The sequence below is a fragment of the Hypanus sabinus genome, chromosome X1 (assembly GCF_030144855.1).
Source record: "Hypanus sabinus isolate sHypSab1 chromosome X1, sHypSab1.hap1, whole genome shotgun sequence".
NCBI classification, from domain to species: domain Eukaryota; kingdom Metazoa; phylum Chordata; class Chondrichthyes; order Myliobatiformes; family Dasyatidae; genus Hypanus; species Hypanus sabinus.
The window spans coordinates 29146858-29371803 of record NC_082738.1 but is presented as its reverse complement, the minus strand read 5'-3'; the positions used below and the strand labels follow the sequence as shown (position 1 = coordinate 29371803).

Here is a 224946-nt window from a genome sequence, read left to right as displayed (position 1 = left end):
TGTCAGGCACCTCGTCGAGCTCTGATGAAATACCACACACTACACCACACTCGGTCAGTGTCAGCCACCTCGTCGATCTCTGATGAAATACCACACACTACACCACACTCGGTCAGTGTCAGCCACCTCGTCGAGCTCTGATGAAATACCACACACTACACCACACTCGGTCAGTGTCAGCCACCTCGTCGAGCTCTGATGAAATACCACACACTACACCACACTCGGTCAGTGTCAGCCACCTCGTCGATCTCTGATGAAATACCACACACTACACCACACTCGGTCAGTGTCAGGCACCTCGTCGATCTCTGATGAAATACCACACACTACACCACACTCGGTCAGTGTCAGCCACCTCGTCGATCTCTGATGAAATACCACACACTACACCACACTCGGTCAGTGTCAGCCACCTCGTCGAGCTCTGATGAAATACCACTCACTACACCACACTCGGTCAGTGTCAGGCACCTCGTCGATCTCTGATGAAATACCACACACTACACCACACTCGGTCAGTGTCAGCCACCTCGTCGATCTCTGATGAAATACCACACACTACACCACACTCGGTCAGTGTCAGGCACCTCGTCGATCTCTGATGAAATACCACACACTACACCACACTCGGTCAGTGTCAGCCACCTCGTCGATCTCTGATGAAATACCACACACTACACCACACTCGGTCAGTGTCAGCCACCTCGTCGAGCTCTGATGAAATACCACACACTACACCACACTCGGTCAGTGTCAGCCACCTCGTCGAGCTCTGATGAAATACCACACACTACACCACACTCGGTCAGTGTCAGGCACCTCGTCGAGCTCTGATGAAATACCACACACTACACCACACTCGGTCAGTGTCAGCCACCTCGTCGATCTCTGATGAAATACCACACACTACACCACACTCGGTCAGTGTCAGCCACCTCGTCGAGCTCTGATGAAATACCACACACTACACCACACTCGGTCAGTGTCAGCCACCTCGTCGAGCTCTGATGAAATACCACACACTACACCACACTCGGTCAGTGTCAGCCACCTCGTCGATCTCTGATGAAATACCACACACTACACCACACTCGGTCAGTGTCAGGCACCTCGTCGATCTCTGATGAAATACCACACACTACACCACACTCGGTCAGTGTCAGCCACCTCGTCGATCTCTGATGAAATACCACACACTACACCACACTCGGTCAGTGTCAGCCACCTCGTCGAGCTCTGATGAAATACCACTCACTACACCACACTCGGTCAGTGTCAGGCACCTCGTCGATCTCTGATGAAATACCACACACTACACCACACTCGGTCAGTGTCAGCCACCTCGTCGATCTCTGATGAAATACCACACACTACACCACACTCGGTCAGTGTCAGGCACCTCGTCGATCTCTGATGAAATACCACACACTACACCACACTCGGTCAGTGTCAGCCACCTCGTCGATCTCTGATGAAATACCACACACTACACCACACTCGGTCAGTGTCAGCCACCTCGTCGAGCTCTGATGAAATACCACTCACTACACCACACTCGGTCAGTGTCAGGCACCTCGTCGAGCTCTGATGAAATACCACACACTACACCACACTCGGTCAGTGTCAGGCACCTCGTCGATCTCTGATGAAATACCACACACTACACCACACTCGGTCAGTGTCAGCCACCTCGTCGATCTCTGATGAAATACCACACACTACACCACACTCGGTCAGTGTCAGGCACCTCGTCGAGCTCTGATGAAATACCACACACTACACCACACTCGGTCAGTGTCAGGCACCTCGTCGAGCTCTGATGAAATACCACACACTACACCACACTCGGTCAGTGTCAGGCACCTCGTCGAGCTCTGATGAAATACCACACACTACACCACACTCGGTCAGTGTCAGGCACCTCGTCGAGCTCTGGTGTGGTACTGCACTTTACAGTGCCGTGCTCATTGCCCTATTGTAGAAGTGAGACAAAGCTGGGTGAAAAAGCAACCATTTCTGGTGATGGCGACTCTTGAATTCACACTGGAGTAGGTATTTGCCTGCAGCGCACCATTCGTTTGTAAAGGGCACTCATAGACTGTGCTGGCAGTGTCCTATCAAGAGTACCTGTTGCATATGCAACCTGCCTTCTACCTGTAGAGCGTCATCTGCCACCTCTGCCCAACTTTCACTCACCCGTTGCCTCGCTCCCCTGTGGCCGCAAGAGTCTTGGGTGACTTCTTGAGGTAAGAATTCAGAGGAAACCTCTTACAAACATGGGAATTTCCACCCTCTCTTCCTGAAACAGTCTTGTTGTCCAACACACACTGATAACTTTCATTTTCTCCAGACTCTCTGAACGTATGATAGTTCGCTATGTTCTCCAAGACAACTGGAGACCCTGCGCCCCATTACCCGTCAACATCCTTTGTGCTGTCTCTCATGGTCTCTGCAGGGCATCAGTCGGTCAGTCCATTTCAGTCTGGCATCAGATTGCTCACTTCAGCCCCCATTACGATTTGCCGTTGATCAGCAGTGTCGTGTGCCTTGATCAATTGAATCAAAAGGAAGATTATCAAAACGGAGAGAGCTTCCAGAGAAGTCAAGTCCAGATTGCACCTGAAGTTCCCATGCAAAAATCGCAAAGAGTTCACAGGCAGGGGTGAGGGAGGCAAGTGGCATCTTGGCCTTTATTACAAGGGGTTTGGAGTTTTGATTTGTTACCTTTGGTGAGACCATACCTGAATTCTGTCCAGCCCTCATTTAAGAATGAAGTGCAGGGTCCATTGTTGTACGTCATCGATATTAATAATATGTGTAATGATAATGTGGTTAACTGGATCAGGAAATTTGCAAGTGGCACCAAGACGAGGGGTGTAGGGGCAGTGAGGAAGCATTTTGAATTGGAGGCAGTCATAAGGATGCTCACCTGGCTAATTCCTGGGATGAGCAGGTTGTTTGAAACCAGCTGCAGAAGAAACTAGATCTGTATTCTTTGGTATTTAGAGGAATGAGGGTCAATCTTATTGAAACATTTAAGGCCCTGAGAGGACGTGACAGGGGAGCTGTGGCTACATTTGCAGCAGGATTTTGACCAGCTAAGGAAATGGGTTGAAAAATGGCAGATGGAACTTAATACAGACAAGTGTGAGGTGTTGCACTTCGGGAGGACAAACCAGGGTAGGACTTACACAGTGAGCGGTAGGGCACTGAGGAGTGCAGTAGAACAGAGGGATCTGGGAATTCAGACCCTCACTTCCTGGAAAGTGGTGTCATAGGGTAAACAAAGCTTTTGGCACATTGGCCTTCACAAATCAGAGCACTGAATACAGAAGATAGGATGTTATGTTGAATTTGTATAAAACATTGATGAGCCCTATTTTGGAGTATTTGGTCACCTACCAACAAGAAAATTGTCAGTAAGTTTGAGAGCACAGAGAAAATTTACAAGGATGTTGCTTGGACTTGAGGACCGGAGTTATAGAGAAAGTTTGAATAAGTTAAGACTTTATTCTCTGAAGCGTAGGAAATAAGGGGAGGTCTCATAGAGGTATTCAAAATGGTGAGGAATCTAGATATGGTGGATGCTTACAGACTTTCCCCCTCGTATTGGGTGAGGCTAGAGCTAGAGGTCATAGGTTTAAGGTGAAAGGTGAAATATTTAAGGGGAATCTGAGGGGAAAATTCTCAGAGGAGAAGAAGCTGTTCCTAAAGTGTTGAGTGTGGGTCTTCAGGCTCCTGTACCTCCTTCCTGATGGTAGTAATGAGAAGACAACATGTCCTGGGTGATGGGCGTCCTTAATGATGGATGCTGCCTTTTTGAGGCATTGCCTTTTGAAGGTGTCCTCGATGCTGGGGAGGCTGGTGCCCATGATGGAGCTGGCACCTTTTTCCGATCCTGTGCAGTAACTCCGTACCAGAAAGTGATGCAACCAGTTAGAATTCTCTTAATAGTGCAAATGTAGAAATCTGCTCGAGTCTTTGGAAACAAACCAAATCGCGTCAAACTCCTAATGAGGTATAGCTGCTTATGTGCCTTCTTCATAATTGCATCAATATGTTGAGCCCAGAATGGATCTTCGGAGATGCTGTCTCCAGGAACAGGTGGGGCAGAATGGCCTCCTGTTGTTTTCTGTCATTGCTCTTTGTTCTGTGCCCTCGCCTTTGTGACCAGACAGCTGGTTTTGCTCGGAGGGTGGAGATCATCCATCAGCTCACCCAACCACTGTGTGCCTCACTGTATTCCTGGTTGTCCATGGGCTTCCCGCTGAACGCAAGCTCTTAGGCTCCTGCACCGCTCCAGGCCTGGCTCTCCATCTCAGCAGCTGGAAAAGTCCATGCAGGAAGCTGAGCGTCACAGACTAGTTCACTTTCCCCTTCAACTACAGGGCTCTTGGTGCCAATCAAGCACCAGCTATGCTGGGTGAACCTGAAGACTTTGCCCCCTTCCTTGTTGGGACCCTTGAAGCCACCTTAGTTTGCTCAAGCCCCTCTGTCACTGAGAGCTGCTGCCCTGCTGGCCTTCCTCCCCTCATCTCTTCAGCCGTCCTCTTCCAGGTCACAGTGCGTCACACACATCACCATCTGCTTCCTGCCAGGGACTTGATTATGAAAATTGAAGCACAGGGGATCTGCGGGCTGAAGCCTCGATGAGTGGCTGTCGCCTCATCATTCTCACAGTCCCAACACGTGTATCCGTCGGCACAGAAAGAGTCTGCCCTTGCCTTGTGTCATTTCCTGCCAGCTGCTCAGGCTTGCTGTACACACGTAGTGAAATCCCTGCCATCAGCCTCAAGAGGGAAGGATGAGTACTCCACAATCGCCCCCAGACCCAGTGGTCTCTCAAACAGTGAATGGTATTCAGAAATGAGAATTTATAGATTAGATGCAGAAATAGTCTCTAGAGATCTCATCACCCCTGCACCACTCAATGAGATCAGGGCCAATTGTTTACCTCAGCTCTACCTCCACGCACTATCTCCAGCCCCCCGATTCCCCAGCCACAGCATACTCAGAAACTCAACCTCCTCAGCCCTCCCGGCTGAGAGGATTTCTTCTCATCTCTGTCTCAGCTGGCTGAGCCATTATGCTGTGATTCTGACCCCCGGCTCTGGGCATGCCAGCCAGGGGGAATCAACATGCCTGCAGCCCCCCCGTCAAAGTTGCACAAGAATTTTGTGCATCTCAATGAGACGGTAACACAGTGGTCAAGTAGATTCTTCAGCCAACACGCTGAGCTGATAAGCTGGAAGAGGAGTTCATGGACTGTAAACAAGATTATTTCCTTGAATAATATCTTGACCCAACCAGAGTCAAGGCTATTTTTGGACTTGTGCAATTAATAATTCTGTTGTTAAAAGGGCCTTTTGGCAGAAGAATGACCAAAATGTGACAGAATTTTACCTTGAAAATGAAGATAATGGAGTTAAAATGTGAAAGTTTGGTCTTGAATTGAAACAAAAGAAGCTGAAGGTATGAGAGGAGTATTGTGGTTCAGTGGAAGAGAACACTGAAATGGTCGACTGTGGACAGGTCATCAGGTTGGAGGCTACCCAGATGGAATACGAGGATTTGCTCCTCCAACCTGAGAGTGATCTTATTGTGGTAGTAGAGGAGGCCATGGTCCGACATGTTGGAATGGGAATGGGAAGTAGAATTAAGATGGGTCACTACCAGGAAAGCCCACCTTTTGTGGTGGACAGAGCAAAGGTGCTCAGCAAAGTGGTCCCCAGTTCATATCGTGTCTCACTGATGTAAAGGAGGCTGCACCGAGAGCACTGGATTAAATAGTCCAAAGCATCTGGAGTACTGCATTCAGTTCTGGTCACCCTGTCCCAGAAAGGATATCAAGGTTTTGGAGAGGGTGCAGAAGATGCTGCCTGGATTAGAGGGCATATATACTATCATGAGAAGTTGGACAAACTTGCACTGTTTTTTCCGGAGTGGCAGAGGTTGAGGGGAAATGTAATAGAAGTTTATACAATGATGAGAGCCATATGTAGAGTAGACCAACAATATCTTTACCCCAGGATTGAAATGTCTAATACCAGAGGTCATGCACTTCAGGTGAGAAGGGGTAAGAGTAAAGGGGATGTAAGGAGCAAGTTTTTTACAGAGAGGTGGGTACTTGGAACTTGCTGCCTTGGGTGGTGGCAGGGGCAGATACGTTAGGCATCTTTAAAGAGGGTTTAGATAGACACGTGGATGTGAGGGAAATGGAAGGTTATGAACATTGTGTAGGCAGAGGGGATTAGTTTAGTTGGCCATTTGATCCCTGTGCTGTAATGTTCTATGTTCTATGAAGTGAACTAACATTCAGCTGGCATTGAGAATGACCTGACCTGGGATCTGCTTCAGATGTGAAGCTCAATGAATCCCATTCAGTGAAGCCTTGATTGACTCGATGGCACTAGTGAAACACGGCAATGTGCTTACAAATCTTCTAAATACTGCTTTCACTGCATTCTGCACCCTGTTATTTCCCTTTATTTCATGTACTTTTGAACCATTTTAGTGAACAAGTGATTTCACGATCCTCTGAAGAAATTGACAGACTTAATCACAAGCATGCAGGTACGATACCTTTAGGCAGACAAAGGGAAAAGAGAGGGAGGAGGGGAGAACTCCAAACCAGATTAAGACACTAGGGCATGAAACTTCCTCTACCCGGCATCCTGTTGGCAAATGTACAGTCGCTGGAGAACAAGACTGAGGACCCAAGGGCAAGATTGCTGTCTTGGAGCGAAATGAGGAATTGCTGTGTTCTCTGTTTCACGGAGACGTGGCTCACTCTGGGTAAGACCCGAGGGCTGCTTCTTGATGCATTGGATGGAACAGACTACTGTTTCAGAAAAAGTAAAAGGCAGGAGCTCTTGTTCCTCTGACCTGGATTAAGTGCTGATTGTTCCACATTCCAAGTGAGTTCTCTGTGATCCTGACCGCAGTTTACATACTGCCAAAGGCCAATGTTAAGTAGGCACTCGTGGTACTGAGTGCCACCATCAGCAAACAAGAAACAGCCTACCCTGACTCTGTTCAAATCATAGTCGGGACTTCAATCAGGCTTGTTTGAAGAAACCTCTGCCCAATTGTTTAGCCCCCTACTCTACTCACTTTACACTAATGACGGTGTGGCTAAGCACAGCTCCAATGCCATATTCAAGTTTGCTGATGTCACCACTGTCACAGGCCAAATCAAAAGTGGTGACTGATCCCTATATAGGTGGGAGATTGACAATCTGGCTGGGTGGTGCCATACTCAATGTCAGCAAGACCGAGGCAATTAGACAATTAGTGACTTCAGGTGGAGGAAACTGGAGGTCCATAAGTCAGTCCTCATCAGAGGATCAGAGGTGGAGAGTGTCAGCAACTTTAAATTCCTCACCGTTATTATTTCAGAGGGTCTCTCCTAGGTCCAGCACATAAGTGCCATTACAAAGAAAGCATGACAGCGTCTCCATTTCCTTAGAAGTTTGCAAAGATTGTGCATGTCATTTAAAACTTTAACAAACTTCTATAGATGTGTCATGGAGAGGATATTGGCCGACTGCATCACAACCTGGTATGGAAACACCAATGCCCTTGAATGGAAAATCCTACAAAAAGTAGTGAATATGGCCCAGTCCATCATGGGTAAAGCCCTCCCCACCGCTGAGCGCATCTACATGAAACACTGTCACAGGAAAGCAGTATCCATCATCAGAGACTTCCACCACCCAGGCCATGTTCTCTTCTTGCTGTTGCCATCAGGAAGAAGGTACAGGAGCCTCAGGACTCACACCACCAGGGTCAGGAACAGTTACTACCCCTCAAACATCAGGCTTTGAGCCAGTGGGGATAACGTCAGACAACTTAATTCATCCCATCACTGAACTGTTCCCACAACCTATGGACTCTCTTTCAAAGACTCTTCATCTCATGGTCTTGATTATTGATTATTCTTATTTCTTTTTTTTCTTTCTTTGTATTTGCACAGTTTGTGGTCTTTTGCACACTGGTTGTTTGTCAGTCCTGTTGGGTGGGGTCTTTCATTCTATTGTGTTCTTGTACTTACTTTGAATGTCTGCGGGAAAATGAATCTCAGGGTTGTATACGGTGACATACATGGACTTTGATAATGAATTTACTTTGAACTTTGTAGGTAATCTCAAGTGTTAGTCCTATAGATATGTGGCAGCCCATGGTATGACATCTTTGACACTGCAATTCTGGATAAGGTTCTGTCATGAGTTGCTGGTCTCTACAGTGATCACACCTAAAGTGTGGAGGATGCCCTTCTGGCTCTTTGAGCCACACCATCCCAGCACCTTCTGATTAACCCTCATCTAATCACGGGACAATCTACAATGTCCAATTAACCTGCCCGTTACGTCTTTGGACTGTGGGAGGAAACCAGAGGACTGGAAGAAAGCCCACACATTCCACAGGGAGTACCTACAGAGACTCCTTACAGAATGGCGTCAGAATTGAACTCCAAACTCCCGAATGGCCCAAGCTGTAATAGTGTCATGCTAAGTGCTACGCTACCATGGCGCCCTATGTATTTTGGTAATAAATTTACTTTGAACTTTGATCATCAGGGTGAGATTGATGGAGGATGTATTGTTTAGTGACCCTCACGTGCAACACAACTAGGTAAAGGAGGCAAAATGAGGCAGAAGTTTAGAGGAGCATTGTTCCTGTTGATTTATCATGGAGACCAACCTATCTTTAAGTGAGCTGGAGACCCAGAGGATCAAACAATGGGATAGATATATTTACAGATCAAGTAATCTGCAGAAACAAAATAACACAGGAAGCTGCTAATGTGGAGTAAGAACAAATTCTATCACGAATGAATCAGTTGGGATAAAAGAAGGAAAGGGAAGGTTCAATTCTTTGAACTTCCCAACAAGAAATTCCACAAATTATTTCTCTTGGCATTTAGAAATGGTAGGATTGATCCCATGGGGAGTTAGTTGGTCATGTGGATTTACGATTTAAAGCAACACTCAAAGAGTGAGAAGAAGGTTGGAATGTTTTGCCACAGAAAATTGATTTTAAAGAAGCAGATATGAACATTTTGGAAGATTGTTACAGGACTGTGGGGAGAGAGTGGGGCAGTGGGATTAGTTTGGGGACTGACTCGGGGCTGTGGGGAGAGAGCGGGGTAGTGAGATTAGTTTGGGGACTGACTCGGGGCTGTGGGGAGAGAGCGGGGTAGTGAGATTAGTTTGGGGACTGACTCGGGGCTGTGGGGAGAGAGCGGGGTAGTGAGATTAGTTTGGGGACTGACTCGGGGCTGTGGGGAGAGAGCGGGGTAGTGAGATTAGTTTGGGGACTGACTCGGGGCTGTGGGGAGAGAGTGGGGCACTGGGATTAGTTTGGGGACTGATTCGGGGCTGTGGGGAGAGAGCGGGGTAGTGAGATTAGTTTGGGGACTGACTCGGGGCTGTGGGGAGAGAGCGGGGTAGTGAGATTAGTTTGGGGACTGACTCGGGGCTGTGGGGAGAGAGCGGGGTAGTGAGATTAGTTTGGGGACTGACTCGGGGCTGTGGGGAGAGAGTGGGGCAGTGAGATTAGTTTGGGGACTGACTCGGGGCTGTGGGGAGAGAGTGGGGCAGTGAGATTAGTTTGGCGACTGATAAAGGACTGTGGGGAGAGAACGAGGCAGTAAGATCATTTGGAGATTGATACAGGGCTATGGGAATGATGTCAGTGGTTTGTGATGTGTGTGGTTTTGGACTGACTCAGGTCTGTGGGGAGAGCACAGGTCAGTGGGATTAGTCTGGAATTCACACAGGATTAGTTTGTAGTCTGGCACGTGGCTGTGGGGTAGGCAGAACGGTGGGATTGGTTTTAGATTTACATGGGACTGTGGGCAGAGAGCGGGGCAATATGCTCAGTGTGAAAAATGACATGTTGAGGTGAGGAGAGTGGGGCCGTGGGATTTGTTTGGGTCCGACACTGGGCAATAGGGAGAGAGCGAGGCAGTGAATTAGATAGTGGACTGACACAAGGTGTGAGGATAGGGCGAGATATTGGGATTTGTTTTGGAACTGACACAGGGCTTGGGGGAAGGGGCAGTGGGATTGGGTTTAGATTAACACAGTACTGTTTGCAGAGAGGGGACCAGTGGGATTGATGTGGGGTTGTGGTGAGAGAGCGGGGTAGTCAGATTAATTTGGAGACTGACAAAATGGGATGGGAAGTGAATGGAGAATGGGATGTTGAAATTAGTTTGTGGACTGACAAGATTTTGGAAAGTGAATAGGTTCCTTTCTTAGTTTGGGGACTGATGTGGGACTGTGGGGAGAGTGGGGCAGTGGGATTAGTTTGTGGACTGACACAGGGCTGTGAGGAGAGGGTGGGGCAGTGGGATTAGAGTGTGGACTGTCAGAGGGTTGTGGGGAGAGTGGGGCAGTGGGATTAGTTTGTGGACTGACACGGGGCTGTGAGGAGAGGGTGGGGCAGTGGGATTAGAGTGTGGGCTGTCAGAGGGTTGTGGGGAGAGTGGGGCAGTGGGATTAGTTTGGGGACTGACACAGGGCTGTGGGATTAGAGGGTGGGCTGTCAGAGGGTTGTGGGGAGAGTGGGGCAGTGGGATTAGTTTGTGGACTGACACGGGGCTGTGAGGAGAGGGTGGGGCAGTGGGATTAGAGTGTGGACTGTCAGAGGGTTGTGGGGAGAGCGCGGGGCAGTGGGATTAGTTTGGGGACTGACACAGGGCTGTGAGGAGAGGGTGGGGCAGTGGGATTAGAGTGTGGGCTGTCAGAGGGTTGTGGGGAGAGTGGGGCAGTGGGATTAGTTTGGGGACTGACACAGGGCTGTGAGGAGAGGGTGGGGCAGTGGGATTAGAGTGTGGGCTGTCAGAGGGTTGTGGGGAGAGTGGGGCAGTGGGATTAGTTTGGGGACTGACACGGGGCTGTGAGGAGAGGGTGGGGCAGTGGGATTAGAGGGTGGACTGTCAGAGGGTTGTGGGGAGAGTGGGGCAGTGGGATTAGTTTGTGGACTGACACGGGGCTGTGAGGAGAGGGTGGGGCAGTGGGATTAGAGTGTGGACTGTCAGAGGGTTGTGGGGAGAGAGCTGGGCAGTGGGATTAGTTTGGGGACTGATGTGGGACTGTGGGGAGAGCGAGGCAATGGGATTAGTTTGGCGACTATTCAAATCTATTAGAATCCAGTGGTTTGTGATGTCAGTACTTTCTTCTAACATCCCCTGCTGAGATCTTTGGCCAAGTACCAATGAGAGACCGCCTTCTTCTTTGTGGTGTATCAGGTATTTCTGCAGTGCTCTGTCTAGACTGCTGAGGAACTTTCCGCATCACCCTGCATTATGTTGTGCAGGAATTCTGAGACTCCTAGGAGCCAGAGGAGTGGTCTGCAATGCCTCAAGGTCAAGCTAAAGGATCGCAATGCAGAAGTGTCACCAGGACCCCATGACCTGTACCTGAGAGGCAACCTCAGAGGCAACAGAGGTCTCACCACTCACTGAGTTCTAGTTAGGTGCCAGTAGATTTGATCACTGCAGATGTGAACTCTGTATTCAAGAAGGGAGGAAGGTGAAGCAGGAAACTGTAGGCCTAGTATTTATGGTTGGCAAGGTGCTGACTCTATAATTAAGGAAGAAATAGATTGTCATTTTGGGCAGCTTAATGTAATTGTGGTGGCTAGGTGGCTACTACTGTGCCAGTGACGCAGATTCAATTCCTGCTGTTGTCTGTAAGGAGCTTATTTGCTCTCCCCCTGTCCATGTGGATTTCCTCTGCACTCCTGCCCAGTTTAACTCACTCCGTTTTTTGCCCAGTTTACTCCCACATTCCAAAGACATACAGGTTGGTAGGTTAATTGGTCACATTGGGTGTAATTGGGCGGCACGGGCTCATTTGGCCGGAAAGGTCTTTTACCATGCAATATCTCTAAATAAAATAAAACAAATTAATCATATCAAGTCGATTTTGTTTTATGAAAAGAGCTACATACATATCTGGCGCTCACAGTAAGAGCTCATGGTATAGGAGGCACTGGAGCCTGAACCAGCGTGAACTAAAGGCCAGTTATCACACAGAAAGCAAAGTTGAAATGTTAGGGTCTTTTTCAAGCCGGAATGACATCAGAAAAGGAATGTCCCAGATCACAGTTCTTGGCTATCTGTAATTTATAATTTATGGATGACTTGGAGGAGGGGGCAGAGTGAAAGATATCCAGGTTTGCTGATGACACAAGAGGAGATGGGAGGGCAAGTTGTGATGAAAATGTCTGGCTTCTACAACAGGACGTACAAAGCTTGGATGAGCGGGTGAAGACGTAGCAAGTGGAAGTGTAAAATCATGCACGTTGGGGAGAAAAAGCCAAAGGGAGGCTATTATCTACTTGGAGAAAGTCTGCAGACAGAATATAGAACATAAAATTATGTTCTATGTTTGGTAGAAGGAGCAGAAGCATAGACTATTTTCTAAATAAGGAGTAAATTCAAAAATCTGACGTGCAAAATGTCTTGCCCATTTAGAAAATAATTCATGCCTTTATTCCTTCTACAAAAGCACATGACCATATACTTCCCTACACGATAATCCACCTGCCACTTCTTTACCCATTCTCCTAATCTGTCTAGGTCTTTCTGCAGTCTCCCTGCTTCCTCAACACTACCTGCCCCACCACCTCTCTTTGTATTTCCTGCAATCATGGCCACAAAGCCACCAATTCCATCATCCAAATCATTAACATATAACATGAAAAGAAGTGGTCCCAACGCAGACCTCTGTGCAACACCAATAGACACTGGCAGCTGACCAGAAAAGACTCACTTTATTCCCACCTTTGCCTCCTGCCAATCATGGTAATATCTTCCCTGTAATACCATGGGCTCGTAGCTTGTTAAGCAGCCTCATGTGCAGCACTTAGTCAAAGGCCTTCTGAAAATCCAAATAAACAACATCTCTCTTTTGTCTATCTTGCCTGTTATTTCCTTAAAGGTTTCAAGAGATTTCTCAGGCAAGATTTGTCCTTAAAGAAACCATACTGACTGGCCCCAAGTAGCCCAAAATCTCATTCTTAATATTGGACACCAACATCTTGACTATCACTGAAGTCAGGCAAACTGGCCTACAATTTCCTTTCTTCTACCTTCCTCCCTTCTTGAAGAGTGGAGTGACATTTGCAATTTTTCAGTCCTCAGGAACCACTCCAGAATCTAGTGATTCTTGAAAGATCATTATTAATACCTCCATAATCTCTTCAGCTAACTCTTTCAGAACCCTGGGGTTTAGTTCATCTGGTCCAGGTGATCTGTCTATCTTGCCTCATCTGTTGGATGGAAGCGACCAACAACTCTGATAGAGGCCGATGCCAAGTTGTTAAGCTCATCACTGCTGGCCCACCACTTCGAGGGAGTCTTGATCATAAGCGGGTCGAAACTCCTGAAGACAGGTGGCAGATCAACTGATGATCCCACTGATGATAGCACAGGACAGTTAACATCTTAGTCCATGGGTATTTTCAATTGTTTTGATCTGGACACCAGTGACTGCCAGGAATAGTCTGGTTGGCAACCGGGAATAGTCTGGTGGCAGCGTGGAGAGACAGCGGACAGCCAGGAAAGACTGGGGGGGTGTCAAGATTGGCAGTCCAGGCACCAGCTCAGAAGAGCACCTATTTCTTGAAGCTTCTAGTTTACATGGAGAAACATACCCTCGGGGTCCTCCGAGAGGGATGGAGAATGATGGACCCAACTGGACGGATACAGTTAATTACAGGGAACAACTATGACCAAGAGGTAGGATAAGAGGCTCTGAGTGTCAAATGTGTTGGTGTGGGAAAGCATTTTCCGACATTGAAGGTTTACGAGTCCACCAAGCAAAGTTGAAGTGCTATTCCATCCCAGTGGATGGAGATGAAATTACTTCACCAAGCACACAAGATGTGGTCTTTTCAACCACTGATACACAAGCCACAGCGATTTGCTCTGGAGACAGTCATCATGCTCCAGGTCAGACGAGAGATAACCCAGGTCAGGTTGCAGACCACGGTACCCAGGTAGATCCTTCACATGATGGCGGTGGTGAGGTGGTAGAGAAGAAGTGGAAGGTCAAGTGGCCAACAATGGCAGATGAGAAGGCTTGGCGTGTGTTTGATGAGGATATCAGTGTGATGTTGGAGAACACTCTCAGGGGAACATCAAAGAGAAAGTTGGAAGTGATGGGTGATATGATTTATAATGTTGGAAAGTACAGGTTTGGTTTAGTTGAGTTGAAGAAAGCAAAACCTACACAGCAACCAAGCAGGTGCCAGAAGGAGATTAGTAGGTTGAGGAGAGAGCTTAGATCATTCAGACAGAGGTGGAAGGTAGCAAGTGAGGGTGACAAGCCAGGGCTTGCTGATCTCCGAGAGCAGTTTCGAATAAAGTTAGCATCACTCTCTCGTGCAGAGTCACAACGTAAAAAGAGAGAGAAGAGAGAGAAGACAAGAAAGGCGTTCTTTGAGAACCCTCACCAGTTCACAAAGAGATTGTTTGAACAAAATAAGAGCGGGCAGCTTAGCATCTCTCAACAAGATCTTGAGGATCACCTGACAAGCACTTACTCTAATGAACAGCGGGAGGCTCCTTTGCTTGACATTTCTGGGCTTGTGAAGCCTACCGAGCCAGGAGTGGAGTTCGAGCTGTCAGAACCCAAACTGGCAGAAGTCGAGTGATTCATCAGAAAGGCAAGGTCAGGTTCAGTGCCAGGACCTAATGGAGTATAAGGTGTTCAAGAAGTGTGAAGAGCTGAGGAAATACTTGTGGAGATTGTTAAAGGTGGTGTGGAGATAAGGTGGTGTTCCTTTGTCATGGAGTGAGGCTGAAGGAGTATACATCCCGAAGGAAGAGATTTCTATTACATTGAATCAGTTCCGACCAATTTCACTCCTGAATGTAGAGGGGAAGATTATGTTTGGCATTCTAGCAGAAAGAATATCTTAATTTGTGATGGAGAATGGATTGGTAAATGCATCTGTGCAGAAGGCAGGAATACCAGGCTTCCCGGGATGCCTTGAGCATACTCGTATGATGTGGCATACCATCCAGGAGTCAAAAAGGTTGAGAAGAAATCTGGCTGTAGTTTGGCTTGATCTTGCAAATGCATATGGTTCTGTTCCCCATGTCCTGATTGAGTTTGCGATGGAATTCCTATGGATTCCTGCTAAGGTGAGGAACTTCGTTATGCAGTACTACAATGATTTCCGGATGAGGTTTTCCACTCAGCAGTTTACAACTAGGTGGCAGAGCTTGGACGTTGGTATCCCAATGGGATGTGCGATTTCACCTATCCTTTTTGTATTAGCCATGGAGGTCATTGTGGGGGATGCAGAATCAGTGGGGCCAGGTGTCACATTTGATGGCGGAGGGAGTTGCCACCAATACGTGCGTTCATGGACAATCTCACCCTTTTGGGTCCTAGCACGGAGGTAGTGGGAAGTGTACTATCTAGACTCGAGGAGCTAATGGATTGGGGAAGAATGAAGTTCAAGACCAAGAAGTCAAGGAGCCTTGTTCTTAGGAGAGGAAAGCTGGTTGACTTTCATTTCACCCTTTGTGGAGAGGAGATTACATCCATTCAGGACCAACCAGTTAAGAGCCTCGGGCGATGGTACACAGAGGAGCTGAGAGACACCAAGGGGGTTCAAGAGACAGGAGAACAGATCAGCAGAGGTCTGATGTCTGTCGACAAGTGTGGCTTGCCTGGCAAGTTGAAGCTGTGGTGCTTGCAGTACGGACTGATGCCACGGATAATGTGGCCACTAACTGTCTATGAAGTGGCAATGTCCCATGTTGAGGCAATGGAATGGAAGATCAACAAGTATGTGAAGAAGTGGCTTGGAGTACCAAGCAGCCTCACCAATGTTGTGATCCACAGTAGCCAGACAAAGCTTACCATCCCAGTGCAATCCCTTGTTGAAGAGGTCAAGGTAGCTATGGTAGGATCATTCTTGATGCTTCGAGACTCAAAAGCCCTGTCATCAAGAACATCCAGCCGGATGTGAGATCAGGCAGGAAGTGGTCAGCCCGGGCAGCAGTTGATGAGGCAGAGTCTAGATTGAAGCACAAGGAGACGGTTGGAGCTACCCAGCTGGGCTGCCAGGGACTTGAATGGACAACCCACAAGTGGTGGTCATCTTCTACAGGTAAGGAGTGTCGTGAGCTTGTAATGCGTGAAATACGAGAGGTAGAAGAGGAGAAGAGGTTAGCTAAAGCAGCTGTCCTGGCCAAACAAGGGGCTTGGACCTGGTGGGAAAGTGTTGAACAACGACATCTATCTTGGAATGTCCTGTGGCAGATGGAACCGCTCCGCATTTCTTTTCTGTACAGAGCAGTTATGACCTGCTCCCAATGCCTGCCAACCTCAGCACCTGGTATTAAGAAAAGACAGACAGGTGTGCTGCTTGTGGTGAGAAGGGAACACTTCAGCATATTTTGAGTGCATGCAGAGGCAATCTTTCCAGTGGCATGTACACTTGGAGACATAACAACGTTCTCAAAGTTGTAACAGAAGCGGCTGTGCAGAGAGTACTGCAGCACAACTTATCTCATGTCCCGTGCTGCACAGAACATCGCATACCATTTGTGAAAGAAGGCTCCAAGTCAAGGGTGTACAGTGCAGGCCCACAATCAAGCAGACTTTCTTCAGCCAATGATTGGCGAGTCAAGGCCGACCTGGATGGGAAAGGCAGTTTCCCAGAGCAAATAGTTTTCACCACATTGCGTCCAGATATAATCATCTGGTCTGACACCAGTAGAGAAGTGGTTATTAGTGAACTCACAGTCCCCTGGAAAGACAACATCGATGAAGCCCATGAGCGCAAGTTAACCAAGTATTCAGAATTAAGATCAGAGTGCAGAGACAGAGGGTGGAAGGTCTCATGCTATCCATTCGAAGTAGGGTGCCGTGGCTTTATTGCGTTCACTTTCCAGAAGTGGCTGGGTGATCTTGTCTTCACAAGAAGAGAGATCAAGTCAACTGGCAGGGCTGTAGCTGAGGCAGCAGAGGCAGGATCATCATGGTTGTGGACTAAGTACGTCCAGAGGGGCAGATAGTCGGACAGTGTGTCCATCTTTTGTAAACTCTTCAGCAGCTGCATAGACACCTGAAGAGTAGACTATCTGTTAGGTGGAAGCGACCAACAACTCTGATAGAGGCAGATGCCAAGTTGTTAATCTCATCAGTGGGAGGTGGTGCTTTAGCACTGCTGGCCCACCACCTCGAGGGAGTCTTGATCATACGCGGGTCGAAACTCCTGAAGACAGGTGGCAGATCAACTGATGATCCCACTGATGATAGCACAGGACAGTTAACATCTTAGTCCACGGGTATTTTCAATTCTACCTTCAGACCTTTCAGCTTCCCAAGCACCTTCTCCTTAGTAATAGCAACTACACTCACTTCTGCCTCCTGACACTCTCACATTCCTGGTAAACTGTTGGTGTCTTCCATAGTGAAGTCTGATGCAAGATCCTTATTAAATTCAAAGTTCAAAGTAAATTTATTATCAAAGTACATATATGTCATCATATACAACCCTGAGATTCATTTTCTTGTGGGCAATCATAGTAAATACAAGAAACACAATAGAATAAATGAAAGACCACACCCAACAGGGCAGACAATAACCGATGTGAAAAAATAGTTTGTCCGCTCTTTCTTTGTCCCCCATTACCACCTCTCCAGCATCATTTTCCAGTGGTCTGATATCCACTCTTACTCTTTATATATCTGATAAAAACATTTGGCATCCTCTATTGGGTAGTTTACCTTCATATATCACTTTTTGGTTTTTATGGCTTTATTAGTTGCCTTCTGTTGGTGTTTAAGAGCTTTCCAATCCTCTTCCAGCCCACTTACTGTTGCTCTATTAGATGCTTTCTCTTTTGCTTTTATGCTGCTTTGACTTCCAATGTTTGAAAGAAGGTTATGTGATCATATTGAATGGTTATGCACATTTCAGGGGCTGAGTAATCTATTTCCGCTTTGATTTTTCTGTGTTCTTGTGTACTTGAACCCTGATTAACCCCATGTTAGTGATAAACATTGAGAGGATGGCAGGGAAGATTCCTTGATCTTTTAAATAGTCGCATGAAATCTTTTGTGTGGACAGTGTGAAAGATTGTTGTAGGTTACAATGGGACATTGACAGGATGCGCAGCTGGGCTGAGAAGAGGCAGATGGAGTTCAACCTGGAAAAGTGTGAAGTGATTCACTTTGGATGGTCAAATCTGAAGGCAGGGTACAAGGTTAATGGAAAGCTTCTTGGCAGCATGGCCAAACTGAAGGATCTTGGCGTTCACATCCATAGGTCCTACAAGATTGATAAGGTGGTTAAGAAGATGTATGGTGTGATGGCTTTCATTAATCGGGAGATTGAGTTCGAGAGCCACAAGGTAGTGTTGTAGCTCTATAAAATCCTAGTTAGACCACACTTGCAGCATTGTTTTCAGTTCTCGTCGCCTCATTACATGAAGGGTGTAGAAGCTTTAGAGAGGGTACAGAGGAGATTTACCAGGATGCTGTCTGAATTGGGGAGCATGTCTTACGAGGACACTTTGAACAAGTTAAGGCTTTTCTCTTTGGAGTGATGGAAGATGAGAGGTAAATTGATAGAGGTGTACAAGATGATAAGAGGCATAGATCAAGTGGACAGCCAGAGAAATTTTTTCCAGGGTGGAAATGGCTGATACATAGAGGCATAATTTTAAGGCGACTGGAGGAAAATATATGGGAGATATCAGAGATAAGTTCTTTAGTCACAGAAGGGTGGGTGTGTGGAAACTCAAATAGTCACATGGATGATAGAAAAATGGAGCGCTATGTTGGAAGAAAGGGTTAGATTGATCATGGAGGAGATTAAAAGGTCGGCACAGCATCATGGGCAGAAAGGCCTGTACTGTGCTGTAATATTCTGTTCACTCGAGATCTGGGGCAGAGCTTTTGGAGTGGAGCCTCACTCAGCACCCTCTGTATCAGAATACAGCATCTGACTCGACTGCCCGCTCAAGCTCCCAGTGAGAGTTGAAACCCAAAGCTCCTGACTCAGGAGACAGGATGCAGTTAATTAAGGAACAATGTGATGAGTCAGGATTTCAACACAATGAAGGGGAAAAAATGAAGAAAAATATCGAGACTGTGGGAAGTTGAGACAGAGTGATGACTATAGTGGAGAAACTGAGAGGTCAGAATTCACTTGAACAGATAACTGCCCTTTACACTCATGTTGACCCCATAAGAAGATTAGGGATCCAGTGTTTGTATGAGTCATATTCAAGTGCCAGATGTAAAATGCTGCTTCAGGTGACATTTCTCAACAACTTTTTTAATGATCAAAATAAACTTTATTCATAATAAAAATATTTACAGGAATAAACTATTCAATGCCTTTTCATTCTTACATTCATTGTCTTATGCTTTCAGTTCTGTTCTATTGCATTCCATAAAACCGTGTGGGCCCCTAGACTGGTACTCTAATACAATAATTGAGGGACTTCCTCACCCAATCTGACCTTGAGGATCTGAGGAAGTCTAAGTCACCCGTAAGGGACAGCAGTCAAACTAGCGGCACAATACGCACCTTTTAATTCCACCACCCAGGTCATGTCCTCTTCTCATTACTGCCATCAGGAAGAAGGTACAGGAGCCCCAGGACTCACACCACCAGGTTCAGGAACAGTTATAAACCCCTCAACCATCAGGTTCTTGAACCAAAGAGGATAACTTCACTCAACTCCACTTGCCCTATCCTTGCCAAAACCTATGGACTCACTTTCAAGGACTCTTCACCTCATGTTCTTGATATATATTGCTTATTTATCTATTTATTATTATTTCCTCTTTTTGTATTTACACAATTTGTTGTCTTCTGCACTCTGGTTGAACACCCTAGTTGGGTGGTCTTTCATTGATTCTGTTATGGTTATTATTCTATAGATTTGTTGATTCTGTCCACAAGAAAATGAATCTCAGGGTTGTATATGGAGACATACATGTACTTTGATAATAAAATTTATTTTGAACTTTGAACTGTAGATACATTAGGGACATTTAAGAAGCTCTTTGATAGTCACATGGATGAAAGAAAAATGGAGGGTTATGTGGGAGAGAAGATCTTAGAGTATCTGCGATTGGTCTTAAATTGGTCAACACACAGAAAAATCAATTTGATCTTTGTGTGTGTTGACCAATTTATTGGATCTCCTTAAAGTAGTAAGAATTGCTGTGTATAAAAGGGACCCTGTAGATCAGGGGTGTCAAACTCATTTTAGGTCACGGGCCGGATCAGTCGGACGCGTGCGAACGCAGCTTTCATTGCCTCCGTTTTTTCAGCCTGTTCTCATGTCTCTGCTATAACTACAAAGTGTTTCACTTCACAAATTCCGTTTTTTATGAAGAAGACTGCTGAGCAAGCATTATTTTTGTGATTGGTATTAACTTACAATCATAGGCTTCATATCGCCGGGCCATTAATAATTAAAATAATAGATCTATCTAAAATGATCTCGCGGGCCGGATATAATTGTACGCCGGGCCGGATATGGCCCGCAGGCCTTGAGTTTGACACCTATGCTGTAGATGTACAGTACTTGCAGAATGCATTTGATGAGGTGACATATCAAAGGTTATTGCAGGAAATAAATCCTCGTGGTGTAGGAGTTCACACCTGAGAGAGGATAGAAGGTTTGTCAACAGGAAGCAGATGTAGTTATTTTTCTGGTTGGCAAGCTGTAACTTGCTATTGCAGGATGTAATAAATGCCAGGCCTTTCCTGGGTACAGTTCATAACACTGACTTTGAGTCATAAATAGATACAGCACAGAAACATCTGAGTTCGTCTGACCATCAACCACCCATTTACACTGATCCCATTTTGTTCTCCCCACGTTCCCAAACAACTCCCCCCAGATGCTAACCCTCACCCACTCACCTGGGGATTATTTGCATCAGCCAGTTAACCCACCAACTCATACGTCATTGGGACGTGGGGGAGGGTGGGACCCAAGTGGTCACAGGTAGAGGGTGCAAACTCCACCCATCCAGAGATTGGAATCAAACCTGGGTCTTTGCCCACCACGCTGCTATGCCACCCCTGATGATGCCATGCACGAAGGATAAAGACATCAAAGGTGTAGTCACTAAATCTGCTGATGAAAAAATCATAAGGGAGATAGACAGGTCAACTGAGTGGAGCAAGACCCAGCAAATGCAGTGTAATGTGGAGAAATGTGAGCTTGTCCATTAACCAGGAAAGAAGAGCATGCTATACAAATGGTGAGAGATTGTGGAGCTGTGACCTAGGGTCCTGGTGTCTGATAGATTTGCAAATGGCTAGAGTGCAAGTAGCAAGTGAACAGGAAAACATCTAAAAACAGAAATTACCATAAGTACTTGGCAGGTCAGACAGCATCTATGAAGAGAGAAACGGAGAGGACATTTTGGTTCCCAGTAATGTTTCCAGCATTTTCTGTTTTCATCTTAGATTTTCAGCACCTGCAGACTTTGCTTTTTCACTGAATGATGTTTATTCCGAAGGGAATTAAATGCACAAGAAGAAAGTACTTGAGTTATGTGCAGCAAAGGCCAAAGTAGCCTAACGGTTAGTGCGACGTTATTACAGCTCGGGGAATTCTGGAGTTCAGAGTTCAATTCCAGCACCATTCTGTAAGGAGTCTCTGTTTGGAATGTGTGGGTTTTCCCTGGGTGGTTTGTTTTCCTCCCACAGGTAGGTTAATTGGTCATTGTGATTAGGTTTGGGTTAATTGGGGTTATCGGGGGCTGCTGACGTGGTATGGCTCAAAGGGCCAGAAGGGCCTAATCTGCGCTGCTTCGCTAAATAAAATCAGTGAACCCACAGCCAAAATACTGTAGTACACTGCTGATCCATTTATTTAAGGAAGGATGTTGGGAGCAGTTCTGATAAGGTGAAGGAGACTGATATCTGCTTTAGATAGGTTTCCTCCTGAGGAAAGGTTGGACAGGCTGGGCTTGTATCCAGGGATGGGTGTGGAGAGGGTGTTTCCTCTCAAGGGCAATTCTAGAACTGTCACAGCTTAAAGAAGGGGCAAAGAACTTCTTCAGCAGAGTTGGTCCCTCATCCACAGGTGGGTCAAGGTCAATTCAAATCTGGGACTGGAAAATATGGAAATGTATGTCATTAAGTCACACAGCACAGAAGCAGGCCCTTCAGCCTATCACGCCCATGCTGACCATCAAATGCTGATCAACACTTACCCTATTTACCAACACTCAACCCACAGCTTTCTCTGCCCTGGTGATTCAGGTGCTCGGCTTGATATTTATTAAATGTTTCCCCCTCCCCCTGGCTGGGAGAAAAATATTCTTCCTCAGATCCCCTCTAAAACTCTTATCATCCCACTCTCTCTGGCCTTAGACACCCCTGACACCATCTACCCTCTGTATACCCCTTATAATGTGTACCCCTCCAACCTCCTCCACTCCAGGAAGAACAGACCCAACCTCTCCAGTCCCTCCTCATTGCTGAAAGACTCCATCCCAGGCAACACGCTGGAGAATCTCCTTTGCACCCTCTCCAGTGTAGTCACATCCTTCCTACAGAGTGGTGACCAGAACTGCACACAGTACTCCAGCTGTGGTCTGACCAATGTTCTACAAAGTTGTCATGTAACATCCCTACCGTGATATGCTGTCGAATGAAGGCAGCACCCATATGCCTTCTTCAGCACCTATCAACTTGTGCTGACATCATCAGGGACCCTTGAACTTGTATACCAAGGTCCTTCTGTTCCTTAGTACCCACTGGAGCCTTACCGTTCAACCTGTCCCGCTTACTCTTGCCAAAATGTATCACTTCTCATTTTCAGGATTAACTTCAGTCTCCCACTGTATATCACTGCTAATCTTGCCAATTCATCGATTTTGTTCTGAAAACCACCAATTTTTGTGTTATTTAAAAATTTACTGATTTTTACATGTATACAACAAACAGCAAGGGTCCCAGCACTGATCCCTGTGGAACACCACTAGTCACTGGCTTCCAATCACAAACATGGCCCTCCACCAATATCCTCTGTAGAGTTTTTGTAAATATAATTTATTTAAAAAACTATACATAGAGTGATAAACAGCCAATGTGCAAAAGAAGACAAACTGTTCAAATAAAAATGCTGTAAATAATGAAAACTTACTTGAAAGTGAGTCCATAGGTCATAAAATCATATCCATAGATTGTGGAATCAGTTCAGAGTTCAGGCAAGTGAGGTTCTCCACTCCAGTTCAGGAGTTTCATGGCTGAGGGGTAATAACTGTTCCTGACCATGGTGATGTGGGACCTAAGGCTCCTGTACATCCTCCCCAATGGTAGTAGTGAGAAGAGAGCATGGCTTGGATGATGGATGCTGCAATCTTGTGCCATCACTCCTTGTAAGTGTATTCATTCATTCACTGGGCTGTATCCACCATTTTCTGTACTCATTCCATTCCTGGGCATCAAGTTCATCTGGGAGCAAAACTTTGTTGTCGCATATGCCGCTTGGCTTTACTTTGTAGGAGGGAATAGCATTCAAGCCCTGCCCCAGCTGTCAGAAATCCTTCTGTGATTCAACTTTGTGCTGGGATTGGCACTCTGCATGTGAGATGGCTTTGCAGAGGTTGTACCTGGACCTCTTGTACTTTCCTTGGCTGCTAGACCTGGATACCACTGATCTAACCTTCAGCAGTTTGTGGATCTCTTGGTTCATCCAGGACTTCTGGTTGGGAAAGTCTATGAATAATTTTGTGGAGACACACTCATCCACAAGTGTCTTTATAAAGTCTGTGGCAACCATGGCATATTTATTCAGGCCCTCGAGTGTGGCTCAGTCACAGGGTCAAAGCAATCCCATAGACTGTCCTCTGACTCCTGTGGTTACCTCTTTGTTGTCCTTACCTCTGATGCCTGGATCTGCAGCCTCTGCCTGTATGCAGGGAGGAGGGGGACAGCCAGGTGGTCAGATTTCCCAAAGTGGGGTCGAGGGATGGAATTGTAGGCGTTCTTGATGGAGGTGTAACAGTGGTCGAATACTTTGGTGCTGCAGGTGATGTGCTGATGGTAATTGGCCAGATTTCTTCATGCGAGCCTGATTGTAGGCCCCAGCAAGGATGTGAAAGGTGTCAGGATAGGCCGTTTGTACACTGTCACTGGTTAATGATGGAACTCAATACATCAAGTGCTAGCTTGACATCTGCCTTTGGCGGTATGTAAACAGCAGTCAGGATCACAGTAAGTAAAACGGTTGTCATTTAATCATTGGATGTTCCACATTGGAGGAACAAGAGTGAGACAAGACCCCTACACCCATGAAGGAGACTTTATCTTCTCCCTCTCCAACTGTGGGGCAAATTCTATCATATTATGATCATTGCCTTCCAAGGGTCACTTTATGTTAAGCACTCATATCAAATCTGGTTCATTACCCAACACCCAATCCAGAATTGCCCTTTCCCTAATGGGCTCTAAAGGGCCATCTGTTAGACATTCTACAAATACTCTCTCTTGGGATCCAGAACCAATCTGATTTTCCCAATCTATCTGCATATTGAAATTCCACCCCCCCCCCCAACTATTGTAACTTTACCCTTTTTACATGCCTTTTCTATCTACTGTTGTAATTTGTAGCCCACATCCTGGCTACTGTTCATCACCTACCTTCTGTATACAGTGTGCACTCAAATATAACGCCCTCAGTCCTGTATTCATCACCCTCCCCCCCCCCCCATGTTATACTTCACCTTATCCCACATTTTGCCCTGTCATCTGTCTGTCCATCCTCAGTCTCACTAAACACTGCATCAGCTTGAATACCTGCTCCAGCCTCAGCCCTATCTCTCTGGTTCCCACCCCCCTGCCAAATTAATTTAAGCCCTCCCCACAGCTCTAGCAGACCTGCCTGTAAGGATATTGGTTCCCCTCGGGTTCAGGTGTAACCTGTCCTTTTTGAACAGTTTGTACCTTCCCTGGAAGAGATCCCAATGATTCAGAAATCTGAAACCCAGTCCCCTGCACCAGTTCCTCAGCCACTCCTTCATCTGTCCTATCATCCTATTCCTGCCCTGACTGGCACGTGGTACTGGGAGTGATCCAGAGATTACTGCCTCGGAGGTCCAGCTCTTCAGCCTCCTCCCCCTTCCTACCATGCCATTGGTGCCAATGGGCACCGCGACCTCCGGTTGCTCACCCTCCCTCTAGAGAATCTTCTGCAGCTGCTCCGTGACATCCTGACCACAGCACCTGAGATGCAACCATGGACCTTCCTGTCCATCCCCCTAACCATCGTATCTCCTATCACCATCTCTCTGTCTAACTTTATACATCCCTGCTGAGCCTGAGAGCCAGCCACGGTGCTACTGGCCTGCTGCATCCCCTCCCCCCAGCAGTATCCAAAGCGGTTTACTTGTTGCCGAGGGGAAAGGTCACGGGGAGCCCTGCACTGACTGCTTACTCCTCGTGGTCACCCATCTACTCTCTGAAGCCTGCACTCTGGGTGTGACCACCTCAGTAAAAGTCTCATCTATGAGTTTCTCAGCCTCCCGGATGATCCTGAGTGCATCTAGTTCCAGCTCCAGTTCCTTGACCTTGTCGGTCAGGAGGTGAAGATACACTTCCCACAGATTCAGTCAGCAGGAGGCCATAACTGCCATCCTGCCTACACTTGTTATACCTCTAACTTCTCAAACTCAAGCTTGCGCCTTTTCTCACCAAAGTCTGACCACTCTAGTACTGACCCGTTCCATCAATGGGTGCTCTGCTTATGAGTGCCTAAGGTATCGTTACGATTGCAGCCTGCCAAGAAGTTCTGATAGGCCTGAGCTCCTTTTAAACCTCACACTGCCTCACCAGCAAATGACTTCTTACAATGATTGAAGTTCTCTGGGAAAAAAAGCACAGAATGGAACAAAGAGCACTACAGCACGGTACAGGCCTTTCGGCCCACAATGCTGTGCTGAGCTTTTAATCTACTCCAAGATCAATCTAGCCCTTCCTTCCTACACTGACCTCCATTTTTCCATTATCCATGTACCTATCTAAGGGTTTTTTAAATGCTCCAAATGTATCAGCCTTTACCACCTGCAGTCCATAAGGCATCTACTGCCCAGCTGAAGGGCCTCCTTCAGCAGGCGTTTAAATCCATCCACCTGCAAACTAGGCCAACCCTTCCCTCCTGTTCATCCTACTGCTTCTCACCAGTTGGTACAGCATAGATAGATTATTCTGGCAGGAATCTAGCTTTCCTGACCAGCTGCACCCTTGGCAGTGCGTTCCACGCACCCACCAGTCTCAGTGTAAAAAACTTACCTCTGACATTCCTACCTGTATTTTCCTCCAATCACCTTAAAACTATGCCCCAAGCAAAATGATACTGATGTCCTTGAGGAGAAGGCAATCTGGCCTGTATGTGACTCTAGCCCCACCAGTCTGTTTGACCGCTGTAGTTTAGTTCTCATCTCTGTTGTGTTTATTATCACCATGTGAACTGTTTACTTTGTGAGGTTCAGACCAGCAAGGAATTTCATTGCAGCCTGGTGTATGTGACAATCAACTTATCTGAATCATAAGGGTAATAACCTTGTAATATGAGCACAGAGAGTGAGACAGGGACATGTACTACACATTTGCTTGCAGGGACCTTTACTTCCCTTCCCCCACCAGTTAACCCCTGGTAAGCCAGTGGTGTGGCACATCAGAGAAGGCCTACACAACAAACTATTTTGCTCAATGCATTCCAACTGCCTCCTCAGTTCTGGCACTCATGAATGACAGACATTACGGAAAAATTACTCAACGTACTGTATGTTATGGGAGGTAACACACACACACACACACACACACGCTGGAGGAACTCAGCAGGCCAGGGAACATCTGTGGAGAAGAATAAACAGTTGACGTTTTGGGCTGAGACCCTTCATCAGGACTGGAGAAAAAAGATGAGAAGTCAGAGTAGGAACATCTGGAACATCTGGACAGGAAAGATGCAAACATCAGGCTGCTCTTTATCAATTACAGCTCAGCATTTTAACACCATCATCCCCTCAAAACTAATCAGTAAACTCCAAGACCTGGGCCTCAACACCTCCTTGTGCAACTGGATCGTTGATTTCCTCACTTGTAGACCCCAGTCAGCTTGGATTGGCAAAAACATCTGCTCCACAATCTCCATCAGCACAGGTGCACCACAGGGATGTGTGCTTAAACCCCCGGTCTACTCGCTTTACACCTATGACTGTGTGGCTGACACCATACAAGTTTGCTGATGACACCACTGTTATGGGCCATATCAAAGGTGGTGATGAATCAGCATACAGGAAGAAGATTGAAAACTTGGCTGAGTGGTGTCATAACAACAACTTCTCACTCAATGTCAATAAGACCAAGGAACTGATTGTGGACCTCAGGGGAGGGAAACCAGAGGATCAGAGTTGGAGAGGATCTGTAGCTTTAATTTCCTGGGTGTCACCATCTCAGAGGACTGTCCTGGACTGGACCCATCATATAAATATTATTGCGAAGAAAGCACAACAGCGCCTCTACTTCCTCGAGAGTCTGTGGAGGTTTGGCATGTCATCAATAACCTTGGAAAATGTCTATAGATATGCGGTGGAAACTTGGCTGAGTGGTGTCATAACAACAATCTCTCGCTCATTGTCAGCAAGACCAAGGAACTGATTGTAGACTTCAGGAGAGGGAAACCAGAGGTCCATGAGCCAGTAATCATCGGAGGATCAGAAGTGGAGAGGGTCAGTAATTTTAAATTCCTGGGTGTCACTATCTCAGAGGACCTATCCTAGTAGATATATAATTGTGAAGAAAGCACAAGAGCACCACTTCTTCCTCAGGAGTCTGCGAAGATTTGGCATGTCATTGAAAACCTTGGCAAACTTCTATAGATGTGTGGTGGAAAGTGTGCTGACTGGCTGCATTACGGCCTGGAATGGGAAGACCAATGCCTTTGAGTGGGAAATCCAACAAAAGGTAGTGGGTACGGCCCAGTAAATCATGGGTAAAACCCTCCCAGCCACTGAGCACATTTACATGAAATGTTGCCGTAGAAAAGCAGCTTCCATCATCAGAGACCCTGACCACCCAGGCAATGCTTTTTTCTTGCTGTTGCCAGCAGGTAGATGGTAAAAGAGCCTCAATACTCACACCACCAGGTTCAAGAACAGTTACTACCCCTCTACCATCAGGCTCTTGAACAAAAAGGGATAAATACACTCATTTAAACACTCTTTTATCTTGTTATTTCATGCTCGTTATTTATTGCTATTTATTTATACCTGTATTTGCACAGTTTGTTTACAGTTAACAGTTCCTTATATTTACAGTTTACAGTTACTGGTCTATAGATTTGCCCGCAGAAAAAGAATCTCAGGGTTGTATGTGGTAACATAAATGTGCTCTGATAATATATTTTACTTTGAACTTTGGTGGGGGGAGAGGAGGAAGAAGTACAAGGTGGGAGGTGATGGATGAAACTGGGAGAGGGGTAGGGGTGAAGTAAAGAGCTGGGAAGCTGATAGGTGAAAGAGATAAAAGGCTGGAGAAGAGGGAATCTGATCGAAGACAGAAGGTCTTGGAAGAAGGGGACGGGGGAGGAACACAGGAGGGGGATGAACGGCAGGTAAGGAGATAAGGAAAGAGAGAGAAACAGGAAGGGGGAATGGTGGAGATTTGAGAAATCAATGTTCATGCCATCAGGTTGGAAGCTAATCATATGGAATATAAGGTGTTGCTCGTCAACCTGAGCGTGGCCTCATCGTGACAGTAGAGGAGGCCATGTTGGAATGGGAAGTGGAGTTGAAATGGGTGGCTACCAGGAGAGCCTAGTTTTTCTGGCGGACCCTATCTCTGTGTGGCGGCGTGAGTATGGGGCGAGAGCAACCATGCATGAAATGGAAGAGATGCGATGGAGGGCATTGTTGACGGTGGAGGAAGCGAAGCTTCTTTCTTTGAAAGAGGACATCTCCTTAGTTCTAGAATGAAAACCCTCATTCTAAGAGCAGATGCGGTGGATTCTGAGAAACTGAGAGGAGGGGATGGCACTTCTACAAGTAACAGGGTGGGAAGCAGTATAGTCCAGATACTTCTGAGAATCAGTGGGTTTATAAGATATATCAGTAGATAGACGGTCTCCTGAGGTTATATTATGTTAATATATGTTAGTTTCCTCTCTAACATAGTGCAAAATAAATAGTTTGCATATATTAGTGTGGTTTTTAATTTATCGCTTTGGGGCTTGGAAATTTTTCTTCAAAATCATGAGATATAAACTGAGGTCCTGTCCAGGGAATCCTGGATCCACGTCAAACTCTTTCCCCTTGCAAAATATGAAGAATACTTTGGAGACATTAGCCAAGATGACTATATTGTTTAATATGAATCAGCAGGTTATGTTGTCATCTTGTAGTTGCCGGTACATGAAGGTTTCCTGATGTCGATGAGAAGTCACTGCAGGCATCCTCTGTCTCATCGTGCTACTTTCTGCACCCATCAGTAGGGCTGCCTATCAGCCAATGCTGAACACTCATTTCTGTTTTATTAATGAGACCCTGCAGGATGCGGTCTGGGCAGGCATCTGTCTATCATGGCACTGAGGGGTTAACTTATGTGCTTGCCAAGGCATTATGGAGATAAGTACCCCAGGGAGGCTTATTCAGAAAACACTGTTTATTGGCAATGTCCAGTTGCCTGACACAGTACACAATGAGTCACCCCGAATGCTTCCACTTCTCTGCAGTCTCCTGTCCTGTGAATGAATTACTAAATATGGCCTTCAGAAACTTTGCAAAGTAACCCTTTCAGATAAATCCTTTAGTGGTGACATTGTCAACAGAGACAGGACCTGGAAGGGCTCAGTGAGTGGACTGGTGCTCACCTGTTGTCCCATGCCAGCCGTTCCCACCCATCCCCAGTCTCCTGGGCATTACGCTTGTTTTGAAGGGACCATTTGCCTTTACCACCACCCCTGGCAGGTGTTCCACATACTCGCCACTCTCTGAGTGAAAAACTTTCCTCTGATACCCCCCTGTACTTTCCTCCACTCACCTTAAAATGATGCCCCTTGTATCAGTCACTTCTGCCCTGGGAAAACATCTCCGGCTGTCCACTTAATCTATGCCCCTTATTATCTTATTCACCCCTGTCAGTTCCAGTGGAGTGAGCCCCACAGTGAGCTGAGTAGCATTGGGTTGGTTGATGTGTTAACTTTCAGGCCAGGACGTAACCTGAGAGGCTGTATCACTGTCTGGTATGGGGAGGTGGTGGCTACTGCATAGGACTGAAAGAAGCTACAGAAACCTGTAAAATTAGTCAGCTCCACCTTGGGTACCAGCCTCTGTTGTATCCAAGACATCTTCTAGGAGCGGTGCCTCAGAAATGCGAGGTCCATTATTAAGGACCCCCATCACCCAGGGCATGCCCTCTTCTCACTGTTAGGAGGTACAGAAGCCTGAAGGCACACAGTCAGCGATTCAGGAACAGTCTCTTCCACTCTGCAATCCAATTTCTAAATGGACATTGAACCCACAAACAGGGTTATCACCAGTCGGTACAACATGGTTGGATTATCCTGGCAGGATCCTAGCCTTCCTGACCAGCTACATTACCGTCAGGTATGGGAATCGCAAGGCATCTGATCGCAAGGATTGTGAGGACTGCCGAGAGGATCATCGAGGTCTCCTCCACCTGTCAGAGATATTTATCAGGTGCTCTGCATAAGCAGGGCCCTTAGTGTTGTCAGTGACCCCTCCCATCCACCCGACAATCTCTTTGACCCCTACCATCAGGCAGGAGGTACCATAGCATTGGGATAAGAACTGCCAGGATAGGAGGCAGCTTCTTCCCCCCAGGCCGTGAGACTACTGAACTCCCTGCCATCACACAGGTCTCATCACGCATGAAATGCCAGTAGCATTACACTGTTTACTTTAACTTGTGTTGTACATGCACCTTATGCTAAATGTAAACCTTTCGGACTATATTTTATTACTTATAAATTTATTTGCAGTAATATTACTTTGTGTACAAAAAAGCTGGATGAACTCAGCAGGTCGGGCAGCATCCGTCGAAAGAAGCAGTCAACGTTTCGGGTCGAGACCCTTCATCATGACTGAAGAGGGAGGGGGCAGGGGCCCTATAAAGAAGGCTGGTAGGTGCCAGGTGAAAAACCAATCAGAGGAAAGATCGAGGGGTGGAGGAGGGGAAGCAGGGAGGGGATAGGCAGGAGAGGTGAAGAAGGAATGTAAGGGGAAAGCACAATGGGTAGTAGAAGAAGGCAGAATCATGAGAGGTGATAGGCAGCTAGAAGAGGAGGCAGGGTGAAAGTGGGATGGGGGAAGGGAGAGGGAGGGAATTACCGGAAGTTGGAGAATTCGATGTTCATACCAAGGGGCTGGAGAATACCCAGACAGTATATGAGGTGTTGCTTCTCCAACCTGAGTTTGGCCTCATCATGGCAGTAGCGGAGGCCGTGTGTGGACACATCCGAATGGGAATGTGAAGCAGAGTTGAAGTGGGTGGCAACTGGGAGATCCTGTCTGTTGTGGCGGACAGAGCGGAGGTGCTCGATGAAGCAGTCCCCCAGTCTGCGTTGGGTCTCGCCGATGTAGAGGAGGCCGCACCGGGAGCACTGGATGCAATAGATTACCCCAACAGACTCACAAGTGAAGTGTTGCCTCACCTGGAAGGACTGTTTGGGGCCCGGAATGGCGGTAAGGGGGGAGGTGTAGGGACAGGTGTAGCACTTATGCTTGCAGGGATAAGTGCCAGGTGGGAGATCTGTGCGGAGGGACGTGTGGACCGGAGTCACGGAGAGAACGATCCCTGCAAAAGGCAGAGAGGGGTAGGGAGGGAAAGATGTCCTTAGTGGTGGGGTCCTGCTGAAGGTGGCGGAAGTTGCAGAGGATAATATGCTGGATCCAGAGGCTGGTGGGGTGATAGGTGAGGACAAGGGGGACACGTTGTGGTGACGGGAGGATGGGGTGAGGGCTGAAGTGTGGGAAATGGAGGAGATGCGGGTGAGGGCATCATTGATGATGGCAGAAGGGAAACCATGATTCTTAAAGAAAGAGGACATTTGGGATGTCCTGGAATGTAAAGCCTCATCCTGGGAGCAGATGCAGCGGAGACGGTGGAACTGGGGATAGGGAATAGCATTTTTACATTTGGCAGGGTGGGAAGAGGTATAATCAAGGTAGTTATGAGAGTCAGTGGGTTTGTAGAAGATGTAAGTGGACAGTCTATCTCCAGAGATGGAGACCGAGAGATCGAGAAAGGGGAGAGAAGTGTGTGAGATGGACCAAGTGAATTTGAGGGCTGGGTGAAAGTTAGAGGCAAAGGTGATGAAATTGATGAGCTCAAATTCTCCAACTTCCAGTAATTCCCTCCCTCTCCCTTCCCCCATCCCACCTTCACTCTGTCTTCTCTTCTAGCTGCCTATCACCTCTCATGACTCTGCCTTTTTCTACTACCCATAGTGCTTTCCCCTTAGATCCCTTCTTCACCTCTCCTGCTTATCCCCTCCCTGATTCCCCTCCCCAAAAACTTGATCTTTCCTCTGATTGGTTTTTCACCTGGCACCTACCAGCCTTCTTTATAGGGCCCCTGCCCCCTCCTTCTTCAGTCCTGACGAAGGGTCTCGACCCGAAACGTTGACTGCTTCTTTCGACTGATGCTGCCCGACCTGCTGAGTTCCTCCAGCTTGTTTGTAAGTGTTGATTTGACCACAGCATCTGCCGTGTACTTTGTGTGATATTACTTTCTGTTGTGTGTGTGAGTTATAAGTACTGTGTGGTGCACCTTGGACTGGAGGAACATTGTTTCATTAGGCAGCATATATCAATACAGATGAATGACAATAAACTTGAACTTGAATTCCTTGACCAGCACATAAGCGCTGTCACAAAGAAGGCATGACAGCACCTCTTCTTTCTTAGGGGTCTGCGCAAATTTGGCATGCCATCTAAAACTTTGATAAACTTCTATAGATGCACAGTGGAGAGTGTCCTGACTGGTTGCACCATGGTCTGGTATAGAAACGCCAATGCCCAGGAATGGGCAAAGTCTCCAAAAAGTGGCAGACACATCCCAGTCTGTCACAGGCATAGCCCTCCCCACCACAGGCGCCATGGTAGCGTAGTGGTTAGCATGGTGCTATTACAGCTTGGGGCGTTCGGGAGTTTGGAGCTCAATTCTGACGCCGTTCTTCTGTAAGGAGTCTCTGTACATCCTCCCTGTGGAAGGCATGGGTTTTCTCCCAGTCCTCCGGTTTCCTCCCACAGTCCAAAGATGTACTGGGTGGGTTAATTGGTCATTGTAAATTGTCCCGTGATTAGGTTAGGGTTAATCGGGTTTTTTTCAGGGGTTGTTGGGACAGTGTGGCTTGAAGGGTCAGTAGGGCCAACTCTGAGCTGTATCACTAAAAATAATAGAAAGAGAACGCATCTACAAGGAGCATTTCCATAAGAAAGCAGCATCCATCACCAAGCACCCCCACCATCCAGGTCAGGCTCTCTTCTCGTTGCTGTCATCAGGAGCCTTAGGTCCCACACCACCAGGTTCAGGAACAGTTATTATCCTACATCTATCATGTTCCTGAACCGGTAAGGATAACTTCACTCACCTCAACCTGAACTGATCCACAAGCTTCAGACTCACTTTCAAAGACTTCGTAATTTATGTTCTCCTTATTATTTTTTTAATATGCACAAGTTGTCTTCTTTGCACATTGGTTGTTTTCCAGTCTTTGTTTATGTATAGTTTTTCACAAATCCTATTGTCGTTCTTTATTTTCCTGTAAATGCCTGCAAGAAAATGAACCTCAAGGTGACCTATACGTACTTTGATAATAAATTTACTTTGACTTTGAGGCTCCCATAGACAAGGAGTGGACACTTCGACATCTGTGGAATAACTCCCACTGCCCCTTCTCCCTCAGGAATCCTGTGCTCACTACATCAGCTGTGGATTCAGCAACGGTTTGGTTTGACAGTGCTCCCATCACAGATGCTCTGGTGAAAGGCCTCTCTCCTGCTTCTCGAGTAGAGCTGCCAGGACCTGACACTTCAGCATCCTCACCTGTGCTTGCAAGCACCCCACACCCACCATCACCCTCCCCTGAAGGGTATCCACTCCTCTCACTCCAGCCTGTTGGTCAACACTACCCCAGCACTTGATGCCTGGTACCTTGAAACCTCCCTGGCTCTTCACCCCTCTCTCCCTTTAATAATCCCTCCGAGGTTGCTAGGGATACCGTTCCCTGTTGTGATTCCTCTTTTCAGCATTGCACAGGGCTATTGGATGAGTTCACACACTTTCTCTGACTTGGACTGGTGAGTCATTCTTCCATCTGCCCAGATTCTCAGCAACATGTAGGCGTCAAATGATGATGATGCGGTGATGTTTTCCATTTCCTGTCAACATTTCCACCCGATGACAAGAAGGTATATGAGCCAGTTAGGCAATAGCAAGTCCAGAGGTTCAAGCACCACCCAAGAGACATGAGGCCACACTGAGGGAGCAGGGCACTATCTGATGACACGGGGCAGGACGTAGGAGAGTGTGCAGAAGGGGCCAAGTGACACAGGCACTAAGAGTGGGTGAGGGGGAGGTGGGAATCAGCCAGAATAACACACACAAAATGCTGGAGGAACTCTGCAGCTCAGGCAGCGTCTATGGAAATGAATAAACAGCCGACGTTTTGGGCTGGGACCCTTCTTCAGGACAGGAAAGGAAGGGGGAGGGGGGAGAGGCCAGAATAAGAAGGTGGGCAGAAGGGAAGGAGTACGAGTGAGAAGGTGACAGGTGAAGCCAAGTGACGGGGACGGCGTGGGGGGGAGAGGATGGAGGGAGAGGCTGGGATAGGCGAAAAAGGTAAAGGGCTCAAGAAGAAGGACAGTGGAATGAAAGTAAGGAGTGGAGAAGTGAAGGAAGGTGATGGAGAGGGTTTGGGACAGAGGCAGAAAGAGACTATGTCCCGACTGCAAGAGAGCAGCAGCTGCTATCGGTGGGACAGGGAGCAGTACGTCGTGAGCTGGGACAATGCTTTCCTCAGGAAATGCTGAATGGTTGGACACTCTCTCACTGGACAGGCATCATGATCGGCACAGACGTGGTAGGCTGATGGGTCTGTCCCTGTGATGTATGGTCTGTGTTCTATGACAGGGGTCACGTTGAGTGTATTTAACCTGACCTGAGGGATCTCAGATTGGAGAGGCTGGGACTGCTCTTGAAGTACCAAAGGTTAAGGGAGGGGGGAGTTGGTTCGAGGGGCTCGAAACCTTGACCTGCTTGGCATCAAGTAAAGAATTGGCTTCCATCCTGGAGGAGATTAGCAAGGAATTGGGGCAAATGAGGAAGAAACTGGACCGTAACTGGACTGAGGTTCAAAAGGTAGGATGGTGATGAGAAGATATATGTTGGACTCTCATGAAATGACTGAAGTTGGGGAGCAAACTCTTCCCTTAACTCAATGGTGCCCTTCAGTAAAGAATCTTTTAGGGACTGATTTCAGGAGAATTAATTCTGACTGAAATACTTTAGTTGAAAACTGGTGCATCGGAGGCAGAGTGAGCAATGTTGGAGGGTGTTGAACTTACAGTGAAGGAGGATGAGAGGTGACTTGATAGAGATGTATAAGATGATAAGAGGCATAGATCAAATGAGGACAGACAGTGCCTTTCTCCCAGGGCAGAAGTACAGGGGGACATAACTGGACTGGAAAAAAGTATAGGGGAATGTCAGAGGTAAGGTCTCTACGCAGAGAGTGGTGGGAGCATGACATGTGCTGCCTGTAGGGGTGGTGGTAGAGGCAGATACGTTAGGGGCATTTAGATAGGCACATGGATGATAGAAAAATGGAGCGGTATGTAGGAGGGAAGGGTTAGACTGATCTTAGAGTAGGTTAAAAGGTCAGCACAAATGGTGGACCGAAAGGCCTGTACTGTGCTGGAATGGTCTATGTTCTATGACGTAACATGGCATTGACATAACACAGGGACAGAAGGAGCAAGGAGTTTCACGTGAAAGGCCACTTCATTTAGGTTAGCTAAAGATAAGGATACGTAGGGATCTTGGATTCAAGTACGAAATTGAAGCAGGCCAAATTATGAGAATATTAGTCATGAATTAGGGAGAGTTAATTAGGAACAGCTGCTTTGTGCAAGTCCATTACTTTATTTAGAGATACAGTGCGGAGCAGGCCCCACCAGACCACACCGCCCAGCAGCCCACCAATTTAACCCTAGCCTAATCACAGTAAAATTTACAATGACCAAATAACCAATTAATCGGTACATCTTTGGACAGTGGGAGGAAACCGGAGCACCCGGAGGAAACTTGCATGCACACAGGAAGAAGCTACAACCGTTCTTACAGAGGCCACCAGAATTGAGCTCTGAACTCCGATGGCCCAAGCTGTGACAGTGCGCTACCCGCGACGCTGGGACAGCGTGCTACCCGCGACGCTACAGTGGCACTCCATCTGACATCTTTTTATCTGCAATGTTTGTTCTCTTTTGCACACTGGTTGTCCATCAGTCTTTGTCCCTTTATGTGTAGGGCTTTTTATAAAATTCTATCATATTTCCTTTTTTTCTGGTAGATGCCCACAAGAAAATAAATCTCCAGGTAGTATATGGTAGCATATGCATTCTTTGAAAATAAATTTATTTTGAACTTTGACCTGTGGAGGGTGTTGAACGACCGACTGCACAGAGTATAGAACAGGTACGTTTCCATAAGAGGGACGGACAGGGATGGCAAGGGAAGAGAACCCTGGATGTTGAGAGAGATGGTAAATTTAGTCAAGAAGAAAAGGAAGCATATTTAAGGTTGAGGAAGCTAAAATCATATAGTCTTTGAGGATGATAAAGAAACTAGAAAAGAGTGCAAAGGGAATTAGGAGAACAGGAGGGGCCCTGGAAAATCCTTGACAGGTAAGAGAATCCCAAGGCATTCTATACAGATACACAGAGTGGGAGGATAACTAGGAAGTGGGTAGGGCCACTCAATGATAAAGGAGGGAACATGTACTTGGAGGTGGAGGAGTCCACATTGTCTCATCACAACTTACCCTCCCACCTACTTTCATGTCATCTGAATGATCAGAATCAGGTTTAATATAACTGGCATATGTTATGAAATACGTTGTTTTGTGGAAGCAGTACATTGCAATAGATTATAATAAAAGCTATAACTTACAATTATATATATATATATATGAATTAAATATAAGTAGTGCAACAAGAGAGCAAAAAAATAAAAATAATATTGAGGTGGTGTACATAGATTCATTGTCCATTCAGAAATCTGATGGTGGAGGGGGAAAAGCTGAAGAAATTATTGAGTGTGCGTTTTCAGGCTCCTGTACCTCCTCCTTGATGGTAGCAATGAGAAGAGGGCATGTCCTGGGTGGTGGGGGTCCTTAATGATGGATGCTGCCTTTTTGAGGCATTGCTTTTTGAAGATGTCCTGAATGCTGGGGAGGCTGGTGCCCATGATGGAGCTGGCTGGGTTTACAACTTTCTGCAGCTTTTTCCAATCCTGTGCAGTGGCCCTTCCATACCAGACAGTGATGCAACCAGTTAGAACACTCTCCACAGTACATCTATAGAAATTTGCAAGAGTCTTTGGTAACATACCAAATCTCCTCAAACTCCTAATGAAAGATAGTCACTGCTGTGCCTTCTTTGTAATTGCATCAATATGTTGGGCCCAGGATAGATCTTCAGAGATGTTGACATCGAAGAACTTGAAACGGCTCACCCTCTCCACTGATGATCCCTTGGTGAAGACTGGTCTGTTCCTTCAACTTTCCTTTCCCAAAGTCCACAATCAATTCCTTGGTCTTACTGATGTTGAGTGCAGAGCTGTTTCAACACCACTCAACCAGCTGATCTATCTTGCTTTGTACGCCTCCTTGTCACCATCTAAAATTCTGCCAACAATAGTCGTGCCGTCAGCAAATTTGTAAAAGCCATTTGAGCTGCGCCTAGCCACACAGTCATGGATGTAGAGAGAAAGAGCAGAGCAGTGGACTAAGCACGCATCCTTGAGATGCACCAGTGTTGATTGTAGGCGAGGAGGGGATGTTACTTCTGATCTGCACTGACTGTGGTCTCCTGGTGAGGAGGTTAAAGATCCAGTTGCACGGGAAGGTACAGAGGCCTAGGTTTTGGAGCTTGTTGATTAGAACTGATTATTTAACCCCTCATAGATTCACACTGCAAAGGAACAGGCCCTTCGGCCCACTCTGCCCATGCAGAACATCAAATGTCCATCTACATCGATCCCATTCACCAGCACTTGGTCCATAGCCTACTGTCCCTTAGTGACTCAAGTGGTGGTCCAGATACTAAAATGTAGTGAGAGTCTCTGCCTCCACCACCCCCTCAGGCAGTCCATTCCCAATTCCAACCACTCTTTGGTGAATCCCCTCAAACCCTGTCCTCTGGTTATGGAGAAAAGTTCTCAGCAGCCAGCCTATCTATGCCCCTCATAATTCTGGTCAGGTCCCTCCTTAGCCTTCTCTGCTCCAAAGGAAGAAAAACCCAGCCAGTTGAATAAATCTGGAACACAAGAGGTTGCAGATGCTGGAATCAAAGTGTCCTGATGAAGGGTCTTGGGCAGAAAGATTGACTGTTTATTCCTCTCCATAGATGCTGCCTGGAATGCTGAGGCTAGCATTTTGTGTGTGTTGCTCTGGGTTTCCAGCATCAGCAGAATCTCCTGTGTAAGTAAATCTATCTCCTTTGCATCCTCTCCAGTGTAGTCACAGCTTTCCTGTAGTGCTGCAGAACTGTACAAAGTACTCCAGCTGTGGTCTGGCCAATGTGTTGTAGAGTTGTTCCAATACCTCCCTGCTTTTATATTCTATGCCCTGGTTAACAAAGACAAGCATCTGGTTCATATCATATGAGAACCTGTGCTGCCACCTACGGGGATGATTGGGTTTATGCACTACCTGGGGTCCCACCATTCATAGCATTCAAAGTTCAAAGTAATTTCATTATCAAAGTACATAAATGTCTCCATATACTGTACTACCCTGAGATTTATTTTCTTGCAGGCATTCACAGCAAGCACAAAAACAACACAACAGGATCAATGAAAAACTACACATGACGAAGATGGGCAAACAACCAATTATAGAAACTTAGAAACATAGAAAACCTACAGCACAATACAGGCCCTTCAGCCCACAATGTTGTGCCGAACATGTACTTACTTTAGAAATTACCTAGGGTTTTCTAAGCTCCATGTATCTATCCAGGAGTCTCTTAAAAGACCCTATCGTAACCGCCTCCATTACCGTTGCCAGCAGCCCATTCCACACACTCACCACTCTTTGTATAAAAACTTACCCCTGACATCTCCTCTGTACCTACTTCCAAGCACCTTAAAACTGTGCTCTCTTGTGTCAGCCATTTCAGTCCTGGGGAAAAGCCTCTGACTATCCACACAATCAATATCTCTCATGATCTTATACACCTCTATCAGGTCACCTCTCATCCTCCGCCGCTCCAAGGAGAAAAGGCCGAGTTCATTCAACCTATTCTCATAAGGCATGCTCCCCAATCCAGGCAACATCCTTGTAAATCTCTTCTGCACCCTTTCTATAGTTTCCACATCCTTCCTGTAGTGAGGTGACCAGAATTGAGCACAGCACTCCAAGTGGGGTCTGACCAGGGTCCTATATAGCTGCAACATTACCTCTTGGCTCTTGAACTCAATCCCACGGTTGATAAAGGCCAATACACCGTTTGCCTTCTTAACAACTCTGCCAACCTGCACAGCAGCTTTGAGTGTCCTATGGACACGGACCCCAAGATCTCTCAGATCCTCCACACTGCCAAGAGTCTTACCTTTAATACTACATTCTGCCATCATATTCCACCAACCAAGATGAACCACTTCACACTTATCTGGGTTGAACTCCATCTGCCACTTCTCAGCCCAGTTTTGCATCCTATCGATGTCCCTCTGACAGCTCTCCACACTACCCAAAACAACCCCAACCTTTCATTCATCAGCAATTTTACTAACCCATCCCTCCACTTTCTCATCCAAGTCATTTATAAAAATCATGAAGAGAAGGGGTCTCAGAACAGATCCCTGAGGCACACTACTAGTCATCGACCTCCATGCAGAATATGACCCACCTACAACCACTCTTTGCCTTCTGTGGGCAGGCCAATTCTGGATCCTCAAAGCAATGTCCCCTTGGATCCTATGCCTCCTTACTTTCTCAATAAGCCTTGCATAGGGTACCTTGTCAAATGCCTTGCTGAAATCCATATACACTACATCTACTGCTCTTCCTTCATCAATGTGTTTAGTCACAACCTCAAAAAATTCAATCAGGCTCATAAGGCATGACCTGCCTTTGACAAAGCCACGCTGACTATTCCTAATCATATTATGCCTCTCTAAATGTTCATAAATCCTACCTCTCAGGATCTTTTCCACTGAAGTAAGACTCACTGGTCTATAATTTCCTGGTCTATCTCTACTCCCTTTCTTGAATAAGGGAACAACATCTGCAACCCTCCAATCCTCTGGAACCTCTCCTGTCCCCATTGATAATACAAAGATCATCGCCAGAGGCTCAGCAATCTCCTCCCTCGCCTCCCACAGTAGTCTGGGGTACATCTCATCCGGTCCCGGAGACTTATCCAACTTGATGCATTCCAAAAGCTCCAGCACATCCTCTTTCTTAATGTCTATATGCCCAAGCTTTTCAGTCTGCTGCAAGTCATCATTACAATCACCAAGATCCTTTTCCATAGTGAATACTGAAGCAAAGTACTCATTAAGTACCTCTGCTATCTACTCCGGTTCCATACACACTGTTCCACTGTCACATTTGATAGGTCCTATTCTCTCACGTCTTATCCTCTTGCTCTTCACATACTTGTAGAATGCCTTGGGGTTTTATTTAATCCTGTTCGCCAAGGCCATTTCATGGCCCCTTCTGGCTCTCCTAATTTCATTCTTAAACTCTTTCCTGCGAGCTTTATAATCTTCTAGATCTCTATCATTGCTTAGTCTTTTGAACCTTTCGTAAGCTTTTCTTTTCTTCTTGTCAAGATTTTCAACAGCCTTTCAACAGATTTTCAACCGTGGGTATACCCCACGGTTCCTGTACCCTACCAACTTTTCCCTGTCTCATTGGAACGTACCTATGCAGAACGCCACACAAATATTCCCTGAACATTTGCCACAATTCTGCTGTGCATTTCCCTGAGAACATCTGTTCCCAATTTATGCTTCCAAGTTCCTGCCTGATAGCTTCATATTTCCCCTTTCTCCAATTAAATGCTTTCCTAACTTGCCTGATCCTATCCCTCTCCAATGCTATGGTAAAGGAGATAGAATTATGATCACTATCTTCAAAATGCTCTCCCACTGAGATACCTGACATTTGACCAGGTTCATTTTCCAATACCAGATCAAGTACAGCCTCTCCTCTTGTAGGCTTATGTACATATTGTGTCAGGAAACCTTCTTGAATACACCTAACAAACTCCACCCCATCTAAACCTCTTGCTGTAGGGAGGTGCCAATCAATATTTGGGAAATTAAAATCACTCACCATGACAACCCTGTTATTATTACATCTTTCCAAAGTCTGTCTCCCTGTCTGCTCCTCGATGTCCCTGTTACAATTGAGTGATCTATAAAAAACACCCAATTCCTGTTTCTAACTTTCACCCACAGAGACTCAGTAGACAATTCCTCCATGACTTTCTCCTTTTCTGCAGCCGTGACACTATCTCTGATCAACAGTGCCACGCCCCACCTCTTTCGCCTCCCTCCCTGTCCTTTCTGAAACATCTGAAGCCTGGCACTCGAAGTAACCATTCCTGCCCCTGAGCCATCCAAGTCTCTGTAATGGCCACAACATCATAGCTCCAAGTACTGATTCACGCTCTAAGTTCATCTGCTTTGTTCACGATACTCCTTCCATTAAAATAGACACGTCTCAAACCATCAGTCTGAGCACGTCCCTTCTCTGTCACCTGCCTGACCTCCCTTTCACACTGTCTCCAAGCTTTCTCTAATTGTGAGCCAACCACCTCTCCCTCCTTCTCTTCAGATCGGATCCCACCCCCCAGCAATTCTAGTTTAAACTCTCCCCAATAGCCTTAGTAAACCTCCCAGAATATTGGCACCCCTTAGGTTCAAGTGCAACCCGTCCTTTTTGTACAGGTCACACCTGCCCCAAAAGAGGTCCCAATGATCCAGAAATCTGAATCACTGCCCCTTGCTCCAATCCCTCAGCCATGCATTTATCCTCCACCTCACTCTATTCCTATACTCACTGTCGCGTGGCACAGGCAGTAATCCCGAGATTACTACCTTTGCAGTCCTGCTTCTCAACTTCCTTCCTAACTTCCTGTAGTCTGCTTTCAGGACCTCCTCCCTTTTCCTACCTATGTCATTGGTACCAATATGTACCACGACTTCTGGCTGTTCACCTTCCCACTGCAGGATTTCTTGGACGCGGTCAGACCCTGGCACCTGGGAGGCAAACTACTATTCGTTTTTCTTTCCTGCGTCCACAGAATCACCTGTCTGACCCCCTGACTATAGAGTCCCTTATCACTGCTAACATCCTCTTCCTTTCCCTACCCTTCTGAGCTACAGAGCCAGACTCTGTGCCAGAGGCACGGCCACTGTTGCTTCCCCCAGATAGGCTGTCCCCACCAACAGTACTCAAGCAGGAGTACTTATTGTCATGGGGGACAGCCACATGGGTACTCTCTAGTATCTGACTCTTGCCCTTCCCCCTCCTGACTGTTACCCACTTATCTGTCTCCTGAGGCCCCAGTGTGACTATTTACTTATAGCTTCTCTCTATCACCTCCTCACTTTCCCTGACCAGATGAAGGATATCGAGCTGCATCTCCAGTTCCCTAACCCGGTCCCTAAGGAGCTGCAGCTCAACGCCCTGGTGCAGATGTGGCCGTCCGGGAGGCTGGGAGTCTCCCGGACATCCCACACCTGACACCCAGTATAGAACACCAGCCTCACAGACATATTTCCTGTTTCTATTCCTCACAGATAACTTACCTTGCCTCGACCCATTATCGCCGAAGCCTGAATGAGCTGAAGTCCTACCACTCTACCTCAGATCACTCCATCGATGACCACTCTTTTGATAACAGCTCCACTAGGCAGTGTCTCTCTTTTATGCCTGAACCTTCCCTGCTATCTAACTCATGATTGGAGCTCTGGTTATAGCCGCTGATAGGCCCCATACAATGGACTAATGCTCTCAAAGCTCCCTTTTTAAATAATGCAAATGTAAAATGAAAAACAAAATAATAACATATAAATAAGTAAATAAATACCACTGAGAAGATGCGTTGTAGAGTCTTTGTAAGTGAGTCCATAGATTGTGGAATCAGTCCAGTATTCAGGTGACTAAAGTAATCCATGCTGGTTCATAGCCTGATTGTTGAAGGGTCTTGAAGTGTGACTAGACCTCCAAAAATGTGTCATCTGATGCTTCTCAGGATTAAACTTCATCTGCCATTGCTCTGCCCAAATCACCAGCTGATCAATATTATGCTGTCAACTAACGTGACCCTCCTCACCGTCAACAACACCACTTTTCATATCATCTGAAAACTTACCAATCATACTATTAGGATTTACCCTAAACAATTAGATGAAAAATGGTCTTCAAAATAAAAGAAGAACTGTTTCCAGTTTAATTTCCACTGACACATCAAGGCCATTGAAACCAGTCAGTGAGAATGAGACACAAACACAAGAAAACCTGCTGATGCTGGAAATCTAAAGCAACACACACACAAAATGCTGCAGGAACTCAACAGGCCAGGCAGCATCTATGGAAAAGAGTAAACAGTCGATGTTTCGGACCCTTCATCAGAACTGGATTTTCTTTCCGTAACTGTAGAGGGGAAAACCATAGATAAATGTTACGCTAATTGACCTTCATTGAAATCCTCATGATGAGATCAGGGAAGGTGTTAAGTGAACATCTCTATTAATACATCGTTATTAATTCACCTTCCTGCACTCCCTGCTTTCTGCAGTGATCCCTTGTCCCTCTGTGATTCCCTTGTCCATTCATTCCTCCCTGCAAGCGGAAGGAGTGCTATACCTGCCTGGTCACCTCCTCTCTCACCTCCTCCCTCATCTCCACTCAAGACTCCAAGTGTCCTTTCAGATGAGGCAACATTTCACCGGCCGATTTGTTGGTGTCATCTATTAAATCCGGTGCTCCCAACGCAGACTCCTCTACATTGGTGAGACCCAACATAGATTGGGGGACCACTTTGTCGAGCACCTCTGCTCCATCCGCCAGAAGTGAGATTTTCCCAGTGGCCAGCCATTTTACCTCCTCATGAACCATTACCTTGTTGTGGTGAGGGGGCTTGTGTATCTCAGTGACACTATGAACTATACCATGTAGAGCTACTCAAGATGGATAGGTCATGGCAGAGAGGTCAGACTGGAGAAGGAAATGGCAACCCACTCCAGTAAAGTTCCAGGAAAACCTTATGGATAAAAGTAACCAGAGATCTATGAGAATGACACCAGAGGATGAGCCCCACAGGTCTGAAGGTGCCCAACATGCTAGTGCGTAAGAATGGAGGACAAGTATAAGTAGTACCAGAGCTAATGATGTGGTTGGATTAAAGCCGAAAGGGCGGCCACCTGCTGACGTGCCTGGAAATTAAAAAGTGGTCCGATTCTGTAAAGATCGATACACCATTGGAATCTGGAGTGTAAGATCCATGTATCAAGGTAAACTAGATGTGGTCAAAAACGAGATGGCAAGACTAAACATTGACTTATTGGGAACTAGCGAACTAAATGGGTCATTTTACATCAGACAGCTACCAGATCTTCTACTCTGGGTAGGAAACTTGCAGAAAGAATGGAGTGGCTTTAATTGTCAGAAAAAAAGTATCAAAATCAGTTATTGGATGCAACTCCAAAAATGATAGAATGATCGCAATATGATTTCAGAGCAAACCTTTTAACATCACACTAATCCAAGTTTATGCTCCAACCATGTACCAAAGAGGATGAAATTATCCAGTTTTATGTAGCACCTCCTGGATATGACACCAAAAAAGGATGTTACATTTATCACTAGAGACTGGAATGCCAAAGTTGGAAATCACAGAACTCCTTGAGTAATGGGCAACTCTGGCCTTGGAGTACGGAATGAAGCAAGACATCAACTGGTAAAATTTTGCCAAATTAACTCTCTGGTTATAGCAAATACCCTCTTCCAACAGCCTAAGAGGCGGCTCTATATACACGGACATCAGCAGACGGTCAACACCTAAACCAGATTGACTTTACAATCAGAGATGGAACAGCTCTATACAGTCAGCTAAAACAAGGAACAGGAGCAGATTGTGGCTCAGACCATGAGCTGCTTGCTGCAATATTCAGAATGAAACTGGAGAACATCAGGAAAACCAACGTATCAGCAAAGTTTGATATTGATAGCACCCCTCAAGAATATGTCGTGGAGGTGACCAGTGGATTAAACCTGGTAGAGAGAAAGCCAGAAGAACTATGGATAAGAGTAAGAAGCATTATACAAGAGGTGGCAACAAAAAAATACTACAAACAAAAAGAAGACCAGGAAAGAAAAATGGTTTTCTGAAGAGGCTCTATAAGTGGTTGAGCAGCAAAGAGAAGTGAAGGCTAATGGAGATTGGAACAAATACCTCCAACTGAATGCAAAGTTTAAGAAGATAGCAAGGAAAGATAAGGAAATGTACTCAAAGGAGTGATGCAAAGAAACAGAAGAAGCCAACAGAATTGGAAAAACAAGAGATCTATTCAAGAAAATAGAGAAATCAAAGGAACATTTCATGCAAAAATGAGTATAGTAAATGACAAAGAAGGGAAGGACCTTGCAGAAGCAGAAGACATCAAAAAGAGGTGGCAGGAATACACAGAATTGTACAGGAAAGATCCCAAAAGTGAAGACACCTGCAATGACTCCCTAATTGACTAGAGCCGGACAATCTGGAAAGTGAGGATGAATGGGCAATAGAAAACATTGCCAATAATAAGGCTGCAGGATGTAACACGATTCCAGTTGAATTGTTTAAAATTTTAAAAGGTGATGCTGTAAAAGTGTTGCATGCAATTTGCCAGCAGATCTGGAGAACCCAACAATGGCCTTTAGACTGGAAAAGATCAGTTTATATCCCAATTCCCAAGAAGGAAAACGTAAAGGAATGTTCAAATTGCCAAACAATTTCACTGATTTCACATGCGAGCAAGGCAATGCAAGCAAGACTCCAGCAGTATACGGAACAAGAACTGCCAGATGTACAAGCTGGTTTTAGAAGAGGCAGAGGCACCAGAGAACAAATTGCTAACCTACACCGGATAATGGAGAAATTGAGGGAATTCCAGAGAAGTATTTATCTATGTTTTATTGACTGCTCTAAAGCCTTCGACAGTGTGGACCATAATAAACCATGGTAAATCCTTAAAGAAATGGGGATACCTGGACATCTGATCTGCCTTATGAGAAACTTGTATGAAGATCAAGAAGCAACAGTCAGAACTGAACATGGAACAACAAACTGGTTCAAGATTGGGAAAGGAGTACGACAAGACTGCATACTGTCAGCCTACTTATTTAATCTATAAGCTGAACATATCATGGGGAATGCTGGTCTAGAGGACTTGAATGTTGGAAGCGAAATTGCCTGACAAAATAGTAACAACCTCAGGTATACAGATGATGCTCCTCTAATGGCTGAAAGTGAGGAGGATCTGAGAAAGCTTCTAATCAAAGCAAAAGTGAAAGAAGAAAGTACAAAAGCTGGCTTGTTGCTCAACATTAAAAAAAAATTACGTCGACCAGCCCTATTAACTCCGTGGTAATGAATGGAAAGGAAGTGGAAGCAGTGACAGATTTTGTCTTCCTCAGTTCAAAGATTTCTATAGGTGGTAACTGCAGCCACAAAATTCAAAGGTGCTTACTTCTGGGGAGGGCAGCAATGGCAAATTTAGATAAAATACTGAAGAGCAGAGACATAACATTGTCTACAAAGATCCGTATAATCAAATCTATGGTATTTCCAGTTGTGATGTACGGCTGTGAGAGCTGGACTATTAGTAAGGCTGAATACAAAAGAATTGATGCCTTTGAACTTGAATGCTGGAGGGAAGTGTTAAGAGTTCATTGGACAGCAGGAAGATCCAACAAGTCAGCACTTGAAGAAATACAGCCAGACTGCTCACTAGGAGGCTTCATTATGAGACAAAAGCGCAAATATTTTGGCCAGATCTTGAGAAGACAGGATTCCTTGGAGAGGACTCTCATGTTAGGTGAAACAGAAGGTAAAAGGAGAGGATGACAGAGGCTATGATGGATAGATAATATTACTCAGATAATACGTATTTTGTTTAGCTTGTCACACCAGACCATCAGCCATTCCTGTCAGGCGCGCGGTGTCCAGCATCTGCAGAATCTCGTGTGTTTGTGAAGAATAAACATACACACAGAGTCTCATATGCCAAAATACACAAACACCCCTCACACATACAGATACACATGAAAAGATGAAGCAAACACTGTCATTTTAGAGTACAGCTTTTTATTGCAGGGCAGACTGAACAGGTGAACTACCTGCTGCAGAAGCTGAGGGACGTGGCAGTGCTAAGGCTCAGCATGTGCAAACCGGCCAGTGACCAAAGGCAGCTCTGGCCATTCCCCACCGTTGCAGGCACAGGGCTCCCTCTGGCAAAGCCCCTCAGCCCACACGTTCCGTCAGCTCCTCTGGGAAGGTACCTTGCAAACTCTCCACATCCTTCGACTCATTCCAGTCAGCTTCCTTGACAGCCAGCAGCAAGCCTCTAGACTGTGAAATACAATGGAACATTGAAATCATCCCGCTATGCGTAACAGCACAAACCTCTCTCCAAAATGCCTCATCAGACACACTTCTGGCTGATAGATTAGAATGGGGAATGAGGGGAGGGTGTCGGGAAATGGGGAGTGTGGCAAATCTGTTCTCTCCCACGTGTGGTGCTAAGCTAACTTACTGACTATTGACCTAATGCTCACCTGTAGCTCAGCATCTTGGGAAGGGAGCACGAGCAGGATATTTCCTTCTTCACATTGTAAGTGTGCCTCTTCCATCAGACTGCGTCTGACTCTCACCTGTGTGAAGGGCACAGATCTGATTGTTCAAGGAGATCTCCACAGAATGTGACTTCTATTCAATGAAAAGGTAAAGTTGGCCAGTCGGTTTCTGGGCTTAAAACATCTAAAACCAGAAGACACTTGTCCTACTTGTTTAAAACATTTAAATTCAGCTTCTCCTGTATATCATGTGTGTGGCGCGATTTACCTCAGAACTGTTTGATGAATTTCTTTCCCAGGGTGCACTGGACTTCTAATCCACGATTGTGATTAGACAAGATCGTCAAATCTATGAGGAATGTTTGATATCTCTGGGCCTGTACGGATGGAACTTAGAAAGATGAGGGAGGATCTCATTGAAACCTGCCATATAGTGAAAGACCCAGATAGAGCAGACTAGAGAGGATACTTCCATTAGCAGGAGAGTCCAGGATCCAAAGACACAGCCTCAGAATAGAAGGACGTCCATTTGGAACAGAGATAAAGAGGAATTTCTTTAGCTAGAGGGTGGTGAATCTGTAGAATTCATTACAACAAATGGCAGTGAAGAGCAAGTCATTGGGTATATTTAAAGCAGCATTTGATAGGTTCTTGATTAGAAACAGAATCAAAGATTATGGGGAAAAGGCAGGAGAATGGGATTGAAAAAAATCAGCAATGATTGAATGGCAGAGCAGATTTGATGGAGCAAATAGCCTAATTCTTCTATATCTTATGGTCTGATGATTTCTTAGGGTCTCGGACTGGTTGGGCTGATTGCATCCCTCAGGAGTTGCTGAGAGGCACCCAGTAGTCATGGGGTGAACAGAAGGCCCAGCAGCATAAGTGGGTTGGCTTCAAGCACACAAGCCTCCTGGCCCAGATAGGATGTGCCCTACGGCTAGAAGTTGCAGAAGGACCTGTTGTGCAATTCTATTCCTCCCAAGATGCAGGGCAGGGCCAAAGGACAAGAGAGCAAGAATTGTTTAACCCCTGGATAAATTAGACTGCCAGGCAAACACAGGGCAGTCTGTTCAACCTTGGATGATGGTGAACATATGGAAATAATAATCAGGGAAACATTAACTGGCTTCTGAAGAAATTTGAGTTGATGAGGTAACAGAGAAGGTTGATGAAGGGAATGTAGTAGATGTCATCTACTAGTACTTTCAGAGAGTCCCAGAAGACAACAGTTCTGATGTCTGAGGAATTCAGGACTCTGTAGCCGCAAGAAGGGGAACTTGGATTAAAGGCAACAAGCAGAGAGTGGTGGGGAAGGGTTACTTTCCAGACTGGGAGATGTGGAGAGCGGTGTCTCCAGGGGTCAGTGCTGGGACCACTGGATTTTACACATATTCATGACCTCGAGACGAGTGTACAGGGTAAAACGTCCGGACCTGCTGACGACCCGTGGTTGGAAGTGCGATGGTCTGTAAGGAGGGGAGTGACTGTCTGTTCCAGGTGAGGAACAGTGAGGCTGGCAGAATGGGCAAACAGGAGGCAGATGGAATTTAATACAGAGAAGTGAGAAGCAATCTCAGTCGCACCTGTTCCCAGGATGAGGCTCTCCTTTCCAGGACGTCAGAGGGTGCCCTCCTTCTGCAAAGACTAGGTTTTCTGTTCCTCCATCATTGACGCTGCCCTCAACCGCATCTTCTCTATTTCCCAGATATCCACACTACCCTATCTTCCCGTCACCTTAACAGTGATAGTGTTTTCCTCACCTACCACCCCATGAGCCTCTGCAACTTCCGCCATCTCCAAAGGGATCCTACCACTAAACACATCTTCACCTCTACCACTGTCCCCTCCACTTTCATTTTGTGTCCAGTGTCATTTAGTGTCCCCTCGTTTGTGTCCAGTGCTCCTGATGCGGCCTCCTCTACATTGATGAGACCCACAGTAAATTGGGGGACCGCTTCATGAGCATCTCTGCTCCATCCACCAGAAACAGAACTTCCGGGTGGCTCAACAATTTAATTCCCATTCCCATTCCTGTTCCGACATGTCAGTCCACCCTCACATATTCCGTCTGCGTGGCCACCAACCTGATGGCATGAATATCAATTTCTCCTTCCAGTAAAAAAAACTTCCCTCTCCCTCCCATCTTCTTCCATTCCCCACTCTGGCCACTTACGTCTTCTCACCTCCCCCGACCCTTCCACCTGTAGTCCACTCTCCTCTCCTATCACATTCCTTCCCGTTCAGCCTTTTACCTTTCCCATCCACGGCTTCACCTATCACCTTCTAGCTCTCCTTCTTCCCCACCTCCCATCTTGTTAGTCTGGCATCGTCCCCCTTTCTCTTCAGTCCTGAAGAAAGGTCTCAGGCTGAAACGTCAACTCTTGGTTCATTTCCATAGATGCTGCCTGACCTGCTGAGCTCCTCCAGCATTCTGTGTATACTGAAGTGACAAATGAAGCAATTTACTGGAATGGTTCAGGGGATGAGCGTTCCAGCTGCTAGGTTAGACTGGAATTGTTCCCCCTGGAGCAAATAAGGTTGAGGGCAGACGTTGTGGAGGTGGACAAGCTCATGAGGGGTTCAGATGGGCTTATGTGGGAATTGTTTCTGATGGTAGAGAGGTCAAGGACTGGTCACACTAGTTAACATCTTATGCGAAGGAAACAAGGGAGGTGTGAGGGAAACCTCTTCACCCAGAGAGCGGTAATGATCTGGGACTCAGTGTCTGTGGGGGTGGAGTTTTGTACTGAAGATACGGGGGAACGGTGAGGAAAACCTCTTCACTCAGAGAGCGGTGATGATCTGGGACTCAGTGTCTGTGGGGGTGGAGTTTTGTACTGAAGATACGGGGGAACGGTGAGGAATACCTCTTCACCCAGAGAGTGGTGATGATCTGTGACTCAGTGTCTGTCGGGGGGGGGGGCAGAGACCGTGTCAATCACAGCTTTTACAAGGGATCTTGACCTGCACTGGAGGGAATTATCTGCGGGTGGGGTGAATGAGCAGGGGAATAGGGCTGGTGGGAGAGAGTCAACAGGAGCCAGCAGAGACTCAATGGGATGAATGGCCTTAGCTGGTGCCATAGGAATTCTGAGAATCCTTCCTGCTAAGACAACTCATCCGTCTCAGGAATCAACCCTGCACAGTTCCAAGGCACAGTTATCCTTGAGTTGCTAAAAAGGGAAATGATCCTCTCCTCACTAATGCTGCATTCTGAGAAAATGGTCTCCAAATGAACATCATGAGCCAAGTTCCAGTTTATAGTGAAAAGGTGGCCTGTTTTAAATTTAACTCTCAGACTGTATCAGAGAAAGCAGTGCCAACAATACAAGAACGGAGAGCTGCTGTTGCAGGCTTACTCCAGCAGAGGGAGGTATATGCAGCCTAACACACGGCTGTCTACAAGGCCCAAAATCACAAAATCACAAGCCAACTGTCAGTCAGTGCCTCGGAGCCAGGCTTTACTTGTGTGAGCTTGTTCAGCCACTCTGGGGTGGGGTCTGCCCCACCATGGCTCCTGGAAGTTCCTATTAGGAGGATTGCTCCTGCAGTAGTTTCAGTTGATTTCTGAGGTTGGTTCACTACTGCTGAGCAGCCACGTATCCATCAGGGGCGACTGGGCATGAACCCTCTCGGACTTATCCAGCCCAGGCCAAGAGCAGGGAATATTTGCAGGTCATGTCAGGAAAGTTACAGAAGGGAAAATAGTGTCTCAGTATGATTTGATATGGAATGACGAGTTCTGGGGCATCGGGCTGCTGGCAGCCTTCACTGGGAAACAGTGCAGGTTAGACTGTAAGTCCATGAGACATGGGAGCAGAATTAGGCCATTTGTCCCATCGGGTCTGCTCCAGCATTCCATCATGGCTGATTTATTATCCCTCTCAATCCCATTCTCCACCATCAATGCCCTTGCTAATCAAGAAGCTATCAACCTCAGGTTTAAATATACCCAAAGACTTGGTCTCCTGAGCCGTCTGTGGCAAAGAATTCCACAAATTCGCCACGCTCTGGCTAAAGAAATTCCTCCTCAGCTCTGGACTAAAGGGACGTTGTTGTATTCTGAGGCTGTGCCCTCAGGTCCTAGTCTCCACACTTTTCAAAGTATCCTCTGTTCTATCTAGGCCTTTCATTATTCAATAGGTTTCAATGAAATGCCTCTCCCCCACCCCATTCTTCTAAACTCCAGTGACTACAGGCCCAGAGCCTTCAAATGCTCCTCATACATTAACCCTTATATTTCCATGATGATTCTTGTGAACCTTCTCTGGACCCTCTCCAATGCCAATCCTTCCTTTGATTTGGGGCCCAGAACTGCTCACAATACTCCAGGTGTAGTCTGATCAATGCTTTATAAAGCCCCAGGATTACATCCTTGCTTTTATATTGAGGTTGAGGACAGCTATCTGGCCAGTGAGCATTCTCAAAAGACTCATAGGCCACAGAGTACAATGACTGAGGCTGAAATGTGTATGAACTGATGGACTTTAATTAAGTTGCACATTGTACTAAATCTCCTTGTCAGGAATGGATTTGTGAATCCTTTATCTTTACTTGGTCACTTTATTCTGATGGAATAATTGAAACCCCGTGCTGATTATTCGGGACGGAGCATCTGTTTTATTCCAATTTTTTCATGGATCAGTGGATGTAGGAAGCAGCATGTCCTACCATCCAGAAGCTAGTGCAGAATGGAAAGTGTTTGGGATGGGTAGGGACTGGGAAGAGGGAAGGAGAAACTGGGATTATTAATGTGCTGGGCTGTATGAAGGAATAGTAGGTAATTTCTACCACAAATTCAGTGTCAGTCACTGCCGCTCTCGCTGATGGTGGGGTTGAAGGCAGCACAGAGACTGCCCCTAATCTTCCAGTCACACCACGGTTCCGATGGGTGGAGTAGTGAGGTTGTGTGGTGAGTGAAGCACGGTCCTGGGAGTGGTGACAAGCACTGGCCCAGTCACAGCTGGGGAGTCGGGCTGGTACCTTGTACGTGAATCCAGTTGGCAGCTCTCCGCAGGGTGAACTCTCAGGGTCTCTGCTCCCATCTGACGGTGACCCCTCACTGTCTGAGGAAGGCAGGGCGAGATCGTTATCCTCGTTGGCCTCCTTCTCGCTGTCTTCCACCACGTCCTTACCAGTGGCCATGGGAGCCTTGCTCTGTGAGGCAAGTGCGATGGGGTTAGAATGGTCTCTCTGCTGGTCTCAGTTATACAGCATGGAAGCAAACCCTTTAGCCCAATTGGTCCATGCCAACCAACATTCCCATCCAAGCCAGTCCCTCATTTGTCCCATATCCCTCTAAACCTTTCCTATCCATGTACCTGTCCAAGTGTCTTTTAAATGCTGTTAATGTACCAGCCTCAACCACTTCCTCTGGCAGCTCGTTCCATACACGGACCACCCCTCTGGGTGGGAATGCTGCACCTCAGGTTCCTGTTGAATCTCTCTCCACTCACCTTCAGCCTGGACCCACTAGTTCTGGATTTTCTGACCCTAGGAAAAAGACTGTGTGCATTCACCCTCTCGACACCTCTCTTAAGTAGGAGTGAGTGAGAGCAGCCATAAGTTGTGATATACATTGGCGCTAACGACATAGATAGGAAAAGGGATGAGGTCCTAAAGAGCAAATATAGGGAGATAGGAAGCTAAAAAGCAGGGCCTCAAGGGTAGTCATCTTGAGATTACTGCCTGTCCCACATAGCCAGTGAGGGTAAGAATAGGATGATTTGACAGATGAATGTGTGGCTGAAGATTCAGTTTAGGTTTGTGGATAACTGGGAACCTCTTTCGGGGAATGTATGACCTGTACGAGAGGGGCAGGTTACACCTGAACTTGAGGGTAACAAATATCCTTGGGGACAGGTTTGCTAGAGCTGTTGGGGAGGGTCTAAGCTAGTTTGGCAGGGTGATGGGAAATGGTGTGCGAGGTCAGAGGATGGGGCAGTTGGTGTAAAGATAGATGCAACGTGTAGACAGACTGTGAGAAGGATAGGCAGTGGAAAGGGCATAAATACGGTCAATTAGATGGGCTAAAAAGTGCCTACTTTAATGCAAGAAGTATCAGGAACAAGGTTGGTGAACTTAGAGCATGGGTCAATGCATGGAACTACAACATTGTGGCCATTACAGAGACTTGCCTGTCTCAAGGGCAGGAATAGTTGCTAGACGTTCCAGGGTTCAGATGTGTCAAAAGGCACAGGGAGTGGGGATAGGGAGGTAAAATAGGTGGGGGACTGGCATTGCTAATCAGGGATAGTATCACAGCTGCAGACAGGGAGGATGTCCTAGAGGGATCATCTACTGAGTTAGTGTGGGTAGAAGTTACAAGCAGGAAGGGAGCAATCACTCTACAGGGCATTTTCTATAGACCACCTAATAGCAACAGAGATGCTGAGGAATAGATTGAGAGGCAGATTTTGGAAAGGTGCAAAAATAACAGCGATGCTGTCATGAGTGACTTCAACTTCCCTAATATTGGTTGGTACTTCCTTAGTGAAAAAGGCTTAGATGGGACAGAATTTGTTAGAGTTTGGAAGGATTCCTGATTCAATATGTAGACAGGCCAACTAGCGAGAGGTCATACTGGATCTAGTACTAGGCAAAGAACCTGGTCAGGTGATAGATCTCTTGTTGGGTGACCATATCAGAGATAATGACCACAACTCCCTCACCTTTACAATAAGCTTGGTCAGGGACAGGAGCAGACAGTATGGGGAAGTATTTAATTGGGAGAGAGTGAATTATGATGTGATTAGTTAGGAACTTGGGAGCGTAAATTGGGAACAGATGTACTCAGGGAAATGCACAATAGAAATGTGGAGGTTGTTTAGGGAGTACTTGCTGGGGATTTGGACAGAGTTGTCCCAATGAGGCAGGGAAAGGAACCACGTTTGTCAAGAGATAGTAAGCATCAAGTCAAGAGGATGAAAGAAGCTTACTTAAGGTTTAGGAAGCAAGGATCAGACAGGGCTCTTGAGGGTTGTAAGGTAGTCAGGAAAGATGTTGAGAAGAGAGCTTAAGAGAGCTAGAATGGAATATAAGAAGGCCTTGGCAAGTACAAGCAAGGAGAATCCCAAGGTGTTCTACACATACATGAAGAACAGGTAGATGTCTCGATTGAAGGTAGGACCGATCAGGAATAAAAGAGAAAACGTGATAATGTGAAATTTGCAGATGACTCCAAGTTTGGGGGTATTCTGGGCAGCGAAGAAGGCATTCAAACTTTGCAGTGGGATCTGGATTTGCTGGAAAATGGGCTGAAAAATGGCAGATGAATTTAATGCAGACAAGTGTGAGGTTTTGCACTTTGGAAGGACAAACTAGGGTAGAAATTACACAGTGAATGGTAGGGCACTGAGGAGTGCAGTAGAACAGAGGGATTTGAGAATACAGATCCATAATTCAATAGACAATAGACAGTAGGTGCAGGAGTAGGCCATTCAGCCCTTCTAGCCAGCACCACCATTCACTGTGATCATGCCTGATCATACACAATCAGTACCCCGTTCCTGCCCTCTCCCCATATCCCTTGACCCCGCTATCTATAAGATCTCTATCTAACTCTCTCTTGAATGCATCCAGAGACTTGGCCTCCACTGCCTTCTGGGGCAGAGCATTCCACATATCCACCACTCTCTGGGTGAAAAAGTTTTTCTGCATCTCTGTTCTAAATGGCCTACCCCTTATTCTTAAACTGTGGCCTCTAGTTCTGGACTCACCCATCAGCGGGAACATGCTTCCTGCCTCCAGCGTGTCCAATTCCTTAATAATCTTATATGTTTCAATCAGATCCCCCCTCATCCTTCTAAATTCCAGTGTATACAAGCCCAGTCGCTCCAATCTTTCAACATATGACAGTCCCTTGAAAGTTGTGTCACAGCTAGAAGGGATCGTAAAGAAAGCTTTTGGCACATTGGCCTTCAGATATCAAAGTACTGAGTGCAGGAGATGGGATGTTATTTTGAAGTTGTACAAGACGTTGGTGAAGCCTAATTTGGAGTATTGTGTGCAGTTTTGGTCACCTACCTACAGGAAAGTGTAAATAAGATTGAAAGGGTGCAGAGAAAATTTACAAGAATGCTGCTGGGACTTGAGGACTTGGTTATAGGGAAAGGATGAATAGGTTAGGACTTTATTCTCCAGAGCATAGGAGAACTAAGGGAGATTTGATAGAGGTATACAAAGTTATGAGGGGTATAAATAGGGTGAATGCAAGCAGGCTTTTTCCACTGAGGTTGAGTGAGACTACAATCAGAGGTCATAGGTTAAGGGTAAAGGGTAAAATATTTAAGAGGAACATGAGGGGGAACCTCTTCACTCAGAGGGTAGTGTGAGTGTGGGTTGAACTGCCAGCAGGATTGGTGGATGTACATTTGATTTCAACATTTATTAGAAATTTGGATGGGTACATAGATGGCAGTGGTAGGGAGGGTTATAATCTGAGAGCAGGTCAATGGGACTAGGCATTATTGTGTGTTCGGCATGGACTAGATGGGAATTCTAGACCAGTGAATCTTACTTCAGTGGTGAAGTATTGGAGAGGATTCTTAGAGACAGGATTTATGAGCACTTGGAAAAACATAGTCTGATTAGGGATCAAGCAAACCCGAGGAAATCTGCAGATGCTGGAAGTTCAAGCAAATGTCGACCGTGCTTCTTCCTATAGATGCTGCCTGGCCTGCTGCGTTCCACCAGCATTTTGTGTCTGATTAGGGATGGTCAGCATGGCTTTGTGAGGGGCAGATCATGCCTCATGAGCCTGATTTAATGCTTTGAGGATGTGACAAAGCACATTGATGAAGGTAGAGCAGTGGATGTGGTGTATATGAATCTTAGTAAGATATTTGATAAGGTTCCCCATGGTAGCCTCACCTGGATGAGGAAGTCGGAGGGTAGGTTAGTAAGTTTGCAGATGACATGAAGGTTAATGGTGTTGTGGATAGTGGAGAAGGTTGTTACAGACTACAATGGAACATTGACAGGACATAGAGCTGGGCTGAGAAATGGCAGATGGAGTTCAACCTGGAAAAATGTGAAGTGGTTCACTTTGGAAAGTCGAATTTGAAGGCAGAATACAGGGTTAATGGCAGGATTCTTAGAAGTGTGGAGGAACAGAGGGATCTTGGAGTCCACGTCCATAAATCCCTCAAAGTTGCTGCACAAGTTGATGGGGTGGTTAGGAAGGTAGATGGCGTATTTGCCTTCTTTGGTTGGGGGATTGAGGTAATGTTTCAGCTCTATAAAACTCTGGTTAGACCACACTTGGAGTGTTGTATTCAGTTCTGGTCCTCTATTATCAGTAGGATTTAGGGAGAGTATAGAGGAGATTTACAAGGATATTGTCTGGATTAGAGAGCATGTCTTATGAGGAAAGACTGAATGAAGTAGGGCTTTTTGTTTTGGAGTGAAGGGGGGATGAGCGATAACGATGGAGGTGACAAGTTGATAAGAGGCATAGAGTGGACAGTGAGTAGTTCAAGAGGGTATAATTTTAAGGTAATTGGAGGAAAGTGTAGGGGGTATCAGAGATAGTTTTTTTATATAGAGAGTGGGACGTGCATGGAAGCCCTGCCAGGGGTCATGGTAGAGACATTTTGGACATTTAAGGGACTCTTAGATATGCACATGGATTAAAGAAAGTGGAGGGCTATGGGGTGAGATTGATCTTGGAGTAGGTTAAAAGGTCAGCACAAAATCGTGGGCTGAAGGGCCTGAATTGTGCTATAGTGCTCTATCTTCTATGATTTTGTACATATCTATAAGATCACCTCTTATTCTCCTACACTCCAGCGAAAACAGTCCCAACCTGCTCAATCTCTCTCCATAGCTCAGTTCCTCAAGTCCCATCAGCATCCTTGTAAATCTCCTCTGAATACTTTTCCAGGTTAATGCATCTTTCCTACAACAGGATGACCAAAACTGAGTATAATATTCCAAATGTGGCCTCACCAATGTCTTGTACAACTGCAACATAACATCTGAATATCAATACTCAATGAAGGCTGGTGCACCAGACACCTTCTTCACCGATCTGTCTACTTGTGTTGCCACTTTCAGGAAAACAAGCTGAAAGTAAATCTATGATCAAAGTGATCTTGAGATCCATTTTCTCGTGGGCATTCACAGTAGAACAAAGAAATACAATAGAATCAATGGAAAAACTTTACACAAAGACTGGCAAACACCATTGTGCAAAAGAAGACAAATGGTGAAAATACAAAAATAAAAAAAAAAATAAATAATATTGAGAACATGAGTTGTAGAGTCCTTGAAAGTGAGTCCATAGGTTGTGGAATCAGTTCAGAGATGAGGTGAGTAAAGTTATGCACTCTGATTCAGGAGTTAGATGGCTGAAGGACAATAACTGTTCCTGGAGGTGGTGTGGGACCTGAGGCTCCTGTACCTTTTACCCGATGGCAGCATCAAGAAGTGAGCACAGGTTGGATGGTGGAGGTCCTTGATGATGGATGCTGCGTTGCTTGTAGCTGTACTTGTATTCCTTAGTCCCTCTGTTCTACAACACACCCCAGGAACCTCACCATGGAAGTCAAACCTTGATTTGCCTTCCCAAAATACATCTTTCACTTGTCTGAATTAAACTCTATATGCCATTGCTTGGCCTGCTTACCCAGCTGATCAAGATCCCCCTGTAGATAATGACTGGAGAACTTGATAGCATTGGACAATCCTACCAGTTCTCCTGTCGTTATGTCTTGTGGCTGGTGCTTGCACATTTTCTGGCTGCTCCTCATTGAAAGTCCAACAGCCCCACCCTCTACTTATTTCTCATATCCAGGCAACATTTTGATTAATCTCTTCTCCCAAACCTCCACATCCTACCTGTAATGGGGTGACCAGAACTGCACACAATACTCCAGATGTGGCCTAACCGAAGTTTTACACAGGCATAACATGACTTGCTGATTATTATACCCTATGCTCCCAACAACGTGTGCCAAATACCTCTCTGCTTGCATTTCTCCTTCTGTTTGTTTTTTCCTCACAGTGGATATACCATAAATCCTCACAGTGAGGGAGGACTCAACATATGGGTGAAGGGAGGAGATGGCTGGAAACAGGAAACAGTAAGCAAGGTATAATGAGAGATGGGTCAGTTTCTTACAGTTTACATAAATAATGTGGTGAAGCCACACCAAGAAGTTGCTACGCTTGCTGATGACACAAAGGCAGGAAGGAAAGAGAGCTGTGAGGAGAGCATAATGAGGCATCTGAGGGATAGAGATAGCTTCATTAAATGGTAAAAGATCTGGCAAATAGAGTATAATGTGGAAAATGTGGAGTTATCCATTTTGACAGGAGAACTACTGCATTTACCAAGTACGTATTCAGCCTTGAATTAGACTGGTAGCTGGAATTGGTATGGTCAGCATGGACAGGTGGGCCGAAGGGCCTGTTTCAGAAGTTAAGCTGTGAAGAATTCATAAGGAGGCTATAAAGGGATATGGATAGTTTAACTGAGTGGAACAAGATCCAGCAAATGGAGTATAATGTGGGGAAATGCAAAATTGTTTAATTGACAGGGAAAATTATATTAAAAAACACATGATCTGTAGTGTGTGGTTGCAGAGCTGTGAGATGCAGTGGGTTCTGGGTGTCCTGGTACAAGGTTCACCAAGGGTTGGTATGAGGTTACAGCTTCAGTAGTGCATGGAATCAGGGAGACCATGCCTGGTGTAGTGTGTACAGTGTTGGTCTCCTCATTGAAGGAAGGATTGGGAGCAGTTCATGGGGGTTTACTGGAATGGGTGGGTTGTCTTGTGAGGAAAGGCTCAACTTGTAACTGCTGGAGTTAGAGGAAGAGGGGACTTGACTGAAATGTGAGAATCAGAACTAGAACTGAGCTACTGATTAAAATTAAGACAGGGACAGAGATAAGGAGATTGTTCTCTCTCTTAGAGATCCTTTGGCCCTCTCTTTCCAAAGGGCAGTGGGAGCAAAGATGGACAGAATGCGGAGCAGACTCAATGGACTGAATGGCCTAATTCTGCTCCTTTGTCTTATGGTAACACACAAAATACTAGAGGAACTCAGTGGGTCAGGCAGCATCTATGGAGGGGAATAAAGAGACTCTCCATCAGGACAGAGAGACGAGGGAGAGAGAAGTTCTTTGTAAGCGGGGAATGAGAGGTAGAACAGACAGCCATGTGTGTGGAGCTGGACAGTTGGGATCATGCTGATCAGTGGGGCAAGTGTGAGGGGCTGGCTGGCCAACTCCTGCTCCTGATTCATGTGTTTGAGTATTAACATGTTTATAATTTTATTTAATAACCTCTGGGATGGCAACCTACTGAGGTGGTTTGAAAGTCCATAAACACCACATCACTTGTTTACCTTAATTACAGCCACAAAAACCTATACTAGATATGTCGAACACAATTTTCCTTTCTAACTCCAAGCTAACTCTGCCCAATACTATTATTATTTTCGAAGTGCCCCTTTTAACACTTCCCGAATAAACCAATATAAACAGATGAGATTCTGCAGATGCTGGAAATCCAGAGGATCACACACAAGATGCTGGAGGAGCTCAGCAGGTCAGGCAGCATCTATGGAAAGGAATAAAGAGTCGATGTTCTGGGCAGAGATCCTTCATCAGGACTCCAGCATTTTCCTTCCTGCTGGTTCCATGGTCTACGGTCCGTGGTAAGGAAGGCAAATGCAGTGTTAGCATTCATTTAGGGAGGACTAGAAAATAAAAGCAAGAATGTAATGCTGAAGTTTTATAAGGCTTTGGTCAGACTGCACTTGGAGTATTGAGAGCAGTTTTGGGCCTCTTATCTAAGGAAGGATGTGCTGGCATTGGAGAGGGTCCAAAGGAGGCTCATAAGAATGATCCCAGGAAAGAAAGGGTTAATGCATGAGGATGGTTCTCACTGTACTCACTGGAGTTTAGAAGAATGAGAGAGGATCTCATTGAAACCTGTCAAATATTGAAAGGCAAACACGAGGAAATCTGCAGATGCTGGAAATTCAAGGTCTTGGCCCGAAATGTTGACAGTGCTTCTCCCTATAGATGCTGCCTGGCCTGCTGTGTTCCACCAGCATTTTGTGAATATTGAAAGGCCTAGATAGAGTGGATGTGGAGAGGATGTTTCTTATAGTGGGTGAGTCTAGGACCAGAGGTCCCGATAGGACAGAGATGGAGAGGAACTTTCTTTAGCCAGAGGGTGGTGAATCTGCAGAATTCACTGCCACAGACAGATGTGGAGGCCAAGTCATTTGGTAGTAATCTCAGGATTTCTGGATCATTGGGACCTCATTTGGGATGGGTTGCATTTGAATCTGAGGGGGACAAATATCCTGGCAGGGTGCTTTGCTAAGGCTATTGGGGAGAGTTTAAACTAGAATTGCTGGGGGGTGGGAACTGAACTGAAGAGACAGAGGAAGGGGCAGTTGGCTCACAAATAGAGAAAGCTTGGAGACAGTGCAAGAGGGAGGATAGGCAGGTGATAGAGAAGGGATGCACTTAGACCGATGGTTTGAGATGTGTCTATTTTAATGCAAGAAGCATCATGAACAAAGCGGATGAGCTTAGAGCGTGGATCAGTATTTGGAGCTATGATGTGGTGGCCATTACAGAGACATGGATGGCTCAGGGGCAGGAATGGTTACTTAGAGTGCCGGGTTTTAGATGTTTCAGAAAGGACAGGGAGAGAGGCAAAACAGGTGGGGCGTGGCACTGCTGATTGGAGATAGTGTCAAGGCTGCAGAAAGTCATGGAGGGATTCTCTACTGTGTCTGTGGGTGGAAGTTAGAAACAGGAAGGGGTCAATAACCCTACTGGGTGTTTTTTATAAACCACCCAATAGTAACAGGGACATTGAGAAGCAGAGAGGGAGACAGATTTTGGAAAGCTATAATAATAACAAGGCTGTTGTGGTGGGAGATTTTAATTTCCCCAATATTGATTGGCATCTCCCTACAGCAAGGGGTTTAGATGGGGTGGAGTTTGTTAGGTGTGTTCAGGAAGGTTTCCTGACTCAATATGTAGATAAGCCTACAAGAGGAGAGGCTGTACTTGATCTGGTATTGGGAAATGAACCTGGTCAAATGTCAAGTATCTCAGTGGGAAAGCATTTTGAAGATAGTGATCATAATTCTATTTCCTTTACCATAGCATTGGAGAGGGATAGGATCAGGCAAGTTAGGAAAGCATTTAATTGGAGTAAGGGGAAATATGAAGCTATCAGGCAGGAACTTGGAAGCATAAATTGGGAACAGATGTTCTCAAGGAAATGTACAGCAGAATTGTGGCAAATGCTCAGGGAATATTTGCGTGGCATTCTGCATAGGTACGTTCCAATGAGACAGGGAAAAGTTGGTAGGGTACAGGAACCGTGGGGTATACCCACGGTTGAAAATCTGTTGAAAGGCTGTTGAAAATCTTGACAAGAAGAAAAGAAAAGCTTACGAAAGGTTCAAAAGACTAAGCAATGATAGAGATCTAGAGGATTATAAAGCTCGCAGGAAAGAGTTTAAGAATGAAATTAGGAGAGCCAGAAGGGGCCATGAAATGGCCTTGGCGAACAGGATTAAATAAAACCCCAAGGCATTCTACAAGTATGTGAAGAGCAAGAGGATAAGACGTGAGAGAATAGGACCTATCAAATGTGACAGTGGAACAGTGTGTATGGAACCGGAGGAGACAGCAGAGGTACTTAATGAGTACTTTGCTTCAGTATTCACTATGGAAAAGGATCTTGGCGATTGTAGTGATGACTTGCAGCAGACTGAAAAGCTTGGGCATATAGACATTAAGAAAGAGGATGTGCTGGAGCTTTTGGAATGCATCAAGTTGGATAAGTTACCGGGACCAGATGAGATGTACCCCACGCTACTGTGGGAGGCGAAAGAGAAGATTGCTGAGCCTCTGGTGATGATCTTTGCACCATCAATGGGGACGGGAGAGGTTCCAGAGGATTGGAGGGTTGCAAATATTGTTCCTTTATTCAAGAAAGGGAATAGAGATAGACCAGGAAATTATAGACCAGTGAGTCTTACTTCAGTGGTTGGTAAGTTGATGGAGAAGACCCTGAGAGGCAGGATTTATGAACATTTGGAGAGGCATAATATGATTAGGAATAGTCAGCATGGCTTTGTCAAAGGCAGGTCACGCCTTAAGAGCCTGATTGAATTTCTTGAGGATGTGACTAAACATGTTGATGAAGGTGTAATAATAATCATGGGGCTGTAGATGTAGTGTATATGGATTTCAGCAAGGCATTTGATAAGATACCCCGTGCAAGGCTTATTGAGAAAGTAAGGAGGCATGGGATCCAAGGGGACATTGCTTTGTGGATCCAGAACTGGCTTGCCCACAGAAGGCAAAGAGTGGTTGTAGATGGGTCATATTCTGCATGGAGGTCGGTGACCAGTGGTGTGCCTCAGGGATCTGTTCTGGGAAGTGGAGGGGTGGGTTAGTATATTTGCTGACAATACAAAGGTTGGAGGTATTGTGGATAGTGTGGAGGGTTGTCAGAGGTTACAACAAGACATCAATAGGATGCAAAACTGGGCTGAGAAGTGGCAGATGGAGTTCAACCCAGATAAGTGTGAGGTGGTTCATTTTGGTAGGTCAGATATGATGGTGGAATATAGTATTAATGGTAAGACTCTTGGCAGTGTAGGGGATCAGAGGGATCTTGTGGTCCGAATCCATAGGACACTCAAAGCTGCTATGCAGGTTGACTCTATGGTTAAGAAGGCATACGGTGTATTGGCCTTCATCAACCGTGGGATTGAGTTTAGGAGCCAAGAGGTAATGTTGCAGCTATATAGGACCCTGGTCAGACCCCACTTGGAGTACTGTGCTCAGTTCTGGTCACCTCACTACAGGAAGGATGTGGAAACTACAGAAAGGGTGCAGAGGAGATTTACAAGAATGTTGCCTGGATTGGGGAGTCATGCCTTATGAGAATACGTTGAGTGAACTCGGCCTTTTCTGCTTGGAGCGATGGAGGATGAGAGGTGACCTGATAGAGGTGTACAAGATGATGAGAGGCATTAATCGTGTGGATAGTCAGAGGCTTTTTCCCAGGGCTGACGTGGCTAGTACAAGGGAGCACAGTTTTAATGTGCTTTGAAGCAGGTACAGAGGAAATGTCAGGGGTAAGTTTTTTTTAACTCAGAGAGTGGTGGGTGCATGGAATGGGCTGCAGGTGACGGTGGTGGAGGTGCATGCGATAGGGTCTTTTAAAAGACTCCTGAATAGGTACATGGAGCTTAGAAAAATTGAGGGCTATGGGCAACCCTAGGTGATTTCTAAAGAAGGGACATGTTTGGCACAGCATTGTGGGCCAAAGGGCTTGTGTTGTGCCATAGGTTTTCTATGTTTCCGTATTTCTATGTATATTTAAAGCAGAAGTTGATAGGTCCATGATTAGTAAGGGTGTCAAAGATTACAGGAAGAAGGCAGGAAACTGGTTTGAGAGGGAAATAAATCAGCCACAAGGGAATGGCAGAGCAGAGTCGATGGGCTGAATGGTCTAATCTGCTCCCCTGTCTTACGTTCTAACTCAGTAAGCCAGGCAGCATCTATGGAGGGAAATCGGAGCTTCATCAGGACTTTCTCCAACAATTTGTGTGTGTTGTTTAATTTTCTGCCATTTCCTCATTTACCAGTGTAGTTTCTCCTGCCTCAGACAGCAGGAGACCACACCAAGCGTTGTTAGTCTCTTCCCCTTTGCACACATACAGAAACTCCACAGCTGTTTTTTTTGTTTCTCCCCAACCAACTCTCTGACTATGCTCCCCATTTCCTTCTCAGTGTCATGGCACTGTTCTGCTGAAGTCTGCCATTTTCCCAATCCTCAGACACAATACTTTCTGTGGCAAAACGAAGAGCTTTTCTTCCATTCACCTGTACTATATTTCATCCATCAATAGTCACAGTTGGATCCCTTTTTTTGCTGGTTGCTTGCCTAAATTGAGAATACATTCATTCTATGAAACCCCAGCCTTTGCCAATTTCCAGTCCGACCATTTCACGTTGTTCCTCAATCTGCCATCAGCCACTCACAGGTTGTTCCTTCAGAAACTAAGCCACTTCCAAACTTTATGTAAAATTATATCATGTTATAATAATTTTTGCCTCAGGGCACTTCATTTACAGTACTTGCTCATCAATTAATCCTTTCCATTTACACAATAACCAGTCTAAAAATGAAACATACTGCAAACTCTCAGCACTTTCTATTTTTGTTTCACACTTCCATCATCTGCAGTTGATTTGCAAACCATTTCTACAACAGTTTGTTCTCTCTTCTACATCCTATATTTCTACAAACCCATTTCCTGTGTGCTCTATCCATTCACTCTTCACACAGTTACTGCTCATTTGGCTTCCCGGCTCTGTCTGTAGATTAAAGTCCCCTGTGATCATTACATTATGCCCCTTACACCCTCCCTACACTGCGGTGTCCTGTGTACAACCCACACGGTGTTTTCTGTCGCTCAGCTCCACCCAAACCCATTCTACCGCCTGAGTTTCTGAGCTCAGATTTCCTGTCCCCCACCCGGTATTACCCAACACCTCCATTCTGTCCTCTACTTCAAAGGGTAAATGTCTGGAACATTCCATCCCCAGCCTTGGTCACTTTGAGCCACGTCTCTGTAATGTCTATTGGGCCAACCCCATTTATTGCCACCTGTGGCACTAGTTCACAATGTACCCCGTTACAGTGTTGTGTAGATTCAGCTGGAGGGGCATCACCATCCCTGCTCTCGCCTCCACGGGAAGCCGACTCCCTTGTCTTTGTGTCCTTTCCCTTCAGTACACATAAGTCACTCGCCCCCACAGTTGCCCTGTCCTTCAACCTTCTAAACTCCCCATCACTGCCCCTCCCCTCTCCCCACTCCCGACTCCTGACTACCCACTAGGGTAGGGAATGGTGTCCGCCTCTCTGCAGTTACCCACTTCCTCCCTGGGAATTTCACACTATAGATTTCCCTCATGACTTTGTATACTCGTGTCAAATTGCCCCTCGGTCACCTACTAACTTGTCCAACCTCAGTCCCTCCAGGCAGTAAGATTATAAGACATTATTTGGCCTATTAAGTCCGCTCCGCCATTCCATCCCCAGCCTTGGTCACTTTGAGCCACGTCTCTGTAATGTCTATTGGGTCAACCCCATTTATTGCCACCTGTGGCACTAGTTCACAATGTACCCCGTTACAGTGTTGTGTAGATTCAGCTGGAGGGGCATCACCATCCCTGCTCTCGCCTCCACGGGAAGCCGACTCCCTTGTCTTTGTGTCCTTTCCCTTCAGTACACATAACTCACTCGCCCCCACAGTTGCCCTGTCCTTCAACCTTCTAAACTCCCCATCACTGCCCCTCCCCTCTCCCCACTCCCGACTACCCACTAGGGTAGGGAATGGTGTCCGCCTCTCTGCAGTTACCCACTTCTCCACACAGGTTGTGAGAAACCTGTACCAGTACCTCCATGGAAAATAATCCTGATTCTGGACGTCACAAGGTGCACCCATCGAAGAGGGGGAAGTTTGAAGGAGATGTGCGGTTAAGTTATTCACACAGAGGGCAATGGGGGCCTCAAATGTGGTGGTGGAATCAGATTTGACAGAGGCATTTAAGAGACAGACACATGAACGTGCAGGGAATGGAGGGGGACAGAAGGGATTCATTGAATTAGGTCAGCACAGACATGCTGGGCTGCAACACCCATTCCTTTTCTGCACTGTTGTCTGTTCTGTGTTCAGAAATGACAGCTAACCTCCTCCACCTCCCTCCCCCGTAACTCCCTCCCCACCGTAACCTCCACCGCTTCCCTCCCCTGTAACTCCCTCCCCTCCGTAACCTCCACCACTTCCCTCCCCTGTAACTCCCTCCCCTCCGTAACCTCCTCCACCTCCCTCCCCCATAACTCCCTCCCCACCGTAACCTCCACCACTTCCCTCCCCTGTAACTCCCTCCCCTCTGTAACCTCCTCCACTCCTTAACCCTGTAAATTCCTCCCCTCCTTAACCCGTAACCTCCTCCAGCCCTCTCATTCTTAGAACTCCAAATCCCTCCTCCATTGAGGCCATAAGGTCTGGAATCCACTCCCCACCCTTCTTCACAAACAAGAGAAAATCTGCAGATGCTGAAAATCCAGAACATCACACACAAGATGCTGGAGGAACTCAGCAGGTCAGGCAGCATCAATGGAAAAAAGTTTGGGCCAAGACCCTTCAGCAGGACTCATGAAGGGCTCAGTCCTGATGAAGGATCTCAACCCGAAACGTCGACTGTACGCTTTTCCACAGACGCTGCCTGGCTTGCTGAGTTCCTCCAGCATTTAGTGTGTGTTGCCCCAACCTACTTTTGAAAGCTGCCTCATCGGCATGTTTCCCCATCTTGACACTTGACTGGGTTTAGATTTTGTTTGGTATGGCAAACAAAGGGTCATCAGTGGAGAGGGTGAGCCGTTTCAAGTTCCTCAACATCTCTGAAGATCTATCCTGGGCCCAACATATTGATGCAATTACAAAGAAGGCACAGCAGTGACTATCTTTCATTAGGAGTTTGAGGAGGTTTGGTATGTTACCAAAGACTCTCGCAAATTTCTACAGATGTACTGTGGAGAGTGTTCTAACTGGTTGCATCATCGTCTGGTATGGGCGGAGGGGGCCACTGCACAGGATTGGAAAAAGCTGCAGAAAGTTGTAAACCCAGCCAGCTCCATTATGGGCACCAGCCTCCCCAGCATCCAGGACATCTTCAAAAAGCGATGCTTCAGGAAGGCGTCATTCATCATTAAGGACCCCCACCACCCAGGACATGCTCTTTTCTCATTTCTACCATCAGGGAGGAGCTACAGGAGCCTGAAGGAACACACTCAATGTTTTAGGAACAGCTTCTTCCCCCTGCCATCCGATTTCTGAACGGACAATGAACCCATGAACCCTTGCTCACTATTTTTGCTCTCTCTGCATATACATCATTCTAATGTTCAGTATTTTTTGCCTTGCGCTACTGCGGCCACAAAGCAACAAATTTCATGACATGTGTCATTAATAATAAAAACTGATTCTGATTCTCAGCTTTCGTTCAGTTATTTCTCAATCAAACTTACCCGGGGCAGAGGCTGGGGCAGTGAAGAAGCAGCAATGGCTGGTTCATTAGTCTGTGGAACATCCTCCAGGGCTTGCAGGGGAGTGAGGGCATCAGAAGGTTCGTCATCAGAAGAACCTTCTGCCTTCGCTTGTGGCTCTTCAGTTGCTGCAGGGCTCATTGGAAAGACTACCTCACTGGCTGTACAAGACTCAGGAGAAGTTAAGGCTTCAGAAGAAGCCTGGACCATGTCTTCGGGTGCTGAGGCCGTAGAAGATGCAGGGCTGGCCGGAGAAATTCCCTCATCAGAAGCTGAGGTTTCAGGGGAACCTGGTCCTTTAGCTTCGGGCGCCAGGGTTTCAAGCTCCTGAGGGCATGATCCCACGGTCACCTCTTGAGTTTGTTGATCTTCAGATGAAGCTAAACCTTCAGCAGGCTGTGGACTTTCAAGCTCAATTTGTGAGGCTTCAGAATGCGTAGAGTCCAACGATTCACCAGCAGGTGACGCCGGAGTAGGAAGCGATGGAGCTGTGCCCTCAGAGGCTGGGGTGGCTTCCTCATCGGCCGCTACAGGAGTGGTGGATGACGTCTGGAGAGAAGGTGAGGCACTGCAATGATTGTCAGTAGATGACTCGGATGGAACATCCCTGGACACCTCAGTTTCTGTAGACCCTTCAGGGCCGAGCTCAGCTCTCTGCATTTCGGAGTGGGAGTCATCCACTGATTTACCAGACGTCTCCGGCCTCGAATCTTCGGAAGAGCTTAACATCTCGGGTTGCTGAACACTTACTGAGGATGAAGTATCTTCAGGAGAAGCAGTTGTTTCATCATTCGCTGATTCTTCTGAGCAAGGAGGAAGTGTTGGAGCTTTGACAGGTGATTGAAAGTCTTCGAGGATTCCGTCCTTAGGTTTTTCTGTCGGTGAAGGAGACACTTCAGTGGGGGATGGTGCTGAAGGAGGAGGGGTTTCATCTTTCGAGACACCAGTGCCCACCAATGAGTGATCAAAGTTGCTCTCTGAAGACGTTAAAAGTCGACTTGCAGGATTGACTGGTGAGGAGATGATCAGCGAACGACGGTTGCTGCAACAGACAGGTGACAGGCGTGTCATGGAGTCATCCAAACTAGTGATTCAGGGGGTGGGGAATGGCACCGGAGCCACGGGCTTTGATGCCTATGCCAGTTGGAGGCCGCAGAAGTGCAGCAGCAGCACACACCCTTAGGGGGAGGGCAAAGCATGGGGGCCTGCATGCCAGCGGACAGCCGGTTGCAGGGTGGAATAAGCACACCATCCTCGGGCACCCCCTCTGGGAGAGAGACGTTCTCCGCTTCCCGCTCTGCTCCCATGCCAGCTCTGCTGAGAGCTCCCCAAAATCACAGTTTTCATTAAGGTTGTATCCTGTGGTTAGAATTCAACCTGTATTTGGTTCCAGCCCAAAACAATTCACCAGTCATTGAAGTCAGCATTACTAGAGCATTTTACATATCTGCAAGATACTTTCTCAAGGGTACCCACGGTCAGACCCCACCACCTTATCAATGACCCTACAGCAGGCTTCGATCGCAGCCCCTACCTGACGACGCCCTTGACAATGAACACTTTGTTACTGTGCTGTTTTTCCAGCTTTGTCATCACCGAGTACAGATCCTGGTTCAGCTGCAAAGATATTGGGGTAACAGAGTGAAACTGCCTCCACATTGCCACACCTCTCCACATCTCCGCCCTTACTATCCCATCACACACTCCCAGGGTCAGACACAGAGTGAATCTCCCTCCACACTATCCCATCACACACTCCCAGGGTCAGACACAGAGTGAATCTCCCTCCACACTATCCCATCACACACTCCGAGGGTCAGACACAGAGTGAATCTCCATCCACACCGTCCCATCACACACTCCCAGGGTCAGACACAGAGTGAAGCTCCCTCCACACCGTCCCATCACACACTCCCAGGATCAGAAACAGAGTGAATCTCCCTCCACACCGTCCCATCACACACTCCCAGTGTCAGACACAGAGTGAATCTCCCTCCACACTGTCCCATCACACACTCCCAGTGTCAGACACAGAGTGAATCTCCATCCACACCGTCCCATCACACACTCCGAGGGTCAGACACAGAGTGAATCTCCCTCCACACCGTCCCATCACACACTCCCGGGATCAGAAACAGAGTGAATCTCCCTCCACACCGTCCCATCACACACTCCCAGTGTCAGACACGGAGTGAATCTCCCTCCACACCGTCCCATCACACACTCCGAGGGTCAGACACAGAGTGAATCTCCATTCACACCGTCCCATCACACACTCCGAGGGTCAGACACAGAGTGAATCTCCATCCACACTGTCCCATCACACACTCCCAGGGTCAGACACAGAGTGAATCTCCCTCCACACCGTCCCATCACACACTCCGAGGGTCAGACACAGAGTGAATCTCCATTCACACCGTCCCATCACACACTCCGAGGGTCAGACACAGAGTGAATCTCCATCCACACTGTCCCATCACACACTCCCAGGGTCAGACACAGAGTGAATCTCCCTCCACACTGTCCCATCACACACTCCCGGGGTCAGACACAGAGTGAATCTCCATCCACACTGTCCCAACACACACTCCCAGGGTCAGACACAGAGTGAATCTCCCTCCACACCGTCCCATCACACACACAGGGGTCAGACACAGAGTGAATCTCCCTTCACACTGTCCCATCACACACTCCCAGGGTCAGACACAGAGTGAATCTCCATCCACACCGTCCCATCACACACTCCCAGGGTCAGACACAGAGTGAATCTCCCTCCACACTGTCCCATCACACACTCCCGGGGTCAGACACAGAGTGAATCTCCATCCACACCGTCCCAACACACATTCCCAGGGTCAGGCACAGAGTGAAACTCCCTCCACACTGTCCCAACACACACTCCCAGGGTCAGACACAGAGTGAATCTCCCTCCACACTGTCCCATCGCACACTCCCAGGGTCAGACACAGAGTGAATCTCCCTCTGCATTGCCCCATCACACACTCCCAGTGTCAGACACAGAGTGAATCTCCCTCCACACCGTCCCATCACACACTCCCGGGGTCAGACACAGAGTGAATCTCCCTCCACACTATCCCATCACACACTCCTGGGGACAGACACAGAGTGAATCTCCCTCCACACCGTCACATCACACACACTCTGGGTTAGACACAGAGTGAATCTCCCTCCACACCGTCCCATCACACACTCTCGGGGTTAGACACAGAGTGCATCTCCCTCCACACCGTCCCATCACACACTCTCGGGGTTAGACACAGAGTGTATCTCCCTCCACACCAGTCCTGTGGTAGGTGGTGTGGTTGTGCAGCCCTTGTGTCGTGTCCTCCATGTGGCCGGTATCATGCTTGGATCATCACCTTGTGTGGATGGAATTTACTCCTGTGCACCCTTGTGTGGGATCTGGGTATTGGCACTTTAACAACTGGAGGACAGCCGGTTCCGGGATTCGTTCCGAGTGTTCTGGGCCACCTGGAGAGAGAGACGGAAGGGGTTCTGCTCCCTACGGCTGTTGTGGGATGTGGGCAAGGCCCACATCCGGTTTTTATGTGGGGAGTACACTAGGGGGTCAGAGGCGGGGCTCTGAGACTGAGCAGCTTGAGAGAGCGTTGCTTGATCTAGAGTCCCATTTTGGTCCAACCAGTGGAGACCAACATCTGTGGCAGGAATACCAGGAGAAGAAGGAGTCACTAAGGAATCTGCAGCTTCAGCAGTCCCGAGGTGCATATGTGAGGTCGCAGATCCAAATGCTGCAAGATTTGGACCGTGGCTCACCCTTCTTCTACTTGTTGGAGAAGTGGCGGGGAGTTCAAAAGCAGCTGGTGGAGCTACTGACTGCTGATGGCTCCTCCATCACGGACCCCGACGAAATTATCAAAGAAGTCCGCACTTTCTATCGGTCCTTATTTTCACCAGATCCGTCAAATGATCTTGTCAAACAAGGTCTTTCCAGACCTCGTTGCACGCAGCGGTCTTGAGTCTCCCAGTGGGAGAGAGCGGACAGTCGCTGGTGTGCGTTTGAACGCGAATGGCGGCTCTCCACCTCAGGATTCTGCAGAGATTCCTGGACGCCGAGCACTCTCCCAGGTAGCACGTGTTGGCGACTTTCTTCCTCCGGAGGGGCTGCTGTCTTCATGAAGACGTGCGGCTACCACCAGCGGGCGTCAGCCCTGCTGCTTTGCAGAGTCTGCCCGGCTTCTATCAGGGCCTACTGAGAGTCTGGAACATGGTTGCCTCAGGCCTGGAATCCCCTCCTCTGGCAGAGGGCGGAATCCTGGCCGAACCTTGCCCTACCTCAGTGGCTGTCGGTGCAGCTCAGGTGTGTGGACTGACTCAGGCCGAGCTGCTTGTCGGGCCCAGGCCCCACAATCTTCTCCGGGAGCCGTGTCCACACAACTTGAGCCGTCTCTCATCGATACCCACAGTCCCATTCAGGGATGCAAGTAGGAGGTATTTGTATGGGCTGCTGCTCCACACCCTCCACTTCCTTGCCCTTGTTCACCGTCCTGACACGCCATGGCGGTCGGTCCTTCCACCCGGAGGTGAGGAGAGTCCCCACTGGAAGTCCCTTTACGAGGGGGTTCTTCCCATGCACCTGGGGGATCTCGGCTGGAGGGTGCTGCATAGAGCGGTGCCCTGCAATAAGTTCTTTAGTTTGTACACGGATTTCACACCCGCATGACACTTCTGCGGGCTGGAGGAGACCGTGTACCACATGTACATGGAGTGTGTGAGGCTGCAGCCCCTTTTTGCGTATTTACGTGGGCTGCTTCTCGCCTTCTGGCTACATTTTAGCCCCACCCTATTTGTATATGATCATCCAGTAAGGAGGGGAGCAAGGAGGGATGAGGATGTCCTTGTAAACTTGCTCCTGGGGCTGGCAAAATCCGCCATTCAAGGGTCTTGGAAACGGGTGGCTGGAGCATCTCCCCAGGCAGACTGCCTGGCAATGTTTAGGGGGTATATTCATGCCCGGGTAAATATTGAAAAGGAACACGCACAGTCCACGGCAACCTTCGAGGAGTTTCGAGACCATTGGGCTCCGCGGGGTGTAAATGCCATCGTGGATAGAGATGACAACATTTTCGTTTAGTGTGTATTGTCTAATTGTAGTGAAGTAAGTGTGTAAGTCACTGGTTTGTGTATCTAACACTGAATTTGTAATAAAGATATTTTGTATATTAAAAAAGGGGTCGACCCTCGCCCTTCCTCTTCACTGTTTTGCATCTGTTTAGCCATTCAGCAGTGTGGGTTGCCCAGTGGCAGCCTTTCTCCAAACAAGTCCCTCCGCTGTACACCGGGGACCAGTGGTGGAGACCGTTACACAGAGTGGTACCGTCTAGCAGGTTTTTAAATTTGTTTGTCAGCCGGGAGGAGTCTGTGTTCCACGTATGTACCGAGTGTGGGAGGTTGCAGCCTCTGTGAGTATCTGTAGGGGCTGCTCCTCATGGTCTGGACTGCTCGGGAGAAACTCTTTGTTGTTGCCCTTGGGCCTGGCTAAGATAGTCACTGACAGGTCCAGGGAGCAGTACAGAACTGACCGCCTGCTTCCATTCCAGGGTTACATCTATGTCCATGTGCCCCTTGAAGAGGGAGCACACAGTGTCTGTGGGTTCTCCGAAGGTGTTCCAGGACCGGTGGCTACAGTGACTTGAACCCAGGCACCAATATTTCTCCACGTGGTCCTGTTATCCTTACCTTGCTCATCTCCTGATAGAAAATATCCCGCAAGTTGGACATGTTCTGAAATATGGTCACATAGCATCCAACGCGGCTGTAAAGCAAGAAGTCATGTGTAACTGACCATTAGTGGAAAGAACCGGGACAGAAAACAGTTCAAAATGGTGGCTTGAACATCCAGTTCAAGGAGCTCTCCTTCCTGCTCTGATGGCTGTCGCCTGGCTGATTTGGGTTTTGCTGCACTATTGCCGAGATTCCCTCCATAATTAGGATGATGTCATCTGGCAGAGGGTGATGCTCACCGGGTTGGCCAACCAGCTCCATCATTGGGTACCACAGCTCACGGGCTATGGTCCAACCCACATTGGGCACGTGTATGGGAACCCTGCCCTTGAATCTCCCATGATCCCTGATCACACACCATGCAGCATCCCAGCACAGGGACACAGCTTTTCCCCTTGAATTGGGGACCCGGCTCTGCGGTTACTGCTTGCCTGAGGACAGCTGGCTGAGGTGACTCTCTATGCTAAAAGACACTCACATTCTTGCAGCAGACCCTACCTGTTCCACAGTTCAGGCAGCTCCTCGCGAAGCTGAGCATTTAATTCTTCAAACTCATTCTGGGCGTTAATAAATTCGTCTTCGGCCTAAATCACAAAAAGACAATACGGTAGCACATCTACCTGTCACTCGTCAGATGCTCCACACAATGCCTTGGGCACCTCCCAGAATCCCTGTAAACCCATCATTTGATATTTGCCTTCTTTGTTCACGGGAAGGGGAGATTGTTGACACCAGTGTCAGGAGACCATCGGATAGTGCAAGTGGAGTCACAGGCATGGCACAGCATGAGGGGTGGTCCCTTCACGTTCAACAAGATGCATTTTAGTTCTATTTCTAAACAAAGGATCTTCAGCCTGCTGCTGGGAACAGAGTCTCCAGATAAATAGGACAGGCTCCTGAAAATTGGGCCAGCAAATTACTGCACTTGCTTCTCCCACAGCACCCTGTATCACTGACTGTATCCCCACTGACGTTAACCCAGCTCCCTCACTCCATCCCGCTATGACTGCTTTCTCCCAGTGCCCTGTATCACTGACCCTATCCCCTCTGAAATTAATCCATCTTCCTCACACTATTTCTCAGTAATACTCTAACCACCGACCCCCGTGCTTGCACCGGGCACGCAGGCTGGTTACCATTCTATATCCCTAAATAATGATAAAAAACACGGGAGTCGCTCCCTGGTCCTGTGCAAGGCCAGCCCCAGAGGGGAGCAGTCTGCTGAAGGTATCGTTGTGGAGTCCATAACAGTGTCAAACTCCCCCCTGGAGTTTGCTGAGATTCTTAGGGAGATGTTTAAAGAGATAACTGAGTAACGAGTTCCAATGACCCTTTGGGCTTGCAAATCGGTGAGACTGGAGCTCAAGGCCTGGTGTTTGGGGTCTCACCATCGGCGGGTCCGGAGTATGAGGCCTGCTGTTCGGTGATCAGCATGCCCTGGGATCAATGCTGAGGATTGAGGCCCGAGGACAAATGGGAAGTGATGCACCATCAATAACTCACTCTGAGACGTAAAGGCGAGATATCGGCTTTTATTGACTGGAAGAAGGAACAAGCAGTGAGTGACCACCATACTACATCCTGGAGACTGAGAGGCCGGGCTCAGGCCTCAATCGCCTTTATACAGGGGTCTGTGGGAGGAGCCACAGGAGCAGTCAGCAGGGGGCGTGTCCAGACAGGTATATGTAGTTCACCACAGGAAGTATGGAAGTCAATTACCATTGGCCAGACCTGAGTCTATGACTATCTGTGAGTTCAGCTGGGAGATCGAAGCCCAGTGTCTGCAGGACTGGCTCCATGTCTGCTGGAGGCCTGCCCTGGGGTTTATTTATTTTTATTTGGAGATGCGGCATGGTAACAGGCCCTTCCAGCCCAATGAGCCCCCGCTGTCCAATTACACCCATGTGACCAATTAACCCACAAGCCCATATGTGTTTGGAATGTGGGAGGAAGCTCACGTGGTCACGGGGACAACGTGCAAACTCCTTACGGACAGCGGAGGGAAATGAACCCAGGTTGCTGGTGCTGTAATAGTGTTACGCAAGCTGATATGCTACCCTGCAGCCCCTAAAGGACGGTGTATGTGTGTGTGGGTAGGAGGGAGGAAGGAGGTTTGTTTTGCTGTTGTTGTTTTGTTGCTTGTTGTTCTGCTGAGCTTTGTGGGCATGCCATGTTGGCGCTGAATTGTGTGGTGCATTTGCGGACTGCCCCCAACACGTGTTGGCTATTAACACAAATGGCACATTTCACTGCCTGCTTCAATATACATGTGGTAAACAGACTTGAATTTTGAATAATTCCTGGAAGGTTTGCCAACAGTCATCATGTGATGTTGCCCCATCCAGTCACAGTGAAGTAACACAATTGGCCCTAAGCTTCTAACCTGTTGGCTGTGGGAATGCTGTCCCATGGACATACCTCTCCAACAATCTCCACACAGCGTCTCATATATATATTGAGTCTGAGAGGTCCCAGCCTCTATCCAAATATCTGTAGGAGCTTCTGCTCAAGTTCTGGCTGCATTTCAGCCCCACTCTTCTGATCTTTGGTCACCCGGGGGCAGAGGAGGGTGGGTCGCTTGAAGGATCTCTTGGTCATTTGCCCTTGGGCCTGGCTATTCACAAACCTAGGAGGGGGGCAGTCGATGGCTCTGCTTGAGCTGACTGTCTCCCTTTTGGGGTTACGTCCATGCCCAGGTGTCCCTGGAGAAGGAGTACACAATGTCCACGGGTACAATGAGGCTTCAGGGACTCGAGCGTTCTGGGTAGAGATGGTCAGACCAAAATTGGAGTGTTATGTACAATATAGGTTACCTATGTATAGGAAAGTTATCAGTAAGATTGAAAGAGTGCAGTGAAAATATACAAGGATATCACTGGGACTTGAGGTCTGAGTTATAGTGGAAGATTGAATAGGTTAGGACTTTATACCCTGGAGTGCAGAAGATTGAGGGGAGATTCAAAGGTTTCAACGGTATATTTAATGTCAGAGAAATGTATACAACATACATCCCGAAATGCTTTTTCTTCACAAACATCCATGAAAACAGAGGAGTGCCCCAAAAAATGAATGACAGTTAAATATTAGAACCCCAAATTCCCCCCAGCCCCCCTCCCTCCCATGTGTAAGTGGCAGCAAGCAACGATCCCCCCTCCCCCCACCGGCAAGAAAAAGCATTGGCACCCGCCACCAGGCACTCAAGAATTCAGCAAAGCAACAGCAAAGACACGGACTTGCAGTACCCCACAGACTGCTCACTCACCTGGTATTCAACACACCACAGGCTCTCTCTCTCCCTAATAAGGGAGAAAGAGGGGTCTCCCTTTCGGAGAGGATACGAATTTGACTGAGGTATACAAAATTATGAGGGGTATAGATAGGGTAAATGCAAGCAAGCTTTTTCCACTGAGGTTGGGTGAGGCTGGAACTAGAAGTCATAGGTTAAAGGTGAAAGATGAAATATTTAAGGAGAACATGAGGGGGAACTTCTTCACTCAGGAAGTGGTCAGAGTGTGCAACGAGCTCCCAGTGGAAGTGATAGATGTTCAATTTCACCCATTTAAGAGAAATTTGGATAAGTACTTGGATGAGGAGATGTATGGAGGGCTAGGGTCCAGGTGCAGGTCAATGGGACTAGGCAGAGCAATAGTTTAACATGGATTAGATGGGCTGAAGGGCCTGTTTCTGTGCTGTAATGTCCTATGACTCTCTGACTCTATGACCAGAGTTATAATTTGAAACTCTAAATAGTGTGCATCATGAAGCACTGCCATATTGTATCCCTGTCATCCTGTAATCACTGAATAAACCACCTTTGGAAAAGGAAAGCCAAAGCAATCCCCACATTACAGTCGGGCCTGGGTGCAGCCGCAACCTCTGGTCCCTATTACCTTGCTGATCTTTGCTTCATCTTTCTTCTTGGCGTTCTGCAGCGATTCCAGGTGATGGCGGCAGATGTCATAGTCCACCAGCTTGCGGCCACGTTTAGCGATGCGCTTCTATTGTGAACAGCAACAGTTAAGTATCATTTGTCCCACGGTACAAACCACCTTGGTACTGTGGTTGTCTTGTGTCAGCCCTGAGGAGTTTGTTCTACCTGATCAAACAATAGGTGACAGCACAGCAATCAGTACACAAAACTTCTATGTTGTGGCCACTACGGAGGCTTGGATGTCACAACGGCAGGAATGGCTGCTGGATATTCTGGGGGTTAGATGTTTCAAAAGGGACAGGGACAAGGAGGGAGGTAAAAAAAAAGACAGGGGAGTGCCATTGCTAATCATGGATAGTATTACAGAGGCAGAAAGGGAGGGTGTCATGGAGGGATCGTCTACTGTCTACTGAGTCAGTGTGGGTGGAAATCAGAAACAGGCAGGGAACTATCACTCTGTTGGGAGTATTCTATAGACCCCTCCCCCCCCCCCCCAATAGTGACAGAGATGCTGAGGAACAGATCGGGAGGTAGATTTTGGAAATGCGCCAAAATAACAGGGTTATTGTCATGAGTGACTTCAACTTCCCTAATATTCATTGAGAACCTCCTTAGTGCAAAAGGTTTAGATGGGGCAGAATTTGTTATGTGTGTCCAGGAAGGATTCCTGACTCAATATGTATAAAGGCCAGCTATAGGAGAGGCCATTCTGGATCTCATACTAGGCAATGAACCTGTTCAGGCGTCAGATCTCTCAGTGCCTGAGCTTTTCAGAGATAGTGACCATCTACCATAGCTTAGGCCAGGGATACGAGCAGATGGGATGGGAAAGTATTTAATTGGGAGAGGGTGAAGTATGATACCATTAGGCAGGAAGTTGGGAGCATAAATGTTATGTACTCAAGAAATGCACAACAGAAATGTGGAGGTTGCACCCCGTAGTTGCACGGGGTTCTGGGTGGGTTTGTCCCACTGAGGCAGGGAAAGGATGGTAAGGTGAAGGAACTATGGTTGAAAAGAGAATGGACATCAAGTCAAGAGAAAGAAAGAAGCTTACTTAAGGTTTAGGAATCAAGGATCAGACAGGGCTCTAGAGAGTTAAGTGGCATTCAGGAAGGAGTTGAAGAATAGACTTAGGAGAGCTAGAAGGGGACAGGAAAAAGCCTTGGCAAGTAGGATTAAGGGGAACCCCAAGGTGTTCTAGACTTACATGAAGAACTGGAGGATGACCAGAGTGAGTGAAAGACCAAGGAGGGATAAAAGAGCAAACGTGTCTGGAGTCGGAGGAGCTAGAGGAGGTCGTTAATGAATACTTGCTTCAGTATTCACCAGTGAGAGAGACTTTGATGAAGGCAACGTAAAATAGGCTGATATGCTGGAACATGTTGATGTTATGAAATAGGATGCACTGGAATTTTGGGAAAACACTAGGATAGATAAGGCCCTGGGGCCAGACGAGATATGCCCAGGTTACTATGGGAATTGAAGGAAGAAATTACTTTGGTGATGATCTTTGCATCTTCATTGAGCACAGGAGTAGTACCAGAAGATTGAAGGGTGGCAAATATTATTCCTTTAGAATGTAGAACATAGAACATTACATCCCGTGTTCAGACTGGATTGCATGTGACTGTACACTGCCGAGAGACTGCATTGTTCATTGCTGGACGTTGTCACTCAGGGTCTTGGACTATATATTTTTTGAGTAATTATGCTTTTTTGCTTAATATTTTGAATTATGTTACTCACTATTTTTGAATGTTTGGTTGCTATTTTGAATGTTTTGCACCTTGGCCCCAGAGGAACGCTGTCTCATTCAGCTCTATCTATGTATGGTTTGAATGATAATTAAACTTGATTTGAATTGATTTGATAAATCTCCTCTGCACCCTCTCGAAGGCTTCTACATCCTTCCTAGAATGAGGTGACCAGAACTGACCATAATATTCCAAGTGTGGTCTAACCAGCATTTTATAAAGCTGCAACATTACCTCACGTCTCTTGGATGTGAACCACAAAATCCCTCTCTTCCTCCACTTGGCCAAGAATCCTGTCATTAGCTTGTATTCTGCCTTCAATTTTGCCTTCGGAAGTGAATCACTTCACACTTTTCCATGTTGAATTCCATCTGTCACTTCTCAGCCCAGCTCTGCATCTGAACTCTGAACTCTACAAAGTTCCACTTGTAACCAAATCACCTGCCACTCTGTGTAAAAAAACATCACCTTTGAACTCCCCCCCCCCCCATCTTAAAATGTATGCCATCTTGTATTAAACATTTCGGCCCTGGGAAAAAGATATTGGCTGTCTACCCTATCTGTGCATCTGACAATTTTATAACCCTCAATAAGGTCACCCCTCAGCTGCTAACACTCCAGAGAAAACAACCCAAGTTTGTCCAACCTCTCCTTGTATCATATACCCTCTAATCCAGGCAGATTCCTGGTAAACCTCCTTTACACCCTCCCCAAAGCCCCCACACCCTTCCTATAATGAGACAACCAGAAATGCACCAATACTCAGGATAGGTCCTGGCGAAGGATCTCGGCCTGAAACATCGACTGTACTCTTTTCAATAGATGCTGCCTGGCTTGCTGTGTTCCTCCAGCATTTTGGGTGTGTTGCTTGGGCTTCTAGCATCTGTAGATTTATAAAACCGAAGCTTTACAAGGCTGCAACTTCGCGATTCTTGAACTCAAGTGCTCCAAACAATGGAGGCAAGCATGTCATAATCTTTATTTACCACCATATCAACTTATCTGTCCATTTTTGGGAAGTGATGTACTTGGACCCCAAGATCCTGCCATACATCAATACTGTAAGGCTCTTCCCATTAATAGTGTATCGTCTCTCTATATACTTGATTCCCAAAGTGCAACACCTCACACTTGCCTAGATTAAATCCTGTCTGCCATTTCTCTGCTCTTTTATCCAAAACATGCATTAGCTCCACTTTCATCAATCATCTTCCTCACATTCTCCAAAAAGTTCAAGTGTCCAAGAGAGGAGATTAGTATCAGTGACCAAAACTCAGATTCAATGAGTTCAGGTGAAATTCCAGACAGAAAGTCCAGAGAAACTTTGATATCAAGGGATGTTGAAGGCTAGATAAAGCAGGAAAGGAAATGGGTACACAGAGCTAGATATAGGGGAGACCCTTCAGCAGAAAGAGCTGGTTGTGCATGAAGCCAGAGAGTGTGGGGAGGTCTTCTATAGAACTTCCCATCTGTATTCTGCAGGTGGAAATTTCAGGCAGAGCTACGGTAACATTCTAGAGAGCATGTTACCATTAAAGAGGAGAAGGTATTTGATGTCTTGGTGTGTATAAAGGCATATAGGACCTCGGGGCCTGATGAGGTGTATCCCAGGCTGCTATGGGAGGCAGGGAGGAGATTGCTGGGATCCTGTTGGAGATGTTTAGATCTTCACTGACTACAGGTGAGGTGTCAGATGACTGGAGGACAGTGAACGTGGTGTCTTTTTTACAACAAGGGCTGCGGGAATAAGCCAGGTCATCACTGAGTCTGATATCAGTGGTAGGGAAGCTATTGGAACAGATTCTGAGGAATGACGTTAAACTGCACTCGGTAAGTAAGGTAGGGACTGATTCTGAGGGACAGGATTAATGGACAATTGGGCAGGCAGGACTGATCAAAGGTAGTTGGTTTGGTTTTGCACAGATGTGATCCTGCCTGACCAATTGGATTGAAGTTTTTGAAGAGACAACAGTGTGGTTGATGTGGTCTACGTGGTCTTCAGTAAGGCTTCTGACAAGGAGGGCTGGAACAAACAACTAGAGCCCATGGGATCCAAGTGAGTTGGTAAATTGGAACCAAAGATGGCATGGTGATCAGAAGCAGAGGGTGACGGTGGAGGGTTGCTTTTGTGATTGGAAGCCCGTGATTGGTTCTGGGACTCTTGGTATACGTTGATCTGATTTGCAAGGTGACACGTTAGTGATTTGTATATGCAAGCAGTATGATCAGTAATTTTGCAGATGACACATAAATAGGGCTTGTTATTGATAGTGAAGATAGTGTTAGGCTACAGGAAGGTATTGATCAGTTGGGCAGAAGAATGGCAAGTGGAGTTTCATTCTAATGAGGACTAATAATAGCAGAACGTACACAATGATTGGCAGGGCCCTGGGTAGTATTGAGGAACAAAGCCCTTGGTATACAAACCTATAGATCTCTTTAGGTGGCAGCATGGGTAGAGAAGGCAGTGAAGAAGGCATCCAGATACTTGCCTTAAGTCACCAGGATGAAGAACAAAAGAGCAGGTGTATAATGCTCAGCAAAAGTTCATCTCAATCAGACAGAGGGATTCCATGTGAAAGAGCCTTAATCTGTGATTTCACAAAAGGGTACAGGAGAATGCTAAAGTAAAAAAATAGGATATACAAAGCAGAAAAGGCTGGTGGTAGACCAAAGGGCTGGCAGTAGGCCAAAGGGCTGGCAGTAGGTCAAAGGGCTGGCGGTAGGCCAAAGGGCTGGCAGTAGGCCAAAGGGCTGGCAGTAGGTCAAAGGGCTGGCGGTAGGCCAAAGGGCTGGCAGTAGGTCAAAGGGCTGGCGATAGGCCAAAGGGCTGGCAGTAGGTCAAAGGGCTGGCAGTAGGTCAAAGGGCTGGCAGTAGGTCAAAGGGCTGGCGGTAGGCCAAAGGGCTGGCAGTAGGTCAAAGGGCTGGCGATAGGCCAAAGGGCTGGCAGTAGGCCAAAGGGCTGGCAGTAGGTCAAAGGGCTGGCGGTAGGCCAAAGGGCTGGCAGTAGGTCAAAGGGCTGGCGATAGGCCAAAGGGCTGGCAGTAGGTCAAAGGGCTGGCAGTAGGTCAAAGGGCTGGCGGTAGGCCAAAGGGCTGGCAGTAGGTCAAAGGGCTGGCGATAGGCCAAAGGGCTGGCAGTAGGTCAAAGGGCTGGCGGTAGGCTAAAGGGCTGGCTGTAGGTCAAAGGGCTGGCTAGTTTTGAGATACAACAGTGGAAGACTGAAGAGCTCATAAGAAGGGAGAAATCAATTTCTGAGAAAGAAAAAAAACGTGTTTGTAGTATTCCTCAATAGGAATTCAGTGTACTGTTTTGGTCTCCTTACTTTAAATGATGTAATATCATTGGACACAAAATAGTGGAGGAACTCCGCAGGCCAGCCAGCATCTATGGAAAGGACCCGAATCTGCAGAATCTCTTGTGTTTATAATAACATTGGAGGCAGATTCATTTGACTCATTCCTGCACAGAAACATTTGAGTCATACAGCACAGAAACAGGCCCTTCAACCCAACTGGTCCATGACAGCAAAGTTGTCCCATCCAAGCTCGGGCCATTTGTCTGTTTTTGACCCATAGCCCTCTAAATCTTTCTAATCCATGAACCTGTCCAAGTGTTTTAAATGTTGTTATTGTGTCTGCTTCAAGCTCCTCCTCTGGTGGCGGATTCCACATAGATACCACCCTTGGTGTAAGAAAAAGCTCCCCCCCCCATCCTAATCCTATGCCACTTAGTCCTTGATATCCCAGATCTGAGGAAAGGACTGAGTGCATTCACCCTATCTATGCCCCTCTTGATATTGTACACCTCTGTAAGATCACCTCTCAGTCACCGACACTATGGGGAATGAAGTCCTAACCTGTCCAACTTCTCCCTATAACGCAGTCCCTTGAGTCCTGGCAATATCCTTGTAAAGTTTTTTTACACTCCTTCCAGTTTAATAACATCTTTCCTATAGCAGAGCAAACAAAATCAAACATGATACTCCAAGTGCATCCTCACCAACATCCTGTACAACCACACCACAATCTCCCAATCGCTGTAGTCAACGTCCTGAAAGCCAGTCTGCTTCAGCGCCCGTGACATCACTTTCATGGGACCACGTAACTGTACTCTGAAGCCCCTCTGTTCTGCAACGCTCACCCGGGCCCTGTCGCACTAAGAGAGGCTACGTTGCTTGGGTCTGTATCCCTTGAAGCTCGGAAGAATGGGAGGTGACCTTATTCGAACATACAGGATCCTGGAGAGCTTGACAAGGTAAACACTGGGATGCTTTCACTAGTGGGAGACCCATGAACAAAAGTAAGGGGCTGGTCACTTAACACTGAGGTGTGTGGTGAACCCCTGCAACCTTTGCCTTGGCCACGGCTGGAAGCTGGATCGTTAGACATATTTAGACCAGAAGACCACCAGACGTAGGTGCACCATTCAGCCCATCGAGTCTACTCCACCATTCCATCATGGCTGATTTATTTTCCTTCTCAACCCCATCCTCCTGACTTCTCCCCATAACCTTTGATCAAGAAACCATCAATTTCTGCTTTATATATACCCAATGACTTGGTCTCCACAGCCATCTGCGATAATGAATTCCACAAATTTACTATCCTTTTGCTGAAGAAATCACTCCTTGCCTCTGTTCTAAAGAGATGTCCTTATATTCTGAGGCTGTGCTCTCTGGTCCTAGACTCATCCACAGTTGGAAACATCCTCTCCACTTCCGCTCTATCTAGGCCTTTCAGTATTTGGTAGGTTCAGTGAGATCACCCTCTTCCTCTAAACTCCAGTGGGTACAGGCCCAGAGCCATCAAATGCTCCTCATATATTAACCCTCTCATTTTGGGATTATTCAAGAACACCTCCTCTGGACCCTCTCCAATGCCAGTAATACTTTCTTAGATAAGGGGCCCAAAACTCAACTACAAGTTAACCTTTAGGGAATCCTGGACTAGGACTCCAACAAGTCCCTTTGCACCTCTGATTTCTGAATTCTCCCCATTTAGAAAATAGCCTATGCCTTTATTCTTTCTACCAAAGTGCATGACTATACATTTCACTACACTATACTGTATTCTGCCACTTCTTTACCTGTTCTCCTAACCTGTCTAAGTCTTTCTGTAGCCTCCCTGCTTCCTCAACACTACCTGCCCCTCCACCTACCTTCGTATCATCTGTAAACTTGGCCATTAAGCCATCAATTCCATAATTGACATATAACAGACCCAGCAGACCCAGCACTGACCCTGCAGACCACTACTCGTCACCGGCAGCCAACCAGAAAAGGCCCCTTTTATTACACTCTTTCCTCCTGCCAATCAGACAAACTTCTCTCCAAGTTGGCATCTTCCCTAAAGGGATGTCCTTCACCTGGTATAAGACTCTTATCTTGTTGAATAACTCGCTCTTGAATAGCTTCTTGAACCATGGTTCCACGGTTCAGTTGCTCATCATTCCTACAGCCCCCACTCTCATCCTCACAGGGGGCACCTATCTGAGACTGTTGAGCAAGCTCAAGGGCTGAGGTTCCTCCATTACTACCTCATGGATCCTCCTACCTGCCTCACTCACAGTCACACCTTCTAGTCCCTGGCAACAGGCCAAATTTGAAGTAGTTAATCTAGTAGATGTGACTGCCTCTGGAAATACAGTGCCCAGGTACCTCTCCCCATTGCTGATACATCTCAGCGTTTGAAGCTCTGATTTTTAGGTGGATAAATACTTGATAGATTGAGAAGTAGAAGGGGATGTGGGGAACTTGCACAGATTGGGAGTTGGGCACAGATCAGTCACGATCATATTGAATGATGGGACGGGCTCGAAGAGCCAAGTGGCTCACTCCTGTTCCTGTTTTCTTGTGGGAAGTTATAGTACAACTGTATAAAACACCAGTTGGACTACACTTGGAGAACTGTGTGCAGATCTGTCCACCACTCTGTAGGAAGGATGTGACTGCACTGGAGAGGGTGCAGAGGAGATTCACCAGCATGTTGCCCAGAATGGAGTGTTTCAGTTAAAGAAAGAGACTGGAGAGGCTGGGTTTGTTCTCCCTGGAGTGGAGGAGGCTAGGGTGGGCGGGGGGAACCTGATAGAGGGGCACAAAATTATGAGTGGCATAAATAAGGTAGATAGCGATAAACTTCTCTTCACAGGTATAAAAAGTTGAGGAATAACTTGAGGTGAGGAATAAAAAGTTGAGTAAATCCAAGGGGAACATCTTTTTCCCTTGGGAGTGTTCGAATGTGGGACACACTACCCGAGGGGTGGTGGAGGCAAAGACATTTGACACATATCTAGGTGAGCACCTGGATCACCTAGACAGACTCAGTGCTGGGGAATGGGAGGCTGGTGGCCAGCAAGGACATGATGGGCCAAAGGGCCTGTTTCCATTCCATGCATGATTACAGTCGGCCTCCTGGTCCATGCTTCACATCGCTCTTGCTATGATGACATCTTAGCTTTAGCAACACTGTGGGGGTGTTTTTCCCTCAGAGGGCATTGGAATCTAGGACCTACTGCCTGAGGGGCTGGTGGAGGCAGAGACCTCACTGCACTTAACAAGTATCTAGACGAGTACTTGCATAACCAAGGCAGAGAGGGGTGCAGACCAAATGCTAGGAAATGGGATTGGTATCAGTGGGTATTTGATGAACACAGTGGGCCAAAGTGCCTGTCTCTGTGTGGTGTGACTCAGTAACTACGTAAAACGTTGCCTGGCTGGGTGTGGTGCTTGCCACGATTTCGTTAGTGTTGCTTTGGATTTCCAGCGTCCGCAGAATTTCTCATGTTTACGATTTGCCTGTATTTGCTCTGGTTGAACTTGTGGGTATGGGGAGAAATCTGTTCTGAGCCCTTCTTAAAAGGGTAAATCTTGGAACTGCAGACACAACAGTGTTCCGTGCCGGGACCCACCTTAAACACTGGGAACTGGCTCAGGTATGTCTCCAGTGTCCGCATGGCCTGGTCAGATAGCTTCTCTTCGTAGTCTGCCCACAGTAGGTCGTTGTTCTGAAACAAACAGTTCTTCAGTTACCATCACAGCCCTGCTTGATGTGTGATGTTCCGAGGTGCTGACTCCACCCACCCACCAAACAATTCGGCAACAGCAGCAAGCTCAATTTTAGACGGCCCAGCTGAAGTTAATCGAAACCTTGACCATCAGATTATCAGTGAGTCCAATGACGTCGGCGTCAAACACTGAACAGAACTCATGTGAGTCAGTCGTGTCCATTACCCACTTCCAGTTTGATGTTGCTTTGGGATTTATTATGGTTCAAACATAACAAAGGTATTTGCCGGGTTGAGTTCGCTTGTGGAAGTCGAGCGCTTTGCTCTGAAAATTGGGTACTGCTGAACATGAGCGTTATTTTAACTTAGTTCCGCCTAATAACCCACGTGACCTACCATTTCACTAAACTGTCTGACAGCTAGCAAGTATTTTTGGAGAGCAGTCATCTCTCTTTGGTGTTCGCTACTAGTGCCAAAAACTCGTTAAACACAGTGTCGATGACTTCATCACACATGCCGGTGCCGTCAATTGCGAATGTGAAAAGCTCAAGCTGGGTAACGTGACTGAATCACAGTTGAAATGTCTGATTTTCATTTGTGACTTCAAGCACTTGGTGATGCATGACTCCTGGTCAGACTAGGGCAAGACCCTGATATGACTTTACAAGCTGTCACTTAAGAATCAACCTGAAACACAGTTCCAACCTGGTGGAACAGACCAAAGTCAATGCAGTTTCCAGTGGCCCAGGCATCATCACTCACCAGGTCTCCGAGAGACCAAACAGAGCTTGTTGGAAATGTGGTGCGTAGTATTACACAAGAAACATATTTGCAGCAAATGCCGATATCATGGGCACAAAAAAGGCTTTTTCCACTCTTCACTGTCTTCTAGGCCAGTGAAACGCAAGGACAAGAAGTTTCAAAAGCTGCCAAGATCTACAAGGAGTTTAATGGTCTCCTTCAAAGTTGACTTCGCTCCCAGGAGACATACATATTTATCAACCATCAGTTGGTCAAGCTACGACTCAATTCAGCATCAGACTTTACCATTATCTCCAAATGCACGTGGTGGGCTCTTGGGTCCCAACCAGTCACATCAGCTCATCACTCCATATGCATCAACTCAGGTGGAACACTCCAGCTGGCTGGAGAACTGCACTGCAAGCTGGAGCTGAGCGGTAAGCAAGTCAACGGAGTGTGTTACCTAACAGATCCGAACATCCCTGGCACTGAGTGGACGGACGAGCTTGATCTCTGGAGCGTCCCCCTGGATGAGGTCTGTAAGAAGACAATGGCTGTTCAAATCATGTCAGTTGATGCCATACCACAATCAGTACATGAGACTGCAACGGTGCTGTAGCAGTGCTTCAAGAAGGGTTAGGTTGCTGCACCAAACTGCAGGCAGAACTCCAGCTCCGTCCAGTTGCAAAGCCAGTCTTCTGTCCCAAAAGACCGGTACCATACACAGCCTTACCAATCGCAGAGCAAGAGCTAGATCGGCTGCAGTGAGCTGGTGTGACCAAAGCTGTCAACTACTCACGTTGGGCAGCTCCAGTAGTCATTATAAAGAAAGCTAATAGTGCAGTGAGGTTCTCGACTGGTCTCAGTGTCACTCTGGAGGCACACCAGTACCCATTACCGGTACTGGCTGTCCTGACGAAGGGTCTCGGCCCAAAACGTCGGCAGCGCTTCTTCCTATAGATGCTGCCTGGCCTGCTGAGTTCCACCAGCATTTTGTGTGTGTTACTGGTACTGCCTAATAGCTTTGCAAAATTGAACAGTGGTCGCTACTTTGTAAAGTTGGACTTGGCTGAAGCCTACCTCCAGGTAGAAATGGCAAGAAGTTCACAGGAGCTTCTCACTATCACAACACAAAGGGGTTGTTTTCCTTCCTCTGTCTGCTTATGGACGCCATGCTGAGTGGAATTGATGGTGTTGGCACTTACCTCAACAACATCATTGTGACAGGTACAGATCAGACAGAACTATGCCTGTGAAGAAACTTCACAAGATGCTTCACTCCCTTGATTGATTATAAGCCATTGTTGTCCATCTTTAGGCCTAAGAACGGCATCCCAGTGTATACAGCCAACCATCTACAAAAGTGGACAATAGTGCTGTTAAGTTACAATTTTGAAATGAAGTACACATCAACCCAGAAATTTGGTCAGGCAGCTGTCCTCCCCAGACTTATGAACCACAGGTTACTGAAAACAAAGGTGCAGTTGTGACTATGATTTCAGTTGATTGTGAAGTCCTCTGGACTGTATGGGATGTTGCTGAAGGTCTTCCTGTCATGGTCGACAAGATCAGAGCAGAAACGGCAGCAGATCCTCTTTTTCAGCATATCTCCAGATGACTCGTTCACAGACAGCCAGTCAAAGTCGACGAAAGTGTCGTACTCTTCTACCAATGTCATACATCACTCTTGGCTGTGGACTCCTGCCTGATGTTTGGAGACAGAATAGCGATTCCATAAACATTTTGACCAAAAGTACTGAAGCAATTCCACCGTGGTCACCGGGGCACCGATCGATTTGAAGTCCCTGGCAAGAAGCTTTATGTACTGGCCGGGCATAGATGAAGATATCACAACTGTATGCAAGCAGCGTGCTTGGAGCTCTATGGCTACAAAGAGTCAAAGTGGAGCCAATCCACAACCATGACCTCAGGCTACCAGACCTTGGAGTCGAGTACACTATTACTTCACTGGCCCAATCAACGGGTGTACCCATCTTGTCCTGGTTGACACCTATTCCAAATGGCCAGAAGTATTATCGATGAAGTCAACAACACCAGAGGCTACCATTCAGCAGCTGCTGCAGATCTTCAGCCACTTTGGGTCGCCGGAAACACTTGTTTCTGATAATGGGATGCATTTCAGTTCACAGCAGCTTGCTGCTTTCTGCTAGAACAGCGGAATTATCCACCACTGCTCACCCCCATATCATCCATACTCCAATGACCAAGCAGAAAGGTTTGTGGATACCTTCAAACAATCAAGAGGAAAGGAGCACTGGCCGGGGCTCTCAACACATTTCTGCTGACATATCTGACATATCGAATTACATCCACTCAGGCCTCGAGGGGAAGACTCCAGCTGAAGTGCTTCTGGTAGGAAAACTGCGCGATCTTGGATGCAATGCTATATCAGCGACCAACATTCATGGCAGCACAAAGGCAGCCACACAGACCTTGGTCAATGCGTGAAGTCATTCAAAGCTGGAGCCACAGTGTGGGCCAGACAATATCGCAATGGTCAGATTGACAAACAAATGGGGGAGTTGCTACAAAGTTATCGTAGACAGACATCGCTGGCACCATCACATCAACCAGTTGGGGCCATGTACTTCCAAAGGCTCAGCAAGTTGGTTGGACTTATCACCAAACACAGAGCTGGGCCTCCATCTCCTCCTGAAAGGGTTTGATTTGCTGCAACTGAACTAACCACCAGAGCTGGCACAGCTGCAAGCAACATTGCGACAAGAAAGTGACAGCCCGCAACCATTGTAATCACCAGCATAAGTTGGTTGTTCCGATCAAAATCACCCTTCAGCTCAAACCCTACAGGTGACCATCTTCACGATAGAGGTGTTCTGGCAAGCCAAAATAGCCGACGCCTATTGGTCAGTCGACAACCAATCCCAGGGTGACTTTCACTGCTTGGTCATTGTTCCTATCAACATTTTGAATGTTCTTTAATTTTAAATAGCCATGCTTTGGGATGTACTGTTGAGTTTTTGAGCTATTTGTAGTTGCATGATTTTACTGAATAAATGTTTATTTCATATTCTGGCTTTGTTTATCTCCTGGCTTTGGGTCTCATCAGTAGTTACAGATGAATGAACACAACACTTGCAAACTTCTACAGATGTACTGTGGCGACTATTCTAACTGGTTGCATCACCTTCTGGTGAGGGTGGAGGGACTGCACAGGACTGGGAAAAGCTATAGAGGGGTATAAACTCAACCAACTTCATCATGGGCATTGACTCCTTGCCACTGAGGACATCTTCAAAAGGCGATGCCGCAAAAGGAGGCATCCATTATTAAGGACCTCCACCACCCAGGACATGCCCTCTTCTTATTACTACCATCAGGAGGAGGTACACACAATGTTTTAGGAACAGCTTCTTCCCCTCCACCATTAGATTTCTGAATGGACAATGAACCTCATTAATTCTTCTCTCTTTTTGCGCTACTTGTTTAATTGATATACATCAATTTCTTAATGTAATTTATAGTATTTTTATGTATTACATGGTACTGTTGCTGCAGAACTAAAAATTTCATCACCTATCTCAGCGATAATAATGATTCTGATTCTGTTGTTGGTTTTTGTGGTGTGGGCATTGGTCGCAAAGTTGGCATTGTTTACCCAATCTCGGAAGCACTGGCAAGCTGGTGGTGGGCTTGAACCCTGGGTGGTGGTCTGGCTACTCATTTCTGGCCTCACACTCTCGGTCCGGAGTCACTGGGATGGAGCAACTAAGGCTTCCTTAACAAAATGACACAGGGTGTGGGAGGGTGTTGCTGCGACAATCCAACAGTTTCATGAAGACGTTCGCTGAGGAGGAACTCATTCAGCAGGATGCAAATTCCCACACGTTCTATCTGGTCTTCCATTTCCTGGATATTCATCTGGTTATTAGAGCATTGGCCTGCCCTATGCCACCAGGACAGGGCCAGAGAAAGCTCCTGCCAATACTGGGGCCACGCTTTGTCTCACTTGGCCCGGTGTGCCCTCCCACTGCAAGCAATCAGGATCCTGCCATTTCAAATAGCAGTCCATGTGTCCCTCAGATCTCACCCGCCCCCAGACTGCCCCCGCCTCAAGGCCCCATCAAAGATGGGGAGGGACTACAGGAGAGTGCACACGGTGTCCCTCACCTCTATAATGGGCTGTAGATCCTCCTTACCATCCCAGTCAGGCTCATACACATCCTGCAGTGTCAGTGACAGTTTCTTGGAAGTCTCATGCAGCCCTGTGGAAAGCAGAGAAACAAAGGCTGGTGGGGCAGGCCAGAACAGGGTAATATAGGCAAAACTACTGAGGTCCTGTGGTTAAATATTCCATGGGTTCACACAGGGTGGCTGACAGACCATGTGAATAAAGATCTAGAAACCTGCCTGTCTTCATCTGAAAGCCAGGTAAGGTCTACTTCCTCTAAAATATGGAGATTACAATTTATTTTGTGTCTTGCCTAACAGGACTGAGGTCTGAGGGGTTAAAATCTCAGTAGCACTGAAGGGGAAGGGGAACTTGGATTAAAGGCAACAAGCAGAGAGTGGTGGGGAAGGGTTACTTTCCAGACTGGGAGATGTGGAGAGCGGTGTCCCCAGGGGTCAGTGCTGGGACCACTGGATTTTACACATATTCATGACCTTGAGACGAGTGTACAGGGTAAAACGTCCGGACCTGCTGACGACCCGTGGTTGGAAGTGCGATGGTCTGTAAGGAGGGGAGTGACTGTCTGTTCCAGGTGAGGAACAGTGAGGCTGGCAGAATGGGCAAACAGGAGGCAGATGGAATTTAATACAGAGAAGTGAGAAGCAATCTCAGTCGCACCTGTTCCCAGGATGAGGCTCTCCTTTCCAGGATGTCAGAGAGTGCCCTCCTTCTGCAAAGACTAGGTTTTCTGTTCCTCCACCATTGACGCTGCCCTCAACCGCATCTTCTCTATTTCGCAGATATCCGCACTACCCTATCTATCCGTCACCTTAACAGTGATAGTGTTTTCCTCACCTACCACCCCATGAGCCTCTGCAACTTCCGCCATCTCCAAAGGGATCCTACCACTAAACACATCTTCACCTCTACCACTGTCCCCTCCACTTTCATTTTGTGTCCAGTGTCATTTAGTGTCCCCTCGTTTGTGTCCAGTGCTCCTGATGCGGCCTCCTCTACATTGATGAGACCCACAGTAAATTGGGGGACCGCTTCATGAGCATCTCTGCTCCATCCACCAGAAACAGAACTTCCGGGTGGCTCAACAATTTAATTCCCATTCCCATTCCTGTTCCGACATGTCAGTCCACCCTCACATATTCCGTCTGCGTGGCCACCAACCTGATGGCATGAATATCAATTTCTCCTTCCAGTAAAAAAAACTTCCCTCTCCCTCCCATCTTCTTCCATTCCCCACTCTGGCCACTTACGTCTTCTCACCTCCCCCGACCCTTCCACCTGTAGTCCACTCTCCTCTCCTATCACATTCCTTCCCGTTCAGCCTTTTACCTTTCCCATCCACGGCTTCACCTATCACCTTCTAGCTCTCCTTCTTCCCCACCTCCCATCTTGTTAGTCTGGCATCGTCCCCCTTTCTCTTCAGTCCTGAAGAAAGGTCTCAGGCTGAAACGTCAACTCTTGGTTCATTTCCATAGATGCTGCCTGACCTGCTGAGCTCCTCCAGCATTCTGTGTATACTGAAGTGACAAATGAAGCAATTTACTGGAATGGTTCAGGGGATGAGCGTTCCAGCTGCTAGGTTAGACTGGAATTGTTCCCCCTGGAGCAAATAAGGTTGAGGGCAGACGTTGTGGAGGTGGACAAGCTCATGAGGGGTTCAGATGGGCTTATGTGGGAATTGTTTCTGATGGTAGAGAGGTCAAGGACTGGTCACACTAGTTAACATCTTATGTGAAGGAAACAAGGGAGGTGTGAGGGAAACCTCTTCACCCAGAGAGCGGTAATGATCTGGGACTCAGTGTCTGTGGGGGTGGAGTTTTGTACTGAAGATATGGGGGAACGGTGAGGAAAACCTCTTCACTCAGAGAGCGGTAATGATCTGGGACTCAGTGTCTGTGGGGGGGGAGGGGTGGAGATTTGTACTGAAGATATGGGGGAACGGTGAGGAAAACCTCTTCACCCAGAGAGTGGTGACAATCTGGGACAGTGTCTGTGGGGGGGTGGAGTTTTGTACTGAAGATATGGGGAAATGGTGAGGAAAACCTCTTCACCCAGAGAGTGGTGATGATCTGGGACTCAGTGTCTGTGGGGGTGGAGTTTTGTACTGAAGATACGGGGGAACGGTGAGGGAAACCTCTTCCACCCAGAGAGTGGTGATGATCTGTGACTCAGTGTCTGTGGGGGGTGGAGTTTTGTACTGAAGATACGGGGGAACGGTGAGGGAAACCTCTTCACTAAGAGAGCGGTGACGATCTGTGACTCAGTGTCTGTGGGGGTGGAGTTTTGTACTGAAGATACGGGGGAACGGTGAGGAAAACCTCTTCACTAAGAGAGTGGTGATGATCTGGGACTCAGTGTCTGTGGGGGTGGAGTTTTGTACTGAAGATACAGGGGAACGGTGAGGGAAACCTCTTCACTAAGAGAGCGGTGACGATCTGTGACTCAGTGTCTGTGGGGGGGTGGAGTTTTGTACTGAAGATACGGGGGAACGGTGAGGAAAACCTCTTCACTAAGAGAGCGGTGACGATCTGTGACTCAGTGGTCTGTGGGGGTGGAGTTTTGTACTGAAGATACGGGGGAACGGTGAGGGAAACCTCTTCACTAAGAGAGCGGTGATGATCTGGGACTCAGTGTCTGTGGGGGGGGGGTGGAGTTTTGTACTGAAGATACGGGGGAACGGTGAGGGAAACCTCTTCACTAAGAGAGCGGTGACGATCTGGGACTCAGTGTCTGTGGGGGTGGAGTTTTGTACTGAAGATACGGGGGAACGGTGAGAAAACCTCTTCACTAAGAGAGCGGTGACGATCTGTGACTCAGTGTCTGTGGGGGTGGAGTTTTGTACTGAAGATACGGGGGAACGGTGAGGGAAACCTCTTCACTAAGAGAGCGGTGATGATCTGGGACTCAGTGTCTCTGGGGGGTGGAGTTTTGTACTGAAGTCCTTTGGGCACCCAATGGAAAACTGTGGAAAAGGGAATGTTGCCAGGACGACTGAATGGCCATCAGGGACTGCTCACCTTTCACAGCATTCAGGTACGCCCTCAGGTCTTTGTGGAGCCTATTGCCATCAGCCTGCAGGGAAGAAACACATCTTCAGCCTTATTACACAATGACATTGACCACAACCTCCACCCCACCCCCCCCCCCCCCCCCCCCCCCCCGGTACACAGTCCCACCCCTGCTTGTCGGTACACTTTGTCACACAGCATGGGTAAATCTCAGATCAGGATCAAGAATCAGGGATCAACTCTATTCACCATATACTGTACACTTACATGGAGACGGAATTTGCTCTGGTGAGTTGGTGCGACATGCAATGATAAACAACATTGAACAATTATAAAGAACTATATTAAAAAGTTTGAAGTTAAACCATGGAAATGGAATAAAATGAGCAAAAATACATAAATGCCAGCATGTATTTACAATGTATTTATAAAAGGTGTTTTAAAGTGCTTATAGTGCAGTGCAATGGGGGGGGGGGGGGGGGGGGGGGGGGGTGGTAATAGATCGAGGAGTGGGGGAGGCTAGCCAGAATGGTTGATCAGATTAATGACACATCAAAAGGAACCATTCTGTCTGCCAGTAAAGGCTGCAACTCAGTACTGTATTGGCGATCTGAATATTCACACCTGCCTTCTCTCTGTCTGGCCAATGTGACACTGGGTTGTGGCAGAGAGCACAGACAGCAGCAGCACGATCTCGTCCTCACCAGTGCTGAGATGTTTTCTTCGATAGTGCCGCTCACTTTGAGAAGCACGAAGTCTGAGGTTGGGAAGCCAAGTCAGTGGTTTCCTTCAGAGCCGTGAGATCTGGGCTCACGTTTGCTCAGAGGCAGAGTGCGCTGGGCCAAGAGCAGAGTGCGGCAGGAAACAACAGAAGGGTGAGAGATCGAGGGTGAGCAAGAGACCAGGCAATAGTGTGAGAGAATAACTGAGTGTGTTACAAAGTTTTGTGTCTCAATGCACGAAGCATTCTCCATAGGGTAGAGGAACTAAAGATGCACAGTATATGATATCATTGTGATCACAGAGACGTGGATGCAGGTGGCCAGGGATGAGAACTAAATATCCACAGAGCATCAAACATAGAACATTACAGCACAGTGCACACCCATAAGCCCACGATGTTTTGCCAACCTTTTAACAATTGAACCCTTCCCTCCTGCATTGCTCACAGTTTTTCTATCTAAGTTTCTTAAATCCCCTCAATGTATCTGCCCTCACCACATCTCTGGCAGAGCGTTTCATGCACCCACCACTCTGTGTAAAAAAAACTTAACTTGTATCAGCCATTTCCCCCCTGGAAAAAAGTCTCTGGCTATCCACTCAACAGCATCTTCTTATCCTGTATCAAGTTGCCTCGCACCTTCCTTCACTCTAGAGAGGAATGCCTCAGCCCTCTCAACCTACCTGGGAAAGCAGGTGGACCATTGCGGTCCAACAGTGAGGAAAGGTTTAGCTCTGAGAAAACTGGTGTGGCATCTGTATGGGTGAAGCTACAGAACACTTCGGAGCAGACACATTATACGGGGGTTGCTTTAGGACCCTAAATAGTAGTGCTAATGAAAGGAGTGGTAATAAGCAGGAATTTATAATTATGGCTGACTTCAATCGACTTTTCAAAGTGGGCAAACCAAATGGCCTCTGGTACTACAGAGCAGGAATTTCTGGCCATATTGAAATGTACAGCAAGTTTGAGGGGCCGAATGGCCCACCGCTGCTCCGAATTTTGATGTTTCTGCTTCTTCCTGCTGAACACTGAAACAGGAAGCTCTGAAATTTAGGTTGTGCAATACTACTTGTAAATGAAACACACTGACTGGTGAAGCCCAATCTGACGCTGAATTTATGTGACTAACTTCAGTGTATTTAAGGAAGATTTCTATTTCCTTCTCCCTTGTTCAAACTGTGTCTGTAAATGGATCTTTCTGCAGAAATTTTAAGTCTTTTGGCTTTGTGTGTGAATGTGACCAGGGCTAACAGGGTTATATTGGGATTGCCGAGGGTTGTTGGGCAGCGTGGCTCGAAGGAGCAGAAGTGCCTATTCAACACTGTATCTCTCAATAACACCCCGATTTCTATACTCCACGCCCTGACTGGTGAAGGCCAGTGTGCCAAGTACCCTCTTGTCACTGTCCTCCTGTGATACCACTTTCAGAGAACCATGCACTTGTACTCCCAGATGCCACAGTTCTACAGCACTCCACAAGGCCTAACTGTCCACTGTGAAAGTCCTATCTTCATTTGTCTTCCCAAAATGTCATATGTCACACTGATCTAAATGGAGCTCCATTTGCCACTCTTTGGCCCATTTTCCCAACTGTTCACGATCCCTTTGTAGATCCTGGTAACCACCTTCAGTGTCAACCACACTACATATTTTAGTGTCAAGAGTAAATGTGTACACCTTGCCTGGTGCATTCACATTGATATAGATAGCAAATAACAAAGGGCCCAGCACCAAACCCTGAGGCCCATGACTGGTCATAGGCTTCCTGTCTGAGAAACAACCTTCCACCATCACCCTCTGCTTCCTACCATCCGACCAGTTAACTAACTCTCCCTGGATGCCATGTGATCTAAGCTTCCATAGCAGCCTATCATGTGGAACTTTCTCAGAGGCCTTACTGAAGTCCATATAAGCCATGTTTATTGCCCTGCCCTGATCAAGCTTTCATGTCACTTCATAAAAAACTCAGTCAAATCCATGAGACATAATTTCCCATGATCAAAGTTGTGCTGACTACCCCCAATCAATCTCTGTCTTAAATAAAGGCACAACAGTAGCCACCCTCCAGTCTTTCAGCACTTCACCCGTCATTAATGATGATCCAAATATCTCAGCCAGAGATTCTGCAATTTCTTCTTGAGCTTCCCACATTGTTCTTGGATAAATCTGGTCAGGCCACGGAGATTTATCTACTTTTATGCATTTTAAGACATCCAGCACCTCCTCTGCTCCAATCTGGACTAGCCCCAAGACCTCCCCGTTAAATTTTCCATGTTCCAAAGTCTTCATGTCTTTCTCTATGGTAAAAACAGAGAATAAATATTCACTGAGGACTTTGGCCATCTCCTCCGGCCCCATACAAAGGTGTCTACTTTGGTCTTTAAGAGACCCTATTCTCTCTCTAGTCACTCTATTTTTCCCTTAAAATTCTAGTAAAATCTCTTTGGATTTTCTTTACTCTTCTCTGCCAAAGTCATCTCATGGTCCTCTTTTTGCCCACATGATTCCATTCTTGAGTACACTCCAGCATCCCCTACACTCCCTCTGGGATTCACTTGATCCCAGCTGCCTGTCCCTGACCCCTGCCTCTTCCTTTATCCTGACCAGAACTTCAAAGTCCCTCATCATCCAAAGTTCCCTAATCCTGCCAGCCTTGCTCTTCACTCTAACAGGAACATTCAGATCTTAAACTCTTAATATCTCACTTAATAAACCTTCCACTTGTCAGACATCCCATTGCCCACAAATCTACTGCAGTCAACTTTGGCAAGTTCCTGTCTCTTACCATCGAAATTTACCCAGTCCCAGTTTAGAACTTGTGGACCAGATCAGTCTCTTTCCACGAGTAATTTAAATCGACCTGGCCTAAGATGAATGTCAGTCAGAGGGCCACGCACATCTCTGTCATGAGTGCCCATTACACAGCCGGACTGTGTCCCTCCTGTGTAGGTTCCTCTGCCCCTTCCCTGGGACTCTGCCACCCCCAACCAATCTGCACTCACCTCAGTAGCTGGAGGAGTACAGTCAGTACTGTGGGTGGCTTCTTGAGGCCAGAGCTGAGAGCAGAGGTCTTACAGACGTGGAATCTTATACAAACTATTCATGAAGCAGAGTGGTATTACCGGAGGGCGCTCATGGGCACTGTTGTAACTTTGGAAACATGGCAACTAAATGTACGCTCAGCAAGATCCCGCAAACAGCAATGTGATAATAGGACCACAAGGCAGAAAAGCAGATTTAGATTACTCAGCCCATTGAGTCTGTTCCGCTATTACATCATGCCTAATTTATTATCCCTCTCACCCTTAATAATGAGTAAATTGTCTCTACTGTGGGGTAAAACTGCACCACGACGCTGCGCTTTTTGTAAAAAAGGGTACTATGAAATCATTTGCATCCAACATCAGCCTGAGCCTTAGTTTTTCGTTTGAAAGTCAGCACTTCCAACAAGGCAGTATCATGTCCCTTGCAGTGGCTTGTGTGTACCCTACAGTACCGAGTATCTCCTTGCCTGGTCAATAATAGTCAAACAGAGGAAAATAGGAAAGACATCTGCTTTGCACTGGCTGCTGAAATGTTTCTTCCGAGGTAGCTTCAGAAGAAACCTAAGGCTCAGCCCCAAAAAGTGGGTAGAGTGAACAGTAGAATGAAAATGGAATGTGTCCATAGAACAATGAGTCTATGAACTCCTGAAGCTCCTTTTGGTGTGGTCCATCTGCAAGTGCTTGCCCTAATCCCATCTATCATCTAGAGGCTTGGTCAGATCTCTAGGGAAGTTAAAAAGCTGTCTCAGCCATTTTGGAGTCTCCAGGAATTCCTGTGAAGCACCTTACCACCCACAGGTCAGTGTTCATCCCAGCCAAAGCCTACAGGAAGTTGAAGTTAAACTAAGAGATTTGTTAAGTAGCTTCCATCGCCAGGAAGAGACAAAGCAAAAGTGTTCAAATTCTCCTGCAGTTGTTGACATCAGACAGGAAGTCTACTTTGCTTTCTAACTGAGGAGGTGCCGGGGGGGAGGTGGTCACAAGTATAGCTGATCAATCGATGGTTGGGATGTTTGTGTACTCAGAGAGTCAGTCCTCACAGTATTCATTTTGAGCTATCCCCAGAAGCTTTTAGACCATCTGTGTGAATTACTTTGTCCCAGCAAAAGTATCTGAAAATCATCACATGAAGGTAATGTCAACTAACAGCAAACCAGTATAAATGTTATTGAGGATTGTTGGGAATGGCAAGCAGAATAACAGAAAGACAGGGCAACAGAAGGAATTCATTCCTCTACCTTCGTTTCTGCAACGGATGACTTGTTAATCTGCAGCTTGTTGGTACATTCGTCAGAATTATACCCGTGTTTGGAAATCTTTTGTAGTTTATAAGTCTTTTGTAATTTGAAAATCTTATATAAAACAGAAATCCACTGTGAGTGTGAAATGTGTGTTAAGAGGAATTTGTCTAAATTCAATTATGAATAATTAAAAATAAAATAAACTGTGTTTAAACTATTTTGTTAGCTGGAAGCATCTCCTCTTTGGTAGGGAGGGGACTCAGCACTCAGACAGCAGGTATTGGTAGCTAGACCTCTCTGTAGAGCCCGGACTTTGATACAGTATATCCTCGTTATAGTGAGGGTGTCCATAGATATCTCTATTGAATAAGGCTCAAAATCTCCTTTCAACTTTAGGGCTTTGAAGACAATGAACCCAATACCATCGTACCTTGAGTGCTTCTGTCCCTTGCTCTCCCTCCTGTTCATCAAACTCACCACCCCCTTTCATCAAACCTCCCCCTGCTCTACATTGCAGCCCCTATTGCGCAGCACAGAGACAAAGATGGCAGAGGCCTCAGGCACCTGAGCAACCAAGACCACTCAGTGGGCTGCTTCACATAATTAGCGGGCATTGCAGAGTGACTCCGTGCTTGAGCAGACGTTCTAGCGCATGCTATATTGCAGCAGCTGAGCACGGCCAGATCCCAGGAGAATGAGTGCACGCGCAATGATCCTCAGCGATGAGCACTGCTGAGGGAAGCGTGAAGGAACACTCCTGCCTGCAGCCGAGGATGATGGGAGAGACCCTGTTACTAAGGAGGATTGAATGGTACCTGTTGTTTGTTGAAGCTGTTTGCGCACTGCTCAAATTGTTCATCTTTTGTTTCCACGGTTTTGCCAATTTTCTGGAGGACCTGAAGGAGAAAAGCAGAGTGTGTTCAGCACCCCTGACTGCTCAGACTGCACCAGCGCTCGAACGGGCCCATGGGCCTAAGCAACTCTCACTGCAATGGGGTTCACTGCCAGACCTCCCTTTCCCTCCCCTCTCCCCCACACACTGCACCAGGTATAGGCTGAACCTTCAAAATTCAAAGTTCAAAGTCAATTTATTATCAAAATATGTACTCAGTATGTCACCATGTATTACCTTGAGATTCATTTTCTTGCAGGCATTACAGAAAAATAAAGAAATCCTATAGAATTATGAAAAAACATACATTACAAAGATTGACAAACAACTAATATGCAAAAGAAGACAAATTGTGTAAATAACAAGGAAGTAAGTAAATAGTACTGGGAGCACGAGTTGTTGAGACCTTGAAAGTGAGTCTATAGCTTGTAGAATCAGCTTAGCGTTGAGATGATTGAAGTTATCCACTTCACTTCAGGAACCTGACAGTTGCAGGGTGATAAATGTTCCTGAACCTGGTGGTATGGGACCTAAGGCTCTTGCCCAATGGTAGTAGTGAGAAAGGGGTATCAAAGATTCAAAGTTCAATGTACAGTTATTATCAAAGTATGTATAGAGTATACAACCTTGAGATTCGACTTGTTGCAGGCAGCCACAAAACAAAGAGACACCACAGGACCTGTTTAAAGAAAAACCCCACACAACAGGACCATCAAATATGTGAAATCGCATAAGCAACAAAAAACAAATAACACACAGAGCATTACACATCAAACTGCCAAACCCCCAAAAGTGAGTCCACGGCCATGAACCGCCAAGGCAAGTGAAGCCGCTCCGGGAGCCGATGGCCGCAGCCACACCACCGAGTCAGTCAGTTTGGCGCTTTGCTGATGGCTGCAGGGCCAGTTCCGCACCAAAGTGCCTCGATCAAACTGTGCAAATAGTAAAGCGTGTTTAGAGCAAACATCAAGCCGCAGCCGACAGTGAGTCCATACCGCCGCGAGCCGCCGAGATGATTGAACCTTGCAGTGTGGGACCGCACCATCCGCAGTCAAACACTGAACACCCTTATTCACTTTCTGCTCTCACCCTCGTCGATTTTAATCTTGCTCAACACTTTAACCGGCGTAGAGTAATTGAGCTGAACATGGTATGCGTTCTACCATTAGGAGGCAACACTGCGCACCCCCACCGATGGCCGTAGCTGTACTCCATGCCGGATCCTCCAGCAGATCATAGAAGTGCCAGATTGTTCAGTCGGCCCAAAAGTACATTCTGAAAAGGGAAACTATAGGCTGCAATCGATCGCAGTTCAGAAGAAGTATACCTAAAAGGAGGAGAGTGTCCAGTCGTTTTGTAAATTGTCTGCAAAATGTTGTGGTCGGTCACTGGCACCATCTTAGTGCATGGCCTAGTCTTTGGTGATGGGTCCTGCTTACTTGTGGTAGTGCTCCTTGGTGGGGAGGATTTTGCCTGCGATAGACTGGGCTGTATCCACCACATTCTGTAGACTTTTCTGTTCCTGGGCATTGGTGTTTCCATAGCAGACCCTGAATCAACCAGTCAGTGTGCTCTCCTCTGTGCATCTATAGAAGCTTGTCCAAGTTTTAGATGACGTGCCGAAATCTGCGCAAACTTCTAAGAAAATAGAGGCGCCCCTGTGCCTTCTTTGTGACGGCATTCACGTTTCTTCAGGAAGGTTTTTGGCAGTTATCTGAGTTCAAATTGCCTCTTCTTTCTCATTAATCCAACAAGATGACGTGCACCCATTCTCAGCATTAGGTGTCACCAGCCCTCGTTCATCCACATGTCCCATGCTCCTCAGTATCGCCAGATAGTACCCAGCTGCATATCTTTGTTATAGGAATTATATACTGTACTCATTGCCATACATCAACAACACTCACATAATTACAATAAAAATAGATCACCCTCCACAGCATCTCCTCACTACACATTGCCTCTGTTTGTAAACCAGCTACCTCATCTTCAGCACTATCAACTACCTTTCCTATGATACTTCTTGCATTGAAATAAACACAGCTCAGGACACTAGTCACACCATGCTCAACCTTTTGATTAGAGCCATAGAATCATAGAACATTACAGCACAGAAACAGGCCTTTTGGCCCTTCTTAGCTGTGCTGAACCATTTTTCTGCCTAGTCCCACTGACCTGCACCTGGACCATATCCCTCCATACACCTCTCATCCATGTACCTGTCCAAGTTTTTCTTTAATGTTAAAAATGAGCCCGCATTAGCCATTTCATCTGGCAGCTCATTCCACACTCCCACCACTCTCTGTGTGAAGAAAGCACCCCTAATGTTCCCTTTAAACTTTTTCCCCTTCACCCTTAACCCATGTCCTCTGGTTTTTTTTCTCCCCTAGCCTCAGTGGAAAAAGCCTGCTTGCATTCACTCTATCTATACCCATCATAATTTTATACACCTCTATCAAATCTCCCCTCATTCTTCTACACTCCAGGGAATAAAGTCCTAACCTATTCAACCTTTCTCTGTAACTCAGTTTTTCAAGTCCCGGCAACATCCTTGTAAACCTTCTCTGCACTCTTTCAACCTTATTAATATCCTTCCTGTAATTTGGTGACCAAATTTGATTCCTAACTTTGCCTGAGGCCTCCACAACCTCTCCACTAACTTTTCTGGCACTCTGGCTGCCACCCCCCGCAACTCTAGTTTAAACCCCACCGTGCAGCAGTAACAAACATTCCCACTAGGATATTAGTCCCCCTCCAGTTCAGGTGCAAACTATCCCTTCTGTACAGGTCCCACCTTCTCTGGAAGAGAGCCTAGTGATCCAAAAATCTGAAACCCTCCCACCTACGCAGACTCCTCAGCCACGTGTTAAACTGTATAATCTTCCTAGTTCTGGCCTCACTAACGTGTGGCATGGGTGGCAATCCTGAGATCAGAACCCTGGAGTTCCTGCCCATTAACTTAGCATCTAACTCCCTGAATTCCCTATGCAGAACCTCATCACTCGTCCTGCCCATGTCATTGGTGTGTACATGGACCACGACCTCTGGCTTTTCACCCTCTCACTTAAGAATGCTGAGGACTTGATCCAAGATATACCAGACCCTGGCACATGGGAGGCAACATACCATCTGGGAATCGTGTTCTCACCCACAGGACCTCCTGTCTGTTCCCCTAACTAACAAATCCCATATCACCACAGTGTTCCTTTTCTCCCCCCTTCCCTTCTGAGCCACAGGCCAGACTCAGTGCCAGAGACTCAACCGCTGTGATTTTCCTGTTAGATCAAACCCCTAACAGTATTCAAAGCGGTATACCTGTTGTTGAGGGGGATGGTCACAGGGGTACTCTGCACTGGCTGCTTAACTCCCAGTCTCCTGTCTCCTGCACCTTGGGTATAACTACAGTATCTCTCTATATGTCCTATCTATCACCCCTTCAGCCTCCCAAATGATCTGGAGTTAACCCAGTTCCAGCTCCAATTCCTCAACACGGTCTGTTAGAAGCTGCAGATGGATGCACTTCTTGCAGTTGTAGTTGTCAGGGACACTGGAGGTCTCCCTGCCTTTCCACATCCTGCAAGAGGAGCATTCCACTATCCTGCCTGGCATCAACTGAGCAGAATTACAGGAGAAGGGAAAAACTCACCCGTGAGCTTTTCTTTCCTTTGCTTTCTCTGACTGAAGCCTCTCTTTGCTGAAGCCTCGAAGAGCTACAGCCTCAAGATCACCACCCTGACTCTGTCCACTCAGACTATGCTGTTGTGCTTGCCCTGCTTCCTTTAATCAATCTCAAATGCGATTGGTCACTGGTCACTGCAGCAGCGACCTGCTGCTCACGTTTCTACTGAGTGAAATCCCCTACTCTCAAAAATCCTCACTGACCACTGAGTAGTTTCTGGAAGATGGCAAATGTTATTCGTTTGTTCAAGAAAAGGAGTAGGGATAATCCTGGGAATTACAGACCGGTGAGTCTTACATCAGTGGTGGGCAAACTACTGAAGCAGATTCTTAGAGACAGGATTTATGAGCATTTGGAGAAACATATGTACTCTGAAAGAGAGAAAATCTGCAGATGCTGGAAATCCAAGCAATGCACACAAAATGCTGGAGGAACTCAGCAGGCAGGCAAAGAGTAAACAGTCGATGTTTCAGGCAGACACCCTACATCAGAACTGGAGAAGAAAGATGAGAAGTCAGGGTAAGGAGGTGGGGGAAAAGTTATGCAGCTTCCGCCATCTCAATAAGGGATCCCACCAGCAAGCTCATCTTTCCTTCCACCTCCCCACTAACTTTCTGCTTTTCACAGGGATCGCTGCCTACGAACCATCCCTCCCCACTGATCTCCCTTCTGGCACTTACCCTTGCAAGCAGAACAGGTGCCACACCTGCCCCTACACCTCCTCCTTCATGACAATTCAGGGCACCAAACAATTCTTCCAGGTGAGGCGACACTTCACCTGTGAGTCTGTTGGGGGGTCATCTACTGTGTCTGGTGCTCTCAGTGTGGCCTCCTGGTTTGTCAGTGAGACCCGACGTAGATTGGGAGACCGCATCACCGAGCACCTATGCTCTGTTCGCCAGGAAAAGCGGGATCTCCCAGAGGCCACCCATTTTAATTCCATTTCCGATTCCCATTCCGACATGTCAGTCCATGGCCTTCTCTGCTGCCATGATGAGGCCACACTCAGGTTGGAGAAGCAACATCTTATATTCCATCTGGGTAGCCTCCAAACTGATGGCATGAACACAGATTTCTCGAACTTCCGGTAATTGCCCCCCCAACACCCACCCCTCCTTTACCATTAACATTTCCTGCCTCTCACCTCCTTCTGATGCTCCTCCCCCTTCCCTTCCTTCCATGGGCTTCTGTCCTCTTCCATCAGATTCCCCCTTCTCCCACCCTTTATCTCTTTCACCAATCAACTTCCCAGCTCTTTACTTCACCCGGTTTCACCTATCACCTACTATCTTGCACTTCTTCCTTCCCTGCTCCCACCTCCCACTGTCTTACTCTGACTTCTCATCTTTTTTCAGAGACTTACTCCCAGGATGGAAAGCACTAATATGAGAGGGTGTAATTTTAACGTGATAGCAGGAAAGCACAGGAGGGATGTCAGAGGCTCATGGAGAGTGGTGGGTGCGTGGAATGTTCTGCCAGAGGTGGTGGTAGAGGCAGATACACGAGGGGCATTTATGAAACTCTTAGATAGACACATAGATGATAGAAATAGGATTATGTTGGAGGGATGGGTTAGATTGGTCTCAGAGCAGGTTAGAAGGTCGGCACAACATTGTGGGCCGAAAGGCCTGTACTGAAACCTGTACTGTACTGTTCTATGTTCTAAACCTACTCTGAACTACTTCAAATGCATTTATATCCTTTCTTAAATAAGCCAGATCGTTAAATATATTCAGTTTGGTAGTGTCCTCAGGGCTGGAGGAGTCAAGGGCTACAGCAGAAAGCTGGAACATGTTGATGATCAGTTAGGGTGCAGCAACAACTGTTACTCCTAATTTTGATGTTTCTATGTTTTTGGGGAGATCAGGCAATGACAGCTAATCAAATAAAAATCTGAAATTTGAAAGACAGCCAGAAGAGTGGGCAGTGAGGAAACTAGGTTCAAGCTCCACCTCTGTGACTTCCAGGAGAGTACTCAGGGGACGGGGCTGATGGATCCCAAATGAGAATGTGAACATATTTGCCCTCTCAGGTGGAATTAAACTTCGACAGCGTTATTTGAGGAATAATAATTCTCCCTGTGATTCTGTCTGATTAACCCAACATCACAACTAGAGGCACGAATGTGAATTGGTTATGTCCCTGGACCAGCCCCCAGATTCCTGGACTACTGATCCAGACATGAGTTCAAATCCGATGCCAGCAGTTGTGGAAGCTAAATTTCTACCCACTTAGAGATACAGGCTCCTCTGGCCCAACAAGCCAGCACGCCAAATTGTACTTATGTGGTCTATTAATGCACTAACCCTTACATGCTTGGAATGAAGGAGGAAACCGGAGGGTGTACAAACTCCACAGAGAAAGCAGCGAATTGAACCCAGGTTGCTGGCTCTGTAAAAGTCTCATGGAGAACGTATGAACTCCTTACAGACAGCGGCAGGAATTGAACCCGGGTCACTGGTAATCATGATAACCACAAAATGATCGGATGGTTCATTAGTGCCCTTAAGCAGAGGCAATCCACTGCCCTTACCCAGTCTGGGTCTACATGAGGCTACAGAGCTACCAATGTAGTCAGCTGTTAACTACCCCTGTGATTTAGGGGTGATCAGGGATGGGCCATATGCACCACTATTGCCAGTGACAGCTATGTCCTGTTAATGAATGAATTTAGAAGAACCAATCCAGCTGATTGGGTCATTATTGGCACCTGGCTGAGTGCAATTTGTCTGCTGCCTTTCCTGAATTACACATTGAATGTTTTGCATGGGTTGTAAAGCTCTTCCTTGTCCCTATTTTGCAAAAGGTGCTCAGGCAACAATGGAGCTCCTTCCTTTCTTTCTCCATCACAGCTCCCGTTGCTCGTCGTCTACAATGAAGCGTCTTTAGCATTATAAATCTCTGCGCCATGCAGCAGCTCTGTGTCCCTGCTACTCTTGACCTTGGTGGGAGAGGTGAAGGATCAGAGAGGTGCAGTCAGAGTAGCCTGAGTGAGTAAGCGAAGTGGGGACTACATCACTGGTGTGACTCTTCACTTGATGAGCCCGTCCTCTGCTCCTCAGCCCAGTGCTTTGTTAAGTCTGACTCCCATCGTGCCCTCTTATCCAGCTGTCACGCTGCTTCTAAAGCAATCCGGAGTAACACAGACAGAGTACTGCAGGAACTCAGCAGGTCAGGCAGCACCTATGGAGGGAAATGAACCGAGACCTTTCACCAGGACTGGAAAGGAAAGGGGGAAGAAACCAGAATAAGAAGGTAGGGAGGGGGAAGATGGAGGAGTACAAGCTGAAAAATGATAGGTGAGACCTAGTGAGGGAGAAGGTAGGTGGGTGACTGGGGAGGGCGGATGACGTGAGAAACTGGGAGGTGATGGGTGGAAAAGGTAAAGGGCTGGAGAGGAAGGAACCTGATAGGACAGAAGAGTGGACCTTGGGAGAACGGGAAGGAGGAGAGGCAATAGATGCTAGCCTCTAAACTGTCTTCTGTCTAGGTAGCCTCCAACCTGATGACATGAACATCAATTTCTCTGTCTTCCAGTAATTTCTCCTCCCACCTCCCCTTTCTCCCTTTTTCCATTCCTATTCTGGCTTCTTTCTTCCCTCTTCCCTTCTCCACACCTGCCTATCACCTCCCTCTGGTGCTCTTTCCCCTCCCCCCACTCCTTATTCTGGATTCTTCCCCCTTCCTTTCCAGTCCTGCTGAAGGGTCTCGGCCTGAAACGTCGACTGTTCATTTTCCTCCTCAGATGCTGCCTGAACTGCTGAGTTCCTCCAGCATTTTGTGTGTGTTGCCCTGGATTTCTAGCATCTGCACAATCAATTTCTAAAACAATGCAGCTTGTGTATTGCAGGCAAGGGACAAACCTCAGCACGCTGGAGCCCAGAGTGCAGGAGAAGTGGACTTCTAATTTCATCAAAGAGCTGCTGGGGTTAAAATGAGCCAGGCCTCAGTAATGGTACTTTGGCCTGTCAGACAAGCCTAGGGACCATCTCCATGTTATTTTCCATGTTGCTATACAATGTAGAAAAGGGTAATTCAGCCCATTGAGTCTATGCTGGCTTTCCAGGCTAATCTATTTTTCCGCTCATTTCACTGTGATCTATCCTCCCCATGTTCCCATCAAATGTCCTAGTATTCTCCCCCTCACCCACGCAGTGGGGTAATTTTCAGAGGCTAATTAACCTACCAACCTGCAGGCCTTTGGGATGTAGGAGGAGACTGGAAGGCGGAGGGGAGGGTGGATGAAGGGGGTTGGGGGTTTGGGGGCTTGAGGGTTTGATGCACCATCAATAACTCTTGGAGACGTGAGGCGAGATATAGGCTTTTATTGGCTGAAAGAAAGAACAAGCAGCAATTCACCACCACACTGCATCCTGGAGACTGAGGCCGGCGGCTGTGTCTCCAATCGCCTTTATACCGGGGTCCGTGGGAGGAGCCACAGGAGCAGTCAGCGGGGGTGGGCGTGTTCAGACAGGTATATGTAGTTCACCACAGGGTTGGAGACAATGGGTGATGGCAGTAGGGAAGGGAAGGGTCACTTTCTCTACTTCTTCAGGAGTTTGGGGAGATTCAGCACGTCACCAGAGGCTCTTGCAAATTTCCAAAGATGTACAGTGGAAAGCATTCTGACCGGTTGTATCACCGTCTGGTATGGAGGCTCCAATGCACGGGATCACAACAGGCTGCAGAGGGTCAGCCAGCTCCATCACAGGCACAACCCTCCCCAACATCGAGGACATCCTCAAGATGCCAATGCCTCAAGAAGGCGGCATCCATCACTAAGGGCTCTCACTACTCAGAACATGCACTCTTCTCATTACTACCACCAGAGAGGAGGTACAGGAGCCTGAATACCCATACATTCAACAATTCAGGAATGGCTTCTTCCCCTCTGCCGTCAGATTTCTGAATGGTCCATGAACACATGAACACTACCTCAATGTTCCTCTTTTTCACTATTTCGTTACTTTTGCCAGATATAGTCATTTTTGTGTATTGCACTGTACTGCTGCTGCCAAACAACAAATTTCACAGCATATGTCTGTGATAATAAACCTGATTCTGATTCTGTTCCAAGACTGTATAATGTTCCAGCTAATACATTAGCTCTGATGAAAATGATTAGTGGAATCTTTTCCACCCAGCTGTTTCTCACTCTGTCTGCAGCCAGTTGGATTTGAGCTTCGGTAAATTGCTGAATACTGCAGGAGAGTCAGTCATGCAAACAGCCAGACCCAGAGTGAAGTAACGTGGGTCCAGCGACTGCAAGAATTGGTCAAAGGCTGACCCTTCTGGCAACCCAAACACACACTGATCAGAGAGAAAACTAGTGAAAAGGGAAGAGGTTTCAGGAACAAGTCCAGCAGACAGGGGGAGGGAAATGGGCTTTGGTTCTGATGACTGTGGTCATTGGGAAACAGTCCTTGTGTCAGTGAACTTCACCTTGAAACAACCTTTTGTTTGGTTCTGCAAACCCCACATGCACAATCTGCAGATATGAGGCTAAGAAATGTAATGAGATGAAGCACTGAGCTGTGAAATAATAAGTTTGCAACAAATGGGGATAAATGGGAACAAGTCCATGTCCTGTTCCCAGAACCTTCCTTGTTTGCATATTCGGTCTCAAATCAGCTGCTTGCGCTGTGCTTACTTCCACTGTTCCAAGGGACACAAGAGGTTTTAAAACGAATTGTAGTGTTTGAACTTTACACAGTCCAGTTTCAATCTTGCCCAGAGTAGCTTGCGCTGGCGATTAGTTGCATCTGTGACTATACAGACCCCAATTTATCCCTGCAATAATTTTCTTTAAAAGGTGACATTTTTATTCCTTTTTTTATTTTTATACATTTTTTATCCTGAAATAATTTTCTTTAAAAAAAAACATATTTTCTCTGTCAGTTTGCTTAAAGCCTGAAGTTGTTTGACCTATTTTTGCAATGCTACTTTGGAGGTAACATGGAATATAGAACATAGAACATTACAGCACAGTACAGGCCCTTCAGCCCACGATGTTATGCGACCTTTGAACCCTACCCTAAGATCAATCTAGCCCTTCCCTCCTACATAGCCCTCTATTTTTCCATCATCCACATGTCATCCATTTACCTAAGAGTCTCCTAAATGCCCCTAATATATCTGCCTCTACCACCACATTACCTGCACTCACCACTCTCTGTGTCTAAAACATACCTCAGACATCTATCCCCTATATTTCCCTCTAATCACCTTTAAGTTTTTTGCCATTTCTACCCTGGGGGAAAAAATCTCTGGCTATCTACTCAACCTATGCCTCTTATCATCTTGTACACCTCTATCAAATCACCCCTCATCCTTCGCTATAGGGAGAAAAGCCCTAGCTTGCTTAAATCATGCTCTTTCATCCTGGAAGCATCCTGGTAAATCTGCTCTGCACCCTCTCTAAAGCTTCCACATCTTGATTAGTAAGGGTGTCAAAGGATATATGGAGAAGGCAGGAGAATGGAGTTGAGTGGGATTATAAATCGGCCATAAATGAATAGCAGAGCAGACTCAATGGGCCAAATGGCCTAACTCAGCTCTTATGTCTTATGGTCTTATGACCAGAACTGAACACAATACCCCAAGTGCTGTCTAACCAGAGCTTTATAGACCTGCAACGTTATTTCATGGCCACTTTGATTTGTTGCATTGGGTTTGCCCATTAACCTGACAGGTTAACTAAGCCCTTAGAATGTTTCTAAATTCTTCCTTGCTGTTTTGTATTTTTATGTCAGAGAGCTGTGTCTTTCTCTGGGCTTGGTTTTAATTCCACTTGGGCCATGAGCCGCTGCTAGGAGCAATATTCTTTCACTTTGCCAGAAATTAGCGTGAATCAGCCTTTTGATTCAGTGACATTGATATTACCCCTGTCTCGGAATCAGAATCAGATTTATTGTCACTGATTATAAGTCATGAAGATTGTTGTTCTGTGGCAGCAGTACAGTGCAGGCACAATAAATTACTATAAGTTACAACAGAAAAAAAATTGCAAAAGACGAAGATAGAGGTAGTGTTCATGGGTTCATGGGACATTCAGGAATCTGATGGCAGAGGGGAAGAAGTTGTTCTGAAAATGGTGAGTGTGCATCTTTGGGCTCCTGTACCTCATCCTTCTTGGATGAGGAAGGCATGTCCTTGGATTGTGAGAATCCTTCATAATGGATGCTACCTTCTTGAGGCACCACCTGTTTAAGATGTCCATGATGGTGGGGAGGCTGGTGCCCATGATGGAGCTGGCTGAGTTTACAACTCTCTGCAGCTTTTCCCAATCCTGTGCACTGGCTCCTCCATACCAGACAGTGATGCAACCAATCAGATTGCTCTCCATGACACATCCATAGAAATTTGCAAGAGTCTTTGGTGACATACCAAATCTACTCAGACTCCCAATGAAGTAGTGCCACTGGCGTTCCTCTTGCCACTGCCAATCTCCTGGAGTTCCTTTCAACTCAACCAGTGTCTTCTGCTGGCAGACAAAAATGACTGGCAAAATTCTCAGGGCATCTAACCACTCCTTGAGAACATTCTGGGTGTGTGCTGATTGGGTCTGTTTGGCTTTTTACTGGAAGGAGCTTCTGGTCAGCTCCTCCAGCTCACATTTACTGAGATCTGTTCTATGTCAGACAGCAGCGCTGAGTTTCTGTAACTTCCCTCTGCATCCCCCTGATCTGAGTCACTCCAGGTTGTAGAATTTTGCCTCCTCCATGTGCTGTACACTTGGTTCTCAGACGTTTTCCTTCAGATTCTGGTGTTTAGGTTTTCAGAGAGGATCTTTTGGTCTGGGTAATCTGGACTTTATGCTCCAGAATCCTGATTTGTCTTACTGTTGGTGTTTGTTTGTCAGCTTTTCTCTGGTCTGGATAGAAGTGAGACCTTCATTTATGTGGGACTGTCTCGTCCAGTTGCTCCATGGGATGTTCTAGTGAAAATCCAGCGTGTCCCCAACCCTGATTCCTGCCCCAGACTGATTTACAGGTGCACTCAACATCTTTATTTGCCTACTGTCAACTTTCTGTAGTTTGGATGAATCCACAGCCTTGATCTATGTTTCTGATCGAGGCTTTCCGTGTTCACTAAGCATGAGGTGAGTTGCTCCACTTTCCTTCTGTCCATTGTCTCCTGAGTGTGCACTTATTGTCTGTGTTTCTCAACCTTGGCCACCTGCTCCCAGGTTCCTGCCTCAGCATTTCGAACTCTGGAACTGGAACCATGCAGCCACTGATCTAACTTCAGATCCAAATCTGAGATTAATTTTTTGGAGATCTTGTCAGGATTTTTATTTTTACACTTCCAGCTGTTAAAAACATTAAAAAGCCTTTTCTCCACCCACAAAAGTAAACGGGTGACTGTATTTCATCATTCATGCCTCTCTTAAACTGTCACTGTCAGTACACATTTCTACTGACCTTTTCTGCCTATCTTTACTTGTTGAGGAATGAGATCCAGACTCAAGAAGTTCTGTTGCAATTTTATAAAACTCTTGCTAGGCCACATCTGGAGTAGTGAGTGCATTTCTAGTCGCTCCATTACGGGAAGGGCGTGGGGGTTTTGGAGAGGGAGCAGAAACCCACCAGGGTGCTGCCTGGATTAGAGGATTATGTACTGTAAGGAGAGGATGGACAAACTTGGATTGCTCTCCCTAGAGCGTCAAATGCTGAGGGGAGACCTGACAGAGGTTTATAAAGCTATGAGGGGCAAAGGTAGACAGCCAATATAATTATTCCCAGGGTCAAAATGTCTAAAGTGAGGGGGCATGCATTTAAGGTGATGGGATGGGGAATGTTTTTATACAGAGGATACTGGGTATCTGGAATGCTCTGTCAGGAGTGGTGGCAGAGGCAGCTACCATAAAGGCATACAAGAGGTATGAATCTGCAGAGAATGGAGGGATATGGACCATGGCCAGGCAGAAAGAATTAGGTGCAATTAATTTGATTAGTTGGGCACAACATCATGAGCTGATGTTCCTGTACTATACTGTCCTATGTTCGGTGTTAAAAGTAAGGGCTCCTGGACCGGAACTGTGCAGGGCAACAGACCATCACCACAGCTCAGTGTTGATATTCTCTTTGTACTTGTGCTTAGATTCAGCTGACACATATGTGGAGCTTTCACCCTGAGACAACATTACATCTTGCTGTTCTGAGGGCGGCATTTGTTAGTTGCCGTTTAAGACTGCGATTTCCAGGTGACAGCACGTGGGGCGCAGAAATGCTTTTTAGGAATGAGTGGCCTAGGACAGTAAGTACAAAAGGTGCACCGAAGCAGATCACAGTTCACTCTTGCAATGATATAATCTGTATGAAGTCCACTACTTTGCCTCTCATTCAACCACCTCCGATGCCTTGCCCATGAGTTTGGATGCTGTAAGCATGGCCAGTGGTCACCACATTCACACACACAGGGGTGTGTATAGAGAGGCTTTGAGGCTGAGAAGAGCTCCCATTCTACTTACACCACATTTATTTTCCAAATGGGAAGAAAATGCAAACATCAGAGGAGCCCTGGTGCAGCTTTCCCTAGAGGTGAATTTGCAGGTTGGGTCAGTGGTGAGGAAGGCAAATGCAATGTTACTATTCATTTCAAGAGGACTAGAATATAAAAGCAAGGAAGTAATGCTGAGCTTTATGAGGCATTGTTCGGACTGCACTTGCAGTATTGTTAGTGGTTTTGGGCTCCTTATCTGAGAAAAGATAAGATATAAAGAAAAGATCATAAGATATAGGAGCAGAATTAGACCATTTGTCCCATCAAGACTGCTCCACCATTTCATTATGGCTGATCCATTTTCTGTCTCAGCCCGTCTCCTGCTTTTTCCCCATATTCCTTCAATCCCTGCCTAATAAAGAATCTATCAAACTCTGGCCTAAATATACCTAATGACTTGGCCTCCAAAGCCACCTGTGGCAAAGAATTCCACAGATTCACCACTCTCTGGTTAAAAAAATTCCTCCTCATCTCCGTCCTAAAAGGATGCACCTCTATTCTGAGGCTGTGTCCCCTGGTCTTAGAGGAAACATCCTTTTCATGTCCACTCTATCGAGGCCTTTCAACCTTTGATAGGTTTCAAGGAGGTTAGTCTTCATTCTTCTGAACTCCAGTGAGTACAGGCCCAGAGACATCAAACACTCCTCATATGATGAGTCTTTCAATCCCAGATTCATTCTAATGAACCTCCTCTGAACCCTCTCCAATGTCAATGCATCTTTTCTTAGATAAGAGGCCCAAAACTGCTCATAATGCTCCAAGTGAGGCCTCACCAGTGCTTTATAAAGCCTCAGCATTACAACCTTGATTTTATATTCATATCCTCTCAAAATGAATGCTAACATTGCATTTGCCTTCCTCACCACAGACTCAGCCTGCAAATTAACCTTTAGGGAATCCTGCACAAGGACTCACAAGTCCCTCTGCACCTCAAATTTTTGAATTTTCTCTCCTGTCAGAAAGTAATCAATCCTTTAATTTCTTCTACAAAAGTGCATGATCATGCTCTTTTCAACACTGTATTTCATTTGCCACTTTCTTGCCCATTCTCCTAATCTGTCTAAGTCCTCTGTTTCCTCAAAACTACCTGCCCCTCCACCTATCTTTTTACCATCTGTAAACTTTGCCACAAGGACATCAATTCTATCGTCCAAGTCATTGACATATAACATAAAAAGAAGAGGTCCCAACACAGACCCCTATGGAACACCGCCAGTCACCGGCAGCCAATCAGAAAAGACTCCCTTTATTCCCACTCTTTGCCTCCTGCCAATCAGCCACTGCTTTATTCATGCTAGAATTTTTCCTGTAATACCATGGGCTTGTAGCTTGTTAAGTAGCCTCACATGTGGCACTTTGTCAAAGGCCTTCTGAAAATTCAAGTACACAACATCAATTGATTCTCCTTTGTCTATCCTGCTTGTTTTTTCTTCAAAAAATTACAACAGATTTCTCAGACAAGATTTTCCCTTGAGGAAACCATGATGACTACAACCTATTTTATCAGGAACCTCCAACTACCCTGAGACCTCATCCTTAATAATCAACTCCAACGTCTTCCCAACCACTGACAAATTGGCCTATAATTCCCTTTCTTCTACCTTCTTGAAGTGTGGAGAGACATTTTCAATTTTCTATTCCTCCAGAACCATTCCAGAATCTAGTGATTCTTGAAGGATCATTACTAATGCCTCCACAATTTCTTCAGTTACCTCTTTCAGAACTCTGGGGTGTACACCATCTGGTCCAGGTGACTTATCTACCATCAGACTTTTCAGCTTCCCAAGGGCCTTCTCCCTAGTAATGGCAACCTCATACACTTTTGCCCCCTGAGGCTCTCGAACTTCTGGCATACTACTAGTGTGTTCCACAGTGAAGGCTGACACAAAATACTTGTTCAGTTCATTCACTATTTCCCTGTCTCGCCATTACTTGCTTCTCAAATTAAAACATTGCAGGACCACCCCAGCCCCTATGACACTCATTGGTCCCAGATGACCTCCAAGGTGCCCTGGGACAGCTGGGCACGGAGGTAACCTCAGGCAGATGGCTCGGTGCTGGATGTGTAAATGGCAACCCTGGCCACTACAAGGAGGTGTCTCTAACTGAGTCTCTGCTGCAGCCCTGAGTCTCCAGATTGGTGAAAACAGACAGTCACTGGTGTGTGCCCGTCGACAGGTGGTGATTCTCTACGTCAGGACCCCGCAGTGATCCCCGTACACCGGGCACCCTCCCCGGTGGTGTGCACTGGTGATGTACATTTCCACCACCAGCAGGAACACTGTCTTCAGGAGGAGACACCCCCAGCGGCAAGCACCAGCCGTGCTGCTCTGTGGAACGCTGCCTTTTACTGGGACCCGTTCAGAGTCTGAGACGTGGTCACCTCTAGTCAGGACACTCCCCCACCGGTGGAGAGAGAGTCTTTGTCTGTGAGGGATGGGCCAGACAGCGGGGGAGCGAACTGCTCACGGCCAAGGTCTCTGGTCTTCCCGCCACGGTGGGTGTCGAGGGGGATGGTGAATGGACTGACTCCTGCTCGGCCTGAATTGTTCATTGCACCCAGAACCTTCCTCGGAAGCTGGTCCCACACTCTTTCAGAGATGCCCTCTGTGTCGTTCCACACCACACAGAGGTGTTACTGCACAGGCGGCTCCTTGCACATTGTACACTTCCCCTCCCTCATCTGCTATCCAGGCACACCTTCGCCACCCATTCTGCCATCCAGCAGTGAGAGGGGTACCTAGTAGAGGTCTCTTTATGCTGAAGTCCTGCCCTCATGCATCTGCTGCAGGTCAGCAGGGTCTGTGAACATGAGGAGCACAGTATTAGTGTAAGCCAAGAGGAGTACCTCCACACCTGATCCGTACAGAGACAGATCCATCAACCACCTTCTCTGAACACACAGGAAGGGCCTCACGCAGATGGATGGTTGTGCGGTGTCTCTAACGTACTCCACTCCTAAGATGAAGGGACACCTTCAAGGACCTGTTGACCCTCACAAGATGCCCCGCAGCCATGGACAGACATTGTATTCAGGCCCCATAAAGTGGACCAGGTCCTGGACCAGTCAGTGTGGATCACGTAGGCCAATATGGAGACAGCGGGTGGCCATGCCCCTGGCAAAGATCCTGTAAACCAAGCTGAGGAGGGTCACAGGGCTCCAGTATCCCAAGAGGTGGAGATCTCTCCTCTTAGGCAGCAGGATGATGATTACCCTTCACCATGCAATAGATATCTCCCATTTACCAGGTTGGGTCCAGAGATCACCTGGACCTGTGCATAATCATTCCCCAGAACGTTCCTAAAGCCCTGAAGAATTCCTATCTGGTCTCCATAGATGGTGAAAACAAAAAGAGGGATTAAATTGGATGCAGCAAGTAGGATTACAGAGAATTCCACAATCTTTTTAAAACGAAGTAGAAACAAAGGAAAGGGGGAATGGGTGTGCAGAGCAAGGGGAGGTGGGCGGGATCCTAGATGAATATTCTTGGTATTCTTCAGGGAGAAGGATGTGCAAGATGGAGAGTTCACTGACACTGACTTTCTGGACTCCTGCACTCACTCTGTTTTTAAAAAAATGGAACTTTGGAGACATGGGCTGGCTTCCTTCCTGGACAGGAACGATAGTCTTAAGTTCTGCTGATGTTTCAATAAAGATATTTTTAAACAGGAAATGAAAGTGAAAAAAGAACAGGATGAGTACAGTCCCTCTGCATTGCCCTTTCACAAACTTCCTCACAATTCTTCAAGTGGCAGTGTCACATATTACAAAGAACACAGAACACTCCAGTACAGTGCAGACCTTTCAGCCTATGAGGTTGAGCCAACACTTTAATCTACTCAAAGATCAACCTAACCCTTCCCTCCTACATAGACTGTTTCCCATCATCCATATGCCTATCTAAGAGTTTCTTAAATGCCCCTAATGTATCTGCCTCTATCACCACCCTGGCAGGGCATTCTGTGCCCCACCATTCTCTGTGTAGAGACCTTACTTCTGATATCTCCCCTATACTTCCCTCCAATCACTTTAAAATTATGCCTCCTTGTAATCACCATTTCTGCCCTGGGAAAATATCTCTAGCTGTCCACTCTTTGTGTCCACTAACTTTGAGGGATCTATGGACACCAAGATCCCTCTGTTCCTCCACACTGCCAAGAATCCTGCCATTAACCCTGTATTCTGCCTTCAAATTTGACTTTTCAACATGAATTACTTCACACTTTTCTAAGTTGAACTCCATCTGCCATTATGTCCTTCCGTAATGCTATCATGAAGTGCTTTTGCTATTTTTTTTTATATGTCGTAATTGATTTATAAGCTTTGGCTTACTCTCTCTCATTGAGTGATTGATAACTGCTCCCTTCTTGGGTTCACCTCAGAGACTGACAGCAATTGATACTCCCACAATGCACAAAGTGGAACTATCTCTCGTGGACCCAAGGCTGTGAGGGGTGAGAGCACCCTCTCTCTGGACCCAGGCCAATGGTGGTCTCATCTCAGTCCATGGCTTCAAGATCATATCTCACTCTCAGCAGATGCAACCTAGTGACGGGTCACAGTTGTCTTTAAGTAGAGAATGCCACTGATTGACTGAATCTGTGCTATATGACAAAACACACGCTTCTGGTCCATCCCTCTCAGTAGAATGACACGTTGTATCTTTCCGTTGCTGGGTAGATCACAACACTTCCTTGCTGGGTCTTTGTTGGTCAGAGTATATCACACCTTGTTATTTGTTCAAGTTTGATGACACACAACTCAATCTCATTTGATCAAAGCTCCTGGAACCAAATCAGTGATGCTGGTCAGTAATTCACATTCATTTTCTCCAAGACAATCGTCAACTAATACTCTGTTGTCCACTGAGTTCAAGAGAGTGATGAATGTGATGATCATATCAAGGTCTTTGATGGAACACAAGTCCCAATTCAGTGACAGATTGCTTTGCAGCAAAATTAATGATGAAATATGTATTGTACCCTCTAACTTCATCTAAGAATGTGGTGTCACAAATTCCTGATCATGGATCAGAGATAGTGAATAAACATGTCCCTGTGCTGTTGACATATCTGTCCCATCAGATTGACTTTTAATGATAGATCACAAACCCCACTCTCAGGAATACACCCAGGGATATTTTTCCCAATTTTCTCATGTTGGATCACAGTCAATGATGGATCACACCCCTCTCTGGACTAACAATCCATTGATATGTTACTTAATGTATTACATTGGGTCAGGCTGCTGGCATCAAGTGATGCATTGCAACTCTCTTTCTTGCTTGCCCAATGGAAGAAAGTCAATGCTGGACTGCAAGGTAAAAAGATGGATCATAACTTTCCATCGTCAGCCAAGCACTGGTTGTTGGAGCAATAAAGATAATTCTGGAAAGTATCACAACAGATCAATGGTAGTGATAATAAACACTCTTCTTAGACCTAACTTCTCATCCCAGTGATGGATCACTACATGGATATGGGTCAGTTATTGATGAGATTCTTCTCCCACTGAATCCAAGAGACAGATTGTTCACTGGTGATGGATCACAAACTTTGTGACTGGGTTGAAGCCCTTACTGCTCCAATGGATGCAACACTAATACAACGAAGATTGCTGTCCATGTTTGGAACAACGAGTGGAGACCTCAGCTCTACGAGCTGACTCATGATACAGCCCACGAAAGCTAACAAAAGGATTCACTGTCCCTGAGGTGCAGACATTTTGGAGAGATCCAGGTGAAGAGAATGTTCCATTGGGGAGAATCTTAACCAACCCCCCCACAAATCAAGATAACCCAGGGGAAGGCCTGAGTGAGGAAATGTGTCCTTATTGCTGGGTAACCTCAACTTGTAGAGAACCTGTGAAGGAGGTTTGTGACCATTCTCACTTCCTTGTTGTTTTGTGTAGAAAACATCTTGCAGTGGTCACATTTGACTTCAGCAGAAGTTGCCACTATTGTTTTGTTCCTGGACTACTCACGAAACATTTATAGCCCTTCATAATGGGCAAGGCTGGCAGAGAGCATTCACTCAGTGGGGATACAGGGGCAGGGGCTAAATAAAACAGGAACACCAGTTGGGTAAAGCCGGACCCCAATGGCATTGCGTCCACACTTTGAAAACTAGGCTATTCAACTCAGTCAAATGTCTCCTGAGAAAAAAATCGAAAATAACAAGGTGGGGTTATTCAAAGTGCAAGAGTCCTATTTAATGCTGAGGAAGCACGAAACCTTCTGAACAGTTTCTTCCCTTCATGAGGTGCTTTAGAACCATAACACTGAGCATGGTAATTTTCCACTGAGATATGAAAGCAATTAGGAGGTCTAAAGGTTGAGTACAGAGGACTGTAGACCTGTCATTACCTTGCCTGCACCGAGACTTATCACAAAAGGTCTATAGGACAACCGGGACTCCAATAAAAAGGGTGAAGCTTGCAAAGTCAACAGAAAACCTGGTGACATCTCAAGAGCTTTTTGAAGACAATTGGAAGGTGTGTTGACTTGGGGGTAATGTTTGAATCTAAGATTGGAGCTCCCTTGTTTCCTGGGTAAGGGAAACACCTCAAATAGGTCAGCCCTGAGTTTTCAATGCTTGCAGGTTCCATTCACACAACCTGTGCTGCAGGACTCTGTGACACTGGGTACAGTGAAGACCAGAGGGAGCAGACAAGCTCCCAGCTATGCTCCTGAAGACCTGATCTTCAAAACTACTGTGATTCTGGCCAGTCTCTTTCTGCAGTCATACTGCTGGCAGCTACCCAATTATGTGGAAAGTTGCCCATGTTTGTCCTGACAACAAATGACAGGACCAATCCAAGTCCTTCCTCACTGCTTCCTGCTCCCAAGAAGCATTTTGGTAAACACTTCAGAAGTGCCAATGAAACCCTTGGCCTGGTCCAGTTTGCCCTCCATAACCAGTTCAATCTTGGCATGGCTGCAGGCTCGTCAGTGCAGGATGGCTTTTCACTGGCTCCTTGTCAAGAGGACAGAGATGGCCAATAAACGCCACTATCATCAGTAAGATCCCTGAATGAGGGAACAAATAAATCCCCACCCACCAATGTTTCAGCATGATCACTCAGCTCCAGACCTGATCACAGCCTGGGTCCAAACACGCACCAAAGAGCAGAACTCCAGAGGCTCAGTGAGAGAGATGGCCTTTGACATCAGTTGACTGAGTGTAGTATCAAGCCGCACCCTCCCCCCAGTAAAACTGAGGTGAGTGGATAAAAGGGGAACACTGCAGTGGGTGGAGTCACCACCTTGAGAAAAGACCGTTGAGGTTGTTGGAGGTCAACTGTCACAACCCCAGGTCATGAGTGTAGGAGTTCCTCAGCACAGTGTCCTTGGTGCATCCATCTTCAGCTGTTCCATCAGTGACCTTCCTTCCATCGTACGGTCAGAAGAGGAGATGGTCACTGATGGTTGCATAGTTCCATTCACAGCTCCTCAGCAAGTGAAGCAGACCACATGCCTGCATGCAGCAAGTCCTAAACAATATATATGAGCATGGCTTGTTCATTATATCATAAACACCAGTAGATCACATCACATTGTCTCTAAATTGAAAGCATTGATGGAATAGCACGGCACCCATAGATCACATTCATTGATTGACCCCTAATTGATTCATTTTGTTAAGTCAGGCAGTTTTATTCAGTCTCTGACACTGTGTCCTCTTTCAGTGTTACTGACAGAAAAAAAAGTTCTTTATTGGATCTGAGACTCTGATATTTTTCATTGGATTACACTTTGTGATGGTTTATAAATCTTCCCTTCAGATTAAAGTCTGGGGTGTATCACTGTAATCAGTGAACAACAAACTTTTTCTACTGGATCTTGGATGAATCACCACCCTCTCTGATTGAATCAAGATCACTGATGGACCACAACATCAAAGTCACCAAAGATTCTCAACTGTGCCATTTTAGTCCAAGTCAATGGTAATTTACAACTCATCAACCAAAGTCAGTGGCAGATCAAGTCCCCTACTGGATAGAGGTATTGTCTCCTTAACATCTACTACCATCTACCATTACTGTCTACTACTATCAGGAAGAAGGTACAGGAGCCTGAGGTCCCACATCATCAGGTTCAGTAACAGTTATTACCCTATAACCATCAGACTCATGAGTCAGTGTGGGTAACTTCACTCGCCTCAACTCTGAAACTGATTCCCCAACCTACAGACTCACTTTCAAGGACTTTACAACTTATGTTGTCAGTATATTTATTTTTTATTTGCACAATTTGTCTTCTTTGAAACATGTTGGCTGTTTATTAGTCTTTGTTTATGTACAACTTTTCATAAATTTGATTGTATTTCTTTATTTTCCTGTAAATGCCTGCAAGAAAATTAAACGGGTTCTATATGGTGGCATTTCAGTACTTAGTTAATAAATTTATTTGGACTTTGACTTGACATTATTTAATTGCATTCAGGGACAAAAATTACACTTACTGGATCACATATCTTCCCCCCATTAGATCCAATTCAATCATTCTCATTAACCACAGCTCGCTCCAATTGGCTCGTGGTCAGTAATGAAACATCACACATTCAAATTAAATGAAATTCATCAATGGATTAGCACTCTCAATGCTTGTAGCACAAATTGATCTAAAAATGCCTGGAACATCAATTAGATCAAAGCAGTGAGAGATCAGAAGCCATCCTTATCAGGTCAATGATGAAGCATGGAGATAATTCTAGAAAGCTTCTCATCAGATCAATGTTAGTTATGGATGGCACACATTACCCTTGGACCCATCTTCTCATTCCAATTAATCCAATGATTGATTGCAACTTTCTCTTGTGGTTTTAGGTCAGTTATTGATGAGATTCTTCTCCCACTGAATCCAAGAGACAGATTGTTCACTGGTGATGGATCACAAACTTTGTGACTGGGTTGAAGCCCTCACTGCTCCAATGGATGCAACACTAATACAACGAAGATTGCTGTCCATGTTTGGAACAACGAGTGGAGACCTCAGCTCTATGAGCTGACTCATGATACAGCCCACAAAAGCTAACAAAAGGATTCACTGTCTCTGGGATGCAGTCATTCAGAGAGATCCAGTTGAACAGATTGTTCCATTGTGGAGAACCTCAGTCAGACACCACCCCCACCAAACCAAGACAAACCTACAGCTAGGGAAACCTGAGTTGAGCAAAGCTGACAGGCCAACTAAGTGTGTCTTCATTGTTGGGGAAGGTTGGCTTGTAGAGGACCTATGAAGAAGGTTTGTGAGCATTTTTGCTTCCTCGTTTTGGGTAGAAAATATCAGTGGTCACATTTGACCTTTGCAGAAGTTGTCATTATTATTTTGTTCCTGGAATACTCACAAAATATTTATAGCCCTTTGTAATGGGCAAGGCTGGCAGAGAGCATTCACTCAGTGGGGGCACAGGGGCTTGGGCGAAATAAAAGAAGACCCCCCAGCTGGGAAATGTGACCCCAATCCTGAATCCCAACTCAGTCAAATGTATTCTTAGCACCAAGTGAAAATAACAAGGTGGGGTTATTCAAAGTGCAAGAGTCCTATTTAATGCTGAGGAAGCACTAAACCTTCTGAACAGTTTCTTCCCTTCATGAGGTGCTTTAGAACCATAACACTGAGCATGGTAATTTTCCACTGAGATATGAAAGCAATTAGGAGGTCTAAAGGTTGAGTACAGAGGACTGTAGACCTGTCATTACCTTGCCTGCACCGAGACTTATCACAAAAGGTCTATAGGACAACCGGGACTCCAATAAAAAGGGTGAAGCTTGCAAAGTCAACAGAAAACCTGGTGACATCTCAAGAGCTTTTTGAAGACAATTGGAAGGTGTGTTGACTTGGGGTAATGTTTGAATCTAAGATTGGAGCTCCCTTGTTTCCTGGGTAAGGGAAACACCTCAAATAGGTCAGCCCTGAGTTTTCAATGCTTGCAGGTTCCATTCACACAACCTGTGCTGCAGGACTCTGTGACACTGGGTACAGTGAAGACCAGAGGGAGCAGACAAGCTCCCAGCTATGCTCCTGAAGACCTGATCTTCAAAACTACTGTGATTCTGGCCAGTCTCTTTCTGCAGTCATATTGCTGGCAGCTACCCAATTATGTAGAAAGTTGCCCATGTTTGTCCTGACAACAAATGACAGGACCAATCCAAGTCCTTCCTCACTGCTTCCTGCTCCCAAGAAGCATTTTGGTAAACACTTCAGAAGTGCCAATGAAACCCTTGGCCTGGTCCAGTTTGCCCTCCATAACCAGTTCAATCTTGGCATGGCTGCAGGCTCGTCAGTGCAGGATGGCTTTTCACTGGCTCCTTGTCAAGAGGACAGAGATGGCCAATAAACGCCACTATCATCAGTAAGATCCCTGAATGAGGGAACAAATAAATCCCCACCCACCAATGTTTCAGCATGATCACTCAGCTCCAGACCTGATCACAGCCTGGGTCCAAACACGCACCAAAGAGCAGAACTCCAGAGGCTCAGTGAGAGAGATGGCCTTTGACATCAGTTGACTGAGTGTAGTATCAAGCCGCACCCTCCCCCCAGTAAAACTGAGGTGAGTGGATAAAAGGGGAACACTGCAGTGGGTGGAGTCACCACCTTGAGAAAAGACCGTTGAGGTTGTTGGAGGTCAACTGTCACAACCCCAGGTCATGAGTGTAGGAGTTCCTCAGCACAGTGTCCTTGGTGCATCCATCTTCAGCTGTTCCATCAGTGACCTTCCTTCCATCGTACGGTCAGAAGAGGAGATGGTCACTGATGGTTGCATAGTTCCATTCACAGCTCCTCAGCAAGTGAAGCAGACCACATGCCTGCATGCAGCAAGTCCTAAACAATATATATGAGCATGGCTTATTAACTGTCAAGTAATATTTGTACATTTAAATCATCTAACAATGGCCACTGACAAAGAGAGCCAAGAGCCATACAGCAAAGAAACAGGCATTTTGGATCAGCATGTCCATGTTGACCATCAGGTACTTTTCTATACTAATCCATCTAATCCAAAGGTAGTGGGGAGGTTGTCAAAGCATTCAGTGGGATATAGATCAGTAGGAAATTTGGGCAGAGAAATGGCAGATGGAGCTTAATCTGAGCAAGTGTGATGTGTTGCACTTTGGGAGGTCAAATGTAAGAGGAAGGTAGACAGTAAATGAAAGGACCTTAAGGAACATTCATGTGCAAGTCCATAGCTCCCTGAAATTGGGACCAAGAAGATACAGAATACTTACTTTCATCAGTCAGGGCTTTGAATATAAACACTGGCTATTCACGTTACACCTGTATAAAACTTTAGTGAGGCCTTATTTGGAGTTTTGTGTGCAGTTCAGGAAGGATGTGGAGTCTTTGGAGAGGGTACAGAAGATATTCACCAGGATGTTGCCTGGATTAGAGAGTTTTAGCTAAAAACAGAAGTTGGACAAATTTGATAAGCACAAGAGATTCTGTAGATGCTGGAAATCCAGAGCAACACACAAAATGCTGGAGGAACTCAGTAATTCCAGCACCCTCCAATAAACAGTCAACATTTAGGGACCGATAACCTTCATCAGGAAAGGGGAAGAGGGAAAGAAGCCAGAACATGAAGGTGCGGGGAAGGGAAGGAGTAGAAGTTGGCAGGTGATAGGTGAGACCAGGTGAGGGTGAAGGTGGGTAGGTGGGGAAGGGGAGTATGAAGTGAGAATCTAGGAGGTGAAGAGTGGAAAAGGTAAAGGGCCAAAGAAGAAGGTATTTGATAGGAGAGGAGAGTGGACAATAGGAAAAAGAGGAGGAGGGACAGCAGAGGGAAGTGATGGGCAGGTGAGGAGAAAAGAAAGGGTAAGAGGGGAGTCAGAATAGGTTAAAAAAGATAGAAGGGGGAGGGGACAGAAATTACCATATGTTGGAGAAATCAATGTTTATGCCATCAGATTGGAGGCTACCCAGACAGAATATGAGGTATTGCTCCTCCAACCTGAGAGTGGCATCATCATGGTGGAATGGGAATGGGAAGTTAAATTAAAATGGATGACCACTGGGAAATCCTGCCATTTGTGCCACATGGAGTGAAGATACTAGACGAATCAGTCACCCGATCTACGTTGTATCTCGCAGATATGGAGGAGGCCGCACTGAGACCACTGGATACAGTAGATGACCCCGACAGGCTCTCAGGTGAAGTGTTGTTTCACCTGGAAGGGCTGTTTAGGGTCCTGATGGTGTTGAGGGAGGAAGTGAAGAGGCAAGTGTGGCTCTTGTCCCACTTGCAAGGTTAAGTGCCAGGAGGAAAATCAGTGGGGAGAGACAAGTGGACAAGGGTGTCAGAGAGAGAGTAATCCCTGTGGAGAGAGAAGAGTGGAGTGGAGGGAAAGATGTGTTTAATGGTAGGATCCTGTTGGAGATAGAAAAAGTTTTAAAAGATGATGTGCTGAATGCAGAGGTGAAGATAAGCATTGTGCATGTCTTCACAAACACATTTCCCTTGACATCAAATAGTGTTTCATATTCTGAGGTCACCATTGATCAGAAACTTAATTGGGTGAGCCACATAAATACTCTGGCCACATTGAGTGACTCACCTCTTGACTTCACAAGGCCTCCCCACCATCTGCAAGGCATAGGAATAGACCAGAATACCCAGTTCCAACAAATCTCAAGGAGCTCGGCACTACCCAGGACAAGGTAGTCCACTTGGTCGGCACCCCATGCACTCCCTCCACCATTGGTTCACAGTGGCTGCAGTGTGCACTGTCTACAAAACGCAGTTACTCACCCAGGCTACTCCGAAAGGTCTTTTCATATTTGTGACCTCTACCATCAAGCCAGGCAAGGGGAATACCGCAACCTGCAGGTTTCCCCCCTAACTCCCTCCCCAACAGCTCCGTAGGAGTGTCTTCTCTAGAAGAACTGTAGTGGTCCAAGGTGGTGGCTCACCCTGACCTTCTCAGTTGGGGATGGACAATAAATTCTGGTGTTGCTGTGGTGGCCAGATGCAGATGATGAAGGTAAAAGAGAACCCATCTCTCTCCAGGTACTCAGCCCCATGTTAAGGGTGGCATGGGCAGGATAGAAGATGGAAGTTTCCCCAGCTGCATTGAATATGCATCTACCTTTATCTGAGGAGCGTAGCTGATTGCACTGAGATAACTTTTTTTTATATTGGATCTGCTCTTAACAAATGAGACAGAGAAGATGATATAAGTGTGTGTAGAACACTTTGGATCTAGTGATTATAATGCCATTAGTTTCAAGATAATTATGGAGAAGAATAAGTTTGGAGCTCAGATTGAGATTCTACATTGGAGAGGGCAGAAAGGATCTGGCAAGTGTGGATTGGGAAAGGTTGATTTCTGGCAGAGGGGTGCTTGGTAAGTGAGAGAGCATCAAAAGAGAAGTTTTGAGAGTACAGAGTTTGTATGTTCCTGTCAGAGGAAAAGGCAAGGTTAATAGACTCTATGACTCCATTAATTCCTATGTGATTGACAGCATTAACCTGGAATCTCTTGTCTATTCCTCATGCTTTCCAGCTGTCATTGGGGAACTGGAGAGTTGAATCTGTGCACTCCGTGATGAGGTCTTCCCAGAATGCTATTAGTTTAGGAATTTCAAGAATTTGGTTCAACAATATACTTACAAGTCAAGGTTTTGTGTTACTCAGAGGGAAGTAGAGCTAGTAGCCCTGGTTGTTACAGGTAGCGGATGTCACAGGATTGTGAGATGTTGTTGATGAAATCTTGTTGCGATGCTGCCTTGGAACTAACCATGCCATCACCAGTAGTTGTGAGAGTGAACGAGGAGGTGGAGAAAATTGTGTTGTTCAAATATCCTGGATGAACTTAGATTGCACTTGGAATATTGTGTTCAGTTCTGGTCGCCTTATTATAGGAAGGATACAAGGATATGGAGGCTTTAGAGTGGGTGCAGTGGAGATTTCCCAGGATTCTTCCTGGATTAGAGGGCATATCTTATGAAGTTGAGTGAGCTAGGGCTTTCCTCTTTGGAGAGAAGGAGGATGAGAATGACTCAATAGAGGTATACAAGATGCAAGGAGGCATAGGTTACATGGATATCCAGAGACTTTTTCCCAGGGGCAGAAATGGCTAATATTGGGGGGAGAAGCATAATCTTAAGGAGGCAATTATAGGGAGGATGTCAAAAGTGTGTTTTTTTACACAGAGGGTGGTGGGTCTGTGTAGAGGCAGCTACATTAGGGACATTTAAGAAACTCTTAGATAAGCACATAGATGATACAAAAATGGAGGGCTGTGTAAGATGGAAGGGTTAGATTGATCTCAGAGTAGGTTAAAAGGTTGGCATAACATGATGGGCTGAAGGGCCTATACATAGTTGTAATTTGCTATGTCATATGTATTATATGTTTGTTAAGTTTGGAAAAGATTCCTAAATGGAGAGAATGCCCTTCAGCAAGTGTTTGATAAGATTGGGAAGGTTTTCCAGAGTCAGGAGATGAGTGACTTGCAGCCTTGGACCTGAATTCGTGGCTAGTTCAGCTGTTTCCTCTCAGTGTTGACACCTAGGATGTGAATGGTGGTGGGCTCAGCAATGATAGTACATCGGACATCAAGGTGATTGGTTGGACTCCTTAATGGAGATGCTCACCGCCCAATACTTGCGTGGGCCCAGTGTTGCTTTGCAGGTCTCACTCCACGCAGGCACATGCTGCTTCATTGTCCGAGGAGATGCAAATGAAATTGACCATTAGTGATTGCACTTCAGGAAGCTCCAACTGGTGGGCCGCATTGTCCACTGGTATGATGGCAGACTCCTGCAGCGACCACATGAGTGTCCACTCAAAGCCCCGTGTTTTCACACAGGATTTGATTCATGAAAAATGTAACCTACCGATGCAAGAACTTGCCTTGTCCCTGCTGGGAAGTCACTGAGCTCTGCCAGCCTTGGTGACGGTGACACATGGACGCAAAGTGCAAACAGGTGAGCAGGAGCACAGCGTTCCAAATTGCCCACCCGCCTACCTCCTGCTCTACCTGGCACAGAGACTGCGGAGCCTGGCTGGGGCCTTCTGGCCACATCAAAGCTTTTGACCACAAGCAAATGAAACTGAGCACTGTACAACCATCAGGGGCCATCCCCAATTCTTGTCACACTTGGTCAAGCTCTGCCCTGAGACTGAGGGTTGCCACTGTCACCTCACCTCTGGAGTTCAGCTCCATCACAACTTTGGGAATGATATGTTACAAAGGAGCCATCCAGCTATTGCATTTGTGATGACTTTCAGTGACAAGTCCAATTAGCTTCTCTCCTTTACTGTTCCCTGAATGCCTTACACTTTCCCTAAAACAGTTAGAGCACCTTGTTATAGGTAAGATTGTTTGATAGCATTCACTCAGTAGGGACACAGGGGCAGGGGCTGAATAACACAAGCTTGATCACAATCCCACTGCGTCCACCACTTTGAAGACCAGCTGTTCAACTCAGTCAAACATCTCCTTAGCGCCAAGTGAACATAACAAGGTGGGGTTATTCAAAGTGCAAGGGTCCTGTTTAATGCTGAAGAAGCACTGAACCTTCTGAACAGCTTCTGACTTTCACGAGGTGCTTTAGAGCAAAGTGTTTTTCCACTGAGATATGAAAGCAATTAGGAGGTTTAAAGGTTGAACACAGAGGACTATAGACCTGTCATTACATTTCCTGCAGTAAGACGTAGCACAGAAGGTCTATAGGACAACTGAGACTCCAATAAAAGAGCCATATATAAGCTTCCTTTGAAGTATCTAAGGAGCAGCTTTGATGTTGGATTAGCAAGACTGCAATGTGCAAACACAGCAGCAAATCACTCTCATATCAAACACTCTTATGGTGGAACCCTACAGCTATTCAACCATAATGCAGGCAATGGTTCGCTGCAACCTATCTTTGTGATTGACAAAACCTCTTACTTTTCCCCTTTTCAACCACAGAAGCTTGGAACAAGCACAGGCAAAGAAAATCTACAGAGGTTTCTTCCACAATCCCTATACATCTCATTCTACCTCAGCTGAGATCCTCCAGAAGCCCCTGTCAACAGACCATAAGACCATAAGTAATAGAAGCAGAATTAGGACCAAACATATAGCAATAGGCCCAGCACTGAACCTTGGAGAAATGACTAGTCATAGGCCTCTAGTCAAAAAACCAACCTTCCACCATTATCTTCAACCATCAAGTCAATTGTGTGTACAATTAGCCAAGCTCTTCCTGGTTTCCATATAATTTAACTTTCCATCACAGCCTACCATGTGGAACCTTATCAAAAGCCTTACAGAAGTCCATATAGACCATGTCTGCTACCCAGTAGCAGTGACCTTCATGGTTACTTCTTCCAAAACTCAATCAAAGTTCATGAAACACAATCTCCTAGACACAAAGCCATGTTGCTACTTTTAATCAACTCATGTTTTTCTAGATGTATGTATATATTATCCCTCAGAATTCTCTCTGGTAACTCACCTACCACAGATGTTAAGCTTACTGGTCTATAGTTCCCAGGTTTTTCTTTGCACCCTCCAGTCTTCCTGCACTTCACCTGTCACTAACAATGATACAAATATCTTGGCCAGGGCTCCACAATTTCTTCGCTAGCAATTTCTTTTTAAGACATTCAGCATTTCCTCTGATGTAATATGAACTATTGCCAAGATCTCCCCATAATTATTTCAAGGTCTGAAGCATTCATGTCTTTCTCTACTGTAGAAACAGATTTCTCACCAATCTCCTGTGGCTCCACACAAAGGTATCCACTTTGGTCTTTGAGGGGCATTATTCTCTCTCTAGTTACCCTTTTTCACTTAATATGTAAAATCCTATTTGAAATTATGATTAAATATAATAGAAAAATATAGAAGGATCAAGTATTTTAACTGTGAGTGGTTGCAAGGTGTTGGTGCACCGAAGGCCCTGAGTGCACCAATCATAGAAAGTTAATGGGTAGGTTTGGCAACAAAAAGTTCAAAGTTCAAAATACATTTATTCTCAAAGTGTGTATACTATATATAACTTTAAGATTCATCTCCTTACAGGCAGCCACAAAACAAAGAAACCCAATAGAACCCATTAAAAACAAAGGAAACTGTCAAACAGCAATGAGTATGGTAAGTCTGTGGAATTGTCTATGGTGGTGGGGTTGAATGAAGGGCTAGACAGTCTCCTGCTCTTTGTTTATTCTTTATAACTACATGATGAAACCATTCAAGTACAATTTCTGCAGAAGGCAGGATTGGGTGGGGACCTTTGCAACAACAGCTTTGGCATAATTTGTTTCACACATATTGACACCACACCTTCCATCTTTTAGTTGAAAAATAATGTCTGCTGATTTAGAGATAAGTTAACGAACTGGTTGCGACAAGTTGCGACAATTGGAACTGGTCTTACAAAGAGCATCCGCTGGAGAAGCTGAGAGTGCCGCGGGAAGCGATGGATGGAATCCCATGGCACAGTCGCTCTGCTCCAGTCTTCCAACAGATGGCAGAACGCAAGAAGGCAGGTCGCTGAGCCACTTGGTTATTTCCTCATGGTGACTAGAGATGGTCTTTTGTGATCTGCAAGCTTTCTCTGTTCAACCCACTATATTCCCATTCTCTCACGGACGAGAGTGATCTTACACGCTCAAGGTTTGAAGAGCATGCCAAAGAAAATGTAAAGCTATTCTTGCTCAATAAGCACATCAGACACTCTCTTGGAGTGGTAACTTTGCAGGCAAAGTGATCAACACACAGTCAGCACCAGAGAACATGGGAAATACAAGCGGAAGCAGTCTGTTTCATCCTTTGAGCCTACTCCACCATTCAGCACGAGCATAGCTGATTGACCTCAGGGCTACTGGGAGGAAATGCAAACTCAATGGGCTGAATGGCCCCCTTTTATGTCATTGGAAAATATAAAAAAGAAAAAAAATCAGACAAATTGCACACATTAGCCCAGGTGTGATCTCACCAAGGCCCTGCACATTGCAATACATCATATTTACTCCTGCAGTCAAACCCTCTCATAATAAAGGTTAACATTCCACTTGCTCTTTCAGTCGTTTTCTTCACCTGTATGTTGACCTTCAGTGACTTGTGCATAAGGACTCCCATGCCCCCCACCATGGGATACACCACCACCCAGTTCATCCCCACTTCACCAAAACTCTGCTCCTTGTGTCTGTGCACTGACGTGGATGAGTTCACATTTTCCCACATTTTCATTTTCCAAAAGCCATAGAACACTAAAGCACAGAAACAGGCCTTTCAGCCCATTGAGCCTGTGCCAAACTATTAATGTGCCTATTCCCATCCTCCATACCCCTTCCATCCTCATACCTATCCAAACTTCTCTTAAAGGTTGAGATCAAACCCGCATCCACCACTTCCGCTGGCATCTCGTTCCACACTGTCACCACCATCTGAGTGAAGAGGTTCTCCCTCATGTTCTTCATAAACATTTCACCTTCCATATGCCAGGTTGTTCCACAAAACCTTTCTACACCACCCCTCCCTCCAACTACCACTCCCACCTAGTTGAGGAACATCAGCAAACTCATAAATAGGGGAAGTCCGGCTAACAGAGAATGTTAGTGAGTGCCAACTACCAACTCAACAAGTCAACAATAGTGTGCAGCACACCTTAAGCAAAGTGGAGAAAGAGATGGTTGCTCATAATTGCTTTCCCCTTGCCTCAAATGGGCTCCTAAACCTTGTTCTGGGAAGTGCCACGTTGACCCTTGTACTTCAATCTCCATGGCAACACAGAGGACAGGCTCAGACGCCTCAACAGGGAAGCTAGATAACAAGTCAAAGGGAATAAAGGAACATAATTTATTGACCTGGATCTGTGCTACACATTAATAATGTCGCTATTAATCACAGGCTCACAAGATAATTGCCAAGCAACAGAAAAGAATAAAGAAATCCACCAGTCAGAAAATAGAAGCAAGTTATTAGCAAATCAGACAAAGCCCAAATATGGATAATTCCTTAATAAATAACTGAACCAATTAATTTGAGAATAATTTTATCACCAAGTAAAGAAATATGCAATAAATCTGAGATGTGTATCTATATATATATAAACCAAAATCAATAAAGTAAAAATGATCAGTTAAAAGGGGAGGCTGAATGATCAAATGAACAGTTGGTAATTGCATCTAATATAGTGAAGCTGAGGTGATTATACAGTGAGGTTTAAACTACAGACACACAGGCTCAGCAAGCGGTAAGTTCATAACTATATATCATAACTATTATCTGAGTTAGCATTCCAAAGCAAGTCCATTGAGCGTGATGTGATGGACATTGCCATAAGGGACAATGCCCACAGGGCACTGTCTGTTGGAAAGGCACTGTCTGCCATGTGAATTGCCTGCTGTGTGCACTGTCTATTGGGTATTACAAAAATGCATTGATTAGGACAATGTAGGTTGTATAGTTTACATGACCTTCAGTACTCACTCGAGTATCCCTGTAGGTGGGAGCACAGGAAGACAATGCAGTACAAGGACAGGGAGTTCTTGGTAAAACTTTATAAAATGCTAGTCAGGCCACAGCTGGTCACCACACTAGAGGAAGAAGGTGACTGCACTGCACAGGGTGAGGAGATTCACAAGGATGTTGCTTGGGGTAGAGTGTTTCTTTCTTTCTTTTTCCAATATTTTTATTAAGTTTCATATACACGAATACAGAATTCATAAAGATACTTATTATAAATCAAAATAAGATAGCACAAAATACACTATATATAAATCACACTGATACAATCGCGGTATCCTACATTGATGATCAATCAAATAAAATAAATTGAATGATGAAATACTATATGCTATGGTTAACTATATTATTAAAAAAATCGGCACCCCCTACTAAGACAAAGCTGATTGGTAAAAAAACATGAGAAAAAAGAGTACTTTACCTTATAGTGTTTTATAATAATAGCCCAGATCTATATTTTAATAACAATTCAAAGATTTTTAAAATAGTTCAGAAAGGGTCCCCATAACGTTTGAAAATCTTGGTTAGAATCAGAAATCGAACAACAAATCTTCTCTAGATTTAAACATGACATAACATCGCATAACCATTGAGCATCTGGGGGGGGGGGGGCAACCTCCTTCCATTTAAACAAGATCGCCCTCCGAGACATAAGAGAAATAGAAGCCAGTACCCGCGAATGAGAAGGCTCCAAAATTATAGCTCTTTCCTCAATAATACCAAATAAGGCAGTCAAAGGATTGGGCTTAAAACTAACTTTAAAAAGTACAGAAAAAGTTTGAAATACATCTTCCCAATATTTTTCAAGGCTCGAACATAACCAAAACATGTGAATTAATGAAGCCTCTCCATTATTACATCTGTCACAGTAAGGAGATATAGCTGCAATATAATGAGAGAGCTTGTCTTTAGACATATGAGCGCTATGTACTACTTTAAATTGTAGGAGGGAATGTCGAGCAGGTAATGATGAAGAATTAACCATTTTTGAAAATAACCATCCAGGTCTCATCAGATAATGAAGTCTGTAAATCCTTTTCCCAACCTTTTTTAATTTTATCTAAAGGAGCCATTCTCAATCCCGGCAACAGACCATAAATATAAGATATTGAGCCATTTTTAAAAGGTTTCAAATTAAAAATTAAATCTATTATGTTCTTATCCAGGCTAGTAGGAAATGTAGTTTAGATCTTAAAAAATCTCTAATGTGTAGATATCGAAAAAAGTGGGTATTTGATAGGTTATATTTCACTAAAAGCCCGACAAATAGATTCTGAAATTGTTTAATGCCTAATCTATCCCATTCTCTAAAAAACAGATCGGCCGTAGATGGTTTAAAAAAAAATTAGAAAAAATAGAACTGGAAAGAGAAAATCTCAAAAAAACGAAATGTTTTCTAAACTGTAGCCAGATCCTCAAAGTGTGTTTAACCACCAAACTGTCAGTTAATTTGTTTACAGATAAAGGAAGAGAGGATCCAAGAAGAGAAATATTAAAAAATTTCATAACAGAATTGGCTTCCAAAAAGGCCCATATTGGACAATCCTCACGATTAATATAATATAACCGGAAGGTAAGATTTTGTATGTTAATTGCCCAATAATATAACCTAAAATTGGGTCAAGCAAGGCTACCATTCTTTTTGCTTTTTTGAAGGTGGGCTTTATTTAATCAGGGTTTTCTGTTCTTCAATATATAGGAAGAAAGAATCAAATCTAGAGAATCAAAAAAAGACTTAGGAATAAAAACAGGTACGGCTTGAAAGAGGTGTGTGAATTTAGGTAAAATATTCATTTCAATAGAATTAATTCCACCAATCAATGATAAAGAGAGAGGCGACCAATTAGAAAGTGCCTTTTTCACATAATTCATTAAGGTTAAAAAACTTTCTTTGAATAGATCTTTGTAATTCTTAGTGATTGTTACACCCAAGTATGTAAATTGTTTTCTTACAATTTAAAAGGAAGGTTAATATTGGTTAGTATCAAATTGTTTAAAGGAAACAATTCACTCTTGTGTAAATTCAATTTATATCCTGAAAAGTGACTAAAATTAGTCAGTAAGTGAAACATAGAGGGTAAAGAAGTAGTAACATTAGATATGAAAAGCAATAGGTCATCAGCATAAAGCAAGACTTTATGAATAGTACCTTTCCTTAAGATACCGGTGATATCTTTAGACTCTCAAAAGGCAATTGCTAAAGGTTCTAATACCAAATCAAAAAGTAAAGGACTCAGCGGACATTGTTGTCTGGTTCCACGTTGGAGTTTAATTGATTTAGAAATCTGAAAATTAGTAAGGACCCGGGCAGAGGGAGATAAATACAATAATTTAATCCAATGGATAAAATTGGGCCCCAAATTAAATGTTTCTAAGGTTTTTAATAGGTAATTCCATTCAACTCGATCAAAAGCCTTCCCTGCATTCAGAGAAATCACACATTCCGATATTTCCTTGGATGGAGAATGGATAACATTTAACAGTCGCAGTATATTAAAATGGGAATATCGATTTTTAATATGTCCTGTCTGATGATCAGATATTATAGAAGGTATAATATTTTCGTGTCTACAGGCCAAAACTTTAGATAGGATCTTAGCATCAACATTGAGTAAAGAGATTGGTCTAGATGAAGAGCATTGAGTGGGATTTTTATTCTTTTTAAGAATAAGCGAAATGGAAACTTCATAAAAAGACTGTGGCAACCTACCGACCTTGAAGGACTCAGTAAGGGTAGAACATAAATAAGGTATAACCAATGAAAAAAAAGCCTTATAAAATTCTCCAGAGAATCCGTCAGGTCCTGGAGATTTCCCAGAATGCAATGAACATATAGCCTCAGTGATTTCCTCCTGAGAAATAAGTTGATCCAACTGGAATATTTAATTGGTCTAAAAATTTGTTAATTGCAGTATTATCTTTAACAGAATCAGAACTATACAATTTAGAATAAAATTCTCTAAAAGTGTCATTTATTTCAAAATGGTCAGTTGTCATATCACCATTGGTTTTACAAATTTCTTTAATTTGATGTTTAGCTGTAAAGGTCTTCAACTGATTAGCCAATGGTTTACCAGTTTTTTCTCTATGTATATAGAATTAGCTTCTATCTTTTAAAAGTTGGCTTTCAATTGGATATGTTATAAGAAGATCATATTTAGTTTTAATTTCAATACGTCTTTTGTATAGTTCAGGGTCTGGTGCCAAAGCATATTTCTGGTCTAATTGTTTTAATTGATTAACTAAATCAGTTCTCTCTTTATTAGCTTTTTTTCTTAACATATGCAGTATAAGTGATAATTTTTCCTCTGGTACATGCCTTAAAAACGTCCCAAATGATAACCAGAAGTCTCTTCCAATGCATTTTCTTCAAAAAAAAAGAGTAATTTGATTCTTCAGAAATTTTATAAAGTCCTTATCAGATAATAGAGTTGAATTAGAACACCAGGATCTGTTCATATGAGTGAAACCAGGAAGATTTAAAGATAGAAATACAGGAGAGTGGTCAGACACAGCTATTTCTTTATATTCAATGGATCAAACTAATGGAATCATTTGACTATCAATAAAAAAATAATCAATCCCAGTATTGGAATGATGGACATGAGAGAAGAATGAATACTCGCTTTCTGCTGGGTGAAGAAAATGCCAGACATCAATAATATCACATTTCATTAGAAAGGATTGAATAAATAAAGCTGATTTATTAGGAGTGGTTAATTTAAGAGAAGAACGATATAACACTGGGTCTAGACAACATCCTAGACAAAATCTCCTCCCATCACTAAAGAATAAAAACTCAACTCTGGCAAGAATGAAAAGAAACGCCCAAAAAATCCTGGGTCATCCACATTGGGGGCACATTGGGTACACATTAGCAAGTACAATTAATTTATTGTCTAGTTTCCCTGACACTATGACAAATTGCCGATTAGGGCCAGAGACAACTTTATGTTGAACAAAAGAAATTGTATTATCTATAAAAGTCGAGACCCTCGAGATTTTGCTCTGAATAAAGAATGAAATTGTAGATCCCTCCACCGATTAAAAAGGTGTGCATTATCATAGCTACGTACATGCGTTTCTTGTAGAAAAACAATGGGGGCCCTTAACTTTTTAATATAAGCAAAGATCTTATTTCATCTCACAGGATGATTTAGCCCTTTCACATTAAAACTAAATAAATTAATATTTCACTCCATTTTAAAATCTAATTAACAGAAGAGTTTAAGAGATTTGAGTATAAAGTATTAGATCCAAAAGACAGGCCATAGATTAAGGTACTCAAACAGAAAATTTGGATGGTAGCCTAACCCAGCTTCCAGAAACAAAAGAAACCCCACCCCCTACTCCTCCCAAGGCCAAAGGACAGCTGGCATGCTAACCCTAAAGACAACCCTCCCCAAGGAATCCTGCTGGAAAAACTCGAAAAACATTCAAGGTTATTATGTTCCTACCCAGACAAAACAGAGAAAAAACTTCGATCAAAAATCCAAAACATAAGAGGATTCATTTTAACAATTTCAAAAGAAATATATATAGAAAAACCTCACAAAAAAGAATAAAATAGTAAAAAATATCAAAGAAAATATCAAAAAACAAGATATATAAATGGTCAAAATGTAAGTTTATTAAAACCTTTTTCCGTCCAACATTTAAAAGATTATTGCTCTTGTAAGAGATATAACACAATTAATCTTCTGCTTCCAAAAACTTCTGTGCATGTTCAACAGATCCCAGCCACTTCTGCTCACCATTTTTCAAAATGATTCTAAGACGTGCGGGGAAACAAAGGGAGGGCTTAAACCCTTTCTTATAAAGCATCGACATGACCTCTTTATACTTGACACATTTAGCCATAACCTCCGGTGCATAATCTTCCACAAATCTAATCATCTTCCTGTTGAAATCAATCGTTTCAACTCAATGGGTATGTCGGATGAAAAGCTCCTTAGTGTGAAATTCATGAAAACATAAAATGACCGACCTGGGAGGCTCTCCTGCCTTTGGTTTGGGGAGCAGTGATCAATGTGCGCGGTCCCACTCAGGCACGGATGGCAATAAATCAGGGAATAGTTGCTTCAAAAAGCTTGCAAAGAACTCCGTGGGGTGGGCACCTTCAATTGATTCTTCAAGACCCAAAATATGTAGATTGTTCATTCTGCTTCTGCTTTCCAGGTTCTTTGTTAATTTTTCATTAGGTAATGATAATTTTTTGCAAAGCTTACTCATGTCTTCTAAGTCCGCTTCCAGTAACGACAAAGCTTCTTTATTCTCTTTAATTCACTTTTCATGTTTGATTAAAGTTTGTTGAATAGCGTCCAACTTAACCTTAAGATGTTGAAGTTCCTCAGAGAGTTCTGTTGTTTGCTTTTTAAGGAACTCTCCAATTAATTCCAAAGTAGTTGGAGAGTCTTCTTTTTTTTTTGCAGACACTTTAGTCTTTCTCAAAGACATATTCGAGCAATATTAAGATTTATAATAAGGTTACAAAAAATGGTAGGAAATAAAAAGGTAGGAGCAAATTTAAACAGATGTTACCCCATTGACTGCCAGCAGGGCTCTGATCAGAGTGTTTCAGTTATCAGGAGAGACTGGGTCTGTTCTCCCTGAAGTGGAGGAGGTTTAAATGGGACAGGACTGAGACAGATAACATTAAGAGGGGTATAGATAGATTGCAGGAAACATATCCCCACATCACAGAGAGGACATAGAACATCAAACATCGCAGCACACAGGACCATCTGCCCATGATGTTGTGCCAATCTTTTAACCTACTCCAAGGTCAATCTAACCTTTCTCTCCTGCATAGACCTCCATTTTTCTGTCATCCATGTGCCTATTTAAGAGTTTCTTAAATGCCCCGAACGTATCTGCCTCTACCACCACCTGTGGCAGAATGTTCCACACACTCACCACTCTCTGTAAAACTTACCTCTGTGTTTGCCTCCAATCAACTTAAAATTATATCCCCTTGTATTAGCTATTTCCGCATGGAAAGGACTATCTGGCAATCCACTTGATCTGTATCTCATCATCTTGTACAGCTCTGCCAACTCAAGTTTCATCCTCCTTCATTTTAAAGAGAAAAGCCAAGGATCACTCAACATATCCTTATGACACATGCTCTACAATCCAGGCAAATCTCCTCTGCACCCTCTCTGAAGCTTTCATATACTTCCCGTAATGAGGTGACTGGAACTGAACACAATACTCCTAGTGTGGTCTAACCAGAGTTTTATAGAGCTGCAAATATTGCCTCGCGGTTCTTGAACTCAATCCCCCGTTGAATGAAGGCCAACACACTATACTCGTTTTGAACAACCCTGTCAACTCGTGCAGCAAATTTGAGGGATCGATAAATGTGAACTGGAAGATCCCTCTGTTCCTCTACACTGTTAAAAATCCTGCAATTAAACCTGTATTCTGCCTTCAAATTCGACCTTCCAAAGTGAACCACTTCACACATTTCCAGATTGAATTCCATTTGCTATTTCTCAGCCCAGCTCTGCACCCTGCCAATGTCTCGTTGTAACCTATGACAACCTTCTACACTGTCCACAACACCACCAACCTTTGTGTCATCTGCAAACTTACTAACTGATCCTTCCACTTCATCATCCATTTATAAAAATCACAAAGGGCAGGGTCTCACAGCAGATCCCTTTCTTGAACAAAGGAACATCATTTGCCATCCTCCATCAGGTACTACACCTGTGGCCAGTGAGGACACAAAGATCATTGCCGAAGGTACAACCCTGTCTGATCCTTGCTTCCTAAACCTCAAGTAAGTGTCTTTCTTCCTCTTGACACGATGTCCAATCTCTTTTCAACCATGATTGCTTCACCTTACCATCCTTTCCCTGATTCAATGGGACAATGAGACGAGTGCTCCCTAAAATACCTTCACATTTCCATTATGCGTTTTCCTGAGTACACTCGTTCCCAATTTACGCTACCAAGTTCCTGCCTAATAGCATCATAATTCCACCCCCCCCAATTAAAACCTTTCCCACATAGTCTGCTCCGATCCCTCTCCAAGGCTATGGTAAAGATTAAAGAGTTGTGGTCACTCTCTCTGAAATGCTCACCCACTGAGAGATCTGACACCTGACCTGGTCCATTGCCTAGCATCAGATCAAGAATGGCCTCGTCTATAGTCAGCCTTTCTACGTATTGTATCAGGAATCTTTTTCTGGACACACCTGTCAAATTCGGCTCCATCTATACATTTTGTACCAAGGGGGGTGCCAATCAATATTAGGGAAGTTGAAATCCCCCATGACAAAACCCTGTTACTTTTCCACCTTTCCAAAATCTGCCTCCCGATCTGTCCCTCTGTCTGTTGCTATGTGGGGTGGGGGGGGGGGTGGTGGTTGTGGAGGTTTATAGCATACTCCCAATAGATTTCTTACTCCTCTTTCTGACTTCCACGCACATTCACTCAGGAGACAATTCCTCCACAACATCCTCCCTTTCTGAAATTGTGTTACTATCCCTGATTAGCAACGCCAATTGCCCATCTCTTTTACCTCCTTCCATTTCTCCTTTGAAACATCTAAATCCCAGCCGCTATTCCTGTCCTTGTGACAGCCAAGTTTTCGTAATGGCCATAACATCGTATTTCCATGTACTAACCCTCTATGTAGTAGTTCCGTGTATTGTTGAACCCTCTCAGTTAATTACCCTTGTTCCTGATACCTCTTGTATTAAAATAGACACACTTCAACCCATCCTATTGACTGCAGTCATGTCCTATTAACTGCCTATCATTCCTCAGTCTCCTTACACACTGCGTCTACTGTTGCAACAACTGCTCTATCCTCTGACAAACTAGTTTGAACACTCTCCAACAGCCATAGCAAACCTGCCTGCAAGGGTCTTGGTCCTCTCTCAAGTACTGGTGAACCCATCCTTTTTGTACAGATCATACCTTCCCCAGAAGAGATCCCAATGATCCACAAATCTGAAGCCCTGCCCCCTGCACCAATTCCTCAGCCACACACTCATCTGTCAGATCATCCTGTTCTTACCCTCACCAGTGCTTAGCATAGGCAGCAATCCAGAAATTACTACACTTGGGGTCTTGCTTTACAGATTCCTACCTAGCTCCTTATAGACTCTCTTCAGGGCCTCATCCCCTTTCCTACCTATATCACTGATACCAATAACTACCACAACTTCTTGCTGCTCCCTTTCCCCGTTTACAATGCTGTGAACCTGACCCTGGCAGCTGGAAGGCAGCATACCATCTGGGTGTCTCTTTCACATGCACAGAATCTCCTGTCTGTTCTCCGAACTATGGAATCCCAATAACAGTGTCAAAAGCAATATAGTTATAATTGTGTGGAATGGCCACGGGTTACTCTGCGCTGTCTGCCTATCCCCATTCCCTGTCCTGACAGTCACCTAGCTACTTGCCTCCTGCAACTTAGGCGTGACTACCTCCCTGCGGAACCTATGTATCACCTCCTCGTTCTCCCGTATGAGCTGAAGTTTATCGATCTGCAGCTCCAGTACCCTAACACGGTCTGTCAGGAGCTGCAGTACGATGCAGTGATCAGGGAAACTGGAGTTCTCCCAGAACTCTCACATCTTCCCCCTTGCCCAGATTTAGGGTGACGGGGGAGAGATTTAGAGGGGTTCTGAGGGGGAGCTTCTTCACCCAGAGAGTGGTGAGTCTCTGGAATACAGCACTGGAGAGAATCACGGACAGCGTTTAATCAGTATCCATGTGAACACTCATCTCACCCAGGTACAGAAGGCTGAGTGGCCTGTTTCCATGCTGGCTGACTGATTCGGAGATTTACCTTCACGAGAGCTGAATGACTCCGTAGTGCTTCCTGACTTGGGAATCACAGTGCCTGAGACACATCCATCAGCCTGGAATTATCAGAATCGGTTTACTACTGTCACATGTAGAGATACAGTGAAAAGCTTGTCTTCCATACTGTTCGTACAGATCAGATCATTACACAGTGCATTGAGATAGAACAAGGTAAAACAATAACAGAATGCAGAATAAAGCGTCACAGTCACAGAGAAAGTGTGGTGGACAGTAAGGTGCAAAACCACAGGGAGGTAGATTGTGAGTCAAAAAGTTCATCTTATTGTACTAGGGAAGCATTCAGCATACCTATTACAGAGGGGCGCAGTCTGGGGCTGTCACACACACACACACACACACACACACACACACACACACACACACACACACACACACACACACACACACACACACACACACACACACACACACACACACACACACACACACACACACACTTAGAGCTAGCAGGTAGGCCAACACAATTTTTCCCAGCCTGGAGAAAGGCCTCTGCTTTATGCACCTGTCTTACGGCTAAAGTTGAAAGTGGAAGAGGCTAGAGAGGACCTGCAGCAGCTGAACCGTGCAGGCAGCTTGCTGGGCACCTGTAGCAGGCGCTGCAATGCTGTTACGAGCTCAGGACTCATGCAACCAGCAGCCAGCAAACATCCTGTGACTTCGCTCTGACCACAGGATGCACCCACTTCTGCAAGCCCTTTGTGTCTGGTACGCGTCACCCTTCCTTAACCGAGAGTGGAGAACCAAGCAGAAAGTAGCCTTCAGACAGAAAGAAAGCCCCTCCCTGCCTTACTGGAAATGGGGGCGGGGGCGGGGGCTGGGACAGGTTTAGCCAACACTAGAAGCTCCGCAGAAATGAAGTTATAAAAATAACTTTTCTTGACTTGAAGTTGACCGCAAAAATTCACATCCATGGTAACAAACCCAAAACTTGTGTAACAAACAGATTGTAGTGTCACTCCAGGACAAAAGCAATGTGCTTATTTATATTGCGCTACATTTTGGATACAGTTTTGCACCTTGGGATGGTCCCTCTAGCCTGTGGTCAATCAAAGTGAAATTCTAATCCAATAATTGTCCTTTGCTCTAAATCAGCTAGCAAATGGGAACAGGTACATGGTTAAAGAATCCAGAGCAAGGCATATACCTGAGGCAATATTGAAAGACTTTCAAACCCCTCACAAAGGTTAGAATCCCAACAAAGAATAATGCGTCAAGTTCTAAACAGTCTTATCTTAAATGTCAGGAAAAGGATTTTTTACCATTTCTTGGGCTCTCATGAACCTCTTCTGCACATTCTTGGCAAACAGTCCAGCCCCTCCAGTTTTACTTGAAGTCTCCGCCATTGCACTTCCAACTCTGACGCTCGGTCTGCCTGTGCCTTGTGTCAGGTTGCCCCTGCTCGAGTCTCTGCTTGTGAGGAAGTGAGATATTTAAATACCCATCGTGCTCTACATCCGTTACAGATCATAGATAATAACTGGTAAAAATACATATTTTCTGCTTCCCTTCCAAAGGGGTCAAACATAGAGTGAGGTAGACCTTCTGCCCACAGAATCCGTGCTGGCTGTCAATCAGCCAGTTGCACCAATCTGACACAAATCCTCTTTACTCTCTCCTTATTCGCAACACCAACTTATTAAAACTAAAAATGGGAACCAAAGTGAAAGGGTTGAGAAAAGGGTAGCTGGTTTGCAACCAGAGATAGTGTGTAGTGAGACTGATAGCAAGGAGACACTGATGATAGAGCAAAATTGCGGTCAGTGGGGTGAGCTGCAATGTAAAAGGGGGACAAAATTGAAAAGGGTGATGAATGCAGGACTGAAGCTGTTATATTTGAATGCTCGCAGTACACAGAATAAGGTAGATAATCTTATAGTGTAGTTAGAGATTGGCAGGTATGATGTTGTGGGCATCGGTGAATCGTGGCTGCAAGAAGATTATAGCTCGGAGCTGAATGTCCAAGTATACACATTGTATCGAAAGGACTGACGGGTAGACAGGAGGATAGGGTGGCTCTGTTGGTAAAAAAAATTAAATTAAATCATTAGAGAAAGTTGACATATGATCAGAAGGTGTAGAGTCCTTGTGAGTAGGGTTAAGGAACTACAAGGGCAAAATGACCATGATGGGAGTTGTGTACTATACAGAGCTCCAAATGCTCCAAAGAGTAGCAAAGATGTGGTCTACAAATTAGAACGTGAGATCGAAAATGCATGGCAAAAAGGCAATGTTAGAATAGTCATAGAGGTAGACTGGGAAAATCAGGTTGGTGCTGGATCACAAGGGGGGGAGTTTCTAGAGAGCCTATGAGATGTTTTCTTAGAACAGCTCCTGGTTGAGCCCACTAGGGCATCAGCTATTCTGGGTTGGGTGCTGCGCAATGAACAAGAATTGATTAGCAAACTTGAGGTAAAATGAACCTATCATGTCATATTATGATAGAATTCACCCTGAAACGAGAAGGAGAAGCTAAAGTCAGATGTATCAGTATTACAGTGGAGTAAAAGAAATGAGAGAGGTTTTGGCCAAAATCAATTGGAAAAGAACACTGGCAAGGATGACAGCAGAGCAGCAATAGCTGGAATTTCAGGGAGCTACTCAAAAGACACAGGATAGCTACATCCTAAAGAGTCAATTGTGAAGGATGTGGTTTTGGGATACTTGCAGGCACATAATAAAACAGGCTGAAGTTAGCATGGTTTCCTCAAGGGAAAATCTGACCTGGCAAATCTATTGGAATTCTTTGAAGAAATAACAAGGAGTATAGACAAAGGAGAGTTGCTGGATATTGTGTCCTTGGATTTTCAGAAGGCCTTCGACAAGGTGTCATGCTTAAATTTAGAGAAGATCTGATGTTCAGTTTTTGAATCTAGCCAAGACTTTTATACATTGTGGGGACCATTTTTTGAGTTATTTTCAAAACCTTTGATTTGTTGTAAAGTACGGATGTGGCTAATAATTTATTTTATTATATAAGGGTCTTTTTTTTTTCTTTTTTTCTTACTTTTCCTAACAGCTCTGACTTTGGTTTAGATTTTTTTCTGTACAACAAAATTATTATATTTCAATATTATGATTTAATTTAATTTTTACAAATACAGGGTTTTGTAACTGTACTTTTAATACAATGTATTTGGTACTTTTTTTGACATAATATATATCTTCTTGTACTCTGTATTCCTTTATGCAGAAACTAATAAAAATATTGAAAGAGAAAAGGTGCCATGCATGAGGCTGCTTAACAAGATAAGAGCCCGTGGTATTATAGGAAAGACACCAGCATGGCTGACTGGTAGAAGGCAAAGAGTTGGAATAAAGGGAGCCTTTTCTGGTTGGCTGCCAGTGGCTAGTCATGTTCCACAGGGGTTCTGTGTTAGGACTGTTTCTTTTTGTGTTTTATGTTAATGATTAAGATGATGGAATTGATGGTTTTTGGCCAAGTTTGTTGGCGATACGACGACAGGCTGAGGGACAGATAGTGTTGAGGAAGAAGAGAGGCTACAGAAGGATTTAGATACATTAGGAGAATGGGCAAGGAAGTGGCAGATAGAATACAATGTCAGGAAATGCATGGTCATGCATTTAGGTAGAAGAAATAAAAGCATAGACTATTTTCTAAATGGCGAGAACTTCAAAATCTGAGGTGCCAAGGGACTTGGGAGTCCTTGTGCAATATTCTCTAACCGTTAATTTACAGGTGAATTTCTGGTTTCCTCCCATATGCTCTGAGTTAATTGGCCACTGTAATTTGTCCTTTAGTATCTATGTGAGGGGTAGACTCTGGTGGGGGGTTAGTTGATGGGAATGTGGGAGAATAAAATCAGTGTAGAAATGGCGTAAGCAGGTGGTTGATGGTTGGCATGGTCTCAATGGGCTGAAGGGCCTGTTTCTGTGCTGTATCTCTCTAAAAGGAGGAGGTGAAGGTGCAGGAGAATGGCAGTGCCCCTCACTGAGGGAACAGCTCAACCAGAAGGCCTTGGTTACCGACACTGGGCAGGTTTGAGGGAGATGTCCGACAGACAAAGTGCAAAGAAATTCTGTGTCACTGTTATACTATTTAATTTAAAACACTATTACCAGTCATAGAGGCCCTCGACCTTGACCATATTTGTGATGCTACTGTACCTATCGATGGGGGTGGAGTGAATAGGTGGGCTCCGCCTTGTCTACTAGAAGCCCCCTCTCAGGTCACGTGCAGCCTGTTCCAATGGGAGTGACTTCATGAATCCACTGAGATGTTCAAGGAAGGTAAATGGCTGACATCCGGAGGGAAAGTAAGGGTGAAAGTGACAGTGAGTGTGAGGCGGATGTACAGAGATTGGAAGAGTGTGGTGGTCACACAAGAAAGTAGAAGTAGGAGTGGGCCACTCAGCCACCTCCTATCTCACCGTTCAATACGCTCCACCACCCTCCAGGCGTGAGAATTCTAGAGATTTGCCACCCTCTGACATTCTCCTGTGCTCCAGGGATTGTATCAAGCATGTACTGTTCCCTACATATGTGTGTTAGTGTTGTACATTATTTTATCTAGAGATTCAGCACAGTGACAGGCCCTTCTGGCCCAACGTGCCTGTACCACCCAATTACACCCATGTGACCAATTAGCCTGCTTATTTGGAATGTGGGAGGAAACCGGAGCACCCGGAGGAAACCCACACTGTCACAGGGAGAACGTACAAACTCTGCAGTGGCAGGAATTGAACTGGGGTCGTTGCTGGCACTGGAAACCAATGCGCTACTGTGATGCCCCACATGTACGGTTTAGTGCACATGTAGTCCGGTGTTGCAGCTTCACCAGTCTGCCACCTCATCATATTTTGACATGCACAACGCTGTTCTTCTGAACCGGGGTGCGTCCCTTGCCCTGTACCTCTTGGCTTTCTTCCACAATTGGAAGCAGGTACAGAGGAGATGTCAGGGGTAGGTTTTTTACTCAGAGAGTGGTGAGTGCGTGGAATGGGCTGCTGGCAGCGGCGGTGGAGGTGGAAATGATAGGGTCTTTTAAGAAACTCCTGGATGGGTACATGGAGCTTAGAAAAATAGAGGGCTATGGGTAAGTCTAGGGAGTTCTAAGGAAGGGACATGCTCTACACAGCTTTGTGGGCCGAAGGGCCTGTATTGTGCTGTAAGTTTTCTATGTTTCTATGATTTGACTATTCCTCATTGGATTACCTCTACCCCTAGGATTAGTCTGAGTAACCACTGTAGCCTGAGGTAGACCCATCACAGTGCTCCGCTCTCCAGCGGTTCCTCAGCTACAGCCACAGAGGAGAAATAATGTGGTTAACCTGTGTTGCCAGCTGGTGGCACAGTGGCATCAGCACCAGATTCCAGAGCGAAGGCTCCCGATTTCGAATCCAAGTTAGGCCACCCCCGAGCACGCTTTCCGTCCGTGCCGGGTTGAGCGTTGAGCTGGCCACTCAGCCTTGTTAAAAAAAAAAATATAGGAGTCGAGTCAGGAACGTTCATATCATGACCCGGTTAATCCAAAAGGAGACCAATCCTGACACCACATGCCAGACAAGAATGGCTGACTGTCTGGTGTGACACGATAAAAAAAAAGTGTGTTTAAGCAGCAGTCCACCCTAATAAGCTACCTTGCAAAACACATGAGGATGGATGGAAGGGTTCCTAGAGACTGAGATACAAGGAACCATCAAAGATGCAGGAACAACCAACATCCGGTGGAGAGTGGAGGCAGGCCACACTCACTGCCTCCTGGTCAACTGGTGCACCTTTGCCTGACCTGTGCTCTAACAGGGAGCCATCGGAATAATGTCAGACACTGAGCTACCAACTGTGTTTGATTATCCTTTCACTTTATTTCGATTCCTGTTAATTGCTTTCCCCAATGGAAAGCAAATGCCTCACCCATACCAAAATATACTCATTTTGAGGAAGGAGTAAACGTTTTGGTATAGACACTTGCTATTTATACTAGAAAAATTATGGTAATTTTGTGAGGAAGAATCCTAAAAACTACATACTCAGATAAATTTAGCTTCCCTTCTAAGCTGGCATTCCCCCAGATTTCATTTTGACGGTTTACAGAACTATTTCCCTGCAATTTTCACAGCCAGAGCTTCTCAGTGGCAGTCCCTTGCTGCTAATTTTGTTATGACAGCCTTGTTTGCCATATCAGATGTGGTGCATTGCAACTTTGGTCTCTACATAATAATAACTCCTTAAGACCATTAGACATAGGAGCAGAATTAGGCCATTCAGCCCATCGAGTCTGCTCCACCATTCCATCATGGCTGATTTATTATCCCTCTTAACCCCATTCTCCTGCCTTCACCATGTAACCTTTGACGCCCTGACTAATCAAGACCCTATCAACTTCCGCCTTAAACATACCCTATGACTTGGCCTCCATAGCCATCTGTGGCAATGAATTCCACAAATTCACAACCCTCTGGCTAAAGAAATTCCTCCTCATTTCTGTTCTAAAATCTATTCTGAGACTGTGTCCTCTGGTCCTACACACTCCTACAATCGGGAATATCCTCTCCATGTCCCCTCTACCAAGGCCTTCCAATATTCTATAGGTTTCAATGAGATCCCCTTCATTCTTCTAAACTTCAGCGAGTACAGGCCTAGAGCCATCAATCGCTCTTTATAAGTTAATTCTTTCATTCCCAGGATCATTCTCAGGCACCTCCTCTGGACCTTCTCCAGTACCAGCTCATCCTTTCTTCGATAAGGTGCCCAAATCTGCTCACAATACTCAAAATGCGGCCTGACCAATGATTTATAAAGCCTTAACATTACGTCCTTGCTTTTATATTCTAGGCCTCTCGAAATGAATGCTAGCATTGCATTTGCCTTCTTTACCACTGACTGAACCTGCAAGTTAACCTTAAGTGAATCCTGCACAAGGACTCTCAACTCCCTTTGCACCTCCAATTTCTGAATTGCCTCCCTGTTTAGAAACTAGTCTACACTTTTATTCCTTAGACCAAAGTGCATGACCATACATGTCCCAACACTATATTCCATCTACCACTTCTGTGCCCATTCTCCGAATCTGTCTGAGTCCTTCAGCAGACGCCATGCTTCCTCAACATTACCTGCCCTTCCACCCAGCTTTGTCTTGTTCACACACGTGGTCACAAAGCCATCGATTCTGTCAACCAAATTCCTGAGAAAAGCTACTGTCAGCCAACCAGAAAAGATCACCTTTATTTCCACTCTTTGCCTCCTGCCAATCAGCCAATCTTCTACCCATCCATCTCCCATGAGCTCTTATCTTGTTAAACAGCCTCATGTAAGGCACCTTGTCAAAGGCATTTTGAAAATCCAAGTAAACAACATGCACTAATTCTACTTTGCCTATCCTGCTTGTTATTTCCTCAAAGAATTTCAACAGATTGCTAGGCAAGATTTCTCCTAAGGAAACCATGCTGACTTTGGCCTACTTTATCATCTGCCTTCAAGTACCCTGAAACCTCATCATTAATAATTGACTCCAACATCTTCCCACCCACTGAAGTCAAGCTATCTGGCCTATCGTTCCCTTTCTTCTGCCTCCCTCTCTTCTTAAAGAGCAGAGCAATCTTCTAGTCCTCTGTGACCAATCCAGACCACTTCTGGTGCCTCCACAATCTCTTCAGCTACCTCTTTCAGAACTCTGGGGTGTAGTCCATCTGGTCCAGTTGACTTATCTACCATCAGACTTTTCAGCTTCCCAAGCATTTGTTCCTTAGTACTAGCAACTACACTCTCTTCTACTCTTGAATTTTGGACTCACTGCTAGTGTCTTCCACAGTGAAGACTGACGCAAAATACTTACTGAGTTTGTCCGCCATTACCACCTCTCCCCTAATGTTGTTGGGTCAACCCTTATTCTAGCCCCTCCTTGATACGTTTCCCACGTTGTGTCATTCAGATACATTCAGATATGCTAAATTACAACAGATGAAGAGGAAAGGGATGGATTCTGTGATGCACAAAAGAGACCCTGCATTTATATAGTGTCTCTCACAATTACAGGATGTATCAAACCATCTTGGTTGACCGGTTCAGAAGATTAAGGCATGTAGGATCCATGAATTCAGTAGATTGGAAACAATATTGACTTGGCCATAGAAGAATGAGGGCAGTGGTGAAGGGGTGTTATTGTGGCTGGAGGTCTGTGAATATATACTGTGTATATACACAAAATCATTTAAATCTATATACTATTTACACGATATATACAATAAGACCATAAGATTTCACCTATTGAATCTGCTCCAACGCTCCATCATGGCAGATCTATTTTCCTTCTAAGCCCCAGTCTCCAGCCATCTCCCCATATCCATTGAGGCCCGAATCAAGAATCTATCAACCAGTGTCTTAAATATACACAATGACTTGGCCTCCACAGCCACCTGTAACAATGAATTCTTCAGATTCACCGCTCTCTGGCTAAAGAAATTCCTCCTCAGTTCCACTCTAAGAGGACACCCCTCCATAAGGAACATCCTCCCCACATCCACACTATCGAGGCCTTTCACCATTCAAAGGGTTTCAATGAGGTCACCCCTCATTCTTCTGAATTCCAGTGAGTAGAGGCCCAGAGCCATCAAACACTCTTCATTTGACAAGCCTTTCAATCTCAGAACAGAATAAATTTTGCTAACCTCCTCTGAACCCTCTCCAATGTCAATGCTTCTCTTCATAGATAAGAGGCTCAAAACTGCTCACAGTGCTCCAAGTGAGGCTTCACCAGTGCTTTATAAAGCCTCAGCATTACATCTTGCTTTTATATTCTAGTCCACTTGAAATGAATGCTAACATTGCATTTGCCTTCCTCACCACAGACTCAGCCTGCAAATTAACCTCTAGGGAATCCTGCACAAGGACTCTCAAGTATTTTTGTACCTCAGTTTTTTGAAATTTCTCTCCATTTATAGAATAGTCTACCCTTTCATTTCGTCCACCAAAGTGCACGACCATAGACTTACCAGCACTGCATTCTATCTTCCATTTCTTTGCCCATTCTCCTAATCTGTCCAAGTCCTTCTGTAGCCTCCCTACTTCCTCAAAACTACCTGTGCCTCCACCTCTCTTTGTATCATCCACAAACTTTGCCACAAAGCCATCAATTCCATCATCCAAGTCATTAGCATATAGCATTAAAAAGAACCGGTCTTAACACAGACCCCTGTGGAACATCACAAGTCACCGGCAGGCAGCCAGAAAAGACTCTCTTTATTCCCAGTCTTTGCCTCCTGCCAGTCAGCTATGTTTTACTCATGCTAAAATCTTTCCTGTAATACTATGGACTCGTAGCATGTTAAGCAGCCTCACGTGTGGCACCTTGTCAAAGGCCTTCTGAAAATCCAAGTACACTGTTTTTCCTTTGTCTATCCTGCTTGTTATTTTTTCCAAGAATTTCAACAGATTTGTCAGGCAAGATTTTCCCTTGAAGAAACCATGCTGACTATGGCCATCCCAACCACTGAGGTCAGACTAACTGGTCTATAATTTCCTTTCTTCTGCCTCTCTCCCTTCTTGAAGAGTGGAGTGATATTTGCAATTTGCTAGTCCTCTGGAACTGTTCCAGAATCTATTGATTCTTGAAAGATCATTGCAAATACCTCCACAATCTCTTTAGCCACCTCTTTCAGAACCCTAGGATGTACACCATCTGGTCCAGGTGACTTATCTACCTTCAGACCTTTCAGTTTCCCAAGAACCTTCTCCCTAGTAATGGCATCTTCATTCACTTCTACCCCCTGACACACTTGAACTTCCGGCATACTGCTTGTGTCTTCCAAAGTGAAGATGGATGCAAAATACCTATTCATCTCATAGTCTATTTCCTTGTCCACCATTACTGCCTCTCCAGCATCATTTTTTTCAGCAATTCGATATCCACTCTCACCTCTCCTTTACGCTTTATGTATCTGAAGAAAGTTTTAGTATCCTCTTTAATATTTTTGGCTAGCTTACCTTTGTACTCTATCTTTTTAGTTGTTTTGGCTTCTAAAAGCTTCTCAATCCTGTAACTTCCATTGAATTTTTGCTCCATTATATTCCCTCTCTTCAGTTTTTATGTTGGCTTTGACTTCTCTTGTTAGCCACGTCTTCTTGCCTTTTTAATGCTTTTTTCTCCTTGGGAATTGCTTCCAGAAATTCCAGCCATTACTGCTCTGCTGTCATCCCTGCCAGTGTTCTTTTCCAATCAATTCTGGCCATCAACTTCTCTCTCATGCCTCTGTAATTCCCTTTATTCCACTGTAATACTGATACATCTGACTTTAGCTTCTCCTTCTCAAATTGCAGGGTGAATTCTATCATATTGTGATTACTGGCCCTTAAGGCTTCCTTTATCTTAAGCTCTCTAATCAATTCTTGTTCATTGCGCAGCACCCAACCCAGAATAGCTGATGCCCTAGTGGGCTCAACCAGGAGCTGTTCTAAGAAAACATCTCATAGGCTCTCTAGAAACTCCCCCCCTTGTGATCCAGCACCAACCTGATTTTCCCAGTCTACCTGTATATTGGAATCCCCATGACAATTGTAAAATTGCCCTTTTGACATGCATTTCCTATCTCCCATTGTAATTTGTAGACCACATTCTTACTACTGTTTGGATGTTCTTATATAACTCCCATCAATGTCTTTTTACTCTTACTACATCATACATGCCAATCTGTAACTGTGCTAACCTCTTCAGGCTAGTATGGCCGTCGGCAGAGTGAAAAGGGATCAATTTGAGGATTAATGCAAAAACACTGAGATGTTGGTTTTAAACTGATGAAATCTACCAAATGCAGAAGCTTGCATTAATATTGCATCATTAAGGTAGAATGAAACAGCACTGAAATTATTAGGCTCTTCGGTCAATTTGCCCATTTTGTCCAAAGTACTTTGCTGAGTGTATCCCATTTCCTTACAACCCTTTTCTATCCAGTGTCCTTGCAGCCTTAATTTAAACAGAATTAGAGGCTTAGGAGAATACAACGCACCCACCAGAAATGTACTGAATCCAACTGGAAGATCACAAAACCTAACTGTGAAGAATGCAGATGCAATAGAAGGCTACAGATGGAGAAGGAACTAGACATGGGCGGGGATTTGAGATGGCGAGGAGATTAGAGATGGTGAGGGGAATACAGATAGAGAGGGAACAAGAGATAGGAAGAGGATTAGAGATGAGGAGAGGATTAACAATGGGGGGGATGAGAGTTGCAGAAGGAATTAGAGATGGGGAAGAGATTAGGGATGGCGAGGGGATTAGAGATGGCGAGAGAATGACAGATAGAGAGGGAACAAGAGATGGAGGGGATTAGAGATGGGGAGGGAACGAGAGATGGTTAGAGGAGTAGAGATGGGGTTGGGATGAGAGATGGGGAGGGGATTAGAGATGAGAAGGAGATTAGGGATGGGGAGGGGATTAGAGACAGAGGGAACTAGAGATAGCAAGGGGATTAGAGTTTTAAAACAATGAAAAAAAGTAGGTTATTTAAACAGTATTTAAAGTTCTGATGTAATCGTCACATGTAATTAAGTGCAATGGGAATGAACCCTGGCTATTTTTGATGTCATTCGTTTCTACACATAAATTTTGCATGTCAGATGCAAAAGAGCCTGGTATCTGTAATGCAGCCCAAGTTAGAGTGAGCTTCAGCCCTGTGCTATAAAGTCTGAAGTCACTTTGATGTCATAATATTGTTTTGGGGAGTGTCCTGAAGGGTCACTTTTGCCAGCTTACTATCAAAGCACTAACTAAAAACTAAAGCAGAAAATGATGGAATCACTCAGGTCAGTCAGCAACTGTGGAGAGAGAAACAGAGTCAGTGTTTCAGGTCCAAGATCCTTTTTTGAGGCAAGTTTTATTTTCACAGAGATGTGGGTGCCTGGAACATGCTGCTAGGGTGGTGGTGGAAGCAGATATGACAGCGACTCTTACAAGGCATTTAGACAGATGCATGAATGTGAAGGGAATGGAGGGATATTGACCATGTACAGGCAGAAGGGATTTAGTTTGACTGGTTTGGAACACACATAATGGGCTGAAAGGCCTGCTGCAGTGTTGTACCAGTCTGTGTGCTGTGTTCTATTCACCATGTTATACTGCCACCTTTTGGGATCGTTGGATTTCTACACTAAGGTTTTTCTCATCCTGGTTCTTCTCTTCCCACCTTTATAAGACTTCCAAAATCATTTAAAACCTCACACACATCTCTTGGCTCCATCCATCAGTTACCTCTTTAGTCCTTCATGGGCCATACTCTTCCTCCTTCCCTTTATTCCATGATCTACTGCCCTCTCCTATCAGATTTCTTCTTCTGCAGTCTTTTCCTTGTTCCACTAATCACCTACCAGCTTCTTACTTTCTCCCTTCTCCCCTACCTACCCACCTTCTTCCTCACCTGGTTTCACCCATCCCCTGCCAGTTAGTACTGCTTTCCCTCCACCCAGCTTATTATTATTGTTTCTCTTCTATTCCTTTCCAGTCCTGATATAGAAAATAGAACATTGAGCAGTACAGCACAGGAACAGGCCCTTCAGCCCACAATATTGTACCAGCCCAATTAAATTAGTAGTCAAATGGTCAACCAAACTAATCCCTCCTGCCTACATAATGTCCATATCCTTCCATTTCCCTCACATTCATGTTCCTATTTAGATGCCTCTTAAAAGTCCCTAATGTATCTGCCTCCACCATCATCCCTGGCAGCACATTCCAGGCGCCCACCACTCTGTAAAAAACCTGACCCTCACACCTTCTTAAATTACTCCTCTCACCTTCAATGCATGCCCTCTGGTATTCAACATTTCAACCCTGGGAAAAAGATACTGTCCTACTTTATCCATGCCTCTGATAATCGTATAAACTATCAGATCTTCCCTCAGCCTCTGCCGCCTCAGAGAACAGAACCCAAGTTTGTCCAGCCTCTTGTTATCCCACATGCCCCCTAATCCAGACAACATCCTGGTGAACCTCTTCTGCACCCTCTCCAAAGCCTCGACATGCTTCCGATCAATGGGGCGACCAGAACTGTATGCACTACTCCAGATGTGGCCTAACGAGAATTTTATAAAGCTGCAACATAACTTCCTAATTTTTGAACTCATCGCCTCGACTAACAAAGACAAGCATGCCATGTGTCTTCTTAAGCACCCCATCAACCTGTGTAGCCACTTACAGGCAGCTATGAACGTGGATCCCAAGATCCCTCTGCTCACCAACACTGTTGGGGATCTTGTCCTGAAAAGACAGTGTACTGTCTTTTTACATTGGACCTACCAAGGTGCAACAGTTCACATTTGGCCAGGTTAAAATCCATCTGCCATTTCTCTGCCCATTTCTGCACTGATCTATATCCTTTTGTATTCTTTGCCACTCTTCTACACTATCCACAACATCACCAATCTTCATATCATCTGCAGACTTACATTACAACTACATTTTCATCCAGGTCATTTATATACATCACAAACAGCAAAGATCCCAGTTCAGATCCATGTGAAACACCACTAATCATAGACCTCTAGCTAGAATAAGTCCCTTTGATCTCTACCATCTGTGTTCTATGGGCAAGTCAGTTCTGAATCAAAATGTACATTTCACCATGGATCCCACGTATCTTAATCTTCTGGATGTGTCTCCCATATCAATCACCTTACTAAAATCCATGTAGACAACATCCACAGCTCCATTTTCATCAATCACCCTCATCACCTCATCAAAAAAACTCAATCAAGTTAGTAAGACATGATTTGCCTCACACAAAACTATGCTGGCTCTCCCTAATTTGGCCATGGTTGCTCATAAATCCTATCCCTAATAACTCTCTCCAGTAACTTCCCTACCAGTGACATGAGACTCACCGATTTATAGTTTTCAAGGTTATCCCTGGTTCCCTTCTTAATTACTGGAACAATATTAGCTACTCACCAGTCCTCCAGGACCTTGCCTGTTGTTATAGAAGACACAAAGATATTGGTCAAGGCCCCAAAAATCTCTTCATTTGCCTCTCTCAATAACCTGGGATATATCCCATCAGGCACTAGGGACTTATCCACCTCAATGCTCTTTAAGAAACCCAACACTATCTCCTCCAAAATGCCCTCGCATATCAATATGCTCAGCACTGATCTCCTTATCATCTATGTCCTTCTCCTTGGAAAATACTAAGCCCACAATGTTGTGCTAACTATTTAGTGTACTCTAAGATCAATCTAACACTTCCCTCCTACAAAAATTCTCCATTTTTCTGCCATCCATGTGCCTATCTAAGGATGTTTAAATGTCCCTAATACAGTATATCAGCCTCTACCACCGACCCTGGCAGCACATTCCACACAGCAGTACACTGTGTAAAAAACATATCTCTGACATCACCTGTATACTTTCCCCCAATTACCTTAAAATACGCCCCCTCGTATTAGCCATTTCCACCCTGGGAGAAGGTCTTTAGCTATCCACTTAATCTATGCCTTTTATCATCTTGTACATCTCTATCAAGTCACCTCTCACCCTCCTTCAGTGCAAATGGAAAAGCCCGAGCTTGCTCAACCTTTCCCCATAAGTCATGCTCTCTAATCCAGGCAGCAATGTAGTCAGTCACCTCTGCGCCCTCTCTAAAGCCTCAATCTGTACCTCTTTTCATCTTGTGCACCTCTCTCTCTCTCTCTCTCTCTCTCTCTCTCTCTCTCTCTCTCTCACACACACACACACATCCATTCTATAGTCCTGAATGACCTCCCTCCCCTGTTTTCAGTTCTCTAAATCTGCCATATGCTTTTTTCCCCTTTAACAAAACCTCAGTATCCCTGAACTTGCCAGGTTTCTTGAACTTGCTAATCTTCATCCTTCCAGGAACAGGTGAAGGCAGAACCTATTTCACTCCCACCGTGCAGATGGAGATACAGCTGCCGTCGTGCTCCCAGTCTACCTTTGCCAGGTCCTGGTGTATGAGCTTGAAACTTTCCCCTAATTTATGGCCATAATTTCCAGGCTATCCTTATATCTTTGTAACAACCTTGAAACTTATAAATGTATGGTCGCCAATCCTCAAAACGCTCACCCACTGAACCAGCTTTATTATGTAAAATGACATCCAGTACTGCCCTGAATTTTAAGTTCAAGCTAGTTTCATAGGCTTACAAACACAAAGAATAAATACTGAGAAAATAAGCCATCTGCAGCAGCACAATACATTCCAAGATGAAGCCACATATAAGTTAACATAAACAAGTTGACATAAATTATATGTGAATTATATGTGTGCAAAATTTCTTTCTCAAGTGGGACTATGAAGTAGATAAAGCAGCTTTCTTCAGCACTTTTTAAAAATTCCACACTCTCTAAGCTTAACACAATCACAGTTAATATTTGGGATGTTGAAACCCCCACTACTATAACCTATTCCTCTGACACCTCCCTACGATTTGCCTACATATGATCTGTCTTGCATGGGCCATTAAAAGCCCTGAAATGCACCCCAGAAAAGTAAGCACCCTCTTTATTTGTAAACTCTACCCACTCACCTTCATTTGGCAAGCTTTCCGAGGAAGCCTCCCTCATTAACACACTGCTGGTCTCCTTGATCAATAATGGAATGCTTCCTCCTCTTTTGTTTCCTCCCCTGACAATCCCGGAGCTTTTACAACCTGGAATATGCAGTTGCTAGTCCAGCCTTTAGGGGTTGTTATAGCCAGGGCTGGTAGTGGGGATAAGCTGCCACTACATATTAAATGCTGCAAAGGCATGGGCCTCAATAGCCTCTGACAACCAAGTCCAGCTCCTGGCCTTCACGTGTGGCTTAGCTACTAAGCCCGATAGAACTGTTTCTACTGACAGGAGAAGGGGTAAGAACCATAAGATATAGGAGTAGAAGTAAGCCATTCGGCCCATTGAGTCTGCTCCGCCATTCAATCATGGGCTGATCCAATTCTTCCGGTCGTCCCCACTCCCCTGGCTTCTCCCTGTACCCTTTGATGCCCTGGCTAATCAAGAAACTATCTACCTCTGCCTTAAATGCACCCAATGACTTGGCCTCCACAACCGCTAGTGGCAACAAATTGCACAGATTTACCACCCACTGACTAAAGTAATTTCTCCACATCTCTGTTCTAAATGGACGTCATTCAATCCTGAAGTCGTGCCCTCTTATCCTAGACTCCCCTACCATGGGAAATAACTTTGCTGTATCTTTCAGGCCTTTTAATATTCAGAATGTTTCTATGAGATCCCCCCTCATTCTCCTGAACTCCAGGGAATACAGCCCAAGAGCTGCCAGATGTTTCTCATATGGTAACCCTTTCATTCCTATAATCATTCTCATGAATCTACTCTGAACCTTCTCCAATGTCAGTATATCCTTTCTAAAATAAGGAGCCCAAAACTGCACACAATACTCCAAGTGTGGTCTCACAAGTGCCTTATAGAGCCTCAACATCACATCTCTGCTCTTATATTCCATACCTCTAGAAATGAACGCCAACATTGCATTCGACTTCTTCACAATTGATTCAACTTGGAGGTCAACCTTTAGGGTAACCTGCACAAGGACTCCCAAGTCCTTTTGCATCTCTGCATTTTGAATTGTCTCCCCATCTAAATAATAGTCTGCCTGTTTATTTCTTCCACCAAAGTGCATGACCATACGCTTTCTAACATTGTATTTCATTTGCCACTTCTTTGCCCATTCCCCTAAACTATCTAAGTCTCTCTGCAGGCTCTCTGTTTCCTCAACACTACCTGCTCCTCATTGGCAAACTTAGCTACAATTCCATTAATCCCATAGTCCAAACCACTGGCATACATCATAAAAAGCAGTGATCCCAACACTGACCCCTGTGGAATTCCACTGGTAACCGTCAGCCAGCCAGAATAGGATCCCTTTATTCCCACTCTCTGCTTTCTGCCGATCAACCAATGCTCCACCCATGCTAGTAACTCCCCTGTAATTCCATGGGCGATTATCTCGCTAAGCAGCTAACTTGGGAGTCCTCATGCAGGATACCCTAAAGGTTAACCTCCAATTTGAGTTGGTGGTGAAGAAGGCAAGTGCAATGTTGGCATTCATTTGGAGAGGTATAGAATATAAGAGCAGGGATGTGATGTTGAGTCTCGATAAGACACTCATGAGATCTTGTCAAAGGCCTTCTGAAAATCCAAGTACACCACATCAACTGCATCTCCTTTGTCTACACTGCTTGTAATTCCTCAGAAAAATTGCAGTAGGTTAGTCAGGCAGGATTTTCCTTTCAGGAAACCATGCTGGCTTTAGCCCATCTTGTCACGTGCCTCCAGGTACTCCGTAATCTCATCCCTAACAATCGATTCCAACAACTTCCCAAACACTGATGTCAGGCTAACAGGTCTAGAGTTTCCTTTCTGCTGCCTCCCACCCTTCTTAAATAATGGAGTAACATTTGTAATTTTCCAGTCATCTGGTACAATCCCAGAATCTATCGATTCTTGAAAGATCATTGTTAATGCCTCCGTAATCTCTCTAGCTACTTCCTAAAAGTGGGTTCTTGATTAGTAAGGGCATCAAAGATTACGGGGAGAAGGCAGGAGGATGGGGTTGAGAGGGATAATAAATCGTCTATGATGGAATGGCGGAGCAGACTGGTTGAGCCAAATGGCCTAATTTTCCTCCTGTGTCTTATGGTCTTAAGGTCTCTCACTTTCTTGTTAACAACTAGTCTCTCTTGAGTAAAAGAGACAAAAAAGGTGAGATATTTACTTATAGTTCAATTATTACCCAAAACAACAAGGTCATTATACTATACATCACATTTAAGCACTTAGTCAGCTATAATTCTGTTTACAAGTCAGCAATGCACCAAGCCAACCAGTTTAAATAAGATGGCTCTTCATTGACACTAAGAATGCACCTGGGTAATAGGGAGCTTGTAAATTTATAAACTCATTGTTACTTTTTTTATTTAGACAGAATAGGAGTTCAAAAAATCAAATCAAATCTTGCTCCACTTTTAATTCAGGAGGTAAAGCTGCTACCAAAAAGTCAATCAAGGTGAGAGCAATACCATTGTCCTGTGACAGGGCAGAGGTAGGTCACATTTGGAAATCAGGAAGCTTTGTGATGGACAGAAGCCATACCTTTCACTGGCTGCTGATGCCTGAAAGCCAACAAACGAGTGACACTGTATAACCAGTCTTCTCGTCACATACAGCATAGAAGTGGGTCCTTCAACCCATAATATCCATGCCACCTGTTGTATTTACACTAATCCTGTTTACCCGCATTGGCCCCTACTTCAAAGCCTTGGTGTTTTTTCCTAATTCCATTAAGATGCTCCTGAAATGTTGTGAGAGTTCTTGCCTCAGGAAGTGTGTTCCAGATCCCCCTCAGATTCCCTCGAAAAACCTCATCTCTCTCCTTAAACCTATGTTAGATAGGTGGCGTTGCGGATAATGAAGTAGGTTTTCAAAGTTTGCAGAGAGATTTAGGCCAGTTAGAAGAGTGGGCTGAAAGATGGCAGATGGAGTTTAATGCTGATAAGTGTGAGGTGTCACATTTTTGTAGGAATAATCCAAATAGAACATACATAAGGCATTGAGGAATGTAGTAGAACAGAGTGATCTAGGAATAATGGTGCATAGTTCCCTGAAGGTGGAATCTCATGTGGATAGGGTGGTGAAGAAAGCTTTTGGTATGTTGGCCTTCATAAATCAGAGCATTGAGTATAGGAGTTGGGATGTAATGTTAAAATTGTACAAGGCATTGGTAAGGCCAAATTTGGAGTATTGTGTACAGTTCTGGTCACCGAATTATAGGAAAGATGTCAACAAAATAGAGAGAGTACAGAGAAGATTTACTAGAATGCTACCTGGGTTTCAGCACCTAAGTTACAGGGAAAGATTGAACAAGTTGGGTCTTTATTCTTTGGAGTGTAGAAGGTTGAGAGGGGACTTGATAGAGGTATTTAAAATTATGAGGGAGATAGATAGAGTTGACGTGGATAGGCTTTTTCCATTGAGAGTAGGGGAGATTCAAACAAGAGGACATGAGTTGAGAGTTAGGGGGAAAAGTTTAGGGGTAATACGAGGGGGAATTTCTTTACTCAGAGAGTGGTAGCTGTGTGGAATGAGCTTCCAGTAGAAGTGGTAGAGGCAGGTTTGATATTGTCATTTAAAGTAAAATTGGATAGGTATATGGACAGGAAAGGAATGGAGGGTTATGGGCTGAGTGTGGGTCAGTGGGACTAGGTGAAAATAAGCATTTGGCAAGGACTAGAAGGGCCGAGATGGCCTATTTCCGTGCTGTAATTGTTATATGGTTACTTGGTTTTCCTGCTTTTGACAACCCTGCCATGGGATATAGATTTTTACTGATTTCTTATCTATCGCCCTTGTAATTTTGTACCCCTCTGTCAGGCCCTCCCTCAGCCTACTGAGCTCCAAGAAAACAAACCCGGCCTCTCCAATCTCTCCCCATAACTGAAACACTCCGTGTCCTGGTATACCTCCTCTGCACCTTCCCCGACAGAGTGGTGACCAGAAGTGCACACAGCACTCCAGCTGTGGTCTGACCAGTGTCTCGTAAAGTTGTAACTGGCCTCGTAACCTATTCACTAGTTAATAAAGATAAACATCCCACATGCCTCCTTCGCCATTGTATCTACTTATGTTGCCAATTTTAGGAAGCTATAGATTTGTCACTTTGTTCATCGACATTTCCCAAAGCTCTTACTATTTACCATGCATGTCCTTTCCTTGTCTGGGGAAAAATACAGCTCAGTCAGCATAGGGTTTTAAAGCAGGCAGCTTAGCAACACATGAGGTGGTGGAGATGGAGTGCTGTCAGTGTTCACATGAAACTTAAACCCATCACTTGTGGATAGTGCTGGTGAGGGCTAACACAGACAGGAAGGGGTTGGGGAGGATTGCAGGGGGCTGGAAATGGACCCATGCAGGACACAAGGTGAGTGACTGATACAAGGATAAGAACTGAAGCCACTGCCGGAGATTCTCGGACTGAACAGGAAAGAAATGCAACCCATGAGACGGTCAGTGGAAAGTATGGTCAAAGGCAGGGGACGGGCTGAAGCATAGAAGCAGCAGGCCATTTGGCCCCTCAAACGTCCTGTTCCATTCAATATGGCCCTGGCTGATCAGTTCCCTGTTCCACATTTCTCCCTGTAGCCCTTGATCTTCCAGCCCCGAGAACAACATCCAACTCCAGAATATATTTAATGGAGTATCTTCAATTCCTTTCTATGATGGAGAATTCCACAGGTTCACCACACTCCAAGAGAAGGAAGTTTTCCTCACATCATTGCTAACTGACATCCCTTATCCTTCCCTCATGATTAACCCTGCTCTCTGCCCACCATCGGGAACATCCTTCCTGCATCTAATCTGTCCAATCCCTTTGAAATTGTGTTGGTTTCTGAGGTTAACTCTCACTCTAATGAACCGCAGTGATTATATGTCTCATTGATCCAACCTCTCTTCATATGTCACTCCTCTCATCCCAGGGTAGGTCTGGTGAACCTTCACTCAACTCCCTCCAGATATGGAAACTAAAACTGCACACAGTATTCAAGGTTTGGTCTCACCAAGGCCCTGTACAATTACAGCAAAATATCCCTGCTCCTACACATGAATCCTCTCATTATGAAGACCACCATTTTCTTTCCTAACTGCCTGTTATATCTGCATGTTACCCTACTGGTGCACAAGGATACCCATCTCTTGTTGTACCTCCCCCTTTTTCAATCTATTACTATTTAGATAATCTGCCTCCCTGTTATTGTCACAGTCCCTTCTGGCACCTGGCTATTTTACTCAGGAATTGGGCCTCAATCCCCTTGTTTAGTTCCCAACCATTCCCAGGTTCCACTAACTACAAACACCTGCTTTCCATCAGCAAATGCAGTATAAAAGCCCTGTGAGCACAACAAGGAGCTGTCAGTTCGTTGGTTGACTTGTGTATAAGTAACCTCGTTCCATGGTTTTTTTTTGGACTATCAGTTCTAAGTCTAGCATTGTTCCTGAATTCTCTACTAAAACCAAGACTCTGGGTAAAGGCTCCCTTGGCGCCAATTCCATGCTCACTATGACTGTAATGCCGCCTGACGTGGCCTCCGTGTCCGTGCTCAGCACTTGGGTTCGTTCCACCGCCATGTCCGTGTAACAGTTATTGCCATGAAAGTGGATCCCCTCTGATGCACCATCAATAACTCTGGGAGACGGGAGGCAAAAGATAGGCTTTTATTAGCTGCAAACGTGACCACGACATCTTGGAGACTGAGGGAGGAGCAGTGCCTCCAATCGCCTTTATACAGGGGTCTGTGGGAGGAGTCACAGGAGCAGTCAGCAGAGGGGTGTGTCCAGACAGGTATACACATAGTTTACCACACCCTCACACTGATCCACACTACACTGTGTCTGCCACAAATCTGCTCACCCCCTCAACCAATCCAATCAACCTGGAGCTTCTCAACATCCTTCTCAAGGCTCCCCTTCCAACAACTTAGCGTCCCAGACCTGGAGATATTACATTTAATTCCCTCATCAAATTCATTGATGTACAGTATATTGTGAGTAGCTGAGGTCCCAGCACTGATCCCTGTAGTACCACACTAGTCACTGCTTACTACTCAGAAACAGGCCCGTGTTCCTACTCGTTGCCTCCTGTTACACAACCAATTCTCTACCCATATCAGTCCCTTGCCTCCAATTCCTTCTGCTTTAATTGAACACACTGATCTATCGATATAGTTGATAGGTTGCTACGAAGGCATATTGTGTGTGGGCTTCATTAGTTTGGGGGATTGAGTTCAAGAGCCCTGAGGTAATGTTGCAGCTCTATAACACTCTGGTTATACTACCCTTGGAAGATTGTGTTCAGTTCTGGTCACCTCATTATAGGAAGGATGTGGAAGCTTTAGAGAGGGTGAAGAGATTTTCCAGGATGCTGCCTGGATTATTGAGCATCTCTTATGAGAATAGGTTGAGTGAGCTACAGCTTTTCTCTTTGGAGCAAAAGAGGATGAGAGGTGACTTGATAGAGGTGTACAAGATGATAAGAGGCAGAGATGGTGTGGGTAGCCAGAGACTTTTTCCGGGGTGGAAAGGGCTAAGAAGAGAAGGCATCATCTTAAGGTGATTGGCGGAAAGTATGGGGGGAATGTCAGAGGTACGTTCTTTACACAGAGAGTGGTGGATGCATGGAACACCCTGGCAGCCATGGTGGTAGAGGCAGATACATTAGGAACATTTTAGAAACTCTTAAATAGGCACATGGGTGATAGAAAAATGGAGGGCTGTGGAAGGGAAGGGTTAGATTGAACTTAGAGTAGATTAAAGGGTTGGCACAACATCATGGGCTGAAGGGCCTGTACTGAGCTTTACTATTCTATGTCTATGTTCTCCTGTGGAACTTTATCCAAAACTTCCTCAAAGTCCAGATAATTCTCCCTCACTTATTCTGCTCATTACATCCACAAATTGTCAAGCATAATATCCCTTCCACAGATCCATGTTGACTTCGTCCCTTCCTGTCATTCTGATTCACAGGCTCTGCTGTCATTCATTTTATTATGGATCTAACGCTTTTCCCCACCCCTGATGCCAGGCTGACCTGTCGAGAATTCCTCATTTTTCTCTCTGTTTTTAAAGACTGGTGTTACATTAGCTACCCTCTTATCCACTGGAACTGTTCCAGAGGCTAACAAATGCTGGAAAATGATCTCCAATAATCTACCAGGGGAAATCCACAACAACCAGTCGGTGGCGCTGAGCCTGGCTCTGAGGCCCAGCAGGGAATGTGGGGGGGAAGAAGAGGAGAGCTGTGGTGATAGAGGATTCAACAGTTAGGTGAACCGAGAGGAGATTCTGTGGAGGTTAAAGAGACACCCCGATGATATGTTGCCTCCCAGGATCCAAAGTCAGAGATGTCTCGGACTGAGTGAGCAGCCAGAAGATGTAGTAGGAAAAGGGATGAGGTCCTGAAGAGAGAATAAAGGGAGCTCAGTAAAAGCTGATGAGCAGGACCTCCGGTGGAGTTATCTCTGGAAGTCTTCATGTACCACACACCAGTGAGAGTAAGAAAAGGATAATATGGCAGATGAATGACCTACAGCAAAGTTCTGATACACAGAAACCAGGTTTCCTGAGGTTGGAGGACTAAGTCCGTAAGCCTAGATGGAAAATGAGGTGCTGGTGCTTCAGTTTACACTGAGCCTTTGGCCACGCAGAGTGAAGTAAAATGACATCAGTAGGAGGCCTGGAGGTTCTCTTCCCACTGATGCTGCCTGACCTTCCTCAGGTTGGCTGGGGTTGGACAATAAGAGCAGGCCCGTCCCTACGTTCATGTGAATGATCCCTGGACTGAAAGGGTTAACATGTAGGGAGTGTTTGATGGCTCTGGGTCTGTTCTCACAGGAGTTTAAAAGAATGAAGGGGATCTCATTGAAATCTATCAAATACTGAAAGGCCTAGATAGAGTGAACATGGACAGGATGTTTCCTATTGTGGCGGAGTCCAGAATCAGAAGACACAGCCTCAGAATACAACAACGTCCCTTTAGAACAGAGAAGAGGAGGAATTTCTTTAGCCAGAGGGTGGTGAATCTATGGAATTCATTGCCATAGACAGCTACGGAGGCCGAGTCATTGGGTGTATTTAAAGAGAAGGTTGATAGGTTCTTAGTTAGTCAGGGCGTCAAAGGTTATGGGGAAAAGGCAGGAGAATTTGTTTTTTGGGATACAGTGTGGAATAGGCCCTTCTGGCCCTTCAAGCTCTGCTGCCCAGCAATCCCCCGACTTAACGGGACAATTTCCAAGACCAATTACCCTACCAACTGCTACGTCCTTGAACTGTTGGAGGAAACCACGAGGAGAATGTACAAACTCCTTACAGGCAGCGGTAGAGATTGTAAAGCTCTGTGCTAACCACTACACTACCGTGCCAGAATGCTGTTGGATGGAATTGAGTGGGCAAATGTATCAGCCATGATGGAATGGCACAGCAGATTTAATGGGCAGAATGGCCTGAGTCTGCTTCTATGTCTTATGGTGTTATGATCTAAACAAATAAATCTCATCACAAGATATCTGTTAACATTTGTGGTAGAGGAATACACAATCCCAGACCATGGCTCATACTTTACCGAAACAGGCTCATTAAACATTAACTCATTAACAGCACATTTACAAACTGTACCATTCAAAAGGTACAAACCTTCAAAGGTACTTGTCCTGTACTCACCCTCAATGTTAAATCAAGCATGAAAACACACAAAACTCTTCAAAATGTGCCCCCCCCCCCCACCACCTGGCGCCAGTGTTCTGCCTGCTGCTCCCCACGGGCTGTGCTGGGTCGTTCACCAAGGTAAGGCGAGGCAGGGAACCTGTAGACAGCTCACCGCCCTTCAGACTTACGCAGTCGTGACAACAGGCAGCTCCAGCAGCTGGACACTTCCCCGCTCACCTCTGTCCTGCCAAACAGAGTATTCCCCCACCCTGTCCCTCACTCCTCCCACAGCAAACAGGAGAAACATTTCCTGACTTCAATTTGTGCTTCTGACAGCAGTAGGCGGTCTCTACCTACTTGCCTCAGGCTCTGCTGATCTGGGTTGGAGGGGTGGAGGAGTGCTGCCTGCCCATAGAGTCACAGCTTCAGCCCAGCTCTCACTGTCAACGAAATGCCTCCTCCTGGGCTCATTGCGGAGTTGAACTGAGTGTCACTCCTTGGAGCTCTGCCAAGCATTTTGATTGACATGTTGGACAGTTGTCTAACTGGCACAGTGATGTCCAGGGCACACCTGAATCAACCAATCCACTCTCAGCCTTCAAGACTCGCCGGGCCTTCTGGTGAATGCAGCTACAAGCTTCAGCTGCCATTCCTTGTGAGACAGGAAACTACACAGAAGTATTTTACTCACACCTTAGGAAGTTGCCCGTGCAGCAGATAAGGGCAACAGGTCTCTTACCCCTTCTCTCTTTCTCATTCACTATTCTGGTTGCACTCTCACTCATCTCCCCTCCCTCATGACCTGCCCATCACCTTTCTCTAGTTCCCCTTCTTCCCCCTATTTCCCATGGACTATCAGATTCCTTCTTCTTCAGCCCTTTACCTCTACCGCCAATCACCTTCCAGCTTCTCATTTCAACTGCCCTCCCCCACCCACCTTCCCCTTCACCTGCTTCCTCCTACCACCTGCCATCTTGTACTACTACCCATCCCCACCACCCTCTTATTCTGGCTTCTACCCCCTTCCTTTCCAGACCGGATGAATGGTTTCAGCCCAAAACATCAACTGATTTGTTTCCCTTCATAAATGGCCCACTGAGTTCCTTCAGCAACTTGTGTGCGTTGGATAGTCTACCAAATTGTAGGCCTCATCTAACCTGGTGTGATCAAATCCCCAAGCTTGACCTTATTGTTAGATAACAAGTTATACCCCAAGTGCAATTAAACATCAGCCTTTTCCCAGTGCTAAAGCTGCCTACAATTGGTGCTGCTCACAAAGCATTTAACTATGTATTGTTTTTAAATTTGAAAAAAAAATCCATTATTAAGTTTAATTAAATTTAGAGTTATACATCATGAAAATAGGCCCTACAGCCCAGCTTTTCCACATAAGCATATGAATAATATAACAGAAATCAGAATGCGTGAGAAACCCTCAGCAGGTCAGGCAGCATCTGAGGAGCTGTTTTAAAATTCATCTCATTTCTAAATTTTGCCAGCTCTCATGGAAGGATTAAGGACCAGAAAAAGTAAGCCATTTTCTCCTTCCACAGCTGCTGTCTGACCTGCAGAGGATTTCCTGCCTTTTCTGCTTTTATTTCAGAGCTCCAGCAGCTGCAGCATTTTGCTTTCAAGATCTAATGGAGGGAGATCTTAAATCTAAAGAGCACTCAATGGGTTTTTCACAAGAGTCACTCCATTAAGTCGCAGAACAGAAACAGAATTTGAATTTGTGATGGAGTGGTTCCTCTAATATTTGCACAGTGCTTGCATTGTTTGTCTTCCTTTGAACATTGGTCATCTGTCTTTTCTTGTGTGTGTAGCTTTTCATTGATTCCATTGCGCTTCTATGAATGCCCGCAAGAAAATGAATCTCAGGGTTGTATATGGTGACATGCAGTGTATGTACTTTAATAATAAATTTACTTTGAACCTTAAACTTGAACTTTGAACTTTGAATGCACCATTCAGCCTGAAGCTGAGCTGGCTCTTGAATGTCTTCTGAAATAGCAAAGTATGTCATTCAGTTGGCCTTAGGAGTGATCCCATTTCCTGTAAATGAAGAGTAGGCTCTGTGGGTAGAGGTATGTGGAGGGCTTCACTTTGGGGAGAGAGTATGCATCTACATCAACCAAGCTCTCTTTTTGCTGTTGGTTTGACTTGTCAGTGACCAGCTGAGGAAGGTTCCATTTGCCAGCTCTCTGGCTGTAGAGTGGATGTGAAGCAAGAGGGGTAGCTTGGTGCTGAGGTAACTGGCACGGATTGTCGGTTCTGTGCCGGGAAAACCAAATGAGATGGCCTTTGAGGATGTGGTAGATCCCATGTGGCAAAAGCAGGGGCAAAGCAACAAGTTGCCAAGCTGCATTATAGTGCCAGTGGGCCCTGGCACTATGCCACCACACTGAGCACGTTTCATGTATTTTCCAGTGATTTATTCATGTAGCTCTGTTGCCACAGGTAGAGAAAGTGTCAAGGTTAATCACAAGAGTCCAGATGAAGGCTCTTTTCAAATCTTTAGGTAGCACAGTAATTCAGCCCCTCCCCTGTTCACTCCCCCTACCCATGCTCAGGCCATTATATGACGGAGATTCTTGGCAGCCTCTACTGCACTTCAGTTGCTATTTGTACCAAGCGAATATGATTATCTAGAACGTACTGCCTTCACATTACTTCAAACTTACTGAGTGTTTCTTAACTCCGCTGTAGGGAATAAGCTGTTACGGGGCGCTCTGAGTTTTGACACACTCATTTCACCGTGATGCTGGAGCAAGAGAAGAAAGAGTCAACAGGTAAAAACAGGTGGGAGGGAATGGACATGTCTGGCATTTCTCTCTCTCTTTCTGTTTTTCTTAAGTTCATTGGTTCAGCGATGCAAACAATGCACCAATATACCTTTCCTTCATTTCATCCTGTGATTTTTCTTAATACGGTTCTATGTCTTGTTGTCATTTAATCCTGCATCAGTTGCGAGATCAATGGTAAATCTGTTTCCAGGTTCTCCCTGGATTTGGTTACACATTTAACATAGAACAAAACAAGAACAGGCCCTTTGGCCCATAACGTCTGTGCTGAACACAATGCCAAATTAAAATAAATCCCACCTATATCATGCTCCACATCCCCCCTTACTCTGCATGTTCATATGTCTGTCTAGGAGCTCTTAAACACCACTATTATATTTGCTGGCACTTACCACACATCTTTACTTCACCAACGCATCTTTAAATCTTCCCCTTCTCACTTTAACAGCCTGCTCTCGAGTACTTGATATTTGCATCCTGAGAAAAGGCTCTGACTGTATATCCATTCTATACCTTTCATAATTTTATAGGCTTCTATCAGGTTTTCCCTTTGCCTCTGACGCTCCAGAGAAAACAATACAAATTTGTCCAATTTCCTGAAATGAGGCAACCAGAACTGCATGCAATACTCCCAGTGCAGCCTAACCAAATTTGCATAGCTGTATCATGTCTTCTTACTCTTATACTCAGTGTCAGGATTAATAAAGGCAATTAAGTCAAGTACCTTCCATTCCAGCCTATGTACTTATGTGGCCATTTTCAGGAGTTATGCACTTAGGCCAATATCCCTCTATGTATCAATGCTGTTTAGCGTCCTGCCATTTGCTGTATACATTCCCACTACATTTGACCTCCCAAAGTACAACGCCTCACATTTGATCAGATAAACTTCATCTGCTGTTTCTCCACCCAAATCTGCAACTGATCTATATCCCACTGTACCTTTTGGCAATTTTCTATACTATCCACAAAGCCGCTGATCGTCAATTCATCTGCAAACCTACCAAACCACTGAATTCATAAGCAACAGAGTCCCCAGTACCGATCACTGTGGAACACAAGGACTTCCAGCCAGAGTGATATCCTTCCACCCCAACCTTTTGTCTTTGAGCTAATTCCGAATCCAAAAAAGCTTTTTGAGTTTGTTTCTAGATTGCCTCTGGGTTTGGTTACAGATTTATTTCGTGGTTCTCTGAGGGCTCGGTTACATTCTGGATTCACTTCAGGATTTTCTGAGAGTTTGGTTCACGTTTCTCTTGGGTCTGTTTCTAGCTTTACCTTCTGGTTCAGAATCCAACAAAGAAAGACAAAAGAGTTCCAAAGAAGAAAAAAGTAAACCACAAGAGCAAACTGGTGCAGAGTATAACAATAGACAAGCAACGCGCACAACATGCTGCCCGGCTTGCAGAGTTCCTCCAGCATTTTGTGTGTGTTGCTTGGATTTTCTCTTGTCTGAAATTGGATAACAATAGACAATTTCAGTTTCTTGTTTAAAGAGGAAGAGAGAGATTTAAATAAACGTTGGTCCTGAAGAATGAGGCCGGCGAAATATTTGTGAGAACGAGGAACTGCTGGAAGAATGATGCATATATTTTGCATCATTCTTTAACTGCAGAAGACAGGACAAGCACCTCATCTCCCTCTGATGCCCTCCCATGGTCCACTCTCCTCTCCTATAAGATTCTTTCTTCTTCATCCCTTTAAATTTTCCACCTATCACCTCCAGGTGATATCCCCTTCACCTGGTTTCACCTTCACCTGCCCGTTTGTACTCCTTTCCCTCCCCCCACTTCTTATTCTGACTTCTTCACCTTTCCTTTACAGTCCTGATGAAGGGTCTCGGCCTGAAATGTCGACTGTACTCTTTTTCATAGATGCTGTCTGACCTGCCAAGTTCCTCCAGCTTTTTGAGTTTGTTACTCTGGATTTCCACCACAGTAATTACATTCTCCCCACAGTCCACTCACCCACACACTTGGGGTAATTTACAGTGGACAATTAACCCCCCCAACTCCACACATCTTTGGGATGTGGGAGGAAACAGGAGCACGGGAGGGGAAGCACACAGGGAGAACACGAGAGAACGAGAACTCGCTTGCACTTGGGGTTTGAATAAAAAAGCCACCTTATGTTTCCCAGGTAAAATATAGTTGTAAACCCGGAGACAATGCAGGAGCAAAATAGTGCTGGTGTGCTGGAGTAAGAGAAATATTGAGCTCATTTTGGCCGAGTTCTCTCCACAGATCCTGTCCAACCTGTTGAGTATTTCCAGCACTTTCTGCTTTAATCTTCTATGAATCCAGAAAGGCCCTTGTCTCTGACTTGTACTGATGTTCTGTTTCCCTCTGGTCCACATGTTAAATTCTGATTTAAAATATAACAGCCTTGGCAACAGAGAAGATTTAAGCACAATTGAATCAAATGCAATATCAAAGGTTGACTATCTTGGCCCTGCCTCCATGGGAAATTTCAAAATAGTTTCAACAACCTGTTCACTGCGTGGTTTATGGGAGGCTGGTCAAAGCACCCATTAACCTGAGGAGATTGTACATGTGCCAATAAAACATTTACAACCGTACCTCGAACAGATAACCCACAGCAGTGGTTAAAAGTTCAGTGAGATGCTACCGTGACCTCGTATGTCATGGAGAATACGGTCGAAACTAGTATAAAGGTTGACTGTGGGCTAATTCATAAATTATAACCAGAGAAAGGTAATTGAGAAATAACAGCTGGAAACAGGAAGGACTGTACTTTCTTAGCTCACAAATTTGAACTTCATGCCCTGTTAATTAGAGAAATGTTTCCAACTTTTGAACAATGGCTGTTAAAAGTGAGATCCAAACCAGCTATTTTATTCTAATAATTATCAGCTGGGTCAATTCTGAAATTCTCGAGTCATTGCAAGAATAAATTAAGTCATCCAATAAAGTAATTCAAATGCAGAAGACTAAAACCATTCCATGATGTCAAAGTAGACCATGAAATAACCAAAGCTAAAGAGTGCAGGTGTAGTATATGAGTAACTCCAGAGAATGAGTGCTCATTGAAAGGAGTCCATTTGAAAAGGTGCAAAAGGTATAACTTCCCACGAGTAGACTGTCTGCAGGAGAATGGTGGACTACTGGTGTTTCTGCTGGTTGGAATTGGATAGTGAACAATCAGCAAAAAATGTGTAGTTCTGCACCTTCCATCCCATAAGACATAAGACAAAGGAGCAGAATTAGACCATTCAGCCAATTGCGCCCGCTCTGCTATAATAAATCATGAATGATTTATTATCCTTCTCAATCCCAGTCTCCTGACTTTTTCCCAATACCTTTGACACCCAGACTAATCAAGAACCTATCAACTTCCGCTTTAAACGTACCCAATGACTCGGCCTCCACAGCTATCTGTGGCAATGAATTCCACAGATTCACTACCACTAGCTGAAGAAATACCACCTCATCTCGGTTCTAAATGAACATCCTCTATTCTAAGGCTGGACCCTCTGGTCCAAAACTTCCCCCACGATAGGAAACATTCTCTCCTGCCTACTCTATCCAGGCCTTTCAATATTCAATAGGTTCCAATCAGATCCGCCCCCATTCTTCTAAACTCCAGCGGGTACAGGCCCAGAGCCATCAAACACTCCTCACCCTTTCATTCATGGAATCATTTTCATGACCCTCTTCTGAACCCCCTCTAATGCACTGGCGAGCTTCCTTGACCATGAGATTGCATTCTCAGGACCATGACAGGTTGTGCAAGATGTGCACTCCCAGGAGTTTGAAACTGGTCGCAATTTCTTCTGCTGTCCCGCTGATGCGAAGAAGGGACTGAGTGCCAGAAGCTTTCCTGGCATCAATAACCATCTCCCTTATCTCGTTGATATACCGGGCCGAAGGGGCTGTATCAGCACTGGGTTTCTCCATGACTCTTTATTGCTGGAGAGTGATTTGGTGTCCAATAAAGAACAGGTGCCTGATGGGTGGAAGGTTCCTTTCATAACGCATTAACCCAATTGCTCAGATGGGGCCTTCTGCCATTCAGCATTAAGAAGTGATCCCCAGCACGTCCGATGGAAATACAATCAGTGAGAGAAGCAGGCTGCTCGTTTTCCACTCAACACCAAGCAGCACGCCGGGGACACATTCTGTATGTCTGACACTATCTCCACAAAAATCAGCTGAGTCAGAGCCCAACCCCTGTACCTGGCAATTGCATTGTAGCCTCCACTAATAATTCATATCTCTTCACTCGACCTAACTCCCCCTTGCTGTACGTCAGCTTCAATACAAAGTTTTCTTGGCTGGGAGCATGGTCAGCCTTAGAAATCCCAGTCTTGAGAGATCTCAGCAATGCCATGCTTTGGAAATCTCGGAAGTTTCTTGAAATCAGTGAGGCTCTGTTAAAGGAATTTGATAACAGTGGAGGAGGCGCTGGGGGAACAAAGCTGCATTTAAAACATTGTGCAAGTGGTCTGCGTTCTCTGGACAGGCATCCCTTGGATCCATGAGGCACTTGGCGCAACCACCCAAAATAAAGCCCAACCTCAACATTTCTGATAACTTGAAAAGCACCCCAGATCAAGAATAGCCACAATACCACTGTTAACAATGAGCTTTACACTCAGTGGCCACTTTATTGGGTACCTCCTGTACCTGATAAAGTGGTCACTGAGTGTACATTTGTGGTCTTCCGCTGCTGTAGCCTACCCACTTCAAAGTTCGACATGTTGTGCATTCAGAGATGCTCTTCTGCACACCACTGTTGTAACACGTAGTTATCTGAGTTACTGTCACCTTCCTGTCAGCTTGAACCAGTCTGGCCATTCTCCTCGGACTCCTCTCATTAACAAGCCATTTTCACCCACAGAGCTGCCGCTCACCGGATTTTTGTTTTTGTTTCTCACACCATTCTCTGTGAACTCTCGGTACTGTTGTGGATGAAAATCCCAGGAGATCGGCAGTTTCTGAGATACTCAAACCATCCCATCTGGCACCAACAATCATTCCACAGTCAAAGTCACTTTGATCACATTTCTTCCCCCATTCTGATGTTTGTTCTGAACAACAACTGAACCTCTTCACCATGTTTGCATGCTTTTATGCATTGAGCTGCTGCCACATAGTTTGCTGATTGGATATTTGCATTAATGAGCAGGTGCATAGGTGTACCTAATAAAGTGGCCGCTAAGTGTATGTTGGTGAGCGTAGGGTCAGGTTTGCCCTATTCCCTTACTCTCTGGTAAGCCGCAGCCTGGAAGAATGCTGGCGAGCTCCTGCGGAAGAAAGGCTGCAGTCAGAATGCCAGTGAGCAGGTGAAATTGGAAGGGCGGAAGTTGACTTTGAGTTTCCAGCCAGGTTCCTGGTGGGACAATAATTCAACACATATACATGGAGCAGTAGACGGATTTGCTGCCACCTCAGTACTCTTGAGCAAAGAGCTTCCCCAGATTCTCAATCACCAACAGGGTAGGAATATGCCAATCCTTCAGGAGAGTTGTCGTCAGAAGTAAAATTAAGAGGAGAGCATTCCGAGTACTGGAAACTGTTCTGAACTTGTGTTGTCAGAATCAGTAACAGGCTTTATGTTGTGAAATTTATTGTTTTACAGCACAGTGCAACACATAAAAATTGCTAAAAGTTACTATGAGAAATATATTAAAAATAAATAAGTAGTGCAAAAAGAGAGGAAAATAGCGTGGTAGTGTTCACAGGTTCAGAAATCTGATGGCAGATGGGAAGAAGCTGTTCCTGAATCTGTGTTGTGATCCATCTGTGTTTTCAGACAAGCCGTCCGAGATGATCGACACAAGTCAAAGTAGTGCAAACCTGCCTGGAACGTTTCTGCCCATGGAACTGAGCTTCCAAGAAGATACAGAGGAAAAGATCCCAATCCCTAACAGCAACTCAGTAAGTCTGCATGTCAGAGGCATCTCCCCCTGCAGTATTATTTGGGGGAGTGGAGGTGGGATGGAACTGATTCAATGGTTGATTGTGTTTTGTCTGGGTAGCCAGGATCCCTTCATGGGAGCATTCAGTGAAGGCCTAGTGTCTTCTTCATCTCATATTCTCAGTCAGGAAGGGCACGTCATTCGTGTTTATTGCAAACATCTCAGGACCCAGCACTGATCCCTGCGCAAAACACCGGTCACTAAAACGACACTCCCTCTCTAACACACTCTGATTCCTTTCACCAAGCCAACATTGGATTAAATTTTCTAACTTGCCAACTGTCTTGAGGCAAAGTAGGGTGGATAAATCCCACCAACAAGGTGTTGTTCCCTTGGTCCTTGTGGGAGGCTTATGCAGAGATTGCAGGGACCCTAGCAGAGATATTTTAAAAGTCCTTAGCAACGGGTGAAGTGCTGGAGGATTGGAAGATAGCTAAACTTGCTCCATTGTTTAAGAAGGCTCTAAAAGTAAACTGAGAAATTATAGGCCTGTGAGCCTGACATCAGTAAGTTATTGGAAGGTATTCTGAGTCTGGCCCTGTGGCTTAGAAGGGAAGGGTGGAGAAGAGGAGCACAGTAGTGATAGGGGATTCCATAGATAGAGGAGTAGACACGAGATTCTGTGGATGTGACAGAGACACCTTGATGATATGTTGCCTCCCAGTGCCAGGGTCAGGGATGTCTCAGAGCAGGTCCACAGCATTCTGAAGGAGAAGAGTGAGCAGCCAGAAGCCGTGGTACATATTGGTACCAGTGACATCGGTAGGAAAAGGAGGATGGTCCTGTAGACCGAACTTAGGGAGCTGGGTAAAATCTGAAAAGCAGGTCCTCCAGCAGAGTGATCTCCAGATTTGCTGCCTGTCCCACACACCAGTGAGAGCAAGAATAGGGTGATTTGGGAGACGAATGCGTGGCTGAGGAACTGGTGCAGGGGACAGGGTTTCAGATTTCTGGATCACTGGGATCTCTTTTGGGGAAGGTATGACCTGTACAGAGGGGACTAGTTACACCTCGACCTGAGGTGGATCACTGAGTAGTGTAAAGGAGCTCTAGTCCTGTACTCACTGGGGGGGAGCAGGATTTTATTGAAACCTATTGAATGTTGAAAGAGCTCATTACAGTGAATGTGGAGAGAATGTTTCCTGTAGCGGGGGAGTCCAGGACCAGATGACACAGCCTCAGATTAGAGGAGCATCCAATTAAAATGGAGATCAGGAGGAATTTCTTTAGCCAAAGGGTAGCAAATCTGTGAAATTCTTGAATTCTTGATTAGTCAGAGAATGAAAGGTTATGGGGAGAAGACAGGAGAATGGGGTTGAGAGAGAAATGGATCAGCCATGATCAAATGGTGTAGCAGATTCGATGGGCTGAATGACTGAATTCTGTTCCTACGTCTTATGGACTAATGGGACCGAATATATGAGTATTTGGATAGACAGTGACTGATTAGGGATAGTCAACATGGATTTGTACGTGGGCTTTACCAAAGACCCACATGGGAGGTTGGTCAAGAAGGTTCAGTTGCTTGGCATTCAGGATGAGGTAATAAAATGGATTAGACATGGACTTTGCAGAAGAAGCCAGAGAGTGGTAGTAGATGGTTGACTCTCTGACTAGAGGACTGTGACTAGTGGGGTGCCACAGAGATCGATGCTGGGTCCATTGTTGTTTGTCATCTATATCAATGATCTGGATGATAATGTGGTTAACTGGATCAGCAAATTTGCAGATGACACCAAGATTGGGGGTGTAGTGGACGACGAGGAAGACTATCAAAGTTTGCAGCGGGGTTTAGACCAGCTGGAAAAATGGTAGATGGAATTTAATGGAGAGAAGTGTGAGGTGTTGCACTTTCGGAGGACCAACCAGAAAAGGTTTTACACAGTGAACGGCAGGGCACTGAGGTGTGTGGTAGAACAAAGGGATCTGGGAATACAGATCCATAATTCATTGGAAGTTGAGTCACAAGTAGATAGGGTCAGATAGAGAGTTTTTGGCTCACTGGTCTTCAGAAATCAAAGTATTGAGTACTGGAGATGGGATGTGATGATATGTAGAAGGTGGATGATATGTTGATGGTGCTGAATTTGGAGGTTTGTGTGCAGTTTTGGTCGCCTACCTACAGGAGAGATGTTAATAAGCTTGAAATTGTACAGTCAAAATTTACAAGGATATTGTGGGACCTGAGTTGTAGTACAGGGAAAGTTGAAAAGCTTAGGACTTTATTCACTAGAGCATATGAGATTGAGGGGAGATTTGAGAGAGGTATACAAAATTATGAGGGGTAAGTACAGGGTAAACACAAGCAGGCTTTTTCCACTGAGGTTGGGTGAGTCTAGAACTGAGTCATGGGTTAAGAGTGAAAGGTGAAATATCTAAAAGGAACATCTTCACTCAGAAGGTGGTAAGAGTGTAGAATAAGCTACCAGCACAAGTGGTAAATGTGGGTTCAATTTCCACATTTAAGATAAATTTGGATGGGTACATGGATAGGAGGGGTATGGAGGGCTATGGTTTGGGTGTAAGTCGATAGGTTTAGGCAGATTACTAGTACTACATGGCCAAGGAGCCTTCATCAATAAACTCTGTTACCTCTTCAAAAAGTTCAGTTTGATCCCTGACCTCCCCTCCCCTAAGTGGTGCAGGGAAGGGGTGGAGGAGAAAGAACTCGCCAGGAATGAAGGTGAGTCACTGGAGAGGTTGGTGGTCAGGAAGGTCTCACCCACAATCAGCCTCTTACTCAGAGCCAGGGACATTGCACACTCAGTCTTCAGGAAGACACAGTCCTCCTGGACATCTTAGAAACTGTGTCAATGGTGGAAGGGTCGGCAACCTCAGCCGTTGCTTTTTGCACAGGTCTCGATATTGGGATGGATGTCAGCCTGTGATCTTCCATGAGTAACTGGAACGGTGACAAGACCACAGGAGTGGGCGCAGCTGGTGGAGGGTCCCGCCACCAGATATAATGGACTGGTTATGTGTTCATGGACATACGTACCTCACCCAGATGTTAGTCTAACATTAGGGAGAGGGGCAGCAATTTGGTTAAGGGTGGCCCAAGGCCAATGGCTCCAAGAGACATCAACTCGTCTCTTGTTGTGGATTTTGGGCTATGGGAAGTCAGCTGAAAGCTGATCGGTGTCACAGAATTATCTTCATCCAGGTAGTTGGGGTGGGGGAAGGAATTTGATTGTGTAAAGATGCAAATCACGCTGCTCCCTTCCCTGTGGAACTGGCAGCCCATGTTATGGCTTTTCTGCCTCCCGTATCCAGGCATCAACCTAGTAATATGCAGGACTTCCTTCATCCCCAAGGATAAAATCTCTTCCTCTCCTCTTTCCCACCAGCAAATGTGTTCTGAAAAGTCACCTGTGTCTCCTCTGCCCCTCTTTCTGTTTGTCTCTGTCTCTCGCTCTCCCTCTGTCTCTCTCTTTTTCTCTCTCTCTCTTTCTCTTTTTTTCCTCTTTCTCTCTTTCTCTCTCCCTCTCTCTCTCTCTCTCTCTCTCTCTCTCTCTCTCTCTCTCTCTCTCTCTCTTTCTCTGATATCATTAAATATGTGGGGCTTAAAGTTCACCTCTCTGGTGTCTAACTGACTGTTCTTTCTTTTTGTCTTTAGACTCAGTTTAGCTTTCGGAAGCTCTGGGCCTTTACAGGACCTGGATTTCTTATGAGCATTGCTTATCTGGACCCAGGAAACATTGAATCTGACCTTCAGTCTGGTGCCGTGGCAGGGTATAAGGTACATTTCATACCCCTTTTAGAAAATCTCCCAACTCTGTTAATACTTGCCGTTGGTCTGTTGTTGTACACAAAAACAGAATCATCCAGTGTTACTGTAAAATTCTACCCTCAAGGTCAGCAAGATGTCTGTCCAGGCTTCAGTAGAAATTAGATTTGAGCAGTAGCGCAGGAAGAACAGCTGTCCCAGGACACAGATGATGCCAAAATATGTTCAGCTAAAAGTCATCAAATCTTAGAGTGATACAGTAACAAAAGAGGCCCTTGAGCTGACTGTTCATGTTGACCATCAACTCCCCATCTGTACCAATCCAATTTACCAGCATTTGATCCACAGCCTTCTCTACCTCAGTGACTTAGGTGCTTGTCTAAATACTTTTTAAACATTGTGAGAGTGTTTGCCTCCACCACCCTCTCAGTCAGTGCAATCCAGATTCCAACCTCCATCCCCACCCAGGGCTAACTACTCCACCTAAACCTTGAACACCCTTACTCCAAACCCTTGCTTCTCTGCCTTGGGGAAAGTCCAACCCTCCCCTGGGTCTCTCCTAATTCTGCATAGCTCGAGAGCCGGAGGTGAAATCCTCTGACTCTATGGACCCACCAACAGTGGAATGGCTGGTCCTGTTGGATGCTGGATGTCCTGCCTGAGGCCGAGAGCTAGGACTGCTCAGCCACTGGCAACCCTGAGCAGCTGCTGTCAGGGGCACAATGTCACTGAGGCCGAGGGCCCCTGTCAGTTGGCAGCAGACCATCACGAGCTCCGCTACCCTGGCCTGCGATGTCAAGCGGGGATGGAGTGCTCAGGAGAGGCCAGGTGCCTGGCTGGGCCTGGACCTGAGGTGAGTGCCAGTTTTAGGGAAACACTCAGTATTCCTGGTGATGCTGGGAGAGGGAACTTGGCCCATACCACCCTCCTCTGTTTAAACAGAGTTATGGGGGTGCTTCCCCTGCAGATCCAGGACCTCGGGAACTGGTGCTGTTCAAGTCCTGGTGTCTAAATCCCCAAAACCATTCCCATCTGGTGCGGAGTCATCATTACCAGCAAGAAGGACAAGGGCAGCAAATTCATGAGGAACGCATTCTCTATTCCTCCCGAGGCGGCACGGTGTTACTGCACCAGCGACCTGGGTTCAGTTCTGCCATCATCTCTAAGGAATTGGTACGTTCTCCTCGTGACTGCATGGCATTCCTCCCACATTCTGAGGCATACGGGTTAGTAGGTTCATTGACCACATGGGCACAATTGGGTGGCGTGGGCTTACTGGGCCCGTGTTGTGGTGTTCCTCGTTAAAAGAGCACCATCACCCAGAAGTTGCCCTCCAAGCCACAGCACCCTGACTTGGAAATATACCACTGCTGGGTCAAAACCCCTCCCTGACAGCGCTGTGGGTATACCCGCACATCAAGGAGGGCAGTGGTTCAAGAAGGCAGCTCGCAACCACCTTCTTAAGGGCAACTAGGGAGGGTCAATAAATGCCTGTGAACCCCACATCCTTTGAGTGAATAGAAGAACCTCTAGTGTTAGCCATGCTTTTCCAGCTCAGGACCAGGCTCACCTGCAGCTGCTGGTGCATATTGGGAAATCAAAGTCAAGTTCAAAGTAAATTTATTATCAAAGTACATCTAGGTCACCATATACAACCCTGTGATTCATTTTCCATTCACAGAAAAATAAAGAAATACAGTAGAATTGATGAAAACTGTACATAAACAAAAGACTGACGAACAAGCATTGTATAAAAGACAGATTGTGCAAATAAAAATAAGTAAACAAATACATACAATAATAGCTCATAATGGAGAGATCTCCCAGGATTGTTCAGTCATGGTTACAGTGAACAGCACTCCAAGACTGGATAGAGCCCCCTGGCTCTCCTGGGTCACCCGTAATCTTTCTCTAAGAACGGAGATCCAACCAACTCGGCGCCAAAAGCTCACCACCTGTTAGCACAGAAACAGGCCCTTCAGCCCACCAAGTCTGTGCTGATCATCAATCACCCATCCACGTGAATCCCATTTTATTCTCCCCACATCCCCATCGACTACCCCTCACCCACACACCAGGGGCGAATTACAGCGGCCAATCAACCCAGTGAGCCTGCACACCTTTGGGACGTGTGAGAAAGCCAGAGGTCAGGATGGAGGTCCAAGGCAGCGGCACTACCCGCCGATCCACCGTGTGCGGCCCCGGTTGATTTGATAACTGCACTGATAGCAGGTGCAATCCATTTGTATACATGACACAGAATCCAAGGGTTAATGACAGGGCTAAGATATAAATACTTATGATGTTTGGCTGATAACCTGTTAGCTTCACCTTGCTTTTCCTCTCCGGTCTTTCTTCAGATCCTCTGGGTCTTGCTGTTGGCCACCATCATTGGCCTTATGTTGCAGAGGCTCTCGGCTCGCTTAGGAGCTGTCAGTGGTATGCAGTTGGCTGAGGTCTGCCGCAGGAAGTACCCGAAGGTGCATATCAAAGTCCTACATGTCTCCACCAAATAATGCCGGTATTTTACACGTATTTTCATCCATATTAGGAGTGCAGAGATGCAATAGCTGATGTTTTGAGGGAACTTCAGGGCATAGATAGAGAAATGAGATCAGATCAGATCAATTTTATTAGCCATATACATTTACATGTCTTACAAATTTGCTGTATTGTGTTGGCACAACATGCAATAAAAGAAATACAAGCACAATATAATCATAATATATTCAGCAGATACAGAAAGCTTGAGCAATTCACACAAAATGCTGGAGGAACTCAACAGGTCTGGCAGCATCTACGGTGGGGAATTATGTTGTGATCCTATTGGCCTGCATGCCCTCTGTTGGATGGGTGGCAATCAACACAAAAATGGCTTCTTGCACAAAGCAACACATTTAAACCGGTGAACAGTGGGATTTTTAGTCAATATTTGAACACATTCAACACTGCTGTCACAGTACGATAAAAGGCATAAAGGAAACCCAGAGCCTGAATACACCAGCAGTGGATTACAGAGGAAAGTATCAGCCAATATTTCATTGGAAGTCATGCCCAGCATATCAACCAATCATTGGCCCCAGGGTCCTTGTAACCCTGAGGTCTCCGAGTAGCCACACTTGAATAAATAGGGATTGGCCAACAGTACAAGGTGTCTTGCTGCTCTTTGAATATAGGCATCAGGTATCTGGGTGCTAGAGGCCTTTAAGAGCTTGTGGTGGCTTCCTGCGGGGAATGCAGCTCAGTTATCAAGTCCTAGAGTCACATAGCACTACAGCACAGAAAAAGATCCTTTGGCCCATCTAGTACATGCTGTACTATTATTCTGCCTTGTCCCATCGACCTGCACCTGGACCATAGCCCTCCATCCCCCTCCCATCCATGTACTTATCCAAATTTCTCTTAAATGCTGAAATCGACCTCACATGCACCACTTGCACTGGCAGCTCATCCCACACTCTCACCACTCTCTGAGTGAAGAAGCTCCCCCTCAGTTTCCCCTTAAACATTTCACCTTTCACCCTTAACCCATGACCTCTATTCGGTCCTTAATGATGAAGCAACACTACAATGAAATACATGATAAATCAATACAGAGAAAAAGAAACTGGATTGCAATAAGTGTATATATGTTATTAAGTAGTTAAATTAAAATAAGTAGTGCAAAAGAAAAGAAATAAAAAAGTAGTGAGGTAGTGTTCATGGGTTCAATGTCCATTTAGGAATCAGATGGCAGAGGGGAAGAAGCTGTTCCGGAATCACCGAATTTGTTAAAGCCTTTGGTGACATACCAATTCTCCTCACACTCCTAATGAATTATAGCCACTAGCATGCCTTCTTCGTAATTGTATCAATATGTTGGGCCCAGGATAGAACTTTAGAGATGTTGACGCCCAAGAACTTGAAACTGGTCACCATTCACACTTCTGACCCTCAAACTTCTTCCTGAAGTCCACAATCAATTTGAGTGCCTACCAGGTACACCATCAGGGCCCGGCACTTTGCAAGGGTTCACTCTTTTGCAAGGTGTTTTGATGTCGGCCTCTGAGACAGATATGACAAGGTTGCCAGTTGCTGCAGGGAGCGAATCCTAAACCATTCTTCAAATGAGGCTGTGCGGTTAGAGTGTGGGAAATGAAAAGAGGCGCTCACTTTACTGGGAGTATACTACATGGCCAGTAGGAGACAACATCAAGGTAGTACAAAAGTAAAACAGACTCCAGAAAATAGTTTACAGTTACAGAGTAAGTGCAGTGCAGATAAACATATAAAGTGCAAGGGCCACAGCAATGTAGATTGGGAGATCAAAAATTAATCTTTATTGTATAAGAGGTCTGTTCAAGAGTCTGATAATAGTGGGACAGAAGATGTCCTTGACCTTAGTAGTTCATATTCTCAGGCTCTTGTGTCTTGTGCCTGATGAAAGAGATGAGAAGAGAGTATATCCAGTGTGGGAGGGGTCCTTGATTAAGGACTGCTTAATCAAGTCCTGGCTGCTTAATCAAGTTCTGGCTGCTTTATCAAGGTGAGTGTAGATGGAGTCAATGGAAGGGGAGCTGGTTTATGTGATACACAGGGTGTATCCCCAACTCTCTGCAATTTCTTGTGGGTCTTGGGCAGGGCAGTTGTTGTATTAAGCTGTGATGCTTACAGTAAAGATTGGAGGGATCATCAGGGACATGCCGAATTTGCTTAACCTTCTGAGGGAGTAGAGGTGCTGGTGTGTTTTCTTGACCATAGCATCTACATGTTGAACCAGGACAAGCTGCTGGTGATATCTTACATCTTAGAACTTGAAGCTCTTAACCACCTCCAGCTCAGCACCATTGATACAGACAGAAGTGTGAACTCCACCCTGCTTTAACCATATAACAATTACAGCACGGAAACAGGCCATCTTGGCCCTTCTAGTCTGTATTGAACACTTACTCTCACCCAGTCCCACCTACCTGCATTCAGCCCATAACCCTCCATTCCTTTCCTGTCCATATACCTATCCAATTTTTTTTTAAATGACAAAATCGAACCTGCCTCTACCACTTCTACTGGAAGCTCGTTCCACACAGCTACCACTCTCTGAGTAAAGAAATTCCCCCTCGTATTACCCCTAAACTTTTGCCCCTTAACTCTCAACTCATATCCTCTTGTTTGAATCTCCCCTACTCTCAATGGAAAAAGCCTATCCACGTCAACTCTATCTATCCCCCTCATAATTTTAAATACCTCTATCAAGTCCCCCCTCAACCTTCTACGCTCCAAAGAATAAAGACCTAACTTGTTCAATCTTTCCCTGTAACTTAGGTGCTGAAACCCAGGTAACATTCTAGTAAATCTCCTCTGTACTTTCTCTATTTTGTTGACATCTTTCCTATAATTCGGTGACCAGAACTGTACATAATGCTACAAATTTGGCCTCACCAATGCCGTGTACAATTTTAACATTACATCCCAACTCAATGCTCTGATTTATAAAGGCCAGCTTTCTTCACCACCCTATCCACATGAGATTCCACCTTCAGGGAACTATGCACCATTCCTAGATCACTCTGTTGTCCTACTTTGATTAATCTAAGCACTTCTCATCCACATACCTATCCACATATTCTTAAGTGTATCTAATGAACCGGCCTCGTCCATTTCCTGTGCTGTATGAGCGTAGCCTGTTAAATGGGCAGAGGAACAGGCTAGATGGAATTATTCCTGGTAAATGTGAGGTAATGCATTTTGGAGGGAAGAAATGCAGTGGGACATACTCCATGAACTATGGGGCCAATGGGAGTATTGAAGAACCGTGGGGCCTTTGTGTGATGTACAGAACTGGGTACAGTTATGATCTCTCCCACTGTGAGCAGTGGGCCCAGTTCTGGTTTCACAGTGTAGAGAAGTGTCAAAAGGCCGATCCCATTGCCAGGCACCAAAGTTATGGAAATAACTGATTAAATCCGGATCCTTTCACTGAATTGCCGGTATCAGCATGATGATCATTCAGAGGAAATTATGGTCAGTAAGGGAATTGAAAAGAATAACTGGGTGTATTGCTTTAAATTCTTCTCTGAATTGGTAATAGAAGGCCCATGCTCACCCTGACTGCCCCCTGATCTGTATAAATGTGTTCTCAGTCGTTGTCTTGTGGGCCCCACTCCGCTGTATCAGACTGCCAGGCTCTGGTTCAGGACTAACACTTACCACCTTGTCAATGTTCCAGTTCCCTCGGATTTTGCTCTGGCTGATGGTGGAACTGGCAATCATCGGTTCGGACATGCAGGAAGTGATTGGATCGGCCATCGCTCTGAACCTGCTGTCTGTTGGAAGGTAGAGTGCAATCATTTTGAACTGTATTGGGTATTGATTGGCACATTTTGGCTGTCCACTGTGTCCATTTCTTATTCACAAAAACTTCACATTAAATACTGGGACTGATTTCCACAAAGTGTATTCATCCATTCACTGACTTCAGCAAGGGGTACATTGACGTTCTGGATAATGACCCCAGCAGCATTAGGTTTCAACATCTGATCCACCCAGTAATGGAAACGCACACAAAGGAGAAAAGCTGTCCTACCACCAATGTAGTAGTCTCCTTCCAGAATGCATCTTTCTACAACACTATTGTCTCCATGTTACAGTGTCATCGTATCATCCCACAGTGTGTAATCTCTCCACCTTTGGACTATTCCTCTCGTTCACAGACTCCAGCTGTTTGATGGCTCCCACTATCCCCCAGTCACAGACCTTCCCTCAATATTAGGCTCTGACCCAGTAACAGATACTTGATTAACATGGTGTGCTGTAGAGCACTGTGATTATCACTATGCCTCCAGGACTAATAGTGACTCCAGTAATTGGATTCTCTCCACTAACAGACCTTCATCCATTTCACACAACAGTAAAATTTCCCAGGAAAGTGACAGTCTCATTGTCTCAGATTCAAGGAGGCACAGAGATACAGTACAGAAACAGTCCTTCAGCCCATTGACTGTATTAACCAACAACCAACCATTTTACACCAATCCTACATTAATACCACTTTTTACTCTCCACACGTTCACATCAACTCTCCCCAGGTTCTGCCTTCACCCACATGCCGGGGACAATTTATAGTGTCCAATTAACCTACTAAACCACACATCTTTGGGACGTAGGAGGAAACTAGAGTGCCTGGGAAACCCATGCGGTCACAAGGGGAACGTGCAGACTCCATGTAGGCAGTACCTGAGGTCAGGATTCAAGCCGGATTTCTGCAGCTGTGAGGAAGCAACGCTGTGCTTTTGTATCTGTCCTATATTGCAATTGCATTGCAAGTTCCCTGTAAACCATCTCCCAGTAAACACAACTTCCCTCATAATACACTCTTCCCAGTACAGCCTTCCTCCCATATTAACGATGCCTCACTCTCATGCAGTCCTGCAGCAAACCAGTGCAGCAATGTTCTTGCAGCAATACAGCCATGCAGCAATTGTCTCACAACTGCGCAGACTCGCAACGCCATTATCTTGCAGCCATAGTCTCGTCTTAATATTCTCACACCAATGCAATATTTCAGGCAGCACTGTAGTCTCAGACCAATGTAGTTTTGCAATGATAGTCTTATTGCAATACCATCTTATATCACTGCAGTAATAATGATGCTGCAGTATGACCTTCACGTAATATACAGTCTTTGCGCCAATGCAATTTTGCAAAAATGCAGTCTCACACAGTATCTTATAGCAATAGAATCTTACAGTAATAGCTCTGCAGCATAGTTTCAGCAAAGCAGAAACGTAGCAATAGTCTTGTACAATGTTTTTGCAGCAACACGTGTTTGCAGTAATACCTGCAGTACTGTAATCTTGGTAATGGTCAGATAGTCATTTGTAAATAGTCTGGCAGTGGGGCAATTTTGCAGCCGCAGTCTCACTATTGCAGTCTGAGAAGAGTACAGCCCTACAGCAGTGTCATGCTGGAATGCATCCTGGCAGCAATGAAAGCTCAAAGTAATATTTTCACAGCAAGCAGTCTTCTAGTTGTACAGGGTTGTGGTAATAGCCTCAGTCACACAGGGTTAAAGCAACACATTACAGTACTACTAGTCTTAAAACAATGCAACCTTACTTGAAGAGCCTCACAGCAGTGCATTACCCTAGCAATACTACTACCCTTGCAGCAAAAGTTTCACAGAATAATTCTCACGGCATTGCATTACTGGCAATGGTTGTTTTGGAATAACCATCACACAAAATAGTGTTGTAGCAGTACTGTCTTGCAGAAATGGTCTTGGAGCAATGCAGTCTCAAACCAATAGTCTTGCAGCAACACACTGATGGAATAGTCAGACATCATGGAACAGGCCTTTCGGCCCATCTCATCCATGCTGTGTTACCTATTAGCTAGTCCCATTAGCCCACATATGGCGCATAAACCTCTAAACCATTCCTATCCATGTACTTATCTAGATGTTTTTTTAAATGTTGTTAATGTGTCCATCTCAACCACTATTTCTGGCAGCTCATTCCAAATACTTACCACCCTTTTTGTGGAGAAGCTGCCCCTGGTGTCACTTATAAATGTCTCATCTCTGATCTTAAACTATGTCCTTTTGTTTTTAGTACCCCCCCCCCCCCAAGAAAAGACTGCGTGCTGTCAACTTGTCCATGATTTAATATACCTTTGTCAGGTCACCCCCTCGATCTCCTTCGTTCCAAGCAATAAAGTCCCAGTCTACACAAATTCTCCAAGTAACTCAGGCCCTCAAGCCAAATAGATGTCCTAGTAAGTTGTTTCTTCACTCTTTCTAGTTTAGTAACATCTTTCCTATAGCAAGGCAACCAAAACTGGATACAATACTCTGTGTGGCCTCACCAATGACTTGTATGACAACAGCATAACTTCCCAACTCCTGTACTCAACAAAGGCCAGTTTGCCAGAAAGCCTTTTCCACCACCCTATGTACCCGTGATACTGATTTTAGTGAATGATGCATTTGTACTCCTAGATATCCTCTGTACCATGACACTCCCCAGGGTCCTGCCATTCACTGTATAAGTCCTTACCCTGGTCTGCTCTCACAAAGTGCAAAACCTCACATTCACCTGGATTGAGAGCCATTTGTCAATCCCCAGCCCTCTACCCAGCTGATCAAGGTTCCCCTGTAATTGTTCATAATCTCCTACACTGTTTACAACACCACCGATTTACTATCACCACAAACTTACTAACCATGTTGTGTACATTCCTATCCAATGTGTTTCTAAACACAGTATTTACAAACAAAGGTCCCAGCACCGACCCCTGTGGGCCACCACTAGACAGAGGTCTCCAGTCCAAGGAACGGCCATTACCCATCACCCTCTGCTTCCCTCCACTGAGACCATTATGAATCCAATCTGATATCTGCCCTTGGATCCCATGTGATCTAATCTCCCAGACTAGTCTGCCCTACCCTCAGCTACTCTTTTAATTACTGCCCCAGAAAATTCTAAGGGGTTTATCAGACACAGCTTCCCATGCACAAAGCATGTCCAAAATCAGACCTGGACTCTCCAAGTATCCTGGCCCTCAGAAACCCCTCCAACAATGTATCCACCACTGATGTCAGACTCATGGCCTACAGTTTCTTGGCTTGATTTTGATACCCTTTTTAAACCATGGTACCACATTAGTCACTCTCCAGTCCTCTGGAACCTCACCTGTAGCCAGAGATGAAGCAGAAATCTATGCAGGGCCACCATAATTGCTTCACTAGCTTCCCACAACTTAGTTGGCATAGACAAGCTGGGTTGAAGAGCCAGCTTCCATACTAATTCCAAGACTCCCTAATATCTCCCACACTGACACAAGCTCAGTAACAGAGTCTGTCCATAATCTCACAAGTTACACACAGCACCTCTGAAGCCTCTGATTAATAAGATTGAAATGTTATCTGAGGCAGGGAATAGCACATGGTCCTGGGAAATATGAGGCATTGCTGTAACTTCCTCCGAAGCTGTAAATAGTGTGGTTATGTACTGCAGTTACTAACTGACCACACCAAAACTGAACAGCTTCTGTGGTGACTGTGCTCAAAGTTTTGACTTGTTAGAAAGAAACATGATATTCACAGGTTTCACTGTGCTAGTGGTAGGGGTCAGTGTCCTGAGCCTCAGAGGGGGAACTATTTGTCTAACCGTCCTCTGTCTCTCTGTTTAGGATTCCCCTGTGGGGCGGAGTAATTATAACTATTGCAGACACATTTTTCTTCCTCTTCTTGGATAAATATGGTAAGTTTGATGCCATTTGTGTGAGAGCGATTGCAGAATGTGTAATACAGTCATTGTTGCTTGAATGTTTGTGTCATGGGACTGCCTGCTCCCTGGTCTGCAGGGTTATGAGGAAAAGATTCCAGAGGCAGTCTCTGAGACTGCACACGTACTGTTTGTAAACACAAAGCTTCTGCAGACGTCAGACAACTTGAGCAACACACACAAAATGCTGGAGGAACTCAGCAAGTCAGGCAGCATCTGCAGAGGGGAATAAAGAACTCAGGTTCACCCCTCACCCCTTCTCTTCTCCTCTCCTGTCTACTACCTCCCTCTGGTTGCCCATCTCCTCCCCTTTCTTCTATGGTCCACTGTCCTCTCCTATCAAATTCCTTCTTTAATCCTTTTATCTGTTTCATTTATCCTTTTTCAGCTTCTCACATCATTTTCCCCTCCCCTAGTCTCACCTATCATCTGCCAGCTTGTACTCCTTCCCCCCACTTTCTTATTCAACTCTTTGTCCCCTCCATAGATGCTGCCTGACCTGCTGAGTTCCTCCAGCATTTTCTGTGTGTTGCCTAATGTGTTTAAGTTCACATGTAGCAACATGTACACTCTGCGCTGGACTTTGATGGCAGTGACCGATCAACCAATCAGCTTGATTGTTGTTAGCACGTGGGAGAACGTCGGAGCAGCTGGAGGTCAGGACTGAAGCCAGGCCGGTGGAGCTGGGAGACGGTGGCCCTTCCTGCTGTACCATTGTGCTGGCTATTTGGCTGAACGAGTGCACTCACCCAGAACCATCATGAGCAGAACGGGTTTATTGGCTTAGATCCACAAAAGTCAATAAGAGGCTGACGAACAGGTTTACTCACATTTCAGGATGACATAGGCACCACTGTCAAGGCCAGCATTTATTGCCTATCCCAAGCTGTCCTGAAGAAGGTGGAGGGATGAACCACATTGCTGTTAGAGAAGGAGTTCAGGGTTTAGATCCAGTGACGAAGGAATGGAGTATGTTTCCAAGTGAGGATGGTGGGTGAGTTGGAAGGGAACCTGTAGGCAGTGTACTTACTGCCTTTCTCCTTCTAGGTGGTAATGGTCACAAGTTTGTGAGGTGCTACCAGAGTAGCCTGGGTGAATAACTGCAGCACATTGTAGAGGGTTCACACTGCAGTCTCTATCTATTGGTCATGGAGAGAGGGAATGTTTAGAGGAGGGGGTGGGAATGGGGTGTCAGTCGAGCAAACTGTTTTATTCTGGATGACCTTGAGTCTCCTGAGAGTCATGGGAGCTGCACACACCATGCCAGTGGGGAGTGTTCCATCATACCCCTGACGTCCCTTGTAGATTGTGCAGAGGTCTTGGGGTGTGACTCGCCATGGGATCCCACCCTCTGACCTGCTCTTGTAGCCATGTTTTCATTGAGGTTCTCGTCATTGGTGACTGGAATGGTAGGTTGCTCAACTCCCCCTTGTTGGAGATGGCCAATCAGTGGCACTTCTGTGGCATGATGTTTATGCTACCTATAGCCCATGTCTGAACCTTGCTGAAGGCCAACATGGATTGCTTCATTTGCTGAGAAGATGTGAATGAAACTGAACCCATCAGTGAGCATCCCCACTTCTGACTGTATCGTGGAAGGAAGGTCACTGATGAAGATAGTTCAGCTCAGGACACTCTGCCCTGAAGAATCCCTGCAGTGATGTCCTGGGTGATTGACCCAGCCTTTGTTCAAGGTGGTGACTCCAACAGCCACTGCAGAGTTTCCCCCTTGTCCACTGACCTCAATTTCACAGGGCTCCTTGACGTTACACTCAGTCAAACACTGCCCTGGTATTGAGGGGCATCACTCTCACCTCACCTCTGGAGTTCAGCTCTTTGGTCTGTGTTTGGACACAGGCTGTGACCAGGTCTGGAGATTGGTGGTCCAAATTGGACAAAAATAAGCAGCTTGTTGATGAGTCAATACCGCTGACACCATCATCAACAACAACTTCTGTACTTGGCTGAAGATTGAAGATAGATTGGATGTATCCCTTTTGCGAACAGAACACGCTTCTCCACATAGTTGAGTAGATGCCGGTATTGTAACTGCACTGGGACAGCTGGGCCAGAGACACAGCTCTTTCTGGGGCACAGCTGTCGTGTCCTATAGCTGGGATGGTATCTGGTCCTGTAGCCTTTAAAGAGATTAGCATTATTTGCCACATGTACAGTACATTGAAACACACAGTGAAATGTATTGTTTGCGTCACGAATGTGCTGGGGCATCCTGCAAGTGTCGCCATGTTTCCAGTGCCAGCATAGCATGCCCAGAACTTACTAACTCTAACCCATGTGTCTTTGGAATATGGGAGGATATCGGAGCTGCCTCCTCCCATTACCTGATGTCTTCACCAGCGACATACCTGAAACTTGTGGACATAGTGAAAGCAAAGTGACCCAAAGGGGCGGGGAAAGATTGCTAACTGGTGCAACACCTCAGTCGTGAGTCCGGTTGGTTGCATCATGAAACTAATCACGTGCTCACATTTGCAATGCTCCTAATTCAGGAATCTGTTGTCAAAATAGAAAACGCCGGAAGCACTCAACAGGTCAGGCAGAGTCTGTGGACGGAGAAAGGGTGAAAGTTCCTTCGTTAGAACTGAAATTAGAAAAGAGAATACAGAACATAGAGAAGTAGAACACAGGACCAGGCTCATCGTTGATAAATGAGTGGAAACGTTTGGGCGAATAATGAATTTCACTGTATGTTTTGATGTACGGTACATGTGATAAATAAATGAATCTGAATCTGCGCTGACTTTTCTAAAGGGGTCAGGTACTTTTAGTACATAGAACAGTAAACTATGGGAACAGGACCTTCGGCACACAAATTGAAATGAATTGAATTGACTTTATTTCTTACATCCTTCATATACATGAGGAGTAAAAATCTTTACGTTATGTCTCCGTCTAAATGTGCAATGTACAATTATAGTAATTTGTAATAAACATTATGTACAACAGGACAGTCAATATAACATAGAAATACAATTGTGTCTGCATGAATTAATCAGTCTGATGGCCTGGTGGGAGAAGCTGTCCTGGAGCCTGTTGGTCCTGGCTTTTATGCTGTGGTACCGTTTCCCGGATGGTAGCAGCTGGAACAGTTTGTGGTTGGGGTGACTCGAGTTCCCAATAATCTTTTGGGCCCTTTTTACACACATGTCTCTGTAAATGTCCTGAATAGTGGGAAGTTCATAACTACAGATGCACTGGGCTACCTGCACCACTCTCTGCAGAGTCCTGCGATTGAGGGAAGTACAGTTCCCATAACAGGCAGTGATGCAGCCAGTCAGGATGCTCTCAATTATGCCCCTATAGAAAGTTCTTAGGATTTGGGGAGCCCATACCAAACTTCTTCAACTGTCTGAAGTGAATAGAGGTGCTGTTGTGCTTTTTCCACCACACAGCCGGTATGTACAGACCACGTGAGATCCTCGGTGATGTGGATGCTGAGGAACTTAAAGCTGTTCACCCGCTCAGCCCCAGATCCATTGGTGTCTATAGGGGTTAGCCTGTCTCCATTCCTCCTGTAGTCTGCGGTGACCATGAAGTTAATTTAAACTGGAGATCTAACTGCACATGGTACCTGCATGTACTTTGTGTGAAAAATGGTGTACTATATATGGAATGAGCTGCCAGAGCAAGTTTCACGTGCAGAGGTAAAAGATTTTAAAGGGACCCTTCAGGTCCCATTTAAATTGTTCAACTCTTATCTTAAACCTATGTCTTTTAGTTTTTGGTTCCACACATTGAGAAAGAGATAGTGTGCACTCACCTTATCTTGCAGTTGCATAAGATGTTGGCGAGACTGCAGATGTAGCAACACACATGAAATGCCAGAGGAATTCAGCAGGCCGGGCAGCATCTACGGAAATGAGTAAGCAGTTGATGTTTCAGGCCAAGGCACTTCATCAGGACTGGGAAAAATGAGGTCAGAGTAAGAAGGTGGGGGCAGGGGGCAAGAAGAAGTACAAGGTGGCAGGTGGTAGGTGAAACCAGCAGAGGGGAAGGGGTGAAGTAAAGAGCTGGGAAGTTGATTGGTGAAAGAGATAAAGGGCTGGAGAATGGGGAATCTGATAGGAGAGGACAGAAGCCCATGGAAGGAAGGGAAGGAAGATGAGCACCAGAGAGATGTGATGGGCAGGTAAGGAGATAAGGTGAGAGTAGGGAAACAAAGAATGGGGAATGGTAAAAGGGCAATTCCCGTAAGTTCGAGAAATAATGTTCATGCCGTCAGTTTGGAGGCTACCCAGACGGAATATAAGGTGTTACGCCTCCAATCTGACTGTGGCAGTAGAGGAGGCCATGGACTGACAATGTCAGAAGGAAGTGGGAAGTAGAATTGAAATCAATTGCCACTGGGAAATCCCGCATTTTCTGGCGGATGGAGCGTAGGTGCTCTGTGAAGCGGTCTCCCAATTTATGTTGGGTTTCACCGATTTACAGGAGGCCACACCGGGAGCACTCAATACAGTAGATGATTCCAACAGACTCACAGGTGAAGTATCACCTCACCTGGAGGGACTGTTTAGGGCCCTGAATGGTAGTGAGAGAGGAGGTGTAGGGGCAGTGAAGCACTTATTCCGCTTGCATGGAAAAGTACCAGGAGGGAGATCAGTGGGGAGGGACAAGTGGACAAGGGAGTCGCGTGAGGTATTGCATACAGTTTTGGTTGGCCTGCCATAGAAAAGATATTATTATACTGGAAAAGTGCAGAGAAGATTCATGAAACTGTTGCCTGAAGCAAAGGGCCTGGGTTACAATGAGAGTTTGGGCAGGTTAGGACTTGAAATGTAGGGCAATGAGGGATGACCTCATTGAGGTGTATAAAAACCATGAGGGGCAAAGATGTGGTGAATGCACAGCCTTTTCCCAGAGGTAGGGAATCAAAAACTAGAGGGCATAGGTTTACTGTGAGAGGGGAGACATTTGATAGGAACCTGAGGGTGGTATCTACTGTATATGGTGTTAGCTGCCAGAGGAAGTGGTCGAGGCAGGTATACTAACAACTTTTAAAAGACACTTGGACAGGTACATGAACGAGAAAAGTTTAGATCACAGAGTAGGAAAACCAGTGACGTGATTCCATTCATCAGTATGCTGTCATTTATCATTTCTTTATGAAGGAAAAGGGGAAGTATTGTAATATCTTTAATAACAGTTGTGAATGATAATTGTTTCTTCAAAGCAGTCATTTTTAGGTGATTGTGCCACGTGACTCCCTGCTCCAACAGCTAGTCTCAGAGACGAGCCCTTGTCCAAACTGTACTCACTATGCCTGAGCACCCTGTGTCTCCACATCTGGCTGTCCATACCCCTGATAATAAATTATAATCCTGGAATTTATAGGCTGGTGAATCTCATGGTAGTGGTAGGAAATAAATGGAGAGGCTCCTTAGGGATAGGATTTACGAGCAGTTTGGAAAACTATGGCCTAATTAGTATGGCTTTGCACAAGACAAGTCATATCTGTCCTGAGGAGGTGATGAAGGTAGAGCTGTGGATGTCTACGTGAATTTTAATGAGGTATTCAACAAAGCCCCACATGGTAAGCTCACCCAGAAAATGAGGATGTATGGGATCCACAGTGACTTGTCAGAATTGGATCAAAAATTTGGTTGCCCATAGAAGACAGATGATAGGTGGAAAAGTTAAGGGGCTGAAGAAGAAGAATCCTGATAGGAAACAAGAGTGAAACATGGGAGAAAGGGAAGGAGGAGGGGAACCAGAAGGAGGTGATGGGCAGATGATGAGAAGAGAAGGGGTTAAGAGGAGAGCCAGAATGAAGCATGGAAAAGGAGAGAAGTGGTGGGGAGATGAGAAATCACTGGACCTAGTCTAGGATCAGAGGGCACAGCCTCTGTACCTTTAGAACAGAGATGAGGAGGAATTTCTTTAGCCAGAGGGTGGTGAATCTCTGGAACTTATTGCCACAGACAGCGTGGCGGCCAAGTCAAGGTTCTGTAGTGGAGCTTTAAGTTGGAACCCTCAGACTCAAAAAGCAATAATGCTCCATGTGAGCACTGTTGATGCCCACAGTCCACTGCATTTCTCTCTCTTAATCCTTCCACTACCCATGTACTCTGAAAAAGTTTGCCCTTTTGGCAATCCTTGGAATGAGTAACTGACAGACATACATGCGTTCATGCCTCCAAGTGGGGACACTGAAGTCTGCGTTGGCTTAAACTGTCATAATCAACTTTTATCTCATTGGCCATTATTTTGATAATGGTCAAACAGTATCCATTGTCATTGTTCAGGTGATCAATGTAACAGTTGCCCAATTTCTCCTCAGGTCTGAGAAAACTGGAAGCTTTGTTTGGGTTCCTTATTACAGTTATGGCAATCACGTTTGGCTATGAGGTAAGTTGGTTTCTTAGAACAATTTTTTTTAAAATTTAGTATACCCATGTAGTTGCTTCACCATTTTTCTCTGTGACCTGAGTGTCAATGCCAAGGTCAGTATTTACTTTATAAGGCATTGATCAGATTGCATTGTATTGAGACCAGTTTTAGGCCCCATATCTAAGAAAGGATGTGCTGTCATTGGAGAGGGTCCTGAGGAGGTTCACGAGAATGATCCTGGGAATGAAAGGGTTAACTTATGAGGAGCGTTTGATGGCTCTTGGCCTGTACGCATTGCAGTATATAAGAATGAGGGGGAATCTTATTGAAACCTATTGAATATTGAAAGGCCTAGATAGAATGGATATGGAGAGAATGTTTCCTATTGTGGGAGAGTCTAGGACAAGAGGGCACAGACTCAGAATAGAGGGATGTCCATTTAGAACAGGGATGAGGGGGAATTTCTTTAGCCAGAGGAGGGTGAATCTGTGGAATTCATTGCCACAGACGACTGTGAAGGCCAAGCCGTTGGATATAGTTAAAGTGGAGGTTGCTAGATTCTTGATTTGTAAGGGTTTCAAAGGTTATGGGGACAAGGCAGGAGAATCAGGCTGAGGGGAGAAAATAAATCAGCCATGATGGTATAGTACAGCAGACTCAATGGGCTGAATGGCTTAATTCTGTTCCAATGTCTTGTGGTTTTACTGACCATCCCTATTTATCCCTTTAGAAGGTGGGGGTGATCTGTGTCTTTGAACCACTACAGTACGTCTGGTGAAGGTGCTCCCACACTGAACTATTGGGGAGGACTTAGTCCCAGTGATGCTGAAAAAACATCGGGCTTGGATTTGCTCTTACTTTTTGTACTTGTTTTTATATGTTAAATCTTACTGAATTATGCATTTGTGATTTGCCTGACATAATTGCAGCGTTTTGCTAATGGAGGCAGAAAGGTCTTAGTTAGAAACGTCAACTGCTTATTCACTTCCATTGATGTTCCCTGGTGTGCTGAGTTCCTCCAGCATTTTGTGTGTGTTGCCCCAGAGACTGCAGTTACTGGAATCTCGAACAAAAGATCTGATGCAGAGCCCCGACTCAAAACATGGACAATTCCTTTCCTCCCTCAGATGCTGCTGGAGCCAGTTGAGTTCCTCCAGCTGTTTGTTGCCCCAGTGCTTTGCTAAGCTTCTCTGTACAAGATTCAGCCTCCAGAAGCCCATCTGGGGCCTGATGTTCAGTATCCTGAAGTTCTACTTGTACATGAATGGACTGAAGTCAAGTAACATTGGTTGAATCAATCAATGATATAAGATGACTGTATAAGTAAATTTCTCCATTCTGCTAGGCCCAGGCTGAATAACCAAATCAATCGGCACAAGTATCTTTGAGTTTCTATATCTGTAAAGTTCAGTGGGTGTGCAGAGCCATGAATACCACTCCCAAGAAGGACAAGGGCAGCAGGTGCTACAGAACACCACCATCTACAGGCTCCCTTCGACTCGCACACCGGCCTGACTTATTTATTTAGAGATACAGCACAATAACAGACCTTTCTGGCCCCTCTGAGCCCACGCGGCCCAATTACAGCCATGTGACCAATTTTAACCTACTAATCCATACATCTGGAAACTGGAGCACCAGGGAAACCCTACACAGTCACGGGGAGACTGTACATACCCCTTACATACAGAGGCGGGAATTGAACCCAGGTCGCTGGTGCTGTGATAGCGTTACGCTAACCACTACACTACCGTGCCACTCCATGTAACCTGGGAACACATCTTTGTTCCTTCATCACTGGGTCTAAACCCCAGAGCTCCCTCACCAGAAAGGCTGCAGCGGTTCAAGAAGGCATCTCGCCCCCACCCTCTCAAGGGGTAATCTGAGATGGGAAATAAATAGCCAGTAACCCTCACGTCCTGTGAATTAATTTTTAAACAAAGTTGCCCAGTTACATTCCTCAGCACTTCTTAACTGAAGACAGAAGATGCGGGAAGCACTCAACCGGTCAGGCAGCAACTGCAGAAAAAGAAACAGTTACTGACCCTTCATCAGACCTGGATGAGAGAGAACACAAGTTAGCTTAAGTTGCAGAAAACTTGAGGGGGTGGGGGACTGATAGGACAAAGGCAAAATCTGAGTCAGATGGGTTAAAGAAACAGATGCTGTTCTTTGTCTGAGTTATGTGTTGCTTATCGCAGGGCAGTGGGATCTGCCCCAGCTGTACCAATGGATGAAGAAAGATTCAGTAAAATCACAGATCAGACCTGTCCCTCAAGCTTGCATTGTGCCTCACTATGACAGTGCAGGCAGCTCCTGACTGAGAGATCAGAGTGGGGATGGGTTGGAGAATTAAAGTGACAGCTGCTTCACAAAGCCATCACCCGATTTGAACATTGGTTGAATCAATCAATGATACAAGATGACTGTATAAGTAAATTTCTCCATTCTGCTAGGCCCAGGCTGAATAACCAAATCAATCAGCACAAGTCTCTTTGAGTTTCTATATCTGTAAAGTTCAGTGGGTGTGCAGAGCCATCACCCGATTTGAATCCGGTTTCTCCAGTGTAGAGGAGTCTATGATTAGTGGCCACTTTATTAGGTACCTCCAGTACATAATAAAATGGCCACTGAGAGCATGTTTGTGGTCTTCTGTTGCTGTAGCCCATCCACTTCAAATTCAATGTGTTGTGAGTTCAGAGATGTTCTTCTACACACCACTGTTTAACATGTGGTTATTTGAGTTTCTATCACCTTCCTGTCAGCTTGAACCAGTCTAGTCATTCTCCTCTGACCTCTCTCAGTAACAAGGCGTTCCACAGAACTAACACTTACTAGATGATTATTTTTTGTGCCATTCTCTGTAAGCTTGAGACCGCTGTATGAAAATCCCAGGATATCAGCAGCTTCTGAGGTGCATGAAGCACTCAAACCATCCTGTCTGGCATCAACAATCATTCCATGATCAGAGTCACTTAGATCACATTTCTTCCTCATTCTGACATTTAGACTCAACAGCAACTGAACCTTGTGACCATGTCTGCATGCTTATTTTTAAATTTTATTTAGAGATACTGTATAGCAAGGACCAGTGACGCACGCCACACAGCAACCCAGTTAGTAGGTTAATTGGTCATTGTAAATTGTCCTGTGACTACATTGTCTGAACCCTTAGTGCCTAGGTGGCACATGGGACCTTCTTCCTGTGATTAGGCTAGGGTTAAATAGGCCGCTTGCTGGGCAGTGTGGTTTGTTGGCTAGAAGGGCCTGTACCATGTTTTATCTCTAAATAATTTGAAAATTTTAACAGCTCCTATTTAACACTAGCCTAGTCTCAGAACAATTTACAATGTTTAATTAACCTACTAACCGATGCATTTTTGGAGAAAATCCATGTCCTCATGGAGAGAACGTACAAACTTCTTACAGACTGCACCGGAATTGAACTCCAAACTCTGACGCCTCGAGCTGTAATGGAATTGCGCTACCATGGTGTCTTTTACGCATTGAGGTGCTGCCACGTGATTGGTTGATTACATATTTGCATTAACAAGCAGATATGCAGGCGAGCCTAATAAAGTGGCCACTGACCGTATGTTGTGAACTCCGGATGCAGTAGGTTCTTTGATCTTCGTTGACTGCACGTTTGTGTCTGGGGATGCCGGGGTGGAGTGTACCATCACTCATCTGACTGACTGTGTTCTTGTGCTCTCCATTCGCAGTACGTGACTGTGAAGCCAGACCAGCGGCAGCTGCTAACGGGGATGTTTGTGCCCAACTGCGAGGGCTGTAAAAGCAAGCAGCTGCAGCAGGCAGTTGGCATCGTCGGCGCCGTGATCATGCCTCACAATATCTACCTGTACTCTGCCCTGGTCAGGGTAAGTGGCCGTCAGAGCCAGTGAGCATGGAGCAGTGTGTCCAGACAGAACACTGACATAAGGCTGCTCTACACATACGTTCCACATAGTTTTGGAGTATTAATTCATGGATAACTTGTTGCACATTTCCTCATTTTAATGATTATCTTAGATTGATTTCAACCCAGACTAGTTCTGAAGCACTGATGGAGTGAACGTCTGTCATTGGTATCAACTGCAGGCTGAGGGGAATTGCACCTTCTGGGACTTAGACTCATAAAGTTATACAGCACAGAAACAGGGCCTTCAGCCCAACTTGTCCATGCCAACCAAAATGTCTGCCTGGTCTTCTCCCTTTAGCCTGCATTTGTTCCATATCCCTCTAAGTGTTTCCTACCCAGGTACCTGGCGAAACAAACTCAGCCTTTTCTCATAACTCAAGCCCTCCAGTCCTGGCAACATCGTTGTGAATCCTTTCTGTATTCTCTCCAGTTTAATCACATCCTTCTTATAGTATGGCAACCAGAACGGCACACAATAATCCAGCTGTGGTCTCACCAACACCTTATATACCCTGTAACATGACATACAACTTCTATATTTGATGCCTCAGGAATCAAGGCAAGAATACCATCCACCACGTTGTTGACCTGTGAAACCACTTTCAGGGAACAATGTACCTGTACCTCTTGGTCTTTCTATTCTACAACACTCCCCAGGGCTCTGTTTACTGTGTAATTTTTGCCCTCATTTAACTTCCCAAAATACTTAACTTTGCACTTGCCTGGGTTAAATTCCATTATCCATTTCTTTGCCCACTTCCCCAGTTGATCTAGATCCTGTAGACAATATCAACTACCCTGCCCTCATTAATCCTCTTGATCACTTCTTCAAAAAACTCCATTAAATTCACCAGACCTGTTTTCCCAAATGCAAATCCATGCTGATTCCCCCTAATCAGTCTTTGTCTTTCCAAATGCAGGTAGATACTGCTGCTCAGAATCCTCACCTGTAACTTCCTCAGAACGGACGTTGGACTCACCAACATGTAGTTCCCTTGCTTGTCCTTGCAGCCCTTCTTAAACAACATCAGCCACCCTCGAGTCTTCGAGTACCTCACCCGTGGCTAATGATAGATCATAGAACATGACAGCATAGTACAAGCTATTTGGCCCACAATGTCATGCCGACCTTTTAATCTACTCCAAGATCAATCTAATGCTTCCTCCCTACATAGCCCTCCATTCTTCTATCATCCATGTGCCTACGTAAGACTTTTTAAAATGTCCCTAATGCTTCTGCCTCTATCGCTCCCCCTTTCACCACCACCTTTCTTCCCCCCCCACCGCCTAGCAGGGCGTTCTACACATCACCACTCTCTGTGTAAAAACTTAACCACTGGCATCCTCCCTATACTTTCCTTTGATCATCTTAAAATTATGCCCCCCAACATAAGCCATTTCCACCCCCTGGGAAAAAAAGTCTCTGGCTATCCATCTGATCTATACCTCTTATCATCTTGTACAAGTCTATCATGTCACCTCTCGTCCTCCTTCGTTCCAAAGAGAAAAGATGATACAAATCTCTCTGCCAGGGCCTGAGCAATTTCTTGGCTTTCCACAATGTCCAAAGTCACATTTGATCAGACCCTGGGGCTTTATCCACCTTTATGCACCTCATGACTGCCAACATCTCCTCTTGTTTAACATGCGCTGCTCTGGAACAGCTTCAGTGACATCTGGAGCAGCTGCCTGTGGAGAGGGTAGTTAGGGGCTAGGAGTCTGGGACAGGGAAAGTCGTGGCTTTTCCTGAGGATTCTACTCTGGTGCTGGTCACCTAGACTTTCTCCAGAGCTGATCTGAATCAGCAACATCAGGCAAAGGTCATCGTCTGACCTAGCCTACTTACCTGATTTCCAACCTTCCTCAGAACATGAAGGTTCAAGGCCCTCACCCAAGACTTCCGAGTATTTCCCATGGAAGGTATGTAATCCTCAACATCCCAAATAAAAACAACTCAGTGTGATTACACAAGAAAATAAGCGTAGGATATGATCCATCCCAGGCCTCAACTCAACTGCGCCAGTTCCCTATAATCCTCTATTCCTTGATTATCAAATACCCAAGCCGTCCACTTTAAATTTTGCTAATGATCACGAGGACAGGTAAGCCCATAAATCTGTCCCCCATGTGTTATTGGTGGGATCTTGCTCTGCACAAATTTTATGCCCCCTCCCCCGTGTATTGCTAAAATAAAAGACATCTTGAATTTCAGTATGGTTCTGATTGAAGCTTTGAGTTTGTGTGAAACACGAAGGTGACAAAAATCGGGGAGGGACGTCAACCTCTGGGACTAACTGAAACTGATGCTTCTCTCTCTCTTTCTTTCCCTCTCTCCTTCAGTCCAGGGATGTGAATCGAGCCAATAAGAAGGAAGTGAGGGAGGCGAATCGTTACTTCTTCATCGAAGCATGTCTGGCTTTGTTTGTGTCTTTCCTCATTAATGTCTTTGTGGTCTCGGTGTTTGCAGAAGCTTTTTACAATCAGACCAACGCACAAGTGGTAAGTGTGGGAGTGAGCAGTAACTGGATATACTGGTGCCCAGTTATTGCACACTGGCGCCATGTCTCGAGTAGGACTATGGCTGGGCAGTCACTGACAATTTCTGTCATTTTTGTTCACAACCAGTCATCCAGTCTTGCCAAACAATGTACTGTACTTTTGATATAGTTCACAGAGTCATACAGCACAGAAACAGGCCATTTTCTGACCAAGATTCCCATCTAAGCCAGTCCCATTTACTTACATTTGTCCCACATCCCTCTAAACCTTTCCTATCCATGGGCCTGTCCAAGTACCCTTTAAATGTTGTAAATGTACTGGCTTCAACCACTTCCTCTGGCAGCTAGTTCTATATATGAACCACCCTCTGGGTGAAAAGGTTGTCCCTCAGATTCTATTACATCTTCCCCCCATCACTGTAAACCTGTGCCCTCTATTTCTGGGGAAAAAGCTCTATCTAAGAGAGGGGGTAACAAGGGGGTGGACAACACTTGTCCTCACCTTTCTCAAAAGATACACACGTGGATAAGTTCAATGCTAAAGGCTGTGTGTGTCCTACAGTCAGAAGCGGGTCAAGGGAACAATTCCGAGAAAATCTGCAGATGCTGGGAATCCGAGCAACACACACAAAACGCTCAGAAACTGACGAAGGGTCTCGGCCCGAAACGTCGACAGCGCTTCTCCTTATAGATGCTGCCTGGCCTGCTGTGTTCCACCAGCATTTTGTGTGTGTTGTTGTTTGAATTTCCAGCATCTGCAGATTTCCTCGTGTTTGCTCAGAAACTCAGCAGGCCAGGCAGCATCTATGGGAAAGACTAAACAGTTGACGTTTTGGGCCAAAACCCTTCATCAGGACTCATCAGGATTTTGTGTGTGTGTGTGTGTGTGTGTGTGTGTGTGTGTGTGTGTGTGTGTGTGCGCGCGCGCCCTGCAAGGGAACAATTCATTCACTCTGGTCCATGCTCCATCTGTGAGTCTCAGTGCCAGATTTTACAATACCCTAAATGTTAACATTTTCCTTCCCACAGCAGATTAGATAAGCTATGCTTTTGAAATTCAAAATGCAAGAGGTGGACAGTAATTACCTCTAGAATCAATTACTTCCAGAACCTCCAGCACCCAGGACATGCCCTTTTCTCACTGTTACCATTGGGAAGGAGGTACAGAAGCCTGAAGGCACACACTCAGTGATTCAGGAACAGCTTCCTCCCCTCTGCCATCCAATTCCTAAATGGACATTGAAACTTTGGGGACACTACCTCACTTTTAAAAAAATATAGTATTTCTGTTTTTTGCACGATTTTTAATCTATTCAATATACTTATGCTGTATAAAGTATACTGAACAAGATTTATTTATTTATTTTTTCTTTGATATTATGTATTGCATTGAACTGCTGTTACTAAGTTAAGAAATTTCACGTCACAAGCCAGTGATAATAAACCTGATTCTGATTGTCTACAATAAGTCTGTTGATGGCTGATATCATTTACTCTGGGATCTTCGTGTTACATTTGTAGCAGTTTACCAAAGTGACTTGATCACATATAGATGCCATAATGTCAAAACCCTTCTGGTACCCTGAGTGCCACTTTGCACCATGTTTCCTGCCCGATGTCATAATGCTGAGCGTCACCAACAGTTGTCCAAAAGTGACACGTGGTTTTAAAGAGAAAGCCCCCGAGGAAAGACTGTGTCTCTAAATGTGGCTGATATTTTCCTTTTTTTAACTCCTGCAGCATGAGGTGTGTGCAAACAGCAGTAGTCCACATTCTGATCTCTTCCCAATCGATAACAAGACTCTGAACGTTGATATTTACAAAGGGGTAAGTGCACCAGAGGAGCCTGTACTCATGAGTGGGTCTTAATTTTGGTTAGTGTATTTCTTTGCAACTCATTACAGCTCTTTACAACCACTTAATGGAATTTTATCTAACCCCAAAACAGTTCTTTGAGCCTCAATAAGTCTTTTGGGTTTTTAAGGTATCTTTATATATCCTACAGGTCTGCGTTGCATAGTCTATGTGTTGGAATTTTTTACCTTTGCGCCATTCTTTGGATCTTTTCTGGTCTATACGGATCTATTAGAGACACGGAACTGGCATAAGAATTTGTTTTCATTGCTCTAAGAAGAGAGCAGCATATGTTGAAAGCAGATATAGCCAGGAGCGGACCATGACTGCAATAAAACCAGATTTGCTCGGAGGACATCCTCGTGAGTGCCAGCCATGGCTGGGCTTGCTACTAATACCTGATGCCCAGTGGTCTGGATCGGGGCTCTGCTCCAGAGAAGCAGAGGAGAGATCAGAAGGCTGAACAGCTCAAAATCTGGGAAAAAAAGCAGAACAACAATTATGTTATGAAGATAGGTTGAGCGAGTTCGGGCTTTTCTCTTTGGAGTGAAGGAGAATGAGAGGTGACTTGATAGAGATATACAAGGTATAAATCAAGAGTACAGCCAGAGACTTCTTCCCAGGGCAGAAATAGCTAATACGAGAGGGCATAATTTAAAGGTGATTGGAGGAAAGTTTAGGGAGGATGTCAGAGGTAAGTGTTTTACACAGACAGTGGTGAGTGCATGGCAGATACATTGGAGGTATTTAAGAGGATCTTAGATAAGCACACAGTAAATAGAAAATTGGAGGACTATGTAGGAGGGAAGGGTGAAATTGATCTCAGAGCAGGTTAAAAGGTCAGCATAAGATTATGACCGAAGGGCCTGGAGTGTTCTATGTTTTATGTTCTATTCTGGAAGTACTCAATGGTCAGGCAGCATCTGTAGAAAGGGGAAAAAACAGAGTGAACTTCTAGGTTGATGATCCTTCATCCAAACTGGCCAGTTAGAACATAGAACATTACAGCACTGTACAGGGCCTTCAGCCCATGATGTTGTGCCAACCTGATACAAACAGAAAAGGAAGGCAATCTGAATTTATTGAATTCGGCTTTGGGTTCTGAGGGCCATAATGTGTTCAGGTGGAAGATGAAGAGCTGTTCCCCAAGCTTATACTGGGCTTCACTGGGATGGCATAGGTGGCAACTACAATCTGCATGATGTTTTCCTGTTGCCTACCTCAATGTACTGATGACGTATGGCATGATCTGTCTGGGTGGCACGTAAATAAAAATCTTTCACTCTCTCTGGGTACATGTGACAATGATAAATCATTTCCAATTTCCACCCTGCTCTCACTTTCACATTCCCATCCCTGACCTCTTCCATTCGGTCCAGGGAAAACAGTCCCAGCTTTTCCAGTCTCTCCTTATAACTCAATTCTTCAGTCCCAGTAAAATCCACATGAATCTTTTCTGCACTCTAAAGCTTAATGACATCCTTGCTATAGGAGGGTGACCAGAACTGCACACATTACTCCAACTGTAGTCTTACCAACAACTGATGAAGTTGCAACATAACATCCTAACTGTTGTACTCAGTGCCCCGACCAATGAAGGCAAACGTACCATACAGCTTCTTCACTGCCCTGTCTACCTGTGTCACCACTTTTTGGGAACAACATACTTGTTCTTGCTGTTCTACGACACTGTCCAGGACCTTGTCATTTACTGTGCAACCCCTGCCTTGGTTTAGCTTCCCAAAATGCATCAGTTCACACCTGTTTGAATTAAATTCCTTCTGCCATTCCTTAACCCACTTCCCACAATGTCTGGCCCTGAGGATTTATCAACTTTTATTAACTTTAATACTGCTGGCACCTCCCCTTTTATAATGTGGGTATGTTTCTGGAAATCACTGTTTGCTTCCCCAAACCCCAGCTTTCATGTCTCCCTTGAGTTCCATCACTGGATTCCTGCTAGACAGCAACCTGGTCACCAGCTGCTGGTTGTTGTGATGGGGTTAGGGCCACAGTGATGAGGGGAGATGGGGTCATGGCCCAGTGGTGGAGAGTGAGCATTTGGGGTTTTACAAGTCCAGAGCCTTTTTATGTATCTTGAAGGCTACAGATTTGAACAGCTGTAAATTGAATTATACAACATAATTGTACAAATATTTATAAGCATTTACAGGTCTTTAGTTACTTTGAGTTTGTGTAAGTCTTTATGGATTCCAGCAGGCTATTACAATTGCTGTTGGCTTTCCTTGGGACATTCCTTGATTTCACATACTCTCTGTGATATTTAATCATCTCAACTCATAACCACAAGTCTTTACACTTTTTATTACAAGTCTTTATGCTTCTTAATCAATATGTATAGTCATTTATAAACTTTACAGGACTTCATGCACCTATATTGAAATCTCTTCCCCTGTGTAATTCTTTTCATACACAGGGTGTTGTATGAAAGTGTTGTATGAATATTTCATATAAACAACACTTTATTTACAGGCCTTCATTCATCTTTATGTACGTATATGCATCTTCATTAGATCCAAGGGTTTTTATGAGTCTGCACAGGTCATTATGATCCATTTATAGATCATCTGGGATAATAGGAGATTTTATGGATCTTCATATATTTTCAAGTCCACTGGATTTTACAAGACTTGCAAGTCTGCTCTTTTCAGTTTGTTTATGAATCGCTGCAGATTATTGCAAATCTTTACAAGACTGTATCAGTTTTCTGACAAGCTTTTTAGAGAATTTCCCTAGGTATTTTCAAGGCCTTGCTTTATTCTTCAGACCTCTTAGGGCCTCTCTGATGCTTTGAGACTTTATGTGTCTTTACATGTGTTCTTGGGTACTTACAAGTCTTTACCAGGCTTAATGGCTCTATAAGAATAATAAACAGAGAGGTGTGATGGATGTTTGGAGCAAAGTGCACCGGTGTTCCAGCTGGCTTTGCTGTGTACTCATATCTTCAACCAAGATCTGCAGATGACACCAATCGTTAAGGTTTAACAATGGTGAGAGTGAAAGACACATCAATGTGCTGAGGAGATGAGTGGTCTGGGAAACAGATGGTGCAGGATGTTTATTGTATAAATCCGTCAGGTTACTTGGAGGGTGAACAACAGCAGCAAAGGCAAATAAAGTGATTCTTTTTGTATCCTGGACTTTGGAAATGGAAATTATTCTAAACAGCTTCTCTGGGCTGGTTCCAGGCATGAAAGGTCAGAGGAGAGGCTCAAACTGAGTGACAAGGATGTATTGATGATCTGAGAGATGTTTCTTTCCTTCCAGCGATAGCAGCAGTGCCATCTGATTCTAAAAAACAAAGTTTGCTGATCAACATTATGGCTGCACTCAAGTCAGTTAACCACCCTTTTCCTTTGCTCACAGGGTGTGGTGCTGGGCTGCTATTTCGGAGCTCCTGCTCTCTACATTTGGGCCATTGGCATCTTGGCTGCAGGTCAGAGTTCAACCATGTCAGGGACATACACTGGACAGTTTGTCATGGAGGTAAACTTTGACTTTGTTCAGTAAACTGCAAATTTAAGATACCATGGGGTTTACTGAGAATAAATACTTTTAAAACTGTACAAGACTTGACAGTGAGACACTGGATTCAGTTCTGGTCTCTCCCACAGTGAGCACTGGGTCCATTTCTCGTATCTCCACTGTGAACACTGGACCTAGTTCTAGTCTCTCCCATCATGAGCATTGCATCTAGTTCTGGTCTCTCCCATAGTGAACACTGATCTAAACTCTCCTTTTAGCTCATTCCTCTAATCCCAGGCAGCATCCTGGTAAATCTTTTCTGCACGCCTCTCCAAAGCCTCCACAGCCTTCCTATAATGGGGAGACCAGAATTAAATGCAATACTCCAGATGTGGCCTAACCAGAGTTTTATAAAGCTGCAACATTACTTTCTGACTTTTGAATTCAGTGCCTTGACTAATAAAGGCAAGCATGGTATATGCCACCTTAGCCACCCTACCAACCTGTGTAGACACTTACAGGGAGCTGTGAACTTGGACTTCAAGATCCATCTGTACATCAATACTGTTAAAGGCCTTGCCCTTAACAGTATACTGTCCCTTTATACTTGATCCCTCAAAGTACAACAGTTCACAGATTAAACTCCATCTGCCATTTCTCTGCCCATATCTGCAAATGATCTATATCCTGCTGTATCCTTTAGCAACCTTCTATGCTATCTACAACACTGACAACCTTTGTATTGTCTGAAAACTTATTAACCCACTCATCTACATTTTTATCCAGGTAATAGACAGGTAATATTTTTATACAGTATATCAGAAACCCCAGATCCCTGCTGAGAACCATTTGTCACAGACCTTCAGGCAGAATAATTCCCATCAACCACTACCCTCTGTCCTCTATGGATAAGCCAATTCTGAATCCAAATGACAAAGTCACAGTGGATTCAATGCATCTTAATCTTCTGTATGAGATTCTGATGAAGTTCTTATCAAGTGCCTTACTAAAATGCATGTAGAGAGCATTCACATTAATCATAAACAAATAAAATTCTGCAAGTGCTGGAAATCAAAAGCAGCACAAACAAAATGCTGGAGGAATTCAGCAGGTCAGGCAGCATTTTTGGGAATGAGAAAAACAGTCGACAATTCGGGCCAAGACCCTTCTTCAGGGCTGGACAGTCCTGATGAAGGGTCTCAGCCCGAAATATCGACTGTTTATTCATTCCCATAGAAGCTGCCTGACCTGCTGAGTTCCTCCAGCTTTTTGTGTGCATTGCTCTACCTTCATCAATCACCTTCCTCTCCTTTTTGAAAAACTCAATCAATTCAGTAAAACTCAACGCCCTACACAAAGCAAAGCTGAATGTCCTTAATTAGGCCATGGTTTTCCAAATACTCATTAATCCTGTCCCTAAAAAATTTTCTCCAGGAACTTCACACTGATCTGTAGTTTCTAGGGTTATCCCTATTTCTTTTCTTCAATAATGAAACAACTTTAACTACTCGTCAAGCCAAACATTAAATCATTCTGAATCCAAACATTGATTTCTCAAACTACTGATAATGCCCCCAACCCCCCTTCACCATTTCCCCATCCCCTTTTCCCTCTCTCACCTTATCTCTTTGCCTGCCCATCACCTCCCTCTGGTGCTCCTCCCCCCTTTTCTTTCTTCATGGCCTTCTGTCTCTTTCACCAGTCAACTTCCCAGCTCTTTGCTTCATTCTTCCCCCTCCAAGTTTCATCTATCATCTTGTGTTTCTCTCTCCCTTCCCCCCCACTTTTTAAATACACTCAGCATTTTTTCTTCAGTCCTGCCGAAGGGTTTTGGCCCGAAACATCGACTGTACTCTTTTCCATAGATGCTGTCTAGTTCCATAGTTCCTCCAGCATTTTGTGTGTGTTGCATTAAACCATTTATTGCTTGGATTATGAAGGCCTTGTTTTGTTGGGGCAAGTGAACACAACTGGGCCAGCTACAATGCCTTGTGTATTCATCGCGTGACAATCCAGATTGCACTGTTACATAGCCAGCAACTGAAGGGGGAGGCAAGATTCAGTCAGAAGCAGAGACACACAAGACTGCAGATGGTGGAATCTGGAGTAAGACATAGTCTGGTGAAGAACCTCAGCGAGTCAGGCAGCAACTGTGGGGGGGGGGGGGGGGGGAGGGGCTGTCGACGTTTCCGGTTGAAACCCTGCATTGGGACAGAGTGGAAAGGGAAGATGGCCAGCATAGAAAGGGGAGGGAGAGGGGTGACAGGGAACCAGTGGGTGTATAGTGGACTGAGGAGGAGTGAAGAATGACAGGCAAATGGAGGGAGGGGTGGGGTTGGGAGACAGGGGCAGGTGGGTGATATATGGAAGCACATAGCAAAGAGGCTGATGGAGCCAAGTATTCGGTGGGAGGGGAGGGTGAAGATGGAGAAAGCTGCTTGAGGGAGATAAGCAGGAACGCAGGGCTGTCACGGCTGGACACTGACTTATGAGGAAGGTGAGAATGGAAACTATTATGGGGAAGGTAAAGGGCAGCTGGATCCAGATGGAAGTGGGGTAAGGGTGATTGCAGATAGCATTCTCACACCAACCTGCTCATCTTAACATCTTGTTTCCCTTCCTCAGGGTTTCTTGAACCTCAAGTGGTCTCGCTTTGCTCGTGTGGTCTTCACCCGGACAATTGCAATCACTCCCACCTTGTTGGTTGCTGTTTTCCAGAGTGTGGACACATTGACAGGAATGAATGATTTGCTGAATGTTCTGATGAGTTTGCAGGTGAGAAGCTTTCACTATGACTGTAATCCCTAGGCTGGCCTACACTGGTGGGGCATCTTACCCCTGCAGACTCTGTGTTGTACCTCTACAGGGAAAGGTCCTTTTGAAACAATGATATCACTAAACTGCTGGAGGAGTCAATGAGTGACTGACTGGAAAATGTATTTATCATCCACTTTATCAGTTATACATTGGTGTAAAAATTCATTTTCAATGCTGAAAAAAATAGTTAAATGGGGCAGAAAAATATCGGGACCATTCCCAGACTTCAGTGTTGTTTAGGGTATTCTGTCAGGAGCTTCGTTTGGATTAGAACAGTGATTCTGGTATGAAATTCACATCAATGTCATCAGTAACAGGAACACCTATTTCTAGCTATACCAGGGGGATTTTCAACATCTCTGGTCCAGGAAACATCATTCACAGATCCATAGAGAGATACAGCATGAGAACAGGCCCTTCAGCCCACTGAATCTGTACTGGCTATCAATCATCCATTTCCACTGATCCCATTTTATTCTCCCCACATCCCGATTAACTCCCCCCAGGTTCTAACCCTCATTCACATACTAAAGGACAACTTGCAGTGGCTGATTAGCCCACTGATTTACACACCTTTGAGATGTGGGAGGAAAAATAAAGCGCCTGGGGTGGGTGTTTGGGAGGTGGGAACCATGTGGATACAGGAAAAATATGCAAACTCCACATAGATAACCACAAACCATAGGAGCAGAATTAGGATATTTGGCTCATCAAATTTGTTCCACCATTCCATCATGGCCCATTCTCCTTCCTTTACCCATAACCCTTGACACACTGACTATTCAAGAAACTATCAACTTCTGCTTTAAATATACTCAATCACTTGGCCTCCATAGCCATCTGTGACAATGAATTCCACAGATTCACCACCCTCTAGCTAAAGAAATTCCTCCTCATCTCTGTTCTAAATGGACACTCCTCAATTCTGAGGCTGTGCCCTCTGATTCTAGACTCTCCTACATTAGGAAACATCTTCTCCATGTTCACTCCAACTAGGCTTTTCAATATTCTGTAGGTTTCAGTGAAATCCTCCCCCACATCCTTCTAAACTCCAGCGAGTACAGGCCCAGAGCCATTAAACGCTCCTTATACATTAACCCGTTTGTTCTCTGGATCATTCTCATGAGCCTCCTCTGGACCCTCTCCAATGCCAGCACACCTTTCCTTAGATAAGGGGCCCAAAACTGCTCACAATACTTGAAGAGCGGTCTGGCCAAAGCCTTATAAAGCCTCAGCATTATATCCTTGCTTTTATATTCTAGTCCTCCTGAAATAATGCTAATATTGCATTTGCCCTCCTCACCACTAACTCAACCTGCAAGTTACCCTTTAGGGAATCCAACATGAGAGCTCCCAAGTCCCTTTGCACCTTTGATTATTGATTTTTTTCTCTGTTTAGAAAATAGTGTACGCCTTTATCCCTTCTACCAAAGTGCATGACCATGCACTTCCCTACACAATATTCCATTTGCCACCTCTTTGCCCATTCTCCCAATCTGTTCAAATCCTCCTGCAGGCTCCCTGCTCCGTAACACAACCTGCCCCTCTGACTGTTATCTGCAAACCTGGCCTCAAAGCCATCAATTCTGCCTTAACAGCTGAGGTCAGGTTTGAACCCAGGGCTCTGGAGTTGTGAGGCAGTAGCTCTACCCATTCCACCACTGTGTTGCCATGTCCTTGTTTATTCATGGAACAGCCAACTTTCACTGACCCCAGGCCCCCTGAGACCGGGCATTTAAAGGGTCAATGCTCAGACTATGCTGTTCCCCAGGCTGCTGCAGTTCCCTGTGCACTCTCGCTGCTCCCACTGAACTCACGGCCTGCCTCCCCTTCCCAGTGACTTCCCCACACTCCAGACCAACTTCCAACAGGCTTTGTACACCAAAGGGGCAATCTATGCATAGAGCCAGAGAGTGTAGGTGAAGCCTTCTTTTCATCTGTATTCACTGGGAGGACATTGTGGCTGGAGATTTTAGAAAGAGGAATAGTGAAACTTGAGAGCACATTATCATTAAAAAGAAGGAGATATTAGTTGTCTCGGTGGGTATGGAGGTGGATAAATCCACAGGGCCTGATGAGGTGTATCCCAGGCTGCTATGGGAGGCAGGGAGGAGATTGCTGGGATCCTGTTGGAGATGTTTAGATCTTCACTGACTACAGGTGAGGTGTCAGATGACTGGAGGACAGTGAACGTGGTGTCTTTTTTTCAACAAGGGCAGCAGGAATAAGCCAGGTCATTACTGAGTCTGATATCAGTGGTGGGGATTCTGAGGAATGACATTAAGCTGCACTTGGTAAGTAAGGTAGGAATTAATTCAAAGAAAACATGGCTTTGTCTGACCAATTTAATTGAGTTTTTTGAAGAGGCAACATTTGTAGAATTGGCAGCAACACAGTTGATGCAGTCGGTGTGGATTTCAGTAAGACTTTTGTTAAGATGTCACATGGAGAGCTGGACTGAAAGGTTAAAAGTTAGTTAGTAAATTGGAGTCAAAATTGGCTTGGTGATTGGAGATGAAGAGTGGTGTTGGAGGGTTATTAATGTGATTGGAAGCCTTTGACCAGAAGTGTATCATCAGGATTGGCGCTGGGACCCTTGCTGTTTGTTGTAATGTATCAAGACTTGGATGTCAATGTTGGAGGTCTCGTTAGCTTGTACATGACACAAAAAGCAGTGTTGCTTTTGATGGTGAGGAAGGTAGTGTCAGGTTAAAGAATGATATTGATCAGTCGGCAAAGTGAGCAAGTTTACTGGGACCCACATTTATCAGCAGCAGTGTGTATGCAAGTTCATAGGAGAGCCTTCACTAACACCTGTGACCTTTAGTGACCTCAAACACAACCTGCCACTTACACCTGAGCCGCAGGTGAAGTCAGGATCATGGTTGCTGACCTCTGTCACATTCCACAGTTTGCTGCTCACTGCAGCACTCAAACTCCATACCCAAGGAGTGGGGACTTCATTTATGCTCTCTCAGCATGCCTGAATGAGCCCAACCAGCCACCAGGCCAATGTTCTTCCACAAAGTACAGGCATTCGATGGCTTGGTGTTCACTCCTGGCTCAGAACTTCCAAGCATCCTCGTGCCTGGAGGGCAGTAGCGGCTCCCTGCACCCAGCACCCCTCTCCTCAGGTTTGTCTGTTTCCTCTCCAAGTCTCGTACAATATATCTCCCTCACCTTCCCTCAGTCATCTGCAGTCACTCTTCACACTGCTGCTCTCTGTTCAAGCTACAGCAGGGCTGGGCTGTGACTGGCTCTTCATTGAATTGGAAAACACCCACTAGAGATAAAGGCAAGTTTGCAACATGCCTTTCTTATCCTGATCCACTTTCAGAGAGATATGGACTTGCACCCCAAGATTCTTCTGTACACTAATGCTAGTAAAGTTCCTGCCATTTATTATCTACAGTACATTCCTCTCACATGTGACCACCCAAAGCGCAACAGAACTCTATTTGTCCACATTTGCATAGCGGTTAGTGCAACACCATATGGCTTGGGGCGTTGGGGTTCAGAGTTCAATTCTGATGTCTATTGTAAGGAGTTTGTACCTCCTCCCTGTGAACACTGGTTTCCTCTCGGTGCTCCAGTTTCTTCCCATTGTCTAAAGATGTACCTGTTAGTAGGTTAACTGATCATTGTAAATTGTCCTGTGATTAAGCTGAGGTTGAATCAGTGGGTTGCTGGGCAGTGTGGCTCATTGGGTTGAAGGGCCTGTTCTGTGCTGTCTCTCTAAATAAATAAATGTTGAATGGATCTATACATTGAATCCTTTGATGACATTCCTCATTATCCACAGTCCTCTGTCTTCTATCACCAAGCCAAATCTGAATCCAATCTATTAGATCTCCATGGATTCCATAATCTTTTGGACCAGCTGGCCATGATGGACCTTGATGAATGCTCTAGTAAAGTCTATGTAGACAGCATCCATCACCCTACCCACCAATCACCACTGCTCAAAAAATTCAAATTAAGTTGTGAAGACATGACCTCCCCTGCACAAAACCATGATGACTATCTCTAATGTCAATTCTTTTCCCTATGTGTGTAAATCCTATCCCTAAGAATTTTCTCCAGTAATTTCCCTACCACTGCTCACTGGCCTTTAACTTCCTGGTTTGTCCCTGTTGCTCTGCATAAACAGGAGAACAACATTGGCTATTCTCCAGTCCTCTGGGACCTCACCTGTGACTAAAGAGGTTACAGAGATCTCTGTCAAGGCCCTAGCAATCTCCTCCCTTGCCTCCCTCAATGACCTGGGACAGATCACAGCAGGCCCTGGGGATTTATCTACCTTAATGTTCATCAAGAATCCTAACACCTCCACCTTCTTGATATCAAGATGCTCTAGAATATCAGTGTATCTTTCCCTGATCTCACTATCCTCCATGTCCTTCTCATTGGTGAATACTGATATGAAGTGTTGGATTAGTATCATCCACTTCCTCTGTCCACAGGCACAAATTCTGTCCTTTGTCCTTGAGCGGTCCTACCCTCTCCATTGCTACCCTCTTGTCTTTATGTAGGTGTAAAATTATCTTTAATCTGAATCAACAAGGACATTCCATGGCCCTTTTTACCCCTCCTGACTCTCTAAGTTCTCTCCTGCTTTCTTTATATTCCTCAAGTGGCCTGTCCAATTTCAGCTTCTTAAGCCCTTATACACTTCCTTTTCTTCTTTGACTAAACTGGCATCATCCAAAGTTCCTGAACTTTGCTGTCCTTGTCTTTATCCCTCACAAGAACATATTGATCCTGAATTCTAACCAGCTGGTCTCTAAACAACTTCCACATGTTAAGGTGTGAACTTGCTCAGTAATAGCTGCTCCCAACCTATTCTCCCCAGCTTCTGCCCAATACTGTTGTAATTAGTTTCTCTATTTAAGCACTTTCCTTTGATGTCTAGACTTATCCTCATCCAAAACCAGCTGAAAACTTACAGTTGAGGTTATTGTTCCCTAAGTGGTTTCCCACTGAAACTCCAATCACCTGGCCAGGCACATTATCCAATGCTTTCATGCATTGCTGGTTACAAGGCCACATCCACCTGGAGATTATCAAATACTGAACAGCACATCCGCCAATGGAGTGGGACAAGTTGTTGTCTCTTGAAGAAACATAGTTTCACATGATTACTTCTGAAAGCTGTGGTTTAGTGTACAATTTTATTGCACCTGTTTCCCAAGTGGACTGTTCTAGTGGTGAGGAAGGCAGCATTTTATTTCAGTAGTATATGCGTAATTCTGGTTTATTGACAATGACTCTGTCCCCAGCTTGAACAAATAATCTTTCAACTCTCTGCAGCTGCCGTTTGCGTTGATCCCAGTGTTGACGTTTACCAGTATGACCTCAATAATGAATGACTTCGTCAACGGTCTGTAAGTAGACTGAACTGAATGCTCATCTTTTTCATTTGTGCCTTAGTCTGTACATAAAGAATGACCATATTGGTGAAGAGCTAGAGGATGACCCGGCAATAATAAACTGAAACACTGTGCGGGAGAAATGTATCAAAACTAAGTACTGTTCCAGGTTTGCATGACAGACGCAGAACATAGAGCACAGAACATTACAGCATAGTACAAGCCCTTCAGCCCATGATATTGTGCTATCCTTTTAACCTACTCTAAGATCAACCTAACCCTTTCCTTCTACATAGCCCTCCATTTTTATACCATCCATGTGCTGCTCTAAGAGCTTCTTAAATGCCCCTAATACCTCTTCCACCACTCTTGGCAAGGCCCTCTGTTGGGTTGGTTGTGTGGTGAACCAATCCATTTTCTGTTAACCCATTAATGCTTCATTTGTATAAAAAGAACCAGAAGTAAAGGCACTTGAACGACAGAGCCACTGTGTTGCATTGTTAACAGGAAAATTGGTTTCAATGCTTTTTTTGGTTTGCCACTAAGACTGGCAATGAACAAGTGTCCAGATGTCAGGTCCCTGGTTTGAAAGTAGCACGTACATTGCACCACATCACTCCAGATGGAACAGATGTCACCTAGCTGTTCACCACAGTAGAGCTGACATACAGTAGCTGTGTGATTACTTGGTGCCACACTTATGTCTCCTGGATTCTTTCTATTTTCCTCCAGCATTTGGAAGATCATCGGTGGAGTTATCATTCTGATCATCTGCTGCATTAACATTTATTTTGTGATCGATTATGTTTCAAGTCTGAGTATCATGGCAATCTACATTGTAGCAGCTATTGTGGCAATTGCCTATTTGGCTTTTGTGTCTTACTTGGTAAGTTCTATTCCCTCCTTTATTTGTAAATATGGGTACCACAGGCAGTTTTGCTGTTTGATGACATGGTGGGCCTAACTTCTCTGCTGTCTTTTCCTTTTGATACTGCTGGCCAAGAAAATTCAATTGGTCTCAGTTTTAAAACTATCAATTACTGTTAGAGAATTAGCATTCCAAATTTCTAAGGACTCTCCATGCATAAGTGTGTACTAACCCTAATTTTCAAAGGCCTGGCTCTTATTTTTAAAGCTTACTATAGGAGAAGTTTGGATAGGTTGAGACTTTATTCTGTGGCATGTAGAAGAATGAGGGGAGATTGTGAGGGGTGTAGATACAGTAAGCAGGCTTTTTCTACTGAGGTTGGGTGAGACTAGAACTATAAGTCATAAATTCAGAGTGAAAAGTGAAATGTTTAAGGGGGAATACAAGGGAGAACTACTTCGCTCAGAGGTTAATGAAAATGGAATGAGCTGCCTGCAGAGATGGTGAAAGCATGTTCGATTTCAATATTTAAGGAAAATTTGGAAATGCATATGGATGAGGGGGGCATGCAGGGTGAATTGGCTTGGGCAAAATAATAGTTCAGCACAGACTAGATGGGCCAAAGGGCCTGTTTCTGTGCTAGTGCTCTATGACTCTATTTATACCCTCATAATGTTGTACCCCAAAATCAGGTCCCCCCCATCCTTAGCCTCCTCCGCTCCAGGGAGAACAACCCCAGCCTCCCCGGACCCTCCTCATAACTGAAACACCTTGGCAACAGGCAACATCTTGGGGAATCTCCTCTGCACCCTCTCCAGTGCAGTCACATCCTTCCTATAGTGCAGTGGCCAGAACTGTACACAGTACTCCAAGTGCAGTTTAATCAATGTTTTATACAGTTGTACCAAGACCTCCCTGCTCTTATGGCCCAAGCCCCAGCTAACGAAGGCAAGATTCCCATATGCCTTCTTCACCACCCCATATGCCTGTGTTGCCACCTTCAAGGATCTTTTCAACATGTGGAAAATCATGGGGAACCCAGGATCCAGCCAGAATTCCACATTCAGGGGAGAATGCTGAAGAAAATGAGGGCTCTTAGTGGCTAAAGTGCTGAGGGATGGAATTAATCAACACTCAGATAGGCAGGGATTGATCAGGGATAGTCAGTACAGTTTTGTTGGTGGAAGATTGTGCCTGACTAATTTAAAATTTTTGAAAATATACTGCTGAGGGCAATGGGATTGATGAGGTCTACCTGGACTTCAGTAAGGTCTTCAACAAGGTCAGTTGCCCAAGATCCAATGCAAGTTGACAGTTTAAAAGGTTCAGTGCAGACTAAATGGGCCGAAGGTCCTGTTTCTGTGTTGTACATTTCTATGAATCTATGACTATGGATCCAAAGTTGGCTTGGTGATTGCAGACAAAGGGTGACAGCGAAGGGTTGTTTTTGTGATTGGAAGCCTGTGACCAGTGGTACCACAGGGATCAGTGCTGGGATTCTTGGTGCTCATTGCACAGTATGCGTTAATGATCTACACATGAATGTAATTCAAGTGATCAGTAAGTTTGCAGATGACATGGAAACCGGTGATGTAGGTAGTGAGGAGGGTAAACTTAGGGTGCCGAATGATATTGATCAGCTAGTAAATTGGGCAGAGTAATGGTAGATGAAGTTTAATCCTGATGTGTGTGAGGTGATGTGCTTTGGGAGGTCTAATAAGGATAGGACATAAACTCTGAATGGTAGAGCTTGAGGAAATACTGAGGAAAAGAGGGACCTTGGTGCAGAAGTCCATAGGTCCCTAAAGGTGACGGCACAGGTAGATAAGGTGATGATGAATGCTTGCATACCTGCATTAGCTGAAGCATACAGTAAAAGATTATGGAAGTTGGGAGTAGTGTGCACATTTCTGGTCACCACATTGTAGGAAGTAGGAATGCAAATACAATGGAGAGGATGAAGAGAGATACACCAGTTGCCTGGTAAGAACGATGAATTCAGAGGAAAAACTGGATAAGCTGAATATGTTTCCGTGGAGGCCGAGGGCTGTTGACAGGATTATGAAAGGTATAAACACAAGAGATTGTGCAGATGTTAGAACTCTTGAGCAATGCATATAAAATGCTGAAGGAATTTAGCAAGTCAGGCAGCATCTATGGAGGGGAATATACGGTTGGTGCTTCAGTCGGAGACCTTTCATGATGTCTGAAAAGGAAGGGGGAAGAAACCAGAATAATCAGGTGGGGAGAGGGGTGGAGCTCAAGCTGGCAAGGGCGAGGTGAAACCATGTGAGAGGCAAGATGGTTTGGTGGAGGAGAGGGAGATGAAGTAAGAAGCTGGGAGGTGATAGGGGTATAAGGGTGAAGAAGAAGGAATATGAGAGAAGAGGGCAGTGAACCATGGAAAAAAGGAAAGGAGGAAGAGCAGATGAGGAGAAAGGGGTGAGGGGAACCAGAGTGAAGAATGGAAAAAGGGAGGAGGGGAGGTGGGAAGAAATTACAAAAAGTTAGAGAAATCGATGTTCATGCCACCAGATGGAATATGAGGTGTTGCTCCTTCAGCCTGAGTGGGGCCTCATCAGGCAGTAGAGGAGGCCATGGACTGACATGTCGGAATGGGAATGAAAAGTCAAATTGAAATGGGTTGCTGCTGTGAAATTCTGCCCTTTGTGGTGGACAGAGCACTGGTGCTTAACAAAGCAGTCCCCCAATCTACATTGCGAGAAGTAAAGAAAAAAAAGATGACTCTGGCAGACTCACAGGGGTAGTGTTCCTTCACCTGGAAGGACCATTTGGAGCCCTGTGGTGAGGGAGGAGCTGAAGAGGCAGGTGTAGCATTTGTCCTGCTTGCAGAGATAAGTGCCAGGAGGGAGGTCGGAGGGGAGGGATGAGTGGACAAGGGAGTTGTATGGAGAGCAATCCCTATAGAAAGCAGAGAGTAGAAGGTGCTTTGTGGTAGGGTCCCATTGTAGATGGCAGAAGTTATGGAGAATGATATGCTGGATACAGGGGCATGCGGGTGGTTGATCAGGACAAGGGGAACCCTGTCACTGTTATGGCGGCAGGAAGGTGGGGTGAGGGCAGATGTGCGGAGAATGGAGGAGATGTGGGTAGCATTGATGGTGGTAGAAAGTATATCTCCTGTTGTTTGGAGGATATCTCAGTTGTTCTAGAATGGAACGCCTTGTTAAGAACAGATGCAGTGGAGATGGAGGACTGAGAAAAGGGAATAGTATTCTTACAAATGACAGGGAGAGAAGAAGTATAGTCAAGATATTGTAACTGTGCAAGTCACTAGATTTATACAATTGATGAGCTCAGCATGGGTGCAGGAAACAGCACCAATGTAGTCATCAATGTAGTTGGGGAGAGTTACCAGTTATGAAAGGTATACCAAATTATGAGAAGCATAGATTGGGTGAATACTAGTAAACTTTTCCCCGGAAAACCAGAGGTCATACAGTAGATTTAAAGCGAGGAGTGAAAGGGCTAGAGCGGATCTAAGGAAATAGTTATTTTCTACCCAGAAGGGGAGTGGATTCTGGTACGCATTGCCTGAGGGGGCTGGGGGTGGGTAGTGGAGGGTATGGATCAAGTGCTGGTAATTGGAATTGGTGTAGATGGGTACAATGTTCAGCATTGACATGATGGGCTGAAGGGCCTGTTTCTGTGCAGTGTGGCTCTCAGTGCTCTACAACACTGTGAAGGTTTATATTCCTGCAATTCCCAAGTATATCCAGCAGTAGAGAATTATGCTTCCTTTGAGCTTTTAAGATTTATGAAGAAGTCATCTAAGGACCTCCCCTGAGAGTCCAAAGGCCTCTCCTTGCAGCTTGTGATTATTGTGGATAGAAATAGAAATCAGGTACCTGAGACCCAGATTGTGTTTATAATTAGTGGCAGATGTACTTAGTTGATCAGGTGACAATCCCAACTGCTCATAGGGGCTCAAGATTAAATGTTATTTATAGCACTTTTCCATGAAAGCTCCTGTCAGAATAGTTGAAGTTAGATAATATTGTATGTTGCATTATCTGCAGATCTAAACCCAAGATTAAATTAAGAATCCCTCAAAGGAGAGTCAGGGCTAAAGTGTTAAATATGTATGAATCAAAATTTTCCAAATAACTGTCTTCTGGATGTTAACTGAGATTTACAGAGCCTCATAGTCTCCTTTTTTCGTTACCACAGAGTTCAGTGGTCCACCATCATATTCTAAGTGTCATTAAGCTTATTCACCGCAGGTTCCCTGAATGGTGGAGTGCATTCTGTTTATCGACAATTACTGCATCAGTTTCAGTCGTCACACATTTCACAACTTCAGTGTACACTATTGCGAGATTGCACATATCCCAATGCATTTCGCCTCACAGTTGTGACCTTAGGATTCAGCCTTTCAGGGACGCATGCATACAATACAAGCAGTCCTCTTCCAGCTACTGGATAGCGCTGCTTCAAGGATGGATGCTCAGTGATGCATGTTCTCCTAGGCAGCACTCCTGGGTTCCTGGAGTTGTGAAGGAGCAGCTCCAGTCGCTGTCTATTGTGCCTCTCAGATCTTGTCTACTTGTCCCAATCTCATAACCTTCTTTGTTTCTGTTTTATACTTTATGCCTCTATGAATTCCAGGATCCCATACAATTTACCCAGGCCAATACCCAGGCGTTTCACACTTCTCTGTATTAAATTCCATCCACCTCCTGTTTGCCCATTCTGCCAGCCTCACTGTTCCTCACTTGGAACAGACAATCACTCCCCTCCTTACAGACCATCGCACTTCCAACCATGGGTCGTCAGCAGGTCCGGACATTTTACCCTGCACTCCCGAGTCTAGGTCATGAATATATGTAAAATCCAGTGGTCCCAGCACTGTCCACATCTCTCAGTCTGGAAAGTAACCCTTCCCCACCACTCTCTGCTTGCTACCTTTAATCCAAGTTCCCCTCCTACTGCTGCAGAGCCTTTAATTCCATATTGTCATAGAATAATATAGCATGGAAACAGGTCCTTCGACCTAACTTGTCCAGGCCAACCAAAGTACCCACCTAAGCTAGTCCCATGGTGACCATCTTTGGCCTATATCCCTCTAATTCTCATCCATCTATACACTTGTGCAAATGTATTTTAAATGTTGTTATTATATCTACCTCAACCACATCTTTTGGCAACTCATTCCATGTATGGACCACCCTTTGGATGAAGAAGTTGCCCCTCAGGTCCCTTATAAATTTTTCTGTTCTCACCCTAAACTAGAGCCCTCTAGTTTTTGAATCCTTAACTCTGGGGAAAAGACTGTGTGTATTCACCCTGTCCATGTACCTCATGATTTTATTGATCTCTGCAATGTCACCCCTCAGTTTCCCATGTTCCAAGGAATAAAGCCCTAGCCTGTCCAACTTCTCTCCACAACTCAGGCACTCAAGTCCTGGCAACATCTTTGTTGACTGGTACTTTATCAAACAGATCCAGAATACTCAAGCTACACTCTGAAATAGCACCTTAGAGTTCTGGTTCTGTGAGCCACATACTTGAGCCTAACTGTTTTTTGTCTGACTCTCTGCAGGTGTGGTTTTGTTTGGTTTCCATGGGTGTCCCATTCTTGGATTGCAGACATGACAACGAGAATGGTATGATGACTGTGGAAGACCAAAGTCAGGTATTTCGACAAGTTGATTGGAGTACCGTCCGCTGAAGAGATCCTGTCAGAGATCACTGAGAACTGCTTGTGTTGCTGATATGACTTTTCTCAACTGGGACTGAGTTGGAGCATCATATGTAAATGATTGTCAATAATTAGTTTGAATACTTGATTTATTAGATCATGATTTAAAGAAATTATTTCTAATTAAAGGCAAAGTCTGATACTGCACCTTTCCTTTTGGAAACCATCAAACCACAGGAACACGCAACTAAATTACAGGGGCCAGTGTGTCACACAACGAGTCATGGAGTCATACAGCACAGAAGCAGGTCCTTTGGCTCAACTGGTCCATGCCGACCAAAAGGCCCCTCCAAGCTAGTCCCATTTGCCAGTGTTTGGTCCATATCCTTCTAAACCTTTCCTATCCGTGTACCTGTCCAACTGTCTTTTAAAATGGTTGTGGAGATTCCCAATAGGAATTGAAACCTTAGTGTTCATTGTTGTCAAGGGACACTACTGTAGACATGACCTTCCTCACTAAGTCATGGAGTCATAGAGTACTACAACAAAGAAACAGGGCCTTTGGCCCATCTAATCCATACCAGCTTGATCTGCCTAGTTCCATCTATGTGCACCCGGACCATATGCCTTCAAACCCCTTCCATCCATGTATCTGTCGAAATTCCTCTGAAATGTTACAATTAAACCCACATCTACCACTTCCATACTTGCACCATCCTCTGAGTGAAGATGGTTCCCTTCAGATTCCCCGTAAATACTTCATTTTTCATCCTAAACCTATGACCTCTAGTTCCAGTCTCACCCAACCTGAGGAAAAAAGTCTGCATGCATACTCTATCTATACCTCTCATAATTTTGCATACCTCTATAAGATCTCCACTTATTCTCCTGTGCTCAAAGGAATAAAATCCTAACCTATTCAACCTTTCCCTATAACTCAGGTTCTCAAGTCCTGGCAACATCCTTGTAAATTTTCTTTGTACTCTTTCAAGCTCAAACTGTAGGTAGGTGACCAGAACGGCACACAATGCTCCAAATTCGGCCTAGCCAACTTCTTATACAACTTCAACATAACATCCCAATTCCTGTACTCTATACTTTGATTTATAAAGATCAATGTGTCAAAAGGTCTCTTTACAATCCTATCTACCTGTGATGCCACTGTGAGGTCATGACCCAGTTAGCGGATCAAGCCCACTTCTTGATAGGCACCAGTACACACATGATCTGCTCCTTTTAGACCCTGAACATTCCGCTATGGGGTAGGAGTGGTTAGCAATGGGGATTCCTTCATAAACTGCGTAATTTCCCAACGTAATTTTGAATAATCTTATATTTCCGCCCCTTTAAGAAAATCCTAATCTGATCTGAAGTCCTCAATGACTTAAGTAGGTATTGCCTCACTTTTTTGGGAAAAGAAATTGGAGTCTGTAGAGGTGAGGATACAGAGGGAAAGTAAGAAATGGGACATATGCAGTAGTAGAGTGTGAAGGATAGATTGTGGAAGAGAGGGGGAGAAGGGCAGAAGACAGATTTGGGAAGCAGGGAGAGACTGAAGGGCAGAGACAGGGTAAAGGATGGCACAGTAGAGGAAGGAAGAGGCAGAAGGTAGAGGTAGGGGGATAGGTAGAGGGAAAATCACATTCCTAACAGTGACCTCGATGAGCACCATAGACACTGCAAACATCCACCCTATTCCCACCAACCATCTCGGTGTCCTGTCTGTAAGATTTCCAACCACAGTTAAATTTTGGATTTGTATATAAATTAAATTATGATCACATAGTTTAACTTAAGTTAGCACCAAGTCATTTCAGTTCTTCACCAATTGGGTTGTCTGTATCTTACAGTGGAAACTGCAGGTACTAGGTACCAAGTGCATATGACAGCAACATTGGCCCACTGCTATTACAGTACCAAGCCCACATCAACAGCAGAATTGTCCAACATAGGGAAAAGCGGCCAAAGATGCCCTCAGATATGGAGGTTCTCCTAAGCTGTGCAGTGCTTGGGCTTTGTCTCTTGAAACCACCCCAGCTGCCCTATGCGAACCAAGGATGATTCTACTTGGGATTTAAAAGAATATCAGGGAAAATCCTGATACTGTTCCACTTACATAGTTCCCAAATTCCTCTTTGGTTACAGACTCACTTCCAGTAGTTGGTGCCAGGTTTCACTCTGTACAATGAACAACACATCCAAGAGAAATGGAAGATTGTACTAGTGAGCTTTCTCATGAAATAATTTTGTTAATATTTGAATTTGTATTTTGTAAGTATTCTCATCAAGGTGTACATATTAAAAATTAAATAAATAAGTTTTTTTTTTCCGAAGCAATTATGTATGTTTTCCACCTCCAAAAGTTCAAGTTGATTGTTGTGGGCATTTACATACCCAGATTATAAATGCCATGAAAGTGAGCATTTTTCAACAGCAGCACAGTTACAAACATGGCAAATATAAGTTAACATAAACTTAAAATAACATGAAGTGTACATAATTTACAAACAGTTAAAACAAAATAAACTTAACACAAGTGCAAGTAGAGAGAGAGAATAAGGAAATCCAGTCTGAGGTCACATTCGGGTTTTTCGAGTGGGTTCAAGAACTTGATGGCAGTATAGAAGAAGCTGTTGTTTAACCTTGAAGTGTGGGCCTTCATGCTTTTGTAGCTCTTGTTTGATGGCAGTATTAAGAAGATGGCATGGTCTGGATGGTGATGCCTTATTTTTGCAAAGTTGCAGACTCCTAGCTGGGCTCCAGGTACCATAGTGTGATCTCAGTACCTCCTATTGGAATGGTACTCACCTCTGGCTTCCAGAGAGCAGCCGTAACATCAGTCTGCTTGCAGTTCACGCTTCCTTTAATGAGATAACAGGGGCTTAGTCCACAAAACAAAGCAACCTAGGAGCAGGGTAGGCCACTTGGCCCCTCAAGCCTTTTCTACCATTCAGTACGACCATTATGCTCTATCTCAATGCCATATTCTCTCTCTCACCACACTTCTTAATGCATTTTGTGTCCAGAAGTTTCTGTTACTAAACTGTATTCAGCAACTTGGCCTCCACAGCCTCTCTGGTAGTGAAGTTCACAGATTCACCACCAGCAGCTAGGGGAAACATCCTTTCTGGTTCTAGTCTGTTGTCCTCTCAGAATTTTGCACATTTCAACTCTCATTCTTCTAATCTCACGTGAATACAGGCCTGCTTGATCCAA

General features: G+C 45.3%; 2 protein-coding genes across 12 annotated transcripts; one reads left to right on the top strand and one right to left on the bottom strand.

Annotated features, from left to right (window-relative positions):
• Positions 1-47625: 47625 nt before the first annotated feature.
• Positions 47626-166651, bottom strand: LOC132384735 (bridging integrator 2-like). Of its 11 annotated transcripts, none has more exons than XM_059956169.1 (15): positions 166533-166639; positions 147289-147425; positions 143260-143407; positions 100428-100508; positions 94613-94667; positions 91577-91671; positions 86591-86686; positions 77883-77990; positions 74491-74576; positions 73948-74023; positions 69764-69846; positions 68212-69271; positions 53102-53275; positions 48098-48248; positions 47626-47891 (listed from the first exon to the last, which is right to left on the bottom strand). In XM_059956169.1, exons 3-14 carry the CDS (start codon positions 143341-143343, stop codon positions 48147-48149), a joined length of 2100 nt encoding a protein of 699 aa, XP_059812152.1. In that variant the 5' UTR covers positions 143344-143407; positions 147289-147425; positions 166533-166639; the 3' UTR covers positions 47626-47891; positions 48098-48146. The 11 variants fall into 11 exon arrangements, with proteins under 11 accessions (XP_059812152.1, XP_059812144.1, XP_059812141.1 ...); XM_059956161.1 differs by having other exon boundaries at positions 48098-48193; positions 143260-143410; positions 166533-166638; XM_059956158.1 differs by having other exon boundaries at positions 48098-48193; positions 166533-166638.
• On the top strand, positions 166270-224057 carry LOC132384736 (natural resistance-associated macrophage protein 2-like). Its single transcript, XM_059956170.1, has 16 exons — positions 166270-166313; positions 168882-168964; positions 174752-174876; positions 178534-178656; positions 181005-181124; positions 184850-184956; positions 188812-188882; positions 195208-195275; positions 198980-199135; positions 201517-201675; positions 203415-203501; positions 206916-207035; positions 209640-209789; positions 215142-215215; positions 215933-216086; positions 221632-224057. Exons 2-16 carry the CDS (start codon positions 168934-168936, stop codon positions 221758-221760), a joined length of 1674 nt encoding a protein of 557 aa, XP_059812153.1. The 5' UTR covers positions 166270-166313; positions 168882-168933; the 3' UTR covers positions 221761-224057.
• The last annotated feature ends 889 nt before the right edge of the window (positions 224058-224946 follow it).

Bases quoted from the DNA above. Each gene is read 5' to 3' on its own strand.
- LOC132384735 (XM_059956164.1), bottom strand. From the start codon at position 143,343: ATGGCGGAGACTTCAAGTAAAACTGGAGGGGCTGGACTGTTTGCCAAG. The intron at 69,847-73,947 runs GTAAGGATAACA...ATATCTTTGCAG, and splicing joins TCTATCAGGAGATGAGCAAG to CTGAACCAGGATCTGTACTC. The intron at 47,892-48,097 runs GTGAGCATTAGG...TGTATTTCACAG, and splicing joins CCCAAGATGCTGAGCTACAG to TCTAGAGGCTTGCTGCTGGC.
- LOC132384736 (XM_059956170.1), top strand. From the start codon at position 168,934: ATGCTGGAGCAAGAGAAGAAAGAGTCAACAG. The intron at 174,877-178,533 runs GTAAGTCTGCAT...TTTTGTCTTTAG, and splicing joins CAATCCCTAACAGCAACTCA to ACTCAGTTTAGCTTTCGGAA. The intron at 203,502-206,915 runs GTAAGTGCACCA...CTTTGCTCACAG, and splicing joins ACGTTGATATTTACAAAGGG to GGTGTGGTGCTGGGCTGCTA.